General features: G+C 49.1%; 12 protein-coding genes and 1 non-coding gene across 26 annotated transcripts in view; 7 read left to right on the top strand and 6 right to left on the bottom strand.

Moving 5' to 3' along the window:
* The window catches only part of SRGAP3 (SLIT-ROBO Rho GTPase activating protein 3), an 83,000-nt gene extending 6,406 nt beyond the window's left edge, over positions 1-76,594 (bottom strand). The window contains exons 1-19 of one of the 2 annotated variants that reach the window (XM_048315392.1): positions 76,471-76,594; positions 37,575-37,767; positions 34,005-34,167; positions 28,235-28,297; positions 23,790-23,975; positions 22,265-22,393; positions 16,279-16,500; positions 15,712-15,813; positions 15,290-15,487; positions 13,929-14,013; positions 11,758-11,785; positions 9,600-9,702; positions 6,980-7,040; positions 6,501-6,578; positions 5,350-5,484; positions 3,911-4,016; positions 3,417-3,644; positions 2,337-2,416; positions 165-345 (exon numbers count right to left, since the gene is read on the bottom strand). In XM_048315392.1, coding sequence (XP_048171349.1) covers positions 165-345; positions 2,337-2,416; positions 3,417-3,644; positions 3,911-4,016; positions 5,350-5,484; positions 6,501-6,578; positions 6,980-7,040; positions 9,600-9,702; positions 11,758-11,785; positions 13,929-14,013; positions 15,290-15,487; positions 15,712-15,813; positions 16,279-16,500; positions 22,265-22,393; positions 23,790-23,975; positions 28,235-28,297; positions 34,005-34,167; positions 37,575-37,767; positions 76,471-76,537 — 2,408 coding nt within the window. In that variant the 5' untranslated portion in view covers positions 76,538-76,594. Of the gene's footprint in view, positions 1-164; positions 346-2,336; positions 2,417-3,416; positions 3,645-3,910; positions 4,017-5,349; positions 5,485-6,500; positions 6,579-6,979; positions 7,041-7,686; positions 7,718-9,599; positions 9,703-11,757; positions 11,786-13,928; positions 14,014-15,289; positions 15,488-15,711; positions 15,814-16,278; positions 16,501-22,264; positions 22,394-23,789; positions 23,976-28,234; positions 28,298-34,004; positions 34,168-37,574; positions 37,768-76,470 lie in introns of both variants that reach the window. The other variant, XM_048315393.1, reaches the window with a different exon arrangement.
* Positions 76,595-102,344: 25,750 nt separating this feature from the next.
* On the top strand, positions 102,345-108,113 carry THUMPD3 (THUMP domain containing 3). 2 transcript variants are annotated; one of them, XM_048316004.1, is made up of 9 exons: positions 102,345-102,661; positions 103,027-103,104; positions 103,611-104,147; positions 104,994-105,124; positions 105,546-105,615; positions 105,986-106,101; positions 106,287-106,394; positions 106,642-106,765; positions 106,999-108,113. In XM_048316004.1, the coding sequence occupies exons 1-9, from the start codon at positions 102,443-102,445 to the stop codon at positions 107,128-107,130; spliced, it is 1,515 nt and encodes a 504-aa protein (XP_048171961.1). In that variant the 5' UTR covers positions 102,345-102,442; the 3' UTR covers positions 107,131-108,113. The 2 variants fall into 2 exon arrangements, with proteins under 2 accessions (XP_048171961.1, XP_048171959.1); XM_048316002.1 differs by having other exon boundaries at positions 102,346-102,661; positions 106,284-106,394.
* A 1,449-nt stretch (positions 108,114-109,562) lies between these two features.
* LOC125331779 (von Hippel-Lindau disease tumor suppressor-like) lies at positions 109,563-112,686 on the top strand. The gene is made up of 3 exons (XM_048316141.1): positions 109,563-109,784; positions 110,238-110,348; positions 110,638-112,686. Exons 1-3 carry the CDS (start codon positions 109,580-109,582, stop codon positions 110,820-110,822), a joined length of 501 nt encoding a protein of 166 aa, XP_048172098.1. The 5' UTR covers positions 109,563-109,579; the 3' UTR covers positions 110,823-112,686.
* Positions 112,687-114,366: 1,680 nt separating this feature from the next.
* LOC125331339 (interleukin-1 receptor-associated kinase-like 2) lies at positions 114,367-129,235 on the top strand. Of its 3 annotated transcripts, none has more exons than XM_048315173.1 (13): positions 114,367-114,936; positions 116,376-116,555; positions 119,520-119,684; positions 120,391-120,503; positions 121,950-122,117; positions 122,555-122,619; positions 123,035-123,149; positions 123,416-123,525; positions 123,904-124,099; positions 124,765-124,827; positions 125,865-126,065; positions 126,224-126,740; positions 127,028-129,235. In XM_048315173.1, the coding sequence occupies exons 1-13, from the start codon at positions 114,750-114,752 to the stop codon at positions 127,144-127,146; spliced, it is 2,199 nt and encodes a 732-aa protein (XP_048171130.1). In that variant the 5' UTR covers positions 114,367-114,749; the 3' UTR covers positions 127,147-129,235. The 3 variants fall into 3 exon arrangements, with proteins under 3 accessions (XP_048171130.1, XP_048171128.1, XP_048171131.1); XM_048315171.1 differs by having other exon boundaries at positions 114,368-114,936; positions 121,923-122,117; XM_048315174.1 differs by lacking the exon at positions 114,367-114,936 and adding an exon at positions 115,948-116,246 and having other exon boundaries at positions 121,923-122,117.
* A 700-nt stretch (positions 129,236-129,935) lies between these two features.
* SEC13 (SEC13 homolog, nuclear pore and COPII coat complex component) lies at positions 129,936-137,100 on the bottom strand. 3 transcript variants are annotated; one of them, XM_048315177.1, is made up of 9 exons: positions 136,894-137,100; positions 136,189-136,233; positions 135,088-135,203; positions 134,501-134,652; positions 133,638-133,771; positions 132,709-132,842; positions 132,100-132,220; positions 131,161-131,307; positions 129,936-130,791 (listed from the first exon to the last, which is right to left on the bottom strand). In XM_048315177.1, exons 1-9 carry the CDS (start codon positions 136,894-136,896, stop codon positions 130,681-130,683), a joined length of 963 nt encoding a protein of 320 aa, XP_048171134.1. In that variant the 5' UTR covers positions 136,897-137,100; the 3' UTR covers positions 129,936-130,680. The 3 variants fall into 3 exon arrangements, with proteins under 3 accessions (XP_048171134.1, XP_048171132.1, XP_048171133.1); XM_048315175.1 differs by lacking the exon at positions 136,894-137,100 and adding an exon at positions 136,698-136,880; XM_048315176.1 differs by lacking the exon at positions 136,894-137,100 and adding an exon at positions 136,507-136,604.
* LOC125331338 (cullin-associated NEDD8-dissociated protein 1-like) lies at positions 136,778-150,672 on the top strand. 2 transcript variants are annotated; one of them, XM_048315169.1, is made up of 15 exons: positions 136,778-136,943; positions 139,065-139,208; positions 140,448-140,602; positions 141,015-141,138; positions 141,779-142,035; positions 142,637-142,742; positions 143,819-143,964; positions 144,127-144,419; positions 144,822-144,963; positions 145,542-147,047; positions 147,418-147,513; positions 148,208-148,377; positions 148,486-148,650; positions 148,986-149,093; positions 149,299-150,672. In XM_048315169.1, exons 1-15 carry the CDS (start codon positions 136,876-136,878, stop codon positions 149,524-149,526), a joined length of 3,708 nt encoding a protein of 1,235 aa, XP_048171126.1. In that variant the 5' UTR covers positions 136,778-136,875; the 3' UTR covers positions 149,527-150,672. The 2 variants fall into 2 exon arrangements, with proteins under 2 accessions (XP_048171126.1, XP_048171127.1); XM_048315170.1 differs by lacking the exon at positions 136,778-136,943 and adding an exon at positions 139,863-139,933 and having other exon boundaries at positions 139,121-139,208.
* Positions 150,673-150,805: 133 nt separating this feature from the next.
* RPL32 (ribosomal protein L32) lies at positions 150,806-152,735 on the bottom strand. The gene is made up of 4 exons (XM_048315178.1): positions 152,629-152,735; positions 151,913-152,013; positions 151,533-151,714; positions 150,806-150,965 (listed from the first exon to the last, which is right to left on the bottom strand). Exons 2-4 carry the CDS (start codon positions 152,006-152,008, stop codon positions 150,836-150,838), a joined length of 408 nt encoding a protein of 135 aa, XP_048171135.1. The 5' UTR covers positions 152,009-152,013; positions 152,629-152,735; the 3' UTR covers positions 150,806-150,835.
* LOC125331865 lies at positions 152,077-152,212 on the bottom strand. Its single transcript, XR_007206248.1, has one exon. It is a non-coding gene; the product is annotated as a small nucleolar RNA SNORA7 (small nucleolar RNA).
* Positions 152,736-153,522: 787 nt separating the features above from the next.
* Positions 153,523-157,246, bottom strand: MBD4 (methyl-CpG binding domain 4, DNA glycosylase). Of its 3 annotated transcripts, XM_048316153.1 has the most exons (8): positions 157,182-157,246; positions 156,832-156,999; positions 155,852-156,639; positions 155,419-155,493; positions 154,987-155,121; positions 154,604-154,753; positions 153,873-153,976; positions 153,523-153,729 (listed from the first exon to the last, which is right to left on the bottom strand). In XM_048316153.1, exons 1-8 carry the CDS (start codon positions 157,205-157,207, stop codon positions 153,652-153,654), a joined length of 1,524 nt encoding a protein of 507 aa, XP_048172110.1. In that variant the 5' UTR covers positions 157,208-157,246; the 3' UTR covers positions 153,523-153,651. The 3 variants fall into 3 exon arrangements, with proteins under 3 accessions (XP_048172110.1, XP_048172111.1, XP_048172113.1); XM_048316154.1 differs by lacking the exon at positions 153,873-153,976; XM_048316156.1 differs by lacking the exon at positions 153,523-153,729 and having other exon boundaries at positions 153,888-154,850.
* Positions 157,247-157,377: 131 nt separating this feature from the next.
* IFT122 (intraflagellar transport 122) lies at positions 157,378-189,129 on the top strand. 4 transcript variants are annotated; one of them, XM_048315602.1, is made up of 29 exons: positions 157,379-157,514; positions 157,758-157,824; positions 158,986-159,070; positions 159,881-159,959; positions 160,729-160,805; positions 161,237-161,303; positions 162,051-162,197; positions 164,089-164,164; positions 164,700-164,891; positions 165,577-165,715; positions 166,315-166,517; positions 166,984-167,121; positions 167,837-168,001; positions 168,846-169,043; positions 170,660-170,800; positions 172,487-172,540; positions 174,799-174,960; positions 177,750-177,916; positions 178,773-178,944; positions 179,531-179,633; positions 181,168-181,308; positions 182,297-182,394; positions 183,252-183,352; positions 184,514-184,679; positions 185,652-185,763; positions 186,195-186,323; positions 187,139-187,218; positions 187,838-188,002; positions 188,692-189,129. In XM_048315602.1, the coding sequence occupies exons 1-29, from the start codon at positions 157,474-157,476 to the stop codon at positions 188,779-188,781; spliced, it is 3,555 nt and encodes a 1,184-aa protein (XP_048171559.1). In that variant the 5' UTR covers positions 157,379-157,473; the 3' UTR covers positions 188,782-189,129. The 4 variants fall into 4 exon arrangements, 3 of the variants coding, with proteins under 3 accessions (XP_048171559.1, XP_048171561.1, XP_048171560.1); XR_007206096.1 differs by lacking the exons at positions 187,838-188,002; positions 188,692-189,129 and having other exon boundaries at positions 157,378-157,514; positions 185,652-185,780; XM_048315604.1 differs by lacking the exons at positions 157,379-157,514; positions 158,986-159,070 and having other exon boundaries at positions 157,807-157,824.
* Positions 189,130-192,644: 3,515 nt separating this feature from the next.
* RHO (rhodopsin) lies at positions 192,645-196,774 on the top strand. Its single transcript, XM_048315257.1, has 5 exons — positions 192,645-193,134; positions 194,061-194,229; positions 194,344-194,509; positions 194,750-194,989; positions 195,415-196,774. Exons 1-5 carry the CDS (start codon positions 192,774-192,776, stop codon positions 195,532-195,534), a joined length of 1,056 nt encoding a protein of 351 aa, XP_048171214.1. The 5' UTR covers positions 192,645-192,773; the 3' UTR covers positions 195,535-196,774.
* A 1,015-nt stretch (positions 196,775-197,789) lies between these two features.
* Positions 197,790-199,793, top strand: LOC125331370 (histone H1.8). The gene is made up of 4 exons (XM_048315258.1): positions 197,790-198,845; positions 198,926-199,049; positions 199,128-199,186; positions 199,265-199,793. Exons 1-4 carry the CDS (start codon positions 198,564-198,566, stop codon positions 199,667-199,669), a joined length of 870 nt encoding a protein of 289 aa, XP_048171215.1. The 5' UTR covers positions 197,790-198,563; the 3' UTR covers positions 199,670-199,793.
* Positions 199,794-201,450: 1,657 nt separating this feature from the next.
* Positions 201,451-271,865, bottom strand: PLXND1 (plexin D1). 2 transcript variants are annotated; one of them, XM_048315255.1, is made up of 36 exons: positions 270,484-271,865; positions 255,499-255,675; positions 252,407-252,538; positions 250,574-250,674; positions 249,773-249,902; positions 249,045-249,219; positions 247,462-247,570; positions 246,474-246,576; positions 243,515-243,622; positions 241,616-241,705; positions 240,673-240,766; positions 238,124-238,287; positions 236,376-236,527; positions 236,127-236,226; positions 232,862-233,001; positions 232,329-232,496; positions 230,311-230,401; positions 229,872-230,147; positions 228,815-228,964; positions 225,773-225,887; positions 224,648-224,755; positions 223,861-223,973; positions 222,549-222,656; positions 221,884-222,014; positions 221,318-221,516; positions 215,588-215,734; positions 214,689-214,845; positions 214,381-214,484; positions 213,321-213,384; positions 212,424-212,458; positions 211,235-211,339; positions 210,322-210,485; positions 208,750-208,897; positions 205,575-205,715; positions 204,687-204,761; positions 201,451-204,072 (listed from the first exon to the last, which is right to left on the bottom strand). In XM_048315255.1, the coding sequence occupies exons 1-36, from the start codon at positions 271,837-271,839 to the stop codon at positions 203,956-203,958; spliced, it is 5,847 nt and encodes a 1,948-aa protein (XP_048171212.1). In that variant the 5' UTR covers positions 271,840-271,865; the 3' UTR covers positions 201,451-203,955. The 2 variants fall into 2 exon arrangements, with proteins under 2 accessions (XP_048171212.1, XP_048171213.1); XM_048315256.1 differs by having other exon boundaries at positions 243,515-243,619.
* Positions 271,866-279,798: the final 7,933 nt, after the last annotated feature.

Genomic DNA, 279,798 nt, shown 5'->3' with positions numbered 1-279,798 from the left:
GAATGAGAAAAAAATGGAGCCAATACATGGACAGGGAGAAGTGAACAGGCCCAGATTTCTCACCAAAGTCATTAAACCTCAGCAAAACCGACTGATTATTTTAGGTGACTGAAGTGGACCTTGTGCAAGTATAGGATTTTAACAACCCTCACCACTTTACTCACATGTCTTGCACCACGATGTACTGGTGGGGAATGAGCCCATCCACCCCATTGTGTCTCCCTTCCCACCAGTCTTCTGATGCCCGATGGTACAGCAGGAGTGAGGCCCCTTTCTTGAATGAGAGCTCCCGTGGAGATCGTCCAATGTAGTCAAACTTGGCTATGGCTTCGATCTGCTCCACCTCTGCACAGGAGAGAGGCACAGCAAGAGAGCAGCTCAGTTCAGCCACCACAGGGGAAGATGAACCCAAAAGAGCCATCTCACCAGAGCAGCACTGCTGCTGCTGCCCAGTGTCCCTAGAGCATCTGACACTGAGCACAGGCCTTCTTGTTTCCAGACTGATCAATTCTTATTGTTGTTCCAGCTTTTCTGGGACCTCTCTCAGACTCACAAACCACCGGCAATTACAAACAGCTACAAACCAGATGGGGAGCAGCAGGAATCTCCCTCTGTGCATATGGCATCCTCACCCACACTCCCATTTTCCACCTTTGGTTACAGAACCCCATTATCCTCCAGCCTGAGATTTTGCCAAGCTGTGTCAGATGCTGTGATCAAACCCCACTTACCTTCTCTTCCCTTCCTTATTCTGGAGACAGTTTGGCCTGAATTACTGATGAACAACTAATGCCCCTTTGGGGACCCCCATGGAAATAATGATACCGGCTCCAGCCAGGCAGCTGCTCTGCACCCCACCATCTGCAGCACCTTGCCTCATTGCTACCCCACTTTTCCTAATGTGAGCTCTACCAAACACCTGTGACTCTCAAACTGGGAGCTCAGGGCCTGAAATACAGGAGGGCTGAGGCAGAACTTCACTTTGGAAGGTCATGAGCACACAGGGTTCTCTAAGCCTCTGGCCAAGGGCATCACAGCAGGAGCTGCTGGGGCACCCAGCACGGAGGAGCCTGTAAAAATGCCAATCTGTTTCCAGCTGGGGAACACTGAATCCTAAAGAAACCATTGCAACAACTGCAAAGCAGCGACAGTGTCTCTCCTCACTAACCACAGCAACCCACACTCTGCCTTGCTTGGATGGCAGACTGCTGCCACTCCCCAGCTGCCCCTGCCACTGTCGGAGCATTATCGTGCCTTGATTATATGAGACTGGATCATTTCAATCCCCACGTGGACACTGGCAGACAGAAAAGGACAAAACAAAACAGGGCAAGCCTGCCCAGTTCCTCCAGATGTGCACATTCTGATTAAACACAGAAACTTGCTCTGCCCCATCACTGACTGTGGGCTCAGCAACCATCACTGTGTGAACCAACACTCTGCTTAGGGACCAAACCCACACGGAGAAGGGGGACACCAAAGGACATGGGAGATGCTGCACTGGACCCCTGCCCCATTCCAGCCCCACCTGGGACAGGCCAGGCTGCTTCAGCAGATTCATCTTCCCCACCTTAAGCAACCCCCACATGAGGGCAGAGTCAACAGGAAATGTTATGGAGGAGACAGAGCCAGAAGGGCTCCCACAGCCCTGACACAATGCTGGGCTACCAGCAGGGAGTGTGTGCAGGGCAAGGGGGAGAGGGAATATGTAAATTCACAAAGCCGTTCCTCTGCTGTACACTTGGCACCACAGTTAATCACTCGGAAATCCCAATCGGAGCCATTAACGTGGCCACCCAAGTGTGAAATTGGCTGCACAGCAGCTCCCTTGCCTCCCTCTGCCAGGCCTGTCGGCTCCTGCCTGGAGCTGAGAGCAGGCCTGGAGCCACCCGGCCCTGCGTGCCCCTTCCCTGTGCCCGGAGCCGCCTGGCCTCACGTGCCCTTCCCTGTGCCATTCCTCCTCCCGTGTGGCCCCGCTTGCCAGGTGAGCCCATCCTCCTCCCCGCAGGCCTCGCAGGGCAGACGTGTTCTGCCGAGGCAGGACGCAGCCGAGGCAGCAGCAGCTGTCAGAAGCAGAAGGTGCTCAGCTCCCCAGGGCCCTCCCAACACAGCAAGCCCTGCCATGGTTCCCTGCCCCACAGCGGTGCCCGCGGCATTTCCCAAACTCCCCCTCATGGCTGGTGTTGCTGGGACAGAGGAAGCACAGCGCTGCCTCCTGCTCCAGCCCAGCCCTGCCAGCAGCCAGCCTGTCCAGCCTCTATCCCACAGTGCTCGCTGCCCTCCTGCAGGCATGGCTCTGCTGACACGGACCCAGCCCCTGCTCACACCCTGCTCACCATCATCACTGGTGTGTGGCTCTGTCCCATTGTCATGGTCCACTTCATCGATGGTGCCCGGCTCACTGTGCGGGCTGTCACTGCAAAGAAACACATCAGGCTGTCACACAACAAATGGCACTGCTCCCAATGCACTCAGCACACCTCATGTGTTGAGGGAGATGCTGCCCAGGGAGGTGGTGGAGACCCCATCCCTGGAGGTGTACAAGAAATGACTGGACATGTCTAGGCAACAAGGTGGTGGTTTGGTCAAAGGTTAGACTCGATCTTGGAGGTCTTTTCCAAGCTAACTGATTCTGTGATTCTCTGATTCTATGATTTCAAATCACAGTGTATCTCCAAACTTGCTCTGAGAACAGCAAACACCCACACCACGATCACCAGGCCCAGAATGTCACATTCTGTTGGCTCTTGTGTCTATTTAGTAGAGTTTGGCAAAACTAACACAAAGTGACGCCGAGTTAAATGTCCTGTTCCCTAATTCACAGTGAGTTTTAGCATTTTATCCTCTGCTGCACCAGGAAGGATGGTGGCAAGTGACTAGTATCAGGCACGGTGAGGTCTCAGAAATGTATGCAATTTGTAGAAAATCAGCTCAAGTCTGTTATTGATCCTGGTTTGTTAAACCCAGACCTGAATGCTGGGTTAGAATTCCAGCAACAAAGGGAACTGGAAGGTTTGGGTTAACCTCAGGCTGAGGGATTTCATCCAACCAGCAAGTTATGATGGAACTATGGGACTTTACTCAAAATTCCCAGCCTAGCAGGAATTTAGATAGAATTGACCTAAAATTCTGTTTCGTTGAACATGCTTCTGTGGATCTGCAGCTCAAAAAATATTAGTATTTCATATTCAATATGATTGAATCATATTGAATTCAATATGATTCATCAATATTAGTATTTGCACTGGAAAAAGTTTCTTCTGATGTTTTTTACTGAGGTTTTCTAATACAAGAAAATGAAGTATCTGGTGAAACTGCCTGTTTTGACTGCTAACACTAAATCAAACGGTTCAGCGTGCAAGAGCCTCTTGGCCTGATGCAGGTGTTTGTACGCAGGAACCCTGCAGAGAGCTCACCAGTACTCCTCCCCTCCGGTCATGCACTTCTCATAGACAGGCCCTTCCAACTCTCGGTGGCTGGGGAAGATGCCCTCGTGGTGAATGATGATGGTTTTGATGACCTCATTGACATGGGCCTGGCAGGACACCGGATCCTGCCCATCAGGAATGTGCATCAGCGTGGGCCCGAAGCAGATGGCCAGGTTGTAGGGATCCATCATGTTCTCATCGCTGTACTGTGACAAGCTGCAAGCACATGTGTGAGGGAGCTGCCGTGCCGCATTCCCGCTCGCTTGGAAAACCTCCCAGCACCAACCCCCACCGGCCCGGGACGCATCGTCAGCGAGCTGCCCCCTTCCCCGGACACACAGCCACGGCCCAGCAAGGCTGGGGAAGAAGCAAAGCACAGCTCCGCATGGTAACACCAGAGAGAACTCGGGCAGCAAAGACGGGGAAGCCCGGGCAAAAGGGGTGGCAAGGAGAAGCTTGGCAAAGCAGGAAAACAGACTCACTGGTTAAGGAAAGCAAAGAGGTATCTCATGACCACGATGACAGCCCGAGGCAGAGTGACAATGATCTGCTGGATCTGGTGCACTCTCTCTGCAGGGTTCTCAATTTCTGGAACACATGGATAGAAAGCACATCCTTAAAAACCTTCTCAGGACCAGACAGCTCAGCACCAGAGGGACTTGTTCCAGATCTAGTGGCCCAGTAAGAGAGGAAAACAAACACCTGTCTCCAGAGGTCATCCATGAGTTTGGCACTAAGGTGCAGGAAGAGAATGGGGCACACTGCTCCTCCAGAGGGCAATTTGTATGTTCAGATTCAGCATAAAGAGCATATAAAGACATTTCCGTGGGTTTATTTTTAAAACAAATGTTTATGCATTATTTATTTCATTCCTCAACAACTCCTCTGTTCCTCAAAAGCCTGAGTCAATGTGGCACAGAAAACAGAGCACTGTTTTCTAGGGCAGATTTTTAAATGCGGTTTTTATTCGTGTTGCTCTTTTGGGCTATGCATTGGATCCTTCTGAGCCCTTCCACTGCTGTCTCCTACTGCTCTGAACAGGAATTAGAAATTCCTAGGAAATAGGTTAGCTGAACCAGTGTTGAGTCAGTACTCTCAGATTTGTTGCTCTCCACTCCACAGGGGTGCATAGAGCCCGGAGCTGCCATCAGACACCTGCTCCCTCCCTTGGGAAGGGGGTGACTCGGGGCTGTCCTGCCCTAAGCTATCCCTGTGTTCTGTAGAGAGTTAATCCTGTGGCTGCTGTTCCATAGGAAGCAGAGGACAAGCACCAGAGCTTTTCTGGAGCAGGCAGATCACACAGAAGTGTTGCTCTGGCTCAAACTATGCCATTTGCTAATCACAATAAAATTCACTGACAACATGTAGCTGGACTGCCATTTAATCAAAATTCTGAGCTAAATCCCGCCTCAGTACCAAGATGGATAGCTTTATAGTATTTAATGTGGGGAATTTTTCCATTTGATTTATCCCATTATTGCCTGCTGGGTTCTCTACTTCTTCAGTTTGGTTTTACATAAGAGGATGTTTGTCAAAACAAAACAACTAAATACAAACTGGATAAAACCCTATGACAATAGAGATCTGTTTTGACACCTAGAGGAATAAACTCTCAAAGCACTTGCCTTTCTCATTGAGCAAAATGTTCCAACTGGGCATAATTCAGGAATTAACGGGGATAACCATCACCACTGCACACATGAGGACAGCCCCATGTGGCCTCTGCAAAGTGCCTTTTGACCTGTCTATTGCCCATGTGCCTTTGAGGAACTTCCACGTAAAGCCCCAGCCTTCCAAGAATAAAAGGAAAAGTCCTTCACCCTGCTTAGGCTGGGACACCAAGTGTGCAGCCTGTGTTATGTGTGTTAGTATTTCTCTCGTCCCACCCAGTTCTCCACGAAGAGCTGTCACATGTACTTACTTATAGTAGATATCAAATCTTGAAACCTTTCCTTAGGAAAGAGGGGGTTTTCCAGTCCTCGGAAATACAGCTTCAAGACTCCAGCCACTGAGTTAATGTCTCGTTCATTCTGATCATCAGCAAGGGGGTCTTCACCTGCCCAGAGAAAAGGTTTTATGTCCAGCATCAGCATCAAGCTGGACTAACACAACAAGTGGTTTTCCTCATTTAGTGGAACACCCAAAATTCCCAGGGTGCAGAAACCCTCCTCATGTGCAATGGCAATGCTGATTTTTCCTGAAAACCAGTTTTACTGGGGGATTTCAAACCTTTCCTGAGGACAAGGATGGTATTGGTTATCTCTCCTTCACAGTTTCCAGTCCAGCAAATTTACATTTACAGCACCAGCCCAGAAAGCTGAGGTGGTCTGAACGACAGCAAGTGAGAGCCTGAGAGGACAGGCTTGGCTGGAGGATACAACTACACCCCTGGAAGAGACCCAGCGGTTCTGGACAGCTTTGTACTGACTCACACCTATGAAAGGCTTTCAGCACCCCAGAAATCTGGATACTAATTCCTCTTAAATTGGATATGCAAATCCTCCAGCCTTTGACAATCCCAACACTCCCTTACCCATTGCCCCATCCACCTTCACCCTGATCCTGCCAATGCTGCTCAAGGATTAAGGGTCACTATTCCCAGCAGGACTGTCCCAGCTCCCCTCCACCCAGGACAGCAGGACTGCTTTCCCTTTCTCACCAGCCCGGCACCCTGAATGTGATTTTCTCAACAGATTCACTGGCACCTCCACAGCCAGCACTGCCACCAGGTACAGGCAGGAATGCTGTGCATCCCTTGGCAAACTGCTGCAGGAAGGATGAACAAGGATCCCCAGCAAAGTCTTTTATGACTCTTGTGTTTTTAATGACTGTGGAAAAGACATCTGCATGTACCCCTACTTCTCATACTCCTTCCCTGGGTGACTCTTTGCTATTCCCAGAGACACAACACTGAGAAACCCAGAAGGGATAAAACCTTCTCATGTCTCGTAGCAGAAAGGGATTTACACAAGCTTTACACCATGGCTAATGCAGCCAGCACACACCAACTCCCACCAAGGATCCCTGCTTGGACAGGGCATCCTGCTGTATCTGCACACCCCAGCTACACACCTCTCTCAAATGAGTTCTTGATATCGTTGACTTCCACCTGGGAGCCAGGGACTCTGAAGATGCCCTGTTGCTGGAGGCCTGGAAGAGAACAACACTTTAGGAGAGATTCCTGGAACTGTTGGGCAATACCTGCAGGTAAAAACAGCAGAACCCCGGAGTCGATGTACCAGACAGGCTTGGACCAAGCAGGGACAGCCTGCTCCATCTCACTTCTGCTCATATTCTCCAACCAAGGCCCCAGATCAGGGTGCTGAAAGAGCTCATGGCCTGAGTGAACAATTTAACCTGGGTACATGCTAGCAAAAACTCACTATTTGCCAGTCATCCAATGCTGCATCACAGCCAACACCATTGGAATTATAACCCAAGCCCATGGAGAATGGACTGCAGGCACCCCTGCGATCTGCTGGATCTCACTGCTCACTCAAGTACTTTATTCCTTGGCAGAAGGTTTCTGTGGATGTACTGAGTCTACTTACCATACAGATTGATGTAGCGGATGCAGCTTTCTACGACAAGTGGAATGGCCTGTCCCGAATCCTTCAGGAAAGGAAAGGAAAAAGAGGAAAAATTACTGGTTTATTGCTAACAAAGCATGGGAAATGCATTAAAGATTGCAAAACCAGACATTTGAAAATTAGTGCTGGGGAGTTTAGTAAGAGGACAGGCAGGGAAAGGAGGTGTTACAAACATGGAGCCATCGAAGAGCGCTGAGGATACCGTGTGCAGCCAAAAACACACAAGAAAGCTGTCACTAAGGTGTGTGAAACATTGCTGCTCCCTCTCTGGCTCAGACAAGGAACTGCCGTGAGGGATCACAGCTATTCCACCCCGAAGGTGGAATGCTGAGCTGAAATAAAACTTGTGCTACACCTGGCTGGTGGAATAAGCTTCCAGTAACACAGCTTACAACATTATTTCCACCAAAGGAAACAGCCATTGTCAGCAGGTGCTAAAAAACCGAACAAACACCACTGTGCATGGAATGAAGCGCCTGAATCTGAACCAGTGAAGAGTTCTGGCTTCTCCCCAGGCCCCTGGTGGCAGAAGCTCAAGGGGACCATGGGCCATGTCTGACAGCCCAAGTGGACACATTTCTCTTTGGGATTCTGGCTGTTTTTCCAGGACAGCACAGTGGCATCTCTGGCAATTCCCTTCATCTCACAGATGGGCCTCCAGTAAGTACCTGATTCCTCGTTCGCGCATTCCTCCTTCCTCTGAGCACACAAAAAAGCAGCAGAGTGGAAAAAAGAGAACAGATTAAGCAGGGGTAAGTTTAGTTAGAGGTAAGCATCTCCTTCGGAGGCCATGAACGCTCAAATGCAATGGCAGCTTGGCAAGGGCCAACACAGGCCTTTGGGATGTCTACCCTCCCGCCCAAACCCCTTCGGCACGCTGCACCCCAGCCTCAGCGACCTGCAGGGACAGCCTCTCGGATTTCCTCCCTCTCTGAACCTGTGGCGTTCCCAGAAGCCTGAGGACAAGGCCAGACCTTGCCTGGAGCACAGGCAAGGCTCTGAGGGGGCACTGGGTGACCAGGGGACAACTGGGCAGCTGCCAGTGGCCCAGCTGCCTGTGAGGCTGTACACCCCAGGGGCAGCCAGCCATCCCCTGAGGGGTCTTTGCTAGCACGGGACACTTCTGCTCAGATGGCTTTCTAGAGCAGGTAATTCCTCCTTCTCAGTGATGAACAGGCTGGGATTTAATGAGCATTACTTTTTTAAAAACCAGTTTAAGTCAGGAGTAATCACAAATCCTAACAGGATTACAGGCTTTGCCAGCAGGGCCGGTACTCTCTGTGCTGGCACTGTGTACAGACACTGCCCTGAGACTTAGGGAATAAACCCCAGCCAGATGATGCCTATTAGTCACCTAATCCAACAGCTCATCATTACTGCTTCCTACAGTGTTTTCACTGAAGCTTTCTCCAGAGCAGGATTAAACGCTGCCACTGGAATAGCATCACTGCCTTTGGAAATCCTTCCCACAGCCATTCCACAGCTAACGGCAGGGTTTGGAGGACTGGCAGTGGGATAGTTGGAGGCATCCTTTGGGACAAATCCCACATCCACAGCTCTTCATTTTGCTCCTCAAACCTCCCTTCTGGGTGATTTCCTAGGATGAGCAGCGCCAAAGTCCCTTACACTGGGATGCACTGGGATTAACTGAGTTCATCCAAGTTCACCCCACCACAAGGAAAGGAATACTCTGTCCCACAGATGACAGCCCCATGCCATACATTACCAGCGCTGGTTTGGAGGAGACTACCCTCGGCAGCTGCCTAGGAATGACTGCTCCGAGGCTGGATAGTCAGCCCAGGTGCTGGCCCTGGCTGGCCCTGGCGTGGGCTGGTCAGTGTGCAGGCCACCGAGTCCCCTCCCCTGCAGCATTCCAAGGTCATGGCCACCCAGACAGGATGGTGACTCTGCAGGGACAAGGTCACCTGTCCTCCCCAAAGGTTAGTGCCTACTCTGGGCTGTGGGAACCCAGTAAGCCCCAGGCTGCATAGGACATCACCTGTCAGCAGCTGGCAGGGGATGAGCCAGCTGGGCTGGTTGTTATTGATGTATTTTTGTGTAAGGCTGAGGATCTCCTGTCTGCCCTCCAACATGGCCACCCATACAACAGGATTTCTACCACAGGCTGACAATCCTTGAAAGTCAGAGACACTTTCTGGGGGCTTATGAGACATTTTATCTTCCTTCTCAGCCACAAGCATGGATGGCCACCAAAACCATGTGGAAAAGGGGAAGGGGGGATGTCTGTTGATCCTTTGAGGGCTGGGCTGAGCTTGTGTAATCTTTTTTCTCAGGATGGGTAGAAGCAGCAGGACAATGAGAACACTCAGCCAGGACTGCCTCATACTGCACATGGCCACCAGCCATGGGCCCTCCCTGCTGCCCTGGTCTGGGGCACAGAGTTGATGGGACAGGGAACATCAGGAATAAACGAGGGAAGCTATGGAGTGAAATCATCACCGAGGCAAGAGGCTGCAGACGGGCCGGAGGGACCCCCTGAGGATGGCAAGCAGCCAGGACAGGAAAGCCACCATTCCATTCCCAGCGTTCACAGACACTCCTACTGCAAGCCAACAAGTACCTTAATGAATGTTTCCATATTGCCGTTAAAGAGTTTATGATTATAGACTGAGAGAGGCCTAGGTCTCCTCATTTTCTGTGGCTTAGGGGGAAGACATGGGGGCCTGGGAGAAAATGGAACAAAATAAATCAACAAAACACCAACATAAATGCAATGACAGGGTGAGATCTCACAGGTTAAAACTGAGAATAAAAAATCAAACAGAAAAATCCTTCTGTGAGGATTCGACATGTAGCTCCACACACCCTGCAGCCACTCACACTGGTGTGTCCCACATGGACACCGCTCCAGCAGGAAACCAAAGGCATTGGTGGTCAGCTGGATTTAACACCTGCCTCCCACCACCACAGCTCAGCACTCCCTCAGCCCAAAAAGGCACCAAGAGCAGCTGAGGGGATATAAACGTCAGCTACCCTAGAAAATGCTGGGGTATTCCTTTTTGTTCCCAAAGAGATTTCATTCTGCTCACAGAAAGTTCCTGAATGAGGACAATGGGAACACCTCTACCTTCCCGTGTCTAACTTCTGTTTGGAATCCCAGGGAGGGGAATGACCCTGCCACTGCTAGTGACCAAGAAGCCAGGGAAGCTTGTGACAGGTTTCAGTGCAGTACTGAGGACACTGGAGGGCTGCTTCCATTAATGCTATTCCCAGTCCAATTTCTTTGGATAATGAAGGACATTCAGTGTCTAGATCTAGAAAAAGGAGAAAAACACCACAAAATCCCAAACAGATTTCTGCCCTGCCCTCTGCCCCAGGCCCTACTGTCTGTAGGGGAGAGAACACAACTGCAAACACACACAAAACTGGGTGCTGGGAGCCTTCATGCAGGAGTCCTCACGGAATAACATGGACACTTTACACAAAGCTTGGTGCAAAGGGGACAGCAGGACTCAGCCACAGGAGAGGGAAAGGGTCTGCAGCTCCCACTGACATCACCTGCTGGTTCCTTAATCAGATGCCTCTAATTAAGCAATCTTGACTCTACACTCCTACAGCTTCTAACCACTCCTTCGAGGGGTAACTGAGGAGCAGAGGTGACTGCTGCCCACTGGAGCATCCCTGCCCCTCACACTGCAGGGGCTGTGCCTGCAGCCCCCAGCCAGGGGCCTGCACACACACCCGGGCCCAGGCCTTCGGGGCAGCTCCCCTGTGCCCAGAGGCAGCAATGGCAGTGAGGGGTGGCTGCTCTGACAGCTGATCCGGCAGGGACTGGTGAGCAGGGCCACGGACAGCTCCTCGGAGTGCACCGGGGCAGCCACACACTGCACAGCCCCTGCTCTCTGCAGGTCCCTCTCTGTCCTCACAGCACCTCAGTGCCCCACTGGGTGCCCAGCCCTGACGCCACTCGGCCTGGTGCCGGCAGCACAAGGAGCCTCCTTCCTGCCTGGCACGGCAGCCCAGGCCGCACCATCTGCTTCACCACTTCTAAGAGGGAATGGAGCTTTTTTTTGCTGGTATTATAAATTTTATTAAATACAAACAAGGTTGGAACAAGCTCACACACAGAGAGGCTGTGCGTGTTCTAGGGAGCAGTTTGGATGCTCTGCTGGCCTATGTCTCACTGTCAGAACACCAGCACACTCCTAGCAAGCCACTGGAGTTCTGTGGAGAAGCTTCACGGACTGGACACAGATCAAAGCCTCCTCTGTGTCACATTTACCCCAGCCCCACCCCCTGCAGTAGGGGGATTAAGTCTGTGATACAGACATGCTCTGCACTCATAGGCAAAGCAACCAGAGCTGGGAGAGCATTTCAGGGACATATTAAAGTCCTCAGAGGAAGAGGGATGGCAGGGAGTGGGTGGACACCTTCATGTCACCCTGTCCAAACACAACCCCATCTCAGCTACGCTCCAGGGCACTGCACCATGCTGACAAAGCACATCCAGGCACATCAGAGCCAGTCAGCCAGAAACCACACTGCAGCAGAACCAAGGGCCTGTGTGTCACCCCCCTGATCCAGGCATTCCAGGCCATGCAGCTGGGAAGCAGGATGTGGGGCATGGGGACTGCCAGCCCATCAGCACAGGGGGGCTGGAGGTGGGCAACTGAACCCCACCAAGCTGCACCAGTAGCAAAGCAAACCCCCCTTCCCACAGCCCCCTCCTGCCAGCGCCAGCCCTCCCCAGGAGCAAGTAAGGAGAAGAAAGTGCTCACCTGGTTGTTCCGCACTCAGCTCTTTCACCTGTAAGAAACACAAGTTCCCATCATCGCTCCACATCAGCCACCACCACACAACTGCAGAGCACAGCTGTACAGGTGCTCACACCCTCACTGCTGGTTACCCAAGGTAATGGCTCCTGGCAGAGAGAAGCTGAATTTGGGGAGGAGAGATGCCCACCTGGTGCCCCCACCATTAAAGACATATTAGAAATCCAAGACCCAGCCACAAGAGATGGAAAGGATCTGCAGCTCCCACTGACAACACCAGTTCCTTTGCCACGTGAAATCCACCATGTGTGTACCCAGTGGCACAGCAGGCCCACAGCACAGGCTCCTGGGCACCAGGTAGGACAGGCTGAGTGCCAGCAGGAACAGGGCAGCCCAAGAGGCGCTGGAGCCCAGGGAGGCCACAGAGATCACCCAACTGCCTCACGCAGGGCCATGAACAGCACCTGAAAGCAACAGAGTATTTGGGTCCCCAGCTTTTCCTGGGAGATAACAGCCCATCTAATCACCATCAGGCAAACTCTGTTGTGACCGTCACTATTTCCATTCCCTTTGTGTATTTTTAGTGCTTGGATCTTATAGAAATGCGAGCGGATCCCTGCTGATTAGATCTCTTCATTTTTTACAGTATTTGTCAATCCACTGAAAAAAACTAAACTAATTTCACATGCTCTTTGTGCCTGTCTCCCAGGGCTAGGAAAGCTGAGTTATTCTTCCCTTGCTAAAACACATAAAAGGAAGCATTTGGCTGCACATGCCTCCATCCTGCTTTCCCTTGGCACCTGCAGAAAACAAGCTGGGAGCCAATTCCTCACTGAAACAGCAAAGAATTCCACATACGTGATTTGCAAATTCAGACTCCTTCCTAACGAGAATCAGCTCACGCTGAAACATAGCGCTTGGTATTTCTGGGCTAAAAACTTGCTGAAAGCCTACAGAGCAGGATGATCCCATGGCCTGGGAAAAGCTTGGAAAGCTTCATGTGAGGATCTTCCACAGCTGCTTCTGCACAGCTCTGGAGAATGACATGCCTGGCCCTGCATCTCCATCCTGAGCACAGCAGCAGCGTGGCTTTGGGGGAAGGAAGCAGCACAGCATTAAGTGAATCTTCAGCAGATTACTCACTTCTTGCCCCGATCCACAGGAGCCCGAGCACTGTATGCCAGCCCTGCCTACAGGCCCTTGGGCCTTCCCTGTGCTCACAGTCTGTGCCTGACTGGGCTCTGTCTTCACTGAGTGGAGCACACCACAGAAAGTGGATTTTAAGGTTAAATAAATCTGGCAAAGAAAACATGTTTGGCAAAGCAGCCAACAAAAAGCCATTATTTATTATTTATTGTTTTTACTCTAAGATGAGGATTCCAATTTTTGTATTGTTAAAATAAGGCCATGGACCATTTATGTGTTTTCATTTAAATATATTCTCTCCTGTTGAATCAGGATACCAACTCATCTCCATCTTCTTTACACCAGAAATAATTCAGTTAGTTGAGATGCTTTAAAGAGCTAAAATCTTCTCCCAGGGGCATGGTGACATCACTATCCCAGCAGTGGTGGGTTCCACCCAGAGCCACTCACTGCCCCTGCTTTGTGTGGAGCCTGTCTGTGTGCACGTGCTCTAAAACAGATCTGTGAAACTATCTGGGAGAATAAAAGACTCTTATGGGAAAACTGGTTTAAAAACAAGGATGTCCTTGCAGTTCTTGTTTAGGACAAGTCAAAATATGTATGGCCATGGGTCAAGGAGTCTGTTGAATCAACAAGGGTGCTGCAAATCTGTGACAGACACACGGCACCAAGGGCAGGAAAACACCATGTCAGGGCTGCAGAAAGCGGGGGAGAAGAGGGAGAGGAAGGAAAGAGGCAGAGGGTGGGAGTGAGTGGGAATCTCTGCTGCTGGAGAAGTAACCCAGCACTTCAGCACACAGTATCAGATTCAAAGAGATTTCTCTATGTGCACTCCCAAAGAAAAGTGGGAGGAGTAATATTCCAAGGAAATCATGATTTTGCATGTCACTGGTTAACCTGAGCAGCAGCAGCAGCCAGGCACAGAACCATCAGTCACTCAGGAGAACACACAAGTGAGGCTGACACATGACACATGGTTTAAACCCTCTCAGGTGACTGAAGGATCCTCCCTGGACCTGACCCCAACTCACCTTCTCCCAGAGTTTGCTTCAGCAGGTCGTGTTTAGCCTGGAGCTTCGTGATGAGGTTACTGCCATTCAGATACTCCTTAAATTTCTGGAATTAACAAACACACACAGTGGGTTAAGCAACGAAGCCCCTAATGGACGTTAAGTGTTGCCTAGGGGCTGCAGGGGGGGCCTGGTGCTGCTGGAGCGGGCTCAGGAGCTGGGCAGGCTGCACCGGGCTCAGCAGGCTCTAATCACTTCTCCCTGCTCCAGGCACCGGCTTGATGATCTTATTAGCCTGGTCGCCTTGGTGCTGCCCCTCCTGCCTGGGAACGCAGGGAGGGACAAAGAGTTCAAAGCTGGCTTTCTTTTGTCAGGCTTCTGGGAATGGCCTAGGAAATCAAAGCAGCTTTGCCTGCACTGCCAGGGCTTTGCCTCTGTGCAACCAACAATGCCAAGCAAGAACTCCCAGTGCCTGAGCCCTCCCAGGGCAGGGACTGTCAGGTGCTCCATGCAGCAGGTGACACTGCGCAGCACAACTGCCCACCCCACAGTGAGGCCATCGGACACCCAGGAACACTCCAGAGCAAGGCATTATACAGGGAAGAGGAGAGAGGGAAACAGAGATGGAAAACAGGAGACAGAGAATGGGAAAGATCAAATCTCTGCAAAAACCATTAAAATAACCCCAAGCACAACTCCAAATGAAAACTGCAATTTCCCTCCCAATTTACAATAATATTATTAAGAGAAAGTAGTTCTTCTATGCATATGTAATATATCACAAGATGCTGTTAACTGTAGGCTATGACCCACACTGAAATGAGGGAGACTTCTGATGAACTCATGGCTGTAACTTGTATTTCAGGTACCAGAACAGAGACCTGAATTCTGCCTGGGAATGCAGCATGAGAGCTGCAGGGCAGGCACACACACCACAGCCTGGCTTTTGTGCCTTCCTTGGTATGTGAGTGGCTTCAGCTCATCTGCGGGCTCAGAGCAAATTTAAGCTGTGTAGGCTAGAGAGAGAAGGCTTGGCTGATAGTTCACAGTCCTGAAGGCCTTCCTGAAGAGCCCCTGGATGGTGGCCCACGGTGAGGCCATCTGAAGTCTGCACCCTGCTCTGAGCCTCTCCTACTCAGTAAGTTTTCGATCTCACCTGGCTTCTCCAGTTGTTCCTTCAAAGAGAAAAACAAGGCAGGCCCTGGATTGTCGGTCCCTATGTGGTGCCCTGCCACTGAAATGCATTCCAGACTCAAATCTGACAGAAGACAAGTACCTAAAGAGACTGAACTGGTTCTTGCTCTTCACTAATGAGCACTTAACTGGGCCTTAGCCCTGGCAATTAATGCTTCATGTCCTGTATGGCCTGAGCTGAGACTTACAGTGAAATAGAACATTTCAGTCTCCTGCTGGTTGGCTCTCCTCTTGGCAATGTTGATTTTGCTCATGTAGGTCTCTGATGCAGCTGATTTGACCGACTCAGTGGAGCGGCTGTGCTGGAAGGCATCAGAAACATCAAAATCTTCCACTGTCAGCATGTCCTGCAAGGTCTGCATCGTGGCATCCAGCGTTTTCCGTACCTATCAGAAACAGGACAGCGCAGGTTTGAGGTAGACTGGGGAAAGGACACATCTTGAGCCAAAACAACCAGCCAAAAGGCAGCTCCTGAGCCCTGGGCTAGCATTGGCTGCGGTCTGTGGGCACTTCCAGCTCTGTCACAGGAGGGGCTCCACACCTGAGCACACCAGGAAACCTCCAACAGAAGAAAGGCTCAGCAGCACTGCCCACAAACCTGAGCTCTTACCTCTTCATTCTCTATCTTGAGGGTGGCCAGTCGAGACTGCAGCTGGTGGTACCGCATCAGCAGCTCGGTCTGCACAGGCTGCTGGGCGCTCACCTGGCACACCTGAGACAGGAGACATTCCATGGCTCATGCATGGACCAGACACACATTTCCATACCCACACAACTCCCTCCAGCCCCCACAAGCTCCTAGCAGCCTCCAGAGAGGTTGCATTGCCATGTGTCCCATCAGCAGTGCCCTGGACCTGGGCCAGCACCGATGTTTTGCACTCAGCACTCTCCCAATTACAGCACGTTAATCACAGTTCCCCTATGCAGATCTGTGGGGCAGAGAGAGCCAAACCACGGACTCCCTAATTGGAAGAGACACGGAGCAAGAGGCAGCCTGAAAGGAGGAGCCCTGACGAGCCAAGAGTCTCATTAGGAAAGGAAACATGAACAGCAGTGTGTGAAGGCAGCAGAGAGGGGTAAGGAGTCAGGAACAATTTCAAAGTGATGGTTCAGAGGAGGGCCGGGCCAGGCCGGGCCAGGCCAGGCCCCTCTGCAGCCCCACAGGTGAGCACCTTACCTCATCCCCCATGTGTGGCTGGAACTCAAATTTCAGCGGTGGGCAGAAGACCTGGTTGCACATGTCCATGATGGTGTGCTTGTCGCTCCGTGCATCCAGGTTGTCCACAGCGTTCTCAATGATGTCCAGGCCCTCATGGCGGGACGTTTCCAGGTTGTACTCAGCAGACAGGTATGTCCTGAAGGTCCGAGCAAGGCTGGCGTGGAATCCCAGATCACAGCACTGAGAAACACAAAGGAGGGTCTGGTCGCACAAACACTCCCAAACCATTTCCCAAAGTTCTCAAACACGGACATTGAAGCAAGGTGGCAGTGGACATCATGCCCTGCAGTGTGTGTACATCCTGCTCTGTCCCTGGGCAGCTGCCTGCCTCTCACCATGGAGCAGCTCCTCATGCATAACTGATCACTCTCATGTCTGTCTTGGGGAGAATGATAAAACTTGGAGTTAATTGCTGCCAAAATACTGTACTTTAGACAAAAGACTGCTTTTAAACTCTGTCCTCACTATAATTGAATTTAGCATGTCAAGTGTCATACCAGCACTGCTGCTCATACCAGCACAGCTTGATTTGCTGCTCAGAAAGCTCCAGAGCTGAGCAAGAAGCAGCTCCAGTCCCCTCCAGGAGCCTGACCCAGCACAGGGCTTCACAGGGCTCTGCGCCCATGAGCAGCGATCAGGAGACCCCGGGAGAGAAGCAAGGACAGCACTGAAGAACCACTCCAAATCTGGAGGTCAGCAGATGGTGTTCTGCGGGGAAAGGCGAGACAGAGGATGCTGGAAGCGGGAACAGCAACGCCTCAGCCTGAGCCACAGCCCTGGGGCTGGAAAGAGAGCACAGCAGAACAGAAGGGCCACAGTCCAGCACTGAAGCACAGGTATTTCTGGGATGTGAGAGAGAGCTGGAGTTCCTGACAGAAGATGTAAAGTTAGATAATTATGGGAGAAACAGAGGAATCCTGGGAGGAACGCCTCAGATACCTCCCACGGCTGCACCACCAAACTAACCACTGCCAGCAAATCTCTCCAATCACATGAAAACTGCCATGGGACAATTTCTATTACAGAAGTTAAGACACTTTGTTGCCACGCAGTGTAGTCCCACCATGAGTGTTGCTGGGAGGACCAGCGCAGCACAAAAGCTATAGGAAAGATGAGACAGATTGCTGGTGCAATCTCAATGATCCAAATGAGCCCAACTTTTCTGCAGAGCTCCCTCTTGGGAGCTGGTAGTTGAAAGTCACTTCTCCAGCTCTGCAGCATCCACAGGCACTACTGAACCAATGCAGAAAGGCACAGAAAGCGATTCCGTATCAGAACATCAGATATTCACAGAATCACAGATTCACTGATGTTGGAAATTACCTCCAAGATCATAAGTCCAACCTGCGACCGATCTCCACCTCGTCACCCAGCCCAGAGCAGAGTGCCACGTCTAACTATTCCTTGTGCACCTCCAGGGATGGGGACTCCACCATCTCCCTGGGCAGCCCATTCCAGTGTCTGACAACTCTTTCCGTGAAGAAATTCTTCCAAAATTCATATTGATAAACTCTAAGTGAAATCCGAAAGCTCAGTTGGTGCCACGAGCAGCTCCAACCCAAGAAGCCATCTCACGCTCTGTGCCGATGTGAGAAGACACCGCTCAGCTCAGATCACGTCACGGCAGAGCTGTGCTTGCTTCAGTTTCTGCTAAAACCAGCAGCAGCAGAGCTACACTGGTCAGATTCCCACCCGCAGGTGCCAAAGAGAGCCCCACTGTCCCTTCTAGTCTTTAAAAGCTCTGAAACCCCATGTGCAATAACGAGGCGTTTTGTAAAAACTATCAAATTGCCCTCCATTTATCCTGCTTCTATTTAGCTTCTAATCACACTAGTTGAGAGCATGGGCAGTTATGGACTGGCACAGACCTGCCTTAAAAAATCAACAAGCAACACAAGAAAGATAAGGGGTGAATTTCCATTTGCTGCTTGGGGCAAAACCTCATTCTGTGTTGCAGGTCTCTCCCATGAGACAGTTTCAGCACCAACACCCGTATGAACCCTCCAGGTCATACAGAAACCCCAGAGCTGGAACAGTGCAGCTGAGGGGCTGTCACACAGATGGGGCAGGGACCAGGGCCAGTACCCCTGTGCCAGCGCTGGCGGAGGACCAGCACTCCTGCCATGACCAGCTGACCACAGCCCTGGGAACGGACCGCACGTTCCCCAGCACCTCCCAGCCCTCACCAGTGCTCTCCCAGCCCCTGAAATCACAGCTACTCGGCTACAAAAAGCCAGGCTACAAAGTACCAGGAAGAAATATCTGCCACTGTTCAAGGGTGGGAATTCCCACAGCACACTAACCAAGCCACTACAAGGCAAAGCACTGAATGCCATAGAACCCAAGGAGAGGGGCTCAGGGCACTGCCAGCTGCTTTTAGGACAAAATTCCATGTGAAATGTTCCCCTTCTTTTGCTGCTGGACTCGCACTGAAGCCAGAGGTGATTTGCAGCCCCCAGAAATCAGCTGCTCCTGAAAACCAGGGCAGGCACTTCCTGCACACACTGCAGCCCTTGAAGTCCCTGGTGATCAGCACTGCGCCGGCTGCTTCACACACGGGTGCCCAGAGAAGAAAAGACAGAGCAGGGACTTCCACGCAATTCCCAGAGGAACACACAATGGGGAGGGGAAAAGAAAAAGGAAGAAAAAAGACTTCAAACTGATGCTCCCCACCCCAGAACAAATGGAATTTTCTCACCCCTCTCATCTCTTTGATGGCAAATAAATTAGAACCACAAATAATAATCCCCAGTCCTTCTGCAGTGCCTTTCATCTGCCAAGCTCAGAGCTCCTCAAGCATTAATTCATCACGTCTGGTAACACCCTGCAAGGGGTGGAAATATCCCAGTGTTCAGCTTGAGAAACAAACCAGCTCCTGGAGCCCAAGCAAGCACGTTTGGCCAAAACACCATGGAAGCAGCCAAATACCTGTGTGCCTTCCACTGCCCACCCCAGCGCTGCACCGGGGGGCAGTCCTGGGCTCCAGGGAGAAGCAAATGCACACGGTCTGTGGCTCCAGCAACTTTGAGTCCCTCTGTTATCTGGGAGGCTGAACCTGCATGACAGAGCTCAGCCAGGCCCACGCCTCACCTGAATGATGACCCTGGAGTGGAACCCTGGAGTAACACCTGAGCACCTGGGTGTCCTGCAGGCCACCCCTTCACTTCCCAGGCAGAGCAGTAATGCCCCAGCCTCCACAGGACCCAGCACTGCCTGCAAACAAACAACCCAGCTCATTTGCTTTGCTCCCTCTTTTCTGCATTTTTTTCTTTATCCTTTCTTTTAAAAATATTCTGCATTATTTTTAATTATATGCATAATATATAATAATTCCATGCCTATTTTAATCTCTGGCCTCTACTCTCTTGATGTTGCCGCAAAATCCAGAGCTGTATTGTGAGGCAAGTAAATCACAGAATTGGGTTGGGGGAAACCAGAAAGATGATCTAATTCCAACTGCCCTGCCATGAACAGGGTCACCTTCCACTAGCCCAGGTTGCTCCAAGCCCTGTTCAACCAGGCCAGCAAAGCCAACTGAGGATTTTTGGCGTAACTTTTTCAACTGCTGTTTCTGTTTCCCTAACCTGACTCAGCTAATTTTTCCAGGGACCAAGCAATTTGACAGTTACATGTAAATTCCTCAGAGTTCCCCTCCTTTCCTGGCTTGTTTGTCTCAGATACAGCAAACACTAATCCATAGGGAAGCAAGCTGCTGTTCCAGGACTCAGAGGAGACTGCGCACTTTTTGGCAGATCAGTTTGTATGGACACCGACTGTTCCATTTTCTCTGCTAAACATGACCAGTTCAAACTACCTTGCAGCCATTTCCCACAGAACTCCAGAGGGATGGATAAGGAGCTTTATCTCCACTTTACATACATGGCTGAAGAGATTAACTTGGTCACACAGTTAATGACAGAAATGAGTCAAGCCCAGGAGTTTAAACAGACACACGTGTCACCCGAGGAAGAGGCCCAAATGGTGCACTGCCAGTCCAAGGCTAATTTGATCTGTCGCTATATTCTTCCTTTCCCTTCTAAGACAAAACACCAAGGCCACTGGAGACAGAGGGGCAGACAAGCTCTTTGTCCCTTTACAGCTCCTCTGATGGGCTTTACAGCTCTCATTAAGCCGCAGCCCTGGGAGGCCTCTCACCCTCCCCCGGAGCAGCTGGGTCCTCTGCCTTGCCAGAGCTGGAGAGCAGAGCCCGACTTTGTTACCAGCCACTGCTCTGCAGTGATGCTCAGGGAGCAAGCCATGTCAAGGCTGTGCCTAAGAGATGACGCTGAGGCAGCTGGGATTTGGGGGAAACGCTGGTAAATTGGCTGCTGTAGTGTCCTGACGGTTCGGATTTGCGTGAAATCGCAGCTGCACGTGGCAATTTGTGCTGGAGATGGAGGGTGTGCGAGCCCCCTCACCTCTGCCACGTCCCAGAAAGCCAGCCCGGTGCATCCCTCACCATCCCCACGGTGCAGGATCCACAGGAGCACAGCCAGCTGGGCTCTGAGCTGCCCCAAGCTCTGCTGTCCCATGGAGCCCCTTCTCACCCACATTCTCCCCCAGACCCACTCCCTCCATGGGCTCAGCTGCCCTGCAGAGACCCCCTTCAGCACCACTGGGATCCAGTAACTTGGATTGATTTCTTTTGGAGCTGCTGAAGCCCTTCTTGTCTCACCCCTGCAAAATACACTGAATTTGTAAAAAAGCCTGTTCAGATAAACTGCTTTCCCTTTGAGGATATAGGACAGCCATGTGCAGCTCACACATCCAATACTTTTGTTTCTTGCCTATAAATAGAATTTAAAATCAGGGAAATTTCATTGCTCCATGTTAAAGATGCTTTAGCTAAAGTCCCTGAAGGGATTCCTGGAGTGCAGCGGAAAAGCCATCTGCTGACTCCAGTGGAAGTGTCAGCGAGGAAATAAAAGTTGGGAAGAATAATATAAACAGACAGAGCTAAAATGGAACTCAGCAAATCTCCAGAAAATCAAAATTCAAAAAACTCCACAAAAGTAAGTCATTCTTGCCTAAAAAATAATTAAACAAGAGAAAGAAAGAGAGAATATACACCACAAAAGCAGAAAGCCTGCAAATAAATCAAGGTGTTCTCACACCTTGCCATTCAAATGTCTCCACAATCAAGTCATTTGTTTTTTAATACATCTTCAATAATAAAGAGAACAAAAGGGACATAATGAGCATTTTATCGTATATCAAAATCTTGAAGTCATCAGGGGTTTTGCATCAGACTTACTTTAATTAACTCTCAGAAGTGTAACTACATGTTAGTGGGTTAGAAAAGGAGGTAAACACTCAAGCAGTTTTTTAAATTGTACATTTAGGTAATGATGGTAACTCAGTGCTTCGAGCTCAGCTATTTATGTGCTCACTGAGGCAACTCCAGCAGGAAGAAACTGCACCGTGCAATCTACACGCTGTGAGACGTCTGTTAAAGGAAGAAACAGAAATCCCTTCTCTGGGTAAATCCCTCCTTTAAATCATCTCAAAGCAGTTTGTAGGAGTCACCAGTGTTCAGTTCCTGCCACTGCCATGAATCCTGCCTCCAGCAGTTCCTGCCCTGAGGCTATTCCCTGCAAGGAGCACTGGGACAAAGCTCCAAAGGCACCTTCCCCAGCCAGGACAGCACTTCCACATGTACTGAACCACCACCAAAGTCACCAAGCAGTAGAAAGAAAAAAACCTTCAGTTTCAGCACCAAGGCTGTGTCTGACCTTGGGAAGCATTTCTCTGTCTCAAACACAGACTGATGGGCCGAGAACAAACCTCAGTCTCACCTGGCTGACCCCAAGGCAAATCCAATTTACAGCACATCTTCAGCCCCAGTTAAGAGTATCCTAAAGCCCCCACAGACACCCCTTCACCACCACACAGGAGTGCAATTAAGAGCCCAGCCAGGCTGGATGGGCACAGGGAAGGGACTCACGTCGATGAGGTCGGAGACGTCGTGGATGTAGTATTTGCTGACGGCTGCATTGGTGGCTGCCAGGTTCAGCAGGTAGTCATTCCTGGCTTTTGTACACTTCAGCTTGTTTTCAGAATACTTGGCTTGTCTCTGAAAAAGCAGAATGGAGTGTCAGAGCACAAACAGGATGGTTTTGCACAGTTTCTCCTGCCACAAAGCCGCACAGCACCCTGCAGCCTGGGTGTGACAAGGTAATTACTACAACTTGGTATCTGGTACGGAAACAGGGACCTTGCCAGGGTGGAGGAGATCCCATCTGAACATCCCTCGCTGTGTCAGCCAGCCACAATGAGTGCCTCCTGTTCAGAGGTACTTGGAGCCCCTGAGCACAGCTGCTGCGGGGGGTTTTGGCATCAGTCAAAATCAGATGGCCAAATTTTCCCCCCAGAAATGCTGACATACGTTTGGACTTGCTCTAGATGTGTGCAGCTGTATCAGAGTGGAATCTGGCCCAGAGGCCCAAGCTACACAGAACAGCTAGAATAGGACCCAGAATTCAAAACTGTAGGAAAGCAGATGTGCTCCAGACCTGGGACATCCGCTCAGACAGATTCCTGCTCTGAAGGCTGAATCAAAAGATTAACCCTTCCGAGAAATTCACTGTTAGAAATGTCCCAGGGCTGGGTGAGCCAGTGAGCAAACGCGTCCTGGCTGAGGAAGCTATCTCCTTTTCTCCAAAATTAGCACACAAATTTGTGGAGATCCTGAGGCCTGGGGGATTTGCTGAGGCCAAAACGGCACAAAGTGTTTTGCTTAGCAAATCCATCTAAATACTGCACTCTCATGCCCAGTCTACAGAGGAAAAACACTGGTATTTTATAGATCCAACTATTTTTTTGCTACCAGGAGTCAATGCCTGAGCAAACTCTGAGGCTGTTGTTGTTCATTTTTAAAAGAATACATCACAGACAAGCTCCAATTTCCCAGAGCAGGGTCTGGTGTCCGGATCAGGATCACGCCAAACCACACATCCTGGTGTGCCGCCCTCCTCAGCACGGCCTCCCACATCCCCGCTGGCACAGCCAGGCCCCCGGCAAACTCTGGCCCAAGCTGCTGGTGCAGCTCCCACCACCCCTTCTTGTCCTGCGCTCCAGGAGCCATGGCCCCCAAGGCCCCTCCAGCTGCCTGTCTCAGCTCTCCCTCCAGAGAGCCAGTCAGGAAGGTGTCACAGGTGGCCATATGGCTCCTGTGCAGGTCCACCCCCCATCCAAGGCTGCACTGCCCATCCCTGTCATGCCATCCTGACTTTGGGTCAAACCTTCTCTAGCAGCTGGTCCTGGCCCTTCTCCACAGCCACGAGCAGGGAAGAGACTTGTGATGGTCTCCCTGGGTTGCCTTTCAGCAGAACATGCACACGAGACACCACCCTTCCTAACCCCTTCCCATAGATACAGGAATGGCTTCACAGACAAAGAAAAGGCTGAAGCCAACCCCCGCAGGGAGCCCCAACCCCAGCCCAGCTCCCTCCTCCTTCCCTCTCACCCACCTTCTCCTTCATCTTCTCAATCTTCTTGACAGAGCTGCGCCGCTGAGGTCGGTCCTCGTGTCGCAGCAGGTTCACACTGATGTCCCCTGACTTGTTGAACTGCTTTTCTTCCTGCTTCTCCGCCTCCTTCAGCTTGCTCTCGGCACTGATGCTCTCTGCATGGTACATGTGGTAGGTCTTCATCACCTGCAGACACAGGAGGTCATGAGCCACCTGCCCACGGCCACTCAGAGCACCGGAGCAGGACAATCCAGCTGCCATGGGCAGGGCAGAGGGGCTGTGGGGGCCGCTGTGGGAGCCACTGTGGCACTAAGGAACAAAGCGGGGAGGAAAGCTTGTGAGATTAATCCCAGCCCCAGCCCTATTTCTAGAGACTCCAGGCTGGTCTAAGAACAGTCCCACTGTGGGGACGTGCTCCAGCAAACACCCCCAGTCAAAGAGCACCGTGTGCCTGCCAACAGGGAAATAAGGAATAACCTCAGTGCTCTACAGTTGGGATAAGGGTCTCCATGGTAAGTGGCTGTGATGAGGCCACAATCACCCCAAACTCCCTTTTGACCCAAGCCCTCCGTTCCTACACTGGGACTTGCGAAGCCATCAAACAGCCCCTGCTCTTCCACCCAGACAGCAGAACCATCCATAAGCGGAGGAGCTGCAATTCCCAGGCAGAAATGGGGTTTGTCTCCTGTCACCACCTCATCCTCCTCTTGCAGCTGCCAGCAGGCACAGGCAGTGCTCGGGTAGGTGCAGCAGCACCTTGTCCTTCACGTTGCAGATCCAGGAGGGATAATGCTGATCCAGGAACCCTCTGCAGGCAGAACTTCCACTACAACCTTCCCTTTCAGAAACAGGAGCCCAAAGGGCAGACTGGATCATTTTAATGGAGCTGGCAAGAGGGACACATCTGCTCCTTTCTCTTTATGCCTTTAGTCACACTGTCCCCTTCTATCATCTCCCTTCGGGATGTGGATGGTTTATTTCACATTGCCTTGACACGGCCCACGGTGCCCGACTGCTCACTGCGGTCGGGCTCAGCAGAGCTGGGCACTGCAGGCTGGGGCACGCTGGGACGGGCTGCATGAGGCCCAAGGGTTAAAATAGAGCAGGAACCTGCAAATGCAGGGGATTTTTACACACGGCTTAATGAAGAAAACACAGAGTTTCCCTCAGCTGCGGCTGTCAGCAGGACCCAGGAGTGTTTGACTTGGAGCAGGTCAGGCTGAGCCGCATGATCCCTCCTCCTGCCAAGCACAAACCTCAGCTGAAGCAGGCTCCTAATGCCGCATCGGAGCCATACAAACCTGCCACTGCAGCGAGATCCAACTGCAGGCAAAGGCAAGGGACAGTGAGCAAAGGTTCCTGCCTTGGCCCTGGGCTGCTTCATCTCAAGACCCTGCAAATTCTTAACACAGATTCCAGCCACGTATTTCAAACTGCATTTTCTGCAGTGAATGTCACAGGACACACACAAACCAGAGGATTCCTAGGATTTTCTTAAAAAGAAAGACCAGGGGATTTCATTGAGCCCTTCCCTCAACCTCATCCTCACCATCTCCATCTTTTTGTGAAACACACAGAGGGAAGTGAAAAAGCAAAGTGCTGCACATCAGGGCTTCAGGCAGTAAGAGGAAAGGTTTCTGCAGCACTCAGGCCCTGACACAACATGACAGAAGCCCAACAAATAACAGGGGTCCAAATCGCAGGATTTTTGTGGAATCTAAAGGCTATGGGACAGTTACCCAACCAAAACAGACACCTTAAACAGTTCACTGTGCTCCTCACCAGCTGCCCTGCCACACAGCTCACTCTTGGAAATTCAGGGGATATTTCTGTTTAATATCTGCCTTAAATTTGGCCAGGGTCAACCTGCACTGCAGCAATCAGCCCGATCTGCAATTCCCTCGTGCCATCTCAGTGCCCGCAATCAAATCACGCTGTCCCTGGCTCGCACTGCTGTGACACAAAGACAAACTGCCACAGCTGCATCCCGGGGAGCTTTCCTGCAAATCAGTTAATTAGCTGCAGCGAAGGAGGAAAAATATGTTCCAATGTTCATTAGTTATTTAACAACACGAGTTGTGTTTTCCATATTAATTACACGTTCTGGATAAAGGCTGTTGCCAAAATACTGGCCGTAAATGGCACAGTTGGCTGTCTCCAGCTACAAGGGCTTTGTTCTCCTCAACAGCTCATCCCCAAGGTTCTGACCCAGCAGAGGAGCCAGAGCAGAAATGGGGTGACCAGGGCAGGTACAGGCTCAGGCCCCCTCAGCCTTCTGCCTTTACCAGCTCCAACTGGTACCTCTCTGCTGGAATCCGTAAGCAGGAACCAAAGGAATGAAGCTGGTTTTAATTCACAGCTGAACTATTTCTGCACAAAACCATTCACAACCATCTCCACTTCTGAACAAAAGTCACCCACTTCTGTTTTGATTAAAATCAGTGTGGGTTTGGTTCTTTCCACAGAGAGGCCACAGGGTGACTTGCATCAGAACAGCAACAAGGCTGAGTTAAAATCAATGTGCTTGTTTTGGCTTAAGTTTGAGACAGTGAATCCCTGAGAAGCCTGTAAAAAATTGTAGTTTCCTCCCAGTGCACAGAATTCCCCTTGGAGAGGCTTAAAAAGCAGCCTTGCCAGGGCCCAGATGAGCTCTGGGTAAAGGCCTGGCCAAAGGCAAGAAAATCGACTTCCCTGTGCTGACAGCAGACAAGTGACATTTCTCAAGAAGCAGCAGCCTGGTGTCCTGGGAGCCAGATCCTCATCTGGCTTTGACAGCAGCCACAGTTCTCGTGCTGCTCGTGGGGACCCAATGCGCTGCAAAGAACACACCAACAGCAGCTCAGTCCCAAAGTTATCCCCAGCCACCCCCAGCACCTGTGAGCCAGGGGGCAGCTGGGCCCATTTCACCCAGTGGGCTCAAGGACAGAACTCTGACTGGCAGGAGCTGCTGGCACCAAGCAGATTTGAGGTGACCCTGATTGCCCCACAGCTTTTTCTTCATGCTTTTGAAGCCAGCGTGTCCCTTCCCTGCTCCTACCTGGCTGGATGACACAACCAGTTTGTTATCTTAGCAGCAAGGCTGAATGCAAACACACAGCTCTCCAGCTGTTCCAGTTTCACCATTCAAACCAGTGTGTTTCACCTTTCAAGCCCATTCTGCTCAGCATGTGGAGCAAAGCAGTGAATGGGAGAAAGCTCAGCTCCTGTGAGGATGGGCAGAATCTCCCTCCGTGCTCCTCCTTGGGCACTGCTCCCACTTCGGACTCAGCACACTGCTGGTCCCCCCCGACCCCAGCGCGTCCCTCGGGGACGGCCCTGTCCCGGGTCTGGGTTCAGACCACACTGGTCCACAGGTACTCAGGTCAGCCCAGCCCTTGTTAGTCTTTCTGTGTTTTGCATCTGTCATGCTGCTGTTGTAATTAATCTTAATTAGCCACCACCCTTAACACAACTCGTGACATTCAATCATCAACAATGCCCTCCCAAATCTCACACAGGCTTTTTAATCTGATCTGCTGTCCACCCACGCTGCAGGTCTCACAACAACCAAATCCTTCAACAGCCAATGCAGGAACAAACCTGTTAAGGGAAGATTTATGGCAGAAATTTCAAATACAATCATTCACGCTCTGTTGTTAAGGCCTGTTATTCAAAAAGATGAAATAGAATGATAGTTTAGGAATAAACTACTGCAGTATTATTTATGTACCAGTAGCAGATACAACCAAACAAAGCTAATATATTATCTCAATTTTCCAACAAAACACAGACTTTATATGGTTTTGTTGCTCCTAAACCACAAATAAAATAAATTCTTTAAAAAACAATTGCTACAGGGCAACAGGCAGAAGCAACACAAAGACTTTTACTACCCTGCTAAGAAAACCTGCTTGAAGAGCCATGTCCTGACTAACAGCGCATGATCCCACCAGAAGGCACAGGCAGCTCTGCAGCCAAAGTGCTCCTCAGGGCACAAGACAGAGCTGAGCACCTACGAGCTAGAAATTTTCTGCACTCCCCAGCAAAAGGTCACGGGCTCACAGGAGCAGGGAGGTGTCCAACAAACAAGCACAGCCAGCTCAGAGCCACTGGTGCCTGGAAATCACCAACCAAGTGACTGAGCACGGCCAAAAGGCAACGTGGTGCCCAGCAGGTGAGAGCATTAGGGACACAGGGATCACACTGGATCACCCCCAAACATCCCCAGCTATGCTCAAGAGAAGCAGCTGGGCAGCGTGATCCAGCCCTTGGCCTTGGACCGCTGGGAAATCCTCCACCACTGCCCTCCCCCCAGTGAGGAGTGAGACTCTCCCCACAGGATGCAGGGGGAAGGAATGGGCCATGCTGCAGGACAGCCAGGGCAGAGCCCCCTCAGATTTGCTCTAACAAACACCTGTTCTCCCCACGCTGCCGGCCAGGAATGGTGGGATTGGCTCATTGCTCACCGTGTAGAGCTCATTGGTGACTTTCAGGAGCTCTTCATGCATCTGGAGGCCGATCTCCTTGCTCTGCAAGACAAAAGCAAGGAGAGTTGAGACTGTTATGTTCAAAACATGCAGTTCTGAAATGAAAATACATTTTGGAGGGAAACGTGAATACAGAGTGCAGCAAAGTCTCGTGCAGTTTCAGAACTGCTGCGTATTCCTTTGAGGTTGATGTTTGCTCATGGATCACCCAGCCTGGGTTTCAGAGACCATTAGGAGGAATTTCAGATAATTTAACATATTTATCCTGCAAAACAGATTAATCTAAAATTACAGGCAATACTGCTTTGCCCTCCCACTGGTAGAATTCTTCCCCAGCCCAGCCAACTCCCCGTTTGGGTCTAACACGTAACACCCTGCCCCAGTCTGGGACTGGCAGGGTGTACATCATCCAATAGCCATTTTTGGGTACAGAGTTCCCTAGTCTGGCATTCTCCACTCCCACAGCATCACCTGTCAATCTGCCTTGAACTGAAACACTCATTAAACACACCTGCTCCTGGACTTGCAATTTCCAGCCAATGCTGGTATTTCAGAGCAAAGATTATCAAGGCTCCTCAGCACCGGCATCCCAGGTTTATGTTTCCCTTGGCCATGACCCACCCTCCCAGCTTCTCCTCAATACTCTGAGTATTGTCTGCTCAGTATTTTCACTATTATAACCCAAGTGAACCAAAGCATCTCTGAAAAAAGGACTTTACAAAATAGCTACACCACAGTTACATAATAAAGTTTCCAGTTTCACAACAGCAGCAGCCAAAGTTCAGCCAGCTGAGGAGACACTCGCTGCCAGTGAGGAACTCCTGGCATACTCCTGTCTGCTGAAATCCCATTACCAGCCTGTGTTTTCCCTTTCCCTGCCAGGCAGGATGAGGCAGATCCAGTCGCCAGCCTCCTACAGCATGGACACAGCTCTACATGGAAAGGCCACAGCATGGGGAGCTGCCCAACACTGGAGCTTGGCTGCAGATCAAGCCAACTCCTACTGCAACCCAGAGGCTGGAGGTGCTGGGATGCACTTGAACTGCTTTCCTGCCTCCCTGTAATTACACCACAAATCTCTCTGTGGAATCTTCTTGGCTAGGAAACACTTATTATAGCTTGAAGATGAGTTTAAACTAAGTATAGACACTCCCTCCTCCCTCCCCTAAACCAAACCAAAACAAAACTGAGCAGCTTCTTCCAGATTTCCTCAAATAACTCCAGGAAGTTTTGTGCACGTGGGCAGGGAAAACAACATTCCATCAGGCTGGGTGACAAGAGAAGCCCAAGGTACAGAAAGGTCCTCTAATTCCAGTCAAAAGGACAACTTACATACTTTGAAAGTTTAGTCTAGATTATGAGAAATTAGAATTGAAGCAAAGCCTGAAGCAAGGAGTCTAAAGGGTGAAAGTCCCACCCAGTAACCACAGTGTGTCCGTGAGTTAGTGTCAGGGTACTTGGGACAGGACCTCAGAGGCCCAACTGATGCACACTGGTCCCACTCCCACTGGTACAAGGTGCCAGGATGATGCCAATGACCAGAAGGTGCTCAGCTGAGGCCCACAGCCACCAGGAACCCTCATCTGGACTGGACCCCAGTCCCTGTCCCCTGCCCACAAACACTGATGGTCATCACTGCTCTCAAAGATCTCACTGGGACTTGCTAATTCCCAACAGAGCCATGATAGGTGTGCATCCCCCCAGACAGCCCAAAGATGCTTGGCGACCTTCTCACTCTCTACAACTCCCTCACAGGAGGGTGCAGCCAGGTGGAGGGTCAGGTTCTGCTTCCAGGAAACAAGGGACAGGACAAGAGGAAACAGCCTCAAGTTGTGCCAGGGAGGTTTAGGTTGAATATTAGGAAAAATTTCTGTCCCATGCCTGGAGGGATTTAAAAGCTGTGTGGATGTGGCACTTGGTGACATGGGTTAGTGGTGGCCTTGGCAGTGCTGGGGTAAGGGTTGGACTCGATGGTCTCAGAGGGCTTTTCCAACCTAAACAATTCTGTAATACGAGTTATTTTGGTCAAGGTCTTCAAACGGGGGTCTCAGAGCCCAGAGCCTGCAGGAGCCAAGTCACATGTAGCCCCTCCAGCCATCCCTGCTGCCACGAGTCACAGGCTGCTCCCAAACCAAGGCTTCCCAAAAGTCTGTGCAGGAGGACAGGACAGGCTGGTGGCAGAAGCCACGGCCCAGGCTCAGCTGCAGCTCCTGCCTCTGCCCCAGATTTCCTGTGCAGCGCAGGGCAAGGCCACAAAGCTGTAATTTTCAAACCCAATTTTAGACTCTGAAATAGAGCAACACAAATCGGCTCAGTGTGTTGCTCCACGAGCTGTGCCTGCACAGGAGATCACAGATGGGGACCACAGCTGAAGAGCCATTACAGACACTATAACCCAACACCTGCTGCAGGAAACCAACGGGTCTGTGGCTTCGTCGGGAGTCTCCCAGCATCCAGGAGGGCAGGGTCCAGAGTGAGGATGCTGGAGCCTCTTTCAAGCACAGGCAAGTGAGCAGCTGAAGGACTTGCCTCTCCTCTGAGCCTGCTGCCTTCCCTTTCTCCAACGGAGAAATTATATTTCTGTGCTTATGGAAGACAACACCAAAACATCATTCCAGTTCCCTGGGACCATCCACAAAACCCAAACTACAATTTAGCTGCTTCCTTTATCCCTCCCATTCCTCCTAAAACCCACAGTTGCTAACTGAGACAGCAATGGCTTCAAGTTAGCAATTTATTAAAATTCCTGCTACTGGTGACAAAGTAAGGGGAAGAGCAGCATGGAGAACGCTTATTCTAAAGAGCTCCCATCCAGACACTACTTCTTCATCCAACCTCCATCCAGGACAATGCAGCACGGGGTGTAATCAAATTCACTGTCATAGCACATAATTAAATCCCACACTGGGGAGTAACCCAGCACCCTTATTTTGGGCATAACAACGCTCTGTCTCAAATGTGTAATTTCCTGTATTCCATACGTGGAAGAAGCATCAAACTTCCTTCCTTCTGCCACAGCAGGTTAGAGTGGAGCAAACACTTGCCTGGCAATGGGTTCTTCAGCCTGGGTCTGACTCTGCCAGGACACGCTGCGAGATCTCATGGTGACAGAGACCCACCCCAACAGCAGAGCGAGACAGATCTCCACAGAGACACATCTTGGCATCTCCATTTTTTGCTTCCTATTAGCAACATCAACACACTCGCCTTGATCATCTCCTCCTGCATCGGGAACGTGACTCGCCCTGGAAGCTCCAGGGAGATTTGCCCAATTGAGTTTTCTTCTTCTGCTTTCCTCCCAGAATCACAGAATGGTTTGGGTTGGAAGGGTTCCCAGCCGGACACGAGAAGAGGCGTGTTTGGAGTCGCTGCTGCCGGTCAGCGGGGGGCAGAACACTTGGGTGGAGAGGAACAAAGCGCAGCGCCCCAGTTTGGTGATGGGTGTCCCCACCACCGCCAAGCTCACCCAGGGGAGCTGAGGCAGCGGCAGCTCAGCACCCCAGCTCAGCACCCCACATCTTTCTAGGCAACTGACCACTTGCTGAGCAATTGCTCCTTAGTTATGCTCATCCTGTACCCCAGTGAGCCCCCCCTGCCGCTTTGCTGGGATTGTTTACATTTACATAATGAATGCAGGAAACACAAAACCTCCTGGTTCCTCACGTCCCCACAGCATGTCACGGGCCATTAATAAATTCTAGATGGGAAGAATTAAAAGTGACATTTCTGGGAAAAAATGTTACCCTAATTTACCATCACAGAGCTATCTCCAGCACACCCAGCAGCTGAACCACAACTGTGGGTGCTTTAACCCTTCCGGAGCCGGGTTCTCTGCCAGTGGCCCTGCACAGCATGGCCCCCCTGGAGGAGTGCTTCGAGCACTTTATCCACCACACTCAAAACCAGACTGGACACAAGAGGGAAAGATCCTCCTCTGAGCAGCCTCATTCATTGCAAGGCTAGATCTTCAAAATCCATTTACCAGCGTGCTCCTGTTCCCACACAGGTGCCCAAGGCTCCCACTGAACACTGCTGTGAAGTGGAAGTGCAGCCTCAGATCCCTTCAGACAAGGTGTGCCATAGGTTGAAAAAAATAAATAACCTGAATACGCCCAAAAGTGGCAGCCTCCCGGTCCACATAAAAGGCAAATGTTGACACAAAATAAGTCTTTTCCCTGATTTAGCTGAACATTATTTTCAGGGACAGGTAAGTCCAAGGGACAAATGCAGTGACATCACAGATGACCACAACTACAGAGGCTCCTTTGGATGCAAAGCAGGTGCTGGCTCTGGCAGGCTGCAGAGAGAGTCACACCAGCTCTCCTGGCAGGAGACAGAGGAGGGAGAAACAAGGAGCAACCATTTCTATCGAATGTAAGTGTTGAGCCTTAGAAGTTGAAATTTAAGTTCAAAACTGAGGGGAGATGGAAGAAAACCAAACACAAAGAAATAATTCTGTTGAGTGGATGAAATACTTCATCATCTTGTCCTGGCTGAGGATTGACATACGACGAGAGAACGCTGGAAACACTCAACATATGTCCTTGTTTGCAAGCTGACTGAATTTGTCCTGTGTTTCCAAATGAGACACACCATCCACAGACATGGGCAGGGAAAGCACGATAGTTTAAATATAAATCTCAAAAACAAGATCAGAGCAAAATGCAAATGGGAGGAAGATTTTGAGACAGAACTGGACTAACCAACATATACCAAATGTCTCCATTTCTGGAGGCCAGGGGAACAGGAAAAGGGATGATATCCTGTATCAAATCAGCCAACCCAAATCTGACCTTGCAGTTTAATTTCTAGGTCAGACCTATAAACTAGAGGAAACTGGCCATAAAAATATCACATTAAATTTATTCTCCAGTCAGGCTGAAATTTCAAGATAAGGCCTGATTATGAGCCTTCTCCTGTTGGAGAGGCAGGTGCCCTGTGGCTCACCCTGCTCCTCATTACAGTCCCCAGCTGCCCCTGACGAAAACAAGGCCACAGAGCCTACCGGCTGCTGGGACTCTTTGTGCCCTTACTGCACTCCTCACTTTCAATGACAGTCCTGGTCCACCTGACTGCGTGATTCTCAGAAGTCTTTGATGCTGCTTTTTAATTTGGTTATCATTAATAATTCTGTATCATCAGCAGATTTTGTCATCTTACTATTCAGGCTTTTTCCAACTAATTTATTAAGAACTTCATTGGAACTCTCCTTTCCTTTTTTCCTGTCTTTTAACTAATCATTAATCCAGAAAACAACCCCTCTCTTTAACAGCTCTCCAAGAATTTCAGCTAAGGCCCTTTTCCAGTGAAGGCCCTGCACCAGCTAATGACATGATCTCTAGCTCCTGAAAATACCTCCACCAAATTTCTGAGGCATGACTCTTCCCTTCAGAAAGCCACACTGACTTTCTCGTACCTGCCTCATAGTTGTCATCCTGCTCTTGAGCAAGGTTCCACCCAATGAGCCTGTTCTGACTGTTCTCTGAGGCCCTCCAAGAGTCTTCAAAAAAAGTCCTCACGTTGCCACCTCTCATTTCTCCAGCACTCACACTTTGAGCACCAGGTCACACTTCACACTCTAGACTTGACAGGTCTAGATCTCAGTTTCTTTAAAACTCTAGGATAAATACTACCTGGAAAGACTTTTAGTGGTAGTCCTTGCAAGATGTGCTCTGCAACATTTATGACGTCTCTATTTTAGACTAAAATGCCAGGATGGATGCTCATGAAGCAAGGCTGCCCAGGTTACCTTTTTAAAGAGCCTGATGACATCCTCGCTGATCTGCGACAGTCGGACGATGACATTGTTCATGAAGATGTCGTTCAGGGTGGCGTGGTCCCGGCTCTCCCGACGGGTCTGCGTCAGAACCAGGTACCAGCAGTTCACAGGGGAAAGGAGGTGCTGATCTTTCCTAGAGAATGTGGAAACAAAAATCAAAAAGGTCAGTGAAACATAGATTTAGAAGAAACAAAGATTTTAGTTATAGGCTAGCTGTGTTGAAATTAGTTAGAATAGGAAGGAATTTGGGCCCAGCTAGAGTTAATTAAAATAGTTAAGAGAGCTGGACCAGAAATGGGTTTTAAGATGTTAGTAACTGATTACCAAATAACTGATGATCTGTCATTTGCATGTTTGCTTAGCTGTGCTTAGAACGAGGAATAGAAACATTGATAAGTTGGTGTAGGGAACAAGGACAATTACCAATTTCCTCCCTTGGTGGGAACCCGTTCAAAAGTCACGCAAGAGGAAACTTAGAGGTCACTAAAGTAATTAGGATTGTTAAAGTTCAAAAAGGCAAAAAGGTCAAAATGAGGAAGATGAGTTACTTCATCTTTTTGAGACCACTGACCCAATTCAAGACCACTGACTCCATTCAGGACACACACTATGCATGCTTAATGACATTTAAGCTCATTTCCATATGAAGTGGAGAATGGGAGGTGTTAATGTTATGAATATGCACTTGTATTTTGGATATTCATAATTTTTGTAAATAAAAAGCTTTGTGTTTGCTTGGATCGGGGCCCTGTGTCTTAGGGAGCTATCCCACACAGTGCCTGGCGCCAAATAAAACATACACACTTTCTAACTCTAAGCTGTTAGAGAGATTTTGTCCATCTCAGTTGGATATCGATGTTCGTATTTTGGTAAATCATCAGGTGAACACGTCAAAAAGGCACATTTTCAAATGAATGCTGTCAGCACGTTGCCCCCCTCCCCTGAACGCAGCCACTGGGCTTCAGGGCGTGATCTCCTCTTCCAGCTGTACCAGCGTTGCCACGCAGGGATGTCCAGTGGCACACAGGCACCCGTACCACACCAGAACCCCAGCCAGCCCCTTCCCAAACTGGGTGCTCTGGAAGATGGCACAGGAGGAGAGACATCCCTGGAAAGAGAGAGAGTTTTGCTCATTCTTTCCACTCACACTAAGAATATGGCTGTCACTCCACTGCAGAAGGGCCTTTTGCCACCCAATACACTGTGCTGGTTTTAGTCCACTAAAAAGTGCTCATGAAAGGGTTCTGCATCCAGCATTTCCTCCAAGTGTCTGTGCACAACATGAACACTCTCAGGCATGCTGGAGGGGACAGCATGGCGACTTCAGACACCTCTGCATGCACGCACAGACAGAACAACCGTGTACAGAAACTGGGACGAGTCCGTGGACCTGGAACCACCATGAGCTACGGCACCGCGGTGATTGACAGATCCAGGGCTGGGCACAGCCCGCTGCACACAGCTACATGGGGACAAAGGAGTGCTGAAGGGACCGTAAATCCTCAGCGTGTCACAGCCTCATCAGAATAATGACACACATGAGCAGCTGGGGAAGGGGTGCAGATGAGCCTGGTAAGGGCAGGTACAGAGCAGTCCGGAAGAAAAAAAATGCATTAAGGGAGTCTCTGGACATGGAACTGACAGTGAGGACTCAGCAGGAGTGAGCACTGAAATGAAGCTGACCTGATTAACACCACCAACACCAGCACTTGTGCCCAGGTGTTTTGTAACAGTGGAGAGCCACTGTCACCTGTGGACACCGCAGAGCGGCAGCTTCCAGAACTGTAAGCAACGGAGAGCCCTAATACTGCTCTGAACTAATGAGTGAGGCTAGACATCCCCTGAACCTTTGTGGGCTCCATCTCTGAACCAGAACTCCTTACTGCCCAATTCCTTGGTGCACACTGCAGCACTCGGCACCACACAACCAACACGCAACAGTCAGATGCCAAAAGGACAGAGAGGATCTGAACAGCAACTCATCAGCAGCAGAGCTTGGCATAAGACAGCAGTAAAGCCTCACACTGGAGAGACTGAGTAAACAGATTAAATGGGATTTAGTAATATGGAATAAATAGGATTTAGTAATGTAACAGCAGAAATCACTGCTCTTGCAGCTGAAACGGGAAAAAAACCACCAGGGGTTAGAGGAAGAAAAAGACCATGAAGAGCCTGGGGCTGGCAAAGAGAAGGGCAGTAAGCAGGCAAACCCCAGGCTCTCTGTGAAATGCACTGAACAGCAGCTGCAGTCTTTGGCCACTGAACTGAATGACATGAGTTTCATCTGGAACAAAGGGCACAATTCCAGCCGAAAGACTCTTTCACAGATACCGCTGGCAGAAGAAGAGAGAGGGACCAACACTGTGGCCCAGGGAGGAAAAGGCAGAGAGCTCAAGCTGAGGTGCTGCAAGGGGAGCAGCCAGGATCAGCTCCCGGCTCCATACAGCCAGTGCTGCCACACAGCCCCAGAGCACAGCTCCTGCCGGGCACATCCGTGGCACCGCTCGTGCTGCCCAGCGAGACCCCCGCGCCCTCAGCACTGCTCTCCTCTGTGGCAAGGGACAAAACAACCCCCAGCAGCTGCTGACACCCAGCAGGAGCACCAAGCATCGTCCCGCAGAGCCCAGCCGGACACCTCTGGCCTGGCACACACACGGGCATGCAGGGAGCAGGAACCAGCCCCCAGCAGCAATGGGGCAGTGGTCTTCACAGAGCCTCGAGGCCACCAGCCAGAAGAATGGCACAAGCCAGCACCCTCACCACACAGCAGTCAGCTCCAAACTGAAATTCCACGTTTGTTTTTCTTTCTATTTTTTTCAGATATTTTCTGTTTTAGCCAAGCTCACAAGTGTGGTTAAACTGAAAAGAAGCTGCTTTTGTAAATGCATATTTACATATTCATGGCTTTCACAACTGTATCACTGGTTTGATACTCACACAATCCCAGGACCCAGTTCATACGTCCTACTTCAAAGCTTTGTTTCACAGTATTTCCACTAAGGATCTGCCTGCCTCCAGCACCATACAGCTAAGCACAGAAAAAACACATACTTTATTGCAAATAAACTGCAGTAAATTCCATTTCCAGAAACTGCTTTCAAGCCTGAGCCTGCCAGTGAGCCTGCATGAAACACGCAGCAACGGGACAGCTGCGGACTGGACTACGCACAGAAACCAGGGGTATAGACCAGGCCCACCACTATTTGCACAATCAAACCAGTGGCTGAATTCAAGACCCTTCAAAAAATCAAGGGGTTTGACTCCTTCCTGTCCCTGATTCGTATTCTTGTTGTATTGCTCAAGAAGTGCACAGTCAGTGCAATTCATGCAGCACGGGTCAGTGACACTGTGGTGGAAGTCTTGGAAAGAGACATGTCCAGTTTCCTCTGTGAGCCCCACACAGGGATGGGAGAGACGAGGTCACTGCTGACATGATGGACTTTACTCCACTTTAGGACTGTGCAGCTACAAACCAGCAGTGCTCACAGCAACCTCTGCCCATCATTGTGCACCAGTTTGTCCCTGGGAACACCCACTTACTTGAATTGGTGCTCTCTGGAGCTGCGGATCTTGGAGGAGAAGCGCTCAGCCAGCTTCTCCAGGCTCCGGGAGTACTCCAGCTCGATCTCGGCCTTCCTGCGGAAGAACTCCTGCAGGTCCTGCAGCAGCTGCAGGCGTGACTCTGACTGCTGCTCCAGGCATTTGAACTGCTCCACCAGCTGTGTTCGGATTTCTGCAGGCACACAGAAGAGGAGAAAGAACAAAAGACATCAGCAACAGACACCAGTCATGAAGGTTGTCCTTCCTTGTCCCAGAGCAAACAGCACAGCTCTGCTGGAGTTCCCTCCAAGCCCTGGGGTGAATTCAGGGTTTGATAAGGCCAATGGATCTGCATCCCAAGGGAGAGCAGAACAATGCTGCTGACCAGCCTCGTATTAACCCTTATTCTTCATCAAAACAAATGGTCTTAGAACACTGAGACCAACCTCAGATCCTTCAATTGTCTTTTGAAACCAGAAAATGATACTTCTATCTCTCTGGTACTACCTGAAATCACATACTATTTTCATATAAATATATTATTTCTTGATAAATGTCCATGTGAATACCTCCAGGATGGCCAGCACTGACCTTAAGGAAGCTGGCACTGCCAATGCACCCTCCTCTCCCCCCATCCCTCTGCACTGCTGGGTTTACCAACAAATCCAATGCGGCTTTGGCTCAAAGGCTTAAAAAGTCTTTCACACCTTCCAAATCCCAGCTCAAAAACACAAAAGGTTTCATCTATTCCAGGTTTATTTGCTTTCCCATAAGGACCTTTGGACACCAGTACAGACACACTGCAGCCCCCTGCAACCTTTCCCAAAGTGGGCTCAGCAGTGCCTGGAGGTGCCTGTGGAGTGTGGGGATGGGCTCACTGGGCAGCTGGTGTCTCCTGCAGCACCGGGGTCCCTGCTGTGTCCTGCAGGGAACAGGCACAGCAGGAACAACAGACAGAGCTGGTCTCCAGTGCTGACTCTCCCTGGCACTGCCAGAACCCACCCCTGGGCTGCAAATTCCCCACACGGGTCTGATCCCACAAGACAGGCAGGCAGTGGGGAAGGGAGCACTGCTCATGGGAGCAGCCAGACCCCTTGCCCTGTCTGCAAGAGAAGCAACACAGCACTTGTGGCACAGGATGTGATGGAAATACACCTCCCCAACTCTTCCCAACCTTTCCCAACCCTGGGCAGGGTTTCTGCAGCTCTGTGAAGTGCACCTGGCCAGGACACCAGTGCAGGAGCCACTCACTCTCTTTGGAGCAGCAGCTGAGCTCGGCCCGGAGGGACGGGGACCCCAGCAGGAGGGGGCCTGCAGAACTGAAAAGAAGGGAAAAATGAGACTAGGTGGTAGGAAAATCTATTCAAAGTGAGAACAATTGGGCTGAGCTGGCTTTGGGGAGCAGCTGCACGGTGGAGGGATCAGAGGAGTTGGAATGGCAGGGATCAGCTAATGGAATGGGTCCATGTGCTGCCTGCCTGTTCCCAAAGCCCATGGGGAGAGGCAAGAGCAGTGCCCAGCTCCCCACTGCCACACACCCCCTGGCAGAAGGCAGGTGAGCACACCTGAGGTGAGGCAGCTCCTTCATGTGCTCACCTTGAGACCCTTCACTTTCTTCCCTTCATGACAGTGCCCAGAACAGCCATAGCACTTGAGGCCATTTTAGTCTACCTACAGAAACAGCCTCTTTACTGCTCCTAACAGATATATAAACAATCCACAACACACAACACTCCTTTGTCTTTCCCTAAGGATTGTGAGGAGGTCTATTTTTCTCACTTTGCTCACCTGTCGTTGGTGGACCCCAATACTTGCAGAGCAGGCCCAGCCAAAAGCCAGCAGGGAAGTTTGGCAGCAGGAGCACAGCATCACATCTGCCCCCCTTGCCGTGGAGCATCCCCGGGCTCGAGGGGGCCAGGGCAGCACAGGGCAGCCCACTGACACCTTGGGGAGCACCCATCCCTCCGTGGGCCCGTGATGGGCCAGTTCACTGCCACAGTAACTGCACCACAACCAACTCAACTCTCTCCTGACCCAACATTGTTCTTTCCTTTCCCAGTTAGTGCCCAAAATCCTGAAGTACTTGGCTGACTCAGCCTGGATTTTCTGCTGCAGCAGGAGCTGGACTTTCCCAAAGTGCTGCTGCAGGACTGCAGCATGTCAAGCTGTTGCTGCCTGTGTGACAGGGCTTAGCCTGTACCGAGAAGGAAGTCACAAAATCCTTCTTTGGCAAGATGCCTAGAGCTCATCCTTGGTTCCTCCTGCAAGTTCAGCATACTAGGATGACAAACAGTACCTTACCCACAAGAGTCCCAGCAAACTAAAAATGCCTGCACGGCCTGAAATGGCTGCATGGTCACCGAGGCACTCAATGACACAAACAGAGACAATACAGAGGTGTCATTCCAGTGCGTGGAAGAATCTTCAGTACCTGTGTATTACATGTACACGAGGTAGGCTGGCCCTGCCAGTCCCTGCCGGCACTGGGCTGTCCCACAGCCTCACCACTACAGCAAGATCCTGTCAGACAATCATCACTCCGTGCTGGATGCTGAATTAATAAATGATGGAGTAATGATGATGCAAAGCGGTGACTGAAATCATGAAAGATTTATGAACAATTTCAATCTGGTAGTTTTCAACATTTCTTCATATAACAACTCTCATGTGAGTCTCAGCTCTGGCAGCTTGGCAGGTTAGCTCATCACTGGTCACTTAACAGTGACAGTGGGACTTGGAGGCTGCATGAAGGTCACCTAAAGCCAAACTCCTCAGAAATAAGAAATGCTAAATGCTCCAAAGTTAATCACCTTACATGGGACCCTCCCTGGGCACTTTCTTTATGTCCTAAATATACCATGAGAGGATAGCACAACTGTTCAAAAAATGCCTCCAAGGCTCACAGCCAGCGATGGCAAGGGACTCAACACACAGCACTTGTCCACCAGCAAAGCCCTTTGCTGTTCCTGAAGGCTGCCTGGAGAACCATGTTACCATCCCTGCAGAGCTCGAGCACTCCAACTCCTTTCTAACCTACATCCATCCCATCTGCAGCCACAAGGACACTGACACAGGAGCCGGCAGGGCCGAGGCCCCTGCAGAGGAGGAAGGGTGAGGCACAGCAGGGATGCTCAGCACAGCTGCTGCCTCTGCCCAGACAGAGGTTTCCCTGAGACTCTGGGCATCTGCTGCACATAGACAAAAAGACATTAGCCCTCACTCACAGCAAGCTGTAGAAACTCCAAAATGAAGGACAATTCCACTCCATAGAGAATGCTAGAGATACCTTTAAAAGTTAAATTTTCTGCTAAAAGAATGCAGAAAAGGAAACAAAATTGCAAACGAGGTCTCACAACAACTGGTATCAAGAGTGCCTCAGTCTTTATTCTCTCCCTCCCCACTTTGCTGGGGTCCAGCTCTCTCTGTCCCTGGCACACTTTGACCTTTGTCAACAGAATTTCTTTGTTTTTCCTATGCCTGTAATATGTTGATTTGATACTTCTACGTTTCCTTGCAGGAGTTCAGCAGGTCAGCGCCAGCCCAGCCTGCAGAGGCAAAGGACAGGCTCTGCGGGCACAGGGAGCTGCCAGCCGTGACCGTAAAGCCACCCAGTGACAAGCCATCACACCAACAGTGGAGATGGGCACTGACCCCAGGGGCTGCTGCTGCATGCTAAATGGGAAGGGTTTGTGTAGAAAACAAAATGAGAAGCTGCTGGCATCATCAATGCAAAGACAGACATGGTGGCAGAGAGAAGGACATCGCTCAGTGCTCCAAGGGTCCCTGGGAGTCAGCGCTCCCGGACACAGCCCCGACAGCTTCTGCAGCCATGCTACATCCATCCTCTCCATTGTGGGGGGATTCACAGGTCTGGAATTCCAACCTTCAACCAAGTGCCAGTTATGTTTTCCACATTAGATAATCTCTCTTCAGCACCCAACCCCAAAACCTTACCTTTGGCTCATAAGAAGGAGTTTCCACGGTCAACAGTCCTGTTATTTAAAATGCAGAATCAGGGGTAGAAAATGCAGGAAATCTGATTTCCTCAGCATTTCTGCAACAGTGACAGGGACGCTGGAGAAAACAAAATTCCTTGGCAAACCAAGGAGAGCAGCAAGGGTCAATGTGGGCTGTGGAACTGCTAATCCAGACAAGAGAGGGAACATCTGTATCAGAACATCCGGGGATTTGGTTTTTGTAATATTTCCAAATCAGTCAGCCTGTATCACAGCCATAACTGCTCATTATCCTCAGGCCACATGAGATGTTGGCAGCGTTCACATTTCCAGGCTGCCAGGGTATGGCAAAATCCCTCATCAGTCAAAGACCCCCAAGAATGTCCCCACCCCTCTGAAACCCAGCAAAAGGCTTCTGAGTGCTGTTCCGAGAAGGAACCAAGTGACAGAGCACAGGCTGAGGTGCCCATGGGGGGATAAACCCACCGCAGACTCCCTCCCACCACCAGAAGCCAACTGGCACCCAAGTGTGAGAGACAGACATGATTTACATTCAGCCTTTGGCAGGTCTGTAAATGAACGGCAACATTTTAAAAACTGGGGGGAAAAAAAAACCTACCAAATAAAGAAAAAAAAGTTTTAAAACATCACTGCAAAACTTGCCAGAGCTATTCAAAAGGCAACTCAGGAAAACAACAGAGAGCAAATAGAGGTGCTGTCTGTTGGGAAGACGACCCAAGAATGGAGCAATTTACAACTAATAAAAGAGTATCAGCATAAGATACAGAGATGTGAATTTGATACAAAGGAAATCAGGTGAGAAATCGGAAAAATCAGTAAGATTCTGGGTCAGCCTGGGCAGCATGTCAACGGGGCTCACAATGGGCCCCCAGAAGAACCTATTCTCAGGGGCATTTCCACTGGAAACACAAACCTTCAGAAACCCTGAAATTCCTACAATCACCACCATGGCAAGGCAAACTCCCTGCCTGAGGGAGCTCTGCACTGGGTTGGAAACAGACACTCACCAGTGTGCCAGGGAAAGGGTGAATGGAAGAAAACTCCCCAAGCCTTCACAAGACATCAGAAAAGTGCTGTTTTGGTCTATCTGACATCTTGGCCAGTAGATCAGGGTAAGATTCATTTTTTCCTCTCCTTGGCTGTTAACCTCATCCATTCCCACCAGTGAGGACAATGTTGGCAGCCATGCACAGAGCCCAGGAACACTCACATACATCCAAACAGCATGCCTCTGACACCAGGGATGAGACTGGGTTTGACAAAGAGCAAAATTATCTGGGACAAGCCCTGGCCAACTTGAGCACTTATATTAGAATCACCATGCTTATGTGGAGAAGTCAGGCCAAAGACCACACACTCAGCTCCAGGTCGTTACGAACATGCTGCTACTCCAACTTGTCCCACTCTCAGCTTGCTAAAGGGTATTTTCCATATGGTCTCATTTTTTAAACATAACAGTTACACTGTAGACAAATGCCATGAGATCAATGCAATTTTTACCAGTGGTAGTCATTATTATTATTATTATTCACTTATTCTTTGTGTTTCTGTACAGTTCACATATCTCCCTGGGAAGCAGCATCTTTGACTTCCAGAAATTCACAAACACCACGCTGAAATCCCAGCTCCAGCCCCAATGTAGCTGGGATTTCATCCTCTGGCAGTAAATGGAGCCGGTGAGACAATCCTTTTCCCGGACAGTTATTTTGCAAGTCTCCCTCTCTTCCAAGTAATGCCTGCTCACTTTGTACCTCCTGTGCTGATACGGGCCAAGCTCCTCAAACAGCATCAGGATATGCTGCGGAGTTAATGGATAGGCAACACGTGTGAAGTTCAGGATGAGTTATTAAATAAACCCAATTCTACACAGGCAAACACTGGTGAAAAGCAGGCAGTGGAAAATTCTGGATAGTTCAGACTTGCAAAGGTTGGAGCCTAACCTGACACACGAGAGGCCATGGGAGCCAGGCGTGCACCATCTCGGGGAAGCCTGAAGCCGTGGGGATTGGTGATGCTCCAGGCAGCAGAGCCGGCTGGGAGCCCTGCACAGCCCTGCCCCACCAGCTGCAGACCGGAGCCGGGCCCGTGCAAGCGAGCACCTTCCTCCTCCTCCTCCAGGATGTCGGGTTTGGCACAACACCCCCTCCCCAGTCCCGCCAGGCCAGAGCCACGCTCTGGCTGCTCAGACAGGGACAGACAAAAGCAGAGGTTTCTCTAGCAACGGGCTGGGATGAAAGCTGCCGGAGCCTCCCGCTCCTCCCCTGCCGGCGGGGAGCGGGACAAAGCCCGGCTGCCAAGTCCCCAGCCCGGAGTGCAGCCACACACCCCCGCGGCTGGGTCGGGGTGGCTGCTCCACGATGCTGAATTATCTGAATTATCCGTCCAGGAGAACAGTGTTGTCACGGATCCTCCCGCCGGGCAGCCTGAGACAGCCGCTCCTCTAACATATGCTTCACCCCACTGATATGTGACAAGTGAGAAAATGTGCTTGGCAACAAAAGCCATTATTTTCTCACAACTGGGATTAGACCCAATAGTCCATTGCAAATATAGCACAGCAAGCTGGACTCAGGGAGGATCCAATTCTTATACAAACACAAAATACACTAACAAGGCCATTTGACTCTCAATTGTTTTTATGCCCCCTTCAGAGTATCCATGTGCTGCCTTCCCTAAAAGTCCAGCCCTCTTCATAACAGAAATACCTCGGATGTATTTTCCAGTGCTTTGTCATCCCGTGTTTCACCAGCACACACCATTTCCCTTGAGGGAGCTCTCACACACACACACAGAGCTAATGCAACTGGAGCCTGGATCCAATATGAAACACCAGCGGGCTGTTCCACCAGGAAAACCCGTGCTACAGGCAGGTGTAGCCCCAAGAGCGGCCAAAACCTCTGTGAGATCCCAAGGAGCTGGGCTCAGCCCCGCAGGCAAGGGACATTGGCAGAGTTTCGAGAGCCCACGCGTGTCCATGGGATGCTCCCACTGCCAGCACCTCTGGCACGGTGCTTTCCATGCACAGCAAGCCCCCAACGCCAACACGGGGCTGGGAGCAGCAGCAGAGGGATGCAAGGGATGGGGCTGCCAGAGGACCATCAACCTTGTGAGGGCTGAATCCAGGCAAGACTTTGTCAGGTCCCAGCAGTGACACTACTGAGCTTGAACAGCCAAGGAGGTGCAGGGCCCACGGCCTGGAGCATCCACAGACAGAGCTGCCAGGGGCGCATCCGTCCCGCTGCGCAGGTCCCTGTGGAGCCAGCCGGAAGGGACCTGCAGTGAAAGCAAACAGCCCAAAGCAAGCCAACAAGCCTCCCCTCTCCTTCCTTCCGTGTGATTAGTAACATCACTACCTAGACAAAGACAGGAGATGTGGCTCCTAGTAAAACAAAGAACAAGACAAGCCTTTTATCTGAAACGAGATGTTCCCAGTTAAAAAAAAAAAAAAAAAAAAAGAGAAAGGAAAACACTTCTCTCCAGTATGAAAACAACTCCTGTGGCACTGGCACTTCTCAGGTTCTTTTCACGCGTGTCTTTAATCCCCAGCCCATGCCTGACCAGCAGCGCTTCATGTGCACAGCCTCAGTTTTCCCTTGTACCTGCACCAAGCCCCCACACTGCAACTTGCTGGACTGTGAGGCAACATCTCCATCTGCAACTACTGAGAAGGGAAGTGAAAGTGTAAGAAATTCTATCTTGAACCCAGTGACGACTTCTCTCCTGGGAAACCCCTGCCCTGGAGAGGGCCCAGGTCAGGGCACAGGGTTGTCCTGGGGGTAGCTTCCCCAAAGGGTGCTGTGGGACCATGGGGTTTCAAAGCCTCAACTAGCAGCCCAGGAGCTAGGAAAACACCACAATCATTTTGCTGCTGACCAAGACGGTTTTAGGACCCTGCCCAAGCCCCTGTTTGCTCACCCCTCACTCCTGGAAGGGTATAGCCAGTTCTGGGGGTTCCTTCAAGTTCAGACTGAGTATCCTGGTGCAGGATGGGCTCCCTCCCACACCTCCAAGAAAAACATGGCCAAGCCATAAGGAAAAACTCCATTTCTGTAGGGATATTTGCATATACAGCTTGAAACACAGCATTTTTCCCTTGGAATTAACTGGAAGAACGCAGCAGAAGTGAACGGCTGTGCCGGCACCCCTCGGAGCAGGGCACGGGTGTACCGGTGGGTGGGTGCCCAAAGACATGCACCCCATCAGGGCCAGATATAACACCTAAACACCCATCATCCCAACAGCTCCATGCATGCCATCAGTTCCAAGGGGCAGTGACACACTGGCCGTGTGCCTCCCAGCAGTGCCACAGCGGGCGGGAGGTGACCACCTTCTCCTGCCAACATGGGCAGCAATGCAGCTGGGCCAAGCTGACCACAGCCCACAGCTTGGGCTCTGCCTCCTGCTCTCTCCAGTTACCTACAAACTTTGCTTCTAACAAGACTCCCCCAAAACCCAACTCACCCATCACAAAATGAAGAGGCAAATAACTCAGTTCAGTGTTTTGCACTGCCCTGACCCAGACGGGCACACGTGCGGCCAACAGCGGCTACCGGGGTGCATGGTTTGGGGTGGGACTGGCCTTCATCAGGCTTTTTCCATTTAAATTTCAAGTCCGTGGTCATAGCAGTGGCTACAGGAAATATCTCTGTGCATCCCCTGCAAGAGGCCCAAGCAGTTTGTCAGCAGAAATGGGTTGATAATGGCTTTCCAGCCACCTGTGAGGAGCATAAATTCTACACTGTGTTCCCGAAACAGCGTCCTGGTGCAATCCCAGCAGAGCAAGGGCCTCCTGACCCCCTGGGAACTCAGCCAAACGCACAGAAGCTGAGGCCTAGGCAGCGCTTAGGTCCTACCATGAGATCTGCTGGCTCCGGTATCCCAATAGCAACAATCTTTACCCCACCACAACGCCTGGTCAGAAGGGTTCAGCAGCACAGTCCTGCTCGCCCTGTGGGAGAAGCTGATGGCTCTGCTCGGGGACAATACACAGCACACAGCCGCTTCCTGCAAAGCAACACGAGCCAAAGGGTCCACTGCTGTGATACTCCAGCTCTCCCAAGCAGAGAGAGTGGAACATCATCAGAGGAAAAAACACCTGGCAGCCAAGCCAGCCTCTTCCTCCTACACCCCACTCTGAGGGTCTGCAGAAACCAGACTGAGAAGCTGACAACCTGGGCAGACCAGGCTCTCCAGACACAGTACAGTGCTCTGGAGAAACATCTGGAGCTGAAGGAAGCACCAGGCACTGCTGGTGGTCACCTCACTGTCACTCCCCCTTTCCAGGGCACAGTGTCCATGCTGGGGTTCTGGCAGGAAGCAGCCATGTGAGAAGAGGACCGACAGGGAGGTGGATGCCAGAGCAACAGACCTGTCCTACCTGCTCTTGCCCACCAGCACAAGGTACACACTCCTGCATGGGGGAATTCCAGCCCAACACAACATGCAGCTACTCCAGACCTTACACAGCACGTAAACATGACCCAACAGAGAAGACCTTCCATGGAGCGTGTTTGAACCCCAGTGGGTCAGACCACCTGATCCCAAGATTCAAGGTGATGCCTCCCTGTGAATACAGGAGAAACTCTTCCCCATCATCCCTTTCCTCCTTTTAACTGAAGCACAGACACTCACCCTGCAGCAGCAGCACTTCTTAGGAAATGACTGTAGCACGGGCAACAGGTTAGGCCAGATTTAAAACACTGGCAATTTTTTTCCCCTCATTTTTCACAGTGATATTCAAAATGCAACGAAAAAGTGTCATAATGTTTTTAAAATAAAGCAACTGAGTCATTTTTTGCTTTTATACTTTTAGAATGTAGCTTAATAGTAGGGCATTCTTTGTGAGAAAAGCAAATGTAGGAGGAGAATACCCCTGATAAGAGATGGGTAATGATTTCCTCTGGTTAGAACCACCACACAGGTACTTCCGTTCAACTGCTCACCAGCATGTCAGAGAGGGGAATTCCATCCACTAGAAATGACACACCACAACTCACCCATCTTTCTGGGTCACAAAACACCTTCCTAGATGGCAAACAAGCCTCCTGCTACCAAATAATGAAAGATCAAATGTAGCTGCTAAGACAGCACAGGCTCCTGCTATACAAACTGTGCAAAAGGCTGGTCTTACCTGGGCTGTGCAGGTTTTGTAATCCAATTCATTGGTGGCTTTTAAATTAGTTGGCAGTGCCATGACAAAAGGCAAAACCACAAACCAGACACAATGCCAACTTCTCTCTGACCTGCACTCTGAAAACTTCATGGCATCAACCTTTTCCCCAGAAAACCTCTCAGATCAAGTTAGTCCTGGCCTAAGCAGACACTATGCTTATGACAGCACCCAACTGGGCTTAAGACTTATGCAATGCCTACAGAGCAGCCCCTCGTTTAATGCAAAGGAAGACGAGAACAGCTCCTCACTGTCCAAGAACAAAGATCACAGCTGATATAGTTACAACAAAGCCTTGAAATGATTAATAATAAGCTTGGCAAGCACAAGAACAAGGTGACAAAGCTCTGCCACTAAGAGGCACAGCAACAGCAGATCCCACATGCTGCTCCTCATGCAGTCCCCTTCCCTCTCCTGCCCCTGCACGGGATGGCAGCCGCTGCTGCTGGCAGGGTGGTGGCATTTGTCATATACTTTGATACTCCAAATCCGCAGGAGTTACTGATGGGGCATTTCCCTTAAAAGCTGGCTCTAAATGCAGATCTGGAAGTGGCCAGCCTGGCTCGTGAGGAGGCAGCAGGGAACAAGTGTTTTGGGTGAAGCACAGCACCCAGTTCCCTTCCACAGGCAGCACTGCCTGCATGACAGCCCGTGCTCCTGGGACACAAGGAACCAAAAAACCAACCAAAGGAATCCAAACTGTTTATTGTTAACTTCAGCTGAGCCTCAAGGCCAAACTTCCCCCAGATCAAGACTGAAAACAGATATAGTGGTGTGCTGCAATTATGTTCAATTTAAGAAGAGAAGCAGCACTTCAAACCACACACCACGTGCACCAGATGGGAAGAGAGAGCCGGCCAGGAGAGTGCCCAGACCAGGGATCAATGCCAATCACAGCTTCCCTGGCTCTGGGAACACCGACCACAGCTGGGCGGCTGCCTTTCCAGGTGCTCTCAGCATGGAACCCAATGTTGTCCAGGGATACCATGGCCCTTCCTCTCAGACTATGGAGAAGGCAAACCTGCTGGTAGAAGAAATCCTCACCCAGAGGAGGAATGGCTGCAAAGCAAAAGGGGTGGCAGGAGCAGTGTGGTTCACACTACCTGCCTGCTACCCTTTATCACACACAAAAAGCTCCTTTCACAATGCCCACTGACTACAGAAATTAGCAAAGGGAAATTGGGGGGGGGGGGGGGGGGAGCTGAACTCCAGAGTCAAAATGTCTTTTCCCAATAAAACAATTTCAGCCGAGATTAATCCATAAGCAGACTGGTTTTCAAGTAAATGTATTGCAAATTTTTCTGTGGGGCGTCAGCTGCTCTCCCGTTGTCTCCATGCCAGCCTCTAATGAATTCAATGCGCTAGTGACTACACTGTTTTCTAAAGAACTTGGCAAGATGTTCAGCATTATTAGAGAAGAGAGAAAAAACAGAGCAGAATTTAGTCATTTAATACTCCATCTTCCAATAACTGAAGCAACATCCCGGTCCCATCAAGATCACTATGGACATCCGTCAAAGGCAGGGTGATGGTACAGGAAGAACTGATGGGGAGAACAGCCAAGTCCACCTGTCTGAATCCAAACTTCCCATTGGATGTAGTCCACCTAAAACCAGCACCAGGATTAGTCCAGGATCTCTTCAGTGCTGCTGAAGGCAGAATGCAGCCCAAAGGAACTGAAGCAAGAACACATTTAACCAGTCTCTTAAAATATATCTATTTTTTACAGCCGCCCCTGAGCAGATAGCAGAGATGTAGAGTATCCATTAGTGGAGATGTGGCTGGTGAAATGGAAACGGGGAAAGGCAGGAGGGAACCAAAGGAGAAGCAAAGTGAGCCCTGGCATGCGGATGTGGAGCACACCCAGGGACTTGGTGAGGGTGCCCACTCTGCTGGGAGCAATGCCCAAGGGCCAGCAGGCACCCAGCCTGACCCACAGGCAGGCAGAGGGGACAGGGCCTGGGGGCCTGCCCTGGCCAAAATAAATACCTGCAGCAAGAGAGGAAACCTGCTCACACTGCACAGTGCTTCAGGGGAGCTCTGCCCTGTCCCACCACAGTATCTGAGCTCCTTCAGCCTCAGCCCAGGGCAGCTCCCAGGCTGCCTGGCACTCTGCACGGGAGCTGGTTTGTTTCACTCTGCACCCTACACAGAAAAGAGCCAGACTGACCCAAAGTCATTCTTCTCCCTGCCTCTCTCTGTGAAGAGAGGCATGTGCAGAGCTGAAGACTGGTAGTAGGTACTGACCCACATCCTTGTCAGATGCTGGAGATGTGGCTGATCCTCACTTTGGAGCTGCAGGAGTCAGCACTGGGACCAGACAAGCTTTAGGGGCTAAATTCAGGCAGAGAAGTGCGTATTTTCATGTTTTCTCCTGCCTGGCACAGAGCCCAGCCAGCAGCACAGCAGGTTATATCCAGGGATGACCCTGCTGGCAGTGAGGCACTGATCCTGACCCTGGATCCCTCTATGGCCACACAGGTACAGCCCCTGTGTGCAAGGTGCAGGGCACAGGACACGGCAAGCACAGGCACAGTTCCACACTGTGTCCTCCTCCAGGGAGCACTGGAATTTCCAGAGCCACTCCAGCTCTTTGCATCACTCAATCCTTGCCTGCTTCAGCTAAAGGCTCCTGTCAGCAGAGGGGTCCGTGCCCATCCCACCCTGCCCACAAGGGCCTGGCAGTGACACTGCACAGAGACCCCAACACTGGCCCCAGTGAGAGCAGCTGGGCGTGGAGGAAACCCCTGGCCTCAGCTGCAGCATCCTCCTGCTGCTTTTCCCACAGCCCTTGGCACCTCCCTGTCTCCTTGGGAACAGAGACTTGTCCACTTGTAATTCACAGCCTGAACTGGTCACATCTGCTGCCACTTTTGTCTGACTGCGAGCAGCTCTGAGGGAGTAAATCTCATTTACTGTCCCTATACCCTGTTGTCTGGGCTGTGGCCCTGCACTGATCACACTGATCAATAGGAAGGAGAATTTACAGGACTGAAAGTGGAGCAAGACCCCAGAAATGCTCATTAACAAAAGACTTTCAGGGGGTTGGGGTTGGTTTTGTCGTTTGGGGTTTGGATTTGGGTTTGTTTGTTTGTTTTGGGGTTTTTGGTGTTATTTTAAAGAAGCCAAACTTTAAAGAGGTCCATGCCAAACCTCCAGCATTCCAAGATCCCTGGCAATCCTTTGCTGCCTGCATCTTTTGGGGAATCCCCACCTCCACCAGTCCCTCGTGCCCCACAGCCAGCATTTCTGCCCAAGCGAGCTCTGTCCCCAGCCACTTCCCAGGCAGGAGCAGGAAGAGAAGGGGGAAGGCGGAACAGCTGCCTTTGCTGAGTTTGTGCCTCCTCTGTTTTTGTCTGTTAGGAATACAAGGGATGCAAAAAAGCATTAAAAAGAAAGAGCCAAACAGATCTCTTGTGTTTGTTCATGATTTAAGAAGAGCAAAGGAAGCTTCACAAGAACAGATGGTGGCTTTTTCCCCCAGAGAAAACAGCCCTTCTGACTGCCCTCCTGCACAGCCAGCATGAGCTCCAGGTCCTTCATCTGTCCACTCTCCAGCGTGGAAACAGCACATGGGAGGCACCGGGATCGGCTGGAGAAAGTCTTTTACCCACTGAAAGCCCTGAAATGATGTAACCAGAGCTCTGGCCTTGGGGCTATTAAGATGCAAAGGAGAATGCATTCAAACTGGAAAAGAAAGAGCTGAACAAGAATGTGAATGCTGCCCTGAGCCACTGAGATGGAATAAAGGAAAGATCATTAAACGGTTCACTTCAGCACCTCACATTCCTTAATTCAGGCATGGAAAGATTTCACAGATCATTAAGAGAGCGGACCTTTGCAGACAGTTCCTGGAGCCAGCCCCATGTATCTGTGCAAGTTCCCCAACCTCTGTACAGCCCTAACAGGATCAAATATTACACACACAAATCAGATCAGATTACCCAGCAGTGCCTTCTGGCCTGAAAAATCTGTGCATTCATGGATCCACTGAAGCAATTCTCTTCCAGAGTAATGCTTTACATGCATTAAAAATATAGGATAATTCCTTTAAGAACTTTTCATCTCACATCTCAAAGCATCCTATAAATGGTAATCATATAAGCCTCAACATCTTCAAGAAGGAGGGAAGGATTACAAACCTAATTTTACAGATAGGATAAAACAAATCTTTCCTTGGACACCTCTGCCATTGCTGTTTCCCACTGTGCCTTTCTGCAGTGGAGATGGGCCTGAACTTCATTCAAGGCCAAACTGCTCCCAGTCCGAGAGGGACACAGAAAACAAGAAAAACTAATTCCAAAGCAGTAGACACAAAGTGAGGAGTCTGCAGGAATCGGCAAGTCCAACAGCAGCAGTTGCCCAGTTTCTTTTATTTGTTTGATTTAACGTTCCTAAAAATATCATGGGCAACCGGCTCCCTGAAGCCTGTACCTGGCACAGCCAGCTTCACACTGACCAAAACCCCTGCACCTCCAGGGTCTGATCCAGTTCCCTGCTGTGCCTCCAGACCAAAACCTCCTGAGCATTCCCGGAGCCTAATCACACTTCATTTGGAGCATGTCCTCATCACCCAGAAATGCTGTTCTTCCATGTCCTCTTGGCTAACTAACTATCTCCACTGGGCTTTTTCAATTTCAGCACAAAGGACCAGGCCAAAGGCAAGTGCAGATGCTCTGCTCATTGCCTTCATCAGCACTGACCAGAAAAGCCTCAGCTGCTGCTAGGGAATCAACAGTGCTGCTTCATTCAGAGCCTCTGCCTCAGAGATCAGCAAAACATCAGCCCAAGGCTGACAATGCTCTTCACTCCTCATCCTTTCCCAGGAAAAGAACAATATTGGAATAGCAAGGGAAAGCTGTGCCATGAACAATGAAAGCACATCGTCTGACACCGGCTCCAGCCAGCCTGGAACTTGCAGAGAGGAAGATAAAGGTAGGGAGGAATTTCACCTTCCCAAGAACCAGCACAAGTCTCCCCAATGGCTGCAAAGGCAGCCTCAGGCAGCACCAGCAGTCTTGGGGTGTTTCAGGGTGAATAGAGACCTGCAGAATCTCACTACTGCAGTGCTGAAGGATCACGTGGATATTCAGAAGGTAACAAACATGCAATAGAGAATCCAACAGCTGTGGGGAGACTGTCTCCAAAGGGCTTTCCATACCAGACAGGATCCAGCTCAATACTTCACAACTTCCTCATGAATTCGTCATTTACTATAGACCTGGAGCAAGTTCCAGACTGCAGACAGCTTAGTTTGAGGCTAATGATATGTTCCACACTGGGATCACTGGGTTGTGCAGCTGCCACCCACAAAGCAGAGATTATCGCCCTCGCTTGCTTCATTTCTTCAGGACGAAGTGATCGTGTTCCTGCCTTCTAAAGGAACGGAAAATCAGCATAAAGCATATTGTCTGCTCTCACCATCTTCCCCAGCATCTCATTTATTAGTGGGTGCAGAACCAGATGGTTACAGATAAACAATACCAAAGAAAACACAGAAATAGCCTGGTGTAGTACAGAAGTGTTAAATTCCCACCCAGAAATAAGAAAGGGCATTAAAGGTACTTGGGCAGCTCCAGGGGAAGTGAGTCAGCAGGGAAACGCAATCCATACGCACCAGAGTGAGTGGCTTTTCCTGAAGAACCATCAGGACAGAAAGAGCTCCCACAGCTACAGCTCTGGCTAAAATCAGCTGTCACTGCAGGTGTCCATCACTTCCAGAAAATAATCCCTCAAATATTTCACTTGATTCCCTTGGTATGCAGAGCCAGAGCTGCTGCAGCACTGTCCCTGCAGGACTCTCCTGCCATGCTTGGCTTGTGTCACACGTGTAAGGAAGACAAGGGCTAGATGTAAACATTCCAGCATTCCTTCTGTCGAGGCACTGTTTATTTAAAAAAATACCCTCCTTCTGCTCCCACTCTGATGTGCAGAGTTCTCCAATTCTTTGAATTCACATCCCTTCACACAAGGCAACAATACAGGGCTTGCAGCTTGGCTGAGATACCAGCCAGCTTAACAACAGTCACTTAAAAAATGAAGTCATGCATCGTCCTGGCAGGGTGAGCAAATAAAGACTGTCATTTGTTTATTTATGTGAACTGTTACTGAGAGGCAGACCTAACCCTTGTTCAGATCTCCCCAACAGGGTCAGCTGTGCCATGGCCTGACCCACCTGAGCCCCCACTGACCCACCTCAGCTGCCCACAGGTGCTGGGTGAGGAGGCATCGTGAGATGTCCTGGGGCAGCCTGTGCCCCTTGCGGAGTTTGGTAGCCATGCTTGAACCCTGGGCTATGGACACATCTGCCTGTCCTGCACAGCACTGCTGCCACGCTCCCCTGCCTTCACCTGAGCCCTTGAGACTGCACCTTGCATCTACAATACACCAGGAACTCCCATATTAACCACCTGCAATGGCTTTACTGCAGCTGCTGGCTGTCAGCAGAGTGCTTACCCAAAACGGCCACACTGACGAACATCCACGAGCCCATGGGCTACTGGGCTACACTGGCCGAGCTCAGCAAAGAGCCCAGCCCTCTGCATGCCACAGAGCTGGTGTCTGCTCTTTCCTAGATCCTTCCTGAGCAGATTGCTAATTGCTCCTGATTTTTGCTTTTCTAAAATAAGCACAGACCACAATCTGCATAAATGCTGCAGAAAGAGTAATGAACTGCCCGCCCACCTGAAATTCAGACTCGAGCAAAACACACAGGAGACAGAAGGATGCAATGAGCCACTGGCAACCCTCACCATGCCACTGCCACCCCACCTGAGGACAGGGAGAGCAGGGGGGACATGGGGACTGTTCCAAATTTCTACCTAAACTAAGAACTGAAAACAAAGACTAAATGGAAGCACAAGAAACCCCATCACTGCATCACTCTGGCAAATGGGGACAGCAGAGAGAAGCATGTCAGTGGGTACAGCCCTGCAGGAGTGGGAGAGTGGAAAGGAATTAAAAATTAGACCTATCAGCCCCTGGTTTCTACCATTCACTTAAAAAATACACAGCTGCAGATGTCCAAGGTGTAAAAGGAAACAATTACATACACAAACCTCCCCACAAATAAACATCTCATGACTTTATCACCAGATAATCTTCAATACCAAAAGCACATGAGAACATTATTTTGCCTTTCATCTTTCTGAACTGTCAGCTGTGACCATGCCACTTCCATGCACATCCCCCACGTGCAGCATGCAGGCACTGCTCCCCTGCTTTTGTATCTCCCAAAAACACCACACAGAGACAGTTAACACAGTTGTTCTAAAACTCTGTTAAATTAAGGGTTTGTTTACTGCTGTGAACTCTCCCTCCAGAGTGCTGGGAATACGGATGCAAAACCAACCAGTGCTTGCTCCAGTGCAGGTGAAGTGTCCCTACACCTGAACGAGCCTCCCCTGCCACTGAAGCACAGCTCTAAGTCATTTCTGATTTTTTCTTCATCTAAGGGAGGACCTAAGAAAATCAACCATTTAGCTCTAGACTAAGCATCTGGAGAGCACCTTGTAATTAGCAGTTCTGGTTCTCTTCTCTCTGACAGCTTCTCAAAACACATGTGGATCCCGGTACATCCCAGAGCCTCTCAGCTCCCTTCTCCCCTGGTGGCCCCCCAGCTGCAGCTGCTGCATCAGCTCCAGTATTTATAGCCCCTCTCTGCTGAGTCACTACTGTTCCTGGCTTATTTAGAAGCTGCTTTAACTACATTTGCTTTTGACAGTGTCACATTCATCACTCTCACGTGCAATTTTGACAGTTTGCCCTTCCAAAACTGACACAGAAGAGACATCCTTTGCTTCTCTGTGTGGATGGGTGGAGACGTCCAGAATTTCCTTGCCTTCCACTTTCCTTCCTTGCCCCAACTTCAGGAGTTCAGAGGAACAGAACCTGGCTAAATCTGATAGAAGCACTATGAGTTTGGCAAGAGAGCTAAGGCAGCCAGCTCAGGATGTCTGGTCTGAGGTGAGGGCAGCCGAGCCACTGCTCCCTACACTGAGCTCATGGGCAGCTTCTCCTCAGCCCTCTCTCCTGGGTGTCTTTCCATGTGGCCTTAGGATTCATCCACACCATGCTAACATTGCCAACACTGACTCCAGCTAGTTGGAAAGAGATTAAAGAGAGCAATTAGTTACAAAGACAGAGGAAAGATTTGCTACAGGTTGGTATAAATAAACTAAAACAGAGGGTTTAGGCAGCAGCAGTGCCTTACACACATCACCATCACTTAATGTGTTATTGTTACCTGTGAGTCTGCATTCCATATGGAATTTTTTTTACCCCAGCCCTCCCAAAATCCGCTTTTGAAATGCTGAGTTCCTCTGAGCAGGAATCTTGAACTTCCCTTGGCCCTGAGATCATCTTGAGGGGTCAATATCCTCAGGCAATTTTAGCACATTTTTAGGACAGGGTTTGACATTGGAACAGGCTTATAAAAACACATGGAACTGATGCTCCCTGTACACTCCCTGCAGTGACTGACAGGGTCTCAACCCCTTCCAACCCAGCAGCACCACACCTGCAGTCCCTCCGAGAACCATTCCCCTTCTCTCTGCTTGACCTACATGACCAGAAAAGCTGCTTCTCCTGATTTGTCAGCCTAAGAGTGAAAAAGAAGAAAAATTACTTTCAAAAGTGTTTCTCTATCACTCCTGCATGTAACAAAGCCCTCACTGACAGCTTGACAAAAATCTGGCAAAATGTTTTCCAAATGAATTAAAAAAAAATTTAAGCACAAAAGTTGTTACACAAGAACCTCACATTTATCAAAATACACACTGAAGTGACCTTAATAACAAGGACAAGTCAAGCTTAGCAAGAAGAGAACTTAATGGTCTTAATATTTGCTTTGTCCAAGTAGCCTGTGGGCTCAGCTACTTTAAACATCATTTCCCGAGCCTACAAAACACATGGGCAATATGTTACACCTTGGGAGCATTCCAAACATGCGTTCTCTCTTCTACTCTAACCCTCCTGTGTTTTGAAGGCATCAGCCACCATCTTACCCCCTTAAAATGGCAGAATGTGCACAAGAGCTCTCTGAGTGCAGCTGCTCACCACCAGGCTCCACCTCACACCTCTGCCTGCTCCAGGGGCAGAGTTCCCTGTGTGCTTCCCTCTGGTATCATTTATCCCGGGAAACAGCATCACAAAGGGGCCACCTCCCTTCTCACGGGGAACTCAACAGCTCCTTCAGAGGCACCTTTAACCTCTGCCTTTCAGACATCCATCACCACCTGCTTGGATGGACTCACTGAAGAATAGGAGTCCCTCAGGCTCCTCCCGAGAGCCGGCCTTTCCTTCCTTTGCTCCATGTGTTATTCTCATTCTCTCCCACACATCAAATTGATGTTTTACGTGATTCTGGAGTATGTTTAGCACCATCTCTTCACTCACTTAGACCTGAACTGGAGCCTAAAGACTCACCTAAACCAACACTGTAAAATGCCTTCTCTCATCTCTCGAGCAAGATGAGCAAACCAGGTGTGAGGGAAGACAAAAGGCAGCCTGGAAAGGTGGAGATGGGGGCGTGCACAGGGACAGGAGTCAGCCTCAGCACGTTTGGGATTCAGCCCAGACCCCCCGTGCACAGCAGGGTATCTTAGACACACTGGGGACACGTTTCCTCCCTGCTCCGAAACCATCTCTGCCCATCTTGGCACAAACAAGACAAACTTGCCCATGTGAACAGCTTGCCATCACTGTTCAATAGCACTTTATGGACTAAATAACCCCCTGAAATTGCAGCTACTGCTGCCAAGGGGTAAGCATGGAGTAGTCCAAGGAATTCTTGAGGTCCCAGATAGGGGATCTCACGAGTTCAGACCCCAAAGTGAAAGAAAACATTCACAATCTTTTTGTGTCAAAGTATTCTTTGCTATTGCACATCCATGCTTACCAAATGATTCATAGATCAAATGAAGTAATGAAGAACTGCTGGTGGAAAACTGTATTTTCCTCTTCTCCTTATGCTGTACACAGACTCTTTCAAACAAAGGTGGCAGCATGCTGTCACTGCTCCTCACACGAATTCCTAATTTTATGATTACATCCTGCCATCAGTGCCAGGAATAAACAGAAGTCTCCAATCCTACAATAACTGTGTTCCTCCTTTAATACAAGCCTCTGGTGGAACAAGTCCCACTCTATCACATAGATTCAAAGCGTGTCCTCATTCCAATCTGACAGCACAAAGCTGAAGCAGTGATGAACTTAGGGGCTCACTTATTTAGCCGAAAATAATGCACATGGAATGCGGAACAGTGTATTAATGACGTGCAGCAGAATCCACAGAGCCAGCCTGAGCAGCATCCCAGCTTCCTATCTCCTGACAACACATTATTCCAAACTAACAGAACTGACACCCACCCCTCCCTGCACATGAAGTGTGTAACCAACCCCCTGCAAATGTTCCTCAATGGAGATTTCTTCTCAGTTACTAAAATTCTGACAATGTCAGCAAAATAATCCAGGAGCTATATCTGACACAGCTCAGTGGTGTTTGTTTTCTGCACAAGAGCCGTTCCCTCTGTGAGACACTTCCAATCAGGGATGACTTGTGCTCGCTACAAGCAGCCAATATTGACAGGAATCACACTGGGCTGTGGAGCTGCTCCTGCCGAGCAGCACCAGCTGATCCAACACTTGTACCAATCTGCACAGGAGCCGTTTCAAGCTCATTTGAAAAACAGAAGAATGTATCTCCCTGAATTGAGAAAACAAGGTTTTAGCCACTGAAGCATCACGAACACTAACCCTATATACGCTTGTTGCTCTCCTCCTCCAATATGTGCATAACCCCTGGAGCCCCATCTCCCCTCCACTGGTCAGCCTGTCCTCTGACCTGAACTGAATCCTGCCTTTTCCTGCCCATCTCTAACGATTACTCACTGCACATCTCTGTCTACCAAGGCACTCTTATTTCATCACATCACGTTTGGCTTTCAGAGCAGCATCTGTAACCTAGAGCAAAAGAACACAGTCAGTACTTTTAGGCCATGAGTCCCATGTGACAATCAGATTTTCATCTGCATTGCCTAGTTCAAAGTCAGAGAAGACTCTTGATGATCTAGACACAGTAATGCTTCACAGCACTGCAGAGGTGTGTGACCCTCCAGACACGCCCAAGATCTGACTGTACTGTCAAGACCTTCCTCCCTGCAAAAGAAACATGCTGGCCCCAGCCACGAAGAAGACTCCAGTGCTCTTCCTTGTGGCTGAGGGCAGACAAAAATCTGTTGTATCCTCAAAGCTCCATGTGCTCCCTGATAATAAAATCACACCTGTGCAGGGACAGGCAAGGCACTTTGGAATGGTGAAATGACCTAGCACGTGGTTTTGCCTGCTTTCATGCTGTCCCCCCGTAAGATGATGCTGCTCCTTTCTGAAGGGACACAGAAGTGAGACAAAGAGCATGAATGGACTTCTGAGGTAGGGAGCACATTGTGGCCTTTAGCCACAACCATCAAACTGAGTTCCAATAACTGCAATCTGAAGGGAAAAGCTGACAGTGTCTTGACATGGTCACTTATATGAAATGCACCCTATTTCTTTTGTGCCATATGCCTTTGATGCATTATCATTCCCACTCTTCTTGATTGCTTTTCAAAAGCCATCTAAATTAATGTGAATTGGTAAAGGGTAATTATTGCTATGAATAATCAGTGTATGCTAATAAATGCAAAAATAGGACAAAATGCTAAGTTTCACCAGCACTGACTGTTTCTATCAGTGATAAAGGGCACCTCCTGCACTGACAGCGGGACAGGGAGGACAGCTGTGTCCTTACTGCAGGGGTACAGAGTTACTCTGCTCAGCAAAGAAGCACACACAAGCACAGCTCCTGCTCTTTGTCTAAAGCACCATCTTGCCAAAGATCAGCTGGTCTGCTCTTAGCAAAATTCTATAGGAATCTATATTAATAAAGATACCAAAAGAAGAAGAAGGTATTACCAAGAAGAAGACAAAAGATATTGCCAATAAGAGGACGCAAACAGAAGGTTGTGTAAGTATTTGTCATTGACTCCCAGGGTGCTGCTTCACTGATGGCCAGGCAGAGCTTAGTGCCAGCACACACTGGGTCCCTCAGGCCAGGAGCAGGAAGGGCTGGAATCAGCTCAGGCCCCACCACCAAATGTGGCCCCACAGGCTCCAAGGCAAGCACCCCACATTTATCCCCTGCGTTAAACTGTACTGACCTGAATGGCTTCACACAGCGTGATTTAGGGGGGCCTCCAGCACACTAATGGGATTAAATAGCACACAAGAACAAGGAGAAATGTGTCAGCCTTCTCAGCAATGGCAGGAAACTCCAAGTGAGAACTAAGATCTTGCTTAAAATAAATGGCAGTTCAGAATTCTCTGCAAATTGCATTTGCTGCCTCCTCAAAGTCACAGCATACATTCTTGCAACATGATGGGAAAGACAGTGAATTATAAGAAACATTTTAAATCCAGTCAGAGACCAGCCCACCATTATTTTATTAGTGTGCTTTTTAAGAAATGTAACCTGTAACAGTACAGTGAGTCTAAAAGGGCTATTTCCCTATCTTTTGGGGAAAAAAGACTTGCAGGATGTGGCACTTCCCTTGCTGAACTTCACGAGACTCCTGCTGCCTGTCTCTCCAAGCCTCTCGAGGTGCCTTTGAGCAGCAGCACAACCACTGGGTCTGTCAGCCGCACTCACTCAGAACACACAGCACCTCCCTGACCACACCAGTCCCACACTCCAGCTGGAGGACTGCCAGAGCAACTGTTTGCTTCACCTAGGATACAACTGGACTCTCAGAAAAATGTTATGATTTCCCTGAAGCAATTTTGTCCTCGGAGAATCCCATTTCAAAAGCACCAAGGAAAGCACAGAAACAAGTCACCTCCTCTACACAAAATAAAATTTAGTTTCAGTACTGGGAAAAAACTATCAAATCAGTTAACAGACTACCCAGGGAGGATGTCAGATCTCCCAGCACTGCAGGATTTTATCAACAGACTAGATGAGCATCTGTCAAAGACGTCTGCTCTGCCAGGAAGATATAAAGATACAGAAGAGAGGCGTTAGTGAGGGAAGTTTTTTGGCTAAGCAACCTCTCCCACAGAGCCAAGGGATGTCACTGCCTTCCTGCCCTCCCCAGTGCAGGGCAGCCAGGCCATGCTGCAGATCTGCAGGGAAAGCCTGGCTGCCCTGGCACCCTGGCAGGCCACAGAAATCCCCTTGCAAACACCCAAAAATCACACTTATAAATACAAAAAGGGTACAGCTAAAAATACTTTAGTGAAATACACGTGGAACTTCTCCCAGGAGCCACGTGCTGCTCTTGGAGGGAGGGACATCTCATTTATCCGAGCACACAGAGCCACAGCAACACCGTCGAGGCTTTATCGTTTGATGGCCTTGTGCTCACTCCCTGTTTGGGAAAAATCACACAGAATGGCCTTCAGGGAACTCATTAAGGAAGACACGTTGGAGCTGAGGAAGGCACAGGCTGCGGACAGACTGATCACAAGGCAAAGTACAGGAAAGAAAACATCCGAGATCCTTACAAATAATTGCATATTTTTAACTTATTGGAACTTTTAAGATCAAGCTCGAGATTCATACTTTTATTGTAAGTTTTAAAATTTAAATTATGAATAAAATTACAGTCACTTTAGTGAAAAGGTGGAAGGCTACATATTAATATTTCCCTGAAATAATGTCTATATATTATGTGACTATCTCTTATTAAGGATTAATTCCAAACTCAGCAGAATTAATTCAGTAGAAAATCCCCTTTTAATTTAGGAGCTTTTGATTCAAATGAACACTGAAACTGAACAAAACAAAGCAGAGTAGTTGTCCAAACTAAGGAATGTGTAAAGAACACACCTAAACTTAGCCATAGATTTCATTAATAACTATAAGCAAACGAACTTTTTTTAAATTCACAGTTTATCCTAACAATTTTACTGCCAATTTTAATGGATTCTTTTCTCTCTCCCTCTCCCAAAAAATGTCACAAGATGCCTTTGCTCATAAATTATGTTCAATAAGTTGCTTCCAGCCAGGATATTTTACTGAGATAAGGAACAGCTGCATTATACAGAGCTATAATTATGTTTCAAGGAAAAGATCATCAACATGGAAGTATAATTTTCTATTTGGATTTAAAACTAGTGAACAAAACCAGTCCTCATGTGAACAGCACTGTACAATCCCAGGCTCCTCTCGAGCCTCTCCACAGCTGGCTGCACCAGCACACACTGGATGGTGGGGCCAGGAGGAAAATCAAGGGGCTGTTATTTGCCTCCAATGAATTTCAGAAAAATTCTTATGAAAAACCTCTTAACAAGAACAGGAAAAAGACACTGCTGAGAATCGGGGAAACCACAGATTATAACACAAACACCAGTTTCAGCACGGTAACAGTCACCAACTACAAAAAGCCCAACACCAAAAGCCCACATTAATGGGGTACTAAAAATCTGAGTTGAGGTCAAAGTCCATTCAGAGATCTGGAGGTAAAATGGGAATATCCTACCTCACGCTCCCACTGCCAGACTAGCTCACCCCTATGGAAAATCTTTCGTTGCTATGGTGACAGGGAATCGAAAAAACTTAGATCCATGTAAACACAGGTTTTCATATGCAGATTGCAGTATTCTGTACTGCCAGTTAATCCCAATTTATGAATTTTCAGTTATTCAGCCAGCCAGAGAAAACTGAGTGATTATTCATAAATATAAAAGTTAAAGTTCATTCCTAGATAAATCGCAAACAAAAACAGGTCTGAATTTCTCATATCAATTATTCACAATGACTAACTCACTCACCTCCAGTTACTTGCCAAAACCCAGCCACACTAATCTCAATTACTTATTTTAGGGGGCAACTCTTCCTTTTTTCCTCATGCTATATTTGTTTATATATGTATGTCTGGATGTTTCCTCCCCCCGTGGGCCACACACAGAGTAAACAAGGAACAGAGGCTGTTAGTGAAGGCTTCTGAAATTCACTATATTCAGTTTTGAACTGCTGGCCCAAGGGTGAAATCAGAACTGACTCATAATGTCTCAGTTCTTTTTTAAGCTGCAACTGAACATTTATAGGAAAACGAAAATAGTCTGAAACAGTTTCAGCTACCAGATGTGATGGTTTTTATCTCCAATGTCCTGACACCAGCCATTCATTTTTCCCCTTTTTTGAGCCTTTTCAAAACTGTGTTCCAGGAACACACAGAAATCAGAGTCTCGCACCCCAGGCACCTGGCACCTCCTCTTGCCTACATGAACCTTATCCTGAGACTATAGCTTCCATGCAGGAATCTAGTCCTGCCTCGATTATCAAACAGGTTTCTGGAAGATTAGGAATCTGCCAGCTTTCCTCAGGTGGGGATCCTGCAATCTGGGTTCCCACAGCTGTTGCAGCAGCCAAAGGGCACAGAACGCACACCTGAGTGGTACCCACCACCAGCCCCTTCCAAACAGTCCAGGTTTCCAGTCTCCCAGCTCCAGCACGTGCATGTGCATCCCTCTCCTAACACAGCTCCTCCATGAGCAGGGCAGAGAGCTCACCCACCACCTGCGTGGTGCCAGATGCAGCGGGCACTGGTGCTCCGTGGAGCTGCTCTGCAGCCGCTGCACCAGCACCTCCATTGCAGCACCTCCATCACATCGCTCACTCCACGTGGGCGGCGAAGCTCCCTGGCTGGGGCCAGGATGCACCACACAATGCTTTATCTCTCTTTGGTTTATGTAGCATTTGTTATTTCAATCATTAATTCCCTCTGTCCTACAAAGAACACACGTGCAGCAAAGCACTGCGCGGCTCCAGGCGATGCCGGCACAGGAACCCTTTGGTAACTCAGCAGCAGCAATCAAGGCCTCACATTGTTCTGGCAGCGCTATCAGGCAATCCACGACCAGATGGATGTATTTGTAAATAAGGCAAATCAGTTTTGTCAGGTTGTAATTGGTTTTAGAACAAGCAATTCCCACGACAACAAACAACAATTAAAGAGCACAGAGCCCCACAGTGCAACGGAGAGCAGGCAGCACTTAGGGACAACAGCAACGGGGAGCAGTGGCAGTGCCATGGAAGACACACAGCCAGCCTCATCCTGGGATGGGCCTAGCAATGCAGGAGAACGGGAAAGCTCAGCAGCTCTGTCAGGGCGATTCCAGAAGTTGAGGATGTCGGGTGCCCACTGAAGCTGCAACTGGAGCCACAGCTAACACCTTGGCAATTCAGAGCCTGCAGAGACCAGCTGGCCTTCTGCCCTGGCAAGTCATTTGGATGCAGGCTGATGAAGAGCAGTTAAGCTACTGGGAAACTTGAGACTCTTCACACAAAGACTGGGGACAAGGAGCTCTTCCCAACAAACTCTGGACACGTTCAGCCTGGTGAAGACCCCAGAAAAGTGAAAGAAGAGGATGCTGAAGGTTTTTTCTTTCTTCCAAAGGCATACTATACTGCCACCATGAATTTCTGCAGGCTCAGTAGTTAGCTTGGTGACCATAAATGTCTTTTTCATTGTCATTGTGATGTACACCACAGACAAGGACACTGCAGCAAACTCAGTGACAACGTGACCAGCCTCCATGTAAATTCTTGGCACACCGACAAGACTCCATGTGCCAGAAACCAGTGGGGTAGCTGGGGTTTGCACCCAGCTCTCACACACAGTCAGGGAAATCCTAGGGACACAACCTGTGACTATTCCCATGACCAATCGCCACTAAATTCCCAATGAAAATTTAATTCTGAAGTTACTCTCTGGCTTTGTGACCTGCAAAATTACTTCCTTCCATCCAGAGCCTTAAGAAAGGTACACCATCTGCTCCAGGCTCTTCTCCCATGCAACACAAATGTCTCCCCACCGCCCTGGGCAGGCATTTAAAAGCAGTAGGCAGCTACATCAACAACACAGCCCCAGGGATGCACGAGTACACACTGTGTGATCAGGAGGAGAGGAAAAGAGAGTGCATTTCTTTTTTCCTCTTCTTCCCACTCTCCCTTACTTTGGAGCTGACCTCTGCCATGGAACAGATTGTTGTTATTTCAACAGTCTCACATCTCACACTGCCATCCTGAAGAACAATGACTACATGAGTACTCTTTGTAATGGTTTCACTTTCAGGGGTTTATAATATGACATTTTCACTTACAATATGTTTACTTAGTATTTCTTCAGGAATTTTAGCAAGAGTAGGTCAAGAGCACACAAGCAGGAAAAAACATGCAGGAAAAAACGCTTTTAAAGCTGCGAGTCACTCAGAACACGATCCAGCAAGGATGTTAAAAGAAACAAAAAATGCTTTGAAAGAACCTGCTGAGAGTCTGATTCCCAGGTTACTTGATCTATTCCAAATTAAAACTCTTTTTTGCCACACTTCCTCGGGCTCTTCCTGCACTATTTGAAAAATCCAATTACAGTGGAGATCCTGATTTCCAGGTTCATTTATTACCAGAGTAGAAGTTCCATTCACTTTAGCGGTAATAAAGAACAGAGCAATAGGAAATTCCCTACAAAACATTTGATTTATTTAATGGAAAGTAAAATCAAGAACGATTAAAGGAAAAGCTGGCAGAATACAAGAGTTTCTGTCTACGACTGTAAAACCCAATTCCAAGAGCTCTGACCAGGATGCCGCCCTTGCACTGGGTGCAGCACAGAATGCACGAAGGCCTCACACCCTCACAGGGCGCTCACCAGCCATCTGCTACAGAATGGCCTCTACAATGCGTCCGGCTTCTCCATCTCTCCCTGCCTGATGCCCAGCCCCATCCAGAGACACAGTTCACGTTCCCCAAGGTGTGACACAACAAATGGTTTTGTTCCCAGAGTGAGGCAAGCTCTCCCAGGCTATCAGGATTTCTGTACAACACCTCAGAAACCAGCATTTCCCCATCCACGACGGCTGCAAGCTTGGTGCAGCCTGCTCTCTCCTGGAGCTGCAGTACATCTCCATCACGTGAAGTTATACACTGTGCTGGGGAAGATCCATCCATTTGTGCCCCACAGACAGAGAACACTTTGTCCTGCCCCAGGAGCCAACTGCCTCCCCTGCACAGGAAGCTGAGCTGGGAGACCGGCAGGGCAGCCAGACCACGGTGACCAGCCCCCGCAGCTCAGCCCAGCCCAGGGTCCATGGGGGCTCACACCGCTGGGGGAGGACACACGGCCACTGCACGGCTCCCACACAGGGGCAGAGGCAGGGACCCCACTGCTGCTCCTGCTCCTAAGGACTGCCCCCCACCCAAGTCCCCATCCTGCTACCTCATCCCACCTGCCTCTTGGAAGTGCTGGGAAAATACAGCCATTAATACTCTTAACTGTTTTGAAGCTATTACACAAGTATTTACAGACATGCCAGTGTAACTTAATCCAGTGGCCTCTCAGGGCATTGCTTCAATGCTGCAGGTGAAACATATCCAGCCAATTGTGTACTCTGCACAGGGAAATTTGTTTTCTGATCTCTCCAGCAATCACATTCCACCCTGAAGCACGATACTCACTTGTGCTGGCCTCAGCATGCTTCACTGTATATAATACTGACAGTAAAAGTACTCAGCCCTTTGGAAAACATGCCCACTTTGGAAGAGAAATAGCCATTAGGCAACACAGCAAAACAAACACCCCACAGTTCTCCAGCCTGCACTGGTAAAGTGTGACTGCACTGAGCAGGGGTGAGCAGGAAGCACTCAGTGGCACAGACCTTACTGCTGAGGTCCTCCATGTGACAACCAACAAGAATTTTTACCTACAGGAAGGGACATCCCAAAGGAAGAGTTTCCCCTGACTGGTCCTGCTGGAGGGGTGGGTGTGGACAGGTTTCAGCCACTGCAGGATGAAGAGGAAGGCAAAGGATCACCATAACTCTTTCCTAATGCTGCAACATGCACTGCATGGTCCCTCATGTGAACACGGATTTCGACACATGATCCCAAGGGCATGAAGCACCACAGGCCACAGTTCATGGGAGACATCCCACCCATTCAAGAGGACTTGCTTAAACCCACAGTGACATGGTTGACAGCCGCTGAGCATATTTTCAAATTAAACTCTCTCTCTTTTGGCCAGAGCAGGACTTCCGCACCACTTAAGGGTCATTTAGGGCACACTGTCCTTCCAGAGGAATCAGCACACTCTCCTAAATAACAGAGGAGTAAGAACAGGTGCCTACAATAACATTTTCTTAGAAGGCCCAATACATCTTCGTCAGCTGGGGCCCTATCTTCTTCCAGTGGAAGTCACTGCTGGTCAGTGGTGCACAGTATCCTTCCAGAGATGTCACTGAACAGACATCCCCATCTGGCTTACAAGGTCCAGAGACCCCACTCCACAGGTCACCCGCTCAGCACCAGCATCAGTCTGGAGTGACTAATCAGCTTTTGAGGGCACGCAGGAGCAGTAGATGGGGATTTTAAGAAAAAGCTAAATATACTCTCTGCTGTTGGCAGGATAATCTTGCCGGCAGTGTTTCCTCCCGCACTAACGGAGCAGCTAAACACGGCATTTTTCACACCATTCCCATCTTGTCCTAAGCCACAGCCCACTGACCCACACTGCATTCCACACCAGGGCAACATTCCCAAAGTGGACTTGTCTGCACATGGCTTTCCCTCCTGGCCATCACTCTCTGGCAATGCAGCTCCCATCTTCAAGCTCTCCTGCAGCTTTAGTCCTGCCAACACTGCAAAATGGCAGCAGGATTTCGCTCTCTCCAGCTCAGATACAAGTCTGTATCTTTAAAATTTCCAACACTAACAAGCTGTCTTGAATGAAACATCATTTAGGCTTTTCCCAAAAATCTTCAATTGTCTCTGAAGTGTTTGCCAACACAAAAGCTTTAGGCTGCCACACCACCAGTCTGATCTCTTGTCCCTACTCTTCCATGAGTCCCATAATCTCAATGATTAAAGTGCCATGAGAGTCAAACTTCCCTGAAGTAAAAAAAAAGGGAGTGGAGATTTAAAGACAGACTTCTTACTAAACCCAGTCCACTTAGAGCCATCAGGTCACTAGGACCAGACAGCCAGTGCTACCTATTGTAGCCAGGCTCAGAGCCAGAGCTTTTACACCGATAGTGATGTTCCAAAGCACTCACTGTGTGAGCTCCCTCGGATCCCAGCTGCTGGCAGGCCATAAGGTTACACACACAGAAAGTTTCTGGAAAGCATTCACCATACAGTAGAAGAGAATTCCGGCACCTTGGTCAGGGGAAACATTTTCAGTCGTTACCAATACCCACGTTATTCCCATGAAGCAACTACTGATTTATCAGTGCATTTGACAGAGAGAAAAACTTTGCACACACACAAGGCCAGCAACTAAAAATTATTAAACTGATGATCCTGAGCTTAGAAATCTGTTCTTGAGGTCATCTCCTCTTAAAGTTCCAAACGCACAACATCCCCTCAGGCTCTCACCATGCCACAGAAGCACCTGGAGACCAAAACCAACTCTTCAAACAAACAAGCAGCAAGACCTCAAACCACTCTTCAAACAAACAAACAAAGCAGCAACACTACAGCAGCAAGAAGAAAACGGGTCTTTGGGGCTCTGTCATGGTGAAGGGGGAAGCAAGTCCACGACAGGGCCTTATACTGCAGTCCTGCTGTGTGCAACACTGTTCCACAAAGTTGGACCAACAGATGAAGAAAAGCCATGGAAAACCAGATTCCCTTTTCCCTTAATGGGAATCATTAAAGTCAGTCCTCCATCTCCTGAACTCTGGTCATTTACACGTCTGTATCCTCCTCGCTTCTTAAATATTTACTCTTAAAATACAAGCCCGAGTAAAACAGCACCGAGCTTCACCCCACCACTACAGCTCACTTTGCTGTCTCCCTTAATAACTAAAGCATAAGCCACGTGGATAAAATGCCTGCCCTGGAGTGCTGCCCTGAGCATTCCAAGAAGCAGCAGGATGAACAGAATCCCGAAGAGAGGCACTCCCTCTCCTCTGCCTGAGGCAGGGCATCAGAGATGCTCAACACAGGAGCAACCTCCTCTCCTCTCCCAGCTAATACAGACACTGAGACCATTTAACTCCACATTTCTTCCTTCTAGCAGCAAGTTCCTCAGCTGTCCTGCACACCTGCCATTGCTACAAGATGGAGTAATGTTTTCCAGAGCTACTTTGGGAAGCCAGACACATTCCACTGACTGCCATCTCTTGCCACAGACACAAGTGTTCCTCCCAAAGGCTGAGGTGAAAAAGTCAGAGGTATTTTTCCCCTCTTCAAAACCATTCTCCAACTTCAAAGGCAAGAAGACCAACCAATACTAATGCAAATTCTTCTCAGAAGCTGCTGGACACAGTGTGGCTGTGTAACTTTCCCAAAATTTGCAGTTTCCAGACTATTACCTGCACCACAACAAGAATCTCCTTGAACATCAGCAGAGCTTCATAGCCAGGAAAGGACATTTGGAAAGCTATAAAAACACTTCCGGGAAGCAGATTGTTTAAGGCAGCTCAACAGCACAAGACATGGAAGCAAGAGACTCTGATACCAGCAGCTTTCTCCCCGTCTCCCCGGTCCCGCAGTCCCTCCTAGGCCAGAGGTTCCCATACTGGAGAACCCACTCTAGTACACACAGACAGACACACCACTCCACAGCCACATGAACACCAGCCTAGAGGCACTGCTGCTGCTCCCCTCTGGTAACTCTGTGCCTGCAGAGCTGAATTTGGGGACCCACCTCCACAAGAGGCTGGGAAGCACCAACTTCCACACTGGAATTATGTCACCGCAGCTTTTTTACGTATCTTTGTTGGTAAGACAGAGGAGAATATTTAAATTAAGGAGGAAGATTTAAAACCTCTCCCTCCCTACCATGACCATGCTACCAGCTGTCTCCTCACTGCTGAGCACCAACAACCCTGCGAGAAATAGCACAACCCTGGGATAAACAGCAGGGCTGTATGTCCCTGGCCTGGCAGCCCTGGCTGCTGCACTGTGATGGGGCTATTTCTCATGTGAACTCTAAAGTCACGCTGCTGGAAAATCACAGACATTAAACACTGCCACAGCACCCTGGCAGTAAGGAACACACAGCCCCATCACACCAACTGAGTCCAGTGCAGGGAACACACCACAGCCGCATGAACTCCCTCAGTAATTTTATTTTGATATTCTACTTCCTCTCTTAAAATTGCATGTTGCAATACACTGTTCAGTGGCTGCCTCTGTCCAAACCACTGCAACTGCCTTTCAGAGAGAAAAGGGAGTCTAAAATAAGTTATCTCAGGCCAGTTTGTCAGGGAAAAGTTTACAAATCAGGCTCTTGAAGACATGAACAGCGTAAAGTGCATCCAGTAACCACAGGCCCAGAGCAGAAGCCCGGGGCAAGGGCTGGCAGCTCTAAGGCGGTCAGCAGTGACAGGTACACCCCATCACCACACAGGCTCACACTGTTCACCCATCTCCCTGTCCTCAGTCACTGCTATGGCACATGCCAGTAACACACACGGGTGGGGCACACGCAGCACATTAGTTATTACTAAGGAACACTCAGCTTTTCAGGAGAAGGGTTTGCTGGCAGCTCACCAAAAACCAATAGTCAGGACTAAAGAGCCACCCAGGTTGTAAGAAAGGGGAGATTACTTTGTGCCAGCTTTGCTGGAGAGTGGCATGAGGAACACGCCTGCACACGCCGCTGAACCCTCTGCAGCCCTGAGCCCGAGCCAGGCGTTACGTGTGTGACCTGTCCCATCACCCAGCAGGAGCACGGGTACCTCCCCAAGTCACTAAAAGCATTTCAGGAGGTGACTGCTGCTGCTGCTGTGCATGGTAGCTTGACAAACAGCAACTTGAAACCAAGCCAAACCCAGGCAGGAGAAAATCTGAGAGCTCAAAGGGGAGGGCTCCCCACCATCTTCCGCAGGCCAGCAAAAAGGAGAGTAAATCCTGCTCCTCCCAGGGGCTGAAACCGCACACAGAACTGACAATATTACACCTTACAGAGGCTTATAAATATCTACTAAGCACCTGAAGCGCATTTGGTGCTGCACTCTGATGGCCCTTAAAACTCTTCACCTGGAACCAGGACTAGCTACAGGCCTTGAATAAGTGTTGTAAGAGGGTTTTATTGTTATCAGGTGGAGAGGTAGACTGACAAATAATGCCAGCTGCACACCCAGGCACCTGCCAGCTATCAGGAAAGAACTCAGCCAGGCTTGCAGGACCAAAACACCCTTCTTTTGTATCTAAATCACCTCACAGCATGGCAGGACCCCAGCTCCTGCCACCAGATCTCTGCCCTGGGACAAGCCATGACCCTGGACATACTGCTCAGCAGTTCCGACCTCTGGTCATGCAGACAAGCAGGAGGAGCTGCTGAGGATGGATGGACCATCGCACCAGCAGCTGCACAGAGCTGGTGGGGGTCAGTTGCACACAGGAGCTGCTGACTCAGCTGAACCATCCCAGCCTCTGCCAAAGTGCTCAGGACTTGAACTTTGCAGGAATAGCTCTGATAAATTCAATTTCTTTCCATTAGAGACTGACAATTAATCTTTATTAGGAATCATATCTAAACTCCCTGCTATCCCTGCACATGGCCTGCCCAGTGCCTACACACAGAGGGCTCTGTAAAACCCAGTTGCCAGGGCCACACTCAGAGGCACGGAGGAAACACAGCAGGGAAGAGGATGGTAACAACCAGCAGCAGCGCGGAGCAGTTCTCCCAAAGTCTCACAGCAGAAACTAGATCAGATTCATCAGGATCTGATCAGCTGCAGACAGCTCCACCAAAGCCAGCTGAGCTATGCCAGGCATGCTGGGTGCCCTTGGGTCACACTTCCCCACATTTTGTTAAGCACAATTAAGCCAACAGACATTCTATCTGTTTCTGCGATTAACACTTAGAAGTTTCCCACCAGCCCCAACAAAGGGGTGCAACTTTCTCTCTTGCACAGAACTATTTCATTGAATGAGCTGTCAATTTCAAGCCTTGATGCCCCTCTTCGTTGGGAAGCAAAGCTTCTCCCCTGAGCAAACCAGCATCCTAGAAAATTATCTGGCATGGGAGTTTTCCCAACATTTTCTGAGCAAAGTCGAAAGATAAGAAGAGCTAGGAAAAGAGAACAGATACAAAAGAAGGGATGTGGCTACTGCAATAGAAGAAGTCAAAGGAAGCTAATGGGCAATGATAAATTAACCTAAACTTTATGAAAATGGGAAAGAACACATTGGTTTTCTTTGGCCCCAAGTCTGCAAACGTTTTTAGTGGTTTTATGTGCTAAATCCATCAAAATTCTAGTTTTAGTATCAATTTACACAGCAACCAAGAGTCCCAGAAGTCAAGGAATCATCCCTTTGCCACTATGCAGCCAGATGCACCATTTGGAGAGCCCCACCTCCAGGATCACAAAGGATCATGTCACCTGCCAGTCACACGACACAAGATGCTACTGCCTCGCAGCAGTCTCCCTGCCAACAGCAGGGATCACACAGGGACCTGTGCTTTGCCAGGGTTAAGGCAAAACTGCAGGAAGCAATATAAAATTTAACAGCCAATCAACACAATGCCCAATTTTCTGCAAGATTTCCAATGCTGGACCATAGGCGGTTGCATCTGCATAACTGGTTCATTTTGCTGCATTAAAGCCACAAACCAGGCATGTGACCATAATGAGGGAGAGACATTTATTTAGATTTCTGCCCAGATAGACCAATTAAAACTGTACGTCTGAAAACACGCGCTTTAAATTGTGCATCCAAGGATCTGCTGTGTTCTGTATTCCGCAGGCAGCTGTCATGTGGCAGTTGTAAATCTGCAGCCATATCTCCATTGGTGTTTATTTTTAACACCACCACTCCTGTCTGCAAGGCTAAGGCAAATAAGAAAACCTGCCTCCTGGAAGTATTCTTAAATATTTTGTTTCTGGTACCATCCAGCAAGCATCTCCTGCCAGCACTCGGGCCAGCTCTCTCCTGTCCTGACAGCTGGAGGGTGCAAAGCAGCAGCAGAAGAGAAGGACAGACCATGGACAACTGACAGGAGATACTGCACCATGGGAAGGAGCCTGCCAGCGCTGCGTGTGTGCAGGAGAGGTGAGAGAGAGGTCTCCATGCACGGGCAGACAGCAAACACTGTGCAGGGCTGCAAGAACAGCACCTGCAGCAGCCGCGGGCAGCAGCCATCACATACTCCCACTCCCAAAAGCAGAGTGGCTCCAACCCAGAGCCTCATGCACCACGTAGCACTGTCAGCCCCTGACCAGCCATCAGCCCCCAGCCCTCTCTGAGACACCCAGGAACAGACTGTGCATGCAGCAGGGCACTCGCAGACCCGCATGCACCTCACACACCCCCGCTATCTTTTCCATGCATTTTCAGGACAACTCCTTCCCACCATGAGAGGAGCAGACACGGTTCTCCAGGGAAGGAGGGAAGACACAGAGCCATCATGGCCAATAAATCACCCTGTGCATGAAGATAATTCCCCAGTTCAACCCTCCTCCTTCCAATCTCACTCCCCACACAGCGCGTGGGCTCCTTGATTGCTGTACCCGAGGCTGCAGCACCCGAACACAGCAGGTCGGGCAGCTGCAGCTACTGACAGGCCATCCCCAAACCACCCCAGCCTTTGCTCTACTTCCCAACAGCCGGAGCTAGAGGCTCCAGCAAAACTTTCCTGTAATCAGTCTAAGTAACTTTTTCCCCCTCAGTGTCATTCCAGGTGTCTTGTCAGCTCCTCTAGTCCAGAGGCTTCATGCACCTGAGGCACTGCTGGAACACCATTGTCTCACCCAGCGCTGGCTGACACCTCACAACAGCAGCATCCTGCCCACTTCCAGTCCTCTCTGACATCATCTCCAAATGCACTTCCAATGCAGCTTTGCTGGAGTTACTTCCCTTCCATCCATGCTGATATATGCCCTGGAGCTCACATGCAGGGTTTTCCACCTTTCTCCCTTCCATCTTCCTGTCCATGCAATGGGGATGAGCACTGTGCCATGTTCAGATTCTAGACCCATCCTCCATAACATAGCATCACTTCTTCAAATTTTCATCTATTATCATCTTCATATTTAAGCATTTCCGTACCAACCTTTCGGCTGTCGGTCCCCGTTGCCACCACTTCCCCTCTTCTTTATCCCTATTTCTCTTCCATTTTAGTCTTTCTCTGGAGGTTTGGGCATCTGTCTTCACCAGGGTAGCAAGGGATTAGATATGAATAGCGTAATGACTCAATCCTTGAAGAAAATAAACAGGGTATCTGGGATAATGAGGTAGCCTACATTCACTCCTTCAGTCAAGCCAGGAGAGGCCAGACTCTGCACAAAGGGAGCATAAGTGGAGGTGGGTGCTCATGGTCACTGTCACAGCCTCAGAGAAGGTTTAGATGATCACAAACCCTGGCCCATGTTGGGCTGGCACACTCAACACACAACTGAGCACAGAAAAGCTCCGCTCCTTCTGCAGTGCATCCTCAGCTCCCAGCCCTCCTTGGGCCCCTACAAATGCGATGACCAACTGCTGTCCTGCCTGCTCAGCCACGTTTGTTTACACTGCTCCTATTTAGTGAAGGAAGTACAGGCTAACCCTAACCCTGCTCTGCACCAATCCCTCCAGAGACAGATGGTTATCCTCCTCCAGCAGTTCAGCAAGGTGGGAAGATCAGACCCACCCTGGTCCCCACAGAGAGCGAGTGATGGCTATCAGGTCACAGCTGTGAGCACTGGAGCCCCTGCACCTCACCACAGTCATCCCAAGACCACCCTCATTGTGTAACAGACCCGATGTGCCCAGGGATGGAGCCGCCACCTCCTCAAAGGCAGCGGGCGGGCAGCACACACAGGCGCTGGGGTCTGACTCTGCCCACCTCTCCCCAGCTACAGGCACAGTCACACCCTGTCAACACAAAAATCAGCCTTTATTCAGGTGAAAACACAGACCAAGTACCCTATATGAGGAATCAGACATTCCTGGAGGTGTAATTATGCACAGAACAGTATCAAGGAAATTATTACTGGCCCATCAGCAAACTGTCTGCATTACAGCCACCCAAAACGTGATCACTGTGGTGTAACGTAACACCCTCACACACACTCCAACATTAACTGCCTCACATATGGAAACCATGAGGCTACAGAAGCTGGGCCAAGAATCATCACGGCACATGAGTACTCCAGTTACAAACAACAATCAGAAAAAACACTGGAGACATCCACAGCAAAGTTTTTGGAAGAGCTCAGAACCAGTCCTGCCCCCAGTGACCCCTCTGCAACCCGAGCACCCAAGAAGCAGGAATCACCCGGCCCAGGACATCTTTGAGAATAACATGAAACCATGGGACAGTCTCTGGGAACAAATGCAAATCCCCTCCCATAAAACGAACAATACCACAGGCTAAAAGAATATTTCATCTGCTTAACTGCAGGGTGCAATAACATCAATTTGCCCAAATTACACACAAGCAGAAAGGTAATTGGCACAGAGCAGGGTGTGTTGTGACTGTTCCATCACTCTTCGAAGCCAACTACAAAAGACTGAAATGCAAGAAAGTAAACAATGGCACGAAACCAACAGCCAGCCCCTTCCCCAGAATCCCTCCCTCTGGCATCACGCTGCCGCAGTTAGGCAGAGACTTTTCCAAGCGGAGTCTGTGCAGACCAGCCATCACCCAGCTGAGCCGGGATCTGGAGAAAAATGGAAGCTCTGGAGTTTGCACAAGCACAAGTTACTCTGCAGAAAAGCTGGTTTACACTTTTAATTAACCATGTCCTGGACTTAAATATAATGAAGTGGTGAACACATACCCATATGAAACAACCAAGCAAAGGGAGAGTGGAGCTGGTTTTATATAATAGTGGGGGGACTGAAGGAGGCAGTGCAAGGAAAAGGCACGAAGTAAGCAACTGAGAGTATCCTCCGTCTGAAGGTGGGAAAAGGAATTGTCATCAGCTAACAGAATTAGCAATTATTGCAATATGGAGCAGATTTATTAAGTTATCCAAAAACGTCCATTAATACAGTTTGCTACCAACACGAAAATCCCTGGGTGTGCAATAGAGCGAAGGTTACACTGGCTCGTTTCCTTCAGCCTCCAACCTGCTCAGACCTTCCCTGGGCTGCAGAGCTGCCATGTGTCACAGGGTACCAACTTTCCTCCAAAACAAGAATTAACTTGGAGCCTGGGATTCGATGCTCAGTGGTCTCAATAGACAAAACGTCTAATTTTATTCCTCTCCAGCACTCAGAAACGCAGCGTCTGTCGCACAGCTCCGCGCCCCGCACCAGTACCGGCACTTGCATAATAATGACTGCGGGCCTGGAGGCGAGGGGCCGGAGCACGAAGGCGAAGTTCCTTACATAAGGACCGCAGGATCGATGCGCTCCCCACCAGGAGGCCGTGGGCAGCGCTCCCGACACCGCACAGCCCCGGGGCTCCCTTAGCCACCGGTCCCGCTCCCCTGCGCCCCGGGCGGGCACTTCCCGGGTGGGCGCAGGGCGCTGCCCCCGGAGGATAGCCCCGGCCAGCGCCGCTTCGGGGGCTGAACAATCCCTGCCCATCACCGCCGCCCGCACGCCGAGTCCCCGCACGGCGACGGCACCGGCGCCCGCAGCGCCCAGCGGGCAGGGCCGGGACTCGCCCGCCGGTGCCTCCGTGGGGCCGCGGCTCCCGCGCCCGGCGGTGCCGCAGCGCGGGAGGGGCGGGGGGCGGCGGCGCAGCCCCCGCGGCCGGAGCCGGCCCGTCCCCGCCCCGCCCCGCACACAAAGGCGGCCCCGCCGCGCCCCGCACCGGTCCCCGCTCCGCACCTTTGACCTGCGCCTCGTAGTCGGCGATGATCTCTTTGTCCTTCTTGAACTTGCCCTGCGCTGACATCGTGCGGGAGGGCGCGGGCCCCGCCGGGACCGCCGCCCGCCGCGCTCCGCCGCCGCCTCACCCGGCCGCGGCCCCGCCGCCGCCAGCGGCCGCCGTCATTGGCGGCGCCGGGGACACCGCGCGCCGAGGGGACACCGCGCACCGCCCGCACCGCGGGGAGCGCAGCGCCGCCGGGAGCGGAGCCGGGCAGGGCAGAGCCGAGCCGAGCCGAGCCGAGCCGAGCCGAGCCGAGCCGAGCCGAGCCGAACGCAACCGCTCCCGCCGCCGGCCGAGGCGGGGCCCTGGCGCCGCTCCCGCGCTCAGGTTGCGCGCGGGGCGGGGCGTCCCAGAGCCCCTTCCCGGCCCCGCCCCGGCCCCGCCGCGCTCCGCTCGGCTCGGCCGCGGTCCCCGGGCCGGGCAGCGCCGCCGTGCTCCGGCACCCTCCGGTACCGCTGCGTGCAGATCGCCCCGTTCTGCGCCCCGCTCTCCCCGCACGATCCCCCCTCCCGGAGCGGCCCCTCCGGCACCATCCGGTCGCCGCTGCGACTGCGCGGGTGCACGGGAGCAGATTTGTCACTTCTTGTTAAAATGAAGGAAAAAAGGAGAAAGTGTTCGTTCCAGCAGAAGCAACATCAGTGCTTAAGGCTCTTTATCAGGGGTTCTAGTTGAGCGGTTGGGAGCCAGTCCATGAAACCTCACACACTTGCCAGCAGCGTATGCAATGGCACATCCGAGCCCTCGGACAGGCAGGATCCACAATCCACTGAGTGGGTCCTCTGTCCGGCCCCGGCTACGCTCCCATCACTGCTCCACACAATGGGTTCTTTTATGGGTGTCTTGTGAGGAGTGAATTCAGGGAGATTTGATGATTCACAGTTACTCTGCCAACTTTAAAAAATAACCCCAGCCCATTACACAAATAATTTACCTAGTGCAAGCAGGCAGCACAGAGAAGCATTCTGCATCTCAGTGGCTGTGGAAGGGCCTGGGAAGGAGGGAGAAAAAGCGAGCCCTTCCAGGAAAGCGCAGCCACTGCAGAATGTGAGGCCCAAGATGAGGGCTGAGCATTGTTACTCCAACTCCAGGTGGACCAAGGTCCTCAGAGCTTCAGGGAAAGCACAAACTGTGCTAGACCCCCGCTGAGCACAGGGAGAGGAAGAGGACAGGGACCACGGGGAAGGCACAGGCACAGCGGCTGTGAGCACAGCTCAGTGTTCTGTGGCAGAGCAGGAGCAGCCAGAGAGCATGTACCAGTCCTTAGGGTGGGTTGTGCAGCATGGGGGAAGCAGGACAACAGGCTGCTCCAGTTCACAGGGTTTGGGGGGCAAACCCCTCTGGGAGATGAGCATGCAGGGCTGGCAGCTGGCAAGGCCTGAAGGGACAGGGACACACACCAGCAATCTGGTGGACCTGCCCTGTGGGATCCTCCTTGTGCCGGTGTGCTGACCTATGGAGCAGCCAGGGTCCTGAGCCGATGGCTGCAGAAGCTGCAGAACCAGGGGGAGTGGGGCAGCCCGGGCACACCCCAGGAAAACAGCACTGCTCTGCAAACCCTCGATCCAACAACTGAGCACAGGTGAACAGAGGGAGCCAAGTGCAGAGGCAGAACAAGAATGTAAAACTTGACAGGGGAGGGTGCAGCCAGCACAAAAGAGGCAGGAGGAGAGAAGTGGGAAAAGAGGCCATGAGCAATGGGGTGAGCTGGAAGGGTGAAGGATGGACATTGGCTCAGGAGCTTCTTCGCTGGTCTCAGCAAGGATGGTGGGGCAGGAGCAGGGAAACATCAGCAAAGGAGTGTTGACACATCGGCTGAGGAGAGCTGGGGCGTCTGGAGAGACAAACAACAATTCCTGAACTGAGATAAAGGAAAAGAGTGAGAGAGGGGAAGCCATTGATTTGGGATGGGGAAGCCAGGAAGCTGTGCCCACTCTGTGCCCAAGGTTGTGTGAAATCTCAGCAGGGCAGGCAGCAGGCTGGCCAGCCACTCTTGCTGTTTTGGGTTCTGCCACTCACTGATACCCTGAATATTTTATGTCATCTGATAATGTCATCTGATCTTTGAAACACAATTTGCCTTGGTCTGGACAGTTTCACAGTGCTGAGAATATTGGGGTGGGGCAATGGAGCCTGCCAGCAGTACAGCACGTTATTGGTTAGGGGGATAGAAGGTGCAAATGGCAGACAAGAACGAGTCAAAGTGCTGCATGCAAGGAAGTGGCTGGGACATGAACTTATTTCCAATATATTGCTTAGGGCGGGTGAGGAATTTTTGGTGGTGGGCAACATAACAGCTGACGTGGGGAAATGGGAGAGAGATTAAAGCTCTATTAAGCTGCTAGCAGCTGTGGTAAAGGAAAAAAGAAAAATAACACAAATTTGTACAGAACAGGAACATGACAAGGTTTTTTGCTGAGAAGGATTCTGCCCTGAAAATCTGAAAATCTGCTTGGAGGGTAACAGCCCTCCAAGAGGAGCATGTTGATCAGGACTGGGAGCTGATGCCAGGGCATTCAGGTGCAGGCATGAAAACAAGAAAATAGTAGAACATTGTAATTGAAGAAAGGAGAAAATGGGAATGTCTCAGGCACTTTACTGAATCATAATAAATCACCTGTCAGACAAAAGGCTCGAAACCCAAGCCCACTGTGGGGAATCCTCACAATCCTCCCTCATGAACATACTGCTCCCCAGCACAGTTCATGCCGAATGTGTGTCTGCTGCACCAAGAGCATGGGTTTGGGGCTGAATCTTGCTCTAAATAAACCCACAGTTTTAGGCAGAACTACTCCAGAAGGGAAGAGGAAGAAAAAGGAGCATCCCGCCAACCTGGTGACAGTCCTGTGGCCGTGGGCTTAGTGGGCTCCAAGGATGACACTGCTGGACTCTTTACACAGGACTTGATGAACCACAAACGTGGCTGCATCCCCTGCCCGGGAATCTGGGAAGGGGCTGGGCTGGGATGCAGTGTGTGACCACCCTTAGCTGTACTTGGAGCAGGGCTGGAAAGGCGACACCAAGGAAGAGTCAAGAGGTATCAAAGAATGATCCTCCAGGAACATCAGGTCTCTGGAGAGGGTGCCACTGGGGTGTGAAAAGATTGGTATACACTGATGGTGTATCATCTCCCAAAACAAAGAAAAGCCAACTTACACAATGACAAGAAAAGTCCAGGGATAACGATGTTGTGTTCCTTCACAGCCAAGAACACTCTGGAGGGACCTCACAGTTCTGAGCTCCCTCTTCACAAAGAAAAAACAAACCAAACTAAACACGGGAAGAGAAGCACAGGCCATTTTATAAAGGATTCATCCTAGTGGCAGTCACTTCTTGCAACACCCACAGGGATTCAGAGAACAAGGACCAGCGTTTCCTGATAACCACCTGTGCCGTAAGACAGATTTTGATTTTCTTGCCAAATTGCTTCAAACCTGTGAGGCCACCTCTGAGGTCAAAGCCGAGTGTCTGAGGGTGTTAAGCATCTTTTCTCAGAGTGGTCCACAATATAGTGGTGAAAGAAAAATCCCAGTCATGAAATGATCCAACAGCGCCAGGGGTTTCTGCTACTCAGATATCATGAAGAATAAAGAAGCAGCAATGGCTGAAGAAAAATAATCCAATCATGAATTAATGATCTTTAATAAATATCAATGTCTAAGACATTTTGTGGAATTTCTACTTGAAACAGCTTCTTAAAAGGAAGGATTACATTATAATTCACTCTGTGACACTTTCAACCCAGAATTTTTTAATGAAGAATGGGACTGGATGAGATTTAATCATAATAAACACTTCAAGCTTGAGGTATAGAGAAGCCAACAGTAACTATGGCAACGTGGTCACTCCAGTAAGGCTAATGCAGATTATTTCCAGGGCAGTAGCCTTGTGTGTGTTCAGGAAGCAGAGGTAATGTTGGCTTAAAGCAATTCCTAAATTAAGGAAAAATTTTTAAGCAGAAAGCTGTCTTGCACTCTTTGTTTCCAGCTTCAAACTGTAAGTGTTTCATGATGTGCTGAACGTACACACAGCAGCCTCAGCCGAGTATTGACATGCTGCTTCCAGAGACACTCATGTGTGTTACCATGAGTTGGGCAGACCCTCTGGTCATGGATTCACAGACTGGTTTGGGTTGGAAGGGACCTTGAGGCTCACCTCAGTCCATCCCCTCCCATGGGCAGGGACACCTTCCACTAGACCAGGTTGCTCCAAGCACTGTCCAGCCTCGCCTTGAATACTTTCAGAGATGGAATATCCATCATACCCACTCTCACACCACTGAAGCTTTGCAAGAGAAGGCTGGAGCCAGGCTGGAGGCCACACTGAGCCACAGATGATACAGACACCAAGCTGTTTGTTGAAACCCTTCACAGCACTGCCGCCAGTTACTCATCCCAGAGTAAGGCAGCTTTGACATTTCCCCAACTCTCACTTGGTTTTTCTGCCTTCCTGAGATCTCTGAAAGGCAGAATCCCTTGTGCCATACCTTGGGTTGATGGAGTTGGGGAAGGGGGATTGGCCATTGATGTGCGGCTGAACCCTCTGCAGCCTCTCTGGGAAGTTGCTGTAAATCCTTACTTGGTGATGGAAGCTACTCCAGTCCGGGCTTGAGGGTCACCTGGAGGTGTGGCCTCTGCCTCAGGCTCATGAGACCTGCAGTAAACCAGCCAGACTGGGAGAGACTGCCCATGCAGGAGAGCACTCAGCTGCAGCGGAGACAGCTGGGGAATAAAATCTCTATGAGCTGGGGCAGCAGCACCCAGCCCTGCTGGCTGTCTCCTCTGTGGGCATGGCATGGCTCTGATACAGCATGCTGGACTGCTGGGGAAAGGCTTCCATACACACGTTTCCCAGTGTAGGAGTAAAGTAGCTGGAGATGCGTAACACGGCAGCTGTTGGTGCTGTGCTACATCACCTTTGTTTTTTGAACCTTACATCTTCTTTCCTGCCAGCAAAGTGCTGTTACCTTGTCATATTAACAGAGAACTACTTCTCACTCTGTTCCCTTTTTTATCTCTGTAGTGAAGTGCAGTTGTAACTTGGCACTGACAGAGCTGTATCGATGGGTCCTGCCTTTGCACCCAAAATAACTGCAGCCAAAGTCAAGTCCTGATTTGCGTATGCAGAAATACATGTTGTTTTTCAGGTAAAGCATCCCAGAAGTTTACTTTTGATTTTTATTTTGTACAGGTTTCCAACAGCTCAGTTGTAAGTAGAAAGGTATCTTCTGAAAATACATGTGTAGTATCCTTGAAGCCATGAATATTCAGAGAAGAAAAAGAGCATTCTAAAATACACAGCCATCTTGATCCCAGCCTTTTTCACTGTTACCATCTTAAGCCCTTGTGATACCATTAGAATTCAGCATTATGCTGGTCAGTAATTCAAGTCCCTGTAAGAAATGGGAATATTTATGTGTGACTAAATGCATGAAGAATTATGATAAACAACTCGGCAAGGCAACAGCAATTCTTCCCAGTAGCCCTAATTCTCCTGTTAAAGGCACTGGAGTCACAAGCTACTCAGAACCTGTTGTAACTGCACGAGGCAATGGCCACACTGCACAGTGCTTATCAGTGGTGAAAAGACTCTTGCAAGCAGTTTCCTGCTGGAGATCTGCTACCTCTGTTTCCTCAGGGAGATTGCCCAGACTCTGTGGTCAAAGCTGCGCTTTCATTTCCCTGCTGCAAGCAGCAGCTTCAGCTGGTGCTTGAGCGGCCACTGCTTTGGGGAGTAGGCACTCAGCATCCACGCCCAGGCTCTTCAGGAAGGACATCCCCTGCACAATGCTGGCATTTGCATGTTAATATCCAAGGTGTGCATCTGAAATCCAAGCAGCTGTTTAAGCCTTGCCCATGAGATGGGTAGCAGCCCTTTGCCCTGTACTACGTAAGCCCCCAAAGAAGTGCTTTTGCGCACAGCTCTCCAGGAAAAGCAACAGGAGCTGTTTACTCCGTTGGGCTGTTTCCATAGCTTTGATCTTGTGCTAAACCCAAGGTGGCCCAGACTCCTCTTGGGCCCATCCCTCCTGTGCACACCGTGCTGAAACTGAAGCTGCCAGAGCCAGATCGTTAATTATACTCCCACTGATTCAGAGGAAAGCTAAATATGTAATATTTCATGTGAATCAGTCACCCCCCCTTTCTCCATATGTTGTTGTTCCTCTCTGCCTCCATTTTCTTCCATTTTCCCCCATTCTCTCCCTCCCCGGGGTGAGGATTCCCCACCCTGCACTCCTGGGAGCTGCGGCTCCACCATCCAGGATGGTCCCACCATCTCCTCTTCCACCATACGGGCACAGTTCTCTTCAAGGTTGGGTACACACCTCTGCCATTTGGTGCAGTTGGATTTGCAGTTTGGTTATGACCTGACCCATGCTTTGCTCACATAGGATGGTGCGGTCCTCCCTTGGGTACGTGCTCCCAGGAGTTCATCCCAGTGCCAGGGGCAGTCATGTTTTGTGTCATCTCAGACTAACACCACTGGCCTTTCTTCCCCTCATCCCCGTTCCCTGCAGTGCTGAGCTCCCCAAGCCCTGTCTGGAGCAGCCCTGTTGTATCTGGCACACACAGGTGACAGTCAAACACAAAGTGACAGAGCACTTGCTCCAAGGGCTTGGGGCTGTGACGATCCCTATGCAGGAGCTCTGGACCTCCAAAGCCAAGGGTCGGGGCTCTGAAGGTGACAGGCCCTCACATCGAGGCAGGTCCTTGTCAGGCTCTGTTCCACCGAACCCAGGGGTTCTGCATGTGCAGATGTGATCCCAGAGATGCAGGTCCGTGGCCTGCTCAGGGTCTGCCCCACAAGAAACACAAACTGTGGGGAGGGAGAACTGAAATGCAGCAGTGCTTTAAAACCAGTTTTAATGTTCCCAAATCCAGATGATCTCTGTTGCAGTTACTCAGATTTTACATTTCTGGTCTGTGCCACCGGCATACGTTGAACTTTGCTGAAACAGTACTTGCCAAGAACTGTTTGTTTCTTTTTAAAGAATATCAAGGCTTTGGGGATTTTGGTACAGAATATGATTTGTGGGTTAAAATACATGATGTTCACATGCAAAAGAAATAAAGCTAAGAAATGCAGTGTTTATAATCACCCACTGAACTTAAATACATTGATTTAATTGGTTTCTGAGGGGAAGGAGGAAAGAGCAAAACAGGAATTCTTGTCACGGGAAGGCATGATTTCCATCTGAAATCTAACACAATTAATGCATCAGGATTCAGTTACCAAAGGCAAAAAAAAGAAGGGAAATCAGGAGTCAATTGAGTTGCTGCAAAATTTAATATCTTGCTGTCATCTTTGTTCTTGGTAGAGAGTTGCTGTAGCAACAGACCAAAAAAAGAACTTGCACAAGAGGAGGAGCTTGCTGCTCTTTTAACAACATCTCTTTACCCTCCCTGAATTACTGTTTATGGCCAATCAGTCGCATGCTGCAGTATCAATGACTATGGACACAAGGCCAGAGCCTGCAGGTACTACACGGGTCACATACACAACAGTGTTCTCAGCTCCTCTCTGCACGTCACATGCAATTCTCTTCTGTAGAACTGAGCCCATTCTTATCACATGCAAGATACATCTATTTGTTGATCCATTTCCATCACTGGGGGCTCTGCAGCCTGCAGATCAGCACTGCGTGGGACTATGCTGCTATAAATAAGAGACAACTTTCCCTACCACTGCTTTTCTGGATGATGCTGATGGCACAGTAGCTCAGGAAGGACAGGCCATGGGGTAATGGTGCCAGCAGCCTCAAGCCTGGTCCACAGAGCAGAGCCTCTGGAGCTGCGTGCAGTTGGTCACGCTGAAGCAAAGGAAATGCTCCAGCGTCAGTGGTGGCTGGGCTGTCAGTGTTTTCCAATACTTGGGTCCCTGCTGTTTGTTGTTCCCAATTAATTTAGTCACACATGATTTCCAATTCTCCATCTGCAGTGTGAAACCCACTAACAGCAATTTCAGGCATTTTGGGATCCAGAACTCCTAAGTGCAGGTTAGAAAGCAGGAGGTTTCCTCATGTGCCCTGTGGAAGGGCCCCTTCACAGCCCAGGAGGACCAGCACCCGCCACAAGCCTGGCCATCATGGCCCTGAACATCCCTGCACCAAAAGAGGGTCCCTGCACATCACAGCATCTCCACCTGATGTGGTGCTTGATTGGATTTGCCAGCAGTGCACAGAACTGAGGATGATCCCCCATTCCTGCCTGTGCTGTTGGGGCCCAGCATTTCCAGCAGCACCCTGAGCCACTTGGCAGCAGTGAGGGGCAGGAGGGCAGGCATGGGGCCCACGGGGACAGAAACAGGGGCTGATCTGGGACACAAAGGTCTTGCCCACATCCCCATTTCCATGTCTGTAAGTGGAGTTAGCATTCCTGCTTCCTTCTGGGGGTACTTTCATGTCTGCTGATACAAAGGAACATCCCCTTGTGTGCAGGCTGGATGGCCCTGCAGTCTTGCCTCTGTGAAAGAGCACCACCAACCTGTTGCAGAGATTCAGCCTAGTTTGATTTTTTTTAAGTTTCACTCTGTTGCTCCTCTCTGCAGCACCTCCATCTGTCTTGGTATCACGTGTTGCCAGGGAGCCCTCACCGAAGCACACCACATGGGCACCACAGCACTCTGCCCTCACCAAAGCCACCCCTGGTGCCATCACCATGTCTCCAGGGTTGCAGCAAGGGCCCTGCCTGCCTGTGGACCTGCTGAAGCAGTGGCTGGAGCCCTCCTTGCATCCTGCTGGGCATTTTTGCTCAAATTACTCAGGTCTGTTGTACTTGAGGAAAATGATCCAGTACCTGCAGCTGGAGCCAGGGGCAGGGGTGGAGGGGCCCACCCCACACCCTTTGTTCAGTGGCAGCAGCCCCTGCTCAGTTCTGCATTGCCGGGGGCTTCCAGCAGGACAGGGAAGAGGAGAAAAGGAAAAGCCTGGGAAACTGAGCTTGCACTGTGTGCTCACACAAAGCGCTATTGTTCGGTGGCTCAGAGATGCAGTTTAGTAGGGCAGGCTGTCCTCCCCGAGCAGCCCCGGGCAGCACACAGGCCCAAGGGAAGCTGCGTGTGGGGCCTCTGTCTGAACTGACAGCGATTGATGAGGGAAAAGGGGCCAAATGGAAAACACAGCTTTGAGGGAGAATTCAGCCCTCTCATTAGAGCTGAATACAGCTGGCCAAAGGGGCCTTTTCCTGGAGAAGCCCCGGGCTCCAGCCACATTCACAACTTCACTCAAAATTCCAGCATGAAAGTGTTCTTTCCTGAAAGAGTGGAAAGTTATGGAGTGTTTTTAAGTGCCCCTTCAACGGCACAGAGACCCAGTGACCTGGCCTGTGCACCACAGCAGCGCCGAGATACTGAGATTTGATTTTATTATCTGAGGTCTCAGTCACCTGAGTAGCAGCCCACCTGGAGGGATTTTTTAGCTTTTCTTAGGAACTTGGGCTAGGCACACTGAAATGGGTTCAGTGCATTAGCCATGACTGCCCATCCCATGGATTATCTACCATTGGGCACACACAAGAAAACACCAGCAGTTCCACATACAAGTTGCTTCCCAGGCTCTTGGCTTCAGCACTAATTTAGCAGACAGGGATTTTCTGATTTCCTCCACCAACTCAACTGAATGCAAAGTAGGATGGGATAATCACAGCCATCGGAGCCGAAGGGCTGGTGAGGAGGGGAATGGTCTGTGTGTTCAAGGGCTCCAGGGCCTTTGCCAGGAAACTGCTGAGTCTGCTCCACTGCACCCCGTGGTTTCTTGAGTTTTGTTACCTCAGACATTGCCTTCTGCTAAGGCCCAAATGACACCCAGCCTCACTTTGGGAGGTGAAGCCAGCCCTTGGTACAAGGCTTAAGTCAGTGCATGTGCTTTTGTACTTTCACGTGGCAAAACCAGGAGAAAACTGCTGATTATTGTTGCTATTACACAGCGAGGCCACACAGTTAACCCCATTGTGATGGATTGGCTTAATAGGCATAAGAGAAGGAGAGGGGAGGGGAGGGGAGTGGCAGTGAATGAAAGAAGAAAAGCGAGGTTGAGGTGAAGGTAAGTAAGTACCCCGGCTGCCTGCTCCAAACCTGCTGGCACAGGCCCCATTGGCAGGGGGATGCCGAGTGGCACTGGCACACAACACCCTCATGCAAGGGAGTGAACAGGGTTGCACCAGGGCCTTCACACTCACACAGGGCCCACTTAACACACTGTGCAAATCCTTTCCCTTGGCTGCAGCTCCATGCCTGGAGCAAACCCAGACCTACCTTAACACCTCGGCACCTTCAGCCCCGGGGTGCAGCTGGGAGCAGGAGCCATCAGTCAGGCCAGTCCATGAACACAGAACAGAGAAGACTGGGAAGGTTTTCTGAGAACTCCTTAGCATTCCCCCTTCATTCCTGATGACAAACATTCATATGGAACTGCCTCTGAGAGCTCCTGCCCAGCAAGGAAATGCCTCTGCAGTGCCAAGCCTGGGCCACAACTGGGCATAATCCCCTGCCAACAGACAGCACAGTCCTGGGGTTGCTCCTTCCACCCACCCCTCCACAGCACAGCCTAAACACAGTTTTTCTTCACAATTAAACAAAATTAAAGTTGCTGTTCAGACCCAATAAGGCAGCTGCTTTCAAAAACAACCCTGCAAGAAGGCTGAAACTCCCCACAGCACTAGTGAAGAAAACACAGTTACCAGCAAAGGCCAGGCAATATTAACTATAGCACTTCAGTAACAGCAGCTATTGATTGATCATCCCCAACCGAACCTGTGCACATCCTGGGAAAGCCTGACTGTTCCGCTGCCACTCCCCACTGCTGGCTCAGCGGCTGAAAAACTGTATTGGAAAATCCTTGAGGATGGCAGCAAGAGGAGCAGCAGATGAAAGCACAGGGAGAGCTGGAGCAGCCAGCACCAGCTGTGTGCCCCACGCTGTCACAGGGACTGACTGCAACAGGGTGGGACTGCACAGACAGTGCTTTAGGGCACCATTGCAGTCTGGATCAAAAGCCACTGGAGCCAATAGATCATCTCCCAGGGATTTCAGCTGGCTTTGGATCAGTTTCAGACACATTTGGAGGAAGGTCTTTGAGACATGAACACAATCCTACAGCCCAGAAGCACTGGGTCTGGCTGAGGAAAAGCCAGGCTCCCTCCTAACAGATCCAGCTGTTTGCAGATGTGGTGTCAGGCCTGCCTGATGTGATCACAACCCTTGCATCACCAGCGCTGCTGTGGGGCTACAGCAAAGCTGCTAAACAAGCACTGAGGCCTGGCAAAGCCCAGGGTCCTTCCTGCTGCCCTAATAAAGCTGCTTTTGGGCTGGAGCAACCAATCCTCCCTCCTCAGCAGAGTCAGGGTTAGTCTGCACCATCAGTGCCAGCTCTGGCCTATAACCTGGGGGCACAGCCCTGCATGCAGCACCTGAAGCCAGGGAGATCTGCTGATGGAGATGTACCTTCCCTGGAGAAGGAAGGCTGTTTAATGGAGCAGCATCAGTCAAACCTTCCTAGAACAGCTGAAGCAGCATAAGCACTTTGCTGACGTGAGCTGTGTCAGCACGTCTGGACCTGGCCAAGCCCCTCCTGGATCTGCAGAGGGCTTGGGCCGCATCCACAGCAGTGAGGTGCCCCCGTGGCCAAGCCTCAGGGTGCCACCCTCTGGGAGGGTCACCAGGCCTTGCCTCAGCTCCAGGACAGTGATGCTGCTGCAGCTCACAGGGAATCCTGAACCTTCGCACGCTGCAGCTCGGGCTCAGCCACGGGGCTGCCCTGCGCAGAGTGAGGTCTGGCAGCACTCCCTCCAGTTAGCACCATGGGGACAAAACAGCTGCCTGGGGCAGGCAGGGAAGGTGTATTAAACCATCACAGCAACTCACTGCAAGGCACATCTCAGCCCTGGCCATGCCTGCAGGACACAAAGAGACTCCCAGAGTGAGGCAAGGACAGCAATCCACTTTTATGCCATGTTTTTAAAGCTTTTTTCTTCCCTCTTTGACCAGCATCACTGTGCTTTGGGTTTGACAGTTTGTGTGCACAGTGAATCTAATTTGATTTGTATCCTTTCTGTCTCCCTCTATTTCGCACACTACATTAGGCTTTTGTTCCAAGGCAGTTAAAGCAGATTTGCTGTGTGCTTCGAGCTGCCTTGCAGTGCTGGCAGAGCCTCAGAGCACAGATGAGTGTCACATAACAGATATGCTATCGATAAGGGGGAGGCTTGCACAACACGAAGGACCAGAAAACTAGAATTCTCAACAACAGCAGTGAAACCAATTGTGTGTGAGCAGGTCCCTCCAGCTGGAGAACTGCACCCTGCAATGACAGCACTGTGGTTGCTGGAGCTGCAGCCACTGGGGGGAAATTGTCAGGGAGGCTCCAAGAGCTTCAACAGAAATAGCAGCCCTGCTATTGTTCAGCTACACCCTGATGTTTGATTTCTCCTTCCTCTCTTTTTAAGTTCATGCTGTATTGACTGTGCTGCTCTCACAGCCCTGTGAAATGTGGAGGTGGCGGAGCAGCAGCTGTTCGTGGCCCAAGGTCTGCTCCTGCAGCCCCCCAAGGCACTGCGGGTCTGCCCAGCAGAGCTGTGCATCCAAACTCCGCTGCTGGGATGGGCCAGCTCCTCCTGGACACTCAGTGAGCTGCACGTGAATCCTTCCCTTTAGACAGGATCAGGAATGTCCCAGCATATTCTAAGTATAGCCACGATTGCTTTCCAGAAAAAAAAGCTGCACTAATTTGTGTTGGCACTGATTTGGCACTGGTTTCATATGTGCCAATCATCATGATACATTTTCTTTTCCTCCCCTAATCACTGCAGTAAGAAAAATCTGGTTTACAGTGACAGTGGAATATCCATTAGCTATTATTTAAATGTATACAGATCCATAGATGCTTAAATGTACTTAGATGCAAATGCCTTGAGAAGGAAATGAGGACAAAAGATATTTTGTCAAGACAATAAAAAGTATATTGTTTGAGACAAGCTACTGGTTTAATAATACTAGAAAATATTTTAAAAATTACTGCGGACTTCTAATACCTGTGAGTTTCAGTCTGAAGGAAAAAGCCGACCCTCCTAACATGAGAACAGTGGTGCTGCAAGGAGGGGAAAGCTGAGGCAGAACTGTGGTGATCAGACAGCCAGGGACAGAAGCAAAGCTGAGGAGGCACAGCTTGAGATGAACCTGAGCAAGCCCTGAGTTGGGCTGAGCTGCTGAGCCAGTGGACAGTCACCGTGGCTTCATGCTGGGCTTCACAAACCCATGGTCACAGCACTGCTGCGAGGCTTGCACTGCCCTGCTGCCTCCCAGCCCTCCTCTCCATCCTCTTTCTCCCGCTGGCACTGTGAGCAGCACAGCACTCAGCTCTCTATGCTGCTCTGGCTGTCACTGAACCTGCCAAAATGGGCTGCAGCTTGTAACTCACACAAGTTAAAGGATCTCTGACCTGAGAGGTACTGGGGTATGTGCCTAGTGTGGGTCCCTGAGGCACAGACCTCTCAGGAGTACACTGCTCCAGAAGGGAAAACTTCATATCCTGAGGGGTCTCCAAAACACAACTAGGAATGAAGGTGCTGACCTGAAAATACCAAGCAAAAGCTTGAGTCAGTCATCTCCAAAGGCAAAGCAGAAGCACAGCCCACATGTTTGGGGTTTCACCTTCTCAAAGAGCCAGATGGGCCTTTTTATTCATTTCACTGCCAGAAGACAAGGCAGTGACCTTGGCTCCCTGCAGCAGTGACCCTGACTCCCTGCAGTGGTGACTGTGACTCCCTGCAACAGGATTCCAGAGGCTCTGGGTGTGCAGCTCTGCAGAGGTGTGACACCTGTAAGCTCTCACAGCTTCTCTCCAGTGAGGACATGACCCTGCATTATGGGGCTCCCGTTCCAAAGCACTGGCATTGCAGGGATGCAGCTGGATCCAGCAGCTCCCAGATTTGAGGAGCAGAGCAAAACACATGTGTAAAACAGGAACTCAGCTGAACTGTGCCAGCTGTCCGCGTGCCCAGAATTGGTGCAAAACACTGTCAGATCTAACTGGCAACATCAACTGTAATACAAACAACGCAGCCTTCTTGCTCCCAGGGACTCACAGCCAGTACTTGTATGAGAGGCAACACGTTGTGGGGGATTTTAATTTGAAATAAAGGCTGGAACAACCTTTCATTTCAGGTTTTAATTAAGCTCCCCTGCCTCAAAGCTACAGAGAAAAATTCTGAAAAATATAATCCAAGAGCATGGTAAAGTCTCAAATGTCAAAAGCGAGCAAAATCCTGAGCTGCTGTTGTTTTAATTGTAATTTAGTTAGTCCAAAGGACACAGCATAGTTTCCGAGGAAGCTTGTGCTTCTCCAATGCTCACAGTCTGACTTTCTGTAGGACACATCAAATGCCAGCCAAGTTGTAGATATAAGCCTGCATTTCATCTTATCACAAGATGCTGATTTACCTGCATTCAGGATATTATTTTTCCATCCTTTGACTCTCTCAACTCAAAACAGCTACTTGCAGAGCTCTTGTCAGTCTCTGGCTGAAGGCCTGGATCCCCCATTTTTACAAACCAGTCCCAAACCTCCTGTTCCCAAGCAGTATGACCTGGGCTCCATGAGATCTCCCAGCAGGTTTGCTCTTTCTGTCTGGGGTTTGGCTAGTTTTTCCCCAGGCAGATGTGCAGATAGCCCAGAAATATTTACAGAAATTAAGCATTAAGAGCTCCTTCCCTTCTGCTGGACCGAGGGAACCAGTGTTGGAGACTGCAGTCCTGCCCAAGCACCATCCGGGCAGTTACTGTCTCCTGTTTCTGTAGCCTTGGCATCCCTCCCGTGTCCTGTTGCACTCCTGCTCTGGGTTCTTCTAAGAGCTGTTTCATTGCCAGTGTTTGACATCTAGCCCTTGGCGTGTGCTTAAGAGGAGGAAATTGAGCTGACACCAGCACCAGAGCCTGCTGCAGCCTCACGGGGAAGCTACTGCATGTGCAGGGAGCTGGGCCAGAGCAGAGGGAGCCCCATTTCCTGAGCAAACCACCCACAAGGTCACTGTTTCATAATCAGCTTGAGCAAGATCATGGGAGAACAGCATGAAACACTCCTGCAAATGCTTCAAAACTGCTACAAAAACTCAGCCCCAACACTGCAAGATCTTTGCTCTGACATAGTTCGCACTAAACTGAATCCCACTAATCCACAAATGGTTTGCTGTGTGAGTGTGGTTCAGGTTGGAACAGGGGCATGAGTTGTTGCTCCCTGTTCCCTCAACTGTCTCTTCTCATCCAAAACAGCTCCAGCTCACAGCACATCCAAGTCAAAAAAGAAGAACCAGGTCAGCAGAGACAGTGACTGACACCTCCACACTCTACTATGACATGAAACCACTGGGAAATCGCCAGGTAAGGAAAACCAAGAATTTGGGACAACTGGCACCTCCCTAACACTCCCTTCCACCTACTGATTTACCCCGCAAAATAATGCACAACTGATTGAACTGACTGAATACTGTCATCCTCAGGGAGGAGCCACAAACCACATACTGTTGGTCCCCTGGAGGCTGTGTATCACAGGCCTTACACACAACACACCTGACACATCACAAGCAGAGCTGGCTGCCAAGGCCCACCACAGGAGCAATGAACGCACAGAGCTAATGGGTTCAACGCTGTGGAGGGAGTCCCACACCCTCCAACCCAAAATCTTGCAGGTAGGAATTTGGGTGAGTGACTCATGTCAGTGCTAAGTTGGATTCATTCCAACAAAGGGTTATCTTCCCCTCCTATGAAATGAGTTTAAAGATCATCATGTTTCAGAATTCCAAAATTACAAGCCTTGCTTCTCTCACGTCACTGTTTTGCAGCTCAGTTAAATCCCTGTCCCTGCTGAAGGGATTCCCTCCAGGCCAGGGTGAGGCATGCTGGAGGGGCAGGTCTAGAGAGCAGGAGCACCTAGCCAGAGGACTGGCATCCACAGCCCAGGAGACTGATGATCCTCTAATTATTGCCATGGCTGAAGTATTTCATATAAGCCACATCTGATGATAAAACTCTGCTCCTAGCAGCCATGTAGTCATGGATATAGAACAAACAAGTCACTAAATAGCAGAAAAACAGTGAGAAAATTTAAACCTGGAGTTTTTTCTGGACTCTGCTCTCTGCAGAGTTGCACAATGTTCCCAGTTTTGCTTTAAAATATCTCTGTGATTTAATGCCAAAGAGCTGGGTTTCAAGGGAAGCCTGGATTCCCCGTGGCTGACTTCACAGATTGAGTTCAACACTGTGTAACTTGGAAGGCATCTCCTCTCAGCCTCTGAAAAACCCAGTGCTGCAGAATCTGTTAAGGAATCAGTCAGATATCTGCTCAGACAGAACATTCATCACAACACAGTAATACCCAGAAATTAAACCCTAACGTGCAGCGGGTTGTCTCTGGCCCAGAAGAGCATGTAACTGTATGAAGAATTAATACAGATCAGTGGTGCTTCACAAAACCCTGCTGGGGTCTGTGGGTTTAGAATGGAAACTTAATTATCAAATCTGAGTTTTCATCTTACTGACATCATCCTTTTAAAATTACTTAGGATGAAGGTGTAGCAGTAAGCAGACACATTATCCAGGATTACTCCTTTTCCTAGCAGAGGAAGGGCTGTCCACTTGCTGCACTATGAACCTTATGCAATTCCCTATGAGTCCCTGCGTGAGCTGTGCAAGCCCAGAGGCCTGAAGGAGATGCTGGGTTTGGCAGGACAGGTAGCAGGAAATGCAATGCTTGCACATTGTCGCTTCTCACCTTGATGCTCCCTGCACAGCACTTCCAGGAGAGAAGGACCTGCAAGCAGGCACCTTCCCCATGCCAGCACTGATCTCAGACCTGGTTGATAAAAGGTCCCTCAAGCCTGCGGGGCTGGAGGGGAGGGAGAGGAGGGTTTGTGGCAAGGCATGTGTGATGAGTCAAGCCACAGATTCAAGCACAATTGCCAGCACGTTGAACAAACATGGCAGAGAGGGAAGGAGAGAGAATGGGAAAAAAGTCACAGATTTTCCTTCCCTGCTCCAGAAGTTTTCCAGCTGGGCCTGTGGGCAGGTCCCATCTGGCGGGCAGCTCCCGAGCCCATGTTCAGAGGGGCCATGTCCTCCTGCCCTCCCCACAGTGCTCCAGCAGCACCTGTCCCGGGTGCCCGCTCTTGGACACGCTGTCCCCATCCCAGGTACCATCAAGGGCTCAAGAGGAGACAACCAAGGTCTGAATCCTTCCTTTAGGTTTTCAGTTGGTTTCAGCCAGCATTTCCAAAGCCATTACACAAGCGGAGCACAAGCGGAGCACAGCTGCAGAGCCCTCGTGTTGTCACCACAGCAGTGATAGGAGGGAACAGGAGTCCCACTGCCACAGGCACATTCAAACTCACAACACAAGCAGATTCCAAAATCACTCAGATGTGAGAGGGGTGGTGGTGTTTATAAAAGCAAGATACTACCTTTTTTTATTATTTAAATGATCATTTCCCTATCTATCTTTAAAATGGGGGTGGAGATACTGAACCTTTTTAAGAACATATTCAGAATTTTTCAGGAGCCTGGCAGCAGCCCCAAAGCCAGCTAAAGCTCTGCCCAGTTCCTTTTGTCACTGTGTCTAGATGCAAACCAGAAATTCCTTGCAGTGTTGCCATTTTGACTTCTCAGATCCTCACGTCTTTTTTCTTCCTCCTCACATTCCCAAGCCAGGGGGAGGCACAGAAACCACTTTCCACTTCTTACTCTCTTCCCATTGTCCTTTCATGTGCAGCAGTCAAGTATTCTCTCCACATAATAATTTATTTTAGAAGAAGAGTGAGGCACAGGTGGAAGGATGACCTGAATTATGAAACTGCTTTCACTAGCCTTGATGTACAAACACCTTGAAAAATTATTTGTAAAGATGACTTTTGTCACACAGCGATCTCAGACAAATGGGATGCTGAGTTAACGTAGATGGGATGTGACTCTCAAGTAAGTCCTTCCACTGCATGCTATTCTCACCTAGTTCTGTTCTCTCTCTCACACAACTGCAGCACTCAGACCTCTCACTGTCCAGGTGATACTTTCTTTTGAAATGTACTTTTTAAATGAGATTTCAGATTTGTGCATGCTTATGCTTCTAGAGGTGAAATTAACCCTGAAAGCCATGAACTCAGTTCACTGGACTGAATTAAGTCCTTACCACACCCCAGTAAGAGGCACAGATGGATGTAGATAGATCTTGCACTGCACATGCTAGAGCTAGTTTCTGCCTATTGTTACACAGCCTCACAGAAAATACCTAAGATTAAGTCACTTCATTTAGGGAAACCCTCTTCCAGAGTGACTCACATGGAGACAGTTTCCTGTCCACACACTCCCCCACTCCCTCGACAGGCGCTCTGAGCAGCTCTCCCGCTTTGAAATCTCAAGCACAGGGATAGGATTCCAAAAGTGCATTTTTTTGCAGAATAGACTTTAAGGAGGTGATCAAACCGTTTGTTTCACGTGGTAAGAAACAGTGCAGGCTTCCCACTTAAAAGCATGTTTAATAGAAATGAGCTTTTACTAGTAGATCAGACTTTTTTAAATAAAACCCAAAACCCCAGGCTCCCCAAAAATGTCTTTTTAAGTGTGTGTGTGCCAGTCTTCTTTCAAATATTCCCAACAGAAGGATTTCCCTTCAGTAACATAACTTAAATCTTCTCTGCAGGACATATTTGAAGAAATTAGCTGACAATTCAGCTGAGCTGTCCGCAGCCATATCCAGCTGCAATGCCCATACAGGTTATATGCAGGCTAAGAAAATTCCCAACAGAGTCATTGGCACAAAGGTCACTCCAATTTCTGCCAAGCTTCTGCTGTTTAGGGAGTTGGGATTTCCCAGTACATCCAGCAGAGCCTCCCTGCACCATACAAGCTGCTGTGCACAGGACACAGTGATGTTCATGCCCAGACACACAGCACCTCACATGTCACTGTGGTCTGTTAAGCACTACAATAATTCTGCTGCTCCTCCCACAGCAATGACTAACGATTAGCTGGAAATAACTGACTAGCCAGGAACAAAGGTCTGAACAGCAGCTCTTGTGTACAGGCAATCTCACTGACAGGTGCTGGTTACGCTGGCTTGGAATGAAAGAGGTTACAGCACTTGTGTGCCACTGCTTGGAACACAGAACCCTGGTTCTAGAGAAAAGAGCCTGAAACTGATTTTTTCTCACCTCAAAATATCAGCAATAGCAGGAGTGCTGAGCACTTAATGCATCCTCTGAACATGTGGTTTAACACGACAGATGTTGGGCCAACAGCGAGAGGAGTGACAGATCCTCCAGTCCCCAGAGCAGGGTCACACAGAGGTTAACGGAGGTAAATTAACTGAACTCTTTTGATACTGCAATACACTATGCATCTTGTACATTCCATCCTAGAAAATAATTAAATAGACTTCATAAGAGGGGGAGTTTTTTGGGTGTGGAGGAGAGACTTTATAATTCCATTAGCCTCTGTTCTGGCCCCTAAGTGATACTTGGCAAGTCTGTTAATATGCAAAAGCTTCAATTTGCTCACTGATAAATTAGCTGTTAGGAAAACAAAGCTTCAGATCAAAGACATTAGTAAAACACAGCTGCATTCTCTGAAGATGCTTAGCAGTGCCCGTGGTAGCTTCCCAAGGCTGTACATTCTTAGCACCAGTGGCCTTTTGGACTCAGGTAGGAGCTAATCAGGTGTAACAGAAAAATACAACGATGCACATTGCAGGGCCACCATGAGATTATATATTCCCCTCCCCTTCTGAATTGTGTTTCCAGATCTGTTAAAAAAGACTGTAGGGTTTATTAGTTTTCCATTCCTTAAATCTCATGACAGCTCTACCAGCACTGTGAGCAATCCCAGTGTCCTGGCTGCCAAAGCAGATTCAAGACCATAAAGTTCTATCTCTGGCTGGAAGAGGAAGAAATCCTGAACTGTGCAACCTCTTCCCTTCCCCACACAGGCCACTGAGGCAGCACAAAGGACTAGACCCCATTAGCCCTGTCTGACTGCAGTTCACACCACAGGCTGTCTACCCACACTTCATTCAGACCTTGCCAGCACCAGTTGAGGTTAAAATCCCATGAAAAATCCTGAATTGTAAACTACTTAATCTTTGCCTGATTTTTTGTTTAATTATGTGTGTAGGAATCGTCTCTTTACTAAGTTGTCTCAAAGTAAACTTGAGTGTCAGGTCAGAAGCAGATGCTGTAGGTTAAAAGGTGATCTGAACAATTCCCCACACTAACCCTCACTCCTGTAGTAAATCCCTGGCAACCTTCTGAGTAGCAGTGAGGAAGCACAAGAGTAGCACAAGAGGAAGTAACTCCAGTACCAGAGAGGATGCAGCTGGAATACCACTGAGGAAGAAGTGGTATAGCCTTGCCCACAGTCCCCTGAAAGCAGAACCTTCTTCAAGAGGTCATAGGAGGGAAGAGCCTGGCACCATCACACGCATCTTTCCCTGATAAGCTTTCTATACTGCTCACAGCATTTTTACTTTGGAAGGGCAAATTTTTGATTTCAGTCCGCTGTGCACATATTGCAATACAAAACGATATTTTTAAAAGCAACCTCTGGAACCAGGAAGCAGTCCCTTGGGGCATCAAACATGGCTTCAAGACAACATTCTTGAAGTCTCAAACTCTACTCTGTATTTCTGAAAATTTCCTCTCTGAGGTCAGTGGTTACAAGGCCTCTGAGATGGATTTGGCATTGATAGATATCAAATTTACCTTCTCCAAATTCTTCTAAATTCTTGTACTTGTGCATTACTGAGCCCATAAACCATAGCCAGAGCAGCTCAGCTCCTTCTTCAGGTCACAGGTTTTGGCAGGACTGCTTATGGTAGGAAGAAAGGAAAAACGTTTAGGAAGCAGAATTCAATGTTTGACATTAACTTTGAAGAAAAGAAATTACCTTGGAACCACTGATCAAACCCCATCTTATTTCTGAGATTCCCTAACTGGTATTGTTTCACTTTCCATTCCCAACAAAACAAGCCCAATCCAATTAAATCCAGTCCTATTACCATCTACTATCATTTTCCTCAAGGGAAGCAGGAAGTATCCTTCCTCCTGTCAGAACTGACCTTTAACAGCCATGCACCCAGTGTGGCCATTCAGTGCAACCCATGTGCCAGGCCCATGTCCAGCCCCACCCTCATTCTCTGCAGCACATGTTTCCATGAAGGCAGAGCTGTGTGATCTCTGATATGAGAGCTCAGACAGCTCACCAGAGGAGGGTGCTTTAAGAATGTAGGGAGAGATGTAAAAAGGGCCAAAGACTACAATTTCTTGAGTCTCTTCTCGACTCACACTGAGCCCAGGATAACCTTGAGGTGAGCCTCAAGTATATCTAGTGAAGGCAAGGTGGTTATCCCAGAAATACTCACTTCCTACCTTCATATGTATTTCAAAAGAACTGTGACTAAATAGGCAGAATATGGAAAGCCACTCATTCCTACACAAGTGTGTGATTTTCTTCAGATCCACAAGAAAATGTGGTTTTGCTGTCCATGAATTTGGATCTAAAATGTTCTGTCACCACAACGAAGAGCTAATCCTGCCCTGTCCTGCAGTGTAGCATGCTAGTACAAGGACAGAAAGGCAGCTGGGAAATGTTACATATTTGTGACTTGCCAGAAACTAAAAAAGGCTCGTGCAGTGCTGAGCCAAAGGGAAAAGCCCAAGCAGGACAGACTTGTACTGAATCCAGGTGGGAGCCACAGAGCTACCACCACAGCACGGACTGGAGGCAGCAGCGTGGTGCAGCAGGCTGCTGCTTCAGGGTACAAAAAAGTCATTTGCAGTTGCCTGGCAGTTCACAGAAAAACCAGCATGCTGACTGTTCTCAGAGTCCCGATGCTACCTGAAGTCAGGACTGCTGATCCATTCATGCTTTCCCCCCTCACGGTCTGAATTGGCAGCATCGCTGTGGTTCCTTCTCAGCCATTCCAAAGCAGCACTTCCAGGATGGCTGAAATGCTTCCTTCTATCTAAGGACATTTCAGGTAATCAACTCTGTTTGCCCTGAGGTTTAATTCATAAAGTCTCCACAAACCACCTCAAACAAATGAGTGAATGTAAGAGTTTCTCTCCTAATGAAGTAAGTGCAGGATGTCTTGAATGGAGGACACTTGCTTTTTCCACCTGGCACTCTGGGCTTTCTGCTGGCAGGACCCTGAACACCCTGACAGCCTCATCCTTCCCATCAGCCTGCAAGACATGATGGCACTTGGGGACAGGGGAACCCAGAGCCCAGGGAAACTGTGAAACACCCAGATCATTCCACTGGACCCAACACTGTGCTGGTGGGATGCTGCTGCTGTGGCCTAAAGCCTGGATGGTCTTTGGATGAGGGACATCAGAGAGGCCCTGGCTGCACATCATTGATGCAGACAGGCTGCTGCTGACAGAACCAACACATCTGGAATGACATGTGGCAGCTCACATGGGACTCTGCTATGCTGCTGCCAAGGATTTGGAGTAGTCATGATATTTAATTTGGATTGTGATCCATTTCCGTCCAAAGTAAAAGTTGAGATGGCCTGAAGCAAAATCCAGACACTGAAAAAGATCAACTGTCTCACTTAAAATGTTTTCTTCAATGTGGGTTTCTTAGGATGACATATCCTGGATATGAGATCTTCCTATCCTCCAGCTTTTCCATGATGGCCTTGCATGTTTAGGGATCTCAGCACTCCTTAACGCTTTAAAAGCCTGGGCTGCTGCAAGGAGCACCACTTGTGTTTTTCTGCTCCTGAAGCCCAGGCTCCTCTGTAGGTATGTCCCAGGAAGTACAGCCTTTGCATCCGAGTGCTGAAAGGCTGATTTGGAAGAAAATGTATTTCCTTGCTCCAAGAACTTTAACCCTTGCAAACTCAAGTGCTGGGTGAAATTTATACAACACATGCCTAGGCGTCACTGCAAGACAAACCAGATCAGTTCACATCAAATTCATTCTGCAGCTCTGAAATGAACTCAAACCAAGTGTTTTTTCCAGGCAAGGCAGGTGCAGGCATAACTTGGCACTTCAGTATTGGAAATTCTATTCTGTAAATTCGTTTGCACCCTAACAAATTAATTAAACTAATCCAATAAGTTAATTTCAGTTATCCTGGTAAAAATTAAGCAAGGCGTTGGAACACCTCTCACTGCTTTCATGAAACTCAGAGTTGTAAGGAGATGTGTGTGCACTGAGTTTCTTGCTGATGAGGCTCCCTCAGCAGTTTCCATTTCACAGATATCACAGGTGACAAGCTCGGTCCCTGGGCACAGGTGTATGACCAGTACAGCAGGGCTGACCAGTCTGACATTTTCAGCACACCTCTCACATTCTGTAGAATGAGCTGCTCATCCTCTGTGGCCTTATCACTGCTCTGATCGCCCAGAGTAGCTTTGCAGCCACCCACACTGCACACCACCACCACACTGCAGCTCTGCTGCACGCCCAGCACACGTTGCTAATTGTGGTTTATTTGTTCCTGTGCAAAATCTGCTGGGGACAGGAAAGGCAGGACAGTCCCATTAACCAAACACCTCCAGCAACAAGGGTTTGACACACAGTTCCTCACTTAGACTTGTGAACTCTTTGTCATGTCTTATCACCCACCAGCCTCAGTTCACAGCTCTTGTGACTAAGGCATTGGGCTCACCAGAGCTGCTACAAACACTGACTAATTCTTCCCCATCCAGTAACCGTTAAACAGCCAGTTCACTTCTCTCCTAATCTCTCAGTGTCAAAATAACATTTCTTTATCCTTCAGCTGTAGATTCCCAAACACCATACTATATTATCTTTCTCACACACATGAAAATAGTAAAACTTAAGAAAAATTAGGTAACGAGATTTGACATTGGGAAGAAATTTTTTCCTGTGAGGGTGGTGAGGCCACCAGGCTGCCCAGAGAAGCTGTGGCTGCTGCACCCCTGGAAGTGTTCAAGGCCAGGTTGGATGGGGCTTGGAGAAACCTGGTCTGGTCCTAATTACAGGATAAGTTGTTGGTTTTAATAAGTTAAGTGTACGGCAAATATTCTTTAGTTGTGTGCCAATATTGTGAGACAAATAATGATGATTCCAGGATAATATTAGGACCCCTTGGTTAGCTGGACAATTGCTATTTCCATCATTCCATTGACAACCCTGAGGAGCAGAGTTGTGCAGAAACACCCAGCATCCTCTGGGATCCAGCGTGCTATTGATACAGATTCCAAATGGACAGACGTGGAGCACCTTCCAGACAAGTGGACAGCAATGCTCCTCCTCAGGTGTGCACTAAGCCAGCCACGAAAACAATGCTGCCAGCTAATCAAGAACTGCTATTCTCTGTAAACAGGGCTCCCAGACATGCCCAACAGGCACCTGCTCACTTTAACTGAATGCTGCTGATCCTGGGAGCCAGTCTGGTTCCTTGGCTCTAGGAAGGAGTTCATAATGGACACACAACACTGCTCTGGTTTGGTCATGAAGACAGTTGTCGTATTTTCCCTCCTTTCAAAACACAGGTAGGAGAGCTGCTACAAGACCTGTCATCAACCAGAAACTGTTCTCCAAGTGGTGCCTGGACAGATTCCAAGAGCTGCAGCAGAGCGAGCTGATCCCCGCTTCTCACCTTTCAGTGTGAGGCCAGCTGGGAAGGTCAGAGCTGCTGGTGCTAGGCCAGACACATGGAGTTCATTTAAGTGTCTGGCAAACAACTTCACCAAAAGATGCTGAAAATTCTTCTAAAGTAGCTCAGCAATCTGAGCTTGTTGTCCCACTTGAACCACAAAGTTCTGCCTTGCTATAGGTGTTGCTGCAGGATAAAGCTGAGCAAAATCTGTGACTACCTCTGCTTTAGCTTATTTTTAAATTCTCATTGAAGCCATTTCACAAACTTTCTCCAGCATGTTTATGACCCAAATTACACGGGTTTCATAGTATATTTTCAGACTTGAATCACAAGTCAACCCACACCTTCCCTCATCCTTCTCATCTGAAAGCAAAGCAATGCTTCAGAAGGTTCAATGGCAGGAGCAGCACCTCAGGCCTCCTGTTCAACATGAAATGTGACAGCAGAACAGAACACACATGGGGAAATGAACACAAACAGTGCTGCTGACAGTACATGCTGCACCTGCAGAGGTAGAAGCTGCAGGGACAAGTTGTGCTTACATTTATCAATCCAGTGCTGGGTGTAAAGACTCCAGGACCTGAAATGAGGAGGGAAAATAGTGCCTATTCAGCTTCATGCAGCTCACACTTGGTCATGGTGACAGGGGCATGGCCATGGCAGATAGCTAAGAGTGGCCTCTCTTTCTGTCTCTCCTGAAAAAAACATTTAGCCACTAAATTTTTCTTTAAAAAATAATTCTAATTCTGGAAACACACCAAAGAAAACAGCCGAACCATCGAGACAACTGAGTAACAAGGAACGAAAAGAGAAACGGCCCCCCTACGGTTTACCACCCACGGCACTGGGGTTATGGCAGCACCGGCGGCTATGTGGGTGCTCAAGGGCCAGAACCCCCGCAGCCCAGCTCTGGAGCTCAGCGCCGGGAGCCGAAGAGGGGCTGCGGGGATACCCACACTCCCGGAGGGCTGGGCTTGGAGCCGGGGAGTGACCCGCGGGCCCGCCAGCGCTCCTCGAGGAACATGAACGCCCGTGTCACAGGGTGGGAACACGCACGGAGCCGCGCACGCCCACCCCGGCCGAGAGTCCGACAGGCGCTGCCCGCGAGTCCGTCCGGATCGAGCTCCGCGGGGCCGCGACGCCGCCTCCCGCCCGCGCCCAGCCGCGCACCGCGGGCAGTGGAGGCGGTGCCGCCCGGCACGGAAGCGGAAAGGGCGGGCGGCAGTGCCGCGTGGGGCGGTGCGCCCGGCGGCCGTGGGTGATCCGGGGGGCCTGTCGTGGGTGGGTGTGGGCGGTCGCCCTCCCTTCCTCGGCAGCCCGGCATGGCAGAAGGGGAGGCGGCCGGCGACGCGGGGCTGGGTTCGGCCCCAGCCCCAGCCCAGGAGGGCGCCGAGCTCGCGGCCGTTATCGGCGCTACCGTGCCCACGGGGTTCGAGCAGACGGCGGCCGAGGAGGTGCAGGAGAAGCTGGGCTCGGCATCCAGGATCAGCAGGGATCGGGGCAAGATCTACTTCGAGGTCCCGGCCCGGAGCCTGCCTCAGGTCCGTGCGGGCTGCCCGCCCCGCTCCCCGCTCCGCCCTGGGCGGGCCCGGTTCGGTGCGTCCCAGCCCCTCCGAGCGGGGCGCTTCGGTCTCGGAGGCCTCCGGTACGGACAGCGTTCCGCACCCGGCCACGGCCGGCCTGGGTGCAGCAGCTGTATCCGCCTTTATTGGGATTTGGAGGGAGATGAAATAGATGGGGACGTTAAACCAGTGCGAAGATGTAAACTGATAACTCCCGTGGGGCCTAAAGGTGGAAAACTGTAGTCTCTGAAACGACATAAGATGGCAAAATTCTAACGACAGTAAACACAGTCCCTACAGCACACGGTTAGTAATGTGTCGCCGTGCGTTTTCATCTCTTCTAGGTCCATCGTCTGAGGTCAGTGGATAATTTATTTGTTGTTGTTCAGGAGTTCAAAGACTATCAGTTTAATGAAAATAAGGTGAGTTACTCTTCATTTTTCAGTCAGTTCTGGGATTTGGAGTGTTGTTCGGGGTTTTAAATTTAAGACTAATATCAAAGTATTCTGTTTGCTTAACAAGTTTTTCATTTGTGATATTATTCCAGTTCTCTTTTTCTGGCTTGTAGATGGAAGTGTGGCCATGTCGTTTAACATAATTTCTACAGTTAAATACTTTGCGTTGGCAGGATCTGGGATAAGAGCTGATGCCATGTTTGTAGGTCACAGGTGTAGGACAGTGAAGTGTCACTTTGGTCACTTAATATGGCGTTGTCTGTTTTACAAGATAAATTATGAAGTCCTGTGGGTCTGGTGACTTTCAGTGTAATTCCGTTTAGTTGTGGCATAAACAGACAAAAACCTGTAAGCTTTGCTTAAACATGTAGTGGATTAATGTTTAATAAACTACTTCGAGAGACCTAAAAACAAAGGATAATTTTTTAAAGTATGGAATGACTTCAAAGCACAACTTTTTCTGTCTGTTAAAGGAAGATGCTCTAAAGGATTTGGAAGATTTGGTTAAAAAGCTGCCCTGGACCGATCCATTGAAAGTTTGGGAGTTGAACAACAGCTTGAAAAAGAAAAAGACAAAACGCAAAAAACACAATCTGCAGAGTCCTGCAAGCAGAGAGAAGCTGAATGATGGTGGAGAAGAGGGAGGAGCAGACCAAAATAACACGAATGACCAGGAGGACTGTGCCCAAAACCCTGTGGCTGTGGAACCCACTGGTGGCCAGAATACAGAGAAGCCCCAAGGAGTGACATCCAGAAATGGGGTGGAGGAGGAGGAAGATAACAAGCAATCAGATGTGAAAGTTGAAGTGCAGGCGAGTTCTGAGAGTGGGACCAAGGCTGGTGACAGTCAGACAAGTGAAGGAGAGGCGAAGGTGCTGAGGTTCCGAGTGACGTGCAACAGAGCTGGAGACAAGCACAGCTTCACATCGAATGAGGCCGCAAGAGACTTCGGCGGAGCTGTGCAAGAGCACTTCCAGTGGAAAGCTGACATGACTAATTTTGATGTGGAGGTATAGTGGCATGCCTTACCTAAGTTTCTGCTGTACAAATTTTTAGTTCTTATTTCTGATGCTTAGAGAACCCCAAACTGCCTTCCAGAGACTCTGGAACTGAAAGCTGGTAATGCTGAAATTGGCCTTTTCTGAAGCATTCATTTCCCTGGCACATTATGTGTGTCCTCTGATCGAAGCACTTGCCTTGCTTTCAGCTTTAGTAAATCCTCTAATGCATTGTTTAATACCCATCTAAGTTACCAGGAAATGCTCCATATGGAAGCTGGTTTGGGGGTAAAGGGGACAAAAAGAATTAACAATAACTGTCTGGTGTTTATTTCCTGTCAGGAGAGAGCAGAGGCTGGGAAAATACAACTGGCACCCCTGGCTTGTTGGTGGTGAGGAACCACCGTTTTTGAGGGGCAGAAAGACTTGAGTTTTTCTTGCTGGTTTACTAAGGGCTGGCCACTGTCCTGGAGTGAGATTTCACCTTGCTAGTTAATGTAGTCCCCACCACAAATACGATTTTTATTGCTGCTTTGCAGATGCTTCACTGTGTCTTGCAGGAGTTACCAGGCTTCTCCCCCAGACTTACAAACCAAATCCTTTAAGAAGCCAGTGCAATGGTTATAGCACTTTGAGAAGTCTTGTGCAACAGATTCAGTGTGAATGAGAGACTCTGTGAATGCTCTCCTGAATTCTGTCCTATTGAAATGGTGCTTTGCTTTACTTCCATGAAGAAAAGCTTTTTTATACATCATTCCTGGATTTTAAATTACCATCTAAGATTCCTGTAAGTATTTACCAGGCATTCTGTGGAAAGCTTCTGTTACTCCTGAAATTCACTTCAAGTTTTTTCTTTAGGTTCTTCTGAATATTCACAGCAATGAAGTCGTGGTGGGGATTGCATTAACTGAAGAGAGTCTCCACAGACGGAACATCACACACTTTGGACCCACAACGCTGCGTTCAACTCTGGCTTACGGCATGCTCAGGTCAGGGCAGTTGTGTTGTATTACGCTCGGTTAACAAGTTATTTTGTTTCAGAAATTAAACCTTTTATCTCCCCCACTGCTTCCTCAGAAACCATTTCTGTTAATTCTTAAAGAAAAATAAATTAAAAAAACCTGGAGTTGCTGACACCACATGCCTTGTAATACCAGTGGGTGTTTCCCAGCCAAGGAAAGTAAACATTTGCTGTATTAGCCAAGTTTCAAAATAGTGTATCACATTCTTGAAAGACTATTACTGCATTGCTGGTTATAAAATAGTGATTAACTAGTGGAAAAAATAATCACATGAAGGTTTTTGTTAGAAGGGTAGAATCAGAGTGATTAAAATAGTACACTTTCCCTTCTTTACAGAAATTCAGCTTTTTAAGACATTTCTCACCATATCTTTTCTTCTGTTCCTCAGACTCTGTGATCCCCAGCCCACAGATATCATAGTTGATCCCATGTGTGGTACAGGTGCGATACCAATAGAGGTGATTCTTCCTTGATTTTTTTAAACTTAATGAAACTTGTCTATATCTGCAGCTGAATAATATGTGTAAGTCTGCTTGGTAATGACTGAATTTTAAGCTCCAATCTCACCAATTTTTGAACAGATACAAATACACTTTTTGGAAATTACCTCATTTTCCTTCCCTAGAACATAGCAGGAAGAAGCTAAATCCAAAAGTATTTTGAGCTTTAAAGGTACATAATACAGCTGTCTGTTACAGAATTCTAAATTCCCTGCCATCCACTTGCAGTCACTTTATTGTATTCTGTCATGTTTGAGAAATTATTCTGGGGTTTTTTTCATTCAAGCAATGTTGATGCTAATGTTGCTTATTACCATTTTCCCCCCAGGGAGCTGCAGAATGGCCCTACTGCTACCACATTGCAGGGGATAACAGCCCTCAGGCAGTGAAGAGAGCAGCAAACAACATCTGCTCCTTACTGAGGAAAAACGAGAGTAAGGACAGGTGAGAAGAGCATGAGGGATTTTCCTTTCCTGCAGTGTTGTATGCACAGAAATCCACTTTGCAATGATGCATTTGAGTGTCTGATTCATATTTGCTAGTTGATTTTGTTGCCAACGTTCTAGACCTCCCCAGTGTAAAAACCTGAGTGCTCATGTCTCAGGTAACTGCCTTTGCTCTTGCAGCAGCACTGCCCTGGGCGTTCCCTTGGACATCATCCAGTGGGACATCTGCAACCTTCCTCTGCGGACGGGCTCCGTGGACATCGTAGTGACAGACATGCCCTTCGGGAAGAGGTGAGATGTGCTGGGCAGGTGCTGCGCCTCACTGCCGTGGCTGCATGCACTGTCCTGGTCCAGGGCTGGGCTGCTCCCCAGTTAGGTACTTAAATGGGCCCGGTTGGGAAGGAGTTATGAACCCTATGTTAAAAATGAAGCTTGAAAGTAACAGTAACTGGGGTCCTGAATGAGCAGATTGATGTCTGGGAGACCAACACTGAACTGGTGTCGGTGATCACAATGGGGATCTGAATGTATCTTGCAGGATAGGGTCGAAGAAGAAGAACTGGGATCTCTACCCAGCTTGCCTGATGGAGATGGGCCGGATCTGCACCCCAGGGACGGGCAGGGCTGTGCTACTTACCCAGGACAAGAAATGCTTTGCCAAGGTTTGTTCTGTGAGAGAAAATCAAACCTATTTACACTTGAAAACACATTGAGGGAAAAATTGTAAGCCATCATCATTACAAAAGATACTCCACTTATAGAGCAATAATTAGTAACACTTAAATGCAGTTTTGGACCTGAAAAGTCCCTTAATGTTGTCATCAGAGGGGTTAAAGAATAATAAAAAATAATGTTATTGTCTTAACAGCATTCTTGGGCTGGTTTTGGCTTGCAGGCCTTGTCCCGCGTGGGACACATCTGGCGCAGAGCTCAGACCGTGTGGGTGAATGTGGGGGGACTCCATGCTGCAGTGTATCTGCTGAGGCGCACCTGGGAGAGAGCAGAAGAGAGAAGATCCTTCTGGTAAACTGTGTGGAAGAAGATGAGACACCTCCAGACTTTGTTGAATAGCCATCTGGTAAAGCAGACACCTGAGAGCATAGGTCTGTCAGTTTCAAAACCAAACAACCTATGCAGAAATTGTCACACAATTAAACCAGGGATCAACTTGAGAGCTACCAGTTCTACTGTGTGTTCTGAAACCTTACTATCTAAATCACCTCCCTGCCACCCAAACTGAAATCGGTTAGTGGAATTAGTAATTCTTTCCCTGGCCTGAATCTTCTCTTGTATTTTTCAGTTAAATGTTTATTTCTTCTGCTTACAGTAGAAAACATGTTGAAGCAGCTCTGGGGGTAACAGTAATTTATTTACCGAGCTGTATCTTCAAATGACTAACAGTACTACTAAGACTTTCACCTTAAAGGGTTCAGAGGTAGTATCCATAATGTAGTTTTCTAATTTATATCATTGCGCAAATGTAAACTAATAATAAACCAGTATCTGGTTTTTGTGGTCTGATAAGCAAATTCCAGTTGGCAGACAGTATGCTGTGCTGCTGATTCTCTTGCCTGTTACCTCACCTTAGTGCAAATTACTAGTAAATGTCTAATCCATATTGTAGTGTTCCATTGCCATGGGTGAGGGAGTAACACACAGCCTTAGAATACAGTCTGTGGTTACTATTTGAGGACAGAGATTCTTTTAGCAGTTGTATTAAAAAGTTCATGGTTTTGGGGTCTACCATGGGCACATCAAGGTGGCAATTTGAGTTTCGTGGGTGATTTAACTACCGCAGTTACGCTGCCACAGTATTCACAAAAATATTGTTGCAAATTTTTTTTTTCTTCTGTGACCATACTGTGATTTCTCAAGCCTCTTACTCTGCTCATCAGAGGCTGAAAACACATTGCCAGTTTGCCCTTTTTATTACAGTGTGTTCATGCTAAGTATGTGTAACTGTTCAGAGGTGAATTGACAAGTATTAAAGTTTTAGAAGTTTTGCATAAAGAGATGAGTCTTAATTGTGTTCTTTTTCTGGTTCGTGTTCAGATTGAAGAATGTGGGAAGATGAGGCACAGTGATGTCTGTATAGCTCTGCTCTCTTACTAATGTAAATTTGTGCTCTGAGTTTGTACGGTTTGAAGCAGTTGCTGTTAAAGCTTGCAATTCTCTTTTCATGGAAGATTCGCACCAGACACTGAGGAATAGTGGCTTTTTTTCAGTTAAGGCGATCAGCCTCACTGTTTATATGCCATGTGATCCCATAGTGCTGCTCACAGCTTCTTTACAGTATCAGGATATGAGCTACGTTCTATGATGTGAATTTGCTATTTTCTTCTCATAGAAGGAGCACAGGGGAAGTGACTCATTTTGCGCAAGGGCCAGCAAACAAGCATGGCCAGCAGTTCTAATACCTCTGCCTGTATTGGGAAAGGTGTAACTGACTGGTGATGGTTTCTCTTGCATCATTCTCTACCAATTTATACACTTCTCCCTCGCAGGCTGCTAGAGGGACAGAAATTAGGAAATGATCCCTCCTCTAAGTATTGTTGGAGAATACTGAGTATTCTAAAAGAAAAAGCTGGTGAAAGGTGTTGAGACATACAAGGAAAATGCACTGTTGTTATGCTTTTAGTACTGTAATTTGCAGTCACTGTGGAGAAAAAGACACTTAAACTGCCTTCACATACTTCATTACTGCCTAGGGTGGAGGAGTTAGAAAGAGTTGATATTTAAGGTCCCTTCCAACTCAACCCATTCTGTGATTCTGTGTTTGGAGGGATATCTGTTATCACACACTTGAAAAAGCAAAATGAATGGTTTGGGTTGGAAGGGACCTTGTAGATCATCCAGTCTCAGCCCTTGCCATGGGCAGGGACACGCAGTGAATTACACTATCCCAGGTTGTTCCAAGCCCTGTCCAACCTGGCCTTGGACTCTTCCAGGGATGGGGCTGCCACAGCTTCTCTGGGCACCCTGTGCCAGGGCCTCACCACCCTCACAGGGAAGGATTTAGTCCCAATATCTAGTTAATTTTTCTCAAATTTTAGTGTTTTCGTGTGTGTGAGAAAGATAATACAGTGTTTGGAAATTTACAGCTCAAGGATAAAGGAACGTTGTTTTGGCACGCAGAGCTCGGGAGAGGAGGGAACTGGCAGTTTTAACTGTTACTGGTGTTTATGGCAGCCCTGGTGAGCCCAGTGCCTTAGTCACAAGACCTGTGAACCGAGGCTGCTGGGTGACGACTTGTGTGCCAAACGCCTGTACTGTTTTCCGTCTATTTGTTAAAAGGCTCCGGCGGGTCCCCGAGCGGGCAGCGCCGCTCCGCCGCCCCGGCCTCCCCTCACGCAGGCCCCGCCCCGCCCTGCAGGGCCGCGCGCAGGCGCCAGGGGGCGGCAGCGAGGGGCAGGTCCGAGACAGCACCGCCCTCTGGCGCCTGCGCGCGGCGGGGCCGGGGCGGGCGCGGGGCTGCGATGTCGCCGCCGGGGCCGCGGCCGGGGCGCCCGGGCGGGGCCGAGCCTGTCCTGCGCTCTGTCAACACGCGGGAGCTCTCTGAGGTCGTCTTCAACAACCACAGCACCCGCTACGTGCTGCCCGTCTGGCTGGACTTCGAGGGTCAGCCGCGCTGCTACCCGGTCCTGCAGCCGCGCACCGGGCGCGTCATGCGCAGCTACCGGGGTGGGTGCGGCGGGACGGGACGGGACAGGACAGGCTGGGGCGCCGCGGGGCCCGGGTGGGTGAGATGGTCGCGGTGGACTTTACCTTTTTGCCTTCCCCCGCCGCCGTTCTCCTTTCTCTTCCCTTTTTCCTTCTTCCACTTTTACCTTTCCCTTCCTTTTCCCTTTTTCTCTCTCAATTTCCTTTGCTCTTTCTTTTCCTTTCCCCCTCTCGTTTTCCCATTTCCTCCTGCTGGTTTTTTTTTCTTTTCTTTTCCTTTTCTTTCTTTTTTCCTCTCATTTCCCCGTTTTTCCTTTCTCCTCCCCATTCATACCAGTGACTGGGGCCATGGTAGTGGCCTGTGCACAGGGAACTGAGCTGGAGATTAGCTTTGTCCCTTGTGAGCAGATGCCTCTCAGAGCCACTCATTAAAAAGTGCCATAATTGGTATATTCCCACCTCGTTCCCTGCCAGGGCACCTCTGGCTGTTCCGGGATGCAGGGACCAACGATGGGCTGCTTGTCAACCAGCAGGAGCTGTTCGTGGCAGCCCCCAATGTGACCAAAGCTGACATCACACTGCCAGGTAAGGGACAGGACTGCATGTGCCCTAGGGAATTCTGAACTTGGTCTCTTCAGACCTGTTACAGTTAGTGAGAAATCATATCCTCATGAAATTAAACCTGCTCAGACACTGGAAGAGGTGCCTCTTGGCAGGAACTACATCTGTCTGCTCTCTGGAGAGCCCAGCCTGTCGTGGGTCACTGCTGCGGGCTGTACCGTGTGTTCACATGCTCAGAGCAGCATCATTGGCATTGGAGCAGCAGCCGAGAGCCCTCGTGACAAGGTTGTGTTGCGTTTGTGTTTAACTGCAGTGTTCACCCTGAAGGAGAGATGTCTGCAGGTTGTGCGCAGTCTGGTCAGCCCAATGGACTACAGGAAACTGGACATTGTTCAGTCGTTATATGACGAGCTGGAGGATCATCCTGATATTTGGAAGGATCTTCAACGGCTTTCTCTGGAGAGGAATGAAGCACTGAGGAACAAAATTCTGGAATAACACGATTACTCACTTCAGTACTTTCCTCAGTAGCAAACCCCTGAGTCTGAGCAGCGAGAGTCGCCAGGAAACACCAAGAACTGATGCCTCTGTTTAAAGCTTTGAAACATAAACTCAGTAACGTTGGTGATAGCAGGTCAAATCCCAAAGACTGAGCAGCACCTGGAGGCATGCCAGGTTCTGATGGCTCAGTTCATTTCTTCATTACATGTATTGCAAACCGTAGGGTAAGATCAGAGCAGCTATATGGAAAATATTCATACGAAGTAACTTTCATTGTATGAGAAAGTGAATTACACCAAGGATTAATTTAGCCCAGACTAAGGGTTGTAAGTGTCACCCATTTAGTTTGAGTAATTTGGTTTGATGGAATTTCCCTTTCATGTGTAGCCTCAATGTGCCTGTGAGTCACAGAGCATGGGGGGTTTGTACATGAGGGTTTCCAGCACCACCTGAGGGTCTGACAAACATTACATTGGTGGAAAGACGAAGTGTAAATGCTTGGAGGTTATTCTGCCTCTTGCCTTTCCATGTACAAAGCCATGTCATACCCACTCTAGGTCTGACATGTTTTTATTCTCATCATACCTCGAATGCCTTATTTGCCTTTGTCATAGGATTGTTGTCTGGCTGATCTCAGCCACACAGACCAGATCCTAGTTCTATGACACCCTTGTTCCCCAAAGCTGCTTCCCCAGCAGCCTCTACAGGGTTCACAGGAGGTAGATGCTTTAAGTTCTGTCTTTTCCCCTTGCAGTGCTATAGTCTGGGTTGTAGTAGGAGGCCTTTTCAGGGAGCCTGGGCCTCTTGAGCTGCCTGTGCCTTCTCAGGACCAGTGGGAGCTGTATTTGCTCACACAGCCAGTTCACAAACAGGGCCATGCTTAGCGGCAGGCTGCAGAAACAGAGATACCATTTCTTTGCCTGTATTCTGTTCCCCCATGTCTTAGTGGAATGTGCTCTTCAGTGAATGCACACAGAGAGTTCAAAGCAGCATAGTTTAGTGTTACATGAATTGTCTGCCGAGCAAGATGTGGTGGAACTCAGGTTAGAAGCAGATTGGTAGGAGACTGATTACAGCAGGTTATTTCTGTGAGTACGTTTCCTTCCAGCTGTACATTCTGAGAGCAGATGTGAAACAGAGAATCTCAATGTATTTTGTAAGTATGGAATGCCTCCCTATTTGTAAACTTGTTTTTCTTACATATTTGAAGAAACTGATCTTTGACATAAAAATGGAAATGTGTGCTAGCTTTCTGACTGTAATTCTGTCAGGTATATTCCCCAGTGTCTGTGTGTTTGTATCCCTGTGATACTCTGACAAGTGTTGTGGTTGATCAGTAAACAGACACTTTGGAGTGTACAGCCTGCCCAGCCAGTTGCTGCAGGGCTGTGTTGTGGCTCTCATGAACTATCAGCACAGCTTCAGGCAGTGTCTGGGCAGGAATGGGGCTACTGGCAAATTCTGCTCTTACCACCTCTCAGATCTCTGAGGGGAAAGTGAGCCCATGCAGGCCTTGGGAGCAGACATGGGTCAGTGCCCTAGGGAGCCTGAGGGTCAGAGGGTGCTTTCTCTGCTCTTAACCATACCTGGGAGGGGGTTCCCTCCTGATGTCTATGAGGCTGTGCACTGCAATAAGCATGGCAGCTCTGCCAGACCCTGGCAGAAAGCTGGCCTGCTTGGCTGCAGCTTTTCCTGTAACAGTTGGTATTAGGTGTTGGGTTTAACAGTCTCTACACGGCACACACGTTCTGGGTATTTCTTAGTTGGGTGGGGTCTGTGATTTCTTGTGTGTCTTATGAGAGTGTATTTTTCTGCTCTGGAGTGGTTCTTTGGATCAGAATAAAAGATTGGAGAAACTCCATCTGGCTCTAACACATGAACATTGGGAAATGCAGTCTCCTACTAGTTACTCAGATGGGTTAGTGATGAGTGAAAGTCGTCATTTACTTGTGGCAGCTGTGTTAGCATGGTTTCAGTCGCTCCCAGCACGGCCTCTTTGGCCATCTCAGGAGCAGCAGTGACAGCAGGTCAGGGCCAGCCCGAGCGAGCGCGGTGTGCCGGGAACCTGCTGCGCGGGAAGCGGCGGGGCACAGCTGAACGGGAGAAATCCCAGAGAAATAAATGTTTCTGACACCATGCAGTGTCCAAGGGCTCGAGGAGAGCACACAGCAGTGGAGAGTCCTGCCCACACCACGTTGAAAAGGGAAGGCCCAACAGCAGGAATATACAGGATTGTTTCAGTCTCTAATCAGTCGATTCCAGTTCCCCAGTAAGACCCTGCATTACTTGCAACATTCAGAGCAGAACTGAAGCCATACACACAGTTGGATGTGTTCTTTCCCCTTGCTTCCCCCGAGGCAAATAGCTAAAATGGTTTCACAAGTTTTTCCGGTACCCAAGGGGAAGAAGTATTTTCTTCCTACTTTTATGTAATTCTTTGCAACATAATTTCAGTCTAATCTTACATCCCTTTCAGAGATGTTCTAATCATCTTCCCATTAAACCATTTAGATGTGTGTCAGAGGGACAGTAAGCAGGGAAAAGGGAGGGGAAAACCCCACAAATGCAACTATTATTGTTGAACTTGTACTATGGATAGAACAGCTCATCCCAAGGCACTTTGAGTTGTCATATTTTAAATACACTTTGGATAGTTTTGTTTATTTTTTCCTGTCCTTTGATCTTATAGTTACAATAATACTGCATTTTTCAGCTTTTCCTTGTCACAGCGGAGCTAAGAAGTTCATTTGAGAGGTTCGTGATTTCTGAGGCCAGGAGTGCAGAAAACTGCAAAAGTTTGAAAGTTTGGTACTGAAAACAAGAGTTAGCTGTACTGTAACATATATGCAGAGTACAAAGAAACAGTGACTTAAAAGCTGTCAAAACTTGTATCACTTCTTGCAATTCATACAAATTTAGACCTAGGGCTAAATATGAACAACAAGAGCAGAAGGACGGATGGTTACACTTAACGTATTGCTGGCAGTCTCTAGCAGCAGAAGTATGGCAGGAAGGCTCTCCTTTTTGCCAGAAGTATTTGTAGCATTTACACTGGCAAATTAATTAATCACACATTTTTATCAAAATCAGGTTAAATTAAAAAAAAAAAAACAGAAAAAATTGTTGACTTCAAGAACGCATTTTAAACCTAATCCTTGACAAGCAAGACCTGGCCCTCTGACCACTTCTGATGTTCTTTAGTTCCCACTCCCTGCATATCCTGCCGTACACCATATTGTATTGAGTGAGCTCCTGTGTGCTGCCGTGATGGCAAGCCCTGGCCGGAGGATCCCTGCGCGGCATCACCTGGCGGCATTTTCAGTGCCTTCTCTGGTGGTGCCCGTTCCTTCCTCAACCATTGTGAGATCTGTGTCTTGCTGCCCAGTGGTACGGCCCCAGCACGCTAGGGAGCGTGGCTGGTGGAGCTCTTGGGGGGGATCCATCTTTACATCCCCCTCTCTATTGTCACACGGGTGAAGGAACCACCAGAAGAGTGCCCGGGGGACGTGGCTCTGCCGGGCTCCGCTGCCGATCTGCACACATCCCGTTCGGTCCGTACCGCCGGCCCTGCCAGCTGTGCGCAACACCAGGGAAAACACCTCTCGCTTCCGGCACGTGAAACTCGTAATTTGGCAACCAGGCTGGAGTAATAACCAGTCATGGAAAGGAAAATCTGATTTGCATCTGGGGCCGGAGTCTGACGTCAGCCGGAGCAGGAAGCAGCGCTTCAGAGACTGCCGGGGATCGCTTGCAGGTTTGCGGGCTCTTTCCCCGGCAGCGAGCCTCCCCGGCCGGGCGGGACATGCTGTGAGGGCAGCTCCTCAGAGAAGAGGAAGCTCTGGGAGAAAAGAGGAGAGGCCAGTGAGAGTCGCTGCCCGCGGCCGCGGTGCCTGGCCCGGGGAGCACCATGCGCAGCCGCTGCTGATGGCCGCGGTGGGGCCAGAGGGCTGTCCGGAGAGGGACCGCGGAGCGATGGCCCTGCAGCAGCCGCCCCTCGCCCTCAGAGGGGGCTCGGGCCCGCCGCTGTACATCCACAGTATGCCCGCCTGGGTGCTGGAGGACTTCTGCCAGAAGATGGATTGCTTGAGCGACTACGACTGGATGCGGTTCGGTGAGGGGGACATGGGGCAGGCAGGTGGGGTGGCGACGGGGCTGGCGCTCCCCGAGCAGGTGGCGGGGCCGTGGGGACGCAGGGACAGCAGCGCGTTTGGGACGTGCTGGAAGGGCGCGAGGTTCGGGCGAGCTTCGCGCTGTCCCCCACGCTTCCCAGCGCTCGGCAGAGCACATCCTGTAAGCAGGGAATTCCCGGGCACCGGTCTGGTTTTGTTTTTCAGACACAGGTGGAATGCCAGACTTCTGTGGTCCCTTGGCTCTTCCCGGGCAGCCAGGCTCCTTCCCCTCACTTCCCGCAATCCTTCGCACTTCCCTCTCCAGTCGCACTATCTCCTACTTCTGTCTCACTGCCTGTTTTCACAACTCAGATCTGCTCAGATGTTCTATTTTTTTCTTTCCTCCGTCTTTTCATGTATCTTCCCTCATACTTTCTGCCCCTGTTTTTCTCAGTCCTGGCTGAGTACAGTCAGTAAGTACAGAAAATGTAGTCCCTGAGTTGTTGTTTTTTTTTTTTTCTATATCCCAGTGCAAACAATTTTAACCTGAATCTTTTCTTAGTGCTTACCTTCCTTTATTTGACATGACTTCCCTAACTGTGTGCTGAATAACCTCTTACCCCAGTTAAACTTCCTGATGTAGGGTGGGATTCATCTCTGGAGGGGTTTCATCTCCACTACCTTCAGATGCATAAAACTATTTCTGACATCCTTCCAAAGCCAGCCATGGTGAGAACTCAGGAATCTTTGTCTTCACACGAAGACCCCAGCCTCCAGCCTTTTTCCTTCAGGCACAGCCCCTCTGAGACTTCATCTCTAGGGCTGTGTCTAGGTGTGTGGGGTGGAGCTGGGGCAACATGAGGGGAGGTGGGTTTTGTATGGGTAAGTGAGCTGGGAAGAATACAGCTGGGTGACCAGCATGGTCAGGAAATGGGACACATTGTGTAGGGTCAGCTTCGGCATAGGATCTAAAAATAGCTGCATTTCCCTGGTAGCTTTATCGGAGCATTACTAACACCCCGGTGATTCAGTTATTGTTTGGCTCACCACAGCACAGGGATTCAGGAATGCAAGTGGGAGTGCAACCACTCCACTGCTGTCACCTGTTTAGGGAGAATCACCCCAGGAATTTCATCTAAACTTACTTTGGTACAAGGTATTAAGGAGAAAGATTACAGGGAAAAAACGCCGAAAAGTGTAAGTGAGTCTTCTTTTCAAGCGTCTTTGATAAAACAAATTTTTTTCCAGGATAGTTGAAGGAAGAAAAGGGGTATCTTACTTTAGGAACAGAATTTTCTTCATGTCCGCATAGGTAATTTATGGTGATCTTTCCTTTTAAAGATATGCAAAAGCAAACTGTGTCTCACACCTTAGCCTGCCCTGCTTGCCCTTGCCAGTTTTTTCTAATTTTTAAACAGAAATATCTATTCTCTCCCACCAGCCTCCTATGTGATCACTGATCAAACAGAGCTACGGAAAATCAAATGCATGGAGAAGACAGGGATCAGCATCACGAGGGAGCTCATGTGGTGGTGGGGAGTGAGGCTGGCGACAGTGCAGCAGCTCCTGGACCTGCTGCAAGGGCTGCAGCTTTACCGAGCGGCTCAGGTCATCCTGGACTGTGAGTAGTTCCCCTTCCTCCCACGGGTCTGTGCTGCTCCTCACAGCACCCAGGCCCCTCCTAGGACATCTCCCTTGCTAGCTGAAGAAGATTTTTTTAGGACTCACATCCTGTGTCAAATTCTAAAATGTCTCCATTGATTGTGATTTTCTGCTCGCTCAAGTGAAACTGGTGGTGAGAGGGAAGAGGTGACACAGGTGGACTCACCGGTCCCCACAGCTCATCACCCCACCTTTGTAGTGCCCATCTTGGACCCTTCAAGAAGTGCCAGGAAGACAGGCTGTGGCCAAACCAGGACTGGTGCTTTTATACATCAGACAGGGTTTCAGAACACAGAGGCTGCACAAAAGGTCCCTGCCCTTCAGGCCTGGTCCTGTGGCACTAGATCACATCCTGAGAGTAAATTTTGAGAGATCATGGCAAGAAATGGGCATCCTCTCTCCAGCTCACCGAGCCACTCAACTGCTGTGATAATAGACCTGTGAGATAATAGACCTGTGGGCAAGCTGCAGTATTAGGCTGGATTGTGTAAAGCAATGCAAAGGCTTCATAAAGGTGGTTTCAAAGAGGCTGGAAGTGACAAATCCTGTGGAGTGAACACATTTTAGTTATTCTTCTGGATGATCAATATTAATTTTGTCCCAGATCAATTCAAATGCAACAAATTGCAAAATCACAATGAAATTATATTTGAAAAAATCTTATCATTGAATTTTATATAGCAAAACTTAATGTAAACAGCAGAAAGTCTGGATTATTTGGTACTTCTGCTATGTGGAAGTAGCTAATTTTTTTTCTGGAACTAACCCAATACAGGCATTCCACCGTGTGCTCACTCATAAGCAGAAGTGATTTCTACAGGTTTAGACAAATCTTTGAAGTCTTTACCTTCTACTTCTCCATTTTTCTTTGTATCTGAATACGCTTACTCAGGTGTTCCCTCTTGGGCAGATACAGAGGATATGTTGCTTGTTCAGTTGGGCACTTCAGAAAACTAAGCAGTCCTTACATCACCATGATTCAATTCGTTCCTACTTAAAGGAATCAGACACAGCACAAAGGGAGATCTTTTGCTGGCACATTACTTCCCAAAGAGTTCTACCTCCCTTCAACAATTTCTTCCACTCTCCAGTCCTACTTCTGAATGTCCATAATAATGTTTTCTATGTAAGTTCTTTAGCTGCTGTGCTGCCCTGTTTGCCTGACATGCAGGAAGTTGCAAAACTCATGAAAAACCCTGAAAAGTAGGTTGAATAAGGGAAGTGATTCTAAGTTCTGAAACTTCTAGGTTAAACTACGTGAGGAAAAACCAGAATACAGGGACTTGCCTGCATAATGCTGGCACTGTCAGTTTTGACTAAAAGCCTGCAGACTGTTGGATAGCTAGTTTTAAAACCCTGTAAAATTTGGGATTTCTTAGCATTCTGACACAGTAACAAAAATACCTGAGTGTTCAGAGTTTTAGTTTTCAGACCTGGTTTCATTCAGACCTGAATTCACGGGTGGCATTGAAGAAAGTGGATAGAAACCTTAAACAGAGCATGCCCATTTCTGCCATTATTGCTCTCCATGTACTGCTGCTCTTCAGCCTCACTGCCTGAACGTGCCATGGCTTGGCTTCTCTCCCACAGTTCGCTAACTCATGGTCCATACAAGAAGCCCAGATTACATGGGAAACACTGGGCTTCCCGCTTGTTCCAGGCACTTCCCTGGCCTTTCTTTGTACAAGTAAAACAACACAAAGCTGCTGTCTGATTTCAGAAGCAAACAGAGGCCTGGCATGTTTGATTCTGAAATCACCTGGTAAGATGCAAAGCTGGTAGAACAGCGGGACAAGAACCACCATGTAATAATATTTGGGCTTATGTATTTTCTGTGTAAAATAAAACATTAATTTGGATTTTTAAGAAAATGTTAAATGTATTGCTGATAAAAGGTGCCAGATAGAAAAACAGAAGTTTAGAACTACAACAGGAAAATGTTATCAGGGAGTAGAAAGCCCTTATATCACCCCACACTGGGCATTTCCAGGCTCCTTTTCAGCCTCAGTTTTAAATGCATTTACAGATAAGAATTCATCTGCTTCGGAGATTTTAACAATCTCATATATCATAGTATCTAGAACTTTTGTACTTTATTTCTTCGCATCCTAACTGTAGCCTAGTCTCGTCTGAATAACTCCCCCTCAGCTGTACATAGTTTTAAGTTCTTGTACACTGTAAGCATCTTTGTACTTCTTTTAATCAGACTTCAAGTTGCTTTTTCAGGCCTGACTCCGAGGTTTTGCCAAGCTGTGTACAGCACAGGATCTGTTAGAGCTGTAGTGAGTCAATAATTCAGTCTTTAAGCTTTTTATCAATAAGTTTTGAGCTTTGACCGTTTTTTTGTTTTCCCTAGATTGTCTCTGGTTTGTTTCTTTCTGTTGCTAAGTAAAATATGAGTCTTTCTTACAAACAGTCCTGTATATGAAAGTGTTTCCTGGGAATAAACCTAGTCATGCTGCTAAAATCACACAACTGAAAATAGTCCTAAAATGTTTAACTGACTAAACCAAGCACAATTCTGTCCATCTTCCCCTCAGACCCACGACAACTGAGAGAGAACTCAATGCCTTCCTTAGGCTGGGAGGTGTTTGTGGTTTGAGATTGTTACCTGAAGGATGCTATATAGAAAATGATAAATATCTATTATTGCTGATTTCTTCTTTTAAGAGACTCTGCATCTCTTGAATAGTCACTGCTGGTATTTGTTTGAAGCTATCAGTTCCTGTTAATTTTCAGTAGAAGTTAATGTCATGGGTATGGTCTAAATTTAAATACCATGTAAATTGCTTGAATGTTCATTTTAATGTTGAGGTTGATTTGAAGCTTTATGTCCTGACTAGGATTATTTTCTGGTCACTGATTAGAGTCAGACTCTTATTTTCCCTGGTTATCCTCACATTCCCTTTGCTCTATTTTGAAGGGACATCGGCCTCTGATGTCACCAGCCCTAAGAAAGAAGAGCTGGAGCCGCCCAAACAGATCATATCTGTACCTCCCACAGAAGGCAAAAGGAGAGAGAAAGAAAATGAGATAAGTTCGTTGCCATGCCCAGACTCCTCACACCTGGGAGCAGTCCCAGCAGGCAGTAAGTACAGTACTGAACTCCAGATTTGCTCTGACATGAAATGACTGCATAGCCAAGGCTGCTGTATTTGTGCTCAGGATATCACAATGAAGACACTGATCTCCCAGATGGGCACAGCTGAGTGTTTGCCTTTTTCCTAGCACTGCTGTCTCCTGCTTATTCCTGACATTAGCACACAACCTCCTGGTCGTCCTTCCTTTAGCCCCCTTGGCCTTGAGACATGCTGGCTGTAGCTATCCTCTGGGATCTCAGGATGATTCCCAGGTGTCTGAATGCCTTGGTCTCATCCTGGCTCCATACCAAGACTACACCAGTGCATGCATTTCCTGCCCCATGTCCCTCTCTTCATGCACAATAAATCTAGGCCAGCAGAGAACCGGGTAGGGGTCAGCAGCCCCTGTGCTGGGAGAGGGAGGGAGAGAATCCCAGCACATACTGGGGAGAGCATCTGCAACAGCACAGACACAGGGAGCTCCATGTCCCCAGCCAGGGCTGGAGAGGGCTATGCAGTCATCCTGCAAACAGGAACCAGGAAGAGAGCTACCTGTCTTCACACAGAATTTCAGTTTTACAGCTTGTCACAGATTATCTCTGGTCAGAAAATTCAAAAAAATGCCCCAAATCTTCATAATTCCTAGACCTTTGTAGTTAGTCACAGGTGGTGGTATTACAATAATAAAGTGTGTCTTCAATGCTGTTATTTCAGCTTCAGGTGCTGTTTCTGAAGGAGCCTTCTATTCCCTCCCTGCTCCACCACCTCCCCCAAGAGACCTTTTGAGTTCCCTACAGTCCATTCCTCCTGTTTTATCAAGTGTGAAGGTAAATCCCCTTAGTATTCACTGACTATAACAAGGAAAATTGCCTTTATCATGTTCTGTCTTTTTTCAGTTAAAGTTTATCCCTCTACTTGTACAAAAATCAGTGATGTAGAGAAAACATTTGGCTCGGTTACAAAGGGTTTGTACTGAATACAGTAGTAATGCTTCAGTTAGATTGCTTATGGTTTACATCACTTTTTTTGCCAGTGAAGGACCAGCGAGGGAAAAATTTACAGTATTACATCCTGCATAGCTCAAAAGGGATAACATACCCACAAATAGAAATTGAGTTCGAAGGACTCTCACGTGTAGATTTTACAGTGGACTTACATTTCTGGTGTGATTGCAGGACAGGACAGTATATACCACTGATCAGTCAGAATCACATATCTCTTTTATTTTCATTTTATACTTAAAATGTGGTTTCTGCTCAAAACTGAGCTAGTATTGAATGTAAGTCATGTTGTCCAAAGCCTCGTGTAGCTGACAACTAAAAATCTCCCAGGATAAAGGTTTCATCACCTCTCTGAGCCCCTGTTCCAGTGCTTAACCATGACACTGGGAAAATTTCTCCTCATGTTCCTAATGATTTCAGCATGGTCTCCTGTTCCTTCCTCCCCACAGTTCTCTCATCTTTCATACAGTCTAGCTAGATCTGTCCTGTCCTCAGAGTGTTTCCCAGATCTGTGGGCATACCTTAGTCCCATCATGGTTGTTCTTGGCCTGTTTTCTTTGGTTTATTTTGTCTGAGGCTTTAAGCTCTTCCACAATAACATGGTCCGGGAGTACCAGCCAGGAGAGAAGATTGACTCAGAGTGCAGTAGTTCCAGAGTTTCTTGAGAATAAGTTAGTGCTTTGTTTCCTCAAGCTGGGTGCACATTAAGGTTGTGAAAGCTGCATGATTAGGCTACAGTGGGACTGCAATTATAGTTGGTATTAGGACTTACCGCACTGGAAGCAACAAATTATTGTGCAACTGACACCAGATGCTTCAAAAGTAGATATGAAGTTTCTACCAGGGCATAATTACATTGTGAGGGACCCCACTTTCTCATCCAACTATTTCTTAACATAAAACCCAACCATAAAGATTAATATATCTTTTGTAACTCAGACTAACATCAGTTCACATAAATATATGGACTTTTAAACAAAACTAAGTCCGTTTCCTGGGAAAGGTGGAAATGCAAATTGGTAACTGATTTCAAGTTGCTTCTACTATGCAAAAGTTTTACATCATCCCAACACATCAATACAGGAATTACCTACATCCTAAGGAGTGATTGCATAGTACCTTTCACAGTTTCATTCAGCAATCACAGTGATTGCTTAAAACATGGAAAGGAAAATATGACACTGAAAGAAGGAAAAAGCATATGGATTATCACGAGATAAACTTGTTTCTTCTACAAATGTGTAGCCTTGCAGCTCTTCTACTCCTCAGCAGGAGACGATGGCTGATCTCCCTAGCGGGAGTCTCCTGTGGACCCAGAGGGAAATTGCTGATACCACAAACAGTTTCAGTGACAAGAACAGAATCTGTGAAGGTACTTTTGCAGACATCTACAAAGGCCAGAGGAACAACATGGTGTATGTCATCAAAAGACTCAAAGAGGCAAGTACTGCACCTTTTTCTAGAAGAGGGTGTGTTATTAGCATCTCTTGCCCATTAGCAGTTGTTGTTTAATATTGTGTGGGCACGGAATGAGAATAGCTGCACAAGAGGAGAGGTAAAAATGAAATGACATAAATAAGTAAGCCTAGATTCAGAAAACACATGATGGATACTTTACTTGTGTGAGTAGTTCCATTAACTCTGTACATAGGAGTAGCCTGCAGTATAGCTGCCTGCATTGATGATCAGATCAGGGGTGTCCTTACACTAGTTTTTGTTCTAATTCTCAATTAATTGTTTTCTTTGACTTAACGTTGCCATCAGTGGTACTCGCCTGTTTCCTACACTAGCTTGTCATCTAGACGCTACCAGATCTTTATAAATGCAAAGTCCTAGTAATTACTAATGACATTCTCTTGCATGTTTTCATTTTGCAGCTGGAATGCACAAGCCCAAATTCCACCCAGAGGTTCTTTCATACAGAAGTGCAGATTTGCTTTCGGTGAGTGGTTGGCTTTCAGAGGCAGTGATGCATGTCCTGCTCGTGGCCTGCTGCTGGGTGTTCCATCAACACTGGGGTGTCTGCTCCAGGCACTGTTCTGGGTGGGAGCCCTGGGCAAGCAACATGGCACCCGGGGCTACTGCTGGTCCTGGCTGAGCTGGCACAGCCACTCTGCAGCCTTGGGACAGGGAGGACACAGTGCCCACCTTGTACCCCTGCTGCAATGTGATGGGCTCTTGCTCAGTCAGCCTTCTGCCATCTCCTGCCTGGGACCATTTTGTGCCTCCAGCTGTGCTTCCAGCTGCAGCACACCATTCCAGTTGCCTTGAATTTAGGAACTTATTCCAGCTCAGGAATGTATTTTTCTGTGTTGCTCTTACATCATTTGCAAATCACTGCTGATCTGTGCCTGCAGGTGTTGTCACATAAACATTCTGCAGCTGCTGGGGTTCTCGGTGGAAACTGGATTGCACTGTCTGATGTATCCGTACCTACCCAATGGCTCCCTGCAAAACAAGCTTCAGTGCCACGTAAGCAATAATCTGGGTCTGCCATCTACTTGTGATTGCAAGTCCTCTCCTGGAACTGCAGGAAAAACAATTGCATGTCTTTGATTTCTGAGAAACAGCCAGGAAAAAAAGGTGCCCAAGTGCCTTGGCTGCAAGCACCAGAAAGGCAGCAGCTCTTCTGCTGGAGTTTGATTAGGACTCAGGCTAAGCCTTTGGTTTTCTGAACTACCAATGTCTTACAGTGTTTTATTCTATTAATTACCAATTTTTTCCTCCTTTCCTTGCAGGATGATTCTGCTCCACTGACCTGGGAGACGCGAATTAGCATTTCTATAGGAGTAGTCAGAGCAGTGGAGTATTTGCATAATTTTGGAATTCTTCATGGGAATATCAAGAGGTGAGGACTTTGGCATATCAGCACTTCTTTGGTCACCTGGTAATTCAAGGATTTCTTTAACAATCATGGCTGAAGTTTATGCAATTTGGAAATCCATTTGCAGTATTTTCTGCTGTTCCTTGTTTTGTAGGGCCTTTACCCTTTTTTGTTTAACCTGTCTCTCTTTCCTAAATGATGGAAGCATATTCTTTTGAAGTAATTTTTGAGCACTTGTTTTTCCCCTTCTTGCTTTCTAACATTCTTAATCCTTTCAGTCCTATGCAGCAGGCTAAATGCTGGATGCTTTCAGTGCTTAATTTTAAAGTAAAAAACTAATTATTTGCCTCAAGATAAAGTAATGATTTGACCAATATTGTTATTTGTCTGTCATTATCACAGCTCAAATGTCTTGTTGGACGAAAACTTTACACCAAAGCTTGGGCATTCTGGCCTGCGATTGCATTCTTCTGATAAAAAATCGGAATATGCCACGATGAAAACCAAAGTCCTACAAGCGTCTCTTACTTACCTGCCAGAAGATTTTGTCAGACATGGGCAGTTAACAGAAAAAGTGGATATATTCAGCTGTGGTGTGGTACGTTGCCTTTTTTCCATGCTTTGTTGCACTTTTTAGTGCTTCTAGACAAGAAATTGAATGTAAGAGCCAGTACCTCATGCTGGCAATTTCATATTATAGTTGCTGGCTCTATAATGTGTTGAAATCCTGGTTTTAATTACATTCACACTCCAAATATATCTCAGTTTGTGGCAAAATTAGGTGAATCTTTCAAACAAGGGAAACAAAAGTGTTTCTTATTGTAAATAAAATATTACTGCTGATGGCTTAAAACAAATTAGATGCTCAAAATTCTTGCAGACTCACCACAAGAACTGCTACAAACTTGGCTTGTTCATTTGTAATTTCAGCTAAAATAATTGATAGTCTATGATGTCACCCATCTCCAGGTGTTTCCATTTAAGTAGGAAGTTACTCTGTTTAGTGTGATTTCTTATCTACATTTGGTTTTGCTTTCTTCTTATTCTTTGTTTCAGCAATATCTATTGTACTATAAAATCTGGAATTGGCTCTGGAGGTAGATCTAAAGCCTCATAAATGCCCTGAGATGGCATTGTTGAGCCATCTGAAGCAAAAATATCAAAATGCATTGAAAGTTCAGTATTTCTTTAGTTAAAAACTTATTTTTTAAAATTATAGTTCATTCTGAACAAATCATTTTATCTTTCAAATACACTTTCTAGGTCTTAGCAGAGATACTGACAGGGATTAAGGCACTGGATGAAGACAGGCACCCGATTTACCTGGTAAGAAAAAGCAGCAGTAATGAACACCAATATGAATGAATGGGGTTGCCATCATAAAAAATGATTTTAATTTTATTTAAATACAGTTTGATATTTGCTGTCTGCTGTACATGTCCTGCAGAAGGGATGTTTAGGAGCCATATCCTGGTTCCCTTAATGTCAGTAGTCTGCCTGCCATTGGAACAGAAGCACAGTAGATATTCCCATTTCACATACCACACTCATGAGTGCTGGCCTGAATTGTATTAGGAGAGATTCCAAAATAAATAAATATTTAAGAGACAAAGTCTTGTGCTGAAATGCTGCCACACATTTTCTCTGTGCCAGGAAGAGGTGGTATGAGCCACAGTGAGTGGGGAAACCTGGGTAGGAGGGAACTGTAGATGCTCATCATGATGTTTATCAGGTGTTTGTCTTGTGCTCATGCCTGGAACTGATATCCCTGCCAGTTTCCCAAGCTGAGGTTAGAGCTACACAAACCACTTCCACAAGCAATCAGAACAGTCAAACTCACAGAATGCATTAAAACCATCTGTAGAAAGCAGCCTCCACCTGCATTTCTTCTGTGGGATGTGTTCCTGATTTCTCGTCTGGCTGAAGCCTTGTGGTGGAGAACAACAGTCTTCTCACTATTTGCAAGCAATTCAGAAGTGTTTAGAGGGGTTCAGAAAATCAAAGATCCTGTGTTCCTGATTTCTTTAACACATGTTACAAAGGCCTGTGTAAGAATGCTGCTCTACACAGTGTTGGCACTTTTTCATTCCCATATAAATGAGCACAAGCCAAGAAGAGCTGGCTCTGCTTTAGGGAATTTGACATTGCACACATGCAGGGAAAGCCACTGGCCTTTTTCTCTCCTGTGAAAACAAACATTGCAGTCAGTTCCATGAACTTTATTAAAGCGTTTCAGTCTGTGAAGCAGACATTGAGAAGCACTAATGACGAATACACAGCAATACTGATTCTCAGAGATTCAGACAAAAATAAATGCTTGTGTTCATTTTGCCTTCACTAACGCATCTCCTTCCTTTGAACAGAAAGATATGATTGCCGACGAAATTCAAACAGCAAAAGAAAGCTCACACTCCAAAGTAAAAAATTTGGAAAAAGTGGCTGCCAAGGAAATCTGCTGCAAATACCTAGACAGAAAAGCAGGGCACTTGCTGGAAGAGGTGGCTGTTGATTTTGCATCAGCCATCTGCCTTTGCCTGAGAAAGAAAAATTCGAACATAGCAGAGGTAATATTTTAAATACATGGCCAAGTCTCCTTGTCATCAAGGTGCAAAGCTAGAATGTTCATGTCTTGCTTATTTTTGCAAGTGTTGACATAAGAGAATATGTGTAAGCAGGGGTACAGGAATTATTATGCGTTCACAGATTTGGTTGTTAAAAACAGGTACTTGAAATTATGGAAATGGCTGAAAACAAATTAAAAGAACATTACATCTGTGGAAGCAGCACTTCCGGATTCTCCATGAACACTCCAGAAGAAACTGATGATGAGACAGCCAGTCTGAGCATGGATGTGCCTTCTGCAGTGGGGAATAAAGAGGAGAGCACCCAGGCAGCAATCCTGACCAGTGGCAGCCCCTGCGCCCCTTTCATGGGAGCTGTGGCACCCGACACGTACAGCAACTACATGTCACGGGTCCCTTGTGAATCAGATGAGTCCAGTAGTTTCATATGGAATCCTCCAGAAAAATCCACAGAGGAGTTACCTAGCCACAACTGTTCCAATTCAGAAAAAGTGGCAGCCTGTGATTACAGGATCAAGCAGGAAAAGCCTGCCCAGGGACTGCAGGAGAGAAACATGGCATGCGCCAGAGGTGATGGCATCCTGGAGACAGCAGCTGCTGCACAGGGCACCTGTCCACAGGGAAACACAGACCTGGACTCCTCGTGTGCTTCACAAGGTAAAAGTGCCCTGGTTTTACAATACTAGGGACAAATTACTCTCCAGAACTGCTTAGCTTCCTCTTCCTACTTTTAAACACATATCAGTAAATCTTTGCTCCTTGGTTATGAATTTACTAATAAATCTACAAAACATTTAGCGGTTTTCTAACAGCTTTTTTTCCTAAGCCAGTTTTGTTGGTTGCTTGCTTGCTTGCTTTCATTTTTTTAAATTTAAAATTATCATCTATTCCTTAGACAATAGATGGATTTTTTCCTCAGTATTTGGGCTTTTTTTGTTTTTCAGCCTTAGCCAGAGAGACATCTTGGAAAATACAGATAAATGATCAAAAAAAGAAGCTAATGGAAAATATTTTGCTGTATGAAGAAGACAAGTTAAACAGTTCTGAACTTTTTGAATCATAAATTGGATGGACTTACAGCAGTGGCCAGCCCAGAAGAAATAAGGACTGTCTCCTCATTAGAAAGATGGTAAAAGTGTACCTTTCATGTAAGATTAGGTAGCATATTTGGAACATTAGCCCTGACTAAAGGAAACAAAAGTACCACACGGAGAAGCAGCAGAAAATCCCTGTTCTGTAGCAGATTAAAGCACAGTCCCACTCTGTACACAGAAATGCCTTTTGCCTTTTCATCTGCAATGTGAAAAGGAATGGCAAACACAAGTGCCAAAATAATTTATGATTCATTTGCAGTGCAGTGTGTTTCAGGAGGCATCTGTTCATCTCATTAAACCGCAGTCCGGGGAGTTACAGAGCAAGCACTGACCAGTGGCCAGGCAGCAATACCCTGTGTTGTTATCCCCACTGCGTACAGCAGACAGGAATCCGCAGAGTCATTGGGGAGGCTTTCCAATGACTCTCTCCTATTCCATATAATCTTAGTCCACGTACTCAAAACCACTGCATTACCAGAGAGGGGGATTTTTATGCAAGTTCTCAGAATGTTGTACGTGGCTTCATCTCGGTTTCAATTGCACTGACCACAGGTGTAAGTAAATAACTTCAGCCACTTTCCTCTACTCTCAGAGCTTCTCTCCCACATACACATGTGACACCATTTAAGTCCAACCTTTCAGTTCACTGTTGGGAGCTCTAAGACCATGTTTAATACTTAATAGGACTACTTTTGGGAATGTTTTTTTTTCTAAGTGTCCTTTACATGTTAATGTTTCTCACTGTGTTTCACACAGCAACTGTTGTATATTTCGGATTACGGAAAATATTTTAATTTAAAATAGCTTTGTTTCTTTTACAGGACACTTGAAATTTAATTTATTTTGGCAATGGGTCAAATATAAGCTAGTAAGGGGACTTGTTGATGGTCCCACGCTCACCAGGTGTTCTCAGAGGAATCCTTGTGGGTGTCCCTTGGTTCACCCAGCAGTAGGAGCCTCGGTCTCAGCCCCAGGGATCACATGCAAAAGAAAAAATAGAAACTTGTATGCTGGTGTATTTATGATCAAGTGAAACCCGCTTAAGAAAGTATCACTTTTATTTTTATGATATTCATTATTCATTATATTGCTAGCATATTCCACTCGTGTGCAGTCTAGGGAAATACAGGTTTATTATAAACCAAAAGAACTGTCAGAGTATGTAGCTCAGCTTACAGACAGGTGAGCTGTCTCCTGAGCACAGGGAACAGGGCCTGATGTGCAGAAATGGCTGGAATTCACTGTGCAGTTCAGGAAACAAACAAAAAAATTAATTATATGTAATTATTTTAATTGGAATTGTGTAACAGTATACATTCCTAGCTTTACACAAAGGCCTCACACCTCTTTTTGTACAGTACCTAGTTCATTGTATGTATTACTATGAGCAAGTAAAAGTATTTTAACAAAGACTGGAATTATCTACACATTTCTCAAATTATTCTCTACACTAAAAACTGGTAAAATTCTGTAATTATAAGTGCCTTGGATACTGTCTATATATTTACCAGTGTCATTTTTTTTATTTTACCAGAATCAAACCAAGATAAGATTAGTACTGACATAAGAAACATTGTATATTCAGATTGGTCAATAACCGCTTAGTTCTACAGGAGATTTGAGATACTTTATGGCACTGAAAATGTAATATTCATTGTTTTTCATGGGTGTATTCTGGGAGACCCATTGCAACAACCTCAATGAGTCTTCTCCAGAAAGGAATGCACATGGATACACTGCAGAGCTGAATGGGAAACGCGAGAGTTTTAAACTGAGAAATGTAATTTGTACACAGTTCTGTTTCAAAAAAGTGCTTTAGAAGTTTTGTTCTCCTGTAGTCACCAAATGGAATTGTTATTCTTTGCCTTGTACCCTGATAGTTTTAAAATATGCTGAGGTGATATAGGCGGCCTTATAGAGTTACCTGAATATTTAACGTAACATACATAAGACACTGTGTGGTCTTATATTAACACTGTTATGTAACTTGGCAATTCAGAAGCCAGTTTATGCATTACCATTTACTAATAGCTTTGTGAATAAAAAAACTGAAAAGTTCCTTTCTTTCTTTTTGCTTTTTCATGATTTATGGCACAGAAAATGTGTCTCATTCCACCCTATTTGGGGAAATCTGCATTTGCAAGGAAGCAGATCAAGGTCTTCTTGCTCTAGTAGTAATTATTAGAACAAACGTGTTTATTCAGTCTTCATTCACTGTTAAATAGCTGATTTTTTTCCTTTCTGATGTCTCTAGAGAAAAATGTCACCGTAAAATGAATTACAAAGAGGACTGAGGTAGAGGCAGGCCGGGGCTGAGGGGAGCGGCCCGGGGCGGGGCCGTGTCCTGAGGGGCTGCGCACGGGCGGAGCGGTAAATAAATGTGCGGCTGTCGCTTTTCCTGCGCTTCTATTAGAACGCCGGCTTAACGTTGGTTTTAAAAATAACTTCAAAATGTGCCAATGGGTTCACGTCCTTCTTTCTTCCCTCATGATGAGTAAAGTTATAATAGCAGAAAAGAGAAGCTGGCACTGCTTTACATTCTCCTTGGGAATTGCCAAGGCCAAAGGAAGAGCCGTGGCTTCGTAAAGCCTAGTCTCGTGATGTACCATTACAGGAGAAAAAACCCCACCAAAAAACCCAAGCTCTTGCAAAGCTGATTCCATGGATGGGAAGACGTGACTGTGGCTTGGCTGAAGACAGACTGTAGACTGCCTTGATCAGGTCCCTGTGAAAAGATTATTTAATACAGCACACCAGGTTTTAACCAATAGGACTTTATTCTGTTGGTATCTCAACAAAAAAAAATCCAAACAACTGAGGTACAGTACAGAAGTGTGACTAAAAAAATAAACCTTCAAACCATGGTTTGATTTATTGATGTTGGTGAAATAACCAAGTTTGAAATTACTGTAAAGCAGAAGACATATGCATTCCACTACTCCTTTTCATCTTCAAGAAAGCAAAGAGACTTTCACGTGGCCAAGCACATTATTTGCAGAAAGACACAAGTACAACATCACTGTTACCAGCAGGGCTAGCTAGCACGCTACCAGCTAACCCGAGAACTCCACCAGCCCTTTCCCTCACTTGAAGCAAAGTTCTGGCCTTTGAGGGCACAGAGTATTTGTCCCCTTGCATAAGAGTTCACACCTCATCATTTTAACAGCTTCCCCCGTTCTGTTCAAGTGCTTGAACTCTGAGCACAGCGCATCCAATCAAATTTGACTCCTGAACCAGAAAAGCAGGGAATAATTCTTACAGTATCAAGGAGTAGTATCAAGAACAGTACTTGGCTATACTGTTTACTTTAAGGGAATGTCAATTAAGGCTGATTATCAACATATTGTAGCCTCTCAGTAATAGTTTTAGAGTGCTCATAAAATTGGATAATTGTTTCCCATGTTCATGTCCAGTTTAGATAAAATCAGTTCTCATCCAGCTAAAGACACATTGCAAATTAGGGACAATGATCACTTGTTGCAGCTGGAGTACTCCGCTGTGCATCACTGCTCATTCTGCTGCCCTTCTATCACAGCAGACACCCCTCCTTGGCCCTTGTTCACGTCGCTGATACACGCCCACAGTCCGTCCACCGACTCCTTCCACAGTGTCACCTCAAAAACAGGAGGAACAGCTTTCAGCTTTAAACACATCCTGTTTCCCCTTTTCTTGTAGCTACCACAGCACTGGTTTGGTGATAGCCTGCATTCATACGAGCAGAGTATGTGAATTGTCAGTACCCCACAAAATCAAGTTCAGCCTGCATTTCTGCCCTCCAGTAAGGACTCAGAATGCAGTGCACGTAGTTTTCCAAAGGTTAGGGTCTTCCTGCCCTCTTGATAAATCAGAAGAAAAAATGTCCCCACTGCAGCAAAGGAGATTCTACGACAGCCATGTGTTAAACAAGTGACAACAGCCTGTCTCATTTCAGCTCCTCTGGAAACAGGGCACACAGCAGCAAAAGCCAAGGCAGCAGTACTCACTTTGTTGTCTCCTCCAGACACTGCAAGGATATTGGCAGTGATGGACCAGCTCACATGCCAGACAACATCATTGAACTTGTGCAGCAGCTTTGGCGACCAGGAGTTTCCAGAGGCATCATCACACGTCCAGATAAACACTCGGCCATCCTGCAAAAGCAGAGACCAAGCTGTCTGGGCACAGGAAACATAACCCTGATTTGCCCTTGGAGCTACACTTCCAAATCACAGCTCAGATACCACCCCTTGATGTGTCTGCATGGATTTGTGCTCAGCATAGCAAGGGGGCTGTTTCCTTGCTATGTATAAAGGCAAGGCAGGAGTACAGCTCTGATGAAAAAAACCACCAACAATAACTTGCAAATACCAGAGAAGAGCCCCCAAAATACATATGTATCAGCTGAAATACTTCCCCAAAATGAGATTTTGTTTTCCAGTCACATGGCAGGAGCTCACTAAGGAGTCTTCTTGATATTTAAAAAAAAAAAAAGCATTTACAGATTAGCAGCAAGAACACAACAGCCAATACGAAAGCTGAGGACATCAAAGCTGATTAAGAATGGCAGTTATTAGCAGACAGTATTTTTAGAAGGAAGTTCAGTGAATTTGATCCTGAAACACTAAAATACGACATTAGTTGGAAGGTCTTCCTCCTAGTAAGACCATCCTGCTCATGATTTTCAAAACAGAAGCCAATCTTTGGTACAGAAGCACACACACATAAACATTTGTCCAGAAATGCTTCCAACTGGGCTTCTGAGTTGGGGAGGAACAGGAATCAAAGGCTCTTATGCAGAGACCCAGATATAGCAAAGGATTGCCAAGAGGACCTGTTAGAGCAGCTCTATCCTTACAATTCCTTTACTAGAGAAACAGGGGGAAGGAAGCACACGGAAGTGAGCGCACCAAGCGCCTGCCTCTGTCGCTCCAAAGAACGCTCACCTGTGAGCAGCTAGCAATGGTGCTGGTTGGCAAACCTATGGATGGAGCCCAGGCCACGTCTCGCACCCAGTCACTGTGAGCCTCCAGCTTCTGCTCTTCTTTCCACTGACCGTCTTCTTCCCTGAAAACACAACTATATAGTCAGGAGGGTAGCGGCAGCATTTCTCATCCCCTGCCTAGGAAGGCCTTGGATTGTAGCTTTCAGACTTTGTATTGTTCATCCAGACAATACAAAGTACAAGTGTTCCCCACTTCTCCAAAAATCTCTATGGCTTGAACTGACAAAATCCCTTCCAGGGGACACAAAGCAGCACAGGCAAAGAGGTTCTGACCTTCAGTTACTGTCAGAAGTCTGCTATTGCCCAAGTTGACAGAGGTAACCAAAGACCATTAGAAAGCCACCCTTGGAGACAAGATCACACAGGGCTGGCATAAACTGCAAGAATCATGGGAGATATTGTGCACCACTAAGTTTCCATTTTTAAAACACTTCTCTAAAACAGTAATTCAAAAATTATACAATAGGGATGCTGAAAATATTACTTGAGATACTAACAGGGACACTCAAAGCCTAGAGTGTCAGGTTTTATCTAGCAACAGGGCACTTACTTCCAGATCTTGACCAGGTTGTCACAGCCACCAGATGCAAATCGTTTGATGTAGTTCGGCTTTTGACCAGAAGGTTGTTCTATAAGGCTCCCTGGTACAACAGCAGGAGCCCAGCTAACTGCATTACATCCAATCTAGTTAATGAAAAACATCACTGTTAAAAGTTGCATACTTTAATTAACTAAATAAATAAATAAAGGCTGCTGAGGGGGTGAAGAACACGTAGCATACTCTCTATTGGGAGTGAAGAATAAGCCCATCTCAGAAAAACTGAAGTCTTGCACAATGCTGGATGAATATCAGATGAATAAGAAATCCAGATGCAGCCTAGTCTCACTAAAGTACTTACTCAGAAAGCCTGAGGTAGCTAAGGGTATTTGCACACAAAATAGTTCATCTTGGATGTGTAAATAGGAGAGACAGAGACGGAAACTGCAAAAACACAAGGCACACACAGTTGCTAGTATTTAGGAATGCAGGAGTAGAAGGAACCTTTGGTCCTAAGCCAAATTTCCTTCTACTGGGGGCCACTGCCATTAGCTTATTACGTTCTGCTTAAACAAAAATCTCCACAATTTTGGGAGAAACAGGAGTCCTGCAGTTTCTCCAGCTTATTTATTCAGCTGGTGCAGGTATTCTTAGGACCAAGGCCACTTCTTACTAGGTAACTTTCAGCACTGTGTTTAACAATAATGCACAAGAGACAGGCATTGCCAGTGCTGTTAAGTGAACTTCATCTTATTTCCATTTCATTTTAGTGACTAAGAAGTATACCTGCCTACTCTGGATGAACTTAAACTATTCTTGGTTCTGATATTTCACATAATTTCTTTGCCTTTCAGTATTTATCTAGTCAACTCTTTGAGGCATCACCTCAGTGTTACCTGTCGCTCTGGGAACTCTGGGCTGCTCCAAAGAACCCGACTCACCGTGTGTGCATTGCTGATCTTTTTGACTTCCCACTGCCCATCACCCGTGTAGCTCAACAAGGAAATGGCCCCATCAGAGCTCCCACAGGCCAGGATCAGTCCATAGTCGTGTGGTGCCCAGCAGACAGAATTCACTGGGAAGGGCAAGACAGACCAGATTACACACAGGGACTACCTAAAACTGACTGACCAATTCACTGACTGGTATCAGCGGCATAGTCACCAAAAGCAAGTGGCTTTGAAAGCTGAGAATGCGTCAAATTTCAGCAAAAGCCAGCCAATAGCATTGTTTACTGAATGACAGAGAACTGCCTTTATTTTTGGCACCTTATTAGAATGAGAACACCAACCTAGCACTCTTAATGAGGTTAAAAACTCTTGACAACAGCAAGGACCATCACTGATTAGAACGAGAAGTGAATGGCAGGCAGAGGATTTAAAGTACAGATCAGAAACCCAGCAAAGCTGGAGACTTCAGATCTGCATTGGAAGGGCAAATCATCTGAACACAACAGTTTCCATTTTAAAACAAAATACAGCATGATAAATGTAGTTTTTCTTACTGGAAACAGAGAGTATTTTCCTCAATAATTCAGCTCCCTGCCACCTTTATTTGAAAGCTGACTTATTTGTATAACGACACCTATGGAAATGTGGTGTGAATCAGTAGAGAGGGTTATCCAGCAATACAACCTTAGGGAAATGTCCTGTTAGTGCTGAACAGATTTACTCTCTTCAGTTTTTATCCTCTTCTGTTTGACAGACGCTTTCTTCCTTAACACTAACAGATTTAATCCAGCCTTACCCAAATTCCCTCATCTCCCCAGTCTCCATTCCCAGCTCTATACTCCAACCCTCCATACCTGAGGAATCATGTCCCGTGTACTCATAGGTCTTTTCCCAAGTGCCATTTTCTTCCTTCCAGATAATAACCTTCCTGTCATAGGAACAGGAAGCCAAGATATTCCCATACATAGGATGAGCCCAGGCAACCTGCCACACGGGACCTTCGTGCCTGCAAGAAACAACATCATTTGGAAAAGCCGAGAAAAACCCCTTCCGGCTGCAGCTGCCTCACAGCATCACTGTTGTGAATCACTGTTCCAGGAGGGATTAGCACCCTGACATGAGGAATGGGTAATGCTAAGATGGCAATATTAGTGCCCTGACACAGGGCTCTCACTGTCATAGAAAACAATTCCAAATGTTTATTCTTGTATTAGTGTATTTTACTTCTTGAAAATCACAGGTGTAATGTACTAAACAAATGACCAATCCCCACTGTGTTTCCCACTGGGGCTCTGTCCCCGCCCCAGCTCTGGGAAGTTGTTCAGCACAATCTTGGAGGAGTTCACCCTGGAGTTCAACCTGCACTTTGTGCTACCCAAGGGCAAAAGGACAAAGCATTAGGAGTTTGCCCTGATTAACCTCTCCTGTTGTGACATCTCACCCCCTCAGGTCTGCAATGAGGATCTGCCCTCCATTCCGGACGTCGAAGATCTTCACGGATCGGTCCGAGGAGCAGGTCGCCAGGCGCGTGCCGTAGTAATCCATCTGTGCATCGTGCTGCAAGAAGAGCAGGGAGAGCTGCGCTCAGCATGGCCAGCTTGGCCTGGTGACTGACTCCACTGCAGCACAGCCGCACCAGGCCCTACGTGGCAGGGTCAAAAGAACGGATTCAAACAATCCAGACATGCCACATAAGCAATTTGTTTCCCTAGCTGCTTCTTCAATCACTATGTAAATGTTACACAGAAGGAATCCAGGGAATTCTCACTGAGCAGCAACCCAGAGAATTTTTGATGAGAGAGAATTCAGGCTGCTGACTACAAAGCAGTGACCAGTTATGTGTTTTTGTTTCTTAAAATGTAAAGTGGGTGTATTAATACTGCTCTAAATTATGTTTGAAACTTCATCATCACCAAACCACAGAATCTTTAAGGTTGTAAAAGACCTCCAAGGTCACTGAGTCCAACCTTTGACCGATTATAACTTGACACTAGACCAGAGCACTGAGTACCACATCAGTCATTTCCTGAACACCTTCAGGGATGGTGACTCCACCACCTCCCTAGGAAGCCCCTTCCAATGCTTGATAGTCTTTTCTGTGAAGAAATTCTTCCTGAAGAACTAGGCTCACCTAACTGGGCTCCTTCCTTCTACAAATTACTTTGAAACCTTTCTTCCTACCCACACTAATACATCTGCTCCCAGAAAGATCCATGTAAAGGAAAACCAGTTCTATCAGTTGAAGTTCTGTACCAGTAAATATACACATGTATCTATTACTTCACAGACACGGGCAAAAACAAGCCCGCACATGAAAATTAAGATTTTACATCAATTCCCCTTCCCTCCGAGCCAACTTTTCCTCTCCACCCAGTATAAAACGGCAAGATCAGGATTTCAGACAGCATTCTGCATCCAACGCCCCACGAGTGTCCTCTTACACGGGCACCTACATGCCGCCCTCACTGCTCACAGAGAACCCCAGAGCAGCTCTGTTACAGCAGCCACCGGATCAGGCGGAGCAGCTCCCCGGCACACTTACAATCATGTCCTCGTGGGACGTGTCCACGGTGTTAATGACCGAGACCTGCGGGGAGAAGGAACAGAACGAGCTCAGCGCACCAAAGCGCGGCCGCGGCCCCTGGAGCCCCAGGCCATCTCCGGCCGCCCAGCTGGGGGCAGCGGCTGGGCCCGGTGCCCCCTGTGCCGTGCCCCGGGCTGCCCGGGCCGCGACGGGAGGCCGCACCCGGCTGCGCTCGGGCCCTGCACCGGGACGCCGCCGGTTCCCCGCCCCCGCTCCCTCCTGCTCCGGACCCCCCGGCTCTGGTCCCGGGGCGGTCCCCGTTCACCCCCGCCTCACCATGGCGGCGGCCCCGCGCTACTCCCAGCCCAGCCTCTGCCCGCGCTCAGACGTGGCACGGCGGTCCCGCGCACAACCGGTCCCGCCGCGCCCCGCCCGCTTGCGACGACGTTCCGCTCGTGCCGGGTTCCGGGGGCGGCCAGTGCCTTCGCTGGGCAGGGAGAGGGCGAGGGGCGGGAGCGGGGACTGACCTGTCCGGCCCCGGGCACGGGCAAAGGCACCGGCTGGGCCCGGACAGAACCCTTCGTCGGCAGGGGCCGCCGCCCCGGCCCCCAAAGCCGTCTCGCCCGGCTCCTCCCGCCGCCTTGGGGCCGCCCGGCACGGAACGGAGCGGGCGGCGACCCGGGCCCCGCAGAGCCGGGCTCCGCCATGGCCAGCGTCTCCTACCATATCTCCAGCCTGCTGGAGAAGATGACCTCCACCGACAAGGACTTCAGGTGTGGCACTGCGGCACGGGACGGGCCCTGCGGGCGGCAGCCACCCGCGAAGGGCGCCTCGGGGCCCTGGGAAGAGGGGGCTGCCCAGAGAGGGGCCCCTTCCCACCGGGGGTCCCTCCGCGCCAGGAGCGGGTGTGCAGGAGCCCTGAGATTTGGATCAGTTCTACTGACACGGTTTCAAGCCGACTGTGTCCTAGCTGAGGGGGGAAGGTAGAGAAGCCAGCGGTGTCCCCCTCCTTGCCTAGATTGCTGCTTGATGAAAGTGGAACGGGAATAAGAGTCTTGACTGCTGGACTTCAAGTTGTTATTTTTTTTGTGAATGAAGAACATCGTAGCAGAAATGCTTCTAATTTGTTTTGATAATTTGTGAGATAGTCAGTGCATTAAAAGGGAGTAGAGTCCCATGTCCCCGGGTGACGGATGCTGCACATACTGGCTCTGCTCAGGCTGCTTTGAGAACTTTTTCTGTGTGGTGGGGGAATGTGCCTCTCTAACAGGACTGAGATGCTTTTATTTCTTTGTTTATGTCAGCAGAAAGTTGGCGTCCTTTTAGGGTTAGGCAGGTGGCTCGATGTGTAAGGCAGTCTATAAAAAGTAATTAAAACTGACATGTATGAAAGGTTTCACTCCTGAGCATATTGTTCTCTCAGTACCAACCTGGAAGGTAATGTTTGGGCCAGACTTGGTATTTTGAGGTCTAAGAGAGGGTTTAGTAATAGCTTAAAAGTAGGTTGATTTTTGTAGAAGCTGCTGATGTTCTCAGATGTCAAAATGGGTATTTTATAAAGAAGTCAGTGATGGAGTAGTTGTACAAACAGTTTGTTCAAAGAATTTACAGTTAACACTCCAAACTAGATGTGCCCAACACATGTCATGTCACAGAGATATTGCAGGGCCATTTCCTCCCAGCACATGGCCAAACGTGACCAGTTAAAGGACCAAGTTTCTCTTGCTCCCCCCTCACAGATGGATCTGTTTGTGAGATCCCAAGGTCCTGGGGCAGGATGGCAGCAGGCAGCAAATCCAAAGCTGGATGTGTTGCCGCAGAAGGCTCTGTTCAGCCTGTGGCCATAATTGGTCATGCTGGTTCAACACAGACATTGAACTGCAGAGTGCAGCTGAAGAGCTCTTGTAGAATCAGAAATAGATTGCACGTTAACATCTTAGGGCACATTACTGCTGTTTTCTCACTCTGGATTTCGGGCTGGCTATGGAACACCACAGCAGTCCCTCGTTCCAGATGTACCTCATTGCTGCTCAGGAATGGGCTTGCAGATTGAACGATGACCTGTACATGAGAGATCTTATGTGCTGAATGAGTGACATCAGAGCCTAATTTAAAAAGGAGCTGTCATTTGGTAACAAGAGAGAAGGACTTTGTGGTTCCTGTTAGACATCCATTCTGTGCAGGGCTAACATTAGAAAGCAGCTAATACACGATAGCCACATTGAGGTTTCTTAGAACCTCAGACTCCTATACCAGCACCTTTTGCACTTCCTGCTCCCAGGAAAACAGATTCCAGAATTTCTCAATATCCATTTTGTCCCTGTTAGAAAACTGACTGTCAGTTGGGTCTTTGTTTTTCTTTCTAATCTGGAGTCATAAATATTTGATTTTTTTTTTCTCACGGCAATCTAAATAAAGCCTAGTGCACTTCTGAGGTGTAGTTTGCATGGAGTCATGACTTTATTTTTCATTTTTGAAAGTGATAGGTCTTGTCCACGTGTGGAGTCATACTATCAGTGCTAGGTTAGCCAGAAAGAACAGAGCTAGGTGCATCCTTAGACCCCAGACTGCTTTTCCTAGGCCAGGCAATTGGTGAAAAAACTCATCATTATTTTTTTCTGGTATGGTTAACCATCTTCATTTAGTCGCTGAGAAAAAATACACATGCTAAGTGCCACTTTTAGGGTTTTTGTTTACCTGACCCCTGTTAGGTAGTTATCTACTTGTAAGACAGTAGTGATTTTCCTTTTTCTTCAGGACAGTGTTGTACGTTACTTTTCGGTAGTGTGTTTTCATACAAGCACCAATTGCCAAGTTCTGTCCCAGGTGATGCAAAGGTGATGCATTTGTGTCTGTACATCAGCCAATCCACTTTTTACCCTGTGTCCTTTCAGGTTTATGGCCACCAATGACCTGATGATGGAACTGCAGAAAGATTCAATAAAGCTAGATGAAGACAGTGAGAAAAAAGTTGTGAAAATGCTTTTGAAATTGCTGGAGGACAAAAATGGGGAAGTACAGAACCTTGCTGTCAAATGGTAAGAGCCTGGACAGTAATAGCCATGTTCCCTGGCACTAGTAAAGCCATCACAGACTGCAGAGTGTGTGAGAGTGGAGCCTGGCCCTTGACACTTCCCTCAAACTTCCTCTGCAAGGGAGTTTGCCCTCTCTTGCCAGGCACTGCACTTTTTTTCTTTGTAGGCGCTCACAAGGGGTGAGCACACAGATACCTTTGTAGCAGCAAGAGATGATTTTGGAAGTACTTCAGTGTTGCTGTTACAAACATGCTTACCACATGGAAAGCACATCCCTAAGATTTTATTTCTTCAGGGAGAAGCACAATTTAAAATTTTGGTCATCGAGCTCTTGGCCTCTCTCAGGCTTTGAAATCCAGTGCTGAATTTCTCCATGGTTCTGTCTTTGACAGCAGTGGTACTAAACATGTACAGACCTTATGGTGTTTTAATTTCAGGTCCAAATCCTTTTCTTCAAGGGCGTTTTCATTGAACTTTATAATGCACTTGGATTTTTCCCTGCCTTGGTTCTGAGTGCAGCCTGTGCTGTTGCTTTGTCTTTGACCATTCCCATATTTTTTTAATCCAAATGAACAAAAGCAGAAAGTTCCTCTATTCGTGAATCCTCTGATAAAGGGATCCTGCTGCTGACATGTTCTTTCCCATCTCTTTCCTCAGCATGGCTAAGTGGGAGTGTTCAGTCTAGAAATGCCATTGAATGGCTCAGTTCACCCCAGGGCTCCAGAAAGGTGGGCCATTTAAAGACAACTTTGGGTTCCTCTATTTTTTCCTGCTGTGGATCCTGTTCATATTCCCTTCTTTTCAACCACATGCTGCTTCTATCCCTGTTCTTTCCCCATTATCTTTGGCCCTTTCTTTTTGATTCCCACTGTCCTGACTTTTTTTGGCCCTGCTCCTGTCTTTGCCTGCTTTGGGTTGGTTTATTCTGGGTTTTAAAGCAAAACAGTTGGGCACTGAGCAGAGGACCAACTTCTTAACTTCTTTGCCTGTTTATCTCTGGTTGTATCTGCAGTAACTCCATACTTACTGCAATCTCTCATCCATCCAGAGTGTGATAATGAGGAGGCCTCAAAATGGAACCAGGAGTATTTCCTTTATGTGCTTAAGGAGGTGCTTAGAGCGGAATGTCAGCCTTTCCCAGATAGGTGGCCAGGATCTCTAAGAAGGAGCAATGTGATGGTTTGAAGTTGGATTGGGCAGTTGGATTAGGCCCTTTATCCTGACTGGCTTCTCCTCCCACAGCCTGGGCCCACTGGTTGGCAAAGTGAAGGAGTACCAGGTGGAGACCATCGTGGATACGCTCTGTACGAACATGCTGTCAGACAAGGAGCAGCTGCGAGATATCTCCAGCATCGGCCTCAAAACAGTTATTTCTGAGCTGCCACCAGCCTCCACAGGTACACTGTCTGTCCCCATTTGTCACTGAGGAACAGGGAGTCCCAGCCTTTGGCAAATGGGGGAAAATGCAGAGTTCAGAGCCTAAAAGTTACCAATTCTTTACTCACCTGCCAGAGGACAATTAGTGAAATCAGGAGGAGAAACGGTAGAGCTGAGATACCAGTGTGATGAAAGATGGAATGAAATGAAAACTTGAGCTATATTTTGAACTGTGTATCCCAAAAGTGCATCAGCTTTTCAGGGGATGCCTGAGGCTCCCAGCAATAGGATTTTCCTCTGCAGCCATCTCATGAATCTGTCCTGATTAGATCTCCCAGTGGTGATTTCTTTTTTCAAAAAGGGAAAGAATGGTTCCTAGCAGCAAAAAGACTCCTTGTTAACTGACAGCAGGGAAAAATATCTCTCTTGCAGGTTCTACCATGACAGCAAATGTGTGCAAAAAGATCACAGCCCAGCTGACAGGAGCCATTGGCAAGCAGGAGGATGTGTCCGTGCAGCTGGAAGCTCTTGACATCCTGTCAGATATGCTGAGCAGGTACCAGAGGATTTCCTTCTGGCAGCTGTACATGGCAGGGGGCTGCAGGGATGTGTCTGCCTTTGATTTCTTTACTTCCCTAATCCTATTACTGGGACTTAAAAACACAGGATTTGGTTGGCTGCTCCTAGGGAATATCTGAGTAGAGCAGGTCCCCAGCAGGGATGAGAGATAACATGTCAAGCCTTTCTGTGCTTGGGAATGGCCATGCCTCTGGTGATGGATCCCACAGAAGCTTAGCTCACACAAACATGGAAGGGTGAGGGCAAAGCAGGGAGGTTTTTTTTAGCCTATGAGCCCATCACATATACTTTTTTTCTTTTCCTGGCTGCCTCTTGTTGCATAAGTCAGAGTGACAGTGTGATATGTCATCTGCATGCAAGAAATTATTAGCACACCCTTGGGTCATCCAGAAGGACACAGTCAAAAACTCCTCCATGATGGAGACAAATAACTTCTCCCTGTGTTTTACAGACCAAGTCAGTGTTCAGACCAAAATGACAAACCCACCCTTCTCCTCCCCCTCCCCATAATGCACATGAAGTCTCCATAGCTGAAGGATTTTTAGATTTGTTGCTGCCAAGAGGGCTTTTTTCTGAGCTTTTGGCTTTCACCTTCTGCCTTGTTCTGTTCACTGCAGGTTGGGAGGAACACTCTACTCGTTCCACTCCTCCATCCTGACCTGCCTGCTGCCCCAGCTGACGAGCCCCAGGCTGGCAGTACGTAAACGGGCCATCGTTGCCTTGGGGCACCTGGTCTTGACCTGCAGTGGAAACATCTTCTCAGAGCTTACAGAGCATCTGCTGGCGGAGCTGAAGAGGAACGAGTCTACGTCGACCACCAGGACGTACATTCAGTGTGTGGCTGGCATCAGCAGGCAGGCTGGGCACCGCATAGGTAGAATGAGTAGCTTGAAATGATGCTGGGAAATGTACATGCATTTTAGAGCAGCTCCTCTTAGTGGTCACTGTTGTTAATGTATTAGTGACTTGTGCTTGTGATCCCCTCTGTGGTTCTGGCCTGGTTCTCTGATCTCCACTTGGAAGGGAGGAAACACCAGAGTATCTCTCTGGCTGCCCTTTGCTGGTGACTTCTCCTCAAGATCTTGCAGCACTTCCCTGGTTTGAGTTAACACCTCTATGATCTAGGTCAGTGGATTCACCCCCTTTTAAAGGACAGGAGAAGTGCATGGCAGCATATTGTATTACTTGTCTTAAAGACCTGCCAGAGTTGAGATCAGATCCTGAGAGATCTCTAATCAGAGCTCTTCCTGTGACTGAAATGCCAACGAGGGGCTGCAAACAGGGAGCAGGGATTGGCTGCTGAAAACCAGCACAGCTGGTTTTGGTGGGCTGCTGGCTCCTTGCCCATGAGGTCGGGGCAGGAATGCTCTACCAGGCAGGCACAGGAAGGAAGTGCCAGGGGGCTGAGCTGTCAGCTACCCAGGTGAGTGAAGGCTAGGATGGTTTTTCACTGCTGCTTGCTTTGTCTTTCCCAGGAGAACACCTGGAGAAGATAATTCCTCTGATTGTTCAGTACAGTAATGTGGATGATGATGAGCTGCGGGAGTACTGTTTCCAGGCCTTCGAGTCCTTTGTGAGAAGGTGTGTCCCCTTGGGGAATGCCTCTGCACCATCCAGTGCATCTGTGTCCTCCTGGTGTAAATATCCATACGTTTGGCATCCTCGAAGGAGGGCCTTCCTGCATGCATTCCTGTTGGGAAGGCAGTTCACATATGAAAGCTCTTCTGCACATGCAGGGTTGGACGGGAATTAGGAGCTGCTTTACCTCAGCATGTGAGGCTGTCCTTCTATATTGGTTTTTCAGGAGTGGGAGTTTTCCTTGTCCGTGGAATGTTCCATAGCCAGAGGGAACTGCCTCACTCCTGGTGCATGGAGGGAGCTGGAGGCAGGCAAGGGGGTTGGGCAGAAGAGCTGCTGAGCTGCAGCTCTCCTGTTGTTTGGTCAAATATTTACTGCTTGGAAAAGGAGCCCTGCAGAGCTGCTGAGGTGTTCTCTCAGGAAGGGAGGATTCAGTCAGGGTGTGTATGTGTGAACTGACACACACAGGTAACCAAGGGCAACCATCAAACCACAGCTGAAATGCCAGCAGTAGGTTTATTTCATTACCTTGCTAATAACGCCGGGCGATGGAGACACGTGGGGACACAGGCTCTGTTTGGCTTAGTTCATCGTAACTCAGAGAAGGGCAAGGGGGCTCACTGCCTGCCTCACTCTAACAAAATGCTTCGTGCATGTTTGTGAGAGTGTGTTACCTCTCCACAGGAATTGTACTTCTGAAAACATGCAGAGGATGAACAGCATTAGGTATAACAAGTGGTGTTTTCCCACACTGACATCTTTAGCATTCCCAGCTGCAAGGTCACTTTGAGCAAAACTATTCCCTCCTCCTCTCCAAATCTGGTTTTAACTCATTCCTCCCAACAGGGTGAAGGCAATTGATTTATTTATTTGTCCTTATAAAAATTACTGCATCCTCCCATAGGGGAACGTGGCCTTGCTTTATGCACAGCAGGAAGGAGCATCTTTGGTTTAATTCATCTTATCAAAATCTTCACATGGTCTGTGAAGCCCTTTGGGATCCTTTTGAGATTAATATTACTTGGATATTTAAAACAGCTTAGTCTCTGATTACCTCTTAAAATTTTCATTTGTTATAGGTGCCCAAAGGAAATGGATCCTCACATCTCGAGTGTGATGGCACTATGTTTGAAGTACATTACCTTTGACCCAAACTACAACTATGATAATGAGGAGGAAGAGGAAGAGATGATGGAAACTGAAAATGGGGAGGATGAAGAGCAAGGTGCCTGCTTGTGAGGATGGCTGTGCTCAGCAGAACACGGGGTTAACATTTCTCCCCTTCCTGCTTTCTCCTCCTGGAGAGGGCAGCTCTGAGGATCAAGTGATCCTTTAGCTCCAGTTTTCTCATAATGCTGCACCTTGTTTTCCCTTGTGTTGTTTCTAGAAAGCGACGATGAGTACAGCGACGATGACGACATCAGCTGGAAGGTCCGCAGGGCTGCGGCCAAGTGCCTGGAGGCCATTGTCAGCAGCAGGCACGATCTCCTGCAGGACTTCTACAGAACTCTCTCCCCAGCCTTGATAAGCAGGTTCAAAGAGAGGGAGGAGAATGTCAAAGCTGATATCTTCAATGCTTACATCTCCTTGCTGAAGCAAACACTGCCCACCCAGAGCTGGCTGCACTCTTCCGATGCCTCTGGCAAGGATGATGTTCCCCTGACGATGCTTCAGAACCAGGTGTGTGAGCAGGTGGCGGCTGGGTTAAGTCACAAAGCAGTGAGAAGTAGGTGCCTTGAGAATGTGGCTAGCTGAAGGAGCCCTGGGGCAGGGATCTAGAGGGCACCAGATCCAGAGGGCTGGCTGTTTACTGTCTGTCTCCTGCCATTCCCGGGGTAAGAGTGTTGGCACAGCACAGGAGCATTGGGGTACAGCTGGCACTGCCCTTCCACTAGCCACTGGCACGTGTGTGCAGGCTGAGGCTGGGTGGCTTCTGGGTGAGGTGTCTGGCTGGTGCCTTACTGCAGCTGTTGCTCGGGAAACTTGTTGAATAAACTGTGGTAGAAGTGTACCAGAGTGAGCCTCTGCGAGCAGCTGAGATGACTGAGGTATCCCCTTCTTATTTGCTTCTCCAAACTGCAGGTTCCCAACATCATCAAGGCCTTGCACAAGCAGCTCAAAGAAAAGAGCATCAAATCAAGACAGGGTTGTTTCAGCCTCCTGACAGAACTGGCCAGTGTTCTTCCTGGCTGCCTGGCAGATCATATACCTGCACTTATACCTGGTAAGCCTGTCCATGGTCTGGGGTGAAGGAGCAGGGTTGGCAAAATCCATTCTGAACATATGTGCTCCTTGCCTGCGTGTTCCAGTTTTACTCCTGTGAATTATTCTGCTCAGCATTAGGACATACACATGAAGCTGTGCTCTGTGCTGATGTGCTGAACAGCTCCCACATTATTTCTGGCCTCCGCACTGAAAGCCAGGATAAGAATGTCATGTTCATTTCCACAGTCCCCTGACAAGATGCTTTTGGGAGGGCCTATTCCAGCCTCCTCTGAAATAAGCTGTTATCACACTGAGAGCAGAAATACAAATGCCATTTCCTTTGGCAAAATGCAGTAGCATTTAAAAAAAATCTTTATATTGACTGATTCTTTAATTTGCACCACCACATTTTCCTCTGAGCTCTCTGGCCTGTGGGCTTACGAAGCATCCCACTGCTGGAAGGCTCAGGTCCCGCCTTTGCTTTTGGTGTGACTGTACAGTGAATATGAGAAAAGTCTCCTGTGATTGTCCCCGGCTAGATCTATGAACCTCCTTCTTTAGGAAAAATATGACATCATCATATTTTCTTCTGCACAGGTATTGTTTTCTCCTTGGCAGATAAATCCAGCTCCTCCAACATGCGGATCGACACACTGTCCTTCCTCCACGTCCTTCTCTGCAACCACCAGCCAGAGGTATTTCACCCTCATGTCAAAACCCTGCTGCCTTCTATTGTAACCTGTATTGGAGACACCTTTTATAAGATCACATCAGAAGCTTTGCTGGTGACTCAGCAGCTTGTGAAAGTTATCAGGCCTTTGGACAAACCTTACACCTTTGATGCCAAGCCCTATGTGAAGGACCTTTTCCCTGGTACTCTGAAGCGGCTGGAGGCAGCTGACATCGACCAGGAGGTGAAGGAACGTGCCATCTCCTGCATGGGACAAATAATTTACAACTTGGGAGACCATTTAAGCACTGACCTCCAGCCAACCTTGAAGATATTTCTGGAAAGGCTCAAAAATGAAATCACCAGACTAACAACAGTTAAAGCGTTAACCTTAATTGCTAGTTCTCCACTTAAAATAGATTTGAGACCCATCCTAGGGGAAGGTCTCCCCATTTTAGCTTCCTTCTTGAGAAAGAATCAACGTGCCTTGAAACTGAGCACTCTGAATGCTCTGGACATCCTGGTGAGGAACTACAGCGACAGCCTCAAGCCTGCCATGATTGAGGCTGTGCTAACAGAGCTCCCTGTCTTAATTACCGAGAATGACATGCACGTGTCCCAGGTGACCATCATGTTCCTTGTGACTTTGGCCAAGGTTTATCCATCCTGCCTCTGCAAGATCAGCGGCTCCGTCCTTGCTGAAATCTTTCAGCTTGTCCACTCACCTTTGCTTCAAGGAGGGGCTCTGAATGCCATCATTGACTTCTTCCAGGCACTGGTCCTCACAAAGATGGCTGCCATGGGTTACCCAGAGCTGATGAAGCAGCTGACGGCACCCATTTACTCCTCGGGTTCAGCCGGGGCCTCGCTGACGTTGCACAAACAGGCGTATCACTCTGTCGCAAAGTGCGTGGCAGCCCTGTCCTCAGCCTGCCCAAAGGAAGCCCCTGCAACAGTGAACCAGTTTGTCCAGGATGTGAGAAGTCCCAAGTCCAGCCCTGCTGTTCAAGTGCTGGCTTTCCTCTTCCTGGCAGAGGTGGGCCGCACCACAAACCTTAGTGCTCAGAGGGAGCTCAGAACCGTCATCCTGGAAGCGTTCGCTTCCCCCAGCGAAGAGGTGAAATCTGCTGCCTCCTACGCGCTGGGGAACATCAGCGTTGGGAATCTGCAGGAGTATCTGCCCTTCATGCTGAAGGAGATCGGAAGCCAGCCCAAGCGACAGTACCTGCTGCTGCACTCCCTGAAGGAAGTCATCAGCTCCTCCCCAGCCGACAGCCTCACGCCTTACGTGGAGGATATCTGGGCTCTGCTCTTCAAGCACTCTGAGTGCACAGAGGAGGGGACGCGCAACGTGGTGGCGGAATGCCTGGGGAAGCTGACTTTGGTGAACCCTGCTGAGCTGCTGCCCCGGCTGAGGAAACAGCTGTCAGCAGGTAATGGGTAGGGCAATGGCCAGAGCGGGGAAAAGCTGCCTTTTGATGGAAATTCATCTTGTAAAGCGCTTGTGGGTACAACAAGGGAGCAAAGCCAGTTGAGAGGAGAGCGGGTAACAAGATGGATCTCTCTGCAAGGGGGATCAGAGGAGCACTGGTCTGCACAAGAGCAGGAGGATGCTGGGAACAGGGACTACACAAGGAGATTGTGCAGGAGCAGATTCAAACACAGAGTTGATAAGAAGAATCCTCTACTCCCATATTTCTATAACATGTGTAACAGAACTAAGGGCAGAATATGTATTAGAGAGTTACAGCAGTGATTTTCTCTCTTGATTTTTCACTGTTTTTCTTCCCCTCTTCACTGCAGGCTCCCCACATGCCCGGAGCACTGTGGTTACTGCCATCAAGTTCACGATTACAGACCAGCCTCAGCCCATCGACACTCTCCTGAAAGGCTGCATAGGTAGGCTGGTATGGGCAGTGGTGTGAGCTGGGAGCATGAGAGGTTGAGTGTTGTTAGCTGCTCAACGATTTTCCAGTCCTGTATGAACCTAATCTAGTCCAGTTAGTTTTTATCCATGTTTCTCAGCTTTTGGGATTAAAGAGCAACACTGTACTGTGAGTCCCTTGCTAAATGCACTGATGCCTCGCTCCTGGGCATGTTACATTGTTTTTTAGAATGCTTAAGTTCCTTCTGCATTTAAACTCAGAATTCCAGCACCCCACAAAAAGGATCTTCAAAAAATATAACCTGCATGAGAAGTGTGTGATGTCCAGGGAGCCCACACATGGATCTGCTCTATAGAACTGGGCCTTCTGTTTCAGAGATGTTTGATCAGATGGGATCTGAGCAAGAAAAATCCCCCACAACTTCCTTGAATAACAAAGCTTCTGATTTGAGTTTAGGGTGAGGTAGCTAGAGTCACACCATTTGTTTTTATGCCCAAATGCAGGATAGTTGTGTTTCTTTACTGTATCCCAAATGGAGGGAGAGAAAGCATCTCAAATGGCTCTGACAGACCATGCCACTAGTTATTTTACCATAAATGCTTTCATAACCAGCCTCCTTGAAATACACCTCAATATACTTTTAAAATGCTGCAAAACCATTGCAGCCTGTTGGCTGCAGGACTGACTGATGTTTTCTTATCCCACAGGTGACTTCTTACAAACCCTGCAAGATCCAGACCTCAACGTTCGCCGTGTGGCTTTAGCCCTGTTTAATTCTGCTGCTCACAACAAGCCTTCTTTAATCCGGGATTTACTGAATACAGTGCTACCCAGCCTGTACAATGAAACGAAAGTCCGAAGGGAGCTCATCCGGGAGGTAACTGGGCTCAGCTGTGTGCCACACTCACAGCGGCCTGTGAAGCTGAGATGGAACTGTTGCTCTGTCTGCTCTTTGGTGACAGCTGTACTGTTTGTCTTGGTTCAGGTGGAGATGGGGCCATTCAAGCACACAGTGGATGATGGCCTTGATGTGAGGAAAGCCGCTTTCGAGTGCATGTACACCCTGCTGGAAAGCTGCCTGGATCGGCTGGACATCTATGACTACCTGAACCATGTGGAGGATGGGCTGAAGGATCACTACGACATTCGGGTAGGCGCTGTGCCCTAACTGATGTAATTTTCTCTGGGCGGCAATCAGGCTGTGTATCCCCACAGCTCCAGGCCAGGCGGTGCAGTGTCCCCAGGGCTGTCAGCCCTTTGCAGACACCTGCAGCACGGTGCACACCTGGGCCAGCTGCAGCTCCAGCCCACTGGCTGCCAGGGGTGTGTTTCCAGTACCACCAAAGCTCTTACCAGAGCCCCTTGCAAAAGTGCAGAGGAACTCCCCATGGTGCGGGTACAGCTCGGCCTGTCAGCAGAGTGGGCCCAGCTCTGAGCCTCGGGGCCACAGAGAACCAACACCAGTTTACCTCCCCTCCTGCCCAGATGCTGACGTTCATCATGGTGGCACGGCTCTCGGTACTCTGCCCCAACGCTGTGCTGCAGCGGCTCGAGCGGCTGATCGAGCCCCTCCGGGCAACCTGCTCCACAAAGGTAAGAGCAGGATCGTGCAAGGGCCTGGGGTGGGTCCTGCCCAAAGCTGCCTCTGCTGCTGGCCTTCTCCCTCAGTGCTGCTGAGCCACCTGCTTCCCTCACTTCCCGGCTGAAAAGTATTCTGCTGGCCTTTGCTGTTGTGTTGGTTCTGTGCCTGTATGGGCTTTTCTAAATGCCAACTGAAAACGGGGCTTTGGATTTGCAGGTGAAAGCTGGTTCAGTGAAGCAGGAGTTTGAGAAGCAGGATGAGCTGAAGCGCTCGGCCATGCGCGCAGTAGCTGCTCTCCTGACCATCCCTGAGGTGGAGAAAAGCCCAGCAATGGCAGAGTTTTCATCCCAGATCAGATCCAGTCCTGAAATGGCATCACTTTTTGAGAGCATTCAGAAAGATTCTGCTTCCCTCCCCACCTCGGAGTCAATGGACATGAGCTAAGATGTTTTTTCCCCACCACCCTCCTGCCCTTGGGATGCCCCAGCCAGACACCAGCTGGGCAGGGAGAAACAAATTGAGCTGCTCTCCTGCCACAGCCAAGTCCAAGTCCCTGGGCAACCACAGGAGAAACTGGGGATGGTGTGTGAAATGTGACAGCTGGACGTGGCTGGCTTGATCCAGCTGCACTCGCATCAGACACCTCACAGAACTGGAACAAGACCTGAGATCAGGGGAATACAGCCTCATGTAGGTGAGGGGCTGGAAGATGAATATTCCCACTTTTTAGTAAGTTTAAAGGGGTGCACAAAGCAATCGAAGTTGTGGTCCCATGAGCAATGGAAACTACTTCCTCAAATAGTCCTTACTGCAGTACCAAGGTTTTTTAATCACTGCACATGCACTTTCTACCTTAAATTGCCCAAGAATGTATTAATAGTGTTTTCACTAAATAACATGGCTAAAAACTGGAAGCCATGTCTTTATTAATGGGTTCATCCCACAGGCCTTTTGGGAAAGGAGACCTGCACCTGCCAAGCTGCAGAGGCTGCACGGGGCAGGGGGGTTACTTGACACCCCCACCCTCCTCCTGTAGCTTCACAGTTTGGCATTTGGGAAATAACAAAGCTTTGTTGCTTGGCTTCCATATTTATGGTTTTGACTGCAAAATACCTCAACCATCTTCCCCAAGGGATAATTAGTGACTGTTTCAGTGACAAACCCTGCTTTAAGCTTCACTTTGCACTAACACTGGCTTCTCTCCCCTTGGAGCACCTCAGTGTTGGTGTCACCAGCCACAAGGGTCTACTGGTCCTGTCACAGATCAGCAGCAGGCATCTGCAGGAACACTGATGGTCAGTGTGTCACACAGCTCAGAGGTGGCAGGCAGGAGCCAGGGGTGCAAGCACACAGTCCATAGTAGCTGCTGTGCTCAAATCCTCCTTTGTGCAGGAGAAAATGCCTTAAGAGACAAAGGTTCTAACAACCAACTAGAAGATGAGGCCATCATGACACATTGCTCTAGCCATGAACTGCTCTGTGCTTTCTCTTCTGACAGAGTGGTTGATGTGAATAGTATTTATAGTGCTGTGTGAAAGGACGTCTGTTGTCCGGGTGGTATAGAAAATAAAATATACTTGTGAAGCTGCATGCCCTGAGTTCACTGGCCATCACCATGACACTGCTCCTTGAGTGCCCCACCAGCAGAGCCAGGACTGCTGGAGCCCTGCAGCCAAACACAGGCTGCTGCCCTCTCCTCTGCCCATGCAAAACAGCACCCGAATTGGACTGACGCTTTATTAAATACACCTCGTTACTCATTCTCCTCGCTGCGCAGTCTGGCATTGGGGTTGGTGATCTTGATGGCGAGCTGTGCAGCTCTCTCCACGATCACCTTCCTGTTCTTCGAGGACACATTGTGGGCAATCTCTGCACAGTACGACCTGTTAGAGACAGATGGTGTACTGGGCTTGGCTCTGGCAGCAGCGAGAGCCAAGGCAAAGCCCTCTGGAGCCATCCCACCATGGGAGAGCAATTGGAGCTGTCCTGCCAGCAGTACTCAAGACACAGCTGAGCATGGGAGCAGCACTGGAGGGGCACTGAACCGCAACTGCCACCCCTCACCAAGCCGGAGCCATCTGGCCTGAAGCAGGAGCTCTCCTCCAGAACAGCTCAGCTTGTGAATGACTCGGTCAGAGGTAGTCGTTAATTATTGTTCTTACTACTTTGTAGTGAAAACAAGCACTGAAGCAGACCAGTGCCCAGGTCTGACCCAGAGCCCCAGTTCTGACCCTGGTTACCACTGACGCGGCACAGCCTCGCTTGCCGCCGCTGTGTATTTCTGCCAAGGGGATGAGGTTGCCGGCCCCAAGGCCTTTCTGTGCCCCCACCCTCCAGTGGCACTGAGGGAACCATGATGGCATCTGTACTCTCAAAAGCTATGACTTCCCTCATTTTCACCCCGACCGTGCCACCTCTCCCAGGTGGGAGTATAGGCCCCACATACTCACTTGTTGCTCATCATCAGTACTTCCAGCTCTTTCACATTGTGGACCAGGAACTTTCTGAAGCCTGTGGGCAGCATGTGTTTTGTCTTCTTATTGCTGCCATAGCCGATGTTGGGCATCAGGATCTGCCCCTTGAAGCGCCGGCGCACTCTGTTGTCAATGCCTCTTGGTTTGCGCCAGTTGCGCTGCAGAAATGCAGAGAACAGTTACAAAATGAGATCATCCTGAACACACCTGGCCTGAAGGCTGCATACACCGGCCTCCACAGATTCTCCCTGCCCATCTGCTGCAGCTTGGCACCATCCTGCTGGGCTTTCCTTCACCACCAATGCCAAAGGCATCCCCACGGTTCCAGTCCTTGGGAACCTGCAGTAACTCCTCACCTTGATCTTGACATAGCGGTCAGACTGGTGCCGGATGAACTTCTTGGTTCTCTTCTTGACGATCTTGGGTTTCACGAGAGGCCTGAGAGCAGGCATGGTGGCTGCGGGACAGAGTGGGGTGAGCGAGGGGCGTGGCCCAGGTGCGGTGCAGCTCCCCGGGCCATGCGTGTCGCAGACTGCCTTCCCTCGCGGGCCACGGCGGGCCGGTGAGGGAATGGGTCTTCATCTGCTGGGGCTCTGCCTCCCGCCTCCGAAGCTGGCAGAGCACTGGGAGCTCTCCAGATGCGATCCTGGGAGGTGTCATCCCCGCGGCCCTGCGATCCTCCCACCCGGAGCCGCGCACGGCGGCCGCGAGGACCGTGGAGATCAACAGCGACCGAGACCCCCTGGCGCGGGACGCGCCGCCGCCGGCGCGGGCTCCGACCCGACGGCTCCGGCCGCCCGCGCTCCAGAGGACCCGGCCCGACCCAGTGACCGGGCGCTGCCCCGAGAGTGCGGCCAAGGCGGCCCCGCCGCCCGGGAAGGGGCACGGGTGAGGCCTCAGTGCCGCCCATCCAGGGTCGCCCCGGCAGGCAGAGGACGGATTCCGGCCCGCGGGGGCCGCTTCCCGCGCCTCGGGGAAAAGATGAGGCGGAGGGAAAGGGAAAGGGATGGAACCGGTCCGTGCCAGAAGCCCCGGGGGCCGGATGGCCCCGGATAGCGCGGCCAGGACTCACCAGCGGCGATGGCGCGTCCACCGCAGGCCCGGCTGAGAGAGGGCGGTGCCCCGCGCGCAAGCGCTTATGGGACACGCGGGCGGTCCTGGCCGGTGCGTGAGGCGAGGCAGCCGCGCAGACAGGGCGCCAGGCACCGGCGAGGCCGCGCAGACGCCAGGCCGCAGCGCCGCGAGGTGACAGCGGGCAGGTTCAGTCCGGCGGGGGCACCCCGAGGGAGCGGATCGGTGCTTCCCGCCCACCGTCACGAACGGCGCGCCTCCTACGAGGCTGACAGGACCTGCGGCATAATTTCCGTCGGCCTGTGTCCGCCAGCTACTTCCGCCAGTACGAACGGGCGGGCAGGCGCCACGTAGCGGCGTGGCGGACCCGATCACGGCGGGTCCCGGCCCGCGCCGCCTGGGCGCAGCGGTAGCTCCGGCCCGGGCCCCTTCCCCGCCGCCGGGCCCAACAACAGCGACAGAACCGCCCCAGCCCCGGGAACAGCGCAGGCGGGGACTGTGCCAGCCCTGAGCGGCTGCGGGCACTGCCCGAGGGTCCCCGAGAGCGGCCCCAGCTTCGGGGAGCCAGAACCCACCTCGACCCCTCCCCTACTACCGGAGAGACACGGGGCCAGCCCCTGGATGAGACTGGGCAGGAACCAGTACTCCCAGCGGCACCGGGGGAAGTGCCAGGACTGGACAGCGGGCGCTGAGCAGGGTCTGCTCTGTCCACACTCCCTGCACAGGCTCTCCCCCTCAGCCCGTGTCCAGGAGCACAGAGATCAGATCCGACTCCTCCAGCCCTGCTCCGGCCCTGGGGGAGGCAACGGTACGCACTGGATGGCTGCACCCAGGAGCCCCCAGGCCGGGGACGCAGCTGCAGGCACAGACCTGCACTGCAGGAAGGGACAGGCACTACAAAATAGGGACACGTTTATTAAAAAAATAGCGATGACCCCAGCCATGACATCACACAAATATTTACACCAAGAACTGTGAGGGCACCCGAGGGGAGGTGGCAGGGCCAGGTCACCCCCAGCTCAGCTCAGTCGATGCTCAGCTTCTCCCGGTTCTCCCACAGCCACGTGTGGTATACGTTCAGCTTGTGGTCCTGTGGCTGCACCTGAGACACAGGGAAAATGTCGAACATTTACTAAAACACCTTAAAACATCTCATCGCTCCAACATTGTGATTGTTGGTTTTCTAATGCCACGGGGTCAGTGGGCACAAGTGGGATGCTGAAGGACCCAAAGGGCACCACCCACCTCCTTCCATTCGTTGACACAGAAGATTCTGTAGGAGTCATTCCCGTACTTGCCAATGCCGTGCAGCTCGATCGGGTACCGCCACGCCTTGCTCAGGTACTCACCTGCAGGACAGGTCACAGCACCCTGCACACATGGCCCCTGCCCTCACTGCCTGGACACAAGGAGCAGCCGGGCAGGACCCTCTGCCACTCTTACATGTCTTCACTTCGGCACATTTCAAATGAAAACCACAAGTTTTAGGTGTTTCCCGGTGAATGCAGGCCATGAATCCCCACAGATTAAACACCTTTTCAACAAACCACCGTGGGAGTTTTAATCAACTGTCTCCCCTCAGAACAAAATATTCCTCTGCAGGTTCTGAGCATAGAAAATATCGGAATCAGAAAAATCCCAGCCAGAAGGGCCTTCTGCAGGTCACCAGAGCAACCCTGAGCAGAGCCACCCTATAACAGTGCTGCAAACACAGTACACCACTGCTGCAGGTGCTTGGGTCTCTTCTACTTGAAAAAGTTTCCTGGTCTCCTGCAGAACACACTGTGGCTGGCATTTCTTTCCCAGCTCAGACTGGGATCAGCAGCTTTGCCTGCGTGACACCAATGGATCCCAAATGCTGCACAAAATAACCCACCAACCCACCAAACAGAGTAGCCACAGAGCAGCATTTGGATCAAAGCTGTTTGCCTTTTGCCAGCATAACCAAGATTGTTCCAGATGTCAGGAGAACCCACCTGAGAACCTGATGATGGTTTTGGCTCTGAGTTCATAGAGGCCGAGAGGTTTGAGCAGCTCTGACATCTCTTTCCAGTCTGCAGCCCTGGCTACCTCAGGAGAAGGATACTTCTTCAGGAACTCCCAGAGCACTGGAATGGCCATTTTCCCTGGTGAAAGAATCCCGTGAGCAGGAGGCTGGGCTAGGAGTTCTTCTGCACTATCCATATGCTTTCTCAAGTGAGGTCTTCCAAGGCAAGTTACCAGCTAAGGATTATCGTTTCACAGTGACACAAGTTAATATACATCCATGTTTCCATTAATGCCATTAGAACTGGCAGCTGTTTCAGCCCTCTGTAACACCTCCCAACATTTACACACCAACTCATGCTACTCTACTTACCTGAAGTTTTATTGAGAAATATGGTGGCAATGAGAAGCTTCCATGGATCATGGAAGAGTGTTTCTTGGATAAGATTGAAAGGAGAACGTGGAGGAGTCCATTTTCTGAGGGCCTTCCTTCTGGGTGCGCTGGGGGCTGCACAGGGGCAACACAGGAACATTTATTAGACAGGAAAGGATGGCTTTACCTATTTAATGAAAAAAAAAAAATTAAAATGAAGACCTCTGAAGCAGATTTATCTTTATGGAGGCACTGTGTGTAGGTAGAGCCACAGCAGTTCCCACGCAGCCTTTACAGGGCTGCAGGGGACTGTGTCCCACTGGCACAGCTGCAGCCAGTGTCAAACTGCAAGGAATTTTCCACATCATCACTTGATCCTGAGCCATCCTATCCCTTCCCCATTTAAAAAATGTATTTCTCTAAGTACAATACCTTCTTTGTTGTATTTACTGGAAAAATATGGACTTGTTTTCCTTCTCTCCACTTGTGTGCGTGGGACAGACTCTTCTGTAAAGAAATAAAACTTCAGCATTAGGAAGAAGAACCAAGTATTTTGTGGTCATGTTTCACACCATTTCTGCTTTATGCTGTGATGGAAACAGAAGGAATTCTTCTCGTGCAAAAGACAAACGTGCCTTAAATCTCCTCCAGATTATTGTCTGACACTGTACGGCTTAAGAGCTTGGTACAGTAAGTTTCAGTCTTTAATAAGTCTGCATTAATTTAAATGCTGTTGGATAAAAATGAGACAGATCTGGATGTCAGAGCAGCTTGACCTGAAGCAGAACACGTGGCCTCAATAGTCAGGAGAGGCCCAGGCAGAACACGAGAATTGGCATCACATTCTGCACTCGCACACACGCACCTGGTGACATTCTGACTGCTGTGAATGTCGTCCTGTCCCATGGCTCAGCATCCACCTCCGTGTCAGATTTAACATTCTGCTTACCTAGATCCCCCGGATCTGGCACCTTCCCTGTCTCCAGTCCATAGGATTTCTCTTCAGATGCCGCAGCACGTGTGCCACTGGAGCCTGGCCCCTCCTTTGGCAGGTGACCCAGCTCCCTCTGTGAGCCAGCCACTGACCTCAGCCGTGCCCTGGACATTGCTGACAGAGCTTTCCCTGCACCCACACCCTGGCTGTCAGCTCCACGTGTGTCTGTCTGTCTCCGGACCCTCTTGTTCTGAACACACTCGGTCTCCTGTGTGTTAGAGAGTCTTCTCTGCCTCTTGCTCTTGGGGTCACCTTGGTTCTTCCTTTCTGAGCCCTTCCCAGGTTTCCTAGTTTGGACACTTTTCCCATCTACCCCCTTTCTTTTGGTTTTCAAACCCTCCTCTGGGTTTATGCCTTCCATTACTAAATCTGTGCGTTCCACAGTAGATGTAACATCTCCCAGGTGTCCATTTCCAGCCTGGATGTTCTGAATTCCAACCTCAGCACCATTCTGTGCATGGAGCTCCTGCACTTTGCTCTGACAATCCTCCTTTTCCAGGTCAGTCCTCACGGCTCCCATGCCACATCCTCTCAACCCTGAGCGTGTGCTCCCTCGAGGAGCTGTGAAATCAAAATCTGCTGCTTTCAGTGTTGTCTCCCCAGTTTTCTGTAAATACTCCACAAGTGCTCGTTTTGACCTCAGCTTCTTCCCTTCAGGGCTGTGGTAGGAAAGGAAAGTAAATTAGCAATGACTTTCTCATTCTGCAGCTCTTCGCTTAAAAATCTTCAATAATACATAAAACAACCTCAGAAAAAAGTACAAAAACAGTTTTCGGGGCGATGTCTGGGCACGTTTTTATGGCTCTGCCAAGAAAGGCCACACAGCGCTCACTGACAGCCCCGGGCCTCACCTTATGAAACACACGTCGATCCTCCCGGCCGTCCTGCCCGCCCGCCGGCGGCTGCTCACCCGCTGCCACCCGCGGGGGACGGCGCTGGGCCCCGCCGGGCCGTGCTCCCTGCCGCGAGGGCTGGGGCCGGGCCGTCCCGCCGCCGCGCTTCGACTGCCGTCCCCGGGGCTGCAGGGGAAGAAGAGCCCGGGTAAGGTCCTGCTACCGGGGGAGCTCCGGGGTCAGCAGGGCGGGCCTGGGCACGGACCCCCACACGACCCCGAGGCCGGCCCGACACCGTCCGCGCCCCGCTGACGAGGCCCCTGCCCCGTGCCCCGCGCTCCGGCCCCACCGGCCCCACTCGCCCTCACCCGTTCCCCGCTCCCGGCGCCGCCATCTCCCGCGCTCCGGTCACGTGACGTTCAGAGGCACGGCCTCCGCGCCCCGCCCCGCGCGGACGTCCCTGTGCGAGGCTGGCAGCGCCCCCTGGCGTGGCGGCGGACCCGTGGGCCCCAGGCGCAGGCGCGTTGCCCCTGGCACCGGCGGGGTCGGGGAGCGGCACCCGGCGCGGAGCGGGCCCGGCCGGGAGGGCCGTGCCGGGCGGTGCCGGGCGGTGCCGGTGCTGGTGCCGGTGCTGGGTCCGGGCCGTTCTGGGTCCGGGCAATGCGGGCCGCGCTCACCTGGCGCGACAGGGCCGAGCAGTGGTGAGCGGCCCCGGGGACAGCCGGTGTGTCGGCCCGTTCCGCTCCGAGCGGCTCTTCGGGGCGGGGTCGGGGGTTCCAGCGCGGGGTCGGTCCCGGAGGTTCCTTGTGCTCGAGGAGTTTGTTGGGAATCACACCCACGCTCAGTGTGCCGTTACCAGCGCTGGCCGTGTGACACGTCTGACGGGCAGGGAATGTGTTTTCTGTCTCCTGACACGGGGTTCTTGGTTTGTTTGTTTCCCACAGTATTTACGACCTCGCGTTCAAGCCGGATGGGACCCAGCTGATAATTGCTGCTGGAAACAGGCTGCTGGTAGGGAAATCTTCCTGTCCTCTCTCCTTTACAGCTGTATGAGCATGATTTCTTTCACATTAACTTATGAATATAACCTATCCAAAATCCCCTTATCTCTGTCAGTGCAGCCTCACAGCAACATACATATTAATGCAGGCCAATTCCAAAGTGTTTTGAAGCTTTTTAATATTTCTTACCAAGTCTTAAGCTCTATTTCCAAAAGTAATGAGATTTAAGTTATTTGCGTCATCTCGTCTTCTTGTGCCTTTCCCGAGGTTTGAGATCTATGAGCCTGCCCCCAGTCCTGGCACAGAGTGCAGGGGCTGTGCGCATGCAAGTTGCATTAAAATCTCTGTGACGAGGGGAGAGACTCAAGCCCATGTCCTGGCATTGTGGTGATAGGAAAGACGTGGGAACATTCAGCTCAAGCTGTCTGTGGCTCCTTGGGGCTGCTGCAAGAGCAGTTCAGGACCAGCTGCTCTCAGGTCTTGCAAAGCTTTCAGATGGGGCAGGTGTAGGAACTGCAGGAAGGGATGGATGGCATGGTAGGATGATGGATGAATAGATGTTTGGATTGTAGAGCTAGAGTTCAGCACTGCAGGACAGCAAGTGTTATTTTCAGGGCTAACAGAATAATGTATTTAGTGATGCTCCTTAGCAGTAATTTATTGTTTAAACATCAAACGTAGAGAAAGATGTTTTAACAGCAAAATGTAAAATATAAAAATAAAAGATAAAAAACCCAATGAGATGTAAAACAAGCTGCCAAACAAGCTGTTGAAAAATGTCTTTTGTGTGTGTTATTTTCTAGTACTGACTCTTCTTTCTTTCTAAGAATTGTCATGTTACAGAAAGCTGTGTGCTAGAAAACATTTGTCTTGTATGAACTGTATGCAATTCAAAAAGCAGACAGAAAAGGAAGTGCATCATCTGTTAGCCTTCAGTAATTCTATATCCTAGTCCTCACACTGGAGGTGTTTAAGGCCAGGTTGGATGGGGCTTGGAGCAACCTGGGATAGTGGAAGGTCTCACTGCCCCATGGCAAGGGAGTGAACTGGCTGAGCTTTTAAGTCCCTTCCCACCCAAATGTGGTTCTGTGATTCACTGAAAGGTTTTTTTGTGTTAAGTTCTTTTGTTTGTATGTTTGGATCGGTTTTTTTTTTCTCCCCATTTGAACAGGTGTATGATACTTCTGATGGAACCCTAATTCAGCCTTTGAAAGGACATAAAGACACTGTGTACTGCGTGGCTTACGCTAAAGATGGTAAATAGCACTTTGGGGCGTTGTTAGCCTGGTTTGTAAAGTGCATCTCTCCCATTTGTGATTGCCCATTGAAATGGAGAAATGGGGGTTGTTTCAATTACAGCATGTGAGTGCTGGAGGCTTGTTCTTTAACAAGTACTGGGCTTTGTTGTCCAGTGGAGGGTTTGATCTGCTGTACAGGTGCTACCTGCACAAATACCTGTAAGGTCACCTGTGAGCCCAAGAGCTGTGCTCCCACTGCCCCTCCCCTTTGACTTCAGTGTTAGGTTTAGCACTGGGTGAGTGTATGTTCATGGGCAACGTGAGGAGAAGGCTCACCTCAGAGATTCCTGTTTCTGCTACTCATCTGCCTCTGAGTTTTATTCCTGTAGTTCTTCTATCCCAGAGTTTTTCCTGGTCCTTCATATGTTACGTGCTCACTGCACTGTGCTTCCAGTTCTCTCACTGTCTGTGACTCTCATTCAGTGGGACTCACTCTGTGGGCTTGGGGGCCTTCCTGGAGCTGCTGCTGTTTGAGTGATGACAGTTCCTGGGACAGTGTACCAGTTTAACTTGTCACTGTTCCCATCAATCTCCAGCCTGGGGATGGACAGCACTGGAAGGACTGTTTACTGGCAAGGCCATGGAAATGGTACAGTACAGCCGTTGGAACTCCATGTGGCTGGGAAGGCACATCCAGGCACTCAGTGTCAGCCCCATTATTACTTGAGCCTTGTCAAGTTCAAGAACTTCTTGGTCTCTCTTTGATTGAGTATTTGGAGTGAAAGTGATTCTTGTATGTGTGGGATTTAAATTATCTCTAATTCTTAGGCAAGCGTTTCGCATCTGGCTCTGCTGATAAAAGTGTGATAATTTGGACTTCAAAGTTAGAAGGAATTCTGAAGTACACGTAAGTGATGCTGTTCAGTTCTGTGCCTCAAAAGCTGATTTTGATTATGCACTGCTGCAATTAAAGAGCACGAGCTGTTAGATTTGGGAGAAGGTTCACTAAGGTCAGAGAAAAGGAGTGATAGGGGAGGGAGGAGGAAAAGAGCAGCTGAAGCATCTGAATGAGGCAGGAAGGCAATTAAAGGCATAAAAGGCAGTGGGGAATCCAGAGAAATCTGTGAATTTAGAGGGCTGACAGAGAACTAGGGAAAGTCAGAATAGGTCAGAATAAAATGAAACATAATATGACCAGTCTTCTATAATAAACTGTAATTCTGGTTCAAAGATCAAATTAAAGATGGGTTTGGCACTTTTGGTGTATTTCAATCATCTGGCTCTGTTTTGAGTCAGCCCTCTGAAGCAACAACTTCATGTTCTGTTTCCTGAGTGCACATTTATCAGGAGTTGGTTTGTGTTAGCTGGTCACTGCACAAAGCCTGCACAAGCACACTTGTTTAGAATTTGGGTACAACCTTCAGACATCTTTCACAAACCACAATTGCTGTACAGCTTTAGCTAATCTTGATGAAATACAGTGAATCCTGTGACTTGGAGACAGTTTTTATAAGGTTTATTACTGATTTACTTTACAGTAATAGCAGATTTTCTGATGTACTGTAAACCAATCCAATTACTTTGGCATCTGCTGAAGCTTTCAGCTCACTTGCTGAAAGTCAGAAAAGGGGCATTTAAGAATGATTTATTGAAATCTGATTGTAACTTCATTCTAGGCATAATGATGCTATCCAGTGCGTTTCATACAATCCTCTCACTCATCAGTTGGCATCCTGCTCATCTGGGGATTTTGGTATGTCTTCTCCCTTGAACTTTTCCCTTGAACTAGTGAATTCCATTATAGCTGGATAGCTAAGCTAACCACAGATAGATGCAGCTCTATAACTCCAGAACAGATGGGACACAAAGGTACCTAAAGTTCAGTGACATTGGATACTGATTTAAATCACTTAAATTCAGTGGGAAAGAACAATGTAGCGAGGGGCCACAGGATAAATGTGCGGCTCTGTTACTGGAATTTTTTGCAGACACCCCCTCTGTTACTTAGATGGATTTTTTTTTTGCCATTTAATAATAAATATTATGTATTTAAGTGTCATTCTAACAGTGGACAAGACTTTGATGCCTGTAAAATCCCAGCTGAGTTCTCTGAGAGTATTAGTTTCCAGTCTGAACACTGGCACGCACATACTTGTCATTGGGTTTTTGTTTTCTTTCATCGAGGCTTGTGGTCTCCTGAACAGAAGTCAGTCTCTAAACATAAAACAAGCTGCAAGATTACTTGCTGTAGGTAAGTTTATCTGTGTCATTTAAGTTAGTTTCAATACAAACCATTTCAAGTCAGATGGAAGCTTTAAAAAAAAAGACTTTTCCCTCCTTCTTTTTCAGTAGCAAAGTGCTGGGTTATGCTTGGTCCTGTTTTTAACCAAATCATACTGAAGGCATCAGAGACCTATTCTGGTCTTGAGCAAGCGTCTTAGGTTCTCTCTCCATCTGGTCATCCATCTTGTACAACAACAATACAATGAAATTGGAGGAGATATAATTGCAATTTTTGTTTGTAGTTCATTCCCTGTCCATTTGGTGTTTTCAGTTGAAGGAGGTATTATCATTGGGGAAGCTGCAGCAAGGATTCATTAACTGAAGTCATTCATCTGACTGAAGAAGAGACCAGAAGAGACCCTAGGTCCCCTCTGTCCAACACCAGACAGTTCTGTCTGATCATGTTCTAAATGTGGCTTTTAAAGCATTTTGGTCTGCTCCCAGACTGCCATCCCCAAAATGTTGCAAATATTGCAGGCTTTAATTTATTTTACTTCCATGTATATGATAAAATGTTCTTGATGAGTGTGTACTGTTGCTATAAATGTGGATTTAGATGCATAAACAAACTGTAAGATTACTAGCTACCTCCCAGAACTCCCCCCTAGAAATATACTTTAATCTAGCATTTCTGTGTGAATGTGCTATATACCATCCTGCCTTCCTGCTGCTGGTTTGTAGTAGCTTACTCTTCAGTATGTGTGTGTTTTCTCAGCTGGACAAATGATGGCCAGTACCTTGCTTTGGGGATGTTCAATGGCATTGTCAGCATAAGGAACAAAAATGGTGATGAGAAAGTGAAAATAGAGCGGCCAGGGGGCTCTTCCTCTCCAATATGGTCAATTTGTTGGAATCCTTCCAGGTAAATAATTTCATCCTTCCTTTTTTTCATGCTGAATAGATTATCCTTGGCTCATTGATTGCAGAAAGGCTTGACTTCTATCTCAGCTGGAACAGGTTAATGCCATCTGTGTTACCTTTTTTAAGTGATTATATATTGGGGTTTTGGCTTTGCTGCCTGTCTTCAACTGAATGGAGAACCTGGGAACAAGTTACCTTTTAGATTGGAGATGTGGGATTGTTTAGGTTGGAAAAGCCCTCTGAGTCCATCGAGTCCAACCATTCCCACAGCACTGCCAAGGCCACCACTAACACCTGTCCCCAAGTGCACATCCACATGGTTTTTAAATCCCTCCAGGGATGGGGACTCCACCACCTCCCTGGGGTGCTGTGCCAGGGCTGGACAGCCCTTTCAGAGAGAAATTTTCCCAGTACCCAACCTGAGCCTCCCCTGGCACAGCTTGAGGCCATTTCTTTTGTTCTCTCCCTTGTTCCCTGGGAGCAGAGCCTGGCCCCCCCCGGCTGCCCCCTCCTGTCAGGGACTTGTGCAGAGCCACAAGGTCCCCCCTGAGCCTCCTTTGCTCCAGGCTGAGCCCCTTTCCCAGCTCCCTCAGCTGCTCCTGGTGCTCCTGACCCTTCCCCAGCTCCGTTCCCTTCCCTGGACACGTTACAGCCCCTCAATGTCTTTCTAGAAGTGGGGAGCCCAAAACTGACCCCAGGATTTGAGGTTCCACCTCAGCAGATCTACTGAGACATTTTTTTCTTGTTTTGTACTCTTTTTGGTTAATTTTTTTTTAAGGATTTAGGGGTACGTTCTCTTTGGATTGGCGGAGAGAGAGGGGAGCTTTTTTTTCATTTGAGTTCAGAGGGAATGTTCTTCCAAATACATGAACAAGCAATTGCTATTGCAGTAGGTGGCAGAATTTTTGGAGTCGAGTAGATGAAGAAGAGGAGGATTCAGTTCACAACTATTTAGAGGAGATCCCACTACTGGATCCAGGCTTGGCAGTAGGCAGGATAGTCAGCCAGGTATAGAAGACCACAAGGAAAAGGAGGTCTCTTTCAACTTGTGAGTGAAACTTCAAAGAAACATGAGTACCTATATTACCTGGAACAGCACTTCATAGGAAGGACTAAGGGCAGAGTATTATGCAACCTCAAATATTCAAAAGATAGGAAATTCTAGATCAATAGTTACCTGTGTGGTCTTAGTTTGTTCTGCTAGTATGTGTTCATCATGACGTAGGTGTGTGCTACCCCCCAGGTGTATGTGGCATGCACTGACCAAAGGGAGGGTGACTTGGCTTGTCATTAGGGGTTTTTTTGTGATTGTTTTATATTCAATCCCTGGCTAGAGGCATAGTCTGCAGCAGAACATTCAGGTTACCATCTCCTCCTAGGCGAGGAGCTGTGGAGAAGGTGACTCTCCTGTTTTGCTCCAAGCTGAACAGAACATGTCAGACTACTGGAATTAAATTTGGGACCTGAAGTCTTTCCTCAGCCTACTGTTGGCCTCACATGAACATTTTATTCTGATAATTGCAGTTCACTCTTGCTCAGCTGTGTAGGCTTTGATGATGGCCTTGTACTCCTGTAGCTAAATCAGAATGTGGGCCTAGGTGCTTCACCTGTCAAGGGATTGTTTGCTCCACTGTGTCCACTGCTCACACAGCTCCAGCTGAAGTGATGCTTCAAGCTTTGGGTCATTCCTGTAGAGGAGACTGGTTTTGATTTTGTGTCCCCAGGCTGTTTTCCACAGGTTTAAATGACAAACTGCTGTCCTTTCAGTTTGTGACTTTTAAAGAGTAACATGAAGTGAATTCTGCTAGTCTACTACTTGGTTCTGTGGCTCTAAGAAATTTATTTAAAAATTGCTGTGGAATTGCTACTTTTTTTTTTTTTTTTTTTGGCAGGGATGAACGCAATGACATTTTGGCTGTGGCAGATTGGGGTCAGAAGCTTTCCTTTTACCATCTGAGTGGCAAGCAGGTATGTCTTAGAGAGTTTATTCAATACTCACAGGGTATTTTTGGTTCTGTTTTGTGTCCCTCAGTCAAAGTGTTTGCATACTGGTGCTTTATTAGTTACATTAAATGTCTTCTGTTTTCCCAGCCTTTTATGAGTCTACTGTTTTTTTAACCATTTCTCCTTCAGCTCTTGTTTCTCACGTAGCAGCTCAGCTGCTGTCTTGCAGTTCTTCCATTAAAGCCCTTACAGCTCTGCTGGCTTCTGTGACATGGTTCACTGGTTTGAAGAGAACCTCTTTGTGGTTTTTTTCAGCTGGTTAAAGGGGTTTTTTGAGTTGTTGCATTCTGAGCAGAATGGTTTGGGACTGGAGGGATTCTTGGACATATTTTAGAACTGCCTTTGGGAATCCTAATATAGCCAGTGGTTCTGGGTATTGAAAAGCCATGCATGGAAGAGACGAATGGTATGAGTGATGGCACTTGTTGCCTTCAGAAAAAAGGAAATGATCCTTTTGTTAATGTTTTTGATTGGTTTTTTGTTTTATTTTCCCTTGTAGATTGGGAAGGACAGAGTGCTCAATTTTGACCCATGCTGCATCAGCTACTTTACTAAAGGAGAGTATCTCCTACTGGGAGGTTCAGATAGACAAGTTTCTCTCTTCACAAGGGACGGCGTACGCCTGGGCACTGTGGGAGAGCAGAGCAGCTGGGTGTGGACCTGCAAAGTTAAACCAGACTCCAACTATGTGGTGAGTAGGGACATTTTTCTGACTTTTTCACAGGGAATTTGTCACCTAAAGTAAGATCATACATTTCAAACTTAGTTGCTTAGACATTCCTACCGAGGCAGTAGAACCTGAGCAGTGTCTAGGGAGATCCTAGAACTGCCACTGGAATTACAAATATCCTGCAGAAGTAAAACCTGAGCTGTAAGAAGGATATAAGGAGCATAACACCTGCTGTCAAGTGGTAAGACATTTACTGTATTTTGATTAAAAAAGAGGAGGGAAAACTAATTAAAAACACCATCTAATAGCTTCTGCAATTGACCAAATCTAATTCCATGATGGGTAGAAAATACATACAGGGCAACTGTCAGCCCAAAATGCTGCACTCTGAGTCCTGTACAAGTGGGAAGAGAATGAAAGCAAATCTAAAAATAAACAAACGAACACACCTCCTCTGCAAAATACCTCACCAAAACCCCAACCAAATGAACCCAAGGCCCCCACCCAGCATGGTGTCTCCATGGTCTGTGGGGAGATCAGTCCTCATTCTGCATTGCACTTGAACCATGGTTAAATATAAGTCAGCTGTAATTGGTCTATACATTACACAGGAAGAGGGACATGGTGTTCGTATAAACACCACACACTCTCCCAATTCTCACCTGTATGTGCCAATTAACTAAAATTGTTGTCTTCATGTGTTCAGGCAGTAGGATGTCAGGATGGAACAATCTCCTTCTACCAGCTGATATTCAGCACTGTCCATGGCCTCTATAAAGATCGCTACGCCTACAGGGACAACATGACCGATGTTATTGTCCAGCATCTCATCACGGAACAAAAAGGTAGTTCTACACTTGCAGCCTCATGTGGTTTGTTTTGGCTTTTAATTTATCTCCATCAGGACACTTGGAACATACACTGCATGTACCTGACAGGCTGTTGTCACTTTGGCAGTCAAACCATGGAACACACTTTGCACGAGGAGAGCGCAAACTTGGGAGTGTGCAAGTTCAGCACTGACAAGTTTAATGAAAGATGTGGGATTGGCAAAGATACTGGGAGGGACAGGGGCTTTTAAAATAAGGTTTTAATCTCTGAAAATGAGATAAAAATACTATGTGTTACATTTAGCTTTTATTTTCTTTACTTGTAACCTCAAGCATTTGTGCTTATTTTGTTTCTTCATTTCTGCTAGCTTTTTATGGCAAGGAATCAAAGTACTGCTCCAGACTCCAGAACATGCTGTTGGCAAGTCATAAAGGGTGGTAAACTATGACAGGGATAGTAGATTACGTAGATGCAGAGCAGCAAACGTACCTGATCAGGAATGTGCTTTGAATTTTAGAGGTGCTCTAGAGAGATTCAGTTTTACTTTTCTGATTTCTGTATGTTAGTTTTGTGGCAGCTTATACTGTATCACTTTTGTGTTTTTTGTTTCTAGTTAGGATAAAAGGCAGAGAGCTTGTGAAGAAAATTGCAATCTACAAAAACAGATTAGCCATCCAGATGCCAGAGAAAATCCTGATTTACGAGTTGTACTCGGATGACTCTGCAGATATGTACTATCGGGTGAAGGAAAAGATCATAAAGAAATTTGAATGTAACTTGCTGGTGGTGTGTTCAAATCACATTATTTTATGCCAGGTATGTGCCTTAAAAGCTAGAGTAGTCCTGGGCTGTGTTCAGTGTTCAAGGCTGCTGTCCCAGTCAGTGGCTGGCAGGACTGCCCTGTGGGATCTGTTACAGCTCTTGCCAAGGCAGTCTGGCTGTGCCATGCAGTGCTGACATGATGCTGGGCAGCTACTGTGGCATGGCTCAGGTGACTCTGCTTCAGTAAAACAGGCTCTCTAGTGAGTTTGATAAATTAGCACAGAATCCAGGGGTACTTTTGGGTGGGAGAGAAGTACTAGTAAAAGACTAGGGGTGTTTTTTTTGTTTGTTCATGGGATTGGAAAATCTTAAAGAATTCACCCATTAAATTGAGTATTTAACTGTGTGATTTTTGAATGTAAAAGTAGACCACTGCTAGTATAGGTATAAATGTCTCACATCAGACACAGATTTTTGTCTTCACCTCCCTGCTGTGTTTTATGTCTTGCTGTGTCCTTAGGAGAAGAGACTGCAGTGCCTCTCATTCAGTGGTGTTAAAGAACGAGAATGGCTGATGGAATCTCTCATTCGTTACATTAAAGTAATTGGAGGGCCTCCAGGAAGAGAAGGCCTCTTAGTTGGTCTGAAGAATGGTCAGGTAACACATCATGTCTGGTATGTGTTTTTTCACTGCAAATAAAATGTGTTCTGTGCTCTTAGAGGGAGATCTTAGGAGCAGCAGGCCTAGAATTTTATTTGACAATCTCATTTTGGGATTAAAAATTAATTACTTCTGTCTTTCACATTCTGTGACAGTAAAATTCATACAAATATGTTTAACTGTGCCTAAAAGTCTGTAAGTTGTTAGTATCAACTGACAAAAATTAAGTTCTTGGTGAACTGAGAGCAGGTTTGCCATTAGTTGGGGTTGGAGGTGGGTACATGTCTCCTGATGACCACTTGTGAGGGTGTGGCTGTTCTCCAGGTGTAGGTGCTGTCTGTTTCACACGCCAGGTGGCAGCTGGAAGTGTCAGACTGGAGCCCAGAGGTACTGATTGCGAGGAAGTTGAGATCCTGTGTGTCTTCTCTATGTTTTATATTAATGTATTAATGAAATTGTGTAACTAGTGGAGAATCCAGGATGCATAGCATCTGATTTATCTGTATAGGCTTGTGACCTAGAGCATGTTGTAGCAGCCAGTCTGCTCAAGAAACCTCAAACTGGAAGCATTTCCCTAATTTTATTGCAGTTTGTCTCTGAAAAGCTTGCAATTTCATCACGCTTTAAACAGCACCGAAGTTTTTACCTGCTATGCTGTTTCCTGTTCTAGGGACAGAAATGTCTGGAGTGACTTTGTTTCAAATCTGTCTAGATCCTGAAGATCTTCGTGGACAACGCCTTGGCGATCGTGCTGCTGAAGCAATCCACGGCCGTGCGCTGCCTGGACATGAGCGCGTCCCGGAACAAGCTGGCCGTGGTGGATGAGAACGACACCTGCCTCGTCTATGACATTCATACCAAAGAGTTGCTGTTTCAGGTAAAAATTAACAGTTGTTAGGGTTTTTTTAAAAGGTGGGGTGGGAGGGCAAGAAGTACTTTGGAGCACAGAACATCCCAAAAGTGTTGCTGCACAGGAATTCGTTTTAACTCATTTAAGATATTAATCCCATCTTGTAGAATTTAACTGTGATCTGTTTATGAAAACCACCTTTTCAGAGATGTTGGAGTAGGAATGAGAAGACAGGAAATCTATGTGAGCAACAGGTGAATAAAGAGCACTTAAATATGTGACCTTTTCAGTTTAATTTAGAACTCTGCCCTGGTTCCCTGTGAAGCATTACAGTTAAAGAGCATTTTAGTTTTATTAGTACGAATGGAATTAAAGCCTGAACATCTTTGTTCATCTGGTGTTCGTAGGCTATAAAAGGAATCATGATAATGCTCTCTTCATTGGCAGTTTAGCAGTCACTTATTAATGTTGATTAAATGTTTTCATAACACACTGGATAGCAAGGATGGAGTGCTGCAAAGATAGGGTCTGTAACTTCCTTTGTGTAATGGACTGAGGAAATGATCAATTAAATGTTCTAACTAACGGTATATTATTGTGGAATTTGGTATAATGTTCTACAGTTTGATAGTAGACATCACTAGTAAATATACATAAAAGGCAACACAATTATAGCTGTGTATTAAAATGTAAAATACGTCCCTATGAATCTGTTTAGGAATATTCTAGGCTTTAGGATATTGCAAATGTGAATAATTGGTGTGTGTACACACCAGGCTGTAATGGGTCAAACGTTGTAGCTGAAGGAGGCATGTTTCTTAGGAAAGATGTGATTGCATCAGTTGTAATCCTGAGTTGTTTTGCTCACTAGGAACCCAATGCTAATAGCGTGGCCTGGAATACCCAGTGTGAGGATATGCTTTGCTTTTCTGGAGGGGGTTACCTCAATATCAAAGCTAGCAACTTCCCCGTCCACCAGCAAAAACTGCAAGGCTTTGTTGTGGGTTACAATGGCTCCAAGATCTTCTGCCTTCATGTTTTCTCTATGTCAGCAGTTGAAGTTCCGCAGGTAATCCTTTAATCTCATTAAGTGTTGCTTTATATCTCATAAACATGAATGTTTAACAAGTGAAGAAGCTTTTCTGAGATTTGCTTGTATTTCATTACTAAAATGATTGCAGTTCACACTTCCTTCGTTGTTATTTAAGTTATATTGTGTGATCTATTTTATTTTTGTTTCTTTGGCATTAATTAAGCTAACCTCCTTTTTGCTGTTGGTAATTGTTTCTGATTCTCCCTTTCTACTTGCAAATGCACGTAATCTAATATAGTACAGGCCTTACCTCCTGCAGTATTTTTACTGTGTTCTCCCTATATGACTTTTCCCCAGTTGTAATTTCATTTTTCTTGAATATATCAAATACTGTCTTATTGTTGCTTCATCTAGATATGTTTAGGCAGTATTTAAACTGTATATTTTAGTCTGAATGTATAATACATGTGTAGTCTTTATAATCGGAATTTAGAGATTACCTTCCATAAAATGCTGTTTTCTGTGTCTTGAGATGCAATGGAAGTCCAAAAAAAAAAAAGGAAAAAAAAAGCAAAAAGATTGTGACTCTCTGCATCCAGGCGTGTGCAGGATTTGCCTCTGAGAGTCAATGAAGGAGGCAGAATGCCCTGTGCTTGTACTGACTAATGCACACCTGTGTTACAGACCCGTCTGTCCCCTGAGGCCCTGGGCAGGTCCTTGATGAGGCTCTGGGTTGCCCAGGGTGGATGGCAGCCACAGACAAGGTCACCAGGCCTTGAACACTCCTGTCTGCCTTTGGCATGCTGTAGGCACTGAGACACCACAGAATTACTGTGCAGTGTCACAGAGGCAGCTTTTCCAAAGCTATGCTTTTGGAGAGAGGGAGTACCAAAGGGTGTACAATTTTCATAGAAATGGATAAAAATAACACAGAAATGGACCTGTGTCCTGCTGGGGTTGCAAACCCAGGTTAAGGCACGAGTGTTGCAGTGCTCCCTGTTCCCTCAGAGGGCTCGAGCTGTGGCTGCAGACCCACATCTGTCTGTGTGTGCCACCCTGCAGCAGCTGGCAGTTCCCTGCTTGGATTTCCTTTAGGTCAGGGGCAGGTCCTTGAAAGCCTGAGTGTCTTTTGGGCCTATATAGCCACAGTGCTGATAGAACAGCTTTGTCCTCGAGCTTGGGGCAGAAGGGTTACTTCCCATGGCACCCTTCCTGTGTGTCTGGGTGTTTCCAGGGACGCGTCGCGCCCGGCAGTGGTGCCACACCTCATGCTCTTAGCCTTTGCAAACACACTGCCCCTCCTTTGCTCTGCTTCTGTAGTAGTAGAAAAGCTCAGTGTATGTCATATTTAGTATGTTCAATTCCCAGAAGAATTCACATTCTTAACTATTTCCTCATATTGCAAGGAACTGAAGATTTCAAAATGGATGAGTTTGGAATGTCATTAACCCAGCTTGTTTAAAGATATGATCATGATCACCCCAGAATGTTGTTCTGTCTGTGTACAAAACCCAGATGTTTATTCTCTGGGCAGCTTGTAATGGTTGTGATTAGAATATATCTTTTTTGCCTCCAATGTTTGTAGAGAATTTTATTAATATATCTCAGTATTATGCTTTCTGATACATGTTTTTTTCTATGGCAATCCTCAGTCTGCACCCATGTATCAATATCTGGAACGAAAAATGTTTAAAGAAGCCTATCAAATTGCCTGTTTAGGAGTGACTGATGCTGACTGGAGAGAGCTGGCCATGGAAGCCTTGGAAGGGCTAGAGTTTGAAACTGCTAAAAAGGTAAAGCATATATTTACTCGTTTAGCAGAAAGCTTGAGTTTTATATTTATATTTTTATGTGTGTGTGTGTGTGTATAATGCATGTTTTATGACTGGAATGCAAGTGATGTTCCTGGGTTACTGTCTTGCTTGTCCTTAGTGTGTCTTGTTCCACAAACAAACCAATTGTTTGTTCTGTACTCAGGATTTTGAGATGAGGTTTTGAACTGAAGTCTAATGTATCTCTCTAGGTAAATGCCATGTTCTAAATCAAGGTGTTCGATAGAAAGAAAATGGTTTCAGCTGGAAGATGTGTTAGTGGGTTTGGGGGAGCAGAATTGGGAAGCCGTTCAGCAGCGCCCAGCGGGTGGCAGCCCAGGATGCTCAGCTTCCCTACTGCTACAAACTTGCCCTTTTCCTCCCTAAATATTTAATATAACCTCAGTACAAATGTGAAGATTTCCTGTTCTTTGTTATCTACCCATTAACGTTCTGTGAAGGTCGTGGTGATGGGATAGTGTCATTTCAGTCCTTTTCTGTGTGGCATGCCTTGCTTTGGAGAGTGGTCTATGAGAGGGCATATACTGAAGAACTGAGATTTTCTCCGGTATAAAATACTTCCCTATTTTCTTTCACCACCTCTTCTCAAATAAGTGAGAGCAAACTGAGTTCGGTGTCATGAATACTGTATGAAAGACAAAGCATTCTAAAAACACACTGAGAATGGTCTGTAATGATAGGTATCTTTTAATAACAGACTTTTTTTTTTAAAAAAGGAAATGAAATGCTTTATTTTTCTTTTTTTTTTTTTCTAAGTGGAGGCATCAGAATAATTCCAGTCTCATGTATGGCTTTATGCAAATAGATACTTTTAAAAAGAAGTTTTCAGTGCCTCCTTGGAATTTTAAAGTAGTGCCCTCTTAGAATTAGAGCAGATTAATTCGAACAAAAGCAGCTTCTTGACATTAAAGGCTCTCATAGCTCCTAGTCCAATCCGATGTAAGCAGAATACACTGTGCCCTCTTAAGTATTAGTTTGGTTGGAAATCTTGAATGTGCAGCCCAAAGAGTTAAATTTCTGTTTTGTGATGCATGTCAGGAATAAGTGCTGAGTTGCTGCAACTTGCACGTGACTTTGCCACTTGAGACTTTGGGTTGCACATTCATCTCCATTTGCAAAGATATTACACTGTCTTACAGTACTTTTATCTTATCGTCTCCTTACTTCCTTTCCTCTCTCCGAGCTCCTTTCATGCTGGATTTTCTGAATGGTTTAAAAACTAGAAGCATATGCAGCAGGCTTTGGCAATACAATCAGTTATATCCCCTTCCTTGTAATAGTTTCCTGAAATTTCCTCGTCTGTGTCACACCTCACATCAAAATGGAGAAGCTATTAAATAGCCAGAATAAAAGCATGTAATATTTTAATTGACACTTTCTATTTCTTGGGGGACTGGTATGCACAGCTCCTGTTCCCTGCTGTGCTGCTCATGTCAGGGCCGAGCTGTTCTGGTTGTACCTTGTCTCCTTTCCTGCAGCAACTCAGGGGCCACAGTCATAGTCAGAGCCCCCTTCAGGTTTGGGACTACACAAACTCAAACCCAGCTGTCATTTTTGCATGAAGACAGCTTGATTCATGCAGAATAATATTTGGGTTTTTCTGGGTTTTCAAATTAATGCCTTTTATTATTTTATTATTTTCAATAGGCATTTACCAGGGTACGAGACCTTCGATATTTAGAACTGATCAGCAGCATAGAGGTAAGCCAGTGTTCAAGATGGTGTATTTTCTTAAACTTATTACTGTGCCAAAATCACTACTTCCTGTTTTGGAAGGAATTTTGTTTGGATAGTGCTTCTGACAGTTGGAGATGTGTTTGAAGTGAAAAATCCTGATTAGTAGAGGTGACTCAAATTCTAATCGTAGGATTGGAACTTCATGGACCAGAATGTGGGTGTGGGATGGGAACTTCTGTAACTGTCTTCAGGAGAACTGGAAAAACGTTCAATATTCAATTAATAATTGGTAGAATACTACTTTGCTGACAGAGCTTAGTATAGAATACTTCATAAACATGAGTTCATTAAGCTTTTCCCTACCCCCTGGAGGTAGGTAATTACTATTATCTCCTCCTTGCAGGGACAGAAACAGGCTCAGAGAAATGAAGTGACAAACTCAGGGTCTCATGACAAGTCTGTGACAACTGGAAATAGAATTTGGGATTCCATACTTCCATACTGTGCTCTAATCACTCCTTCCTATTCTTTTCGCACTTCTTGATAGAATTTCACTCAACAATAACTGTCTGTCATGAGCACTTGAAAACACATACATCACCCTTGTCCTTCTGCAGAGATGGCAAGATAATGCTTAAAGATCTGCATGGAGATGGCATAAAGGGAATTTTTATTCCTTGTGTTAATTAGATTTACACCTTCTCTTAAAGGATACACTCCTTGTCTTCATGTCTTCAGAGCTGCCTGCTGCTGTCAAAATGCCAGCTGGTTGCAGTGAACTTTTCTCTTACACAGGACAAAGGTCTGCATTAAGAGCCTCTTCTTCTGTTGGTTTTCTTTTTTTTTCTTTTCAAGGGTGTAGGTAGGTGAGAGTGTTCTCTCACCAGTAGTAACCTTTCTTTTCCACATATGCTTCTCCAGATCTGCTTTTATTGAGGATATTCTGGATTTGTCGTGTCATATCCTGTTTAAGAAAGATTCCCCTTATAAGCAGGCATAAACTTACTTTCGCATGTCATGAAAATGCTCCTTCTGCAGTGAGTTCTACATCCCCACTTTCTCTCACCTGCAGTGGATTGGATTCCTTTTTAAGGCTTGTAGGGGTGTAACTAAGCATACATCTTCCATTAATATGATGGTTTTCTCTCAGTAATGACACTTTTTTTTCCTAATTGATGTCAGAGAAACATAGTTGCCACCTCTATCTGGCAAGATTCTGTGGAGTCTTGTAAAAATGGTGTAACAACTCCTCAGATTTTTCATTTAACCAAGTTTTTGAAGGGAACTTTGAGCACCAGCTCAGTGTCAGCCCAGTCAGTAAGTGTGACCAGGGAGTGATGGCTGAGCCCCTTTGGCAGCAGAGGATTGAATTTGGATGCTTGTGGAATGCTTTTCCCCTTGCATGCAGTTTTCTTTAAATCCAGTTCGCAGCTATGTGTTTGTCTATGATGTGGGCTAACTGCAGCAATAATTTTATGCCAGGCAGGGCAGTGGAGTGTGTCCAATACACAGGATAAGGCACACACATTGAAACACACACGTGCCTGCAAACCTGTGTCCTGGGTCCCTCCCAGTCTGGGTACTGCTGCAGTTTGATTCATGTGAAGGGTTTCTCCGTGGCTCTGCACACACATGAAGGGTTTCTGCTTGGCTCTACACTCACACTGTTCTCATGGTCCCTTCCCAGGCAGTCAGAGCAAGCAGTTCTGGTTACCAGCAGAGCATGTACAGGTGCACTGGAAGTGACTGGTACTGACCCAAGTCCATGAGCTCTTGCATGTGGGGAGAGTGGAGGTGTCGCTGGTTTGTATTCGGAGGCAGGCTAACATACTTTCTGAATCTACTTATTGCTGGCAGTTACCCTCCTGTTTGTCATCCCACCTGCACATATTGTTAATTTAGCCAAATTATGTGCTAGTGACTTTGTAGGGAGAAAATGAGGAGCCCATCAGATGCCTTTTTTAAAATAGACTGGTGTAATGATAGCATGTGTTCATTTTCCTGTGTGAAATCAAGACAAGTGATTTTTCATCGCTTTGGTTTGTATAGTGACATTTAATTTTGCTCTTCGTAATTTTAATTAAGGAGAGATTTAATTCTTTAATTATAAATTCACCAGAAATGTAGGAGAGGTGTAATTATGATATCCCGTTACAGGTTTTTAATTATTAACAGTTAAAATCTAAGCCTGAAAATCTAATTCCTCAAGGGCTGTTTCTCACCTAGGTCTCGATCATCTAGAATATTTTCTACATCTCTCTTCAGTTTTTCTATTCTTCCAGGACCGGAAAAAGCATGGAGAGAACAACAATGACCTGTTCCTGGCAGATGTTTATGCCTACCAGGGGAAATTCCATGAGGCAGCGAAGCTGTACAAAAGGAGTGGCCATGAAAACCTGGCTCTCGAGATGTACTCTGACCTACGCATGTTCGACCATGCAAAGGTAGGACTTGGCACCTGAACATTTAAATGCAGAAGTATTGATTTACCTGTAATTGTTTGCAAAGTATGATCCTACAAAAGATTTTGAAGAAATGTGGGCTTTGAATTCCAATTTTATTTTCTCAGGTATTTGTTTGGAGTTCATTTGGCTTATAAGGGGAAAAGTGTCTCTGGCCTGGGTGTAACAGTGGCATTTTCCTTCAGAGTCTGCTACCAAGGCAGCAGGTTGTGTTTTGTAGAGTCTCAAATACGGCTGTGGAAATTCAGGGCTTTTCAGTGGATTCTTTTGGTGACACCACCAGCAACTCTTGTGGTTACATAGCATTATCCATAGTAATTTTCCTTCTTTTAAAACTAAAAATTTTGGGTGTATGACTCCTTCTTCTACCTTATCTTACTCGAGAGTCCCTTTTTATTTGTTTGTCCTCCAAAGATGACAAGGTAATACCCATGTTATAATAAAAATATATTTGTGTCAGAGTAAATCAGTTCTATATCGATGCATTTTAAAAACTGCATAATGTGCTAACCTAGAATATTTTTGTTTACTACAGTATTTTTTCCAAAGATTCAGTGTCTTGGCTTTTTTTTAAACTCTGTTTCCATGTAGGAATAAATTGAATATAATTCTAAAAAGTGATGTTTCTGTATGGTGATAAGAAGCATTACTTGGCTTTTAAGTCTTCTATGGTGTTTTCTTATCAAAATCCCTGAGAATGCATGCACTGTTTAGTCTCATTCATCACTCATCAGAGCCTTATTCTGCCCAATCCGGGACAAAGAATTCACCATGACATGCACAGAAGCTCTGTAGCAGAGGTTCCCCAAGCCATGCTGCAAAGAGATCTTTTTCTTCCAAGAACTCAACAGAAACATTTGGGGGCTTTGCTGATGTAAGCCCGACTTCCGCTATTTTTGGCTGATGAGTCTTTGTTAGCTTCAGTGTTTTGGCTCCTCTTGAACATAAATTTAATTCATACAGGAAAATGTTCCCATAAGTCTTTGTAAGAACCTTTTAATTCTTGGCTGTAGTCATGTCTATATTTAACCAGTAGAGAGCAAGAGGTCTCATGTCTCCTATACTTCAGAGTGACTTCATTCAGAGAAATTCAAGATACTTCATAAGGCAGCTTGTGCAGGGAGTGCACAGGACATGGAAGAACATGTAAAACCCCCTTGTTGGCCAGCTATTTATCCAAGGAAAGATATATGGGGGAGGGGTGTGTTTTTGTGGTGGTGTTTTCACTGATGCTGCCAGAATTATTCAAAGGGACCCACAGAACCTGGTTTCTTGTGCATGACTTTGATGAGATCTGGACGGAAGGTCCAGACTGGAGGCAGAGGTTGGGAATCCTTTGATACCTGGTCACAGGCTCATTATCACAGCACTGGATCACTAATTACTGGCAACTCACAAAAAAACTGTTTATACTGTGAGAAGCTAAGCTTAGCCTTTGATTTTGGGCTTATTTTGGTGACCTAAGCTGGAAAACAAGTCATGCCAAAGAGGTTGTTTGACTTCACTCTTCAATGCAGTTTTCCATATTCCAAGGCTGTCAGGATACCTGTGTAGCTGTTCCCTGGAGCAGGGCTGTGCTGCAGGAGGCAGGCCTGGGGCTCATTTAGAGCTGGCACAGATGGGGTGCAGCTCTGGCTGTAGTGGAGAACTGCTGAATTGCAGTGGTGAAGCAGATCTGGTGTGTGGGTGCTCCTTGTAGAGGTTTTTGCCCATTTGTTGCTTTGGTTTTGGTTTTTTAAACCTCAATCAGAATTTGCCAGAAACACAGAGGATACACAGTTTTCCACTCTTTTTCCACCTGTCATTTCTCCTCTGTTCTGATTTTTCTTTTGATAGAAGCTGTTTAATGGGCAGTAGCCTGTTCTGTTAACAGACAAAATTGCCCTTAATCGATCTTCTGGTGTTGAAGAGGGGTTTTGTACTTTTTTCCTGGCACATGATGTCAACAGATGTGAACCATATGGTGCCAGAGCTTTAGTATTGGCAGAAGAAGCTGAACTAACTATTAGAAATATTTCCAGAATGGTTGTCAACACAGGGTCCAGGCTTGGTGTTTGCATTCCTCCCACAAGTCCAAGCAGTGCTTCAGAGCACTCTCACTTTTGAGCAGCTGTGGTTCTGTCCTTGCAAAAGAACTTCGTTGATATATTTTTTAAAATATCTTGTTTTCTGCAAAGACACTTGATAATTACTTCAGCCTTTAGTTGATTGGTGGTAGGGCATCCTGATGCCAGCATATGATTAAGTGGATGTGCTGTTGTTAACTGAGCATGTGCTGGGACCAGCTCGTCTTTGAGAATGAATCCATACCTGCTTGGCTTGCAAGAGAAAATCTGAAACTTGGAATTGATCTGTTAGAGTTTTTAGATTAGTACCATTTTGTTTTGGGAAGGCCTTTTCCTGACAAGCTTGCAGAAATCTTAACTCGTATCCACCGAACCAGGCTCAGCAGAGAGCAGGAGGGGGCATTAGTGTTGCCTCTGAGGCACCTGCATTGTCCTTCTCTGGGGCTGGCCAGAACCTCCTGCTTTTTGGTTTTTTAATTGAAAACTGTCTAAATGGGAGATTTGCCACTGTTTCCTCCCAGACCCAGGGCCTTGATGATGAGCTGCTGAAGGCTGGCTCAGTCCATGTTGCTCTCCATGGAGTATTTCTGTGCCTAGGAAGCATCATGATACCCATTACAAAAGCCTTTATGTATTTTAGAGTTTAGACTGTAATGACGTTTGTGACCAGAAGGTAATGCAGTCTTTTGTATTGCACTGTTGCAGGAATTTCTGGGATCTGGAGATCCCAAAGACACAAAGATGCTGATAAAAAAACAAGCAGACTGGGCCAAGGATATCAATGAGCCAAAGGCAGCAGTGGAGATGTACCTCTCTGCTGGCGAGCACATGAAGGCCATCGAAATCAGCGGGGACCACGGCTGGGTGGATATGTAGGTTTTTTGCCACCTCAGAGATAGTATATATTAAAAGCTTGAATGAGATATTATGAATTCCACATAATTTTAAAATAAGACCATATGTGTTTGGTATCTGCCTTTATATCAGGAGTATCTGAAACACATCTATGATTAAAAATGTTTTAAAAGTTGCATATGTTTAGAGGGTAGGGCCATAAATATATTACAAAAACAAATGCATTACAGCAGTGAAGAGTATGCATGGATTCATCTCCAATATGAGATTGTCTAAAATAGCTTGAATGCCTTCAGGGTAATCATCACAGCAGTAATTGTACCTGGTAGCCCATTGCTGCTGTTCTCATCTAGTGGGTAAAGAAGTCACCTGGGGCACGGAGTCTTCAGAAATTCTGTAGCTGCTCCTGTTGCTGGTCATTTCTCACCAATGTAGGTGACACTTTGGGTCATTTGCTGAGCTGCCTTAAGATCTTGGCCAGGCCCCTCAGCCTGCTCTTGCCTCTGTTTTGCTGTGTGGCACAGGGGGTGATGTTTATTCAGGAGTCTGTTGCTCAGGTCAGGGTTGGGGAAGTGTGTCCTGTGCCACTGAGTCATGTAGGATGTGTTCCCTCCTTCTATCTGCATGGCTCTGCATGGAGTCTGAGATACAGAGCTGAATGTGTGAGTAAAGAGGGAAGGAAGGGGTTTGAGTTTGCAAGAGGAGAAATGCTATTTGGAATGTTTACTGAAACTGTTTAAAGGGTGTAGCATGGTAGTACTATTACGATGTTTATTAAATGTTAACTGATTAAAGGTGAAGTTATGACAATAATTAAAAGGCAAAGCACCAAGGCAGAATCTGAAACATCTGGCTTCTTTCTGCTGAGTCTAGGTTAATCGAAATTGCTCGAAAACTGGATAAAGCTGAGCGTGAGCCTTTGGCCAAATGCGCCTTCTATTTTAAGCAACTTGATAACCCTGGCCATGCTGCAGAAACCTACATGAAGGTTGGTGACCTGAAAGCATTGATCCAGCTCCACGTGGAGACTCATCACTGGGAAGAAGTAAGTGTGCCCTTGATTTCTGTTTTGAAAACCACTGCTTCTTACTGTCACTGGTTGCAACAAAATAGGGAGGCAAATGTCTGGCTCCCCCAGCATCGTAGTGAGGGAGAAGCAGGCAGGAGAGAGGGAGGGAGGGAGGGAGGCTTCTGCAGAAGGATTCAGAGTATCTCAGTTAATCGTGTATGCCAGCATGTGTTTGGTGGTGGTGTGGTTTTCTGAAAGTGAATCTAAATTGCTTTTATAGTGTTACTTCAATTTCTTTAGAGGATGTATTCAGTAAAAATACAAATATTTTTTGTCTCTTGCTGGGAAATCTACTAAATTTCCTGGATAATCACTTTCAAGTCTTCCTGTTTCAATAGTCAGTCTGTTATTATGCTAAGCTACTTTTCTCTTGTTGATTGCTTTCTATTTTAAAACACATAAGTTTTCTATTGGAGAAAATATGGATTACACTCTCTATTATGTGTATATGTTTTATTATGAATTTTATTAGAGCTGAAGGATTGATGCCATGGAATATTCTAAACCCTTGAACTGTTTAAACCTGGCAATATTCTAAGAATGAATTTTTTATTTATGTCAGGCATTTGCTCTGAGTGAAAAGCATCCTGAATTCAAAGATGAAGTCTATGTCCCTTATGCTCAGTGGCTGGCAGAGAATGATCGATTTGAAGAAGCCCAAAAAGGTGAGAATGTCACTGACAGATCACTGCTCGCTCCATATTTGCTCCATAGTTCTCCACTACAGAATATGCAGACTCTGCCTTGGCAAATTTCTTATCAGTGGTATTCAAAACCAAATATAATCCATGTTTTCATGCTGGTTTTAAAGTAACTGGAAATCTCCTTATTTTATAGGAAAGTGTGATGGATGTATCAAAAATTATGGCATCTAAATATATGTCCAGATTTTCTATCTTGTACATCTGAGTGTGGCATGTAAGGGGTATTTGGCCTATAATCCTGTCTTAATATTTTTATCCCACAAAAATTCAAACATTAGCAGCCGTCTTATAAACCTGAGTGAAAAACATAATTTTTCTTTGCATTTAGGTAATACTGGATTTGCACAAGTAAAGTTTTCCTGTTTCTTTAAGCTTTTTGTGGGGTTTGTTTGGCTTATAAGATTACATTTGAACTGTCAAGTTTCCATCCTATGGAAAGGCTTCAAAATTCAGTCCACAAACTGTTGCAGAGACAAGGAGCTGTTGAAGTGAGCTCTGTGTGAAGCCAGGAGGGCTTCAGTGCAGTGCCTTGGCTCAGGTGCAGTTCCATGTGACAGCTGCACCTGCTGTTCCCTGAGCCAGCTCGGATCCAAGCCTGGCGTAGAAGGGCCCAGGTAGGGAACAAGCTGGGCCTGATCTGTCTCTGCACAAGACGAGTTTGTGTCTTGGCATCAAGACTTTGAGCACCTGGTTTAGGGCAGTGGGGTAGTTTGCACTCTCTGAATGCAGGTTATAGGCCCCATTTGTTCCACAAAGCCCTGTGCTGCTGGGGCTCAGCAAGTGTAGATGCCCAGAACTGGGGGAGCTGGAGGTCCTCATGGGACTGTTGCAGTCTCACGTGAGGTCTGGTTCGAGCTGAGCTGGCTTCACTCAGGCAGCAGCAGTGCTGTGGGGTCGGGTTTTTTGGGGGTTGATTCCCTCCCAGCCCCATTCCTTTATATGAAGACTGCATTGGCCGAATGCATGTTTGCCAAGTGAGAATTGAGGGTGTTACTTGGTGCAGCAGAAAAGGATGTGGTGTTAGTAAATGACAGAAGGGTGTAGTCTGTGCTGTACTCTTTTAAAGTATTCAGCACAATATTTTTAAAGTATTCATACACACCAGAGCACTGACTTCAAACAATTTATTGTAGTTTTGAGTAAAGTTGTGATTTGCAATGTTTGGAGACCACTGTTGTTTGTACAGAGATCTAATCATCACAGCATCTTCCCTCTTTTCTATTTAAAAAACCCCCAGCAACCAGTATTGTACATACTCCTTGAGCTCAAGAGTTGCTGAGACAGTGTAAAAGTTTCAAAATACCTACAGATTCTTCTCGTGTTCCATTAGTGTCACTGCTTTCAAGGAGGAAAATACCAGTGTATAATCCCTTTTATCCTGCCCTGGACAGAGCATTTGATAGGGGCTGAATAGACTGCTCTCAATTCAAAAACATGAATTTCCGTTAATTGATATAATCACACTGTAAACCCCTCTTTGTTTTGGGCTCTGTAGCGTTTCACAAGGCTGGCAGGCAGAGAGACGCTGTGAGGGTGCTGGAGCAGTTAACGCACAACGCCGTGGTTGAAAGCCGATTTAATGATGCAGCCTATTATTACTGGATGCTTTCCATGCAGTGCTTAGACATAGCCCAAGGTGAGTCACTGAAAGGAAGTTGGTGTTTGTTACCTTATTGTGCACGTAGACAAACAAGTCCTGCATTGTGATAGCATTGCTGCAGCTGCTTCACTGCTGGGTGGTTTGGTTTGGGTTTTTTAATGCTGTACATATCTCAGGCTTGTGCTATTTTTGTAGTCCTCTGGTTTTCCCATGTGCTAATTTAAAACAAATAAACAAACCAGTGACATCAGCAGGCATAAGGCTCCTTCTGAAGTCTGGTGGGATGATAATTGTGCCTCCTGGGACCATGTGTCTTCCTGCACCTTCCCACCACACCCATTGCCTGGAGGGTTAACGTGCTAGTAAATAAGAGATGTTGGAGAGTAAGTTACCTCAAATGTTCGAACATAGGTTAGGGAGGGTACAAATTATTTCTGACGACAGGTAAAACTTATTGTTTGCTAGCTGTCATCTTGTCTCCCAAATGTATTTCACTGGGAGAGAGGTGTTAATAGTTAACAGGTGTAGTTTAGTGATAATGAATACAGAGGGTTGGGAATACTGCCTTTTGCCTGGTGCTCTAAGTACCTTTGGTTTTAGTTCAGCTGATCTGTCACCCCTCAGATGTTTGAGATGCATGTTTTTCCAGATGGCTTAGTAGTGTATTTGGTGTTTGTGAAAGTTTTCAAAACTAATTTTATTTGTGAACTCTGGCATTCTGGAAGAGGTTTCCAGGGATGCACACCTGCTGCTTTCTGCCTGTAGCTCAGCTGTAGCCTCTGGCTGTGTCAAACCATTGCCTCAACTGTTCTGTGTTTTGCCGTGCTTGTTTCAGGCCAGAAGTTTGCTCAGAAGAATAGCAACTCTGTAAACATACGATTTGCTTGGGTAGCTGGGACATACTTGAGCTGGTACAAAGCTCCTCTGGCAGTGCTGGTGCTAAAATCATGACAGGTTGTTTTCTTCCAGCTGAGTCTCATAGGCTGCTCTTTGAGACTGACACCAATGCCTTTGCCTCCCGCAGAGAACGAAGGACAGCACACTGAAATGTTGCAGAAGTTTCATCACTTCCAGCATTTGGCAGAAGTTTACCATGTCTATCACTTTATTCAAAGATACACTGTAAGATACTCACTTTAGAATTGTGTATTTATGCTTCCTGAGCTTTTTTCCTTAGGGAGTCCAGAAATAACTAGGACTTTTCAAGCAATCAAATATTGAATCACTGTACATCATTGGTACTGTATAGTAACTTTATTTATTTATTTAACTTTATTTTATTTTATTATACAGTCTTCAGCTGTCCTATACAAGAACTTGCTCAGCTGCTTACAGCTGCAGGTGGAGCAGGGCTGTGCCAATGCCTGACCTCCTTCACACCCGTGGCCCTTTTTGCTGGTTACCTTGGTTTGGTCCCCTGGTACCTGAGCCTCTGCTCCTGCCCAGGCCAGGGTCAGTTTTTCCCTTATTCGTTGGGAAACGGGGTTGAACAAAAGAAGGCACTTTAGCCTGGGGATTCCTACGTGTGTCAGTGATATGCAGTCACGAGTGAGGAGCTCCTACTAATTCCAGCAATTAGAGTCATGTTGCCATCAGTGTTGGTGCAAAGATCTGTTGTAAAACATTTGAGAACCCTTGCTCTGTGCCCTTGCCCAGAAGAAGACTCTGTGCTGTGGAGTCTTTGCTGTCAGCCTATTTTAGATCTCACAGCACTGTGGCTGTGTAGACTGCCCTCATTTTTAAATAACCTGTTAAAGGTTCTGTCTTAGCTACACTGATCTCTCTGTGTCTCTTTTCTGTGTGTATCAGGCATGAGCTTTGGTAATATAGACATACAAAATCCACTTGCTATGTTCTGTCAACACCTCTTTTCTCAACAGATGAAAGAAGCACAGTACTAGAGATGCCTCGTGTTGTGATGCTTACTGATGTAAGTTGTTGGTTTTCCAGTTGAGAAATGTGTCTTTTTCATACCACAGGAGGAGCCTTTCAGCTTCCACTTGCCTGAAACCCTCTTCAATATTTCCAGGTTTCTGCTTCACAGCTTAACAAAGGAGACTCCTTTGGGGATCTCAAAAGTGTATCCTTCCAATACAGTACAAAATCTAGAAGTTATCGTGTGATACATTAAAGGAGTAACTGCTGTTGGTCCAAGGCAGGGACCTCCTGCAGGGAATCTTCAGTGTCAGCTGTTGGTTATCATTAATGGGAACTGATTTTTGTCCCTCAGGAATCATCAGCATCTTCAAACTATTGTGTGCTGAGCTGCACTAGTTTGTTATTTGTTATAGTTTTGGAGAGTTGTGCAAATCAAATAACGTAACTCTGTTAGGCCACCTTGAACACCTGCCCATTCTGGTGTGTCACCTGTGTCAGAGGAGCAAGTTCTAGGACACCAGTCACTGCAAGAAGATGTTGGTTCTGAATCCTGACGGTGTTATTGCAAGGAGACTGAACTGAGGCAGAAGTGGGGAAACCCAGGAGCTTTTGCATCCCTTGAGGCTGGTGTGGCAATGTGGTCTGTCAGGCCAACATCTGCATGGCTTTGTCAGTGCCAGTGAGTCTCTGGGGAGTGCTTCCTGAAAGGGCTGTGTGAGCCCTGTGAAATGCACCTTTCTCTAAGAGACAGCCAGAAGGTCACGGGATGCCATAGGGAGGCTTCATCTTGGTTTCACTTAATTTCTGGCTTTGGATGGGATGTTAGCTTTCCTTTTCATAACTTCCTCACTTACAAATGTAGAATCTTTATCATAAAGTCTTTGATAACAGGCCTTGTGGTCAGTAGGTGTAAACAGCAGTTACTGGTTCACTCTGGTGAAAAGGAAGGACAACACTTGGTTGCTAACATGGGGCACACTTTCCAATCACATCAGGTGTATTTACTCAGTGTCAGTGGATTACTTACACTGTAAAAAAATTTTGTGTTTTGGATTTTTTGTGGCTGGGAGAAAATACATGTACCCCAAAATTAATGAAATAATGTAAATAGAGTCAGAATATTTAACCTTAGCATCATTTATGTAAGGTCAGTTCCTTACCTTGCTAATAATTGCCCACAGATGTTTTGATAGTCCTTTCACACGTGTTTATAAATTAAGTTCTGTAAATAGATTTCTCTGGATAAAGCCTGTTTGAAGTCCCAGTGTTGGATATGCTTAATTGCACAACTTCTACGATTAGACAGAGTATTGCATGTTTTCCTAAATGCTGTATGTATTTTTATTCCTTAATTAAATTATAGCAATACATTATTGGCCCTGGCAAAGCAGAGTAAAGCTCTTGGTGCATATAAATTGGCTCGTCATGCCTATGACAAGCTGCAGGGACTGCAGATCCCAGAGAGGTTCCAGAAATCCGTTGAGCTGGGCAGCCTGACAATCCGGTCCAAGCCATTCCATGACAGTGAAGTAAGATGTAATGTGTTTCATGTTAATCATTAATATGTGGCCTAATCCTGGAATACAAGTTCCTGTGTGCACAAAACAATCTGAAATATATTATGCATCGCTCTGTGATATAATTGTATTTCTGCTGGAAACACAGTCCTTTTATTGTTACTCTTCAAGTCAGACTTCCTTCTGCTCCTGAGAGCAAATTAAAATCAGCCGTCTCTTTGTGGGCAGCTTCCGTCCTCCCTCTCCTCTCTTGCAGTCACCTTCCTCGCTGCCTGTTAATTCTTCCAAGCCCTTTTCTCCCCAGTTCACATGCTATTGTTCCACAGTCTTTGTCTCTCTCTCCAGCTGGAGGTCACTTTCATTTGTCCCACTCCTAACACTCTTTCCCTCCTCCCTCCATCCCTTCAGTAACCTTCCTTCCGTAAATCTTATTTTAACACCTTTTCTTCTTTCACTGAAATCTGGCTTTCTGCAGTGTTCTATAAAGCCATGTCTCAGGGAGTGCTCACTAAAAATAAATTGCATTGTACCAGTGAACATGCACCTGGCCTCCTGAAATAATAGAAACACACCCTTTAAGAGCTGCCTAAAATAACTCTGCTCTTGAAAAGAGATGAATTAATTGGAGAACCTAAATTTGACCAAATCTTAGAGCAAAAAACTTTGCTTCAGCAAACTTCTCTTCAGCTTCTTTTGTCCCTGTGTATTTAATGCAGAATTCTGCTTCTGTTACTGCAAAGGCAAGGTGAAAATTTAATTGTTAAAATGGTGAAGACAGCTATTTTTAATGGGAAAACTTGCTGGTTTGTTAAAAAGGGAAAGCATTTTCAGATGTTGAAGGATCTGTTTTCACAGCAGTGCTTCTCCAGACTGGCGCTGGTGTTGTATCAGTGTTGTCAGCTGAAGGGGCCCGTATTTAATTGAAAACAAAGAGTTGGGGATGTGCTGGTCTGTGATTACCATGCTCTCAATCTGTCTTTTCAGGAGCTCGTGCCCCTGTGTTACAGGTGCTCCACCAACAACCCTTTGCTGAATAACCTGGGGAATGTCTGCATTAACTGCAGACAGCCTTTCGTCTTCTCGGCCTCCTCCTATGGTGTGTTGGGACGTCAGGTTTGCTCATGCTTTGCAAGTAGATAAATTTTAACAGAGTAGGTTAGTGCTTAATTTCTTCTCTCTGCAGTGTTGTTTGGGTAAACAAATGTTCCTTTACTGCTGTTAAATTTGACTAAGTGGGGGTTGTTGGATCTCACTTCAGGGCAGCAACAGCAGCACAGCATTGTTTTATTGCCAGACACTGAAATGCATCTAGTGTTCTGTGAAGGTGAACATAATCCTTTCAGAAGTTCAGGAGATCTAGTTTGCTGTAATTTTTTTTTATTTAACTTGTTTCATGAGAGAAGGTGGGCAGAACACCACTGACATGGAAGCCAGAGGCTGTTTGTTACTGAAGGAGCAGAGTATCTGCTATGAGGCATTTCCTGAGTTCCTGCAGGTCAAACACTTCCTGCCTTTCCCACCTTTTAGAGGTGCTGCACCTGGTTGAGTTCTATTTGGAAGATGGCATCACGGATGAAGAAGCTGTAGCTCTCATTGATCTTGAAGCTCCAAGAGCGAGTAAAAGAGAGAATAAATGGCAAGAGATGATGAGTGACCGTATCCTTTTGATTAGAATTGGTTTCCAGTCCTTTTCATAGGGAAATATTAAACAATTTTGAGTTTATTTTTTCCCCTTAGGTTTAAACCTTTCTTTTTGTCATATGACTGATGTAAGTACAATTGCATCTTGCTTCTTCATCGTATTGGTATGACAACCAAAGTATGGTTTAACTAAACCTAACATTGTGAAGAAGCTTTTCCATCAGGACAGTTTATTTCTGATCCTGTGCAATATTTATTTTTAACCATGGAATGCCATGCTTCACCTATTCTGTGTGAACTGCTTTCTGACAAGGATGGGGGGAATCTGGAGTGCGTTGCTTCTAATTAAGAGCTTCCTTTAGAGCCTGCCTTCTCTCAGCCAAGGGAAGTAGCACTTCACAACTTTGGTTTGGAATGCTTTGGCATCCAGAGCTCCCAGTTGCTGGGGAGGTTTACAGAATATGAGATGTAGAGTAATGCACAAGAACACACAAACTCTGACTAAAGCTGCCCAAAAAAGTAATTTCAATAGATTGCTTCCTTTGCTCTGTCATCTGTGGACGGGTAAGAGCTGATGTCATGCCTGGCTATGGTCCGTCTTGCTGTTCTACAGCAGCTGCAGTGATAAACTTCCCCAGTCACTGGAAATCCCAGCAAGGCCTTCTTGGTGCTTTTTATAGTGGCCTGGGCACTTCCAGTTTAAGATACTCTGAAGCAGCAAGGGTACTGGTCCTGCTTGGGATGCTTTCATAGGATTCTGTCAGTGCTGGCTATGGTAAGCAGAGCTAGTTTTACAGGAATTCTTGTCCTTCCTTAAGACATGCATCCAGATGCTCAGAGTTTGAGACTTGATGACAGTACAGATATTATTGAGGATGATGATCCCTTTACAGCAAAACTGAGCTTTGAGGTAAGAACTGTACTAGTATCTACCAACAGAAATTAATACAAGATTTTACTTTACAAAGCTGCTCTTCTGGTGTGTGTGTGGTACAAAGAGAGCTGCAGAGCAGGGGACTGGGAGAGGGATGGCACTTGAGATGCAAATGGACTAACCAGTCAACTCCTCCCTTAAAAACAGCAAACAAAACCCCTCAAAAACAAACAAGCCAGGAAAACCCACACACACAAAAACCCCAAACAAACAAACACAAACATCACAAAACAACAAAGATTTTAAACTAAACATTGCTGGAATTTCGTTTTCTCACTGTGCACTGGTACAGCAGCAACACACCTATAGAGCAGGCCTTACTGTGAGGGTTTCATAGAGACTGAGCATGGCTGTTATTTGCAAGGAGGGATGTTAAAGAGGTAAGAGAAAGCTCACTGGAAACAGATGTGGCTGGATGCTGCTGTCACTGAAGGTTTTGATAAAGCTGACTGGGACTTTGGTGGGACAAGGCTTGGGCCAGTTCTACATTAGCTTCTTCTACTGAATTTAACTTGGCTTCTTAAAACAACTTACAAATCCTCAAAGGGCCTTGCAGCTGGTAACAGCGATTCTTTGCAAACGTGCTCTCGTGCAGCAAGGAGGCTCCGAGTTTGTCCCAGTGGTGGTGAGCCGTGCCGTGCTCCGCTCCATGAGCCGCAGGGATGTCCTGATCAAGCGCTGGCCGAGGCCACTGCGGTGGCAGTACTACCGCTCGCTGCTGCCCGACGCCTCCATCACCATGTGTCCATCCTGCTTTCAGGTAGTGTTCTCATGGAGAGGCTGAAAAAATAAATGAAAAGCCCTATCCAGAACCTTATGGGTGAAACAATGCTAATCATTGAAACCTCATACTCTAAAATGTACTGAGCAAATTCCTGAATGAGGTAGAGACAGAGTAGTGAAATCCCAGCTCTGAGTTGTGTGCTAGATAGAGGAACAGCTGCCTTCGAAGACTTGGCTGTAGCTGAATTTGAGAAGTTGCCCTGACAGCAAGTCAGAGCCTCTCAAGCAAACCTTGGCTGACCAACAGAAGCTGATTTGTATTTATTTCCTTTTGCTCTGTCTCTCTGACTTGCAGCCTGATCTAGCAAGGAAAATCAGTCAGTGACTGTTATCTTGTGATTCAGTCCTGCTCCTGCCTCACTCAGAAATTACTTTTTGAAATGCTGGAATTCAGTCATGTTTACTTACACAACTGTCTAATTGTCTATCCTTTTGCAAAAGTAGTTAATGGGTTTGTGCCTTCTCAGCAGCACTGGCAGAGGTCTGTGAAGTGCTTGCTGCTCTGTTCCAGGCTGTAGCATCTCAGGTGATTGAAACCAAGAGGACCAGTTCTCTGTGGTGGTAGTTCCAGAATATCTGTGCTATTGAGCAGCCATTGAGCTCAGTTTGCATTTTCTTGGAGCAGGGTACAGGCTAACTTGTCTTAAATCTGTTCCTAATTAATAGATGTTTCACACAGAAGACTATGAGCTCCTCATACTCCAGCATAATTGTTGTCCATTCTGTCGGCGGAGAATAGATGAGTCAAACCAATGAAGAAAACCAGTCTTTTACCTCAACAACAGACTCCCCTGTTGGCTTGGCAAAACACTTCTTAGATCTAAAGAGCTTTCTTAACAACTTAGTTATGTCATCTTGTCCCATTTTGTATGTAAGAGTGGAACCAAGTTGAAGAATTGTAATTGTTTTTTTTAATTAAAATGTCTGGTTTTTGTGAATGTGCTCTGCATTTTCCAGGCAAGCAGCTGAAGTGCCACAGAATTTTACAGGAATGTTTCTAGGATCACGTTCAGCCTTTAAGAAACTGGTTTTACTCCAGATTGTGCTCCTTATAACACACCAGTTATTGACAGATCTTCAAATAAATGGGACTATTTTTCACTATTCGTTGTCTCAGAATTTGCTATAATACCGATGCTTCTGATCTTGAATTTCTTTTTCCTTTCTATTCCATTTAGGCAAGAACAGCATTTAGAGTTTAGAGCCCTTCAAATATAATCTGAAGAGTTCCACTGCTCTTGGCACTGGGGGCATCTCACAGCCACCTTGGAGCAGGTGGTGGCTGAATCTATGTGGAGTTCACCTGGTTAAAGTGCAGGATGTCAGACTGTGGTGCTGCCATGGAGGGCCGTGCTAAGGGAGTGCTGCTGAGCGGCGTGTCCCCAGTATTGTGTCAGTCCTGAGCCAAGGGCAAGCTGTGTGTGCAGGTGGGAGGGGACAGAGCCGCTGCTCTCCGCTGCAGCCTCTTGCAGAGGCACGAGACACGGGGGGCATCAGTCCCAGGCAGCACCCAGGCCCCCACGCTGGCTTGCTCTGCCTACAGAACTGGGCAGGAAATAGGAGAACAAAAGCCAAGAAACTCCTGTGTTGAAATAAAGACAGTTTAATAGCTGAAGCAGAGCTCTGCGTGCAAGCAAAGCAAAGCAAGAAGGAATCTATTCCCTGCTTCCTGGAGAGCAGGGCTCAGCGTGAGTAACTGTCACTTGGGAAGGCAAACACCACAAAAATATCCTCCCTTCTTCCCCCTTTCCCCGAGCTTTTATTTAGGAGCACAACATCATCTGGAATGGCACACCCCTTTGGCCAGCTGCCCCAGCTCTGTCCCTCTCTGTTCCCTGCCCTGCTCTGGCCTGTTGCTGAGGGGGACAGAGCAGGGAGAATGGAGAGCCCAGTGCTCAGCCCCAGCTGCAGCAGCGGCCTGTTCCCAGTGCCGGTTTAGATACCAACACAGCCCCCCACGCTGCTGTGAGGGAAGTGAGCTCTGTGCCAGTAACACCAACGCACCCCCGGACAGGGGAATCTCATGAGGCTGGTCACGGGGTCATTCCCAGCAGCGGGAAGATTCATGTAGGTAACCAGCTCGCCTGGAGCTGGGAAGTGATGTCTCTCTTGACTTTAATCCAGTATAAACTGCCCGTGTTGCCATGAGTTCTGTTGTGATGGCAGCCTGTTTGTTCCAGCCTGCCTTTACCCTGAGTGGGAAAGGACGTGAGCAACTGGCTGAGGTGGTTGGTGCTGGCGGAGCAGCTCCCACGGGAGCAGCACTTTGCACGTGAAACGGGATGTCTGTCTGCTCGAGTTCCTCTGGAAAAGGAGACCCTGCAATCGCACTGCCGGGTTTCCGAGTCCCTCAGTGGCTCCTGACCAAGTTTGCTTGATTTACCACTTTAAAAACATTCTGTTCTAATTACAGCTCGTCTGCTTTCTAACTCAGCTGTCACTGTTTGCAGTGAAGACTCTGCTATTGACATGGATAAACAATGCTGTTTGAGATGGGAGCCAGGGTGGAATTCAGCTCCTTCTGGAACTGAGCTGGCTGTGCAGAGCCAGTGGGAATGAAAAATTATAAAAATGAAGAGAAAGGGTTTGCTGTGACACAGATACAAAATGGACCAAGCAAGGAAGCTTTTTTTTTTTTTTTAAACAACTCTGTGAATGCAGTCTAGCTTTGAAAAGTGTTTTGGGCTTTCTGGGCAGAAACACTCCACATGTCTCATACATGATGAAGGTGTTCTAGTCCAGGCTGCCCTATGCCATGGAGCCTGCCAGCCAACTTCATGCTGAGGAGTCCCTGGAGGCACAAGAGGTCCCACCATGGCACGTTGGTTGGAAGGTGTTGTGAGCAATTTGCCCCGTTCCTCTGTCTCACTGCTGCCTGCCTGTCCCATTGCTGCGTCCAGTGGTGACGCACGCCAGCCCTAAGCTTTGCACAGCAGCTGCTACCTCAGCAGTGGCTTATTGCATCAGCTTAAAGTGTTTAAGGAAATAAACCTTTAATCCCTGTGTGCCCAGGTATGACTGAAACAGCTGCATTTGCAGTTAGAAAGTGGCACTGCTTTGGCCTTGGCAACAAGTGTGAGAAATTAATTGAGAGGGACTTAGGGTAAGCAGTGTGTGTGAGGACCTGGTGTTTTCATGTTAAGGTGAAGGAAGACCTTTGGGACTGTCCAGAGACTGTGGCCTGCATTGGGCTGCCAGCAAGATCTACCCTAGTCTGTGGTGCCAGCAATTCAGCTCCTTCCACCTTCCCCAGTTAGAAGGCAGGTTTCCCAGCTTGGTCTCTCCTCTGAGTACAGTGCTTTGTGCATTTTTCCATTAAACTTATTGCTAAACTAACCTACAAGGAACATTGGTGAAAACTAGGCCAGGACTGGAGGAAGTTTATAAGGCTGAGAGGACATGAACTGCTGCCCACCTTGCACCCATGAGCTCCAGCAGCTCTGGTACGTCCTCCAGTGCTGGATGAGGCCCTTGAGTTCACCTGCTCCTGGCTGTGAGGAACCCTCCGCTCAGCTTTCAGTGCAGCCAAAACAGCAAGGGGAGGTGGGTGCTCAGCTCCCTTCCAGCCTCTGTCACCTACAAAGGGGCAGAGCAAAGAGTCTCTTTGTGCTCACTTCCTGTCGTTTTGTCCCACTGCCTCTGAAAAATTAAGAAAATGTGTAACTCAGCTGCTGGTTGGCACAAGGAATGTTTCAAGCACAACTGAGTGCATAAAGTGGTGAGCCAGAGAGACAGAGAGGACATGGAAGGCTCCAACAATAGCCTTCCCTACGGAGTTTGATGATTATGCAAGGTTTGAGGAGACTGAGGTTGTCTGTCAACCAGCATATGAAGCTGAGTGTTGGCTTCAGCTCTGAACCTCCCAACAGTGCCCTGGTCCAGCAGCCTTCTCAGCACTGTTGCAGAATGATTCCAGTCCAGGAGAGATGGAGTAGGTTATTTATTAGGTGTTACCAATGTAGTTGGCATGACCCAAATCAGATACAAAGACAGGCACAGAGGTGATGGCACAACTCGTAACCTGCCAGTGGGGCCAGTGTTTCATGGCAGTGGTCAAACAGCCAAATCCTGAGTAGAGAGGTGACTGGAGCATGTGGAAGGTTTGGTCATGCTGCCTTCTGCAGCCTCCCACAGGGACTGGCAGTTACGTGGCGATGGCTCTCTGGTGGGGACTGGCTGGTCTCATAGACCACATTCCCCTTGTGAGAATGGGGCTGGGACTCCCCTCTGTCACTGAGGGACCACACCACACCTGCCCAGCCCGGCCACCATTTGCAGCCCCCAAACCCACTGTCCTGGGATTTGAACCGCCCACATCCCTCCTGTTAGCAGGGAATGGGAAGGGAGAGCAAGGCTGTGTGAGTGGAGCTGCTGCCTGATTTGAGCCCCTCCAAAAGAATGGTGCAGTGCAGAGCTACCTCTTTATATATGCGACCATGAGCTGTGGTCTCCAACAATGACAGCACTGGCCAGAAACTGGTGTCACCTTAACACCTTCCCAGGAAAGCCAATTATCCAGGGATGATTATGATTAATAATTCTCTAAACCCTAATCGTGCTGACACCAGTGCCTGGAGCTTACCCTGGGGGCACTTTATAAGAGGTTCCCTGTGGTCGCGAGTGTAACTGGTTCCTTGGGGTGACAGTGAAGGCTGAGAGGTGGCAGGAGCTCCATTTCAGAGGCGATTTCCTCCTTGCACAAAAGAACTCCCAGAGTAAGAGCAAAAAACGCCTCACAAACTGCAACCATGAACGGGACAGAAGGCCAAGACTTCTATGTGCCCATGTCCAACAAGACTGGAGTGGTGCGGAGCCCCTTTGAGTACCCCCAGTATTACCTGGCTGAGCCTTGGAAGTTCTCAGCACTGGCTGCCTACATGTTCATGTTGATTCTGCTCGGCTTCCCCATCAACTTCCTCACGCTGTACGTCACCATCCAGCACAAGAAGCTCCGGACGCCTCTAAACTACATCCTTCTGAACCTGGCGGTTGCTGACCTCTTCATGGTATTTGGAGGCTTCACAACCACTATGTACACCTCCATGAATGGGTACTTCGTCTTTGGAGTAACAGGGTGCTACATCGAAGGCTTCTTTGCCACACTGGGTGGTAAGTTTTCCAAATATTCAAATGTCTTCTGTCAGGAATTTCCCCAGATTGTGGGAGTGGGAGGGAAAACACGCAGATGATCTTGGAAAAACATGGTACCTGTAATGTCCTTGACCTGCTACTGATGTGAACTGAGGCCACTGCCGTGTTTCCAGGTAGGAGCTGAAGAAACTGACAACTGACACTTTTTTTTTAAACTTTATTTTGGGAGCCACCTGCTCAGTATCCTGAGAACCACAGTGCAGCAGTGAAAAGCAGCCAATGCCAGATTTTGCAGTTGTTGGATTTGCGCATCTCCTTGGCTCACTTTCTGACTCGAGAGATGACAATGTTTTCCTCCCATTTTGCAGAACTGAATCTGCCATTGGCTCTGGTGTGGTGCATGGTGGTACGGGCAAGCAGAGCTGGCTCTCCTCCCCATGCCAGCCTGGTATGGAAACAAACATGTTAAACAGAAATTGTGTATCTAAAAATGCCCTCCTCCATTCAGCTCAGCCTTCAGCCACAGCTACTGTTCCACTGGTTTGGTCCTTGTGCCACAAGTTTTCTGGGAAGCTGTGGGTAGTGAAGGGAAATCCTGGGATGACGGGCACTTGCCGCATCTCAGAGCGTGACCACAGGCTTGCAGATGCAGGTGCTGTCTGGGATGAATGATGGGATCAGCCATGGATCTCAAAACATAGCAGCAAAGTGGTTCCTGTGGGTCAGCAGTACAGTAAGAAGGGGTCTTCTCACACTGACCTACCACATCTGGCCTTGACCATTCTTCATTTATCTTTCCAAACCCTTGGTGGAGATTAAGCTGCTGCCAGGAGTTGTCCTCAGGAACATCAGTCTGAGGAGGCCTCATGCTGCCATCAGGGTGTTTTTCTTTTCCTGTTGCTCAAAGTCCCTGTGTCCCTTTCCACCCCTCTCCCCCGGTGCAGGTGAAATTGGTCTCTGGTCACTGGTGGTCCTGGCTATCGAAAGATACATAGTGGTCTGCAAGCCCATGAGCAACTTCCGCTTCGGGGAGAACCATGCCATCATGGGCGTTGCCTTCTCCTGGATCATGGCCTTGGCGTGCGCGGCTCCCCCACTTTTCGGCTGGTCCAGGTAGGGAAAGCGTTGGACCCAGCGTTGGGGCTATGGGAGCCTGGCTGGTGGCTCATCTGTGGCTTCCAGCCCGTTTCCTCTGCTAGGTGCTGACCTGCTGGGCTCACCTTGCAGGTACATCCCCGAGGGCATGCAATGCTCATGCGGGATCGACTATTACACTCTGAAGCCAGAGGTCAACAATGAATCTTTTGTCATCTACATGTTTGTGGTTCACTTCACGATCCCGCTGTTGATCATTTTCTTCTGCTATGGGAACCTGGTTTGCACTGTCAAGGAGGTGGGTACCTGCCGGATGCAGTGGCCGTAGGGCTACCGCATCCCCAGTGCTGGGAAGGGGCCCACACCAGGCTCAAGAACGGTGACAGGGAGGGCCCTCCAGGGGCCAGCCTGGCCATCCATGAAGAGGGAAATAGCAAACTCCAGATGTGCAGCTTGACTACCGTGAGCTCTGACCCTGTGTCCCTACCAGTGCAGCACCCACTGGTGCCATTACATCTCTGTTCCCTCCTGCCCACAGGCTGCTGCCCAGCAGCAGGAGTCTGCCACAACCCAGAAGGCAGAGAAAGAAGTGACTCGCATGGTCATCATCATGGTCATCTCCTTCCTGATCTGCTGGGTCCCCTATGCCAGCGTCGCGATCTACATCTTCACCAACCAGGGATCGGACTTCGGGCCCATCTTCATGACCATCCCGGCATTCTTTGCCAAGAGCTCCTCCATCTACAACCCCGTGATCTACATCGTAATGAACAAACAGGTAACTGGCAGGGTGCCAGGCAACTCCTCTTTTGTGTTTCTCTTTATAACAGCCGGCAGAGAGTTACAGCATCTCAAGGTGCCAGTGGTCTGGAGTGGGGGTTGTTTCCAGCAGATCTAGTCCTGGCACGTGGGAAGCTGACTGTGCAGCTCATCCTTGGTGTTGCATAAATCTTACAAATGCAAGGCCATCTCACCTGAAATAATGCAGGTGCTGGGTTGATGGAGGAGCCAGGACTGGAGCAGGCAGGACTGGCAGTAGATGGGGTGGGCAGCAGACAGTGGGGCAGGAGGCTCCATAGGCATAGTTCCTCCTGCACCGCAGTACTGGGGACTTCCAAGCAGCTCTGCTGGGCTTAAAGATGGCTCTGCAGCCAGAGCTGCATGGTGTCTAGCTGCCTCACCCCGGGCTTCCGTCTTTCCCAGTTCCGTAACTGCATGATCACAACCCTCTGCTGTGGCAAGAACCCACTGGGTGATGAGGACACGTCTGCTGGCAAGACAGAGACCTCCTCCGTCTCCACCAGCCAGGTCTCTCCTGCATAGGCCCCACAGGAGCAGCCAGTCCCTGGGGTGCCACCCTGGGAGCACAAACTTAGCCCCGCCGCCGCCACCACCTGCCCCTGCTTCACCATGGCCAAGGCCCTGTGGGGCGGGCTCCTCGCTCCTGGCACTAGGAACCCTGGGAACAAGGCTGAAAATGTGTACACACGTTTTGTAATTAAAATGCAAAGGCTTAGCTCCTCTGGCGTAAATCCATGCATTTCTGTTGACTTGCTGAGAGCTCATGCCCCTTCTCTGAGTGCAGACTGGGTCAGAGAGCTCTGCCATGCCTGGGCCATGGCAGAGCTGTCCTTGCCTCCCTCAACCCACCTTGACACCCCAGCCAGGGCACGTTCTGCATCTGCTGCTGCCGGGGCCGGAGCTGGGGCCACTTTCTGGCTCTGTTGCCAGAGATGGATCCTAGCCAGTGCTGCCCAGCCGCTCAGCCCCATCACACTCTGGCTGCCCAGAGCAGGTTTGGCTGCTGCACAGTGCCCTGGCTCTGCCAGATGCTCCCAGCTCCAGCCCTGTCCCATCTGCCAGAAGTCCTGGGAGGCACCGTGACTCCTCTGGGGAGATGGGACAGATACTGGTGCACGGGTCCTGCCTGGCAGGCAGGTGGCACAGAGGGCCCTGCCAGCACAGCACAGCCGTGTGCGGCCGCAGCACTCAGGGACAGCTCGGTGCTCAGTCCTCCAGCACTGGTGCAGCAGCACACGGATGGAGTTTGCACCCTCAGCAGCAGCTCTGCTCCGTGTCCCCCAGCACCCCTTCCCTGCAGTCCCACCTCTCTTCCTTAGGCATCTTTGGACCCCTAGGGCCATCTCCCCAACGAGCTCCCCCATGCCCCTCCCCATTTTGGCTGTGGTCAGTTTGGCCTCGGCCCAGCAGGAGGTTTGGGGCAGCTCTGGTGCTGTTCAGGCTTGCCGGGCGCAGGGCTGATCTCCCCCCACGCCGCAGCAGGCAGGACCCAGCAGCATATGGCTCAGCGATGCCGACATATGTTCAAAGCACTACAAGATGGCATATTGCAATTGTAGCAGTGTTCTTCATTTTTATTTTTAGTTCAATTATACAAATAAGATGTTTTTCTCACTGTTCAGTGTTATCAACATTTGAAACTATTTTTGTACATTATTATCCTCTCTGATTTCTAATCCTATGCAGCTTTGCAAGGACTAATAGGGAACATATAGAGCCCATGCGAGTTAAACCCTTAATAAAGAGCAATTTGCAAGTACAATTCTCTCATTATTTTTTTTATCGATACTTCTGCATATTCAGTGAAATCTAAAGATTAGCGTTTTATGAATAATTCAGTGTTTAGGCTGATGTCTGATTCATATACTTCAAATCTGGGAGGTGGTTTTGGGGGGAAGAGGAGGAAGGATTCAGTGTTTATTTGCTGTCCGTGAGGCTGTGCTCCCCAGGAGTGTGGTGATGCCTGGCACTGTGGTTCTCCTGCCTGTGCAGGACTGGCCCTGGCACAAGGCCTGTGCCACCCAGCTGCTGCTCGCGGTGCTAGGGGCAAGCAAGGGTTTGGGACCCTCCTGCCAGCTCAGCCAGGTGCCAGAGGCATCACAGAGCTACCAGAGAGGTGATGGATGGATCCAGGATGAGGAAATGCACCCAAACCTTCTGTGGTGCCAGCCCCAGCAGCCCTCCTGTGCCCCCAATGTCTCCTTCCTGGGGAATTTAGAAATGGACTGGAAATGGAGCAAGAAACAGGCTGGTGCTGGTCTGGGGGGGAGGAGAGCATGTGGAGCTCCAGGCAATGGGTCTATCTCCCAGCTCTGTGCTCCAGACCTGGCTCCCACTGGCACTTCAGCCAGGATCTGGCCCTTGGGCTCGAGAGGTGGGCGCAGACCTTGACAAGGGTCTCCATGGGCAGCGCTTTGCAGGTCCATTGCTGGGTCTGCTGAGATGGCCATGAGCCCGTCCTGCCATCAGGTAATCCTGCTTTACAGCTTCCTCGTCTTTCCAACTGACAGTGCACACGAAACCCTGTGAGTCCTGCATGAAGAGGGCAGTCCCCAAAGTGGGGACATTTGCACTGTTGCTACACCAAAGAGCCATTGGTGATTTACTCAGGTTCTCCTCACAAGCGCAGGTGCCCACACGGAGGAGTCATGGAAGTGATATGGCTGCCTGTGTCCAGGGCTGGGAGAGTTCTCCCCGGAACATGGTGGGATTCAATGGGCAGGGGTGAATGGTTGTCCTGCTTGTGATGCCTGGGGATACTGGGGGAGAGTTGTTCCTCCTGCCTCCACTGGCTAACCAAGCAGCTCTTCATTTTCCTCCTCTCATGTGTGGAATCTTCCCCTGCCCGCCCCCCCATCATTATCAGAGTCCCATTTCCCAGTGAGGCCATACTTGGTGAAGGGAGACAGCACATCCGACCAGCACACTGGCAATGGGTCTGTGTGGGCCCCATGCTCTGGGCTGGCTCCCTGTGCACTCCACAGCAAGTGTTGTCAGCCAGCTGGAATCTCAGCCCCCCAACACCCACCCAGCAGCAGGCAGACACCTTTCTTCTGCCTGTTCAGGGCAATCACCCTGCAACCCCCCCCCCCCCCATCTCTCATTCCTCTCTGAACCCTCTGCTTAGGTGTGCCCCTTCTCTCTAGTCCCTCACAAAGCTTTGGCAAAGGGCCTTCAACTTCCAGACCCCGACTCCCACCAGGGCTTCAACCAGAGCAATTAGCAGCTGCCAACAAGCACCTGCAGCCAGGCTGCTCATCAGATAAATTGGATGGAGGTGAGCTAGGTATGTTAGTAGGGTTTCTGGTGTTGTGGGTAGAGTTGCCTGTGCTTGCTTGGGTTTGTGTGCTGCCATGGAGCCTCAGCTGGGTAAGGGGTCTGCAAATGCTGTGGGGTCCTTCAGAGCTGGAGCTTGGCTATGGCTATGGTTGGGCTATGGTGGCTGTGGTCCTTGGGAGGCTGCAGGGATGAGCAGGGTTGTGGCTGCTTGGCTTCTGGGGCTTTGCAGCCCCTGAGGGTGTGAATGTCTTGGGACTGGACTCCCATCCTAAATGGTGCCTCTTTCAGCAGCCAAACCCGCTGGCATGGCCCAGTGCTTTCGGGCCCAGCACCCTCCAACCCTGCAGATGGTCAAGGAGGCACTGCGGGCCCATGATGAGAAGAAGGGTGCCTCAGTCGTTGCCATCAAGCGTTTCATCCTGGCCAAGTACCCCACTGTGGACCCCATCCGCCTCAAGTACCTGCTGAAGCAGGCGCTGAGCAAGGGGCTGAGCTGCGGGGACCTGGTGCGGCCCCACAACTCTTCTTCTGTGGGAGCCACTGGCACCTACAAGGTGAGCAAGGGCTGCTGAAGCCACAGGGCTGGGGACTGAGGTGCTGCCTGGCCCTGTTGACACCCCTCTCTCACCTCTAGCTAGCCCTCAAGAAGCCACTGCACAAGCAGCAGGTGGGCCAGGCAGATCCTGACAGAAGGCAGGCTCCAAAGCCAAGACAGAAAGGGACCACCGAGGCCTCTGTGGCAGGAGCACAACAGCAAGGTAAAGGGCTGCTGGTCCTGTGAGCCAGCTCACACTGCCTGGCCCCACCTGCACTCATCCATTGCCCTTCCTCCGCAGGTGCCACGAAGCAGAAGCCAACAGCCACAAAGCAGCAGCCAAAGGCGAAGCCTGTGAGTGTGAGTGGGGGCCAGAAGTGGGGTTGGGTGGCTCATGGCATGGCAACACCCTGAGGTACTCTCTTCCCTTCCCTCCAGGGCCAGTCACGAGCAGCAGAGAAGCCCAGGAGCGATAGAGCAAAGCACCCTCGAACTGCTGACCGGCCCCGGGCTCATGGCACAGGGCCTTCGGAGCCCCTGAGAACTGCCAGCCGCCACCAGGCCCCCCGAAAAGGACACTCAGGACCCAGCGCAGCTCTGGCTGCTGAGAATGCAGGAGGGGGTGAAAGTGACAGTTCTTCAGGTGCTGAGGTGAAGGGGCCCCAAAAGGCCCCCAGGGGAAAGAGCAAGGGGAAGGTGCCCAAGGGGGCACAGCAGGATGCCCCCAAGGCACAGGCAGGTCAAGACCAGGCAAGGAAGCCCCGGGTGACTCCAGGAGCTGGGCAGGGGAAGGCCAGGCTGAAGAAGGCAGCTCCCACAGCAGGGGACAGAAAGGCTCCATAAGGAGCTTAGCCCTGCTTCAGCTGGCCCCAGGCCCTTGGGGTCTGGGCTGGTTTCAGTCCCTAGGACAGGTTTTAACTCGGTGTTCTCCTCATCCTAATAAAGCTGCTTTACTTGCCTCATGGAATGGCATGACTGTTGTGGGTCCCTGTCCCTGCACTTCTATCTCTCAGTGCCAAAATCCCTTAGCCCTGTCCTCAACCTGCATGGCATGGTGGTGAGCTGATGCTGCAGGTTTCAGCTGCCTTGCTGCCATTGCTCTCTCTGTCCCCATATGTCCCCAGCTGTGGTGCCAAGGGGATGTTGGGCTTTGGGGGCTGTGTGTGTGCAGGCTGGCAGTGAGCTCTGGTGCCAGGTGATGGGCAGGGACCCTGAGACCCATGGGACGCAGCATGGTGATGCCCCCAGGAACAGAGAAGCTCAGGTTTGACCAGTTCTGTTGTGGAACCATGGTGCCCACAGCCTGTGTGAGGTGTGCAGCCCTCTGTCCTCCTGGCTGCCCTTGCGCTAATGCCTGGCTGAGCTGGGATTACAGGAGCACCAGGGCAGCAGGTCTGGGTGCATGCCATGGGCAAGTCTCTCCCAGCAGAGGTGAAGCAGCCTGTGCTTTAACTATAATAAGAAGAAGGTAGAGTTGTTTTAGGGCTCAAAAACCAAGTTTGGGGTGTTACTGTAGCCTCCAGCTTAGCTCATGCTCTTATTACCTGTCTGTGACACAGTTCCCACCTACAAACCTATCTCGTGAGCTCCTGTGGGTCTGTGTATCACACTTTCATTTAATAACTTCAATTGCCTGAATTTCTCTTGCTCTGCCCAGAGCAGAGCCCTTCTGAAGGTCATGCTGATCATGTAAAGGGTTACAGTCCTCCTGGGCAGGAGAAAATAAGTGGAAGTAAAACTCTTTCGAAAGAGGATTTTGTTAATCTGCAACTTGCCTTGCCGTTGCCCTCCAAGGCTCCTGGCCTTGCTTTGGGGCTTAAGCAAGAGCTGAGCAAACTAACTTCTCTTAAACTTCAGCCTTGACTGTGTTGATCCATCTTTAATGGAGCTGGAACTCGTGTCTCCACAGGGACAGGGTGGGGAATGTGGCAATGTAACTGAGCAGAGTTCACTGCTTTCTCAGATGGGGGTGGCCTCACAGAGCACCACTCACCTTTGTGGCAATGTCCCAACAGCGGCAGGCAGGGGCTGTGTCCTCCCTCTCAGCAGCCACCAGGTGTGAAATGCAAAGCTCTCTTGCTTTGAGAGAGCCCAAATAATTAAATGGCTGGATTTAGCTTTGCAAAGAATCAGCTTCCTAGCAGAAGAAGAAAATCCCTCTGGTGTCTGGAAAGCACAGCTCTTATTAGGGGAGGGGGAAGATTTAGCAATGCCATGGTTATTAAGGGCCCTGGGCCACAGCTGGTGTTGGGGTGCTGAAGCTGCAGACTCGAGTCTGGCAGTGCAGGGAGGCACTGGCTCCTGGGGCTGGGGAGAGGCACCTGACAGAGGTGAGGGTGCCTGGCCTCAGCTGCTTCTGTGGGGTTACTGATCTTCATGTGCACAGCACTGGTCAGTTCAGGTGCTGTTGTCCTCATGCCAGTTGTCCCCTCCCGTGCCTGGTCCTGGAAGGAACCATTGCACTGGCTGTGGGAGTGGTGTGTGGAGAGCCCCGAGGGGTACAAACCTGTCCTCACTGGGCTGCTGACCCCACACATGGTGTCTTGCATGTGCAAAGCTTGTCTGTGCAGGTGTCTTCCATGTGTGTCCTCCCCATGTGCTTGGCAGGAACTGCACTCCACAGGTTCAGCACCTTGTTTTATTACAAAGATAGGCTTTTTCAGGAGTCTGCCACTTCCACTACACAGCAGGTAAGGGCACTACACCCACAACACGTGCCAAGGTTTAAAAACATCTTACAAAGGGCTCAGAGGTTCAAGACAACACTACAAACCCTCTGCTGAAGTTGTTCCTTTAAATGGTTGTAGCAACTACTTTTTCTCTCTTTTTTTTTTTTTTTTTTTTTTTGGCTTTGGAAAAAATTAAATAGTAGAACAATAGCTCCAATACATGGCCCAGCCACAGCACCTGGAGGCAAACTCTACTTACTCCTGGCTCACCTGTATCCTTTCCCTGTAACAAACAACATGGGTCTACAGCTCCATGGCCCTTTCCCTGCCTCCAGCCAAGATCAACATTCTCTGCTACCTTGGTTCTTCTTGCCCTGGCCTTTCCTATGCTGGGCCTGCCTACATGTCTGGCAGCTATTCACAGTTTCTAAAAGAAAAAAAAACATCAAGAAATTTTTGTGAAATCACTTTCAAAATAAAATGTAGCCCAGCTACATTCTTAGAGTTTCTATTCTGAAGCCACATCCTCAGCAAAGACATTGAGACCTCCACAGTGTAAGTACTTTTTCTGTAGTTCTCTTTAAAAAAAACTTTGATCTTCCCCTTTCCCTCCCCTCCCTCCCCACCTTTTAACATATTGGATAAAGTCTATTGTTTGTTTTAAAATAGATATCTATGTACACATACACAACTCTGATGTTCTGGTTTCTGACAAATGTGGCATTACTGGAAATGATGGAATGGAGACCACCTGTCCATGGCAGTGAATCACCCAAGAGTTTTGGCGGACAGTCATCCAATACCAGACTGCATCCTAGCCAGCTGGATGACTAATGAAGGCTTCCCTGACACCCTCCTGCAAGTGAGGTAGTAACTTTGTTTCTGTCCTATATGGCAGGTCAAACCGCGGTGGCTGTGCTGGCTCAGCCCTATGGGCAGGAGCCTTTGCCCGTGCAGGAATGCTGGCTTTGAACACGTAGCATGGGCATCCAGCCTCTACAGGGGGCCTGTGTGACGCTGGACAGGAGAGCAGTCATAGCTCCCCGGGCTGTGGGAGGGAGAACAGGCCACCAAGCTGGCTTGGGGGTTGCCCCAGTGAGATGCTGTGGGGGCGGCACTGGGGTGTCTAATCTCGGACAAGCTCCATTTGTCTGCCACAGGGACCTTCTCCCTGACCCCAGCCTGAGCTGGGGCACTCTCTACCATAGTTTGCAGCTCTGGGTGCTGGAGATGCTCTGCTGGCCTGTGTCACTGCCAGGGGTTGGGTCCAGTGCCTCTGCCTTTAAGGGCTGAAAACAGGCTGGCCATGCAGCAAGCCCCACTCTCTTGGCTGCTCTCAGGTACCAGCCACAGGGCTGGGCCCAAAGCAAGCAGAATAAGCTGCTTTAGGAGACACCTCTGCAGCACTGGCCTCGTGTTTAGTGATGGTCACAGGGAGAGGCAGAGACAATGCTATCTGGTGTTTGCCCTGCGTGTGGCTTGAGGCCACTGGCAGAGGGGCTGTCAGCAGGTGCTGGCCCTATTGGCATGAAGGGTGTTACGGAGGCTGAGGTGGGGCAGTGCCAGGGACACGTGTGGAGCCAGTGTGGTGGGGCAGGAGCAAGGGCCACGGTCCTTCCCTCACCCGCTGCATGCAGTCTAGGACCATGCCTGTGACCAGCTGGCTGGGTGGTAGAATGTTCACCTCCCCACCATGCTCCAGCTCGCCATGCATGAGAGACCAGAACCCAGGAAAGGCAAAACAGCCCTTCTCATGCTAACACAGACTGTGCTCCCTCCAGCTCCCAAACAGCTGTCTCCATGAGGGATAAAGTGCTTTCACCATGCCTTAGCTGCTTGGGAAGCAACTGCTTTGTCTTAGCCCCGAGTTTCCTATGTTGCCCAAGTCTCAGATGGAGGAGTGGTTATGTTTACATATACAGTACAAAAATTAAAAGGCACAAAAATACACAGAATGCAGCAGATAGTGAACAGCTGATAAGAGTCCCTGGTGTTGGAAAAACAAGGATGTTGGAGGGATGGAGTGGGAGCTCAGGCTGTGATGCTCTTTGCTGTCTGTGGTCATTACTCCCTGAGGTGACCCTTCTGCTTTGTGTCTGTTGTTCCAGCCTCTGCAGCCTTGTCCCGAGGAACCACGCACAGGGATGCATGGAGTGCTGACTGCTTGGGTGCTGACCAAGGGGAAAGTGGTGAACTGAGCTTGCCACAACTGTCATGCCTCCATTTCTGGCTAGCAATAGCAAATAAATTATGGGTGCCACAGCGCAGACCAGAGGAGTTTTAGCTGCTCGGAAAGGTGTCTTGTGGCTTCTTGAGAGGTGGGGGAAACTTTTAGCCATGGCCAGGCCCACCCCATCCACAAGGCTTATCTGAGTATGACCAAGGTCTGCCTGTGGCTGAAGGCAGGTTCCCTTGTGGCACTGTGCTGCAAGAAAGGTCACTTCCAGGGCTGCAGCCAGCCTAGGCTTCACTGCAGGACTCATAGATGTTGTCCTCCATGAGTGCAATCACTTGGTCAAATTTGTGCTGGAGCTGGGTGCGCTTTGTCGTGGGGTTTGCATCCAGGGCGGCCACGATCTGTGGGAGACACAGGCAGGCAGAGTGCTGAGACAGTGTGGGGTGCCCACCTGCCAGCCCAGCTCCCCCCACCAGACCTATGGAGCCCAAATCCCAGCCAGAGCTCCAAAGGGGAGAGCCCACCCCTGCCCCACAGCCCCTGTGCTCACACCCTCGGCACCCCTGCTGTCCTAGGGTCCCTGGTCAGGGCTGGCAGTGGAGTGGTATATGACAAAAAGGCACTGCTATAATGGAGCTGAGGGCACAGCACCAGCCCACAGGTTACAGGGGGGCAGGAGCCAGCCAGGGCTGCTGCCTTGGTGGGGTGGAAGTTATTTTGGTGGTGAATGCTTTGCTCTCCGGAAAGGGTCTACACATCTGGCAGCCCTTCTTCAGCCCAGCCAAATACTGTTAAGATCAGCTGGGAAAAGCCAGCCTTCTCTTCCAAGAAGTTACCAGCCAAGGGACAGAGAGTAGGTGCATAGGCATCTATTACATCTGTACTGCAGTTATGCACACCCTGATAATCCCTGTTCTGTGGGACTGGATACAGGTGTCTGCCTGTGGGGTTACCCCTGCAATGGTTCCTCCTTTCCCAGGCAGGCCAGAACCCAAGTGCCAGAAAACCCACTCACCTGGGAGCGGTATCTCTTAGCGTATTTGTATATCTCAGCCATGGCAACATTGGTGTTGAACTCATTTCGGTATTTCTTTATAAAGACAGAAAAAAGAGAGGAGAATATTAGCAGGATGGAGCATGTGAGTTCCAGCACAGCCAGCAGGCACCGACTACAGTAAAAGCAGGTTTTGCCTGACTTTACTGTCACATTGTTACAGCTGGATTTTTAAGGAAGGTGCATTTGCTTGCATCAGGGTGGGTCTTGGTCTTTTCAAACCAGCTGTAAATACCCATGCTGGGCAGCACTGCATATCCCTCTGTGCCCAAAGCCATTTCACAGGAGGGGGCAGCACATCAGCTGCACCGCAGAATATTGACAGAAAAATCTTGCTTGGTGCCCAAAGCTAAAACACCCTGGGGAGAAGGTTTGATTTTGAGGAACCTGCGGTGCATCACTGGCAGGACTCTGATCTGAAGTGTGGCTGCCAGCTCCTGAGGCTGGTACCAGGGTTGGCTGCCAGTGGCTGCCTGGGACTCAGAGCTGTTCCTGGCAGTTGTGCCTGGGAGCCAGCAGGCTGGGTGGCTGCAGGACTGCAGAGATCCTTGCCTGAACTTCCTGGCTTTTGGCACTGAATTTCGCTCTCAACTCCCAGTGGTACCAGAGCTAGTTAGGCTCAAGCAAACTCATGGGTGTTTACTGCAGCTCTGGCAGTAATTGAAGATGCTTGGAATTAGGTCAGATGAAATTTGTGTTTGGAAGTTTCAGGCAAAATGTCCTTTCTTGTGTGCTCCTTCCAGCATCTAAGCAGTAGCTGATTGCGACCTATGTGCATTCCCTGCTGTTGCCAGGCTCCAGCAGGACACTGAGCCGGCAGACTCAATCCCATCCCCTCCACCCCCTTACCCGTGACTCCTCCGCGAGGTGGGCATTCATCTCCTGCTCACTCAGAGGGGGCATGTCGTGGATTTGCTTGTAGTATCTCTGCACTATCTTCCGGTACTCGGGGATCTCCTTGGCGTACAGCAGTTTGTTGGTTGGGGAGTCCTAGAGTGAGGGTGAGACACCGAAATCAGGCACTGTGTTGTTCCTGGCTGAAAACATTATCCTGTGTGCCTGACGAAAGCACTGATAGGGACCTCGGCTACAGCTGGGCACAGGGAACAGCTTCGCCTTTGGTCCCAGCTGTCACCGAAGTGCGGTACAGGACAGCAGCGAGGCACGAACAGCTCATGGCAGAAGGGCTGAGACAAATCAAGGATCTGTGGATGGGCACCATGTGCCTGTGCAGCCGCAGCACCATCCCGCTGCCCTTCATCCTTGTGTGAGCTGAACATCCATCAGCTCAATGCCAGAGAAGGGAGTGAGGGGTGTGTGTTTTAATTTGCAGCAAGTGCAGGCTAAAAGCACGCCCATGGCCAGGCAGGGTGGCTTGCTGCCAGGTGACGCTCTGCAGGTGAGGTAGCATGCCCGTGCCAGATCAAACACTTGGGCTCTGTGGTGCTGTGTGTGTGGAAACTGGCAACAAGGGAAGGGCTTCTGCATGTATTTGCTAGGGTTTCTTGAGCAGCCACATTGATTTAAGCCAAAGAACAAAGCCATCTTACAAGTTGAACCTTGTCAGTTGAAATGTTGCTTTTGCATTTTTCACGTAGCTTTGATTTATTTTGCATTGGCTAATCCAGCCTGCCTGGCCTAAATTGAGTGCATGTAAAGTAATTAACGGAGAATACTGAGTTCTCTTGATTAATGTCAGCTTGGACACAGCAGCCTTAACCTCCCAGCCACACAACTGGGTTATGCCAGTGGAGGCACAACCCTGCTGCCCTCCTTGCAAACAAAGAATGAATAATTTTAACCTCAAGGCAATGCTGCCCTGCTGATACCATTACCCCAGGAATGAACTTGGCTGCCTAGCCTCATGTTGCATCCCCAAGGGGAACCGCCCCAGGCTTGGGGACACCAAAGGGAGTGAGATCACCATGTCCTGCCACCAGTGTGCGGGACTGCTCCCCAGTGCTCTGACAGGTGGAGAGGGGACCTGTGGACAAGAGAGAGTGGTGGGTTCTGCCCGTGGGCAGCATACTTGGCTGCGTCAGGCAGGAATAGGGGAGCCTGGGGTAACTCCAATCTGCTGCTGCAATCTGTAGCTTGGCTAATGCTGCAGGGGAAACAGAAAATGGGCACCAGATCCCACAGCAGTTTATTTTCAAACCCAGTGACAAGGCATTATGAGAATATGGCCAACTTACAAAGAGCCTGCTCATAGCATTATATTCTTTTTCCTTGGAAACACAAAGGAAAACCATGCTGCCTCTTTTCCAAGTTATTTTTTAATTTGTGTCCGATTTGTCTCTATTACGAAGAGATGGGCACTGGTTTATTAACTGCTTGTGCACTGTAGATGTATGGACTGAGTCTGCTCTCACATTTGCAGTATTGAGAGCAATGTGCTGAAACCAAGGGAAGAATCCAGCCTGGAAAAGGCTCAGTGATACACTGTGTGTACATGCAAACTGATTTTTATGCTGAGGATTTATCCTTCCCACATTACTCAACAATTCATTCACTTATGCTATTGTATTCCTGAAAAATGTTTCCATCTGCTGTCTGACTCCAGCTGACCCCTCTTCCCCTCATCTGCCACTTGACAAGGACAAATTGTAGGTGTTTCGTAACACATGCAAAAAAAAAGACCAAAACCCAAACAAACAAAAAATCAAGCACTCATTAGATCTTCCTCCAGCATTAGCCTCTCCCAACAAAGGCTTGCTGCAGCTCTGGGGCTGGGGGCGTAATGCCCACCCCCTCACTGCCGGCTGTCCCCCAAGTCACACACTGTCACCACCAGTCTCTGGGCTGGGGGGACACTGGGGGTGAGTTACAGCATTTCTTAATAAAATTTATGTCAGGAAGTTTCAAATGTCAACACCGTGCTCAGCCAAGGCAGCAGGAGAAGAGAATATGCACACGGGATGTCTTACTGCTGGCCAGCCCTGTGGGACTGTGTGTGCAGCCTGAGAGTGGGAGATGGGACCTGGCCCATGCAGCCTGGCGTTTGCTTGGAGCAGGCTCAGCTCCCCCCTCAGTGTGCTGAGCCCACCGGCCTCCAACCGCACATGGTCACTGTGGGATGGACACGCTGCACGGGAGGAGAGCATCAACGGTGGCTGTGTTTGCCAGGTGCCTTCCATGTGCTGATGGATGGTGTCACTGGGATGGCCCTGGACAGCCTCACACCTCCAGGTGAGCCAGGCCTGGGCTCTGATGCCTGGACAGGCAGAGCCTGTGTTCTCAGAGGATTGGCTCACCTCCTGGGCTTCTCTCTTAGGTGAGAGGTTGTGCAGAAATCACCAAGAGCAATGACTGAAGCTTCACCTGGAGCTACATCATTTTCCATCCTGTCACTGGGAGTTTATGTTGTCCCTCAGCTACTTTATGGGATCATTATGCTGATGATGTCCCCTAAACCAGCCCTGACTGGGCGAGCTGGGCTCCCTGGTGGGGTCTGTCCATGCCCCATGCTGGTGCCCTGAGCAGAACTGGCCCCCACCTGTGCTCACTGTTCCATGTTATGCCCCTGCCTGAGACAATAGCAGAAAATACTCATCTGCTCCAGCACCAGCTCAGCTGGGTCAGGAAGCATTTCAGACACGGTGCTGAGTCAGCAGGCACTGTCCCATGGCTGCAGGACAGCTCATGGAGCTGATGGGTAACCCTGAGCACACAGCCCAGTGGTTGGTCTCCCCCACCCTCAGAGCCCCCCAGGCTGGGGGCCCTGCCTTGTGCTCATCGTGCCTATGACTGTGCGTCCCCGCTCCCTGGCTACTGTTTGTGACAGAGGAGGTGCAAATTTCAAGCTTAAACCTGAACAAAAGGGTGGGGAAGGGAGGGGAAAACGCACCCCTGGAGACAACCAAAACTCAGCTGCATGAGCCCAAGCAATGGCTCCAGCCAGCCATGGGAGGGCGGCTGGGCTGGGGGGAGGCCGGGCTGGTGCCCTCCTGCAGTTCCTGCCCACACAGACTGGTCCATGTCTGTGACTGCCTGAGCAGGAGTGTGGTGCCCTCGCTGGATGTACCTTGCCCAGCTGCAGGTCGGAGAGCGAGCAGGCATCGATGAAGGCCTGGGCGATCACAGACAGACAGGCGTCGATGTGGTCTGTCTTGTCAATGTCAAAGACGAACTGGGGGTTTTTCAGGATGTTGACCCAAAACCTCAGCGGTAGGCTGCAAAGGGAAGGATCCAGGCACATGCACCAGATGAATTTTTGTGTACCAGAGGAAGAGGGGTGGAAATGCAGGAAAGATGACGATAGAAAGGGAGTAGTAGAGAGGAAAGCTGAGGAGATGGGTTCTGCTATTTAATCACCCCCTGTAGAGACCCTTGCCTTGACAGAGGGGCAGGCACACACCTTCATCCTCAAGACATTTTTTCAAGCTGGAAGATGTGGCACGGACAGGTGATTGTACATACAGCCTTCTCTAGGCACACACATGCCCCTGCTCCTTCAGCAGCTCTCAGCAGGCCCAGAGAGGCACCAGCAGCTTTGCCTGTGTGGGTCTGTTGAGTCAGGCTTCCCCACTTGCTGCTGATTGGAGCAATGGTGTCACCTCCTTTTCCCTCTTTACTGACAGTAACCATCATCTGGTTCTGATAGTGAGCCTGGCCCCACAAAATGCATGTCATGTATCTTTTTTTCTGCTCTCTCATAATTTTCTCCTTCAGTTATTTCACTGCTGATTTGGCCACAATACAGCTTCAGTCTATTGCTCACCCTTCCTACCCTCCACAGCAGCTAAGAAGTGAAAGCCACTGTAAGTCTTTGCTCTACAGGCCAGTGAAGGTAGTAAAGAGTAGGCAGAGCTGTTGCCCAATGGTTGTTTCTGCATGCCTGCTCTCCCAGTAAAATTTGGTTTTAATTTTCACACTTTGGGCTGGAAACAGTTCCTGTCTCCGCAGTCTCCGAAGTGCTGAGCCTCTCCTTGACACTCTCTCCAAGCTCCCTGCTCTCTCAAATCTTCTGTTTTCTTTCTTCCACTATTTCCCTTTCGCTTTGGCTCCTGCACCCCATTCCTGCTGCTCATGTCCCTCAGCACCACTCAGTCTAGTCCCACTGCTGCGGCGCTCACCAGCATGCCACTGTCACAGCACCCGCTCCCCGAGTCCCCTGAATACCCTGGAGACTCACCTTGGTTACAGATGTGAGCCAGGAAAACCGCCACTAAGGGCTGAAAAGGCAGAAGGCAAATGAAAAGGATCCAAATATGCTAGTTTTAAAATTTCCATGACCTTTTAAGATATGACATGGTTTCAGACTCTGTCTCAGATCCCCAGTGCTTGCAGCTAACACTATTGGCTGTCTCACATCATCCTGCTTCTCCTTTCATTATTTGTGTGTGCCAGTTCTTTCTGCCCTTTGTCTGCCCATGCCTCCTCTTTCAGCTCACTGTTCCCCTGAGCTTCATATTTGTTCAAAGCTCTCCAATCCTGTGCTTGGCTTCATCTTTCACAGCCCTCTCTGCCACCCTCCCTGTTTTCCAAGTCCCTCTTCTACTTTTAGCAACCTAATGATTAGTCCAGGACACCGGGGTTTTGCAGCTCCTGCTCCCAAGAGATGGAAGGAAGAAAAGAAGGATTTCCTTTTCCAAACCTGTTGGTCTTCCAGATGTGCAGAGTGTCAGGGTCTGTGATCCCTCTCTTCTCTGCCTGCTCCTCTAGGAAGTCAAAGAAATACTTCACAGCCACGGGTGGTTTATCGTCTCGAATACTGAGAATGGCTTTGAACAAGTCATCCAGGAACTTCTGGAGTGTGCCCTGCAGGACAAGGACACGGTGGACCCTGGTGAGAGCAGCAGCACCCAAACCCAGGAGAACAGTGGAGGGGCTGTGACTGCTGCACACAAGAGGAAATGCTTTGCTGCCAGTTGGATAAGTCAGAAGAGAAAGGGGATGCTGACGCAGAGAGGGAACGGTTTGTTTGTGGATAGTAATATAATGAACTTGCATTTGGGGTTAATTTCTTTTGGCATTGAGATTTTCTTTCTTACTGCTGGGATCTCACATCTGTGCTTTTTCTGTACAGCACAGACAAAGAAGACCAGAGACTGCTGGCCATCCCTGTGATCTTTTTTTCAGTGAGGCACCATGCTGGGATTAAAGATGGGCCAGATCTGACCTCAGATCACACAGACATTTCTCTTGCTCCCACAGCTGAGCATCTCCATCTCCTGTCCCTGCAGCATCTCTTTCTGGGGACATGGGTTCAGGTCTCAGCTATGCATTGGAAGCCCTGAGGCAGCCAGAATTCCTTTTGTCTGCATGGCCCCCAGTCCATCCTGGGGAGAGCATGTGGGGCATCACACAGTAGCAAGGATGAGCTGGGAAGCTGGAGGGACCCTGAGGAGCCTGACAGCCTCCCTAAACATGCTCCAGCCATCCAGGACAGGATTCCCACTGCCTTCTGGGAGCAACCAGCCCTGCAGTGCTCCTTCCCTGGAGCAGGCTTCTCCCTATAGACCACGAACAAACCCACCTGCCAAGCACGGGGGCAGCCCGGCTCCTACCTTGGTGGAGAGTAGCCTTGTCAGGTAGATTTCTGGAAGGACCTTCTTCCTATGGCTCTGTCTGTGGGACTTCTTATGTTCCACTGATTCATCAGTTGGGAGAACCTGGTCCCAGATAAAGCACATGGTCAGAGCACTCTTCCCTGGAAGTGTCACACTAAATTTTCCTTTCAGCAAAGAATTTCAACCACATATAAAATTCAATTAAAAAGCAGTTACTGCTTTATAACACACCCTTATATGGCTTTAAAAAAGTGATTCATAATACTCAGTTTTTCTGACATTTGTTTCTCCTGTCTCATTATTGCCTCTCTCACCCTAGATGAAGAAAATAAACCCATCCATCTCCCTTTGCACACTAGCCTGCTTGCCCCCCTGGGCTCTCACACCCCTATCTGGGCTGTACCTAGGGCTCCCAGAAGCAATGCACATGGCTTCTGCAGAAACCAGCTTTGCTTGGATTAGGAAAAAGCACAGTACATAGGAATACTGGCTTTTTCAGAACACGAATTAATATTCCGCTGGTCAGGTCAGTGAATTACTCTCCATAATGACAAAGCAAGCAACTGACGTCCATCCTGGCATTGTTTCACATGTGAAGAGTTGATTTCCCATCCCTTCTCCCTCCTTGCTCTGCATGTGTGTGTGCGTGTGTGCTTCTACTTGAGCATGGAAATGCTTGCAGAGAAAAAAAACCACCTCAAACCAGGCTATAAAATATTGTTGTTGTCCGTAACACCTTTTTTCATAACAGCTTTTAGCAGCATTTAGCACTTTGCGCTTCCAGCATGGTACACCAGCAGGAACCCATGGACCTGCTCAGCCCGGGAAACAGGCGGAATGCCAGGAGCTCCCAGCAGGTGACTCAGCCAAGGTGTCACTGGATGCCACCACTGACACTGTGCCATGCCACGCCACACTCTGACTGTGCCCCTGAGCTCTCTGTGGCTGCCAGCAGCTCCATCATTCACAACCATTTCTCTGCCATCCTGGTAATTCTTGATCATGTCCCTCAGTTTATCTACAGATCACCTTTCTCGCCTCTTTGAACCCTGGTGAAGAGAATTAACGAGCCCTGATCCAGCTTGTTCACCACATCTGACACTACAGCCCACAGATGTAATTTAAGTTAATATCTGCAGCCCCCACAAGCAGCCATCATCCCTGCAGCCAGGAGCAGGATACTTACCAAGTGGAAGTACTTTTCAGTGTCCAAATCCTTCACTGTGAAGAAGAAGAGAGACACAGTGGCTCAGCCAGAGGGTCCAAGCTGAAATCCACCCCACTCGTGATCTCCATGTCAAGAGGCATTTGAACCCCAAGAACCTCAACACCGAGCTGGTGTTCTCACCACAAGTGATCTAAGTGTTTCTCCTTGGTTTGGAGTTGTTTACTGCGTTATGGGGCACGTGGGAGGTACCCTAGGAGGTACTTCAAGGGGGACCTGAGATCTCCCAAGGGATGTTTTAAGAGACACTCAAGAGGGCATGAGAACAGGATGAGCACAGGGGCACTCCTGCACCCTGACCCTGCTGTGCCCCACGCTCCCAGCATTATTCCGAGCCTCATCATCAGGGCAGCTCAGTCCCAAGCAGCTCCTCACCACGGCAGGCAAAGGACTCCTGGAGAGCCAGGCTCTGTGCAGACAGCCTAGAAACAGGGTTTGAAATTCCTTGTTTAATGTGGATTTTTGTCTCCCTTGGTCTGTTTTGACTCTGCACAGCCTGAAACCTAGAAATGCACTGGCAAGAGACTGAATATATCTAACTGGGAGGGAGAAGATTTTCTCAACCAAGTGGTTTCAGATTCTTCCTTTTTCTCACTCTGTCAGCACAGATTGGATGCCAGCCCCCAGTGAGGGTGCGAGATGGAAGCTGCAAACACCTTGAGGGCTGGGAGAGCACCCTGCACCCCATGATGCAGAGGGAGGAGACTGGATAGCACGTCTAGAGCCACCACATCCACAGCACCCAGGAACGGGGCCTGGCAGTCTTCTAGCATTCCCAGCCAGAGACAACCTTCTGGCAGTGACCCTCTGACATTCCTGCCCTGTCACCAGCAGCAGGGAAGAGGAGCGAGATGTTACCTCTGCTCAGTGTGGTGTCCTTCTTGTCCGTCAAACTCATGGCCAGGGATGCCCCTTCAGGGATCTGTGGAGGAAGGGAAGAACACACATTGATGATGGGGGCCTTATCGGTGCCTCCCTGGTCCTGGGGAGATCCCAGGAGCTAGGGAATGCTGGTGCAGTCATAGTTCTGCCACAAACATGCCCCTGAACCTGCCCTGCCCCTGCCCCCCACCTACGTGGAAAGGGAATTTTCAATACAATTACAAGATAGTGAGGTTCTCAAACCTGATGGGAACTGGGGAAATACATGTATCTAAGATACATTTTTGGATGTCGACAGCAGGCAATTTGAAAAGGAAGGAGAGTTTGGCTGTGCAGGTGCTGGTTTGCCATTCCCCAAACAGGAGAAGGAAGTGGTTGTGCCCGGACCCGTGGGGCTGGCGCAGCCTCTGTGCTGCAGGGCACCGTGCCAGCCCCGCTCCACAGCACGGCTGTTACCCCGATAACCATATTAATGAGCACTCAGCTCTGCTTTTGTTTTCCATGCACGGCTACAGACCAGTGAGGATTATGCTTCCAGGCATACCAGGGAGTATGAACATCGTTAAGTATTTCTGGTTTCATTTAATTTTAAACAGAAAAACAGTCAAGAAAACAATCTGATTCACCATGTTTCCTCGTATTTTTGGCCTTGCTTCCTTGATGGTATCCCCAGCCCCTGCTCTCGGAGCAGGCACTGACAGTTGTAGCTGCGATTTCAGCAGGAGTGCGGATCAAGAGCACAGTGATACTAATCAGCTAGGCTAGTGGCCCTTGGGAATAAGAGCTTTTTCCCCTCCTCTTTCTGTTGTCAGGATAACTTGTTTTGCATGAAGAGTGTTAATTAGTTTCTGTGTGTTGCAATATTAACGAGATGCTCGCCAGGGCAGATGTCTATTCCCTGGAAGCTCTCATGGAGCTATGGCAACCTCCCTGCTTGTTCCTGATGATCCCGTTTTTGGAGGGGAACCGCAGCTCACCCTGGAGGCCAGGCAGGCTCCGAGGAGGCAGAGCTCCCCTGAGGTGTCGACAGCTTTACCTTGTAATGTGCTAATGTGTTAAGTTTCTTCCTGCCGTCCTCCACCACCGACGTGTCATCGAGGTCCCGCAGGATGTAGCTGTCAGTGCTGGTAGCGAACCACTCTGAACACAGAGAGGGGACAAGTGAGACCCCAGCCCGAAGGAAGCAAGACCTAGGGGGTCTGGGACCAAATTGCTGCCCTGATGTCTGCCCTCCTGTCAATGCTGCTTCACCCACTGCTCTGACAGGCACCAACAGCTGCTGCACAATATTAAGTGCTTCACCTGGATTTACGGACTGGCTGGTCCCATGCACCTGGTCCTTACCGAGGTCAACGTCTTCCACCCTTGGCCACTGGGAGTAGGGGACGTTCTTGCAGAAGGCCTCCAGAATTTTCTCCTTCACTTGACTGAGTGTGTCCGTGTCCATGGCTCTGACGCTCAGGGAATCCATCCCACAGCCTTGGAAGGAGACGTTGAGGTTCTGCAGGCAGAGGCTGAGTTAGGGGTGACCTGCCTGGTTCTGCTGGCTCCCAAGAATGCTTGGAAGCTTCAGTGCCTGCACAGCTCTGGCTAGTGTGCCCTGGGCCCTGTGCTGATGGAAATCAGGCTGAACTAATGTGGCCATCGATGCTTTACATCATGAGAGGCACTGATTTACAGCCCCAGGGGCTGAGGGCTCTGTTGATCAAGCTGGGAGGACACAGGGAGCAACATAGCAGCCCCCTCTCATGCTGTCTTGCTAATGGGGCTTGACCACCATGAGGCAGGGAGAAGGGTCAGCCCCCATTACCAGCCGTGTCCTCAGTTGCTTGGCTCCGACTGGTGACTAATGGAACCATCAAAGCTCATTGCTCAGCCTCTGCTTGATGCAATGGGCCAAGCTCCACTGTTTAAACAAGCTCTAAGCCTGCTGCAGGATGGGTCCGCAGTGGTGCTGGAGCCCACTTACCAGCACCAGCTCGAGAGCTCCTGAACAGCAGGACAGTCAGCTGTGAGGGCCTGCAGGCTGCCACAGACACTCGCTCAGAGACCAGGGGGGCACAGCTATTGCTTCAGTTGCAGCCAAATGCAGGGCAATGAGAGCAACTCTTTCTGTCAGAAACCCTCTCCTCTTTTTGTCTGGGTGCCTCTTTCTCTCACCAGCTGTGCAGACTCAAATGCTATGAGCATGGCATCTCGCTCTCATGCCAGCTCTGGGGAAGCCCCAGCACATGGGTACTCACCCTCGGCTTTGCCTCTATGTTCTCCCTCAGCAGCCACTCCTCGTTGAGGGTGTACCTGGCCTTCCCCGTAATGGCGTCGATGGAACCCTTGTTAATCTGCTGTTTGATGGCACAGATCAGCAGGAAGAAGGGCTCTCCAACCGTCTCCTGGGAAAAGGAAAGAAGACCAAGTCAGCAAACCAGACATTGTAGTGATGGCTCCATCAACAGTGCGGTAGGGACAGGCTGTGTGTGGACACTGAAGGTGCCTCTGCACACCAGAGAGCAGCACTAGTCCACCCCAGGTGCTGCAAACACTGGGGGGCCATCACCTCCCAACTCCCACTTGCATCTCTCTGAGGCTGCTCAGAAGTTTTCAGACTCGTGGCAACATGACAGCGCAGATGGGGAAGAGGACACAACAGCCAACAACAGCCGCAGGCCATTTTTGGGGATGCTGTAACTGTCAGCATCAACATACCCCATCCAAGTTCTGCAGCAAGCACTGGAGCTGTGGAATGCCCTCGATGGGCTGTGCCAGCCTGTGCTGTCTCACGGGCAGAGCTGGGGTGCTGCTCAGAAGGCAGGGGCATATGTATGGCTGTGCTGAGCAGGGACGTGCACACATGATGCTCGACAAAATACAAATGTGCATTAATTTACATGTGAATTACACAGGAACAGGGAGACTCTAGCATACTGTGCTACAGAGATGCTTCCTGCAATCTGACAGAGTGCAGACTGTATGACATGCTGCACTCAGCAGGACAAGAAAGGGCTGATGTGCACAAAAATCCAAGTACAGAGATATTTGGGCACCCAGCTTTCTCATGAATGTGTCAGCTGAACTGCTCTTTGCACTGCCTGATTTGCCGCTGAACTCCATGGGAGTGAGCCCACAGCCTGGGCCTGTGGCTCTGGGAACCAGCGTTCATATTTCTCATACCACAGCAGAGCCCTCATCACAGCAAAACAGAGGAACAGGGTCAACAAGCTGTTCCCATGTGACAGCAAGCAAACACACTATTTAACTCCTTACATTCATCAAGCATAAGTTCATGGGAGAGAGGTGAACTGTAGCACTGCTATAACAAGAACAAAAAATATAAAAGGGAGCACCTATTTGTGATGTGATTCAGCTGCACAGTTTAATGCCAAATTTCTGATCCTCTTCTGCCTGCTGCACTGATGAGCAAGGGAAACATAAGCTATTTTCTTAAGGAACTCTTCAGTGTTAGAGCACATCCCATTCTCCCTAACGTTCACGTTCAATTTCCTTCCAATGATGCAAGTGCAAATTCTGCACATTTATGTATTCTGAGCATCCCCCCCGCACACACAGGCCTGCCATCTGAGAGCCTGCTCAGACAACAGATACCCAACAGTTCTGATATTTCTCAGCTAGGAGCTGCTAAATCCTGTTCAATCTGCTTCTTAATTAAAACTTGGTGATTCTTTTATTCTAATTGCCCTATAATTGCTAAAGCAATTAGTTCGATGTCAATTTGGATGCACTGCATTTGGTGCGGTTGATGATAGGGCGATACAGCAGGGCTGTCAGTGGGCACACACTGTCTGTGCCAGCAGGGCACTCACTTCCTTTTCAAGGGTAACTTCATGAATACAGGGAAGCTCCCTGGGTCTGCTGCAGGAGTTTAATGATTCCTGCAATGCTCCTATGAGCAGGCAGCACAAAATGGGCTCAGAGCAGGGCTGCGGGTGTTGGAATGGAGGAAGGCATGGCTTCCAGAATGTAGAGGAAGGTGTGGAGTCAGGAAGTGGAGAAGCTGAGGATTGCAAAGAGTGGAGAATGTGCAGAAGACACAAAGAGTTCATTTTGGAGAGAAAGGCAGAAGCAAGATATAACAAGGGGACAACACCGACACAGAGACCTCCTTGGGCTGCAGTACCACTGCCCCCCATACTGCAACCACAAGGTGCCACTGGCTGGCCCTGCACACGGGGTCAACAGTCTTCAACACTGGCCATGCTACCAACAGGAACCCTGTTTGTGTCACACATGAGCAGGGACAAACCTGAGGCTAAACGCAGGGCTGGGCTCTGGAGCCTGCCCATCCCCGCCATGGGCAGCTCCAGCCGCAGGGAGACTGCAGTGCCTCCAAAAACATTAAAAAAGGGCAAGTCCTACTGATATGGGAACCCTTATGGCTTGAAATGAGCATGGGCTGCACGGGTCGGGGCCAGCTCTGCTCACACAAGGCTGCCCTGGCAGCGGTGGGCGGGCGTTGCGGAGCAGCAGCACTGCGCGGTCACTGCGGACACGCTGCAGGGTGCACGGGCAGGATTCGGCCCAGGCCAGGCCACAGGGGACATAGCGACAGCGCTCCACTGGCCAGATGCTATTTCTGTTTGGCTTTTTGGCTTTCAGGCTCAGGAACTGTGGGATCTAATGGAAATCTGCAGAAGTGCTAATCAGACAGCATATTTCAAAGCAGGGAAAGAAGGGCTGGCAGGCAGGGACTAGAGATAAAATGGCAAACTTGTGAAACCTCCAGCATTGTTCAGAAAACTCATCTGGAAAGGAATCAAAACCGTCTTTGGACTTGGCTAGTTAGGAGAAAGGAAGTTTAACCAGAAGAGATCAGTGCTGATTCAGGACAAAAAAATAGTTAAAAAAACACAGTCTGGGGCCTTTTTTTCCTCCTATTGTGAATGTATTTTAATGAGACTTCATTTTCATTTTTGACTGAACTGTTATGGGCTCTTAAAGCTACCCAGGGCACTGAAATAACTGCAGTAATGGAAAGCACAGTTCAGGCTGGCAGGACTTGAACTGTTCCACGCACAAGGAGCGTGGGAGGGCTTCAGCTTTGTATGCTTGGGAAAACAAAAAGGTTTAGAGCACAGACTGGATTCACATGTTGCTGCCCTATTAACACAACTCTGACAAGTTATTATAGATGTCCTCCCAGGAACACACTACAGCCATTTCCAAAATGTTTTGGTGAGGCTAGGGTGGGAAAAGCACAGAAAACAGCTGCTTATCCCAAGTGCCTGCTAATTTTGGGACAGTTATCTGTTTGCATTCTGTGAAGAACCAAACCTCCATCCCACATGCAAAACTTGGGTAAGTGTGGACACAGACATAAAAGCTGAATTCCAGAACCCCACTTTTGCTTTAACTCCCCAACCCTGTTAGGAACCAGGCACAATGGTACCATGGTAGCTTATGGAGAAGGCTTTCTTTTAAAGATTTTCCACCAAAAGTGTAGCACAAAGTAGAGACATGAACCATTTCATCTACAATTCTCACTCAGTTCTGCACAAACAGAGTTCTGCATTGATTGTGCAAATGCTGCAAGTTACCTCTGAGCCCCTGTGCCTCGCAGCAAGCCCCCTGCTAGCTCATCCCAACCCCTCACACGCTGAGCCAGCCCCCAGCAGTGGTGACTCCACGCCTTCAGGTGCCCTCCACATGTGCAGACCACGAATGCCTGTGGCCGGCAGCTCCTTCCCAGCTGAAGACAGCTCCTTCAAATCATTTTCCCCCAAAACACAAGTGGACGGGCTGTTAGGCAGAGCATTAATGCGAAACAAATGTTTTGAGCATGTAGCGTTGACTTACAAGGGAAAATACAAGCACTTGGAATTTTTCCACTGCACAACGGCAGGGACTTTCACAGCAGCTGTTTCAAATAGACATTGTGATTAATGGGGATAATTCAGGAATGAAAACCAGGCCCATCATCACATGTCTGACAGAGCAGAGCTACAGGCAGGCGGGCAAGCCTTCCTTTTAACCAAGAAATGCCTCTCTGAAGGCAGCAGAGTTTGATCCTGAGGAACGCGAGGCACATGGGAGGCCTTTGGCTATCACTACTATTTAAATCACAGCCCTGAGCTGACACCAGCCGTGTGGAAGGAGGTGGTGTCTGTTCCACCACAGGGGCTCCGTCCTCATTTGCGTAGCAGGGAAGATGCCAGCTCTGCTGATCTGGACCAAGCCCCTGTCCCTTTGCACAGCTGGGCTTGTGTCACCTGGGACAAATTTCCTCTCCAGACACTCTTGTCTGACCAATTCTTTTCCCTCTTCATACTTCAGGAGCAGCTCAGTGTCTCCTTTGATCCCACCTTCACTGTGGAGCACGTGTGATATCAGAGTCTCTTGGAAATCAACTTCATTGTGCTTTAGTTTGGAAACCATTTGCTTTCAGAGATGGGAAACAGGCTGCAGTGATGCTCTGCACTGCCGTGGCTTCAGTCTGGGCATGGGAGGCCTGGAGGGGACTGCAAACCCAGTGTGCAGCCTTAGCCCCTGCCAAGAACCTGCTGCAGGCAGATGGAAATGCACATTCAGCCAGTGGCCCAACAGCTCTGCAGAGGACCTAGTCACCTTGCAGTCCTGCTCCCACCACACCCTATTCCTCCCCTCCCTCTGTGGACCACGAGCAGGGGGAAGCCCTCTCACAGCAGCACTGCCTGGCCCCGGGGATGGCCACAGCCTGCGGGAATGAGCAGCTCCCACCCATGGCCGCGTGTGCAGCTCCTTGCCATCAGCAAGCCGTGTAATGTGCTCAAGCCTTCAGGCCCACGTGATAAGGCTCCACTTCCCTCTTTTTCTTTTTTCACTGAGAAAGCCTTCTTGCACAATGTCCATTTTTAGCACAAGCTGGATGGAGCTGGATCAGATGCCTCACATGTGGTCTCCCCTCCCCAAAAGGGAAAATCAGCACTTTCTTTCTCCAATGGTTAAACTACAGGCACAAAATCTGAAGATTAAAAAAATTTTACTAATTTCCTTTTTTCTGTCCTTACAGGCTGGATAGCTGTGCTACATTGGCACAGCCATCCTCATCCACTCTTGTAACTCCTCTTTTATTAGCCTGGCTAACTGTGTCGGCTAAAATGAAAGATGATGAACTACAAAACTACTGGCTTTAGGACAAAAAGTGATCATCTGGGATCAGAAGACATCACAGTATGTATGAAGACAATATAGAATTGCTTCTGTAGATGTAGAAAACACTTTGGGAAAAGAGATTTTTTCACAGGCTTTTTCAAGGCTCTTCCCTGTGGGTATAATGGGGTATCCTCCAATTAACTGCTGTGGAATCAATTAAGTTATTGCTCAATTCTTCTGGGGAATTCCAAAGAGAACTGGCAAATGTTGGAGATAAAGCACTGAACAGATGGACTGCTGTTGGCTCTGAGATGCCAAACGTATTCCTGCTCATTACCATCAGAAGACAGTCGGCCTTCTGGGACAGACACCCCACCTCTCTTGCTCAGATTTGTGTAGAACCACGAGGATGCCTCTGCATAAGAGGCCCCACACACCAGTGGGCACTGATAAAGAGCAGCCCCTGCCCCAGCGCCCTTGGCCTGCCTGAGCATCGTGGCTCCTGAGACAGACACTGCTGACTGGTCAGCATAGCTGTGCCAGCTGGTCACAGAAACAACATATAACCAGGCAGTTCCCAAAACCTCCAGCCATTCTGGTTATTTTTCAGCTCCCCTATGGCTCTTCTCAAGTATAGCGAAAACATTGATCCGTGCTTCAGCCTGCCATGAAGACTGAGCTCACCAAATCAGCAGAAGTGGAGAAGTAACTGAATTTCAGGTTGCTTTCCTACACCTGAACCATTCAATACATCAGTTTGCCAACTGCTAGTGACCATTTGAGTGGCACTGCTAGCAAGTGTCAGGTCCTCAGCTGTCCCCCACATCCCTCATCCCCGCTGCACACAGAGGTGACCCTGCACCTGCCACAGCAGTGACTGGTTCTCTTACTCTGAGATAGCTGTACATGCAGATGGACATCCAATTCGTGAGCATCTTCTCCACCACAGATTCTGTCCTCCTTAGCATCAGCTTGGGGTTTTTGGAAGCCGAAGCATCTATTAGATCCACCAAGAGGTCCTTCATGATGCTGGTGTAATACTCCAGCTTCCCATGCAATGCAATAGTAAGCAGGGAGGCCAGGTTACACCTGAAACACAGAATGGTACAGGACTCAAGCCCCAATCTAACAAGACTGAACTGCTGACTGGCACTAAAAAACCCAACACACAAAGGCAGTTTTTCAGACAATTTTCATGGACCTTCTTAAGGCTGTTAGAAATTCCAACCCTCTTTCAGTGCTGCAGGACCTCAGGTCAGCTTACATCCTCTTACTGGTAAGCCAAATGAGTGAGCACTCTTCAGGGTTTATGGCAATCCATTTCTAACAGAAAAGTGTAGGCAAGTGTAACTCAACCGTCCACTGAAACACACAGCCCCAGACTGGCTGGATTGCTCTGGGCTAGGAATAAACCAGTCTCCTCCAGCTGCCAAGTCTTTGGTTCTGAAGCTCATACCTGTCTCTTACAGCAAAGTCCTTCTGTTGCTCGAGAGCGTGGACAAACACGATGAGGAAGTGCTTGTTGTTGAGTAAGGTGGAGAACAGAGAAATTCCTTCTTCCATGTTGGGTCTGCAGTTCTCAGGAATCTGAAGAAAAATTTAGAAAGCAGACTGAGAAAACCCTGCTTGTTGTTTTTCTCCACATTTTATCCCTCTTGACAGCAGGGATGCCCCTCCTGACCACAGAAATACCAAGCAGAAGAGCCCCTCCTCCCCCTGCTTGATGCAGCCAGCAGCTTTGCTGGCAAGGAGCACACAGCTGGCCAGTGGCAGTGGCCATTCCATTCTGTTCAGCACTCCTGAGGATACCTGGAGCACTGTGGCCAGTTTGGGGCTCCCCACTACGAGACAGATGGAGCAAGTGCAGCTGAGGGCTGACAAAACAATTAGTGGGTCTACAAGGAGAGGGGAAGAGAGCTGGGTTTGGTCAGCTTTCAGAAGTTCTAGAGGGACACCTTACTGCAGCCTCCGAGTTACAGAGCTGGGAAGGATCCCAGGCCAACGCTGGAAGAGCAGATTCACAGATCTGCCTTCTTCAGCCAGCCAAAGCTGATCCAGTGCTGGTCTGTGTTAATGGTCAGCAACACCCAAAAGCATTTGCTCTGTTAGTGGGTTACTCACCTTCCATTCCCCCACCAGGAGTGGATGTGTTTCCTGGACCTGGGAGCCCACCTGTGAGCTGAGCTGCTGGGCTGGCAGGATGTAGCATTCCTCGTAGAGAGAGGAACACTGGAACCAAGCACAGTGTTAGAGGAGGACACTGCACCCACCAGGAGACTCCCTGTGTGCTGTGCACCTCAGGGGAATAAGATGGGAAGGCATGTCATTGGAACTAAAGACACCCGTTCCAAAGACATGCATGGGGCTGGCTTATGGAGCCTTGAAACACTTTGCAAGAGCCTCCCGAATGAGCAAACACCACAAGGATGGGGGGAGGCAGACGTCTGCAGAGACACAAGGCTGTTAGGGCAGGGAGACTGCAAATAGAGTGATGTGACAGCTAGAAAACTCCCAGAAGAGAAAGCTTTACAGAAGACTAAATCAAAATAGAGGAGTTCTGGGTGTTTCAACATATGTAACTTTTAAAACAGATGGGAAAAATGTTTAAATCTCTAGCATTCATATACCAGACTGAATCTTAAAGCCTCTAGTGTGCAGAGATATGGAGACTGGGTAACTGAAAAACCTGAGTAATAGCTTCTAATGAAACACTCTGCAGTCATAAATCATCATCTCAGTCCTCAGCACCGGCACACAGCTGCCTCGGGGGTGAAATACAGCCGCAGTGAAGGGCGCACAGCCACGCAGCGGAGCAGCCGGTGACAGGAATGACGGCACCAGCACGTCTGGTGCAGCTCTGGTAAAGGACTCCGGGCAGACAGATTCAGACTGGGCGCCTAAGGGACATCTTACTGGGAGCACCACACACCCAACCTTGGACAGGGAGGAAGAGAGAGACAGAGACATCCAAAGGGCTCCTGAGGACCAGCCAAGCTGCTGGGAATGCTTGGGGGCACCGTGCATAGGACAAAAAGCCCTTCTCCCTGACTGCCTATGGCAGATTTACCCTTCAGCCACCCTTCAGCCTCTGGTGAATGGAATGGGGTGACACTGGAGCCCTTGAGGAGGAGTTCCCAGCATGCTGCTCATGTGAGAGCTCTTTCAGAAGAGGTGTGCAATGGCCCCAAACAGGCAAGTTGGAGCAACTCCTGGGACAGTTGCCGCCAGCTTCTGTCATATGAGCCCGATCTTGTACGACACCCCAGGAGCTGCGGCTCCACTTTGATGACAATTAAGGCTGAAATATGTGACAAGTAAATATACAACAGTGGAATGATTTTGTGACACTGTAAAAGCCTTTTAGCAGAGCCCTAAACTGATTGGGAAGTATCTGGGAGCAATGAGGTGCCCGTGACACGCGCTGTCTCCTTACTTTGGGGAAGAATGTCCTGGTGACAAAGTGCTTGTACTCCAGGAAGGGGATCCCCTGGCTGCGGTTTAGCTCCTTGGTCAGGTCCGTCATGTCTGTCTGCAGCTCTGCAAAACCTTACACAAAGAGACCCAGAGATGGTGAGAGCCCAGTCCTCCACCAGCTGAGACAGGCTGGCACGGGAAAGCATGGCACGTCTCATCTCTGCCTTGTCGAGCTGTTCCCTTGTGGGGGCTGAAGCTGTATTTTCTCTGAGCAGCACATTCCCATTGGGGTTTAACCACTGTACACCTTGCCCCAACCACTGACAGAACATTCTCTGCCCCAGGAGCCCAGCCCTAGGGCAGGCTGTCCCCTCAGGACAGGACATCAGCTCACGTGGTGCGGTCACGGACCGCGGGATGGTGGGTGCCAACACTTGGAATACTTCTCCCATTGCTCTACGAGGAGTGTGCTGCAGTTTTTGTTTCACCCATGTGGAAAGCACACTGAAGGTTAGCGTGACATTCAAGTAATCCTCTGACACAGCCAAGGGCCATTAACCCCAGAGAAGCTGGTGGCACTGGAGATCGGTGGCTTGCCCAGGCCAGGCAGCAGGACAGCGGCAGAGCCACACTTTCAGCCACTGAGCCTCATTCCCAAACCCTGCCAAAGCTCACAGGTGATGACAGAAATTCTCCTACAAATAATTCTACAAACTTCTTCACAGCAGAAGGTGAATTGCTTCAAGCCTGCTAACCTGACACTCCCCTCCTAGCCGTGGCTCCTCGGCATCCAGACAGGGACTTACCTTTACGGATTTCCTCCCGGATCTGCGACTCCATCTCCTCCATCTGGAGCAGGGTTTTCTGCCAGTAGCGCTCGGCTCTGCGGCTCTTTGTGCAGAACACAAAGAGAGCTGAAAAAGAGGAAGGGAATAAGCCTTTTGGAACTGGGCTTAGGAGCAGCTGCCACTGGGATCAGAGCAGTTCTCTCTGACATGGGTGCAGAAAGCTAAACCCAGAGCTGGTTTCACACCTACCACCAGACTGGTATCTGCTCAGGCAGTTGTCAATTATCTGTAAATAAGTAAAACCAGCTGGAATTTAATGATCGTGCTGTAACTGTCATCTTCAATTTAGGTCTGGGCTGTCTGTATTCAGCTTAACTGTGTATTAATATGTTCCAGCTGATTAATGAATAGAGAATTGAGGATGTTTACCACCTGTATTACAGCGTTCATGTCTGACAGTCTTCCCATGCCTCCAGAAATACGTTTCTAATGATGGGTGGTGCATCTAACAAATAGGGTGCATTAGAGCCTTTATTAAAAATAACTTATATCCTTGTTATAAACCCCTCATTTGCTGTGAACTGGCAGGTTTTTTGCTGCAGTCATTATGGGCATGTGATGTGATGAGCAGGTACCCTAGCCCAAGGACAAAGGTGTGCAGCAAAGCTTCCAGCCAGGTACATACACCAATGTGCCTGCTTCAGACTTGCAGCTAAGGATGCTGACTCTCTCTTCCCACTTAGCCAGGCACCTGTCACTGCTTGTTCCTGATGACAGGACCTTGGGCTAAGAGCACCTTTGGAATGGTCTGGGACAGTCATGCCTGTGACCAAGACCAGTTTCTCCCATGCTTCTTTTATTTTGTGTTATAGTAACTACTAAGTGTTTGGGGAAAAGGGTAAGTTTATAAATATCACGGGTTCAAGTAACAGAGTTGAGCTGTGGATTCAGCCAGGAAAAGCTCTGTGCTGCAGGGAGCTGTGGTCCTGGTACTAGCTGTGTGCCATACAGAGAGTATGCACCTACTGCACCCAGACCAGCTTCAGGTACTGCACAACTGCAGTACTCAGAATAACCTTGACACCTCCCATGCAATGAGAAAAACCTTGGCACAGCCTGGAAACACATCGTTCTTTCCCTTACCTACGACAGAGAGGACCAGCAGGATGCTGCAGATAACGATGGAGACAATGATCGCGGTTTCTCCTCCCCCAAGGTGCAGCATGGCAATTGTGTAGTTGAACTTGCCAACTTGGATCTGAGGAAGGAGAAAGGAGGGAGGAAAAGCAGGAGCTGAGCAACACGTTGCCAAGGGGCCAGGAGCAGGGGGGACACAGGGCAGCACTCAGCAGACCTTCACCCAAAGACTCACTGACGGTGCTGGCACAGCCTCCCAGGCTGTGTGGGAGGCCGGGCTGTGCCTTTCTCTGCCAGACCTGGGGACTCTGTGCATCTCAAGGGAGCCCAATTCCCTTCCTGTGCTCTGGGGGATGCCAAGGCCACATCCAGCAGGCTGTGATGCTGCAGTGGTGCCCACAGGGCTTTGGTGGCAGAACTGAAGGTCCCCTCGTGACCCCACTGTACCTGCCCAGAAGAGACAGCCCTTTCCTAGAGAGACCATGGCACTGTACAAGACTGCCTGTGCTGCTCTTAATAGAAAATCACTTCCACTGATCATCAACTTTGTTATGGCTCTGAACAGCCTCTGGACCCTTGCTGCACTAGCCTTTCTCCTCCAAAATCAGAACTGCTGCCATGCAGAAGAAGGAGGGTTAAGAAACTTTAAAGTCCTTGAAATACAAATAAACTAAGGGAATAAAAATAAATAAGACCATAGACGAGTAATGATCTCGTGGCTAAAGCAGTGAAAGGGGTGTCAGAAGGTGCTGGCTCTGCTCCCAGCCTGTACTTCTTGTGACAACAAGCACAAACCCCTAGAGCTCAGTCCTTGGGTCTCCTGATCTCCAGAAGGGAAGAGGCCAGCACACATCACAGGCTGGCAAGTTATTGGGTGCTGTTTACAAACAGCTCTTTGGGCCCTTGGGATGAAAGGATTCCACAGCATCATCTCATAAGGAAAACTCATGACCACACAAGGCTTTCGCTTCTGGAAATGTGAGTTTCACTTCTCCCACGGAATGAGAAGTGAGAGAAACTCGAGAAAAAAAAACTTGAAATGAGGTAGGGAAGAGCTGCAGTAATCTTATGGTTTTGATTAATCTTTTGATTAATCAAAATTAGTCTTTGATTTCCTGTGTCATGGAAACCCCTCCAGGAACGGTGCCCACTGGGGTGAAATTCCAGCAGCTCTCAGCCACTGGACCAAAGCCATCCCACAAAAAGGATCTTCCCACCACCTCCACCACCAGACACCATGTCACACACAGCTCCACCCTGAGGGAAATCCAGCCCGAGCTCTAGGAGCATTGGTGAGGGCATGGCTGCTGCCAGTGGAAGGCTCCAGACACTGAGAGCTTTGGTCTCTACCCTGGCACGTTGTCCAAGAGCCATGGTGCTCATCAGGGACAGGAGCCACAGCACTGTGAGAGCACCTGGGCAGGTTCACTCAGCAGTCTCACAGCCACATGCCCGGCCTCAGGATCTCCACTTTTTCCCTCTGAAATGCTGCAATGAAGCAGCTCCTCAACGTATTTTGAGTCTTTTTTTCCCCCACCAGCTCAGCCTTTTGCATTTTTCAGAGAAAAAATCATCCCACAGCCGCTGTTTAACTCAATGTTTAAACTGTTTGGTCATGAACAAAGATGGGCCTGAAGGTCTTGACAAGCCTCTCTTGTGTATCTGAACAGCTCTACTCAATAGGCAAGGCCCCTGCACATGCCTGCCCTGTGTCACCAAAGCCATTTCTGGTGTGTTACAAGGCAGTGGCCACTTGTGGAATGGCCGGCAGGCGAGGGCCCCAACCACGTCTGTAGGTTTAGTAAGGGTGCGCAGGTATGAGTATAAGCAGATTATTTAGCTGCACATTCATTGCTGGTGCACTCTGAACAGCCTTGTGATGTTTAGGGCTGGATATCCTTCTCCTGATTCCTGGGGACCTGCCCTGACTGGTTTACGTCACACCAAGACTAGCAAACTCAAATTTCCTTTTCTTCCACAAAGGGATTCCCCTGTTTCTCAGTTCTTACAAAAAATTTTTTTTAAATTACCCTATTTAAAATTCCTGTTAAGATGACTCAAAAAATTATGTTACTTCTGCATTTCCATGTTTCCAGTTTGCAACAGAATTTCATACACCTCAGATTGTTGCCAGTAAACTGGATAACCCTGTCAGTGAATTGGTAGTGCATCCTTGTCCTTTTCTCCTGGGCAGCCCAACTGCACAGGTCCCCAGCTCCCTTCAGCCCTCCTTCCCCTCCCCGCCCATGCCTCAGGCTCCCATCCATCCCCTGCCAACACACGGACCGGGAGGGGGCAGCGGGGTCTCCACGGAGGTGGAGGCATTTTCTCTCCAGATACAAAGAGCCACAGTCACATCCCAGCATGGCAATGGGCTGTGTATGACATGAGGGAAACTGAGGGCAAGCACAGCAGTTCAGTCAAACCCTCTGGAAAACAGGACAGTAACAAAGTGTGGGGAGTTTTGCAGACACAGAGAGGAACAGCAACCCTGAACACTGAACTCTTTGCAGTGAGAAAGCAGCAGCCTTTGGAAGCCCTGAGTACTGCTCTCACCCTCCTGGTCATACCGCAGGGACCCAGCAGGGACCCAGCTTGGTGAAGGCTGGACTCTCACAGCCACTTGTAGCCCTTCTGCTGGTGGGAGCAGAGCCGATGGCTTAAAGCTTTAAGGAAATCCCGAAACATATCTCATGAGGAGCAGAAAATCACTGCAGGTGACAAAGCCTCACATGCCTGAGACCTCACTGTGCCTTACCAGAACTGACCAACCTCCCCCAGCACAGTGCAGTAACTCAGCAGGCAGCTGCGGGTACCCCATGACTGGGAGCACAGCAGCCCTTCACCACAGCTCGGGGCAGCCTTCATCCCCATCCCCTGCATCCTGCTGACCAGCTGCCCTGCGACAGCTGCCATCATGGCGCGCTTTGTCCACCCTTCCACCAGTGCAGCCTTCTGCAGGGTCCCAGGGAGTGAGCTGGGCAGGTCCTTCACCCGCAGGGTTTGCAGGAGACCCCTCCGCCCCACATGCGGAGGCTCCGGACTCACCGTCACAGGTAGCTGCCTTTCCGAGGAGCTCAGTGACTCATTGATGGAGCAGTGGATGACTTTGTCTGAAACAATCTGGATCTCACACGAGATCAAGCCAATTTTCACCTGGTACTCATTGCTCTCCAGGCCCAGGCTGTCAGGCTCTTTCTAAAGACAGAAATAAAATCAGGATGTCAGGCTGCAGCATAGCAGTTAGAATTGCAATTGATCTTCCTGTTGTACTTTCCATATTCCCTGCTGTTTTGCAGACCTGGGAAGACTCTCCCTCACCAAGGACATTTTTCCAGTACTCCACAGGAAAGCCAAAACCGGGCCAGTCCCGATTTTCCTGTTTCCCATTCTTCACTCAGCATGGGACATAGGATGAACAAGCCCCTTATGGAACCTGGAAAAATCTGCTTTTGATCAGGCTTGCTGTGCATGGAAGATAAGGATGTAAGCGCCCATCTGGGAGGGGGGAAGGATGTACAGCGGAGGGGACAGCCAGGGGATGCGCCTGCAAAGCCTGAGAAAGGGGGAGCACATTTCTGGAGCATGTTGCAAACAATTAGGATATCCTGCAGCAAACAATGGCCTTTGAATTACTATTGCTCATTGTCCAGGCCACTCAGCTTCTGCACCCTGACTTCCTTGTGAGCTGAGCTGAATTCAGTAGCCAAAGAGAAGAATGAATGATCTGTTTGTGCAAGAATAAACACCTATTGTCAGGCCCTTCTGTAGCACCTGCCTGGTTTCAGGCCAGGGCATTGTCCTTCTTTTCCATATGTCCAGTATTTCATTTAGCCCCTTGCTACAACACCCTCCCCAGGCAGCTCTCTGGCATCATGCCTCAGAAGGCATCCCCAGACCAGGCTGCATCTCCTGGGGCAGAGAGATGCAGAAGCTGCCGGCTGAGCCAAAATCACCTGCTCCTGCCTCTCCAGTTCCCATTGACCCCCTTGTTTCTCCTGTGTCTGTGGACAGTCACTGTGCTGGTATTTAGGACAGAGGAGCTGCCCAGGGTGGAGATGGCAGCACCCAGAGAGAAGCAGAGCTGTAACAACCACCCTCTTACATGTATGACCAGAGTTAAGGGCTCGCCAGGATGGTGCTTGATCCACTTCTCCTTCTTGGCTGTGGAGAACTGGGGGTCAGCGTAGTACCCCAGGCTGAATTTGCTGATGTGCAGGGCCTCCTCGGGGTACATCTCCTCATCCAGAGCCGAGCGGTCATCTGTGTAGAGGCGCCCATTGAGATAGAAATCGACGGGGGCCGGCTTGCTCCCCACAGTAATGTTGGAGGCAGCTGGAGAGGGGCAGGTGATGGCGGTGTCAGTGTGAACCTTACAGCGCTGAAAGCAAGAGAGTGTGAGCATGTCAGAACCCAGCACCACAAGTGCTCCCAGCCCATCCTGAGACATGGGCCAAGACCTCAGCTTCACACCCTGGCCACCCTCTGGCAGCAGGCACGCAGCCCTGCTCCGTCACTGGGCCACACCCAGCTAAGACACCCACCGTGTGCTCTCTGCCGATGCCACGGACAGCCATGGACACATTCTGGACCAGCCCAAAACCTCTTCCTTCCAGGGTGATGATCCTGCCCCCGCTTTGAGGAGAAGGGAAGAAAGAGAGGGTGACTGCAGAGGACAGTGCAGCCGTGAGATGTGATGGCTGCATCTTCCTCCTGTCATTTTCTCAGAGATGTTTCCAAGCTGCCTGAGCAGAAAATGTGACCCAACAGCCAAAGTCTTCTTCCTACTTACAGCAGAGATCCACACAGCTACCACAATATCAAGGAAGAAAGGAAGGCAGGAGGAGTAGATGCTGTGGTGGAAAGGGAGGAGCCTCTTGCAGCATCAGTGAGCTGTCCCCCTTACTCCCACTGCCCAGAAGAGCAGCCTCTGCATGCCAGGGTATGCAGCAGACATCCTGGCCACTGGCCGTGTAAGTGGCCTGCAAAGCTATGGCCAGGAGACATCCCCTGCCCCCGCCCATACCCCTGTCCCTGTCTCTGCCCCTGCCCTGCAGCAACCCACAGAGAACCATGAGACTTGGAGCGGGAAAAGTTCCTCATCCTGCATCTTCCAGGAACTTCTGATTTAGATCAAAATGTGAAAGTTGCTATGTTTTGAATCTGCTTGGGGGGAATGCAACACATGGGCCTCTCACTGTGCAGTCAACTAGCAAGAATAACGAGCAGCCCCGATGTGCACAAGGCAGAGCAATGGCTGGAGAACCATCACTACTCTACTGCACCCTAGATCTACCTTCCCCTTCCCCCGTATCACATTTGACTTGTTTGGAGTATTTGCCAGGGAACAAGCAAGACTCACAAATCCTATTATCTGAAGAGCACTCCAAGCACAGTGACTTTGGGCACGAGGCCCCAGGGTTCTCTGAAGCCTGGGGATATCACCAGGAAGTTATGACCCAAGTTTCTAACTAGGAGCCTGTCACATCTGCAGACTAGTGTACAACTTTTGTATTGGTTTAGATTTGGTTATAGGGATTTTATCCATATGGTAAGAGAAATCAGATCCAGCTAAACTTTCACACTAGTTATTGACGCCTCATGGTCAACAGCCCAGCAATGTGCTGAAGCAGTCAGACTGCATGAGCCACACCGGAGGCTGGAGAGAGCCTGCAGTTATGGACCCTGTTCTCTGAAATTTGGGAACTGCTGTAAGTACCAAGGAAGCAGACTAAGGTGACTGAGAAATACCCCAGTGGTGTCCTTTGTGACTATGGGCAGGACATTCTTCCCTTGTCTCTTTTTAGACACTGCTCTTGCCACTCAGCAGTTGGAAGCCTGCGAGGGGCTGTGCCTGGCTGAGTCATGGCTCTGCCTTTCCCCTGACATTCCCACAGCCTGCAGCCTTGGCATTGTGCTTGGGAACAGAGAGGCAGCTTTGTTCCAAGGAGATCAAGTCCACCAGAGCCTGCTCATGCTCGCCCCTGGGCGCACTGCTTTCAGCGATGTCCTGCCGGCACAGCTGCTGGCCTCCCAGATTTCCTAGTCAGCCCCGGGTTTTTCAGGTGCCACAGGTGAGGAGGGTGGTATTTCACCACGGTATCCAAAGGAACAGAAGCCTGAGAACTCCACAGAGATGTGAAACTAAAAGCAACACACTTTAAAAATTAAATACTGTGACCTCAGGGAAGGTTGAAATCCAAAATTACAAAACTCATCTTATCCTCCAGCAGTTTTACTGCCAAAAAAATCCTCATAGAGCCCCCACCTGGGACTCCCCAAAGTACTCACCAGGTGTGCACAGTATAGTTACCAAGGCTGACATTTTTCCACTCCTAAATGCATCAAAACAAGCTATGGACAGTCCTGGTGTGTGAGACCTCTTCTACTCCCATGCTGGGGTTACCCTGGAGCACCCCAAGAGCAAGCTGAAGCGCCCTCTATACCCATCCAGCCCAGGGCTGAGAAGCCCCCTTCTCCTGGCAGGACCCTCTCCCCACCCTCTCTCTGCTGGAACTGACCCTCTCTTTCACAGGCTGTCTCAGCTAGGGCAGGATCTCACCTGATCTGGCTCTTTTTGGGGTTGATGTCTGATATAACCGGGTTCTTCTCATACTTGAAAGTGATGTTGTGGCTGGCACAGGACTTGTTCTCGAACTGCACGCAGACTGGCACAGCCGCAGTGAGCTCCGCAGCGGGCATGGTGCAGGTGATGATGCTGTCGGTGCGGCTGCGGGAGGACAGGAAGGGTGAGCTGCAGGGAGCCGTGGCTGAGCCAGAGGCTGGAGTCTGGCCTGAGCACCCCCTGACAGGCAGGTGGCAGCCACAGATGACAAGGAGCTTCCAGTCCCGTGCCAACTACCTGTTACTCCAGGCCTGCTAACAAGCAGTTCTCAGCACACGCCATCCCATCTGCTGGGCCGATTCCCCAGACAGACAGAGGGGAAGGGCAGGCAGGGCGATGCTATTCCAGCATGCACTGGTGCCCCCCACCAAAATCCTCACTCTGCCTGACTTCTTGGGGGACAGTATCAACCTTCCTAATGCTCTGGCTCTCATCACTACTCCAGTACCAGCCCCCAGCCCTGCTCCCACCTGAGGTCAGTGCACTGCTTGGAGGAGTTGATGAGGACACGGAGCTCTGAGCCGACGTCCAGCTTGGTGCCTCTGATGGTCACTCTTGTTCCTCCTGCCTTCGGGCCATTTGGAGGAGCCACGGACTGCACCACAGGAAGCTAAAAACAAAGGGGAAATATGTTTTCTAGCCTAGTAAATCTGCAGCTGGATATTCCACACTATACGTGGGAATTGATTCAGACCGTGTGAGTGTCCAGCACTGTGAAGCTCGAACAGCAGCACAGCAAAAGCTTTTGCTGGCAGGGTTTCAGAACAAGAGAAGTGGTACAAACACTAAGGAGTGAGATCATATAAAACCTCTGTGACTCTCTGGGGTCCCTAAATACCAGCTGTAAATGAAACATGGGGCCAAATGGGAGCCCAGGATCCCACCATTCCCCTCACATTTCCATCAGGGGGTCCAGAGCCAGCAACAGCTCAAGGTCCGTCAATAAAAGGAAATTTCTCACTCATTCCCTCCCTCACCATCTCAGCACTTCCAGATCCATGTCCTCCTAAATGCAAGGATAATGTTAAAGCCCCACCTTGAGCTTGGTGAAAATGGCCACCTGGGTTTAGATAATTGAATATCAAACCCCTGGCGAGGAAGCTTCAAATCTGCATCTCTTGAGGCAATGGGAACTGAGGGGGAAGTTGCTTTGCCTCTTGCAATTTGCAGCAGAAATTAGCATGTGTGTTATCTGTGTTTGCAGCCCCTGGAAATCTTCCTAAGATTCATGAGCTGGAGGCTTTGATAACTCACACGGCACTGAGCCCTCTTGTCTGCTCACAGACACCCCAGGAGTGGCTGCTGGCAATGTCCCTGCTCCATTTGAGCAGGACAGCCAGGGCAGAGCAAATTATGACCTCAAGACCCTTCCACAGGGCACTGGTGACTCTCTCTCAGACAGCACATGCCCTGAGGCAGGAGACCCACAGGGGCTGGCCCCACTCAGCCCCAGCCCACCCCTCGCTCATGCAGAGCAGACCCACGCAGGCAGGCAGTGCAGGCTGAGCCTGCTGCTAATGCCTTGCCTGGCAGTCCCTGCCACACAAACCCATGTATTAACATCTACCCTTGCCCTTGTCCTACACTCAGATGGCTTCACTCCTCTACAGCCATTTCCTCTGTTGGTTCTGGCTGTCACCCATTTCCACCAGATCTGTTTTGCTAATTTGTATTTCCCTGGGTGTCTGCAGGCAGCTGTCTCCTGCCCTTGGCCCCTAACCCACATATTCATAAGTGCAGCTACAGCATCAGCAGAGAGGATTATTCTTGTTCCCCAAAGCCCTTCCCCTTAGCCGGAGCCAGCGGCCGCTGCCCTTGGTGCACTGCCAGCACCAATCACCTCCATCGCAGCTTTGGCAAATCCAGCTCATCCATAGCCTGCTATGATGTCCTGAAGAAGCCTCTCCTCCTCCTCAGCACAATTACAGCTGAATTCTGTCTCTTCTAGAGAGACATGTATAACGGGGACTTTGAAAGATATAGCACACAAACAATATTTGGTATTTAATGAAGGAACTTCTTTGGAAGGGCAGTTCTGAAAGTCTTTTAAACTTTTCCAGGCAAACCGTATCAGTGCCCAAGCTCAGGCCTCACCAAGACCAGCCTTCCATGGTGTAGGCTACTCCATTTGCATGCCATCAGATGTGAGAGGAGAACCAAGAAAACAAGAGTGTTGCTTGGTCTGCAAATGGCGTGAAAGCCACTTTCAGTGTGACACACCTCCATCATGTAGTGTCCCTCTCCAACACACATGCACAAGGCAGGGCACTCCCTCATATCTGCTCCAAACTTTGCTAAGACAAACAAGACAGACAAATAGAGACAGCAGCTTTCTGCTGTGCCACCCAAGCAGGAACGGCTCCTCTCCCACTCCAGGAAGGGCCCTGCTCCCTAAGCTTGCCCAGGAGCTGCCGGCACAAGGCTGCCACGGACTCAGGCTGAGGTCAGGGACTGGCTTTGTTCAGCATTGGTGCTTCCACAGATGTTTCCTGAGAGGCTTTTCCTCACAAGCTAAGAGCTGGTGAAGGAGCCACCCAGCCCATTTCCACTCTCCGGGCCCCTCTCCCCTCTGCCAGCCAGACAGCAACCAGCAGTGGGGGATGTGCCACCTCAGCACACACATCCTGAGATCCCCAAACCAAGGGACTCTCACTGGGTCATATGCCACCAGTGGCACCTTAATCCACTCCCAACTGCTGGATCTCAGGGGCTGTTGGGATGTGAACCTGGACACCTGGAAACTATGGAAATAGGATCCAGGAACTCCTGCTGAGACTGGCCTGGCAGTGCCATCACCTCACCAGTCTCTCCCCATGCAGTCAGGCCTGGCTCTGCTGGGGGCTGGGACATGCCACGCCTGTGCTGGTTGCATGCTGTGTACCCCTCCCTGAACTAAACACCCAACCTGTCATTGGCTACAGGGTGGGGGAATGGCACTCCATGATCTGCCCCAAATCCCTCACAATAGCCACCAGGAATCAAAGTATTTCCTGGGGCTACAGGTCTCCTCCCACAACAGCAGCTTGCAGCATGGGCTGTCCTGCCCCAGATGAAGCTGCAGTGGAGGCACAAAGGCTCCAAGCATTCCACGTGCCCTCAGCACCCACCCAGCGTGGCTGTCCATGAATACCGTCCAACCAAGAACAAGGTTTATGTAGGGAAGAGAAGAAATGCATGGATTTCTCTCAGGTTTATAGAGATGAAAGCTATCTTTGTGAGACAGCACAGCACAAAGCTGTAAAGAGCTTTTCATTTGTACAATGACACGCGGTTAGCTTCAGTCTAATCCCTACACATTATTTCATGCAAAAATTAACACGATCTTGGCAGCAAAAATATCAGTTCTAAATAATGTGCGTTCATGGAATGTAACTTAGCACAACGGGACTTCACAAGTCTCAAAAAATCTCACAGGTTGTAACAGCACCTCAGCAAAAAGGTGCAAGAAAACTAAGGCTCCTTTTTACAGCAGGAGAATTGTCAATAAAGCCAGGACGAGACACACCGCCACAGGAACTGAGTCTGGGAGTGCAGCTGTGCCACCAACATCCTGCTGCAGTCCTGCCACACCCCACACAGGTAACCACAGCTGAGGCGACACCTCAGCGGACCCCCACATGTAGGGGTAGCTGTAGATCCTGTTTCTCAGCCGGCTGCAGAAGGCGTGGGGAGCTGCAGACTCATTTTAAGGGGCACAGGAATCACCAAAGAAACACTCAGGAGACAGCCACTCACCACGTAGGAGTATCGTTCCCTGGACCTCCCTTCCCGGCTCACGTTAACCGTTACCACATCCGAAAACGCCTCGTGAGCCTCCCCGGTCTGGCACACGACTCTGCGGATGGATGAGGCAGGTGGCAGCAGTGCCAGTGGCGAAGGGCAGCAGCCGCTGCCCTGTGCCTGGCTGCAGGGACAGGGAGGGACAGGCACGGGCAGGGGACATGCAGGGGTCATGGTCCCTTCTCCCCAGCTCCCCCAACTCACGTCTCAGAGACGACGTATCTATCTGGCAGTGGGGTGCAGGGCACGCTGCCCACCCTGATGGCGCCAAGTATGTCGCTGAAGCGGCGGCCCAGGTTCCTCCCGCGGATGGTCAGCAGTGTGCCCCCCTCCAGAGGTCCATGCAGTGGCTCGATCTGCAGCACCAAAGGGCAGGTCATAAAGTCAGAGCATCACAGGACCCCAGAATGGTTTGGGTTGGAAGAGACCTCAAAGATCATCTAGTCCCAATGCCCATGCCATTGGCAGGGACACCTCCCACTAGACCAGGTCAGGGGAGAACCAGGAACTTCAGGCCTTCATCCCATAGCCAATCCCAGTGCCCAAGCACCACTTGAGCCCTGTGAAGCAGACAGAATCACTCCTCACACTCCTGCTTGCCCAGTGCACCCAACTCTCCTTTCTCTGGCTTGGCAGAGGAGAAACTAGCACACTTCTATGCTGTGTTGGGCAGTGGGGTTTGGTCACGGATCATTCCAGCTGCAAACACATCTGGGAAGAAACATGCTTTCTTCCACATCCCAGCTTTGAATCCATCTCCTACAGCACTGGTTTCACCTGACAGTTGCTGCCCCCAGTGCTGTGAGGGGACAGGGTGTTGGCTGTGGTACCGTGACAGCACCATGAGGGGCACCCTCAGAGTGAGCGTGAACTTCAGCAGGTGAAACAAACCCCTCCAAGAAGGAATGGCTCTTTCCCCTTTGCACAGGTAATAGCACACACAGCCAGTGGAACACTCCTGGTGGCACCAGGCTTGGTGCCCTCTTTGCTGGCTGTGCTTCCCCTCTCCAGGAGGGCTCTGTGAGGGCTTGTCTGCTCGCATTAACTCCAACAGGTTTGGATTTACCAGCCATTATCTGCTAAGGAAACAATAACAGACTTGGTAACACTGCGAAAGTTGTGGTTTCCTCCCATTATTTTCTGAGGACGTGCTGATAAGACTTGATGAGTGTGGGAAAGACAGGCTCAGGGGGAGCACCCTTCTCCCAGGGTGACAAGAGGGAAGCAGCAGGTGATGGGCATCCTGCAGCTCCTCCATGCAATGTCACAGCACCCATATCACTACTTGCCTCCCTAAGAGCAGAAATCCCACACACTTGTCAACATTAGCTGTTTCACCTCTCCAGCTTCTCCTTTCCTAGGGATGCCATTTTAAGATCTGGTCTATGTATTTTCTTTACCACTTGTTAGGATCCAATTTGCTGGCTCCTACCATACCTCTAAGCAGAACGCAAGATCCAAAGGCCTCCAATAAACTTAACTACAATTTAAATAAAACTCATTTCAAAATGCATGATGCTCAAAGGTCCCTCTGCCACTCCTAATCTCAGCAAAACTGCAGAGCTCACGTGCCTGAAGACAGGGCTCACGATTACATTTCAGCCATGCTCTATTAAACGCTATTCCTGATAAGGATACTTCGACCAACCCTACATATCTTTCTTGCTTTAACCAACCCCAGGAACTCTGGGACATCGTGCTGCTGTTGTTTTTCCCACTAACATGATGAAGACTGGATCCTGTCACTAGCAAGATGTCCTTGGCACCAGGTGACTCAACAGCATAGAAAGTCTGAATAATTCAGTGCTGGTCTTGACCCCATCCTGTGCCAGGGACAATGTGCAGATCCTTCTCTGCCCCAGGCAGGACAGTGCGGCCAGTTCCAGCCCTTGGCACCACCCACCATGCCACACCACACCGTGAGCACCCTCCATGTTGCTTTTGGGTCTTACCTTCCGGATCTCAGGAGGTGGGCAGACTTCAGAGACCTGTGGAGGCTCGGTGTGCAGCCTGCAGCTGGAGCTGCTCTCACTCCAGAGGCAGCGGTGCCCCAGGTCCTCCCTCCCCAAGCACTGGGAGCAGTCGGCACTGCCGGTCGCACAGTTGTACACCTCCACTGAACCACCAGAGAAAACAGACAACATGAGCTCCAGGCCTGAGGCTCTCCCAGCTTTGCTTAGCCTAAACCCCTCCCACTCCCACCACCTGCCGGCTACATTAATCCCAGTAAAATCTGAAATCCAGCGGATGAGCAGAGCAGTCTGCACATAGAGTGCACTTGGCTACCGTCCTGCAGATTTCCCAGAAGGCTTGGGTGCTTGTTCTCAGTGCTATATGGTTTAGCACTTTCTTTTCCTTTTTCTCCCCCTTGAGAAACAAGCAACACCCGAACTTGGAACCTTTTGTCAATTTATGCTACATGTTTCCAACTCTCAGCATCCACATGGGAAGCTGCTTGGTGAAGTTGGCTCCATCCTGCCAGCAAAGCAATCACATTGCTTCCACACTGACAAAAATGGGGTGGTTTGTGCTTTGTACAGTGTTTACAGTTCCTTTCCCTCCCCCTGTGATGACAGACCCCTTTCATTGCCTTCTCCCTTCAGATCTGCTCAGCTTCCACATGTTTTTCTTATACTGCCTTCACATCTCCATTAGCTGGTGCCCTGGCTTACATTTCCTCTCCAGCCTCAAGACTTCTGTCACTGGAGTGTGGATATCCACAGAGGTAACGGTCAGAACTGCTCAGGAAACATGGCTTTCACACCCTTTTCCCCAAAGGAGACTTTGCAAGAGTACATAAAACACAGAAACAGTCACATTTGGCACTTCTGCTCACAGGAGCATCTTAAGGCACTTCATGAGCAACTAATGAGTCCCTCAGCCTCAACGCTCTGCTGTGCTAATGAAATATCATCAGCACCAACACTCTGCCTGTGCCACACTAACAAAACATCACCAGTACCGAGGGTCTCTCCTATTCTCCACAAAAAAAAAGCTTATTCCACATCATCTGCAGTCCTCCCAGGGGGTTACACTGGGTGGTTTTCCAACCAACACCAGAGCTTGTAGTCCTTCAATGGACTATCAAAACAGAGTGTACAATAAAAGCTAATAAATATTGAAATAATAAACACTTACATCAATGATTTCATTAAAGACATTACAAAAGATGCCCGTGTTTGTCTGGCAGATCTCTGTCTCTGATGCAAGGCAGTCTCTCTAATGTGACTCACACCAGCCTGAGCAAGGCGAGGAGGAGCCAGAGCAGCCTTACAGTCCCGTGGGAACTCCAAATACTCTGGCCAATTCCGATGGATGCAAACATGGCCTGTGTAAACGAATTCCTTCTCCATGCAGGAGGAGGGGAATTCCACCATGCTTTTTCTGCTGTGGTTCCTGCTCCCAGCACCACCCACACAGAACTGAGTCTTCTACACAACCAAGGCCCAATGTCCCACCCCCCTCCTCAGGGTTACCACTGTATCACAAAATTACACCCTCTTCTTTCTGCAGAGAAACAAGATCTCATGCCAGCCTGTGGTGGTATTTCCAGGTATTTTCACTTTGCAAGATAATCCTCATTCATTCACAGGGATTTATCACGGGGAAACCTTTCTATCCTGGTCACTGGTTGTCGGTGCTCGTGTCTTTGTCCCTGTCACAGCCATCCATCAAAGGAAAGCTCCCTTTGGGTTCTCCTCCTCTGCACCTCAGATAAATCAGCCCCTTCTGCCACAGCTGCTGACACTGTCGAGAGGCAAAGGAGCTCAGGAATGCTGCCCCCAGCCAGAGCCTGTGGCGAGGGGCACCGCCAAACCTCCAGCTACACAGAGTGTGGTGGTAGCTGCTGTGCAAACCCGGCTCCACGGCCGATGCACTGGGCTCATCCTGCCTGGGTACCTTGTCTGAGTCTGACTCATTTCGAGTCTGACTGCCTGCCTTCCTCAGTTTGCTGATGTAGCAAGGGCTTTTTTGGGAATCCAGCCATTCTTCCCAGAGACAGAGAACAGGCCAGGGGTGAAATGTGTTTACACATTTTATTCCTTCTCAGCAGAGGAAGCAAAAAGAAGGACTCAATTTTCACAGCACATGGAACCTTGATGCCATGCTCCTGTGCGAGCTGAGGGAAGAGCCCTGCCCCATTCCTTCTCTCCCCCAGAGGAATTTCTCTCCAGCCCACATCCCTGCTGTGACTGAGAGCACTGGTGTCACCTACGCCATGCACTGCTGGCACTGAGACCTGAGCTGCCTGCACTTCTGGGCGGGGCTTGACTTCACCTGGCTGTAACAGGGATGTCGTGGGTGCCAGTCTGGGCTCTGGGCTCACGTTCATGGGGGGTGACTCTGGGTAAATATGCTTTTTGAGTGTGCCTGAGAGAAGGAACTGCGCTGTGCCCAGTGGAGCCATGGTCTCTCTCCTGCAGCCATAAACTCTGCCCAGGTTTGAGAGCCATTCAAGCCAACCAGATGAGAGCAGCATAAAAATATTTTCAACTCAGACCTGTCATCATCTCTGGACTGTCGATAAATCTGTCTGGTCTGTCCTTCAGCTGGAGGTTCACTGGGAAGTGATGGCTTTTTTCTGATGTGTGGAGCTGCACACAAAAAACAAACAAAAACTTACAAAATTTAGTAAAATAGGAAGTTCTGCACACACACTACATGGATTAACCTTCCTCATGAGGCTTCTTTGACCACTGCTCCTCCAGACACAAGGGTCTTATCTTTAGCAGAAGAAGAGGGACGGCTGTTTTGTTTTAATCATTTTGCTGAAGTCCCACTAAAGGGCACCAGGACACAGGGCACATCATGGTGAGCACAGAGCCCTGGATTGCTGCTATTTTTAGCAGAAACAGACAGGAAAATGAACAGCCTGGCCTGTCTGCACATTCTCAGTGCGGGGCTGTGATACAGGTGACGTGACAGGAAAGTGCTCTTCTCCAGCTTACACTTGCAATATTGCTACTGGTGAAAGCCCGAATGTTTGCTGCATTTTGCAGGTGCAGTTTGCCCTCTGACAACCACACACTACTTTCCAGTGAGTATCATAGCATTTTCTTAGGCCAATTCCTTGTTCAAAATAAAAACTACAGAAACAGCAACCCTGAAAGGTGGCCAAATAATTTTGCCTGAACTGAACTCTTTCCATTTAGAAAGGTAAACAAGCAGCTCTTTCCCAAGCCCCAGGGGAGCAGGGGCCAAAGCCACTGCAGATCCCCACGGAACTGGGAGCACAGCACCGGTGACATGTCTGCGCCCTGCCAGCATCAGCACATGCAGAGAGCCTCTTGCCAGAGGGGTGAATGCAGGAGTGAGGGATGGAGGGAAGAGAGCAAGTGGTGTCCCACTGCCAGAAGGGAGGTTGGGGGTGAGACCCTGCCTGCCCTTGGACCTGAACCTCAGCCTGGGGGAAGCAGGGCTGGCAGCCTCACCCCTCGACTCACCAGCACACGTACACACTCCACGGCAGAGGAGTTCACCCACCGGGCTTCAAATGTCCTGTCCGTCCCAAAATGGCACTCCAGAGCTGTCTCCTAGGAGAGGGAAGACAAGGGCAGAATGGCTGCAAAAACTGTTTGGTGCAGTTCTCTGTCTGTCAGTTGATCGGCAGGGCCTGTGTCCCAGCTTGATTTTGCCACTGGCACCTGTGCTCTGTCCAAGTCAAACAGGAGATGATACCCAACACTAAAGGTGCAGACCAGGAGCTGTGCCTGGCCCACAGCACACACAGACCAGGAGCTGTGCCTGGCTGAGCTCTTGTAACCCCAACAGCGGGGTACGATAGCTCCTGTGGGCCAGGGTGTGTGGAACTCATGCTGCAGTGCAGACTGAGAGCCAACATTGTCCCAGGCCACCTTGTCCAAACCAGCCCGTGACTTGGGCTCAAAGTAACCTTCCTCCTCCTCTTCCCAATGACTACACAGAGCAAATCTCTAATTCAAATGAGGACCCAGCTGACAACATGTTCAAAGACAGACTTCCGTCCTGTTTTCCTGGTAACATAAGGATAATATCCTGCACCAAATTATTGCTGTGCCCACATTCTGCAGGAAAAAATCCTATCTCCAAGCAGTTGATGCTCCACCACTACTGAGGTCTAACTATCCTTTGAATACTGGCAGATCTGATAAAAGACATGGAAGGAAGCACCAGACTCCTGGCAGACAGCTGCTGGCTCAGCAAACACACAGGCAGAATCTTGCCCAGTGTGTTACTGGAGCACAAGGCAGCTCTGGCTCTGCAGGCTCCCCATACCCCTGGCCTCACGTCCCTGCCTGTGCAGTGCCCCTACTGCAGCAAAGGGGTCAGGGCACATGTTTCTGAGGCTTCCCACTTCAGCAGCACTCGTGAGTTCCTCCAGAGAGGGAAAGAGACGAAATCCTATCCAGCAGCCTGGGACAGAGAGCAGAAGGTGGTGGAAGGGAGCCAGACTGCCAGAGCCTGTCCAGCTGCCCCAGAGCAGCAGTGCTGCTGCCCCTTTCCTGCTGACTCCATTTCCTGTGGGTTCCACGCACTATTGCTTCCTCCTCAGCCACCTCCAGCATCCAGAAAGGAAGAAGGATTTCTCACCCTGTTTTTCTGATTGCAGAGGGCACAGCCTCCTTCCTGGAGGCTGGAGCTGTACAGGAAAAGGCCACCCCATCCAGGCACGAGGATCTGCTCTGCTGCTGTGCTGAGGGCAAGAAGGTGTGGTGGGAGTGGTGCCTCCACAGTCCCTGGCAGCACCCCCCAGCACCCCAGAACAGCTCCACCAGCACTTCCAAAACTCTCCTCTCCTGAAGAAGAAGGAGCCACTTGGCTGCCCAGCATGCTGGAATCATCAGGAGGGACAAGGCAAACCTGGCCCCATGAGCCCTGTTGATCTGAGCCAAAATTAATCAGGGCAGCTTTCTACAAACACCAGAGCTTACTCAAGCACTATCCCAGTGCTCAGCCTCTTTGCCCCAAATTCCTCTGGTTCTTTCTGGCATGCAGCACATCTCCGAAGGCACCACTTGATGTCCACTCCTGCTTTTCGCTTTTAGAGCTTGTGTGTCAGAAAATTTCACAAAAAAGGCTTTTTCACACCAAACAAGCTCTGCAGTGATGACCTGAAGTTAAACAATGCTTCCATGCTATACTCAAACACTGCGGCTCCGACAGTGCAGGGCTCCCTGCCTGCCACTCGGAGCTGTGTCCTTCGTTCCTCAGCGTGCGCACTGGGGCCAGGCCAGCATGCGGTGTTGGGAGAGCATGACACTGGCATGCTCCATGGTGGAGCAAACACCCACAAGGGAATGGGAAGTTTTATTTTCCCCGAACACCTCTCCAAACCTTCCCAATGCCTTGAGGAACTCATTTACCTTAGAGAAAGTTGCATTGGCCAGTGAGATCATGATGTCCCGAGATACACCCGTGGGCATCGGCTCCAAAGGGGCAGGTACTATTTGAGGACAGTCAATTTTCTTCTGCTAGGTACAAAAATAAGGAAAAAAAAGAGGTTAGCTGGGTGCATGCTGAGCATCCTCAGCAACTAGGGAAGAGGAACCATCAGGGTCCTTGATAAGATTCATTTCACTGGGAAACAGGTACTGCCAGATGCACAGTGACCGTGCACCTGCACCTCAGCTGCCACTCCGGCAGTGACAGGACCAGAATGACTCTGAAAGATGGCACTGCCACCTTCAATGGCAGATTTATTAGTGTGACCCTCTCCCACCCCCTGCATTGCTCACTCTGGCCAGCAGAGAGTCTGTGTTCCAGGGTCTCCATCCTGCACAGCGGCACTGCGGAGTGCACAGGCTGCGTGTGCATGGAGAGAGGGTATGAGGAACCAGAGGGGCTTCAGCGAGGGGGCTGCAGTAGTAGGGTAGCTGCAGTGAAAGGCTTAAATGAAGCTGAAAAATGATTTTAAAAGGTCATCTGTCTCCCTACTTTTGTTCTCGTTTTAAATTGATGTCTCAGACACTGGAGCTGACTCAGAATTCCAGTCTATGTGACAAACCCGTCCTGTTCTCTCATGAGATGTAAATCACACTGCAAAACCACAGCAAAAATGAAGCCAGATTCTGCATGGCCCCAGGGTACATCCAGAGTAATGCCTGTGACAGTGGAGCCATTGGGGTAAAAGACAACAAAATACTTGGTCCATTATGCAGAATCATTCGCAGCAGGCAAGATTTCCTCTTGCTTGCATTAAAGGTTATCCTGCTGTGGCTCCACTGATGCCAGTGCTGCTGCTGCTCCAAGGAGAGGCCAAGCCTGCCCTTCCAGTGCTAGGATGCCTATTCAGACACATCCCTGCAGCTGGACACATCCCTGGGACCGGACAAGCAGCAAGTGGCAGGTTTCTCTCCTGCCCTCCCCAGACCTAGATAGGGGTCAGGGAACTACCTCGAAGTGCCTGTTTGACTGTGGAAAAAATGTTTCACTTCTGTCAGGACACTCATTTAACAAAGCACAGTTGGTGCTGCCTAAACAAGGAGATTAAATAACAGAGATGAACGTGATAAGGGAAGCAAAACAACAAAGCAAACGACTGGGGAGAGATTTCAGTCCCAAGCCTCTTCCAAGGGAATCCAAAGAGTTAAAAGAAAACCAGCACAGCTAAAACTGAAATTTCAAGCAAAACCTCCCATGGCCTGGTGAGTCCTTGCATGTCACCACAGCTGGCACAGCTTCCCAGAGAAATACACTTCAGAGGACTGATTAACTTGTCATCTTGCAGCCCCTTCTCCTGCTGTTCACCAGTGACAAGAAATAGAGCTTCCAGCTGACTACAGCCTTCCCATCTGGGTCAGAGGAAAGGGGCAGAATGTTTAAGATGCTGTGGATGGAGCTGTACGATGCTGCTCTCCCTGCGGAGCTATGCTCAGGTGCAGCTGCACCAGCAATGGTTTGTTTACCAAAAGCTCCGACTGCACGATGAAAGCACCGTGTTTCCAGGGCTACAGAGCACCTCTCCTGCACCTGCTCACGAGATCAGCAGGAGGCACAGAGAGAAAACAAACGTGCCCAAGCAGGTCAGCATCCAGCCCAACTGTACCTCTGGAGCAGGAGATCTGACGAGATGAAGTTAGTCCTTTACTAATTGAGGACTAAGCCAGGGCAGTCCCCGGGTGACCCCACAGCCCTGATGTCACCCAGCATCACTGCTGAGACTGACACCAAGTCCCTGGCCCGAGCAGCACAGCAGCGCCCAGCAGCACACACAGCATGAGCACCCACTGCCCCAACAGACTGGCACGTGCCAGACCCCTGCAGAGTTCCCTAGGCCCTGGCACAGGACAGACACCCAACAGGAGCAGCCATCAGGATGGTTTTCAACTTCCCAGCACCCATTGAGACAGCCAGAGAAAACACCAGTCACTGAAACTCGTGAAGTGGACAAAGAAGAGGCTGCTTCCCCAAAACACCTGGGTATGCACAGGCAGGCACAGCTGATCCCAACACACTGCCCCGTGCTGCTGGGAGCTGCCACCTGGCAGAGACTTTTCCATCCCTGTTTCCCAGGGATTTACAGGGTCCCCGTGGAGCTGCAATGTGGTGGCTTCAGCTTCACCCCCATGCCCTGCACTCAAAGTCACCCACCTCCTCCCCCTGGAGGAGAGCAGATGCCAGAGCTGGCTCTAGGGTCAGCCTGAGAGTGAGGGTGGCACATCTGACACGGGGCCAAACTCCTCTCAATGATGAGCATGGGGAATGCTGGAGACCTGAGTTAAGAGCAGAGCACTGGTGCAAAAAGGATATTCAATTTACAGTGCAAAAGTTTGGCTTGGATCTAGAGCAGACTGATTCCTAAAAGGCCCATTTTATTTAAATTAACTTAAATTTAAATTTCAGTAGTAGGAACACTCTGAGCCTCTGGGCATTAAACCTGCAACTTGGAAAGGGGCGATTTTCTCCTCCAGATGAGCACCACCAGTGGTGCTCCAGCACATTATTAACATACAGCAACCTCTAGTCAAAGCTGAGGGAATGGTGGTGTGGCTGTTTCTTCTTGTACTCAAACTCAGGTGGCCCAAGATGTGGAGAAAGAGCAGCATTGCTCCAGGTATGAGAAGAGATGGAGAGCCAAGGGATGGAGCCCACAGGAGGCACCAGGACAGCTGAGTCATTTAGCCAGCTGCCAGCCTCCTCACACACACGCCTCGGCACGGCGCAGCACGCTGCAGTTGCAGCTTACCTGCCCCCACACATCCCCCTCCTGAGCTCCAACTGAGGACGGTGCTCCAACTCCAGCAGGGCACAAGCCACGGCCAGCGAGTGCCAGCCACTGCTGGAGGAGGCTCAGAGCCTGAGCAGCAGTTTAAGGGGCCTCACCTTCATCTGCAGCATGTCGTCACACTGTGAGTGGTTGGAGACGCAGGTGTAGGCGGAGGGGCACCAGTGACACTTCCACCTGGCTGAGAGGCAGCTGGTGCACCTGAAATGGCAAAGGCATGGTGAGAAAAGCAGAGTATAGGTTGCTCAGAGGGGCCACACCTCAGCCCTGCAAGCCATCTTCACACTGTTCAGCCTTTAATGGTGCCTAGAAAAACCCACGGCAGAGGCTGGATTTCCCTCTCCTCTCCCTGGGAGCTGGCAGGGGATGTGGCCAGAGCCCATCACCCCCAGGCATCCCTGCCTGGCCTCAGGCCACAGCAGACTGGGAGCCACCATCCCCTGCTTAACAAAAAATGGTTTTCCCCAAAAAAATGCTCTTTCCCCTCATCTGTCTCTCTGAGGAGCCTGATGTGTTGGACCTGACAAAGACTCTCCCTGCTGTTTACACAGACGTGGGAGCACTGGCGGGCGCTGTGAAGCCATGGAGGGCCCTGTGGTCAGGTCCTGCTCTTATGCTCCTGAGAGGTGGATGAGTTTTGGTGTGTGGCACCAGAGTCCCCATCAATCTGATGGGGCTCCCACCCAGGGCTGGAATGACCAAGAGAGCATGACCCTCCCTTCCCCAACACTCCACAGATGCCCCTACAGATTGCTGGGGAGGCCACCTCTGCTGCTGAAGGGTTAATAGAACAAGCTTTATATAAAAATATTATTCATGTTTAAAAGAAACCCAACATGTCCAGATGGTTTGAGGACCTTCCTCTGGCATCCCATCTCCGACAATCCTGCCAAATCCTGCCCAGGCCCTCAGCTGCCTACTGGCAGGGGTTGTGCTCCCCCATTAACCCCACATGGGAGGACCCTCATCCAGCTTTGTGCTGGCACCCTCCCAGCTTCAAACCACCCCACTTTCGTCATCCCAGTGCCACCCACACCCTGCCACCACCCGCGGTGGCTCCGCTGCCTGTACACTGGGGTCACTTACGCTCTCTTTGGGTAAATGTTTCCAATCCTTTTGCAATCATAGATGGTGAAATTGGCCCGGATAATGTTTTTGTTGTTGACCCGGAGAGAGGTTTCAACGACCACGTGGTCTGAGAAAATCAAGCCAAAGAATATTGGGTTGCAAGAGCCCCTTGCTCACACTCACACTCAGTAGACAAGAGAGACGCCTTGGGAAAACAAGGGCTAAATCTGATTTGTTTTCTCTAGGGCTTCCTCCGAGCTGCATTTCAGAGCTTGGACCAGTCATCTTTTGTCCTCTGACCTTCAGCTCTTCCCTCCTAAATCAGCACTTTACATTACTCTCACAGAAAAGAACATTATGTCTTTCGGCACAAAATTCCAGCATGTTATGCAAGTGTTAATTAGCAGATTTAATTATTGACTTCACGTACAGTTGGTGCCAAATTATGTTTTTTAAAAATGTGGTAATTAAAACATGTTAGTTACCATGTTTTAAAATCCCGCTCACTTTCCCCATGCCAACAAACCTGCAGAGAGCGGAAATCCCTTTTTTGGCTGCTCAACACACCATGCTACCTTCCCTCCCCCCCAAAATTGCTTAATTTTTTTTCTTTGCAATTTTGCCATATAAGCACCAGGGAGAAGAAACAATGCCTCTTTCAGAATACGGACAATAAATCAGCGCACTGGATTCCAGAAATTCATTTGGACATTGCTGTAACCAACAATACAGAGCAGTTAATGATCTCCCATTCTTTGGATAGTTCGGGAGAAAAGCAATGCAGCTTTACAAATGGGCCTAGGAAAAGTGGAATTTTCAAAAGGACTAGCTAATTCTCCCCCTACTCAAGTCAGCCATCTTCAACAGCACATTCACTCCAGGCTTGAAGGATGAAAATTTAACAAGCACTAAAGTCTGGAATGAAGCATCAAACTCCTCCGAACACACTGAGAGTGGCTGACTCCATCACTAAGAGGCCAGTTCAGATCTGGTCAGCTCAGCCAGCAGCTCAGCTGACTTCAGCCTCATCCTCATCCACGGGCGCTCATCTCCTCCAAAGGCAGCCTCGAGACAGGCATCCCCTTTGGTACCATCAGAGAACAGGGGACACTGGACATCTCTGTCTGGGTTTTGATTGCAAAATGGGGGCTAAGAGTTCCTGAGCTCCTTTAGGTACCCACTTGCTCTTCCTCCAAAACTTCTCCTGAAAGGCAGCATGTGTTTTAGAGGGAAACTAAACACAGCAATTGAAATATCAATATAAAAACTACATTATTTGCCTGGGGCTAAAACATTTTTGGCTTAGTACAAACTAAATCTAAAGCAGAAGCTTGAACCAGATAAAAATAAGTACATGAACTGGCATTTAAATTCTGACATTTAAAACAAAAATTGATAGATTTAAAATACTATCAATTCATGTAAAGATGGTGGAACTCCTACGCTTCGGAGTCATATGCCCTGTAAAACACAAGCAGCTTTGGGCTTTTCTTCCCTGTATCTGTTAACTGTGCATACAGATGAAAAAAGAAATAAAGCCTATCAAAAACTACGTCCACAAAAGCAGTCAGAAGGAACGCAGCTTGTTTGCCTCTATATACCTTGGTCATGAGGAAATGCTGGATATTTCTCGTGTGGAAGCAAACTGCAGTAAATAAATTGGTTTACATAATCCCCAGCAACTCTGGCTACCGTGTGGATGTTGTTTCCATAGTCACACGAAATATTTGTTCCATTCAGGTTTGGGATAGTTCCATTTATTTGTATTATTAGGGCCTATATGAGACAAAAAAGTCAGTTATTATCACAGAAAATTATATTTAGAAATTTTCAACATTTTAGAAGCTTTTCAGAGGTAGGCAACTCCAAAACAAGCCCACAGACAGGGTCTGTCTTGAAACATACAATATTTTGATGAAAACCTTTAAAATATAACTAAAATATAAAAATAGCAACAATACAAAACCAGGAAATGAGTTGATTCAGCTGTCTGCAGCTGATTGTCTGTATTTGAAATTTTGTGACCCTCCCCTGTGTGTTTGGTGCAGCAGCTCCAGGTCTTTTTTGCCTATGGACTCAGCTCTAGGTGCTGTTTGCCCGCAGACTTGGCATCCAGCCGGCTCAGGCTCTGGGGTGCAGCAGGTCACCCCCAGCTCCCTGAGAGCCTTGGCCTGACACAGCAGCATGCAGCAGAGCTCAGCATCCCCACATCCAAGCCACAAGGAGCCATGCTGCTCACGGGAGGAGCACAGATAGTTACCGGCCTGAGAACAGGCAACGGCTCTAAGGATGCTGCAGGGGATTGATTGGGTATTGGCATCAAACGTACCGGGTTCTCTTTGTCAATATTGATCTCAGGCTCCAGGATGGTCATGGAGGGGCACTGCTGCACTCCTTCACTCACACTCGCCCAGAAGTTGGCCCCTGTGAAGTTGGTGCATTCATGCTGCAGAGAACACCTGAAACGAACAGAGGAACAGCTCACGGTTCATGAGTTTTAAAACAGCTGATAAAAATGTTGAATTTCTTGTAAGGGAAGATCCTGAGAAAATCCTGTGTCTGTATCTTTCTCCTTCATCCATGCAGCTAAGCCTAAATATTTGCTGCTAGGTTTAAAGTGTCTGCTTGCCATGATAAAAGCATGTACCCCCACAGCACCAGTGGAGCACCGGGACTGAGGAAGGCAGGGGAAGGCCAGTCTGAACCCAAACTCAGGAGAAGAGGATGACATTTTGTCCAACATCTTCTGTTTGCAAATGTGGAATCTAATTTTGAATATCCCTGTTTGCGTGTGATTGTCTTCTGCTGATAGATGAGATCTGCAGGGGCAAAAGATGGACTTTCATAGGGTATGGGTTCTCCCAGTCCCATGGTTTAACACCTGCAAAAGATTCTCTGCACTGGCAGCTGCCTGTGGCATGACAATGCAGCTATGGTGAAATCTTGGCTCTGAAGAACATCCCAACCCTTTGGGCCAGATGCAATTGTTTTTAACAGCATGTATTTTGTAAGGAATGGAAAAAGACTGTTGGTAGTGTGACTGTGGGGAAATACAAAAGGTGCCAGAAATTCTTGCCCAGGCTGAGGGCCAAAGGACAGGCTGAAGCGCACCAGACACGGCTGGTCCTACCTGGTCTCCATCGTGCACCACCCGCAGTAGGCATCAGCGGCGGCCAGGCACTCCGTGCATGTCGAGTACTGGCTGCAGGCAGCCACCTTCACCCGCGTCATCTGCACAACAACAGCACAGCTGCTTCCAAAGCTGTCACAGCCCCACAGGAGCACCCTCCCAACTGGGACACACCAGCACGGCCATGTGCAGCTGGAGACAAGACACCAGCACCTCGGGCTGCGATACCCCTTAGCCTGGAGCAAACTCACCCACCATGCCACGGGAACAGACTCTGGCACAGCTTGGAAGCAGGAGCTGTGCCACAGCCACTCGGCATGGGGACGAGCCCAAGAAGCTGTCTGCTGCTCACTGGGGGCCCCCAGAGCCTGTCTAAGCCAGGGGCCATGAGCCCCAAGACAGGAAGGATGCCCAAGGGCTCCGGCAACCACAGAGTTTGTAGCCGGCTGAGCTGGGCTGAGCGAGGCTGGGCTGAGCTGCTCCTTTTCAGCTGGCGCCATGGCAGGAGCCATGTGATGACCAGGGTACAGAGTGTGACACTGCACCTTTCAGAGGTGTCAGATGGAGATGGCTTCACAGCTTGTCCCTCTCTGTGAAAAGCTCTCACCCAATCCTGCAGAAAGCTCCTTTTCAGAGAGAGCCCAGCACTCTCTGGCTGTTTACACAAAGATCAGAAAGCAGCACCACTCTAGAAACCTTGATTTGTAAAAAAATCAAAGTACCTCTGGGGACTCACTTGGCAGGAGCAGTTGGAAGGGAAAGCATGTGTTGGTTTCTACTCTTTCCTCCTTTGATCTCTAAACATTTGGGAAGGAAACCTGAGTGGTTTGGAACAGTGGGGACTGAAAATGTGAGGTGCCAAGAGCCCTGAGCTCCCACCAGGGGAGCACACCCCGGGCTGTGGGCTCCTTGGCCGGAGCCCCACTTCACTCACAGGACGTCACTGTTCCCCAGCCCTGCAGGGCTCAGCAATCCCACCTCAACCCTGTCAAGCTCCTGGGGAGCTTCCCAGGATGCTAACTCCACCAAAGAAAAATTAACTCATCAGATTTATTGGAAAAGAAGCAGTCAGAGGAGGCACCACACAGGGTGTTTGATCAGCTCGAGTGGAGGGCACAGCCCAGTGAAGGGCTGAGATGAGACAGTCGGAGCCATCAGCTAAAGAGGCATCCTGGGAGGGGTCTGTGAAATGATAATGACCAATCTGCAGGGAATTAGAGCTTGGAAAATACAAATGCAACATGTAACATTTGTGGTTGCGCATCTGTTTTGGCAGATTAAAATGTAATTCAGGACAAACCACCAGTGCCTGGAGCGCTCAGCTCTCATCTTCCTCCTCTGTTAACTTGATGGAGATGAGACCGTCTGTCTGTACCTGCTGCACCTCTCCAGGTCTCTGCAGAGCCCTCCTGCCAAGGGCTGAGCAGAAACCTCCCCAGGGACCACTTCTGACAGGCAGACTTTTTGCCTGTAGCATCTCCTGAAAGCCTTCCTAAAGACCGTGTACTGTTATTTTGGGGTTTCTGTACAGGAACAACCTTGGCTTATTTCTGCATTCCCGTAAGTGTAATCAGTTGCAGTATCTTTCACTCTCCTTTTTACCTGACCACCACATAGACCTGATAAGCTGGGCTGCATGGTGTTATCACCCAGCAGAGGAGAATGGACAGGCACCTCCCCAGAAAGCCTGGTGACAGCCAAAGCTCTGAACATCTTGGCTCTGACCATTAATCTTAAAGAAAATCTTATTGTCCCTTTCTGCTCCCAGCTCTGAGCTAAATCAAATGCATGATGTGCTCCAAGAACTGTTTTGTTGAGGACTGAAGATCTCACCTGGTAAGAGGTCATCAGGTAGAGGTAGGTGGAATCAGAAGGGTCAAATTGCATGATGGGATGGACAGGCTCTCCGTAAGCCACTGAAATGGATCTCCTGCTAATAACCCTCATTGTACTGTCCAGGTCGATCTATAGAGAGAAGAAGCCACTCACTGAGACCATTTTCAAACACTAAGGGGAGAAGATTATTTCTCCTTGGTTATAAACAAAAACCAAAGTGGTATACAATGGTGCCCCACATGGTCAAGCACGGTGAATCCCTGCACACTTTGCAGGCTGCACACACAGAGCTTTCCTGGAAAGTCAGCTCTGCTCTGTGTCAGTGGACAGGCACCCCAGCCTTGCTCAGTGGCGCAGGACCCTCACAGTCCCTGGTCCCTCTGAGGGGGTACCTCTGGAAAGTGTCTGATTGGAGGCTCTACCCCTGCACAGCTGCATCCAGCAGGCACAGCAGCGTTTGTGTTACCCTCATGCAAGTGGCACCAGCCTTCAGCCCTCATCCCATACATATGCACATTCTGTACAGAGAACATTAAGTTTCCAAAACTTAATGAAAACCAATGCAAATCAGCAACATGGCTGTACAGCATGGCATCCCCTGCTCCCTGAATATTTGAAAAATAAGTGTTATCACTCCCAGCGAGAAGAAGCTTCTATCCCTGCTGACTCCAGAAGACCACGGCAGCTGCCACAAGAGTGCCAAGTCCTACCTTGCCTCATGAATCACCAGCTGAAGTGCTGGCAGTGATGGAGGAGGGGGCACAGCATCAGCCTGCCTTTCACTTCTCTTAATGTCTTGGAATTTGACTTGAAAATACAGTAAATTAAATGTGGCATTGCTGAGAGGAAATAACAATGGGGCTACACAATTTCTTGTGACAGCCACTTTTCAGCTTAAAACAGAAAGGGAGTGAGGAAAATCCTTGCCTCCTTACTAGCAAGGGAAGGTAATAATTGTAATGACCAAGTATGCCTCTGCTCTCTAAAGTGTGGATTAATTAATTAACATAGGTTAACTAATTCTTACACTAGAGCAGCACTGACACACCCCAGTATGACAGCACAGGCTCAAAGCAGAGGCTTCTCTCTGCTAAGAATCACATGCAAGCACTGAGAGCTGTGCAGAAAAAACAGGGAACTATCATTGTGTTCATTTTAAAAGCTGGCTAGCCAGAAGCTAAATTATTTCCCTGGGATCACCCAAGATGTCCATGAACTGAGCCCTGACATTCTCTGCTGCAGCTCTGCAACCATCCTCTCTCCCTCACTGCTGAGAGGTGCTCCACACGTGGCTGTTTACAGATACCTGTGCCTCGGTCCCTCTGCCTCCTGGGCACGTTTACCCTACACCTTCTTCACACAGGCACTTTCCCTACATCCCAGGGGGCTGCAGGCTCTGGGGGAGAGCCCTCACAGCAGCACAGGGGGGCAGTGACCACCGGTCCTGGTGCAGCAGGCTAGCAGGCTGGGGTGGGCTGGAGGACAAGCGCTGCCCTGGTGTTGGTGGGAGCAGAGTGAGTGAAGTCCCGGGTAACCCCACTGCAGCACTTGTCTGCAGCCTTCCAGATGTGGACATGTGGGACTTGTCAGGACAGAACCCTCCCGCCCACCGTTACCCGTGAGAGCACCACACCCTGGCATGTCTTACCCCAGCCATGCTGCCCAAGCACTGCTGTCCCTCTCACGACTGCTAGATGTGGGACTGGCCCTCACCAAATGCCCGTCTGCAGCCGCAGAATTGCATTAATTCCCCATACATGCCCCTGGTAGCCCTAATTACTGCTGGCAGGAGCTGGGCAAGCACTATTTCTGCCCCTCTGCTGTCTTTTCTCAGGCAACAAATCTGAATGATTTGCTCACGCAAAACATCTTGCGTCCCGTGCCAAAGAGCAAGGAGCCCCAAAGGTAGGAGGGCTTCTGGTTATGCAGCTGTGTTGTGGAATTAGATTACAGCTATCTGAGCAAATTATCCCAGCACAGGGTAGCCAGGAGCCTCTCCCTAATGGAGGCACTGCAGATAAGGCTGGGCTCTCCGAGATGATAATGGAGCAGAGCTGTTAATGCCGTGTGAACAGGCTGCGCTGCGTGTGGCATGTGCCCCTCAGCCTGCTGCACCTGGCCCAATGCCAGCTCCCCTCCCACCCTCCCAAATTACCTGCCCCTGTGGGCAAAAATCAAAGCAGGGAGTTCCTTTGTGATTGTTCCCACATTTCTGCCAGGAGCATTTAGACACAAGGGAAGAGACTGGATAAGTTTTCTTCTATCCAAGTATTTTGATCCAATATCCCACATTATGCACCAGTCCCCCCAGGCAGAGATAAAGCAGGTATCAGCTGTCTCTGCTCCAGGCCTTTTTCCCCCTCTTCTCTGTGGACTTTTGATACTGGGAGTTTAGCAGACTGCTGGGGCTGCCTGGAATCAGAACTTTCTCTGGCAAACTTCAAGCACTAAGGTTACAGAGAGCTTGGCCTTGCATCCTGGCTGTGGATCTGGGGCATTGCATCACCCTGCTTCACCTCTGGCATGTTATTTAGAATAGACTCCAGCATGGGTTCACACCTGCTTTGAGCTCAGCTGTGAAGAAGAATCTCTTTATGATTCCCCCCTCTACACGGAGTCTTCAAAGCCAGCAGCTCAGAGGGAGAATTTATTAGAAGATCTTTTAATAATTTTAATAACTTCAACAAGTAAAATAATAACAAAACATTGTAGTTAAAATTATATCATATTGTGTATATAATTGTTTTGTTCTACAATGATATTAATTAACAAAATCGTTTAATAAAAATATTTAATAATTCAATGCTCTACAATAGCATTTCAGCTTAGGGTTCATCAAAAACATCCTGCTCACATGGCAGCCCTGAGCAGTGATTAACAGCCACCAGTCATCAGGCAGCATGTATCACTGTCCAGGTTATGGCAGTACCCAAAGACTTCCTCACTGCCTGATGGAAGCAGGTGCTCAAACCAAGTAGACAACAGATGTCATCCTCTGGGCAGAACAGAGGTGATGGAAGGGGGAGCCCCGACACCCACCCTGTCCCCAAATCTGCTGCCCCATGCTGGTGCTGCTGGGCCCCACTTGCCTTCAGGAGTCCTCCACTGGCCGTGCCCAGGAACACGACTGTGTAGTTGTTGACACTGGCCACTGCCACCGCAGTCAGGCCGCTGTAGGTGAAGATGGGGGTGGCTGTGACAGGGTTCACGATGGCCAGTGGGTGCTGAAGGTGTGCGGCTCCACAGTCCAGCTGCTCCGGCTGCAGCTGTGGAGAGACACAAATATAACCAGGCTGCACAAACTTCAGTACATTCCCTTGCCATCCTCCCTCAGGAGCAGTGGGGACAGACTTCTCAGAGCCCTGCTCTGCCTTCCTAGAGCCCCTCACTGCTGAGTCATGGAACACGAAAATGCAACTGGCCCTGGACGATGAGCTGACCCGCAAGGGCTGGCACATGGGGCATAAGGCTGATAGCAGGGCTCCCACATCCATTCACTGTCAGGTGCCAAGAGGACAGTGGTTAAGGACTTGTCATTGACCTGTGTCTATGAGCAGGCATTTGACTTGTTTGGCCCAAAGCAAGACAACAGACTTGACTCTCCTGTGCTAAATTAATTAGTGCATCTGCTGCATGACAGCAGCATTTGCATGTGGAACTGATGTCTTGTATTCCTGCTACCCCGCCAAGACGCACCCAAGATTTATGACCCTCTCACTCCAAACCCCCTGAGATTGTCATGTAATTTCTGCTCAGACAACTTGGATGGATTCGACAATGCCTGAACATCACAACAGTCTCACTGCCAACAATTCACCTGCTGTCACTCCTGCAGCAGCTTTTCTGAGCTGCAGCGGGTGCAGCCAGAGCCGTTCAAATGACGGGCACGTTTCAAGGGCCAATACCACATCATCTACAGTGTTACCCCAGGTTTAGCCTACAGGAGGCTGTGACCACACTGTCACACTCCCCGGCAGGGCTGGCATCCCGGCAGTGGCAGGTATCCTCTAAATGCATTTTGCAGTTTTACCACATCTCATTCTAGTAAAAAGTAAAATCACAGCCCAAACTCTTAAGTGTGTATGTTTGCCCTGTAACTGGGCCACACAACTTTTTTATACTAAACAGAGGACATGGCAAGCCATTCATGTTTCTGGTTTAACAATTCCTTCCCTTCACAAACAGATATTTAGAAATTCACTTGGGTTTATTTACTTGTCTTATGGATTTTCTCTAGCTCCTCTTCATTACTCTTTAAGAATATCACCACTTGAAGCTTCCAAGGCTCCTTTCTGCAGGGAAGCTGAGGTACAGAGGCACCTCCAGCCACCTGGGACCTCAAGGGATGCTCAGCACCTCCTCTCTACGGCAGCTGCGCAGGAGCTGGGACCAGCATTGCTGCCTTCCAGCCTGCAAGACATGGCCCTTTCTTCTCACAGGTGGCCAAAATCACGGGAAGTCCCTTATCTGCAGTGCCTGCCTGCTTATAAATCACGCATTTCAGAGCTCATATCAGTGCGAAGTGTTTTCCACAGTAAACAGGATGTAACTATTCTAACCCAGGCCAAGCTTTATTCTGGCTGCACACATCCTTCCTCTGAAACACCTTTCTTCAAATGACATCAGATCTTCCAACAAACGGATGGGTAGGAGACATATGGTATTTCCCTCTCCCAGGTCCAAAGAAGGGACAACATGCTGTGCTGCTGCTGCCTTTACCCCACAGCACCAAAGGGACAGCTAACTCCATCACATTACAGTAAACAGGATACAGCCAAGTCACATCCTTCTGCAGGCACCAGGCAGTCACCACAGCTGGGGAATTGCACTGGATGATTGGAATAGAAGGCCATCTCCAAGCGGAAGGGGTTAAATCTCCCTCCTTCTTAAATCAAGCTGCCCTATCCTGAAGTGGGAAAAGCACAAATGTTAACTTTTCTTTCAAAACCAATCTCTTTCTATAATCTGCATTTTAAAACAACCCGTGGGCATTTACTGTATTGCCTCTATTTTTCTTTGACACGCTCTGGATACTCAGTAACTCTCAGAACTGTGCGCTGATTCTACATCCAAAACCTTCTGCACACAAAAGGTTTGCCTCTGCCACTCTCACTGATGATGAGCCTCCTTGGGCATAAGCTGGGGACAGTGCAGCCAGCACCAGCCAAGCAGCACTGCCGGCCCCACGCACCACCAGGACGAGGGGGACACGCTGCTGTGCCCCTGCACACTGCAATATGTGCTGTTACTGCAAACTTCACAAGTGGTGCGAATTAATTCAAATCAAGGGGCCACAGCTAAGAGGATGGTTAGTCAGATTAACCCCTGAGTGAGATTGCAGAAACAAAGTGGGACAGAGATAAAAGATTTCCCGCCACATCAGAGCTCAAGAGTTCAGCTGTCTTCACAGTGTGAGTTCAGTTCTTTATCACAGGCCTACAAGGAGCATAAAAAGCGATTTCCCAGAATTTCCATTACAGCTCCCCAGCCCTGGGCATGCAGGATGTCCCTTCGGGAAGGAAGTCTGTTGGAAACAGAAGGAGGAAGAGGAGTGGTGAGGCAGCTCTCAGGAAAACCATGAAATGCGCTGATTTCTGCATCCTGTGTTTGTGACCTTAAAAATAGTTCTCAAGTAAAGCTGGAGCTAATTTGTGACTCAGAAGCTGCGGTGCAGAGGAAAGCCCTGAGCCCCTGCCCTCCACGAGGCCATGCTGGCTGCGCTGCAGCAGCTCCAGAGCTCCGGAGTGAGAAGGGGAGCCCGGCCCCTTTCAGACTTTGTATCAGAGAGGATTAAAGTGTTGGCTTCCCGCATGCCTGGAGTCCTGGGAAAATGACACAGCCAGCACCGGATAATCCGCTCTAAACTTGTTGATTTGTGGGACTTAGCCATCATCTTCATAGGCTCAAAATTTGGCAGCTGCTCCCACACAAATGACATTTTCAGGCCATTAAAGGCTGTGATAAAAGGACTCTAGTTTTATCTCTTGCCTTCCTTAACATAAGCCATTAGGCTTTTATTAACATTTAGGTATGACTCAGGGAAATTTCTGGCTGCAGAGAGAATATTCAGAATAATTTGGATACTGTCTAAGGAGAATAGCAGGACACAGACTCTCACTGAGCAGTAGGGACAGGCTAAAAACCAATGGGGAAATACTGCATAGGAGAACGGACACAGCCAGTGATGCCAAGCCAGCCCGGCTGCATTATGCAAAAGGAGAGTACAAGCCCTGCTCTGTGCTGGGCACAGTCCAGACCAACAACACCCCCCAGCATCCCAGCAGAGCTCCCCCGCCCCCAGCAGTTTGTACACACAATCACGCGTTTATCTGCTGCAGTGTTGCAACCAGACCTGTCAAAACCAGGCTTTTTGAGATGCCTGGAGGAAAATGTCATCCTCAGAAGAGGACTCCACTGTTGAGGCACTTGAGATGTGTCCAAGCAGTCTCCAACTGCAGTGCTGCTCAAGGGCAGGCATTAGCACAGAGCTCCTTAGACTTCCCATCATATGTTTTAGGCAACAGGAGGCAAATCAATGTGTGCTTGTGGCCAGTGAAAGCACTCAGGCTGAGAATCTCTGACAAAGTGAACATGGACAAATTTTTCTCAAGAATTACCAACAGCACAGGACCCCTGCAGCACAGCAGACATTCTTTAAAAAAAAAAAAAAAAAAAAAAAAAAAGGCTAAAAATGAGATTTGCACTCTGGTTTCACTGTTTGCTTAGACCACAAGTTCCTCAGGCAAGGAGGCAGCAGTTGTGCTGTGTTTTGCCTTGTTTTGCCCATTTGCACAATGCCAGCCCTGGGGCTAGGGTACTCTGCAAGCCACTGATGTGACACCAGTAATGGTCTATCCCAACATCCCTCTGCTCCCAGCAGCCACCTGGACCATGTCCCTGCAGGGAGCTATCTATCACTCTTAGATCTTATCTAGGAGTGCATCTCTTATCATTCTTCCCTCTCTCTACTCTTGACTCCAAACTTTTCTTTCCTGCCAGCTCCTAAATTTCACTCTTGACAGCCTCACATGGGACTGGTGGCTGGGGTAAGGAAGGGCACAGGGCAGAGTGGACTGTTAGAAGGCAGGGCAGAGCAAGCACAGGACTGATGGCTGGGGAAAGGCACAGCCAAAGTCAGGCCAAACCACTGCAACTTAGCAGCCACAGCCATGATCATTCACCTCCACCACAGCCACAGACCTCAAACCACCAGAGGTGCGAGGGTTTGAATGCTGGAAGAGGCTCTCAGTATCTCAGATCACCTCAGAGGGCAAAACCTACACTCCATCTGCTTCTCTGGCAGAGGTAGCCCTGGGCAGAGAGCACATATGCCCACTCGGTTGCTGGTTGCCAGAACGCACCTCAGCAGGAGAACACAGAGAATGGGACAGGATCAGAGCACTGCTGGGCTGCAGGCACAGCCAGTCTGCTACAGTGAGGCCAAAGCCTGACAACAGCTTGAACAGCCATGGGTCCCTATTGACATCCAACCACCTGCTGCTGTGAGTCCTCAGAGGCTCCAGCCTCAGGTCCAGCAGTGGCACCAAAGTTGGATGCCTGCAACTGACAGTGTGATTCCCCTCTAAGTCTCCTCTGCTCCCTCCTCCAGCCACAACTGGCGCAGCTCACGGCCACCATCACTCCAGCAGCCCCAACCCCACCATGCTGACCCCAGCTGGAAAAGAAAGCTGAAGGCAATGTGGACAGGTGACTGGCAGGACCAGCACAGCCCTCCTCCAAAACACCCTCCCCAGCCCTGGCAGCCCCAGCATGGGTCTGCCTTCCTTGCTCCACACACATCAGGGGTCTGGCACCCATCAGTGCTTTCCCCAGCAGGGCACTGAAGCAGCAAGTGCAACAGCATGGGGAACTGCTTGAAGCAGAGAAACATGAAAAAATAGCACTTTTTAAACTAAAATTGCACATCCTTCATGCCACCAGGAAAACTGGTCAAGCTTATTATGTTAGCCTTCATCCTGCATTAAATACAATACTTCAGATTATACAATCAAATCCACCAGGAATGGGCAAGCAGAGGGATTAACAAACAGGCTCCAGAGGGGTTGTCACAGTTGGAACAGCACGTGTTTGAACAGCAAGAGCTTGTACGTCCTTTAAATTCACCCCTGTTGGAAACTCAGCTCCTCTTCCCATTCCCTGGGGACAAGGGGCTGAGCAGATCAGCCGAGCGTGCCTCATCTCAAGGACACCCACTCCTGCTCAGAAGCCCAACAGACACCTCCCCCTTCAAAACTGCTCAGAGTAAGGCACTTGGTTTATTTCGGCTGTACTTTCTTAGCTGTTCCTTCCTTGGGAGAGCCCCCCCTCCACCACTCAGCCTGTGTTTCTCATTTACGTTAAGGTTTGGCTTCAGTAGCCAACCTCAGACTATTCAAACTCTCTTCCACAGGGAAGAGTCCCGGGTGAACCATGAGTTTGGCTCCTCAATCTTTGGTTGTCACTATTTTATTATTGCTAGTACTAACACTTAGCACTTCACATGCTCAAAGTGCTCTGAAGGCATATCTGTGCAAGTTAGAGCTGAAAAAAGCATCCATTAAAGTAACAACTTCTTTCCTAACACAACTGGTCTTTTGCATGTGTCAGTTCAAATCTATTTCATTTAGCAATAGTTTATAGTAAATGTTTTCCTGTATTTTCCTCATTAGTTCTGCTGAATCAATTAAGCACTGAGATAATGAGCAGAACTCTACCCTTCTTTTACACATCCTAAGTAAAACCTGCCTTTGAGAAGCAACGCTGTGCTGCAGTGCTGTCCCTCTCTGGGGACCCCCCACGCATCACCTGCTCAAGAGCCTCAGCACCAGAGTCCAAAAAATAGAACCTCCTTGGTCGAGGACACAGCCCACTAAAGAAGCTTGTCATGGAAAGGTTAATAAAACCCTTTTTGCTCATTAACTGAGCACTTCAAATGCAGAAGCAACCAAGCCATACAAACACAGTCTACAGGAGACACACCATTTGCCCTGATCACAAGTGCACCCTTCCTCCCCTCTAACCCCTGCCCTCATTCTGGGGACAGAAGAAATTCAAGTAAAGAGATTAATCAGATGATTATGGAAGTGCAAAGGATGAACATGTGAGCCAGGCTCCTCTGGCCTGTGGCCTCACACTCACATCCTGTCTCCTCTCACAGGCAGCACCTGAACACAGCAAAAGGTGTTCTCCAGGCATCACTCTGAAAGCACTGTGCCTGTTGACACCTCCACAGTTTCATCTCTGGAGGCCCTCACTCCCTACCCATTCCCCTCCCAGTTAGGAAATTAGGGTCATAATAATTACATAACTTGAATAATTTCAAAAGTTGTTACAAATCAGTGGTCTTACTGGATTCAGCAACTGAGCACTGCTCTGATTTGGTTTAAGCATGTAAGGCTTTCTTTTTCTCTATGATTTTATATTTTGTCTTCAAGATTTGTAGAAACTGCTGTTTTCAAAGCTTTTTGGAAAGACCCACTGAACTTGCTGGGACACCAAATCTCAGCAGAAAATGATACTACAGTTAGGAGATCCCAGGGACATAACACTGCAACCCCAGTTCCAACACTTGACATCTTTTTCCAGCAGCTTACGTGAGTGTAGCCAAGTTGCAGTTCCACAAACAGCCCCAGCACCAAGGCTGTCATCATGCTGACCAGAGCAGTGTCCTGTCTGGGAAACCCAGCAGGGATGCATGGGGAACATCCATCCCAGCCCTTTACCCCTTACCTTGTTCCAGAGACTCATACACATAAAACTAGACATTACCTGTATCTGCTCTCCAGACACAGATTTCTGTCTCTTCAAGCAGACATTTAGCCCCAATTTCCTCCCCATTTAATGATGTGCTACACCAATTGCCAAAAGCCCAACCTGAGCCCCCATCCTGCACAAGGCAGTTCCCAACCTTGGGAAACCAGGTACAACAACACAACAGTCCTGGTGCCTCTGAACAACAATGCCTAGGTCTATGAGACAGACTGAAGGATGACAGGGACTCGCAAGCCAAACAAGTTCAGAATTATATTCCACTAAACCCCCTCATCTTTCACCTCTCCCCTTCTTCATCAAGTGCTATCATCATACTGTAAAATCTCCCCTCCTAAAATGATCACTCCACACACGTTTGGGACACATGCCAGGTTTACAATAGCCCTTTTTAATTAGGTGACCCACCAGAGATGGTGCGTGGCCACAAGCAGCTCACAGCCTGCTGGATGTTGGCAGCGGGCAGCAGTGGATGAAAACCAAATAACCAAAGGGCTCCTGCTCCAGAAGGGAGTTGTACACAGCAGCAAAATACCTTAAACAGAGATGAGACAGAAACGGAAAGGCAAGTTCCAAATTTTCTTCAAATAATAGAGGAACGTTTTCAGAATCCAAACTTTCAGGCAATTTTGCTTCTGGGTTAGAATTGAAAGATTTGTATTCCAGTTCCACTTAAAATACATAACTTGCAGACGTCTTGTCACAGCAACAACCCTCCAGTGGTCCAGGCCCAAAAATAGACAGCCTTGTTCCAGTAGCTGGCACAGCGTCGGCTGGGTTCTATGGCTGCAGATGCAAACATGAGCCTGCAGCTTCACTGGAGACTGGGACTTACACTGGTGCCGGGGCTCAACCACCCCGCCAGAGCTCCACAGCTCCCACAGCAGCACTCTCAGGAGCATGGCAGCAAACCCATGATTGTGGCTCTGGCCATGTTGCCTTCAGAGGAGGGGCACAGCAGAACAAGCCCCCTGACAGGGAAAAGAGCTTGACTGTCCAAGTTAACCCCTATCATGTTGCCCACTGGAGAAAAAGCCTGTGCTGAGCAGCCTCTTGTCCCACCTTGCAAGGCTGTGCTTATCCACAGGTCGGATAAACGGGAGAGGAAGGCACAGGGATTGGCAACAGCAGATCAGACCATGTGCCATCACTGCTACAGCCCTGTTACTGCAGGATGCCACAGCCACCACATCCCTGCTCCTTGGACACATCCTCATCCCAACCCCCACAGACCTGTGTAAGGAGCCAGCGCGCACTCTCTGTGTTGGACAAGCCCCACTGACACTCAGTGGGTATCAAGGCAAGATCATCATGGGCTTTGCTATCCACCCTGCTCACTAGCACATCACATCTGGCAAGGGCTCATCTGGGCCCTGTTCAATCTGGGCCTTCCCAGGCACGAGCTGTCCCACGCCCCTCCAGCCTCGCTCTATTGGAACAGCGGCTGCCAGCAGAGCTGCTCTCCAGATGTTAGGAATTAGTACTGCTCCCTCTGCTCAAAAACGTCAATAAATTCTACTGGCCTCTCAAAGTGGGAGATGCGGTAGATAGCCTGCCACCTCCTCCACCTACTGCAAGGTGCTACAGCCCAACTTGAAAATAATGACTTAAAATCATTTCTTTACCAACCCAACAGGAATCAAAACCTAAAAAACCAACCAAAACCATCCAACCAAACTAAAAAAAGAAACAGCAAAGTGGATCACTCCTGCAGACATTGCTGTTGGTCCCCTGTCACACTGTGCTCCCAGAGATGTGTGCTGGGGACAGTCACACAGAAACACTTGGGACCTCAATTCAAACCCTGACACTGCCACTCTTCAGATCAGAGACATCGATTGGGGAACCTGAGCACCCACTTCCCCACCATGAAACGAGGACACCAATGATGCCTGGGCACAGGAGCTGCACTGTACCCAGGGCTCACCATGCCGAACGGACCTCGAGTGCATGGGGTTGTAGCGACACTGCCCTGGGGCAGGGCACTGGGGACAATGCAACAGCCACCCACCCCTGGAGCCATTTTTCTTCCTCCGATCAGGAATGCCAACCCCATCCATCCCAAGCCTGGTACAGAGGAGCAGTCACACCCCCATCCATCCCATTCCCAGCACAGAGGAGCAGCCACATGCCCCATCCATCTCTCCTCACTGGTGCAGCGGAGGGGCTCAGCCCCTGCAGCTGGGAGCCGCTGGCAGCCACGGTCCGCCCCAGCACACGCCATGCACAAGCCTGGTGGCGAGGCACAGCGGCGCTGCTGTAGGTAGCATGTGGTGGCACCCCGGTGGCTAACGCTAACCACCGCCGCTTCCAGCTTGCCCGGTGTTTCCACTAAATTACCACAGCCAGGGGCTCAGACTTACTATGTTTCCAACCCCTAGCTGGGAGAGGGCACCAGAGTGTCAAAACAGTGCAGCTGAACAGACACCTGTGGGGATTTACAAGGCATAGTAAGGTGTTTTTACAGCATCCCTGGGCACCCTTACCCATCTCACAGTGCCTTATTCTCTTCTCCAGGTGCCCTCAGCCCCAACAATCTTCTCACTCAATCACTGTAAACTAGACTTTGAAACAGCAGAAAAGAGATGGCAAATCCCTTCATTTCCATCCACCGAGACCCTGCATCTGAGCATCCACTGTGGCTCCTGGGGTGTGGGTTCACATTCACATGGAGGAGTCAAACACCTGCCCTGGAAAACCCTTGGCGTTAGACAAAATGACCCTTTTCCTGTTTTCCACCTAACCTGTTATTTAGTTACAGGGGATCTGATGAGTTCAGTGAATCAAATCTAGCCTGAGCATCCAGGTACTAGGAATGACTAGGTCTGTACAGCCAGCTGTTGGCAGAGCTCTCCAGAAACCGGCAGCGTGCTCATGACCCCCCTGCCCTACCAAACGACCAGCACATGCTTTGCCTGCCCAGCCAGCAGCACTGGGCTCCCAGAGCAGGCAGGCACTGTACCACAATCAGGAGCCAGTTTCTGTTCCCTAAAGCGGCACAACTTCCTGTTTCCAGGCACAAAAACTTTTGCCACTTTGACCGAATTTCCCTTTGCAATCTGGGACCTGTTTGAGCTTGAGATGCAAAGCAGGGACGATCCCTGGGGCCCCCAGGAAACCATTCCCACCACCCACCTTCAGCTCGGGGGCACCAACCTGCTCCTTGGGAGACTCCCCTGCTTGGCACGGCACATGATGGCCATGCCAGCCCTGGCAGTGGGAGAGCCCCCAGGCACTGGCAGCCCACAAAGCTGAGCCTGCCTTCCCAGGCAGGATGGTGTTCATACAGCTCCCAACAAGCAACACAAAGCTGCCTGTGTGCACCTTGACTGCAGCAGCAGGTTGTATTTTCACATAAATTCCCAAGGAAACCTAACCAACAGCTGACCACAACTCACTAGTACCAGGTGAGAGACATAACAGGTAGATAGTGCTCTGGGCTGGGTCCAAAGCCAGGGAAAGCTCAGGCTGTGGCTTAAACCTCTCGTTGGGACATCCTGGGTCCCACCGGCCTCTCCATGGGCAGCCTGGCCCCTCATCCCCAGCCCTTGCAGGGCAGCTGGAGGGCCAGAAACCTCCCACTATCTGTAACGCTGCATCCTAGAGCAAAACGTGATGGTGACAACAACCATAGTGCTGCTCTACAGTACCTGGGCAGTGACACCTTGGGGTGGTGCCAGCAACTCTAAGCAGCCCACACTGCAAAATGCAGAAATTAGGCTTGCTACAAGAACTCTGCCTCATTTTTAATGAAGAAATTAAGTGTAAATTCCCAGTTTCCTTTCTGTGGCTAATCCTCCGGATTTACTTGAGTAGATGTAGGGTTAGAGCACATTTAGTTTCATGTTTGGAATTTCTAAATTAGTATAAACCAGCACTTCAAAGTAACTCAGCTCCTATAAAATCCAGTCCCATGGAGATGCCACAGTATATTTGGACAGTAAGTAGATGCTTTGTCATATTCCCACGTGTATATGAGATTTTTTTCTTTGGGAACATTTTCTAACTGGTTTTAAACCACATTTCCATGCCCAGGCACACATATATACAGAGACTGTTTATATAGTCTACCCAAGGAGTTCATTTTATTTAACAATTCATTATAGTACAGCTCAGTGGTGGGTATCTCATCATTACACCCCCAAACACGGTGTTCAGTGACCATGCAGGATCTGACACAAAGCCACAAGAGCCAGAAACTTGAGAATTAATGCTGAAACGTTTCATTATCCCATGCCACTATGCCTATGGTTTTCAGCAGAGGAAACAAACTGGATTTTCAGCCTTTTTTGGGTTGCAGACCCCAAAACATTTCCCAAGAGAGATGTAGTTCCCTGGCCAGCAAATCTAGGCCTCATGAATATAAGTCTGCTTTCTGTAACTCTCCAGGAGTTTTTAGGAGACCATAGGGCTCATGCAGAAACCACAGAAGACACTGAGTTTGGAGCAGCTGGGAGCATGGGATGGGGTTTCCAGTTCAGCTTTTCCTCAAATGAGCTTGCTCATCACAGCAAAGTGTGCACACAAAGGCGCCTGGCCATGCCCCCTGCCAAAGTAACCATCGAGAGATGGGGCAGTGGCAAGAGGACACTGTGGGGGCTTTGCTACATTGGGACATGGCTGTGATGCAGCCTAACCAAAGGAACAGCCAGGCAGATCTTTGTTTTCAGTGGCACTGAGGGGGACACTCCTGGGGTGCCCCACACAGCCACTGCTCTGGAGCCAGACGGAAGCTGGGGATGGGCTTTTGCCTGCTTTGCTTTCATAACGGCTTCAGCATCCCACAGCTGTGCCACGCTCCAGCCATGCAGCCAGCATAACCTTCAAACCCACTGGGCCATGATCCTCCTGGGGAAGAATAGCTCAAATATGAGCTATAAACCCACACAGTGTCCCAAGAATTTGATAAGCTCTGTCAGCACACTGCTGCAAATACTGTTACAGGCAGTTTGCTCCAGAGAGCTTCTACTCCTCTTCCCTTCTGGGGGCTCGAGTCCAAATTCCACACGGGCTTTGAGTGGGCAAAACACCGCAATGGTTCCATGCAAGTATTCCAATTTAGCTGCCTTTGACACAAAATTCATTATAAAAAACTATTTCTGTTGAGGGGAAGCAATCCTAGAGCTCACCCACTCACTGTTGGTGCAAGAACCCAACCAACCTAAATCCTTCCCTCACATATCCTCCTTCCCCTGAGCTGCTGCTGTGAATTCATCTCCTCCGTACATGACTTTTCAGCAAGTCATGAGAAGCACCAACAGCCCCCACTCCTGACCTAGACCATCCTCCTCTGCTTATTTTCTCCTCGTCTCACACGAAGCTGTTAAGCATGTGCTTAATTGCAAGTAAGCATTTCCATCAAAGAGAGGGGCCGTTTCCAGGCCAAGCTGGCAGCTCCCCTTGCCCAGCCTGGGGAATGCAGGCCAACGGGCCAGCTGGCAGATCCACCTGCCTCATCCACCCTCCACAGCCCCTCGTGTGGCCAACCCCACACGGTCACAGGGGGAGCCAAACAAGTGGCTGCCACCACATTGACCTGTACAGGGACAAAGCCCCTCGTTCTGTGCCAGCCTCCCTTAGACCTCACAGCACGGCACTGGGTGGGGAGCAGCCCTGCCCTACATCAGTCAGTGCTGAGCAGAAATACTGTGGGGGCTGACAGGGAGGGCTGGTGTGTTGACTGCCCTCTCCCAAAACCCCTCACTGGAGGGTAAGTGCTGGAGCTCCCTTGCTGAGCCAAAGCAAGTGCTGCCGGAGAGGAGCATTCAATTAGACTGGAGAGCACACAAGGGGTCAAGGTAACGCGGTCCTTTCACTCAGCATTACACCAAACAGCCCATGGTCCAGACTTGTAACAACTGACTACTTTGGCTGAACACACGCTTGGAATGAATCAAGCCAATATCAGAGCTTTTTTTCTTCCAAAAGGAGATTAAAACCCAAGTACCTGGTCTGCAGGAACAACTAAGGAGCCACACTTATGAACACCAGAGCCCCTATCAGTGATGCACACGCAATGGGAAAACTGGAAACCCACCAAGAGGAGGAGAAGTGGAGCTCACAACGGGAAGACAGATAGATACTGATCTGCTCTGCCAGACCAGCTGCTGCTTTAATACATTTTACTGCTACGTTTCCAGGTCTGGGACACAAAACATATTAGAGTATTTCACTGTCTTGAAGGTGGAAATTGATGTTAGGTTTTTGCAGCTCAAAGAAACACACTATTACAACTTTTCTCTTGACAGTGGCACTCTGGGACTTGAAAATAAAACCAGCTTATTAACTTGTTGGCAATTCTAAAGATTAAGTAAAAGGCAAAAAAAAAAAAAAAAAAAAGGAAGGCTCTCCTGACTAGCAGGATGGCTTCCCACCAGGCTGGGTCAGCGGTTTTAGAGGAATATGCTTCAAATAAGTGGAAAGTGTAGAAATACTAGGCATGAACAAATATTAATGTTATGCTTCATTTATATCCTGCTGCACCTGACATCAAAGGATCTCAAAGCAGCTTTACAAATGCAATCTGATGCTACATGAGTTGGGTTTCTGAATAACAATAAATAGAGGAGTATGTGGGAAACTGAGGTACCTCTGGTTAAATGACTGGTTCAAGGCCAGTGACCCAGCAGCAATGTCAGTTGGTAAGGGAACCCAGACTCTCCATCCATCTTGTATCACCACCAGTCTTACTGCTCTCTCCACATGAAAAAATTTTCTTGCAGCCTGATCTCTCCACAGTTGCAAACATGGAGGGTTCCCACTGACTCCCAATGGATTGGCAGTGCTCAGTTATTCTAGTTCATTCCCCTGAACCTCACGTCCCCTCTTGCTCATCCCTTTGAGAACACAGCATCCTTCTCAGCCTTTATGGCATCAGTGACAACAGGCTCCTGGTCACCCTCCCTGCCTACCCAGGTAGTACTTGGAGAGGAAGGTGCTGCCAGGGACACACGTTACAGGGGAACAGCGTGACAGGCCGGGACCAAAGATGGAGTGAAATCTCATTTGTGCCTGGTCTCCCCTGAGTCACTCGTGAATTAGCTGTCTAAATACCTTACTGGATACAGTATCTTACACTTGATACTTTCAACATCAACAGACTGGTATTAGTCATGATTATTTTCTTTACTGAATAAAAGCTAGAAAAAAACAGTATCTCCACAGCAGTCCTGGAGCCCTGGGGAAGCTCAAGGGTGATGGGTGCTTCTGCCACTGTCTTTCAGTTACAGGCTATTCACTTCCCAAGCACCTCCAGCAGCCCCAGACGCGACGCTGCTGCTTGGCCCGCCTTGGCAGAGACAGTCCAATCCCGCCCGGGGCTGCGGGGCTGCTCCGCAAGGATGCTGAGCATCAGCCACAGCCAACAAGAACTGCGGGTGCCTTCACATCCTGTAAATAGGATTCCTGACTCCCAGTAAGTCCTCTGAGAGCCGTGACCATGCCAAGATGTCAGGACTAAGCTCCCACTGTTTAACACACCCAGTCTTTGTGGAATTAACTCCAACTACTAGATTTCCTGGCTGTCAGACAGCTTGTACTTTGCCACCAGGGGAAAACTGTTCAACTTTGCAAGAGCAGGTCTATGAACCAAGTGCATTAAGACTACATATTTTACCACAGAGTGGAGATGCCACACTAAACTCTCCGGTTACCATGGGAAACCTTTCTCTCTTTGCCACTGGCATTGCACAGGGAAGCCCAAGCCCAAATGCTCTATCTTGCCTCTGAAATCAAACAGATGTTTTCACAATCTTTGATGTAGCCGAGCTGTGCACCCGTCCCAGAGGAAGGGAAAAATGCAGCATTAAAGCAGTCCTTTTTTCTCTCTTTTTTCCCAAGCATCGTATATTTTTAGTGAAAAGGGAAACAGGCGACTCTGTCTCGTGCTAACATTTACGGCCACTCGGTAACAAATTCTGACAATGGCAAACTTCTGCCACAAACGTGGGGAGCCAAGGCAGCCTGTGTGCGGTCCCTGGCAGGGCTCTGTGCCGCCGTAAGAGACGTGGGGCTGGCGATGCCCACAGACATCCGGCCGCGCAGGGCACCCACGAGAAGTGGGGCATCGGCGATCAGGTTAGGGGAACGATGCTGTCCCTGGGCAGGCGGGAGGGTCTCCGGGGAGAGCAGGGAGGGGAGCGGGGTGTAGGACTCAGCCCCCCACCCGGGGGAAACGCTCCAGCTCGGGACAGGTGGCGACAGCAGCGGCCGCGGGACGGGCCACGACGGGATGGGGCCCCTGTTCCCCGCCGACCACCGGCTCCCCGCGCCCCCTCGCCCCGGCAGGTGCCCGCCGCTCGCCATACCTGTATATTCCTCTTCTCGCAGGCCGGGCCAGTGCCCTGCACCACGCTGTCCAGCACGGTAACCATGCCGGCGGCCGGGCTGACGAAACAGGAGTTGCGGGCGGCTCGGATCGTCTCCTCGATCTCGGCGAAGCGGAAGACGCAGAGCGCGGACTGCGGCCGCCCCCGGCCGCCGCCGGCTCCGGCCCGCTCGAAGACGCCGAAGAGCAGCTCCTCGGGGGGCGGCGGGGCCGGGGCCGGGCCGTGAGGAGCAGCGGGGCTGCGCCAAGCTGCCCGCGCCGGGAAGACGGAGACGAGGCGGGTGAAGGCGTCGGCGGCGCCGCCGCAGCGCAGCCCCAGCTGGATGTAGGACTCGGTCAGCTTCTTGGTCTCGCCGCTGCCGTTGAGGGTGGCCTCGGCCGGCTCGCCCAGGCAGATGCGGGCCAGTAGGCTGTGCGCCGGGCTCTCCTTGTCGCCCGCGTTGGCCTCACTGTTGAGCGCCAGGTAGGCGTACGGGCGGCGGGCGGGCGGCGCGGCCCCGTGCTGCAAGAAGGCGCGGACGAAGCTGAGCTTGTGCCGCGCCTTGTCGCCCTGCTTGATTTTGAGGATGTTGTCGTCGGAGGGGTTGATGTCGAAGGTGAAAAGCTTGGCCAGGTCGCCGCGGGCGTTGAGGGCGCGGATGGCGATCTCGGGCGTGTTCTCGAAGCGGTGGTCCTCCAGGCTGCGGTTGCGGGGGAAGAAGGGGCTGCCGAAGCCGGTGTAGGTAGCGGCCACCAGCAGCCGCGCCCCGCCGCCACCGCCGCGGCGCAGCACCAGCCCCACGGTGGAGGCATTGGGGTGGTTGGCCGCCACGTTCAGCATGCTAGGGAAGACAGTGACCGAGTCGCTGCCGCCCGGCGGGAAGCGCACGGCCACGGCCGAGATGTTGGCCATGCTGCGCAGCTGGCAGAGGCCCTGATAGATGGAGCCGCAGACGACAAGGACGCCCTGCTCCGGGTCGGGCTGCAGGATCTTGTTGTAGTTGTTGGTGAGCACCCTGGGGTGCTCACAGGAGGCCTGCGGCAGCTGCGGTGCGTGGCACAGCGGGCTGTCCAGCACCGGCCCTACCGCCGCCTCCGCCTCCAGCGCCAGCTCGCCCCCCGACAGCTGGAACAGCCGGTTGACGGCCGCCAGGTAAACGCGGGAGCCGGGGCCGTCCAGCGCGAAGTTGTTGGTGAGGGTGGGCGAGAGGAACTTGCGCTGCACCTCCAGGCCGGCGGCTCGCCCGGGCAGTAGCAGCGGTAGCAGCGGCAGCAGCAGCGGCAGCAGCAGCGGCAGCAGCGCGGGGGGCCGCGGCTCAGCGCCTGCCGCCGGAGCCAGGACCGGAGCCGGAGCCATCCCGCCGCCGCGCCGCACAGTGCATGTGCCCGTCGCCGGGCGCGGGAGGGGCGGGCGCGGGGCCGCTTCCTGCGGAGGCAGCGCCCGCCGCCGAGCGACGCCCGCGGGAAGTGGCGGCCGCGGCGGGGGGCGGCGAGGGGCGGCGGGGCGCGCGGCCGCGCCCCCTCCCTGCCCCCGCCCTCCGCCCGCCCCCGCGCCCGCCCCCGCGCCCGCACCGGTACTCACCGCGTCCCCGTGCCGCGGGCCCGTCATGTGCGTGCGGTGAAGTTACTGATGTCCCCCGCGCCGCCGACTGGGCGGCACCGGGCGGCTCCGGACAGGGCGTCCCCCCGCCGCGGGAGGGGCTGCTCCGGGCTGTCCCACTCTTCTCCTCCGCCTCCTTCGCGTTTTCGAGCAGGACAGGCCGGGGGGGAAGGGGCGGGGGAAAAAGCACTTTTCCTAGCTGCGGAACAGCACGGCGAGCCGGAACAGCCCCCACGGAGCCCCCTTGCAACCCCCCGCAGCCCACACATCCCCTTCCCCAACAATACCCGCTGTCTCGCTGCCCGGGGACCGGGCGGGGTGCGAGGCGCGGCCCCACCCCTGGAGCAGCTCTGCTCGGACGACTCGTCCAAAGTGGAGCACAGACCGGCCTGCGCGTCTCCTCTGCCCTCCAACGGGCGCCGCTTTAACTGTGGAGGCAAGAAAGACCCAAAAAAGTGATTTCCCAAATTACACACTGGGATGGTGTGGGGGATAGTCCCTGAACCACCGCCCCATCCCGTGGGATCGCTCCACCTGAGCGGGTTCACGCTGCTGCCTTCTTCCCTGTCTGCGGGTGTGTCAACTGACTCCTTGTCGTGAGGGGACACGTCCGAGACTGAGGAGCACTCCTGGGCAAGGCAGTACGGAGAGCCAGGGCCACGCATCCTGCAGCAGATAACTTTGTTTGCCCATATAGCTCATGTCCCTGCAGGCTTCATGAAACAGCCCTGAGCAATTACCCAGCCCAGTGCTGGCCTCCTGCCACAGTATCGGGACACAGGGCACCCCCAGAGGTCACCCAGGAGCTTGGCTTCCTGGGCGACGCACACAGGTCCCCATGCAGGAGGGGACATGGGTGTGCTCCAGCACATGTCAAATACCAGGGTCATGACATGCCAGGGTCAGCACTATGTGGATGTTTCAAGCTGAAGCACTGGCAGAGCTAACAGGCAAGAGGAGTGGCTGTGGGATGTGGGCACAGCATCCTTGTCTCCAGCCTGAGTTTCCACCAAGAGCAGAGATCTCGCTGGAGCACCGGTGCACTGGAGGAAAGTCAGCACTTGGTCTCGCTGTGCAGTTGCAGCAGTTGTATCAGCATAACTGTGGGGGTTGAGCATGAAGGCATCTCACCATCTGCAAATAGCTAGCAGCATTTAAAACAAGGGTGGGAAATGGAGGCTGGTGTTTGGTCACAACTGCCTGGAAAAGCTGCACAGGCAAGCCCTGGAGAGCTGTCCTCCCTCTCCCTCTCCCCAGGCTGTGCCTTAGTGCCCTGCCCATTCCTGTGGCATGGAACTTTACTTTTACAAAACATGTTAGTGAAGCTGATGGGGATTCTGCACGACTTCTGTTCTGGAGAGAAAAATCCTCTGTTGTTGTCTAATCTCATTTCTACACCTGCCAATTTTCCTTTTCCCTTCCTGTCCTCCTCACCCTCTTCAGAGCACTAATTAATGCATGACTGCCTTGGCCATGCCATGTCCACTGAAAATCTGCATTGAATTAAATGCTGTGCTTTCTTGCTATCTAACTCATTGTCTTTGCTAATCATATCCTTAATTAAGAATTATTAGCTGTTTTAAAATGTGGGACTCCCAGTTGTTAGTGGATTTTTTTTCTTAAACTACAAGTTAGCAATTTTTAAATGTGATCATGTCTTTAATTGCATAGAAATAAACCCCCATGATCCCAAACCCTTAATCTGCCTATTTGAGGATTTCTTATGGCTGCTTACCCTGATAGCAGAGCATCTTCCATGTGAAATCAGCCTTTTAAGGCATATCAAATTAGGTTCCAGATTACAGTGAATAAAAAAAAATTAGGCCAAAGAACATTGAAAAAATGTGTGACTTACCCAAAGGTATCCAGTATTGGCTCTGTCAAAAAAAATTCCCCAGGAGCTCTGACTCCTATTGCCTATGCCAAGCACTTGTCTACACTGATACAATTAAAGACAAAATATTTGTGGTATTGAAGGATTATTTGACAAAGATTTTATTGCTATTGTTGTTGTTAGGAAACAATTTTCTGGTAAGATGCTTTGAGGGGACTATTTTCCAGAAATTATTTCCCACCCCTATTATCTGGGCTGTTACAAGCTCCAGTGAGTATTTCAGGATAGTGCTCCTAATGGAGTAGTAGAGGTTTTTAAATATCTCATACACAGATTTCACCATTATTTTTTGTTCAGGAAGAGAAAAAGGTCAAAATTAAACCACAAGCCTCTTGCCATAGAGCATCACCCCCTGACAAAATCCCTTCCCGTTTGACTCCTGTGCAGGTCTGAGGATACCAACGTCTCAGCTGGGGCAGGGGGAGAGGGGCTGTGCACACAGGAACTCAAAACTGCTTTAATTATTGATAAATGTATTTACACAAGAACACTTTCCCTTTAGGGGAAACATGAGTTACTCATGCAAGTACTCAGGTTATACTGACTCAACACTGTCAAACCCCTGGATTTCATGACTTTAATACAGAGAGTATAAACATCTATTTATTTAGCAGGGGTTATCTGTGAGGTACCCATAGAGTGCCCTGTGGATTTGGGAAGTATGTCCACCCTCACAGCCAGAGATGGCCAGGTTTACCCTGGCAGCTCTTGGGCCAGCACCGGCAGCCCATGGCAGGGTGGAGCAGAGGTGCTGTGCACCAGACAGGCGTGCAGGACCACTGGTACCTCAATGCCTGGTGGCAGGGACCCCCAGGGACCTGGGAGAAGAGCAGCGTGCTTCATGTCTTTGTGTCTGACACTGAGTGTATCGGGAAGGCCTGATCGGGTAGCACATGCTGCTGCAGAAAGCAGCTGCCCCTCCTTTGCCCCACGTGGTCCTGCAGAGAAAAACCCAGGGGTCAGTCACTCCAGAAGGCCTACAGAGCACCCTGGCAGAGGAGCTACCACCCCACAGCTGCTGTGGGAGAGCACTGGCAGTGCAATGGATCAGAAGGTGCTTCTGCTCTGACTCAGGCAGCCAGTCCCCCTTTTTCTCATTTCCTTTACTCCTTGCCCCTCAGCGTGCAATTTGGGTCATTTCTATATGATTGCAGAGCAGGTTGGCAGCTGACCACAAGGTGAATTCACAAACACTTACAGGCATGTTTTGAATCTCTTTAGTCGCTTGCTTTCTGTCTCAGAAACCTGTACTGATGGAAAATGGCCACTGGATAGCTGTATTGCATCAGAGCAAGGGTCCACTCCCTGTCTTCTCTCCATCCTGTCAGAGGCCACGAGCGGTTATCCAACAGAAGAATGAAACAGGTAGGAGAAAGTGGAACAGTCCCCTTGGTCTCCGCTGTCCCAGCCCAGAGATGGCCAGAACAGGGCTGTCCCTGAAGCAGCATTTCTGAACAAAGAGCCATTCACCAGGGAAACACAAGGCAAGATGAGGAGGAGCCGAGAAGCACTTGGACACGGAGAAATCATTGCCCAAACAAGAGCTGTTCTCTGATCACCACTTTCCAGCTGTGCCTGTTACCCTGCCCTGATACACTCAGCTGTTAGTCTCCCGTATCATCAGGCTTAATACATTGGCTAGTGCTCACTCAGGCACTTCAGGGCACTCAGAAATAACAGTGGGCTTGGAAATAGACCGATTAGCAATCCTCAGTGTATTTTTGGATGAGTGTGGACCGAGACCCTATTTTATTGTTATTAATCTGTATTGCAGGCACTGTTCATGGAGGAGGGGAGACTGTCATTACTGTTTTTACTAATGATTTAGCACACTGGGAGTCTGCTAGGTGCTTAGCAGAAAGACTAAGGCAAGGTCACTTCCCCGGTGTCCTTTAATCTAAACACATGCTCCAGTGTGGTCCCAGGCTCCGCTGCAGGCAGCGGTAACAGGAACCGCAGGGTCACAGCAAGCTCTGCTGCCACCATGCTGCTGGCCCCCAGCCCTGTCTGAGCAAGGATGAGCGGGATTTATGGGGACCTCAGCCACTTTCTGAGTAAAACCAGCCTTTTTTTCCATGAGTCTCTTTGTTTTCAAAGATGAGCCTTTCCCAGTGTAATATAGAGCCTTGCTCTCGTCTGGATGTGTAATGCAGTCATAACCTTGTCTGCAGCATGCAGCCAGCTGACGTGTTCACCATGAGGGATTTGCCTCCAGAGAGGAGCTGTGTAGACAGAGATTGTGAGCACAAAAGGGTTTCTTTCTGGGTTAATGACAGATTCGGTGCTGGTGAAAGTTCATACACACAGTAATGCCAGGACTGGGAGGTTTATCACAAGGCAATAAAGACATGTATCTTTGGTAGCCTGTGCTGGGTTTCACCTGGGCCCTGTGGGTGGAGAGAAGCTCTTTCACCACCTGGGCCCTCACTGGATGCAAGAGCAGCAGGTTTTCCAGTTTTCCCCAGACCTCCCTGGTGACCTGTTGCTTTTATTTTCCCTAGAGGCTTAGGGAGGACTCAGTTATCCCAGCTTCACACTGGTCAGGGCTGGAGATGCGGCTCATGAGTTCAAATGCAGCTCCAGTTCTGATCTATGGGAAGCTCAGCCTGTGCTGAGGTGGTGGCCAGGTGAAGCACAGTCCCTTCCACCCCAGTAACACTGACGGTCTCTCGTCCATACCTATCTCTTGTCAACATGGGCATCACAGGCAGGCGCGGGTGCAGGTGCTCATGGCAGAACAGGGCCCTTCTTCAGCTGGGTCCAGGCAGCACCAGCCTTAGAGGGTTTCTGTGGGTAACAAGGGTTTTCACAGCATTTTGTATGGGCTGGCCAAGCTTGTTAAGCCCCTCAGAGCCGTGGGGCACTGCCCACAGCATTACAGCACAACGGGACTGTCCACGTCCCATCCGTGCCTGCCAGCCATGTAGGATGCAGGACTTGGCTCTCAGCAAAGGAAGCAAATTCAACATAAAGCAGAGCATCCCCTCGTGGGATTCCCAGCAGGGGCCATGCTGATTGCTCAAAACAAAGCTTGGCTGCCTTGGAAGGGAGCCTGACTCCTACCCCAGGGTTCACACAGGGAAGCCCCAGCTGGCCCATACAGCAAAGCCCTGCAGCAACAACCAGCAAGGCTGATACTACCAGCTTTGTTCAAACATCTTCCACCAAAGCCTGGAGGAAGTTTTCCTTATGAAGTCAGGCAGGATTGTGCTGCCTGCTCTGCAATATGCTAACTTCGCCGAGAGCAGTTGCTCAATACGTGTTTAAGTAGACAGGCCACCACTACTCGTTAACCAAAACAAATGGGAAAAGGGGAAAGCTTACAACACAACAATTGCTTTCAATTAGAGGATATATCTATTGCCAAAATATGTCAGTGGGATTTGACAGACTACATTTTTTAACTGTGTACTACTGAAGAACAGGCTGCACTAAAATGCAACCTAAACTAAACAGGGATTTAATCCCCTTCCCTTCCTTCCCACAGCATAATCATCAGGCTGTAAATATATTATTACAGCCCACAGTACCCTTGTTAATTCCAACCAATTTGACTTACCTCAGTGGCTTCAGTGTTGTTCTCTCCCATGCTCACTGAGCTTATTGAGCCTTCAGTATTGATGCTCATTTTGTGCTTTGAAGTGAAAGGGTTAAATGTGGTTAATTGTAAATTTATTGTTTGTTTTGTATGGCTTAATACAATCCTAAACATTTTGGTTAATATTTCTTGTTGCTTTAAAAGATATACCGTGTTGCACTGAGCTGGCTTGTATTTTTTGGATGTGTTGTATGCAGAAAATGTGATCTCGTTCTCAGCATTTCCCAACAGTGACCCCAACAGTTTTAAAGGCTTCCACATTTCTCAGATACAGGCAACACATTCATTAATCTTAGATATAAATCAAAAGGCACACACAAACACATACATGTATAAAAAAGACGTGTGCACATACACATTTAAAATGTCAGCAAGCCCTGTGCTGGACTTGGTTGCATTTTGAATTTTGTAGCATAGAAGGAGAGTTCTCAGGTGGTTCCAGTTCACCTTGCAAAGATACTGTCCCTGCACAATCCCCATGTTTCTGTGCACAGATAGGTATTTGTGTTCAAAATAAAAATTTGAATTCATTACAAATTCAAGAATGTGAAATATGTGATGTTACCAGTGTGCTGATGGAAACAGTCACATGAATCTTTATACACTTGAAACCAGTTTGTGATCCAGATAACCCAGTGGAATTGGCACCTTAAGTATTTTACCCACCAGTGAATGTGACCCTGAAACTGAGCAGAAGTAGTGGTAAAGCAAAGGGAGTGAAGCAACCTCAGCTGATACGCCTGAGAAGAGTGGAAAAGGTAATCAAACAACCTAAGGAGTAAAAATGACCTTTCAACACTCTGTTTTAAACACCACACAGTTAGAAACTGGGGTACTTTTAACACTTGAATGCCAGCTCAGCTGTTCCACCTTTCTATCTAAGCAGTCGTCTTTGTGCTATTTCACATCTATGTATCACATTGTACACAGCTGTGCAGTGTGTTTCAGGAGTTATGGGTGTCTCTGGTGTCCCTTTTCTCAGGCTACCCTGCTCCACAAGGGGTAGAAGGACTCATACAAATCTCTCTGCAATCCTACTGAGCTCTATGCAAGTGACGTTGCTTACACAGGGTGCAGAGCGGTATCTCCAGTGGGTTAAATGGCCCATTAGCCCTGCAAAGGCTGGGGAACAGCAGCAACCCTTTGCTTCATGGTGTTTGTTCGGAGAGTTCTAATAAGCAACAAGGACTGACGAGCTGCAAGTGCTGCACTGCCTGGGTGCTGAGCTCCTCTGCCTCTCGGGCTGAGGTATGGATTGGCAGGACTTGTTCCTCCAAGGCTGGAAGGAGGCAAATCCTGTGACACACACCAACAGGTCAGATTTGGGCTCTGTCCGCTTTTGTCTCCTCCAAGACCCAAACCTGGGATTCCCACCTCCTGCAATCACCAGCATAACCTCCAGCCAGTGCAGGACTTGGGTCGGTCCCCCTCTCACTCTGTGGGGTCAGCTCCAGCCCAGGGCTATTTAACTCCCCCCTGGTGAATGCCAGCTGGGGGAGGTGACCCCTGGATCTGTCAAGGGTCACAATGGGAAAACATGCATTTCACTAGGTGCCTTTAGGATGTGCCATGAAATATGGGACCTTTCTCCTCCCTAACAGCAAGTCCTTTCAGGCCAGGCAGCTAAATACCCAAGATTTGTTCCCACACAGAGAGCCACTGGCACACAGCAATCAGCTGAAAGGGTTGGGTCAGTTCCTGGGGAAGAGGTATGAGCAGCACCAAAGCTATCACGGCCAGCAATCACTAGGCTTTCCCCTGCAAGCCATGCAGAGGTGCCCAAGATGGACAGAGCCGCTGAGATTTCTGTAGCCTGGAATCTGACCTCCTAATCTCATCTCCTTCTTGGTGCTCTCTGTCCTCTGGCACAGAGAACAGCTTGTCATGAAAGGAGAGGCTCCCTTAACCTATTTAATGGTACTTTTTACCTTCAGGGTCCTCACATGCACTGGGTTTATCTTTTGATCGATGCTCCTCTTCTAAGTGGTGTCTTTTAAGCCTAGGTTTAAAAAAAAACAGCAAAACTTACTATTGGTTTCAATCAAAACTGTCAATCTGTCACCTTGCTCATTGGAGCCTTGCTTAGCAGTTTTTAGACTTCTTTGTGCAGCACTCACAAAGGAGTCTTGGGGCCAGTCTCCAAGCTCCTGGCACACCTGGAGAGGCTTCTTAGCTCACAAATGGCCCCACTGATTTTATCAAGCTCTTTGCTAAGCAGTTCTGT

This window comes from Corvus hawaiiensis, chromosome 11, assembly GCF_020740725.1.
Source record: "Corvus hawaiiensis isolate bCorHaw1 chromosome 11, bCorHaw1.pri.cur, whole genome shotgun sequence".
Lineage (NCBI taxonomy): Eukaryota > Metazoa > Chordata > Aves > Passeriformes > Corvidae > Corvus > Corvus hawaiiensis.
The sequence above is the reverse complement of the archived record's forward strand: the minus strand, read 5'-3'. Positions and strand labels throughout refer to the sequence as shown.

What these genes read in the sequence shown, in the direction of transcription:
- MBD4 (XM_048316153.1), bottom strand. Translation starts at nt 157,207, where the DNA reads ATGGCGGCGCCGGGAGCGGGGAACGG. An exon ending in CAGTAAATACAACAAAGAAG is followed by an intron (nt 155,122 to 155,418) that starts GTATTGTACTTA and finishes GCCCCTGTGCAG; the next exon opens with CCCCCAGCGCACCCAGAAGG. An exon ending in GTGTCAACGAATGGAAGGAG is followed by an intron (nt 153,730 to 153,872) that starts GTGGGTGGTGCC and finishes CCTGTGTCTCAG; the next exon opens with GTGCAGCCACAGGACCACAA.
- RHO (XM_048315257.1), top strand. Translation starts at nt 192,774, where the DNA reads ATGAACGGGACAGAAGGCCAAGACTTCTATGTGCCCATGTCCAACAAG. An exon ending in CTTCTTTGCCACACTGGGTG is followed by an intron (nt 193,135 to 194,060) that starts GTAAGTTTTCCA and finishes CCCCCGGTGCAG; the next exon opens with GTGAAATTGGTCTCTGGTCA. An exon ending in TGGTTTGCACTGTCAAGGAG is followed by an intron (nt 194,510 to 194,749) that starts GTGGGTACCTGC and finishes TCCTGCCCACAG; the next exon opens with GCTGCTGCCCAGCAGCAGGA.
- LOC125331370 (XM_048315258.1), top strand. Translation starts at nt 198,564, where the DNA reads ATGGTGCCTCTTTCAGCAGCCAAACCCGCTGGCATGGCCCAGTGCTTT. An exon ending in GGCAGGAGCACAACAGCAAG is followed by an intron (nt 199,050 to 199,127) that starts GTAAAGGGCTGC and finishes CTTCCTCCGCAG; the next exon opens with GTGCCACGAAGCAGAAGCCA. An exon ending in CAAAGGCGAAGCCTGTGAGT is followed by an intron (nt 199,187 to 199,264) that starts GTGAGTGGGGGC and finishes CCTTCCCTCCAG; the next exon opens with GGCCAGTCACGAGCAGCAGA.
- LOC125331338 (XM_048315169.1), top strand. Translation starts at nt 136,876, where the DNA reads ATGGCCAGCGTCTCCTACCATATCTCCAGCCTGCTGGAGAAGATGACC. An exon ending in TCCACCGACAAGGACTTCAG is followed by an intron (nt 136,944 to 139,064) that starts GTGTGGCACTGC and finishes GTGTCCTTTCAG; the next exon opens with GTTTATGGCCACCAATGACC. An exon ending in GCAGGCTGGGCACCGCATAG is followed by an intron (nt 142,036 to 142,636) that starts GTAGAATGAGTA and finishes TGTCTTTCCCAG; the next exon opens with GAGAACACCTGGAGAAGATA.
- IFT122 (XM_048315602.1), top strand. Translation starts at nt 157,474, where the DNA reads ATGCGGGCCGCGCTCACCTGGCGCGACAGGGCCGAGCAGTG. An exon ending in TGCAAGATTACTTGCTGTAG is followed by an intron (nt 161,304 to 162,050) that starts GTAAGTTTATCT and finishes GTGTTTTCTCAG; the next exon opens with CTGGACAAATGATGGCCAGT. An exon ending in TGTGTCCATCCTGCTTTCAG is followed by an intron (nt 188,003 to 188,691) that starts GTAGTGTTCTCA and finishes CCTAATTAATAG; the next exon opens with ATGTTTCACACAGAAGACTA.
- RPL32 (XM_048315178.1), bottom strand. Translation starts at nt 152,008, where the DNA reads ATGCCTGCTCTCAGGCCTCTCGTGAAACCCAAGATCGTCAAGAAGAGA. An exon ending in ACCGCTATGTCAAGATCAAG is followed by an intron (nt 151,715 to 151,912) that starts GTGAGGAGTTAC and finishes GCATTTCTGCAG; the next exon opens with CGCAACTGGCGCAAACCAAG. An exon ending in GTACTGATGATGAGCAACAA is followed by an intron (nt 150,966 to 151,532) that starts GTGAGTATGTGG and finishes TGTCTCTAACAG; the next exon opens with GTCGTACTGTGCAGAGATTG.
- THUMPD3 (XM_048316002.1), top strand. Translation starts at nt 102,443, where the DNA reads ATGGCAGAAGGGGAGGCGGCCGGCGACGCGGGGCTGGGTTCGGCCCCA. An exon ending in CGGCCCGGAGCCTGCCTCAG is followed by an intron (nt 102,662 to 103,026) that starts GTCCGTGCGGGC and finishes CATCTCTTCTAG; the next exon opens with GTCCATCGTCTGAGGTCAGT. An exon ending in TGACTAATTTTGATGTGGAG is followed by an intron (nt 104,148 to 104,993) that starts GTATAGTGGCAT and finishes TTTTTTCTTTAG; the next exon opens with GTTCTTCTGAATATTCACAG.
- LOC125331779 (XM_048316141.1), top strand. Translation starts at nt 109,580, where the DNA reads ATGTCGCCGCCGGGGCCGCGGCCGGGGCGCCCGGGCGGGGCCGAGCCT. An exon ending in CGTCATGCGCAGCTACCGGG is followed by an intron (nt 109,785 to 110,237) that starts GTGGGTGCGGCG and finishes GTTCCCTGCCAG; the next exon opens with GGCACCTCTGGCTGTTCCGG. An exon ending in AGCTGACATCACACTGCCAG is followed by an intron (nt 110,349 to 110,637) that starts GTAAGGGACAGG and finishes GTTTAACTGCAG; the next exon opens with TGTTCACCCTGAAGGAGAGA.
- PLXND1 (XM_048315255.1), bottom strand. Translation starts at nt 271,839, where the DNA reads ATGGCTCCGGCTCCGGTCCTGGCTCCGGCGGCAGGCGCTGAGCCGCGG. An exon ending in AGATACGTCGTCTCTGAGAC is followed by an intron (nt 236,227 to 236,375) that starts GTGAGTTGGGGG and finishes ATCCATCCGCAG; the next exon opens with AGTCGTGTGCCAGACCGGGG. An exon ending in ACATAGAGGCAAAGCCGAGG is followed by an intron (nt 214,846 to 215,587) that starts GTGAGTACCCAT and finishes CTCTGCCTGCAG; the next exon opens with AACCTCAACGTCTCCTTCCA.
- SEC13 (XM_048315175.1), bottom strand. Translation starts at nt 136,877, where the DNA reads ATGGCGGAGCCCGGCTCTGCGGGGCCCGGGTCGCCGCCCGCTCCGTTC. An exon ending in CCGTGCCCGGGGCCGGACAG is followed by an intron (nt 136,234 to 136,697) that starts GTCAGTCCCCGC and finishes TTCTCCCCGCAG; the next exon opens with GTCTCGGTCATTAACACCGT. An exon ending in CACGGGACATGATTCCTCAG is followed by an intron (nt 133,772 to 134,500) that starts GTATGGAGGGTT and finishes TGCCCTTCCCAG; the next exon opens with TGAATTCTGTCTGCTGGGCA.
- LOC125331339 (XM_048315171.1), top strand. Translation starts at nt 114,750, where the DNA reads ATGGCCGCGGTGGGGCCAGAGGGCTGTCCGGAGAGGGACCGCGGAGCG. An exon ending in CTACGACTGGATGCGGTTCG is followed by an intron (nt 114,937 to 116,375) that starts GTGAGGGGGACA and finishes CTCTCCCACCAG; the next exon opens with CCTCCTATGTGATCACTGAT. An exon ending in AAAATTCGAACATAGCAGAG is followed by an intron (nt 126,066 to 126,223) that starts GTAATATTTTAA and finishes TGTTAAAAACAG; the next exon opens with GTACTTGAAATTATGGAAAT.